Below are 243,793 nucleotides of genomic sequence, written 5' to 3'. Positions count from 1 at the left end.
CTCTCACTTCAGTTGTCCTGTAAGTATAATAACAAGACCTTACAATATGCCAGAGCTTCCCCAGATCTCCAGAGTTTCCTCCCAGCCACCTGTCTGCTGCGATAATTCACTCTCTGCCTCTCACATGATCCGCAGATCTCTCCCTCCCTGCCCTGCACAGACCATGCTATTACACTGCCCCGCCCTCTGCCTGTCTCATTATCCGGCCCCACCCATGCCCCGCCCCTGCTGCTCTTCCTGGTCTCTCTGCTCTGAACTTTCTTGTGCTGTTTCCCTGTCTTGTGTTTGTTATCCGGCTGCCTGGCACGTGTCCTCTGTCCTCCTCCCCTTCTCCTCTCCCCAGCTGCCCCCCTGGTACCTGGCTGCCCCCCTGTGCTCTGACCTCCTGTAACCCCTTCCTGTCCTCTGACCTGAAACAATGTAACAAACTTTCCCCTTCTTACCTGTCTCACCTGTCTCCCCCCCCCCCCCATATTTCTGGCCCCACCCATTTCCCACTCCCACACCTTTCCCATCAGCTCTCCGCTGCTCTGATAACCGTTTAGCTTTCAGTTACATTGGGATTGGCATTTCGCCGCCAGGCTTCACGGTTGGTCTGTGGAGGTCGGGGGTCCCGCAATGGACCTGTGGTGGCTTTTCTGGTGCGCCATGGTCTTCCTCGCCCCGCTCATCCTGATGGAGATAAGCAGCACCTTCAAGTTCCACTTCAAGATTGTCTCCTACTGCATCATGTGCGTCATCCTGTCTGCGGCGGCGGTGCCCGTCTGCCTGCTGAAAAACGGCGGCCGAACGGTGGAAAATATGAAGTAAGGGCGCTTTAAATCAAATATCTTCCATTCCTGTGTCTAGCAGATAAGACAAACCTTTGTTTCTTCATTTTGAATTGGGTTAGGGAGGAGCGGAGCACCTATCATTATTTTGATTTATTTTTTGCTGTCTGTGTTCCTGATGGGGTTTTTCACACTTCCTGTTGCCAGTGAAGAAACAGGAAGTTATCAATAACATTTGCCCATAACATTTGCACTTCCTGTTGCTAGTGACATGACAGGAAATGAGTGACTGTCTATGGTCCTGTTAGAGATTTGCCTCACTATTTGTTGTCTGTCTTTCGCCCAGTTACAGAGATCTGCTTCACTTCCTGTTGCCTGCTTGTGGCCCTGTTACAGATATTTGCCTAACTTCCTGTTGTCTGTCTGTGACCCTGTTACAGAGATCTGCTTCACTTCCTGTTGTCTGTCTGTGACCCTGTTACAGAGATTTGCCTCACTTCCTGTTGTCAGCTTGTGACCCTGTTTACAGAGATTTGCCTCACTTCCTGTTGTCAGCTTGTGACCCTGTTACAGAGATTTGCCTCACTTCCTGTTGTCTGTCTGTGACCCTGTTACAGAGATTTGCCTCACTTCCTGCTGTCTGTCTGTGACCCTGTTACAGAGATCTGCTTCACTTCCCGTTGGCGGATAAAGGAAGTGGGTGAATCTGTCTGTGCCCCTGCTGAAAACAATCTCCTCACTTCCTATAGCTTGTGGCAAGACTGTTGGGAAGGAATCTTTCATGGGTTGCACAGACAGTAATAAACACCACTTTTTAGTAGGGTGGAAATAGAAGTTACAACAGCTATCAAGTTCTTATTACTGTCAAGGTTACTGTTGGAACTGTTGGAAATTGTTTCCTGTTAGCAGTGACAGCACAGAAGTGCGGGCACAACAGGGCCACAGTCAGCAGTAAAATTGCATGGCTCAGACCTTTCAATGCTCTCAGTTCGGAAGTAGCATGTTTTGTCTGGTGTTGTGCGTTTATCAGAACAATGACAGAAATACAGACAGTGGAGTTACAATCCAGCCTTCTTTCTGGGCTCTTATCTGGGAGAATGTCTTGGACTTCCTGCCCAGAAAGGAAGTGTGTAACTCTCTCCTGTAGCCTCATGGACAGCAGCAGATAAGAGTCAGGGGAAGGTGGAACTCCGCATGCCATGTCTTCCGGGACCACCAGACTTCATATTAGAATCATGGGGGGGGTCTCCAAAAGGAAGTGATTGAATCTTTCCTACGACCGGAGCACAGACAGCAGTAAAAACTCAAAACATGTTCTAAGCCAGGATAGGTTTGGTTCTTGATTTGAGGTTCTGAGAGGACCTGTCATTGTGGCTTCTGTCGCAGCCTGGCACATCTCTGGCATTGCCCTCTGCTGGCCTGCCTTGGGAACACTGCACTCCGGGATAACTGATATCACCAGATGGGAGCCTCAGGGGTGGCGGTGACTGCCGTCCTGACAGGTGCCCTTTACTTGGCTGCTTAAAGCCTACCTCCGGCCACTGAAATAGGATGGTGGAGCTTCCATGTGGTTCACACCCAGGAGCCTCTTATTTTATTACAAATATAACAAATAAAATTTCTTATATTTTACAATATGAATTATTAGTAAGTCAGTGTTTGCCTATCGTAAAAAATCTTTCCTGCTGGCTGATGCATTACTGTGGAAGGTTTGTGTGTTCCATAGTGAGCAAAAATAACCGCTAGTCTCCCAGAGTGCTCTGGGGCAAAAGGCTGCATGACCTTCTAGCCTTGGTTATGACATCACTGGGGGGGGGGGGGGGGGCTACATACCAATATACAGCAATGTATAGATACAGGATGTGCGCCAGATGCTGAAACCAGGAATATTACTGTAAAAGTGGGTATCCAGAATAGTGCGTTACATTCTTCTATATTTTGTTGCCGCGCCTCTCCAAATGTTTTCTCTCCTCAGCACTATGCAGGGCAGGGCCCTTGGGCCAGAGGGGCCCCGGGGAGCCCAACCCTCAAACACAGTATTAGCTCTCAATTGGTTCTGTGCTCATAATAATCACTTCTATAGATGCTTTGAATAGTGGTAATCAGTAACAAGCTGCTCCCCATCCCCTTCTTGCACCTCTGACACTGTAGTTGCCATTGGCAGGTTTTGGTGCACCGTATCAGTTGTAATGTACAGAGTGCTTGGGGGCCCCATTGTAAAACTTGCATCGGGGCGCACAGCTCCTTAGTTATGCCACTGGCACTACGATAGCTGTATATGAGCACACCCTTCTGAGACGAAGTGACATCAGGAGACCAGTGTGATGTTATGGCTAGAATTTTTGAGTGCGACAATGAGTATTGGGGGAGAGGAGGAGGAGGAGGGGTGGGGGGGGGGGGAGGGTTGAGCTCCTTATTAGAGTGTATACACACACACGTGCAATTTTGATTGGCCAATCACTACCCAAACATATTTTGAACACCTCCATGTACAGATTTTGAATACTATGAACAGATTTGTGCAGGTAAACTCTCATACTACAGGTGGTGGTAAATTAGGCTAATCATTTTGGACATGTGTGCGCACCCTTAGTTAGGGGGGGTTGGCTGCGGGTAATACAATGTGTACTCTAGCTTTGCGCACAATGTGAGAGTGGTATTATATTTTTTGCACCCTGAGATGGGGTGTGGGAGGGGGGTTATCTGAAAGTAATAAAAGGTGTACTTTAGCTTTGCACACAATGTTAGAGGTGTAATATTTTTTGCGCCTTTGGGGGGTAGGGGAGATGGCTGCGAGGAATAAGTCGTGCTTTGCACACGTCAGATATTTTTTTTTTTTTTTAGTTTGGGGTCTGCAAGTAATAAAAGATGTACTCTCCCTTTGCACACGATGTCAGAGGGGTATTATATTTTGTGCCCATAGTAGGGAAGGGGGGGGGGGAGGGGTTGGCTGCGAGGAATAAAAGGTGCACTTTAGCTCTGCGCACCATGTCAGTGCGGTATTATTTTCTGCACCCTTAGTTGGGGGTGGGGGTTGGCTGAAAGTAATACAAAGTGTAATCTAGCTTTGCGCACAGTGTCAGAATTGTATTATATTTTTTTTCTGTGTGGGAGGGGTGGGTTTTTGCCCCCCTAGTTGGGGGGGGGGGGGAGTGTTGGGGAGGGGTTGGCTGTGAGTAATTAGAGTTGTACTCTAGCTTTGCGCACAGTGTCAGAGTTGTATTACATTTTGCGCACCATGTCAGAGCGGTATTATTTTCTGCACCCTTAGTTGGGGGGGAGGGATTGGCTGACAGTAATACAAGGTGTACTCTAGCTTTGCGCACAGTGTCAGAGTTGTATTATATTTTGCGCAGTGCCCGCGTTGCATTCTGAGTTTCCTCCCGCGTGTCTGGCAGAGGCAGCGCGGCTGTATTTTCCTACACAGAACGTTCCTCTGCAGCGTCTCCAGCATGATTCATAGACTCTCCCTCGCTGGGTTATTTTCCGGTGTTGCTGCAAATCTCGCAGCGGCGTGAGTCAGGCGTCTGGCGCAGAGGACGGGAAACGTGTGAGATGCAGCTGAGGCTGCCGGGTGACTGATGAGGCTGAGCTCCAGGGAGACAGGCGGCGGGCGGCTACAGAGTGCCCGAGCCAGAGTGTGCAATCCAGATCTATCTATCTATCTACAGTGGGTTGCAAAAGTATTCGGCCCCCTTGAGGTTTTCCACATTTTGTCACATTACTGCCACAAACATGAATCAATTTTATTGGAATTCCACGTGAAAGACCAATACAAAGTGGTGTACACGTGAGAAGTGGATCGAAAATCATACATCATTCCAAACATTTTTTTACAAATAAATAACTGCAAAGTGGGGTGTGCGTAATTATTTGGCCCCCTGAGTCAATACTTTGTAGAACCACCTTTTGCTGCAATTACAGCTGCCAGTCTTTTAGGGTATGTCTCTACCAGCTTTGCACATCTAGAGACTGAAATCCTTGCCCATTCTTCTTTGCAAAACAGCTCCAGCTCAGTCAGATTAGATGGACAGCGTTTGTGAACAGCAGTTTTCAGATCTTGCCACAGATTCTAGATTGGATTTAGACTGGGCCATTCTAACACATGTTTTGTCTTAAACCATTCCATTGTTGCCCTGGCTTTATGTTTAGGGTCGTTGTCCTGCTGGAAGGTGAACCTCCGCCCCAGTCTCAAGTCTTTTGCAGTCTCCAAGAGGTTTTCTTCCAAGTTTGCCCTGTATTTGGCTCCATCCATCTTCCCATCAACTCTGACCAGCTTCCCTGTCCCTGCTGAAGAGATGCACCCCCAGAGCATGATGCTGCCACCAGGGCTGTGGAGTCGGTACAAAAATCTTCCGACTCCGACTCCTCAGTTTCTGAAACCACGGCTCCGACTCCGGGTACCCAAAATTTCTCAGACTCCGACTCCTCGACTCCGACTCCTTAGTCTAATACTTAGCAGGGCTATGGATTTCGTACAAAAATCATGCGACTCCGACTCCTGACTCCGACTCCTCAGTTTCTGAAACCACGACTCCGACTCTGGGTGCCCAAAATTGCCCCGACTCCTCGACTCCACAGCCCTGGCTGCCACCACCATATTTGACAGTGGGGATGGTGTGATCAGAGTGATTTGCAGTGTTAGTTTTCTGCCACACATAGCGTTTTGCATTTTGGCCAAAAAGTTCCATTTTGGTCTTATTTGACCAGAGCACCTTCTTCCACATGGTTGCTGTGTCCCCCACATGGCTTGTGGCGAACTGCAAACAGGATTTCTTATGCTTTTCTGTTAACCTCCCTGGCGGTAAGCCCGAACTGAGTTCGGGCTATGCCGCCTGGAGGCACCGCTCAGGCCCCGCTGGGCCGATTTGCATAATTTTTTTTTTGTTACACGCAGCTAGCACTTTGCTAGCTGCGTGTAACCTCCGATCGCCGCCGCTACCCGCCGATCCGCCGCTATACGCGTCGCCGCAGCCGCCCCCCCCCCCCCCAGACCCCGTGCGCTGCCTGGCCAATCAGTGCCAGGCAACGCCGTGGGGTGGATCGGATTCCCCTTTGACGTCATGACGTCGATGACGTCATCCCGCCCCGTCGCCATGGCGACGGGGGAAGCCCTCCAAGAGATCCCGTTCTTTGGGGGGATGCCGCTCAGCAGCGGCTATCATGTAGCGAGACATTGTCTCGCTACATGAAAAATAAAAAAAAAACGTATTTGCTGCCCCCTGGCGGATTTTAATAAACCGCCAGGGAGGTTAACAATGGCTTTCTTCTTGCCACTCTTCCATAAAGGCCAACTTTGTACAGTGCATGACTAATAGTTGTCCTATGGACAGAGTCTCCCACCTGAGCTGTAGATCTCTGCAGCTTGTCCAGAGTCACCATGGGCCTCTTGACTGCATTTCTGATCAGCGCTCTCCTTGTTCGGCCTGTGAGTTTAGGTGGACGGCCTTGTCATGGTAGGTTTACAGTTGTGCCATACTCCTTCCATTTCTGAATGATCGCTTGAACAGTGCTCCGTGGGATGTTCAAGGCTTTGGAAATCTTTTTGTAACCTAAGCCTGACTGCACTCAGATCAAAGGGGGTTGAATAATTACGCACACCCCACTTTGCAGTTATTTATTTGTAAAAAATGTTTGGAATCATGTATGATTGTCGTTCCACTCCTCACCTGTACACCACTTTGTGTTGGTCTTTTGCATGGAATTCCAATAAAATTGATTCATGTTTGTGGCAGTAATGTGACAAAATGTGGAAAACTTCAAGGGGGCCGAATACTTTTGCAAGCCACTGTATCTATCTATTTATCTAGCTATCTATCTAATACCCAAGCAGCTTGGGGTGACCGAAAACGACTAGGAAAAAAAGCCCTATCCCATAGAGCCATATCAATCCCTGCTATGCACTGATGAGGACCAACACTCCGAAACAGGCTGTCTGCATGTGGGGTTAATGTGGCTCTGTAACCTGTATAAGCTATACGCTTGCTACACACCAGCAGTTCTGGATTTGAGCCTGGCTTTAGGGGCATAAAGAGATCATTTGCATATTCAGTAGCTGTGCATTGTGGGAAGCCACAGTTGCTCACTTACCCTTTTTCCGTCCGCTCCACGCCGATTGCCGTGAACGTGGCGGCAGCCCCAGGACCACTCCACGCCGAATGCCGTGACGCACGCACACATACACACGTTATATTTTTTCCCAATTATGATAAAAATGATTGGAAACTCTGAGAAAATTGCTAGGTTACATAGGTAGGTGCCCCACAGCCTCCATCTCCTTTCTGTCCCAGCCGCCCGTCTCATTGGTAACAGCGCCTCCTGTGATGACATGCGGTCACGTCACCACAGGGGGTGCTGTTACCAACGTGACGGATGCTGGGGGACTAAGGAGATACCGCAGGGGATCGGCGGAAGGAAGGTAAGTTGTAACCTACTATGCCCGCTCCCCTGCCGCAGAGGGTTCGGGGCCTTCTTGAGGCGCAGGGCTTGAGGCGATTGCCCCACTTCCCCCCCCCCCCCCCCCCAAGGGCCACCTCTGTATATTGCCACCTTTACCGCAGCGCACCTGGTCAAGGACGTTCGATCAAGATTTTTCAGCATGTACAATCAATGCCTTCGACCGTTCAGAACCCTTCCCACTGAGGAGTGAGCTGACAGACTTTCAGAAGGTGTTTTCACGCCTCCTCCCCTCTGCTGTGTTACAGGAAGTACAGGTGGTGTACCTGGTGGTGTGAGCAGCTGTATATACACACCCTCTATTGCGCCATGTTTCACAATCCTCGCCATGATCTCCTATAACCCGGGCGAGGTTTCCAAACGTATGTTACCTAGAGGCACAGAATTTTTATGAAAGTTTGGCAAAAGTTCAATAGCTTATTACTGTTAAAAAAAAAAAAAAAAAAAAAAAAAAAAACTTTAATTTTTTATTTTTTATTTTTTTTTTCCTCCTAGTACTTTTTAAATTTCAGAGGGCTTCCAGACACCAATTTCTGCTTTTCAAGAATATAATAAAGGATGCATCCGAGCTGCAAAAAAAAAAACAAAAAAAAAAAAACGCAGCCGACATGTCCCTCACCGTAGCTCCGAGGTCCTGAGATCCCCTCCGTTGCAGATGCTGTACCTGCACAGAACGCTCCAAACCACGTGATCGCGAGCGGCGCATGCGCAATAGATGCCAACCTTACATTTGGTGGGACAGTGGCCGGGGGTCTGTTGCGGGTTTGGTCATCGCTATATTGCGTGCCGTTACCACAGCGTACCTGATCAGCTTAAGATTTTCCAGCATACTCAATCAATACATTTCACCGATTTCGGCCTGGAATCGGGTAGCTGATCAGGCGTACTTGTTGCGGCAACGACTTTTCATCCGAATTGACGATCGATTTGATGGTCAATCTGGCCGCTAAATCAGCCTATGCACCTAGAGAGTACACTCCCAGACAGAAAGCAGATCAACCATCTGATTTGGTTATTTTAATCGGAATCTGATGAAAATTGGTGCCGCCAAATGCAAGGCCGACCGACAGTACAATTTTGGACTGAAATTGGTTGCATTAATCTGTCGGACATGCTGTAAGATTTAGGGCCGACTTGCTTGATCAGGTGCATGGCAGTAATGGCGAGTGATATCGCCAGCGATCAGCAAAGCGATAAAGCAGTGTTACCCTGTGATGCGGTTCTCACTGCAGCGTTTAGATTTTAATGAGACTCTAACAAAAAAAGTTTCCCTGGAGGATACTCGCCTCGGCAGGGGGAAGCCTCAGGGTCCCAATGAGGCTCCCCCCTCCCCTGTAGCTGCAGGCAGTCCAGCTCTGGCTCCCCCGAAGCGTCCGGGAATCCTCCCCCGACAAGCCTGATAAGGGCTAATATATTTACCTTCCCTGGCTCCAGCGGGGGCGCTGTTGCGGCTGTCGGCACAGAGAGAGACGGAAATAGCCGGTCTCTGTCGGGTCCGCTCTACTATGCAGATACAGGAGACTTGCGCCTGGGCAGTAGAGCGGCCCGACAGCGATCGGCTATTTCCGCTTATCTCCGAGCGGAGAGCCGATCCTGCGCTGGTGCCGGGAAGGTAAATATTTACATCCCCGCTGTTCGGAGGGGCACAGCGAGACCGCCGTGGGACACAGGAAGCCTTGATAGGATCCGGAGGCTTCCCCCACCCAAGATGAGTACCCCCCCCCCCCCCCCCCCCAAGAGAACTTTTTTTTTTTTTTTTTTACAGGTTTTCTTTAGAGACCCCGTAACAAAAATTGCATCCTGTTTTTTATCATCCTACAAGTTCCAAAAGCTATTCTTATGTGTTCTGGCTCACTGCAGCACGTTCTACTATCACAGTCTCTGTAATAAATCAACTTATCTCTCTCTTGTCAGACTTGTCAGCCTGTGTCTGGAAGGCTGCCAAGTTCTTCAGTGTTGTGGTTCTGTGATGCATCTCCCCCCTCCAGACCCCTCTCTGCACACTGCCTGTGTGTTATCTAGATTAGGGCAGCTTCTCTCTTCTCTCTTATCTTTTACAAGCTGGATAAATCGTCCTCTGAGCTGGCTGGGCTTTCACATACTGAGGATTACAGACAAGGGCAAAGCTGTTTGCAAGAAGAAAAGAGCAGCCTGAAACTTCAGTGCATTAGAGATGCAGGGGGAAAGAAACACACAAATGATCTCTTGAGATTCAAAAGGAAGGGTGTATACAGCCTGCTTGTGTATGGATGTATTTTCTATGTGTGGACATACTGTACATCAACCTACTTCCTGTTTTGGTGGCCATTTTGTTTGTTTATAAACTTTTTAAAACTGTTTTTAACCACTTTGAATGCGTCAGGGAGCGGCAAAATTGTGACAGAGGGTAATAGGAGATGTCCCCTAACGCACTGGTATGTTTACTTTTGTGCGATTTTAACAATACAGATTCTCTTTAAGAAAATCAAACTTGCTGACTGTACCATTTTTACAGCGATACAGTGTAAAAACCCATATCCCTTTAAAAATTACTTTGCTAAATTGCAATCGCTAAGCGCTTAGTGATTGCGAATTTTAGAGTGAACTAGGCCTAACAGACAGCGTTTTTTTTTTTTTTTTTTGCTCGTGTGAGCGCAAGCTCCCGTCTAATCTCTCTCCTTGTGAAATGACGCCATATGGCATCGCTGAGGAACAGCAGAGCCACTCTGCAGTCGCCAATCGGCGTTAGGTGGTCGCAGAGTAGTTAAATTACTGCAGATTTAAAAAAAATAAAATAATAATAATTTGAAACAACCAATCAGAATTAAAATCGCAATCACAACCGCTGGCAAAAAGCATACTTTTTTTAAAATTGCTACCAAAAATCGCCAGAAACCGCTGATGAAATCTCTTACAAAACACAATTCAAAACTCTAGCGATAGCGATTTGCAACTTGTAGTAGTTTCCACTGGAAACTTTCCAGGCCTGAGTCCAACATCAGGAGATGGGGAGGACTATCCACTGTTGGACTAGTTTGCATGCAAATTTCTTTTGCATTGGGCCAATTAGTAAAAAAAATTTCAGTTACATAATGATGATTTATTGTAATAAGTGATGCATGATTGAAAATATCTATTGTTACAAATGGTGCTTCCGATAAAGCAAAGATAATGGTTATAAATTACTTTTAATAAATGATGGACTGCTGCTATTATAATAGGAATTTGTCAGGAAATGACTGAAGGCAGTTTAATCACCCTGTAACGGTGTAAACGTGGCATAAATATCGTTTGATTATTAAAGGCCTCAGTGAGGTGTAAAGAAAGATCTTCTGTATAACATACCACAGGCTTAGAAAACAGCCTCTACAATTTCCCGATGATCACATCAATGCAGGCCTGGGTCATATCAGGATACGATGGTGACTGAGGTTATGTATAAAACACAAACCTATAAAAGTGACCACACACCATACAACTTTGTACACTTTTTCTTTTTTTGTTTTCAATTCAAGAATTATAATCAGTTCTTTCTGACTGATTGTGACATTTGAAAATCTGACCAAATTTTACCCCAATTATGAAAAAAAAGAACTCAGTGATTGAAAACTAGAATAGAATATTGATTGGGTGTACAGTATATATTAAGAAATTGACAATCTACCACACACCATTCAACGTTCATAAAAATTGATGAGAAAAACCCACCACTCCCAGTTGTGATCTAATATAAAATCCAATCGGATTTCTTGTTTGAAAAAAAAAAAAAAAAGCTTTTGATTTTTCGGGAAATCCGATCTGCACCGAATTGCTGTAAAATCGGATCATTTTATTGTAGTGTGTGTGTGTGGCTCCCTTGAAGAGGAACTCCAGTGAAAATAATGTAATCAAAAAAGTGCTTCGTTTTTACAATAATTATGTATAAATGATTTAGTCAGTGTTTGCCTATTGTAAAATCTTTCCTCTCCCTGATTTACATTCTGACATTTATCACATGGTGACATTTTTACTGTTGGCAGGTGATGTAGCTGCTGCATGCTTTTTGGCAGTTGGAAACAGCTCTAAACTGCTATTTCCCACAATGCAGCAAGGTTCACAGACAGGAAACTGCCAGGAGTACCACGGTCCTCACAGTTTCTTGTGGGAGGGGCTTCACCACAATATCAGCCATACAGCGCCCCCTGATGGTCTGTTTGTGAAAAGGAATAGATTTCTCATGGGAAAGGGGGTATCAGCTACTGATTGGGATGAAGTTCAATTCTTGGTCGGAGTTTCGTTCCATGTGCTGCAATGAAATGGAATGAATACAAACTGATCCTATGCAGAGCAATAGGACTACATCAGTTTGTTTAGGATTGGTCTTTTTCAGTCCCATAAGTGCAAAGCCTCTTTGGGTCCCGCAGAACTCTTCTGTATCGGCCGGGCAAAGCACAAATTTCTCAGAATACCTTCAGCCGTCAATTCGAGTCTACCGCTGTTGTCCACTCAGGTCCTCAGCACGCTAGAGACGCCGGTATAGCGATCCCAGGGACCTAGCAGAAGCCTCAGGCTCCCATTGGTTTGCAGTAGACTAATGAAAATCTTCTCTGGTGCTCAAGGAGGGTTCCCATTTGTCTTTTGCAAACCAGTTATAGCCTGGATGGCGCTCTGGAATTGGTTTACCAACGTTTCTAGCATGCTGAGGGCTCACACGGCAGAGGAACTCCGCGCCCGGTACTGAGCAGGTGGCGACACGAGAGCGGCAGGGGAAACTGGATGAAAAACTGATGTCCAATGTAACAAACTGATCTGTTTAAAGCGGGCCCAAACCAAACTTTTTTTTTTAATTCAAAATATTTAGTTGCAGCACTCTGACACATACAAAGATAAATAAACACTCCTTCAAGCCTATGAGCATTTCAGTGCTTGCTTTTCACCCTTCTCTTCTTATAACTAGGGTTATACAGGCGGCAGCCATTACTTCTGAGCTTAGTAGGAGGTTTTAGATCATGGGTGTGTTTGTCATCAGCTACCCTCCCTCACAGGGGCGTGGTCTATGTGAAATCTCACACAAGCTGGGATCACCTCCCCTGTGACATCATCAGTAGCAGCCTGTTTTTTGTTTTTAATCTCCTCCACCAGTCTGCCGGATTCTGTCCCGGCAATATGAAAGGAAGGGAGGGGTTCCTCCAATAAATGTAAAATATTGTATATTTGTCATCATGCAGCTGAAAAAAAAGGCTGCTATTTATTATTATAAGTTAGAAAATAGATTTTATTTCTGAAAACTTGTATTTTTAATTTGGGTCCACTTTAAATGGATAACAAATCAGTTTTTTTTTTAATCTAGTACAGTGTGACTCTAGCCTGAGCCCCGGGACCCACTAGGAATTGCTGCAGATCTTTAAAGGATACCCAAAGCGAAAATACTGTCAACTAATGAAATAAACTATTGTATCTATCTTCCTTCTCCTAAAAATGACTTTTTAAGATACTCCACAGTTTTATTTTATGTGTAAATCTACTTTTTAAGTTTTAACAGTTTTATTGTTTTTGCTCAATGACACATTCATTGAAGTATGCCAGAGCTAAAATCTAAAAGACCCTTTTTATCTCTTTCCTGCTCTCGGAAGCCATTTTCTGCTAGGAAAGTGCTTTATAGTTGGTATTTCTTATCAGTGAGGGTCACACTGTAGTTACTTACTGTCTGAGTCAGGACTGAGTCAGCCACTTGCATACCTTATATTTAACTCTTTCAGGCAGAGAAAGAAAAAAAGGAACACAGCATAGTTATTTGTGTGCTAGGCACAGTACATACCCATGTCTATCTCATCATGTCACATGTCACCTCGGGTATCCTTTAACGTCGCCGCAGCGATTCCTAGGGCGATTGCGCGTGTTTCACCTGTAACTGTAAAGCAATTCCGATCTGTGTGTGTTTGTTTTTTTTTTTTTAAATAAATTGTATTATATTTTTCAGGTGTCCCAATGTCTGGCTTCTGTCTGTAGCCCCACCCCCTAAAGGAAGAAGTCATAGGTGATTCTTCTTGGACCAATCAGAGAAGCGCCTGTGACCTCTTCTGCTAGGGGGCGGGGTCACAGACAGAATCCAGACACCCGGTAAATATAAATAACTTTATTTACATTTACAAAGGCCCCCCCCCCCCCGTTGCTGCAAATTCGCTTTTCAGAGTGATTTTGCAGCGGGTCTATACTAAAAATTGAGGAAAAATGCACTGAAAATGCTGCATGTCTTGCGATTGCCCCTAATCACAATCGCCCTAGTGGGTCCAGCCCCATTTAGATACACTGGCAAAGCATTTTTGGAATCACCGGCGATCTCAAAGCGTTGCCAAAAACTCCCCAGTGGGTCCCAGCCCCAAAGCAGCATCTCCTGCTACGTGCGGGTGATCACGGCAGTCATGGCCTGGATCATATCAGGACACAGCGGTGGGTGCGGAGCATGGACATTGCACATTTCCACGCGGGATCGCATGCAGGCACATATATTTGTTTTTGTAAATAATGCGAACAGGATGGTTTCTCGCATCATAAAACCCAATCTGCTGTTCCTCATCACCGCTTTTATAAATGGCGTCTCGGGGCGTCAGAGGAAATGGTGACTTTTGCGTCAGTTATTACAGAACTCTGGTCTGTCTACAGAGAGGGATGGAAAAGGTCAGATCGCGGTCTGCGTTTCCAGATTTCAGTTCGCTATGCGAGGATCTGAGACGCCGGCCGGGAATTACTTCCTGCGCTGAGGGAACACATTGATCAGATGAAGAGACAACATTAGCAATTTAAATGCAGATCCTTGTTTACCATCGAATAAAACGAGAGCTTTGTCTGGGGAGACGGTGCTGAGCGCTCCGAATATCTGCAGACAGCCCACCGCCAGAAAATGCCTGCATTGTAAGGAAATACGCCATCCAAAACTGGAGGCTGCGTGTGATTGGCTGACAGCAACGTCTACTGCATCTTCCAGCAGCACAGAGTATGTCAGGAGAGGAAGGAGCAGAGTCCTCCAGCAGCACAGAGTATATCAGGAGAGAAGAGTTAGAGGGAGGAGCAGAGCCCTCCAGCAGCACAGAGTATATCAGGAGAGGAGAGTTAGAGGAAGGAGCAGAGTCCTCCAGCAGCACAGAGTATATCAGGAGAGGAGAGTTAGATAGAGGAAGGAGCAGAGTCCTCCAGCAGCACAGAGTATATCAGGAGAGGAGAGTTAGAGGAAGGAGCACCGTCCTCCAGCAGCACAGAGTATATCAGGAGAGGAGAGTTAGAGGAAGGGGCAGAGTCCTCCAGCAGCACAGAGTATATCAGGAGAGGAGGGTAAGAAAGAGGGAGGAGTAGAGTCCCCCAGCAGCACAGAGTATATCAGGAGAGGAGAGGTAGAGGAAGGAGCAGAGTCCTCCAGCAGCACAGAGTATATCAGGAGAGGAGAGTTAGAGGAAGGAGCAAAGTCCTCCAGCAGCACAGAGTATATCAGGAGAGGAGAGTTAGAGGGAGGAGCAAAGTCCTCCAGCAGCACAGAGTATATCAGGAGAATAGAGTTAGATAGAGGAAGGAGCAGAGTCTTCCAGCAGCACAGAGTATATCTGGAGAGGAGAGTTAGAGGAAGGAGCAGAGTCCTCCAGCAGCACAGAGTATATCAGGAGAGGAGAGTTAGAGGAAGGAGCAGAGTCCTCCAGCAGCACAGAGTATATCAGGAGAGGAGAGTTAGAGGAAGGAGCAGAGGCCTCCAGCAGCACAGAGTATATCAGGAGAGGAGAGTTAGATAGAGGAAGGAGCAGAGTCCTCCAGCAGCACAGAGTATATCAGGAGAGTTAGAGGAAAGAGCAGAGTCCACCAGCAGCACAGAGTATATCAGGAGAGTTAGAGGAAAGAGCAGAGTCCACCAGCAGCACAGAGTATATCAGGAGAGGAGAGGAAGGAGCAGAGTCCTCCAGCAGCACAGAGTATATCAGGAGAGTTAGAGGAAAGAGCAGAGTCCTCCAGCAGCACAGAGTATATCAGGAGAGTTAGAGGAAAGAGCAGAGTCCACCAGCAGCACAGAGTATATCAAGAGAGGAGAGGAAGGAGCAGAGTCCTCCAGCAGCACAGAGTATATCAGGAGAAGAGAGGGAGGAGCAGAGTCCTCCAGCAGGATAGTGTATATCAGGAGAGGAGAGTTAGATAGAGGAAGGAGCAGAGTCCTCCAGCAGCACAGAGTATATCAGGAGAGGAGAGTTAGAGGAAGGAGCAGAGTCCTCCAGCAGCACAGAGTATATTTGTTTAGTAGCAGAATCTGGGAATTTCTATCATTTTTCCGGAGTTATTGCAGCATGTATAGCAGTGCAGACACACCTTGCAGTATAAGGAATGTAAACCTTGTGACCCCAATGAAAGAAATGCTGAAAATCTGGCCCTTGTGTCACACTGTTTGCGATTGTTGTGTCTGTCACATTCCTGGCCCGGGATGTCAGTGTGTGACAGTGGTGTCCGTGGTTCAATGCAAGTTAAGCGGTGACAGGAAACCTGAAGATTGGAAGTGCTGTTACAGTATAAGGGTCAGTGCACACCAAAAACCGCTAGTGTAATCACAACGCTCAGCGCTTTTTGAAGTGACTTTTCAGAGCGATTCTAGGCATGTGCCTAGCGATTTTCTGATCATGTCTAGCAATTTATTTATTTATTTATTTTTTATATATATTTTTTTGGAGGGGGGCGTTTTGGTGTAGCGTGTTTTTTTTTTTTTTTTTTTTTTTTTTTTTTTTGTTACAGTAGAGCTGGATCTGGACAGCTTCTGTTACAAAAAACACTTGGAGAATCGCTCTGATCTAGCGTTTTTTCTGAGCAATTTTCCACTTTCCTATACTTAACATTGAGGCTGAATCGCCACAGAAATGCTGCAGGACCGGCGTTTGCGTTTGGGAAAAAATCACATCGCTCTGGTGTGATCCATTCCATTCAAATACAATAGCCAAGCGCTTTTCAGAGCTCTTGCGCTCAGAAGCGCTCTTGGTGTGCACCAGTCCTGAATTCTGAAGTTGCGTCTGTAGTTTGGTTTTCATTTTTCCTTTGTCTGACAGACTTTTTTTCAGTATGGTCTGAGGTAGGTTGTCTGGTAGGAGGAGTCATGAGTGTCATTGTGCAGTAGCCAATCAACAATCTCTGCAATAGCCTTTTCCAGACCTCCAGTGCTACAGGCTACAATCTTCAGGTGGCACTGTCTGTGCCCCGCCCCTTTGTAGTCTGCTCCCTCCTCACCCCCACATGCTTTCAGTTTTAAATCCCTTATTGAGCTAATTTAATATAGGCATTTGAAGAGGACCTGTAGTGAAAATAACATCGTGAAGATAATTGCTTATTTTTTTACAATAGTAATGTATAGATTATTTAGTCAGTGTTTGTCCAATGTAAAATCTTTCCTCTACCTGATTTACATTCTGAAATGTATCAATGGTGGTGAGATCTTTAGTTCTGTCAGGTGATCTGTATGGAATTTCCTCACAAAAATGAATGAGTGTCCTCCCCTGTTTTTCTTATGGCACCACTCTAGGAGGAGCTGTACTGATATAGACGTTCAAACCTCCTACAAAAATGAATTACCAGTACTTCTTCATGTGCATCAAAAAGTTTACCAAATTTTTATTATGTGACAAGTTGCACAATACAATTGAGGCGTCGGTGTGCGTCGGTGGTGGGACCACAGATGACCAACAATGATCGTGGGTCGTCCATTTTTGTAGGCGATCAGGTGGGCGATTTGGACAGACCAATTACGACTTGTGGTCAGTGGTATTAACATCTGAGCACTCACTGTGCTGGTCCATGTTTTTAGCTACTTGATTTTAATGTGTGTTATTGACAGTACTGGTAATTAATTTTTGTAGGAGATCTGTATGGAATGTTCGTTACTGAGAGCTCTATGCACAGAGGGGCGATATTGCTTGCTTAGCAGTTGGAAAAAGCTTTTATTTCCCACAATGCAATGAGGTTCACAGACAGGAAACTGTCAGGATCATGGTCATGACATCACACTATCAGCCATACAGACCCCACTGAAGATCTATTTGAGAAAATATAAAGATTTCTAGTGGGAAAAGGGGGCATCAGCTACTGATACATTACTGAACATTAGGGCCTGGGACCCAAAGGAGATTGTGGATATCACAGCAATTTCTGGGAGCGCAAAGTACAGTGTTTTTCAGGGGGGCTGGGCCGTCTAATACTGTGGGCACATCTGGTTATACTGAGGAGGGGGCTTTCTAATACTGGGGGCACATCTGATTATCTATACTGAGGAGGCTGCCTAATACTGGGGGCACATCTGGTTATCTATACTGAGGGGGCTGCCTAATACTGGGGCACATCTGGTTATCTATACTGAGGGGGCTGCCTAATACTGGGGGCACATCTGGTTATCTATACTGAGGGGGCTGCCTAATACTGGGGGCACATCTGGTTATCTATACTGAGGGGGCTGCCTAATACTGGGGGCACATCTGGTTATACTGAGGAGGCTGCCTAATACTGGGGGCACACCTGGCTATCTATACTGGGGAGGAGGCTGCGTAATACTGGGGGCACATCTGGTTATCTATACTGAGGAGGCTGCCTAATACTAGGGGCACATCTGGTTATCTATACTGAGGGGGCTGCCTAATACTGGGGGCACATCTGGTTATACTGAGGAGGCTGCCTAATACTGGGGGCACACCTGGCTATCTATACTGGGGAGGAGGCTGCGTAATACTGGGGGCACATCTGGTTATCTATACTGAGGAGGCTGCCTAATACTGGGGGCACATCTGGTTATCTATACTGAGGGGGCTGCCTAATACTGGGGGCACATCTGGTTATCTATACTGAGGGGGCTGCCTAATACTGGGGGCACATCTGGTTATCTATACTGAGGGGGCTGCCTAATACTGGGGGCACATCTGGTTATACTGAGGAGGCTGCCTAATACTGGGGGCACACCTGGCTATCTATACTGGGGAGGAGGCTGCGTAATACTGGGGGCACATCTGGTTATCTATACTGAGGAGGCTGCCTAATACTAGGGGCACATCTGGTTATACTGAGAGGAGGCTGCCTAATACTGGGGGCACACCTGGCTATCTATACAGAGGAACTTGCAGGGCCGGCCCGCTCATGAGGCGGGGTGAAACTTTTGCCTCAGGCGGCAAATTTCTAGGGGCGGCATCCGCCCGTCGGAGGGTGCGAGGAGCCGGCCGCCCAGCTGGAGGGGTAGCGGGCAGGACGGGGGTATTGGGCCTAGCGGCGGGGAGGGGGGTCGGACCCCCCCCCTCCCTCGCCTGGGTCCCCCGTCCTCCGCTCCCCTCCAGCCTTAAATCCATCAGAAGCGCAACTCTCGTAAGAGGCAGTGGGCGGGGAAGACTCACCTCTTCCTCGCTCGATCCAGCGTGCGCTCCACTGACGTCACTTCCTGCAACGCCGCCCACTGTATTGTAAATGGACGGCGCTGCAGGAAGGGACGTCAGTGGAGCGCACGCTGGATCGAGCGAGGAAGAGGTGAGTCTTCCCCGCCCACTGCCTCTTACGAGAGTTGCGCTTCTGATGGATTTAAGGCTGGAGGGGAGCAGAGGACGGGGGACCCAGGCGAGGGAGGGGGGGTTCCGACCCCCCCCTCCCCGCCGCTAGGCCCAATACCCCCGCCCTGCCCGCTACCCCTCCAGCTCGGCGGCGGCGGCCCCCCCCCCCTCCCCCACGGGGGGGGGGGGGGGGGGCGGCGGCAGCAATAATTTTTTCAAAATTTGCCTCAGGCGGCAAAAAGTCTAGGGCCGGCCCTGAGAGGAGGCTGCCTTACTGGGGGCACATCTGGCTATCTATACTGGGGAGGAGGCTGCGTAATACTGGGGGGCACATCTGGTTATCTATACTGAGAGGAGGCTGCCTAATACTGGGGGCACATCTAGCTATCTATACTGAGAGGAGGCTGCCTAATACTGGGGGCACATCTGGCTATCTATACTGGGGAGGAGGCTGCCTAATACTGGGGGCACATCTGGCTATCTATACTGGGGAGGAGGCTGCCTAATACTGGGGGCACATCTGGCTATCTATACTGGGGAGGAGGCTGCCTAATACTGGGGGCACATCTGGCTATCTATACTGGGGAGGAGGCTGCCTAATACTGGGGGCACATCTGGCTATCTATACTGGGGAGGAGGCTGCCTAATACTGGGGCACATCTGGCTATCTATACTGGGGAGGAGGCTGCCTAATACTGGGGGCACATCTGGCTATCTATACTGGGGAGGGGGCTGCCTAATACTGGGGGCACACCTGGCTATCTATACTGAGAGGAGGCTGCCTAATACTGGGGGCACACCTGGCTATCTATACTGAGAGGGGGCTGCCTAATACTGGGGGCACATCTGGTTATACTGGGGAGGAGGCTGCCTAATACTGGGGGCACATCTGGTTATCTATACTGAGAGGAGGCTGCCTAATGCTGGGGGCACATCTGGTTATACTGGGGAGGGGGCTGCCTAATACTGGGGGCACATCTGGTTATACTGAGGAGGGGGCTGCCTAATACTGGGGGCACATCTGGTTATCTATACTGAGAGGAGGCTGCCTAATACTGGGGGCACATCTGGTTATACTGGGGAGGGGGCTGCCTAATACTGGGGGCACATCTGGTTATCTATACTGAGGGGGCTGCCTAATACTGGGGGCACATCTGGTTATACTGGGGAGGGGGCTGCCTAATACTGGGGGCACATCTGGTTATCTATACTGAGGGGGCTGCCTAATACTGGGGGCACATCTGGTTATACTGGGGAGGGGGCTGCCTAATACTGGGGGCACATCTGGTTATCTATACTGAGAGGAGGCTGCCTAATACTGGGGGCACATCTGGTTATACTGGGGAGGGGGCTGCCTAATACTGGGGGCACATCTGGTTATCTTTACTGAGAGGAGGCTGCCTAATACTGGGGGCACATCTGGCTATCTATACTGGGGAGGAGGCTGCGTAATACTGGGGGCACACCTGGCTACCTATACTGGGGCGGGGGCTGCCTAATACTGGGGGCACATCTGGCTATCTATACTGGGGAGGAGGCTGCCTAATACTGGGGGCACACCTGGTTATCTATACTGGGGAGGAGGCTGCCTAATACTGGGGGCACACCTGGTTATCTATACTGAGAGGGGGCTGCCTAATACTGGGGGCACATCTGGCTATACTGGGGAGGGGGCTGCCTAATACTGGGGGCACATCTGGCTATCTATACTGGGGATAATGGGCTGCCTAATACTGGGGGCACATCTGGTTATCTATACTGAGGGGGCTGCCTAATACTGGGGGCACATCTGGTTATACTGGGGAGGGGGCTGCCTAATACTGGGGGCACATCTGGTTATCTATACTGAGGGGGCTGCCTAATACTGGGGGCACATCTGGTTATCTATACTGAGAGGAGGCTGCCTAATACTGGGGGCACATCTGGTTATACTGGGGAGGGGGCTGCCTAATACTGGGGGCACATCTGGTTATCTTTACTGAGAGGAGGCTGCCTAATACTGGGGGCACATCTGGTTATCTATACTGAGGAGGCTGCCTAATACTGGGGGCACATCTGGCTATCTATACTGGGGAGGAGGCTGCCTAATACTGGGGGCACACCTGGCTACCTATACTGGGGCGGGGGCTGCCTAATACTGGGGGCACATCTGGCTATCTATACTGGGGAGGAGGCTGCCTAATACTGGGGGCACACCTGGTTATCTATACTGGGGAGGAGGCTGCCTAATACTGGGGGCACACCTGGTTATCTATACTGAGAGGGGGCTGCCTAATACTGGGGGCACATCTGGCTATACTGGGGAGGGGGCTGCCTAATACTGGGGGCACATCTGGCTATCTATACTGGGGATAATGGGCTGCCTAATACTGGGGGCACATCTGGTTATACTGGGGAGGGGGCTGCCTAATACTGGGGGCACACCTGGTTATCTATACTGAGAGGGGGCTGCCTAATACTGGGGGCACATCTGGTTATCTATACTGAGAGGGGGCTGCCTAATACTGGGGGCACATCTGGCTATCTATACTGAGGAGGAGACTGCCTAATACTGGGGGCACATCTGGTTATCTATACTGAGAAGGCTGCCTAATACTGGGGGCACATCTGGCTATCTATACCGGGGAGGAGGCTGCGTAATACTGGGGGCACACCTGGCTATCTATACTGGGGAGGAGGCTGCGTAATACTGGGGGCACATCTGGTTATCTATACTGAGAGGAGGCTGCGTAATACTGGGGGCACATCTGGCTATCTATACTGGGGAGGAGACTGCCTAATACTGGGGGCACATCTGGTTATCTATACGGAGGCTGCCTAATACTGGGGGCACATCTGGTTATCTATACTGAGGAGGCTGCCTAATACTGGGGGCACATCTTGCTATCTATACTGGGGAGGAGGCTGCGTAATACTGGGGGCACACCTGGCTATCTATACTGGGGAGGAGGCTGCGTAATACTGGGGGCACATCTGGTTATCTATACTGAGAGGAGGCTGCCTAATACTGGGGGCACATCTGGTTATCTATACTGAGAGGGGGCTGCCTAATACTGGGGGCACATCTGGTTATCTATACTGAGAGGGGGCTACCTAATACTGGGGGCACACCTGGCTATCTATACTGGGGAGGAGGCTGCCTAATACTGGCGGCACATCTGGTTATACTGAGAGGAGGCTGCCTAATACTGGGGGCACATCTGGCTACCTATACTGGGAGAAGGCTGCCTAATACTGGGGGCACATCTGGCTATCTACAGTGGGACGCAAAAGTTTGGGCAACCTTGTTAATCATGATTTACCTGTATAAATCTTTGGTTGTTATGATAAAAAATATAAGTTAAATACAGTATATCATACAGGAGACACACAGTGATATTTGAGAAGTGAAATGAAGTTTATTAGACTTACAGAAAGTGTGCAATAATTGTTTACACAAAATTAGGCAGGTGCATAAATTTGGGCACCACAAAAAAGAAATGAAATCAATATTTAGTAGATCCTCAATTTGCAGAAATTACAGCCTCTAAACGCTTCCTGTAGGTTCCAATGAGAGTCTGGATTCTGGTTGAAGGTATTTTGGACCATTCCCCTTTACAAAACATCTCTAGTTCATTCAGGTTTGATGGCTTCCGAGCATGGACAGCTCTCTTTAACTCACACCACAGATTTTCAATTATATTCAGGTCTGGGGACTGAGATGGCCATACTAGAACATTGTACTTGTTCCTCTGCATGAATGCCTTAGTGGATTTTGAGCAGTGTTTAGGGTCGTTGTCTTGTTGAAAGATCCAGCCCCGGCGCAGCTTCAGCTTTGTCACTGATTCCTGGACATTGGTCTCCAGAATCTGCTGATACTGAGTGGAATCCATGTGTCCCTCAACTTTGACAAGATTCCCAGTCCCTGCACTGGCCACACAGCCCCCAGCATGATGGAACCACCACCATATTTTACTATAGGTAGCAGGTGTTTTTCATGGAATGCTGTGTTCTTTTTCCTCCAATGCATAACGCCCAATTAACTCAATTTCAGTTTCATCAGTCCACACCACCTTCCAAAATGAAGCTGGTTTATTCAAATGTGCTTTAGCATAACTCAAACGGCTCTGTTTGTGCTGTGAGAGGAGAAAAGGCTTCCTCTGCATCACTCTCGCATACAGCATCTCCTTGTGTAAAGTGCGGCGAGTGGTTGAATGATGCACAGTGACTCCATGTGCAGCAAGATGATGTTGTAGGTCTTTGGTGCTGGTCTGTGGGTTGACTCTGACTGTTCTCACCATTCAACGCTTCTGTTTATCCGAGATTTTTCTTGGTCTGCCACTTCGAGCCTTAACTTGAACTGAGCCTGTGGTCTTCCATTTCCTCAATATGTTCCTAACTGTGGAAACAGACAGCTGAAATCTCTGAGACAGCTTTCCGTATCCTTCCCCTAATGATGGTGAACACTCTTTGTCTTCAGGTCATTTGAGAGTTGTTTTGAGACCCCCATGTTGCTACTCTTCGCAGAAAATTACATGAGGAGGGAAACTTACAATTGACCCCCTTAAATACTCTCATAATTGGATTCACCTGTGTATGTAGGTCAGGAGTCACTGAGCTTACCAAGCCAATTTGAGTTTTAATAATAAGTTGTAAAGGTTTTGGAATCAATAAAATGACAACAGTGCCCAAATTTATACATCTGCCTCATTTTATTTAAACAATTATTGCACACTTTCTGTAAATCCATTACACTTAATTTCACTTCTCAAATATTACTGTGTGTGTCTCCTATATGATTTATTTAACTGACATTTTTTTTATCGTAACAACCAACGATTTATACAGGAAAATCAACGATTAACGAGGTTGCCCAAACTTTTACATCCCACTGTATACTGCGGAGGGTGCTGCCTAATACTGGGGCACATCTGGCTATACTAGGGAGGGGGGTGCCTAATACTGGGGGCACATCTGGCTATCTATACTGGGTATGATGGGCTGCCTAATACTGGGGGTTGCATTTGGCCACCTATACTGGGGGGGGATGGGGGGGGGGTGTAATCTGCTTAATGCTGCAAGCAGATCTGCTACCTATACTTTGTACTGGGGGGCAGGCACAATTTGGGGGGTGAACTCTTTGGAGTCAGGTAAGACACAGGCCTGGTTTGGGGTGCTCCCTGTCCCCACATTATTCTGTGTCCCCCAGCTAATAGGGACAAGGTGGCTGCAGCGTAGATCTCCTTGCAGAGGTGGTAATTCTCGCCCTTTTCTGTAGAGTCGGCCTCAGATAAGACAGGAAATATTAATGATCCTGCGACGCTCTCCAGCCATTTTCTCCAGATAATTCCGAGAGCATTTTATAATTTCTAAAAGGTTCCCATTACCATGCGTTGTGCTGACTTAACAACTCGCCGCGACTCAGCCGCCACTATATCAAATTAATGGGCTCTACAGATTATTCCTCACCGCGTTTTCTCCCGCCGATCCTTCCCCAGCGAGCCAGCGACGTTTTGCCGCATGTTAAAATGGAACGCCCCTCGGTCTGGGATTTGTCTTTGAATATTGGCGCAGCGTTCTCTTTTGTTTTCCGTGGTGGGCGCTGTAGCGTATTCCCGTCACTGACGATTGGTAGATGCTCCAGGGAAAAAGGAATGTATACTTGTAATACTGCTCTTGTAGTAATGTTGTGTCTTCTGCAGCCCCTAAAGAGCTCGGCGCCCTAGGCCACTGCCCTATTTGGCCTTAAAGAGATGCCAGCCCTGTGATGCTGATTTGTATGGCAGACGGTGGAGTTGGCGTCCCTGCTGATTGGCTGATGGTTATTTTATTGTCTTTTCAAAGCTTGAAGCCAGTAATCCTCTCTTCGCTCCTGCAAACACGAAGACTAAGGGCCCATTCACAGTTAAGCGGGAATCGTGCGATTCCGGCTAATCGCAAAACGCTAGTGTTTTTTTTGAAAATGCTAGTGCTATTATAGCCTATGGCGGTGTTTTCACTGCCGGATCGCGGGCGTTTTGTGATTAATAGATTTCAGGCCATTTTGGAGTGATTGCCATTACCATGTATAGAACCGCTAATCACGATCGCTCCAAAAAACGCTAATTTGTCGACTGCTTGCTGCTGCCTGGTAACTGCTTGCTGCTGCCTGGTAACTGCTTGCTGCTGCCTGGTAACTGCTTGCTGCTGCCTAGCAACTGCTTGCTCAGCACACAGTTCAACTGCCCATGGAAATGGGCCCTAACAATGGACAAGGTTATAGTTCTGCTTTTTGTTTTTGCTCTTCCCGTGTTGGTTAAGTGTGTATAAGTGCATTGCAGTCAGATTGTACCATTGTCTGTTATGTTTTCTCATGCGAGACGCAGATCAATCGTTTGTATTTATCCAGAATTGAGGGAAATCAACTGATAGCTTATCGGTTTGTGTACCTTGGAGTCCCGCCGCAATCAGCGCCCTCTGCTTATCAGGGCAACAAGTCACGCACATACACTACGCATTCTTTACATTCTGCTCTGTGGCCTGCGTTGGTGCAGTGCATTCTGGGACTGGTGATGGGGAATGAGAGGCCTGCATCACTGCAATGCATGCTGGGACTAGTGATGGGGAAAGAGTCCTGCATCTCTGCAATGCATGATGGGACTAGTGATGGGGAATGAGAGGCCTGCATCGCTGCAATGCATGCTGGGACTAGTGATGGGGAATGGGAGGCCTGCATCGCTGTAATGCATGCTGGGACTAGTGATGGGGAATGGGAGGCCTGCATCACTGCAATGCATGCTGGGACTAGTGATGGGGAATGGGAGGCCTGCATCACTGCAATGCATGCTGGGACTAGAGATGGGGAATGGGAGGCCTGCATCACTGCAATGCATGCTGGGACTAGTGATGGGGAATGGGAGGCCTGCATCGCTGCAATGCATGTTGGGACTAGTGATGGGGAATGAGAGGCCTGCATCGCTGCAATGCATGCTGGGACTAGTGATGGGGAATGGGAGGCCTGCATCGCTGTAATGCATGCTGGGACTAGTGATGGGGAATGGGAGGCCTGCATCACTGCAATGCATGCTGGGACTAGTGATGGGGAATGGGAGGCCTGCATCACTGCAATGCATGCTGGGACTAGTGATGGGGAATGGGAGGCCTGCATCACTGCAATGCATGCTGGGACTAGTGATGGGGAATGGGAGGCCTGCATCGCTGCAATGCATGTTGGGACTAGTGATGGGGAATGAGAGGCCTGCATCTCTGCAATGCATTCTGGGACTAGTGATGGGGAATGGGAGGCCTGCAACGCTGCAATGCATGCTGGGACTAGTGATGGGGAATGAGAGGCCTGCATCTCTGCAATGCATGCTGGGACTGGTGATGGGGAATGAGAGGCCTGCATCACTGCAATGCATGCTGGGACTAGTGATGGGGAATGAGAGTCCTGCATCTCTGCAATGCATGCTGGGACTAGTGATGGGGAATGAGAGGCCTGCATCACTGCAATGCATGCTGGGACTAGTGATGGGGAATGGGAGGCCTGCATCACTGCAATGCATGCTGGGACTAGTGATGGGGAATGAGAGGCCTGCATCGCTGCAATGCATGCTGGGACTAGTGATGGGGAATGGGAGGCCTGCATCGCTGTAATGCATGCTGGGACTAGTGATGGGGAATGAGAGGCCTGCATCACTGCAATGCATGCTGGGACTAGTGATGGGGAATGGGAGGCCTGCATCGCTGCAATGCATGTTGGGACTAGTGATGGGGAATAAGAGGCCTGCATCTCTGCAATGCATTCTGGGACTAGTGATGGGGAATGGGAGGCCTGCAACGCTGCAATGCATGCTGGGACTAGTGATGGGGAATGAGAGGCCTGCATCTCTGCAATGCATGCTGGGACTAGTGATGGGGAATGGGAGGCCTGCATCGCTGCAATGCATGCTGGGACTAGTGATGGGGAATGAGAGGCCAGCATCGCTGCAATGCATGCTGGGACTAGTGATTGGGAATGAGAGGCCAGCATCGCTGCAATGGATGCTGGGACTAGTGATGGGGAATGAGAGGCCTGCAATGCATGCTGGGACTAGTGATGGGGAATGGGAGGCCAGCATCGCTGCAATGCATGCTGGGACTAGTGATGGGGAATGAGAGGCCTGCATCGCTGCAATGCATGCTGGGACTAGTGGTGGGGAATAGGAGGCCTGCATCGCTGCAATGCATGCTGGGACTAGTGATGGGGAATGGGAGGCCTGCATCGCTGCAATGCATGCTGGGAGTAGTGATGGGGGATGAGGCCTGCATCGCTGCAATGCATGCTGGGAGTAGTGATGGGGAATGGGAGGCCTGCATCACTGCAATGCATGCTGGGACTAGTGATGGGGAATGGGAGGCCAGCATCGCTGCAATGCATGCTGGGACTAGTGATGGGGAATGAGAGGCCTGCATCGCTGCAATGCATGCTGGGACTAGTGATGGGGAATGGGAGGCCTGCATCACTGCAATGCATGCTGGGACTAGTGATGGGGAATGGGAGGCCTGCATCACTGCAATGCATGCTGGGACTAGTGATGGGGAATGGGAGGCCAGCATCGCTGCAATGCATGCTGGGACTAGTGATGGGGAATGGGAGGCCAGCATCGCTGCAATGCATGCTGGGACTAGTGATGGGGAATGAGAGGCCTGCATCACTGCAATGCATGCTGGGACTAGTGATGGGGAATGGGAGGCCTGCATCGCTGCAATGCATGCTGGGACTAGTGATGGGGAATGAGGCTTGCATCGCTGCAATGCATGCTGGGACTAGTGATGGGGAATGAGAGGCCTGCATCACTGCAATGCATGCTGGGACTAGTGATGGGGAATGGGAGGCCAGCATCGCTGCAATGCATGCTGGGACTAGTGATGGGGAATAAGAGGCCTGCATCGCTGCAATGCATGCTGGGACTAGTGATGGGGAATGGGAGGCCTGCATCACTGCAATGCATGCTGGGACTAGTGATGGGGAATGAGAGGCCTGCATCACTGCAATGCATGCTGGGATTAGTGATGGGGAATGAGAGCATAGCTCCCAACTGTCCCTTTCTCGGAGGGACAGTCCCTTTTTGAGAGCCCTGTCCCTCTTTACTCCTCATTTGTTCCTTTTTTCAGGACTTTGTCCCTCTTTCTAGGTAAATATATATATTTCTATACTAAAAATGTGTTTGACTCTAAACTTTATTCCCAACCTTTAAATTGATATATTACTAATTTTAAATTGTTAATATGAAGGAAAATGAACCAGGATAGAAAGGACCAGTGTGGTTTGAATTATAAAACGCATGTTTCTTATGAAATCTTTATGGAATGCGTGACTAGAGGCGTGGTGAGGGCGTGGCCAGGGTTGTGGCAGGGGCGTGGCTTAAGTGTCCCTTTTTTTTCTCATCTCAAAAAGTTGGGAGGTATGTGAGAGGCCTGCATCACTGCAATGCATCCTGGGACTAGTGATGGGGAATGAGGCCTGCTTCGCTGCAATGCATGCTGGGACTAGTGATGGGGAATGGGAGGCCAGCATCGCTGCAATGCATGCTGGGAGTAGTGATGGGGAATGGGAGGCCTGCATCGCAGCAATGCATGCTGGGACTAGTGATGGGGAATGAGAGGCCTGCATCGCTGCAATGCATGCTGGGACTAGTGATGGGGAATGAGGTCTGCATCGCTGCAATGCATGCTGGGACTAGTGATGGGGAATGAGAGGCCTGTATCGCTGCAATGCATGCTGGGACTAGTGATGGGGAATGAGGTCTGCATCGCTGCAATGCATGCTGGGACTAGTAATGGGGAATGAGAGGCCTGCATCGCTGCAATGCATGCTGGGACTAGTGATGGGGAATGAGGCTTGCATCGCTGCAATGCATGCTGGGACTAGTGATGGGAAATGAGGCCAGTCATTCTATCTTGCATGTAAATGGGTAATTTCCATCTAGACCCCCGGGGATGTTGGGTCAATAAATGATTTTAGGGGGGGTCTAGTGATAGGGGGAAAGTGCAGTGAGATTAGTGGTGTAATGGGGGACATACTTGCCATAGTTATAGTGGGGGTCCACTGGGTCCATATTGGGGACATAGCTCTATTTTGGTGGCCTCTTGGGGGCATATAATCAAACTGGAGGTCTATTGTAAAGGCGTGGCCTATACTGGAAACTGGTGGAGGACATAGCTCTATAACGAGTGCGGGAATCTATAGAGGGTACATGGCTAGGCTTTTGGGGGCTAATTGTGGAACATGGCTTTGGCGGGGAGAGATTCTGGGGTACTATTGGAAACACAGTTATACTGGAGGGCTTTAGTGGGGGGCATACTTCTTATTCATGTTAGTTGAAGAATGTTGTACCTAGTGTTTGGGGGCTTGATCTAGTTTATATTGCAGCTGATTATATATTGGCCCCCAATTTGTTGTTGGTTAGGGCTTCATTTTATTTAAAAGTTGTTCTGCAGAGGCATAATATGGCAAGATGTCTGTCTGATCCCACCTGTCTCCACCCCCCCCCCCCCCCATGTTCGATCCCTGGCGGATCCACCTCCCTGTTCGATCCCACCTCTCTCCATCCCCAGGCGGTTCCACCCCACTATTTTTGATCCCACCTGTCTCCACCTTTTGGCAGATCCACCTCCCTATGTCCACCCCCTGGCGGTTCCTCCTCCTCTATATCCGATCCCACCTGTCTCCACCCCCTGGCGTTTCCTCCTCCCCTATATCCGATCCCACCTATGTCCACCCCCTGGCGGCGATTCCTCCCCTATATCCGATTCCCCCCTGTCTCCACCCCCCTGGCAGTTCCTCCTCCCCATATCCGATTTCCCCCTGGCGGTTCCTCCTCCCCTATATCCGATCCCCCTCCACGTCTCCACCCCCTGGCGGTTCCTCCTCCCCTATATCCAATCCCGCCTGTCTCCACCCCCTGGAGGCTTCCTCAAGTGCACCTCCCCTAGCTACCTACCTCACTGCACGTGAGAGGGGGCGGGGAGGTGGATGGGAGGAGTGACAGTGGGAGGTATGGAGAGAGGATACAGCCTATGGGGTGTCCGGTAACTATAAAACAATATGGCTTCCTGAAATAATGTAGAATAGATTCTACTGAATTTTAATTCAGAGGAACTGTAGTGAAAATAACATAATGAAGAAAACTGCATATTTGTATTTTCGATATTTATTTAGTGTTGTAAAATCTTTCCTCACTCTGATTTACTTTCTAAATGTATCAATGGTGGTGAAGTCTTTATTCCTGTCAGGTGATCTCTGCGGAATGTTTGTTTACTAAGAGTTCCGAAGCCAGTACAAAATATACCTAGTCTCCCAGAATGCTTTGGGTGGCGAATTCTGCATATCTAATCAGCCCAGGTTGTGACATCACTGGAAGGGTGGGGCCACATACCAATTTAGATATAGGAAGTGTTTCTTATGCAGAAACCATGAAAATTACCATAAAAGCGGGTATGCTGAATAATTTACTGCTTTATATTATGTCACTACAGGGCCTCTATAAGATAAAATAATGTATATTGTATACTCTGAACTCAATATTTTCTTAACTAAAATTGGGTATAAAATACAGGGAGTGCAGAATTATTAGGCAAGTTGTATTTTTGAGGAATAATTTTATTATTGAACAACCATGTTCTCAATGAACCCAAAAAACTCATCAATATCAAAGCTGAATATTTTTGAAAGTAGTTTTTAGTTTGTTTTTAGTTTTAGCTATTTTAGGGGGATCTGTGTGTGCAGGTGACTATTACTGTGCATAATTATTAGGCAACTTAAAGGGACTCCGAGCAGTGCAGAAACTATGGAAAGATGCATATCATTTTAAAGCTCTCTTTCTCCTCTTTCCAATGATATGTAAACCACCGCCCTACGCCTTTTAGTTTTCACTATTTTCACGATTGAAATTGCCGCGGCCGAAAATAAAGAAAACTAAAAGGCGTAGAGCGGCGATTTAGGTGTCGCCAGAAAGAGGAGAAAGAGAGCTTTAAAATGATATCCATCTTTCCATAGTTACATTGTATTACACAAGGCGACTTTTTCTGCTGAATGGAGCTGCTGACACTGGGGAAAGTGTCGTCCTGTGTAATACAATGTAACTATGGAAAGATGGATATCATTTTAAAGCACTCTTTCTCCTCTTTCTGGCGACACCTAAATCGTCGCTCTACGCCTTTTAGTTTTCTTTATTTTCGCGATTGAAATTGCGACCGCGGCAATTTCAATCGCGAAAATAGTAAAAACTAAAAGGCGTAGGGCGGTGGTTTACATATCATTGGAAAGAGGAGAAAGAGAGCTTTAAAATGATATGCATCTTTCCATAGTTTCTGCACTGCTCGGAGTCCCTTTAACAAAAAACAAATATATACCCATTTCAATTTATTTTTACCAGTGAATCCAATATAACATCTCAACATTCACAAATATACATTTCTGACATTCAAAAACAAAACAAAAACAAATCAGTGACCAATATAGCCACCTTTCTTTGCAAGGACACTCAAAAGCCTGCCATCCATGGATTCTGTCACTGTTTTGATCTGTTCATCATCAACATTGCGTGCAGCAGCAACCTAGCCTCCCAGACACTGTTCAGAGAGGTGTACTGTTTTCCCTCCTTGTAAATCTCACATTTTATGATGGACCACAGGTTCTCAATGGGGTTCAGATCAGGTGAACAAGGAGGCCATGTCATTAGTTTTTCTTCTTTTATACCCTTTCTTGCCAGCTACGCTGTGGAGTACTTGGACGCGTGTGATGGAGCATTGTCCTGCATGAAAATCATGTTTTTCTTGAAGGATGCAGACTTCTTCCTGTACCACTGCTTGAAGAAGGTGTCTTCCAGAAACTGGCAGTAGGACTGGGAGTTGAGCTTGACTCCATCCTCAACCCAAAAAGGCCTCGCAAGCTCATCTTTGATGATACCAGCCCAAACCAGTACTCCACCTCCACCTTGCTGGCGTCTGAGTCGGACTGGAGCTCTCTGCCCTTTACCAATCCAGCCATCTGGCCCATCAAGACTCGCTCTCATTTCATCTTGAGATATTTCTTGGCCCAGTCTTGACATTTCAGCTTACATAGTTACATAGTTACATAGTTACATAGTTTTCCAGGAACGTCCTTGGACAGCACCCCTGAGACCTGTCTCCCGGGTGCTGTCCTTCGGACTACTGGAAAAGACGTTACCGTAAGTAATTAGTGTCTATTTTGGTTGAAAAAAGACATACGTCCATCGAGTTCAACCAGTATAAAGTACAACACCAGCCTGCTCCCTCACATATCCCTGTTGATCCAGAGGAAGGCGAAAAAACCCTTACAAGGCATGGTCCAATTAGCCCCTAAAGGGAAAAATTCCTCCCCGACTCCAGATGGCAATCAGATAAAATCCCTGGATCAACATCATTAGGCATTACCTAGTAATTGTAGCCATGGATGTCTTTCAACGCAAGGAAAGCATCTAAGCCCCCTTTAAATGCAGGTATAGAGTTTGCCATAACGACTTTCTGTGGCAATGCATTCCACATCTTAATCACTCTTACTGTAAAGAACCCTTTCCTAAATAAATGGCTAAAACATTTTTCCTCCATGCGCAGATCATGTCCTCTAGTCCTTTGAGAAGGCCTAGGGACAAAAAGCTCATCCGCCAAGGTATTATATTGCCCTCTGATGTATTTATACATGTTAATTAGATCCCCTCTAAGGCGTCTTTTCTCTAGACTAAATAAACCCAGTTTATCTAACCTTTCTCGATAAGTGAGACCTTCCATCCCACGCATCAATTTTGTTGCTCGTCTCTGCACCTGCTCTAAAACTGCAATATCTTTTTTGTAATGTGGTGCCCAGAACTGAATTCCATATTCCAGATGTGGCCTTACTAGAGAGTTAAACAGGGGCAATATTATGCTAGCATCTCGAGTTTTTATTTCCCTTTTAATGCATCCCAACATTTTGTTAGCTTTAGCTGCAGCTGCTTGGCATTGAGTATGATTATTTAACTTGTTGTCAATGAGTACTCCTAAGTCCTTCTCCAAGTTTGATGTCCCCAACTGTATCCCATTTATTTTGTATGGTGCTAGACCATTAGTACGTCCAAAATGCATGACCTTACATTTGTCAACATTGAATTTCATCTGCCATGTATGTGCCCATATAGCCATCCTATCCAGATCCTGTTGCAATATGACACTATCTTCCTGAGAGTTAATGATTCTGCACAATTTTGTATCATCTGCAAAAATAGCAACATTGCTCACTACTGCATCTACTAGGTCATTAATAAATAAATTGAAGAGCACTGGACCCAGCTTGTGTGTCTTGTTCAGTGGTGGTCGTCTTTCAGCCTTTCTTACCTTGGCCATGTCTCTGAGTATTGAACACCTTGTGCTTTTGGGCACTCCAGTGATGTTGCAGCTCTGAAATATGGCCAAACTGGTGGCAAGTGGCATCTTGGCAGCTGCACGCTTGACTTTTCTCAGTTCATGGGCAGTTATTTTGCGCCTTGGTTTTTCCACACGCTTCTTGCGACCCTGTTGACTATTTTGAGTGAAACGCTTGATTGTTCGATGATCACGCTTCAGAAGCTTTGCAATTTTAAGAGTGCTGCATCCCTTTGCAAGATATCTCACTATTTTTGACTTTTCTGAGCCTGTCAAGTCCTTCTTTTGACCCATTTTTCCAAAGGAAAGGAAGTTGCCTAATAATTATGCACACCTGATATAGGGTGTTGTCATTAGACCACACCCCTTCTCATTACAGAGATGCACATCACCTAATATGCTTAATTGGTAGTAGGCTTTCGAGCCTATACAGCTTGGAGTAAGAAAACATGCATAAAGAGGATGATGTGGTCAAAATACTCATTTGCCTAATAATTCTGCACTCCCTGTATTTGACTTTATAATGTATATATGGTATATTGTCTCCTCCCATTTTCAGTCTGCTAGAATAGAGGCGGAGCTCTGTTCTGTGCTCCACCTCTCCCTATGTGACCATGCTCCTGGCCTCTGCATCAGTGATCTGGGCAGCTGGCATGCGTTTAGTAATGTGGACCGGCGGTTGTGTCGCTGTGTTGTGTTATTACAGCTCCCAGCGATCGGCGTCCAGTGACTATTTACACTAACACCGCACCTATACAATCTATGTAAACCGATCTATAGATACGAGAGCGTCTGTGCGCACAGAGCAGCGTCCCCGCGCACAAATATTTATTCAATGTTCTCTTGCCTCCCGGGAAAGGCCCGTCGCTGAATCATACAGCACATCTATCAATGCTGCACAGGGCACCAGCAATAAATCACATCAGTGTGTTAGGAGGAGGGTGTGCTGAAAGCAGGAAAAATGGGCAAATGTAAAGCTGCCCATAGATCTAGCGATGTATGGGCAGATCGACCAAGAGACAGATCTCTCTGATCAAAGCTGCTCGGCGGCCAAAAATCATCTAAGCCCGGCAACCTGTGTGCTTAAATGCAACTCCATGGGGGGAGGGGGGCCTCTGCCGTGCGCTACCAAGCGTCCAGCCGGTGGAGAGGAGCAGCTGACAGGCGGTGAACTCGCCAACTGCAACTGCTTGTGGAAAAGAGGCCTAAAGCCTGGTACACACTTTCAATTATGATTGGCCAATCACTGACCAATTTTACCACCTCTATGTAGTATGAGGGTTTACCTACAGGATCTGCTCATAGTATTTAAAGTGAACCTCTGGACTAAAAATCTACTCAGCAGAACTGAAAAGGCTTGGTGTTTAACAGTTTCACAGCATCAGAACTTTGTTTTTCTTACCAAAGCATCATTTTTAGCTGCATTTTTATGTAAGCTCCACCCATCAAAGAAAAAAAGCCCGGGCTTTTTTTCCCTGATGCTGTGCAGAGCATGATGGGATTTCCTATGTTGTTATTCACATTGCCTAGCAACTGGGAGAGGTGATCAGCACACAGGACAATTGGAACTGTGTCTCATGCTCCCTGTCACCTCCTTTCAACCAAAAAGATGGCTACCTTCATGAAATTGAACATTTGCCTGTTCTTTTAAAACAGGGTGGGTAAGAGATTATATTACCTATCTATTTTAATTTACATAACTAATGTAACTTAATGACAGTATGTTTGTTTAGGCTGGAGTTCCTCTTTAATATCTGTGGACTCTCACACTACATGGAGATGGTAAAATTGGTCAGCGATTGGCCAATCATAATTTAAAGTGTGTTTCAGGCTGAAGTTACAGAATGTGTTTAATTACATTCATTTCAAACACGCTCGTTTTAGGAATGATCGCCATAAAGGCACACTGCTTGGCAACATCTGTGCAATTTGTTCTGGTATATGGATGGACGGAGGGGGGGGGGGATGAATGGTGGGCGACTAGGAGCCACCAATCAGAAACGTCCATTCGTCTTTCAATGAACTTTCACCTGAGACAATCATGAAGCATTTTTACTGGTGTAGATGGTTAGAGAAGTAAATTGCAAGTGATGGAGTCGTGGTAAGGCGGAGCATGCTGCGTTGCACAGAAGAGCTCACAATCGCATGAACGTTCTGTTGGCCGCCTGCTCCTCCCTCCTGTCTGTGTGAAGACAGCACCAGGCCCGTTTCTAGGGCCGTGCGGCCGCCCTGAGATGGGGGGGTGGGAGGGCACCATGATGGAGGGGGAGTCGCAGCTGTGGGGAGGGCAGCCTGGCTTCTCCCTGGGGCCGTCCTCCGTGCTCCTCCCTCCGCTGCAGAGTGAGCGCAGCAGGAAGCGTTGTATACAGTAACTCGTATAAGTGGCTATGCAGAGGAGGAGACCAGCGGCAAGTGAGCGGCGATTGGAACGCAGGGAGGTGAGTTGCTGTATACAGCTCATCCCTGCGCTCACTCTGCAGCGGAGGGGGGAGCACAGAGGAGGGCAGCCCGACTTCTCCCTGGGGCCGCCCTCCCCGTGGCTGACTCCCCTCTCCATTATGGGGAGGTGGGGGGCATCTATCTATCTATCTATCTATCTATCTATCTATCTAAACTATGTTGCGAGCACCTACCTATCTAACCTGAACTGAGGGCTCCTACCTATCTAACCTATACTGGGGGAACCTACCTATCTAATCTGTACGGGGGCACCTACCTATCTAGCCTATACTGGGGGGGGCACCTACCTAATCTAACCTATACTGGGGGCACTTACCCATCTAACCTATACTAGGGGCACCTACCTATCTAACCTGTGCTGGGGCACCTACCTATCTAACCTATACTGGGGGCACCTACCCATCTAACCTATACTGGGGGCACTTACCCATCTAACCTATACTAGGGGCACCCATCTATCTAACATACATTTCGAGCACCTAGCTGTCTATCCTATACTGGGGGCACCTACCTATCTAACCTGTACTGGGGGCTCCTACCTAGCTAGCCTGTACTGGGGGCTCCTACCTAGCTAGCCTATGCCGGGGGCGCCTACCTAGCTAGTCTATACTGGTGGCAACTATACTGGCTACCTATATTGGAGGCACCTACCTAACTAACCTATACTGGGGGCACCTACCTATCTAACCTATGCTGGAGGCAACTATTCTGGCTACCTATATTAGAGGCAACCACCTAGCTAACCTGTACTGGGGGCACCTACCTATCTAACTATCTATACCTGGCTCCAAGAGGGGGGGGGGGGGAGGGGCGCAATTTTTACACCCTGAGCCCTGGGTGCATTTTAGCCTAGAAACTGCTCTGCGGAGCTCGCTGCGTTGGGCAGAAGAGCTTACAATCATATGAACGTTCTGTTGCCCGCCCGCTCCTCCCTCCAGTCTGTCTGAAAACATGACGTCTTGGTAGGCGGAGCACACTGGGTTGCGAAGAAGAGCTTACAATCGTATGAACGTTCTGTTGGCTCTTGCCTGTTTTTCACGCTCCGCACGCTAAGGAGGTCTCAATGACGAGGACTTTGCTGCACAAACAGCCGCCTCTCCAGGCGCCCCTTCCCCCGCCGCGTACTCAGGCGACTCAATCCACTTTAAAAAACACAACAGAAGTCCTCAGGCGTTTTCCGAAGAAGTAGCTTCGCACTCTGAAATGAGAGATGAAATATTTAATGGTCATTCAGCTCAAGTAATTTGGCAAATCTACTTCTGCCAAGTGTCTGCAAATTTACACAGCGCGAAGGGAATTATTTGGTTGGCAATTAACGTTCCGGACTCTTGCGGCATTTCACAGCCGCTTTCTTCTGAGATCTCGCTGAGGATTCTCAAGAGTCCTTTACTATGTAATACGCACTTAGGAATGAAGGGGGGGGGGGGGGGGGGGCGGGAGGTCGCAGGGGAGGAGACTGACATCTGGTGGTTGCCACCTGAACCTGCAGTATAATTGCCCAGAGACTCTAGATTTAAAGTGTAACTGTCGGGCATAAAATTGAAGATCGTTTCTTCATTTTTATCTGGTAAACAAGTAATAAGGATGCTAACCAGGCAATCCAAGGGTTAAAATCACTATTACTTTACTTGTTGATAAATGATCATTGATCAATGATCATTCCCCAGTTTACCTAACTCTTATTTGGTACACAAAAGGGAAGTTGCAGGGCATGCTGGGTTGTCCTTTTTTTGCTTCTCTAATTCCCATCAGACTTAACTAATGCAGCCTGATTGCCTGAAACCTCTTTCCCTCCTGTTTTCCCCGCCCACACCTCTGTTCTTTTCTGATTAGCCAATATTTCTCATGCTGAGACAATGCACTTTCTATAGTGAAGGGTAGGCTAATCAGGCAGAGCAGAGTAAGGGAGGAAATGACATCAGGATTGGCTTCAAAATAGCCACACTTAAGATGGGAAATGCTAAGAAGGATTTTCTTTTTTTTTTTTTTTTTACTGTAGAAAAATCACTAAAACCAAAATACATCTGTTATGTAAGTAGAGCAAGTATATATATGTGTGTGTGTGTGTGTGTGTGTGTGTGTGTGTGTGTGTGTGTGTGTGTGTGTGTGTGTGTGTGTGTGTGTGTGTGTGTGTGTGTGTGTGTGTGTGTGTGTGTATATATATGTGTATATATATATATATGTGTGTGTGTGTGTGTGTGTGTGTGTGTGTGTGTGTGTGTATATGTATATATGTGTGTATATATGTGTGTATATATATATATATATATATGTATATATGTGTGTATATATATATGTATATATGTGTGTATATATATATGTGTGTGTGTGTGTGTTTTTTCTGAGATAGTATGGATGACAGCTCGGGTGCCCATACATCTAGCGATGTTTGGGCAGATCGACTTATGCCTAGTACACACAATGCAATTTTCCGTCAATCGACAGTCTAATTGATTCCGACAAGTCCGATCTGATTTCTGATTGTTTTTCTGATCGATTGTTCAATCCTTTCTATACAAAAATCGATCATAAAAAGATCAGTTTGGACCTGTCAGAAATAATCGATTCGACTTGTCAACCTGATGGAAATTGCATTGTGTGTACTAGGCATAAAAGACGGATCTCTCTCTGATCAGAGAAAGATCTATTGGCTGTCCATACACCGCAGGCCAAGGAGGATTGTGAGCAGCTGGAGAAGTATCAGGGTCTGACAGAGGACCTAGAGGGGGTGTGGCCGCAGTAGTAGTGGGCGGAGCTCTCGAGGAATGACTGCTGAGCCGGAGGAGGGGCTCCAACACATCCCCCGAAACATCATCAGACATCCATCCAGTAGAGGGCAGTGCTGGGAGCAGCTAATATACTAATATACCCCAAACTGAGGAACATGCATTTACAAATACAGTATGAATTAGTAATCATCACTCACCAACTTCAATTCCAAACATATTAAAGATGGATAGTTTATCCTCCATCTCTTGTTCCTTGTTCATGTTATAACACACACTTAATTTCACCATATACGTGTATTGTTGTGGGATTACCAGTGAGCCAGTTACGGAAACAGGGAGTGCACTTTTTTGGGGGGGATCAAATTCAGACTCTGCGTAGTATATGTGCTGTGGTTGAAAGAAATAAGCATTAGTTTATTGTCGTAATTAATTATTTAGTATTTATATTATTTGTTTTTTTTATAGCGCCGACATCTTCTGCAGCACTTTACAGAGTGCATAGTCATGTCACTGACTGTCCTCAGAGGGGCTCACACTCTAATCCTACCATAGTCATAGCCTAATGTCCTACCATATTATTATGCATTTATATAGCACTGACATCTTCTGCAGCATGTTACAGAGCACATAGTCATGTCACTGACTGTCCTCACAGGAGCTCACAATCTAATCCTACCATAGTCATAGCCTAGTGTCCTACCATATTATTATTAATATGTATTTATATAGCACTGACATCTTCTGCAGCACTGTACAGAGTACATAGTCATGTCACTGACTGTCCTCAGAGGCGCTAACACTGTAATCCTACCATAGTCATAGCCTAATGTCCTACCATATTATTATTATGTATTTATATAGCGCCGACATCTTCTGCAGCACATTACAGAATATATAGTCATGTCACTGACTCTCCTCAGAGGAGCTCACACTCTAATCCTACCATAGTCATAGTCTAATGTCCTACCATATTATTATTATTATTATGTATTTATATAGCACTGACATCTTCGGCAGCACATTACAGAGTACATAGTCATGTCACTGACTGTCCTCACAGGAGCTCACAATCTAATCCTACCATAGTCATAGCCTAATGTCCTACCATATTATTATTATGTATTTATATAGCTCCGACATCTTCTGCAGCAATGTACAGAGTACATAGTCATGTCACTGACTATCCTCAGAAGAGCTCACAATCTAATCCTACCATAGTCATAGTCTAATGTCCTACCATATCATTATTATGTATTTATATAGCACTGACATCTCCTGCAGCACTGTACAGAGTACATAGTCATGTCACTGACTGTCCTCAGAGGGGCTCACAATCTAGTCCCTGCCCTATTCATATGTCTGTGTATGTATCGTAGTCTAGGGCCAATTTAGGGGGAAGCCGCTTAACTTATCTGTATGTTTTTGGGATGTGGGAGGATACCAGAGTACCTGGAGGAAACCCACACAGATACAGGGAGAACATAAAAACTCAGTGCAGATAATGCTCTGGCTGGGATATGAACCGGGGACCGCTAACCCCTACGCCACCGTGCTGCCCATTATTTATTCACTTTATCTTTGTCTTCTTTGTATGGAAACCGTGAATATATCTGTAACTTGTGAAATGGAAGGCCATGTTTTAAAAAAAGAACTACCAGTAAAACGACTGTGTAGCTTTTGATTTTCTGTCGTGTTTTCTCTGCTTCGCCTGTTTAGTGTTCGCTGTTGTTGGCAGAGCGGGTGGTTTATCATTAATCGGCGCTGTGTTGTGTTCACACGGAGTGTTGGGCACATGGCCAAGCACTGGGGGGCATTCAGGTGCCCAGACAGGTTATGCAAGATGTTTTCTGCACATCCGCGCCGAGGGGGTAATCTGGCGGCTGCACAGTGCTCTGGCCGGTCTCTGTGGGGTGCAGGCCGATAACATTTGACATTTTTCTAGCATGATTTATTGGAGTATCTGATTTGAAGCAATGCGCAGCAGTGAGGCTATAGTAATATCTGTTCATGACACCAATCAATCAATAACTTTCTCCCAGCTTTCATTCTGTCTCAGAACTTAACTGTGACTGTACCAGGAAAAAAAGAAAACCTTCCACCTGACTTCCTGATCATGTGATTATGCCTTTATCATGGTCATGTGACCTATACCCAGGTGTGTGGCCTAAGAATTCTAGCCCCAGAGGACCACCAGGGCTTAGTTCTGCTGGGATAGTCCCTAGCTCATGAGTTGGCTACTGGAATGAATCAGTGGGCCACCGAGGCTGAGTCCTGCTGGGATATGTTGTAGCTCCTGGAACAAGTCAAAGGAACACTGAGACTGAGGCCTGCTTGGAGAGTTTCCTGCTCATTGGTCAGCTCCTGGAATGAGTCACAGCGGGCCGCTGAGACTGAGGCCTACTAGGAGACTATCTTTCGGGTTAACTTCTGGAACAAGTCAGTGAGCCATTTAAACTAATCTAATGCTGGGGATACACGGTACGTTTCTGTACTGTGTATCGACCAGCTGATCCGGCCAGCTGATAATATTCAGCTGGTCCGATCATGCTGCTCGACCCGCACCCACTCGACAAGCGGTAATCGATCTGCGGGGACGCGGCTGGGGTCGATCTGGCGGCTAATCGGCCGCCAGATCGACCCGTGTATTCCCGGCATTAGGCTTGTTGGGAAGTCGTCAGCTCATATGTTGGTTATTGGAAGTTCCAGTGGGTCACCATAACTTGCATGAAGAGTCTCTTGCTCCTGGGACAACTCCTAGAACCAATCGCAGTGAGCCCCAAGGCCGATTCCTGCTGGGAGAGTCCCTTGTTCCTGGGTCAGCTCCTAGAATGATTCACAGAGGTCCACCAAGATTGAAGTCAGCTTGGAGAGCCTGTAGGTCCAGAGTCAGCTCCTAGAATGATTCACAGAGGGCCAGCAAGCTTAAAGAGACACTGAAGCGAAAAAAAATTATGATATTATGATTTGTATGTATAGTACAGCTAAGAAATAAAACATTAAGATCAGATACATCAGTGTAATTGTTTCCAGTACAGGAAGAGTTGAGAAACTCCAGTTGTTATCTCTATGCAAACAAGCCATTAATCTCTCCGACTAAGTTAAGGTAGCCATACACTGGTCGATTTGCCATTAGATCGACCAGCTGACAGATCCCTATCTGATCGAATCTGATCAGAGAGGGATCGTATGGCTGCCTTTACTGCAAACAGATTGTGAATCGATTTCAGCCTGAAACCGATCACAATCTGTGGAGCCGCCGCTGCCGCCTGTCCCCCCCCCCCCCCCCCCCCCGCGCATACATTACCTGACGCTGGCTCCCGGGCATCTTCTCCACGCTGCACCTGCTCCATCCCGGCGCTTCCTGTGTCACTCCGTGACCAGGAAGTTCAAATAGAGCGCCCTCTATTTGAACTTCCTGGTCACTGCAGTGACAGGAAGCGCCGGGATGGAGCGGGTGCAGCGCTGAGAAGATGCCCGGGAGCCAGCGTCAGGTAATGTATACCTGATCGGATCGGCCGCCGCTAGCGACGAGCTCCCTACCCGCGGGCGAGCGAGGATAATTTCCCGCACTGCGCGATCGACGGACCGATCCGATTTCGGGAGGAAATCGGATCGGCGGGTGCGTTTAAGCGCGAACGATTGGCAGCAGATTCGATCCCAGGATCGAATCTGCTGTCGAAACGGCCGCGAATAGGGCCAGTGTATGGCCACCTTTAGTCGTGGAGAGGGCTGTTATCTGACTTTTATTATCTCAACTGTAAGTGAACTATTTACTTTTTCTCTGCTAGAGGAGAGTTCATTACTTCACAGACTGCTCTGAAGGAATCATTTTGAATGCTGAGTGTTGTGTAATCTGCACATATTATAGAATGATGCAATGTTAGAAAAAACACTATATACCTGAAAATAAAAGTATGAGAATATTTTCTTTGCTGCTAATCTTCTAGTAATTATTCATAGTACACAACCAATTCACTATATCATATTTTTTTTTTTTCGCTTCAGTGTCTCTTTAAAGAGACTCCGTAACAAAAATTGCATCCTGTTTTTTATCATCCTACAAGTTCCAAAAGCTATTCTAATGTGTTCTGGCTTACTGCAGCACTTTCTACTATCACCATCTCTGTAATAAATCAACTTATCTCTCTCTTGTCAGACTTGTCAGCCTGTGTCTGGAAGGCTGCCAAGTTCTTCAGTGTTGTGGTTCTGTGATGCATCTCCCCCTCCAGGCCCCTCTCTGCACACTGCCTGTGTATTTAGATTAGGGCAGCTTCTCTCTTTTCTCTTATCTTTTACAAGCTGGATAAATCCTCCTCTGAGCTGGCTGGGCTTTCACATACTGAGGAATTACATACAGGCAGAGCTGTCTGCACTCTGCAGGAAGAAACAGCCTGACACTTCAGTGGAAGATAGCTGCAGGGGGAAAGAAACACACAAATGATCTCTTGAGATTCAAAAGGAAGGGTGTATACAGCCTGCTTGTGTATGAATGTATTTTCTATGTGTGGACATACTGTACATCAACCTACTTCCTGTTTTGGTGGCCATTTTGTTTGTTTATAAACAAACTTTTTAAAACTGTTTTTAACCACTTTTAGTGCGACGAGGAGCGGCGAAATTGTGACAGAGGGTAATAGGAGATGTCCCCTAACGCACTAGTATGTTTACTTTTGTGCGATTTTAACAATACAGATTCTCTTTAAGGTCTGCTTGGAGAGTCTCTAATTCCTGCATTAGCTCCTGGAATTTGGGAGACACCCATCTCCTCCTTTGAGGGACGTCTCCAATAACCTGGAAACTGGTTTTGCATCTAGTAGCCCAATTTAAATTTTTGTGAGGCCACCCAAAAGTGAGACAATATCCAAGCTCCTAATTGCTGAAGTGCTACCTGACCAGTGGCCGCTAGCTTTACTTTCGGGGTCTACAGAGCAGGTAGAATCGTCCCCAAGTCCAGAGGCCATTTGTGTACTGGGATTTCCAGAGGCCATTTGTGTACTGGGATCGTCGTGAGTAGAGTCACCTCTGGGAACTGAGGTCTGCCATCCCGGACACTCCAATTACCAACAACAGCAAATAACATTTGTAAAATGCTTTTCTCCCGTAGGACTCATTGGTTGGTGGTACAGAGGTGCTTTTCTCCCGTAGGACTCATTGGTTGGTGGTACAGAGGTGCTTTTCTCCCGTAGGACTCATTGGTTGGTGGTACAGAGGTGCTTTTCTCCCGTAGGACTCATTGGTTGGTGGTACAGAGGTGCTTTTCTCCCGTAGGACTCATTGGTTGGTGGTACAGAGCTGCTTTTCTCCCGTAGGACTCATTGGTTGGTGGTACAGAGGTTGAATACTATAAATCCACAAATGCCAGGCTAAACAGGTGGTTTTTCAGTCTAGATTTGAATAACTCCAGGGATGGGGCTGTCTTTACTGGGTGTGGTAGGGAATTCCAAAGGGTAAGGGCAGCATGACAGAAAGCTCTGGCTCCAGAGGTTTTGAGGTGCACTCTGGGAGTGACCAAGTTTATGGATCCTGCTGATCTGAGGTTGTGAGAGGTGTGGTGCAGCTTCATCAAGACCTTCATGTATTCAGGCGTAAATTGTGCAGGGATTTGAATGTTTACAGTGCAATCTTGAAGATTATTTTCCATTTTCCCAGAGTGAACTGAAGTTTTCTGCTGTTAAAGGTAGAATTGCCATAAGTGGTTTCACAATGGGAGGTTGAAGTTCATGGCGGTGAGACATTTTGCAAGTGGTTGAGTGTTGAAACTGACGGTTGAGGACATTTATGCTGACTGTTCTGCAATAAACCATTTCAGGGATTTCATGTCTGAAAAAATGACTGGTGCCAGTTACTTCCCTCTCATGAGTGCAAGGGTGAGGTCAGGTGCCTCCAGTATTTCCCCAGATGAGTCAAAAATCCATCATTGCTGAGTAATTGGTCAGACAGGGCTCGTTTCCACTAGGGGCGTTTTTGCCCTTTTCTCAAGCGCAGGTTATTTTCCAAATCGCCCTAAAACGCTTGTGCAATGATTCCCTATGAGAGAGTTCACATTTGAGCGGTTTGTTTCCGATCGGCTCAGCAAAGCGCTGCCTGTACCATTTTTGAGGCGATTTTGCCTCAATGGAAGGTATAGAAAAAAACGCTTGCAAAATCGCTTTGTGCAGCGATTGCATGAGCGTTTTTTAAGAATAAATGCATTGTATTTATTTATTTTTTTTCGGGTCAAAAAGCTCACTTCCTGACTTGCGTCAGGGAGTGAATTACAAAACCGCTCTGGAAAATCGTTTTTAAAAAAAAAGGCAGAGCGCAGTGGAGCGCCTTGAGGTTGCTTTTTCATTTTTAAATGGGAATGAGGCCTAACTGTTAGGTCTGAGTTGGCCTAGCCTGGGCCAAAATAAACTACAGAGACTACTATAGTGTGTGAAATGCATTGGAGCCCCAACTCCTGCGATTTCTCCAGCTCCAGCCAATAGTCCTTCTGTTACTTTCCACTATGTGATGGAGATGGTACAAAAATAAATACTTGCCCAAGGAGACGGAGGCCTCTGGATCCTAAAGAGGCTTCCCACGGTATCCTCCTCTGGCCCCCCATCGCCGAGCACAGACCCTCCCAAAGATTACTGATGAGGGCTTGTCAGTAGGAACATTGGGGATGGGCTCCTATTTTAGCACAAGAACGCCCGCGCTACACCTGCATGTGACATGCTGCCCCTACCCTTTGGAACTCCCTACCACACCCAGTAAAGGATAGCCCCATCTCTGGAGTTATTCAAATCCAGACTGAAAAGCCACCTGTTTAGCCTGGCATTGGTCGAATTCTTCCTTTGTACGAAAATTTACCAATCAACCAATTACTGGTCTGAGCCATGCTTATGCGCCTGAGTCCTGCGGGAGAAAAGCGATTTACAAATGTTAGTTGTTGTTGATTTTTTAAATTTTGTTCAGTGTATGGGCACTTCTGTAAGATATCCATTTGTAATATGATTGCTAGCAGGATCTCAGTAATGGATTGGTGCCCCCATGTCTATTTTCTTCACCGCACTAATTTAAAGAGAACCTGTACTGAGTAAAAATATTTAAAATAAACACATGAGGTAACTTCAAATGAACATTACATAGTTACCTTGCCATCAGTTCCTCTCAGAAGCTCACAATTTTTTTCTGACAATAATCCCTTCCAGTTCTGACAATATTTTGTCAGATCTGAAATTTATCAGTTGCTGTTAGCTATAACTGACAGCAACTGATATTTTACTGAGAGTAAACTGATGTACCAGGTAATGTCCATGTTTCCCTATGGCTCAAGTGGGCGATATTACAGTTTAACAGTGTGCTGACCAGAAAGCTGTTATGGGTAATGGGCATTTTCAAAATGGAGGACGGAGAATTCCCTTGATCACAGTGAACAAACAGGACGCGGGACAGGAGAAAGACACTGAGGAGTAGACTACATGGGAGGTAAGTATGACTTGTGTATGTTTATCTTGACTTTTAATTTTCAGTTCAGGTTTTCTTTAACCCTTTGGGGACCAGTTGCCTAACCCCTCAAAGAGAACCTGTACTGAGTAAAAATATTTAAAATAAACACTCGAGGTAACTTCAAATGAACATTGCATAGTTACCTTGTCATCAGTTCCTCTCAGAAGCTCACCATTTTCTTCTGACAATAATCCCTTCCAGTTCTGACAATATTTTGTCAGATCTGAAATATATCAGTTGCTGTCAGTAAAATATCAGTTGCTGTCAGTTATAGCTGAGAGGAAAACTGATGTACCAGGTAATGTCCATGTTTCCCTATGGCTCAAGTGGGCGATGTTAGTTTAACTGTGTGCTGACCAGAAAGCTGTTATGGGGTAATGGCCATTTTCAAAATGGAGGACGGAAAATTCCCTTGATCACAGTGAACAAACAGGACGCGGGACAGGAAAAAGACACTGAGGAGTAGACTACATGGAAGGTAAGTATGACTTCTGTATGCTTATTTTGACTTTTTTAATTTTCAGTTCAGGTTTTCTTTAAGGACCAGGCCATTTTACATGCGGGGGGGGGGGGGGGGACGTTTAGGGGGTCAGGCAGCTGGCTCCCCAGTATATTTAGCTAGGCATGGTGTCCCCAGTGTAGCCAGGTGACCCCCGTATTGCCAGCAGCCTTCACTCACCTCCCAGGCTCCAGTGATGAGAAGCTGTAGCACCCTCCGCTCGGGCCGGCATCCTCGCTCGCACTGCCCTTAAGTTCCAGGTCGCTGCTTGATGACGTCATCAAGCTGGGGCCCAACACTTACGTCAGAGCGAGCAGAGATGCCTGCCAGAGCGGAGGGGAGCGCAGATCGCCGGGAGAATGTCAGAAAGGTGAGTGGATCCTCTTCTTCCCCTCAGACCACTGCTGCCAATAGTGATCACTACCATCCACCGGTAATTGTAGTGATCATGTGATCAGGAGCCAATCGCCATGGCTTCTGATCACTGAGAGGAAATGACATGACCACTTAATCTCCCCTCTCGGGTGCACACAATCTCGTCTGGTGCGGAAAATGGCAGATGGCATAAATCCTACGCTGCATCAGGCTCAGACAGCCACAAGTGCGGCGTTTGATTTGCGCTCATCGGTCTCCGAAAGGTTAATGATCCTCAATATTTCTCCCAAATCTGACTGTCAAGGAAAAGAGGTTAACGCAAATTATAAAAGCGGAGCTGAACTCAGAACTTCCTTTCTGCTCTAAAAGAAAAGCAACAGCATAATAACCTTTAACCACTTAGGTCTATCTGGATGGAAATATCCGTCCAGATAGCCTGCCCTACTGCCGCTGAGCTGGGCGCACTCCCACACGCGCTCCCGCTGCCTTCTACTGCCCTGGAGATCAATGAATGGGAACACAAAATCATTAATCTATGTCTCCCTATGAAAAACCGACGGCTGCTCTAAAAAGCCACGATTTTTCTAAGTTTCACGTCATCCCTTCAGTTCCTGGAAGCGAGAGCTCTGGCTTACAGGATGAAAAAAACCAAAAAGGACTGTGGCCATCTTGTGGCCAAATAGTAAAACATCTACATACACTTTTTTTTAAAAAAATATACACAATCCATTACATTTAAAATTACCTGTTTACCTCCCCACTCCAAAAAACCCAAATAAAATTTTTAATAAAAAAAAATTACAAAAAAAACATAAATAGTTACCTAAGGGTCTGAACTTTTTTAATATGCATGTCAAGAGAGTATATTACTATAATTTTTTAAAACTTTAAAGCGGACCCAAACCAAACTTTTTTTTTTTTAATTCAAAATATTCATATACATTCAAGCCTATGAGCATTTCAGTGCATGCTTTTCACCCCTCTCTTTTCATAACTAGGGTTTTACAGGTGGCAGCCATTAGCAATTCCTCCATTGCCGGACACCCCCTACTCCACCAGTCTGCCGGATTCTGTCCCGGCAATATGAAAGGAAGGGAGGGGTTCCTCCAATAAATGTACAATATTTTATATTTGTCATCATGCAGCTGAAAAAAGGCTGCTATTTATTATTATAAATTAGAAAATAGATTTTATTTCTGAAACCTTGTATTTTTAATTTGGGTCCACTTTAAGCTTGTAAATAGTTATGGAGGCAAATTTAAAAAATGCACCTTTATTTCCAAATAAAATATTGACGCCATACATTGTTATAGGGACATCATTTAAACGGTGTAATAACCGGGACCAATGGGAAAATAAAATGTGGGGTTTAATTATGGTAGCATGTATTATTTTAAAGCTATAATGGCTGAAAACTGAGAAATAATGATTTTTTTTTTCCATTTTTTCTTAATATTCCCGTGAAAATGCATTTAGAAAAAAATAATTCTTAGCAAAATGTACCACCCAAAGAAAGCCTAATTGGTGGTGGAAAAAACAAGATATTGATCAATTAATTGTGATAAGTAGTGATAAAGTTATTGGTGAATGAATGGGAGGTGAAATTTGCTCAGATGCATAAGGTGAAACGACACTGAAGGCTGAAGTGGTTAAAGAAAAACTTTTCATTGTTACAGCTGATACAAAGTCTGCTTCTCTGTGTCTTCTTCCTGCTTTCATGGAAGCAGACAAAGGGATAACATTTAGCTGCTCTGCCAAGGCAGATGAGACTCCTGAGCTAACAAAGCTGAGAGATCAAATTACAGTGGTGATTAGTCACAGATGAGGGGGGGTTAGACAAGCTAAACTTTCTAAATACATACAGGGTGCATTTCTCTGTTTCCTTCTGTCCTGTGCAAGAGTTCAGGTCCACTTTATACAGAAATGTTTTTTTTTTTTTATGAGGTAGAGAACTTGGGTATAATAAAGTCTGGCTGAACCACTGCCTGCAAATGATCATGCCTTTCATGTTACAGCTCGGGAAAAGACCAAACAATGTTTATACGTTCCAACCACAGAACATAATAAGCAACCGATAACAGGCGCTCGGCAGTTTCAAATGACTGACATATTTTACACATTCAAAGCCACGCCAAGCAGGTGCCCTGTAAAAATTTGTTGTAAGCCGTGTGCGTCTCATACACGCCATGTGGTATGTACAGCGTGTGTCTGTTACTTAAACAAACATGGCGATATCGTAAGAACAAATATTGTGTGCATTGCGTTATACCTCCCAACTCTGAGATAAGAAAGAGGAATCTGAGCAAAAGCCAAGCCCTCCCCACATATCTAGCCACGCCCGCTCTACACCTCCAGCCACGCCCGCTCTACACCTCCAGCCACGCCCGCTCTACACCTCCAGCCACGCCTGCTCTACACCTCCAGCCACGCCAGCCACGCCTGCTCTACACCTTCAGCCACGCCTGCTCTACACCTCCAGCCACGCCTGCTCTACACCTCCAGCCACGCCTGCTCTACACCTCCAGCCACGCCCGCTCTACACCTCCAGCCACGCCCGCTCTACACCTCCAGCCACGCCCGCTCTACACCTCCAGCCACGCCCGCTCTACACCTCCAGCCACGCCCGCTCTACACCTCCAGCCACGCCCGCTCTACACCTCCAGCCACGCTCCTCTACACCTCCAGCCACGCTCCCTCTACACCTCCAGCCACGCTCCTCTACACCTCCATCCACGCCCTCTTTACACCTCCAGCCACGCCCTCTCTACACCTCCAGCCACGCCCTCTCTACACCTCCAGCCACGCCCTCTCTACACCTCCAGCCACGCCCTCTCTACACCTCCAGCCATGCTCATCTACACCTCCAGCCACGCCATCTCTACACCTCCAGCCATGCTCATCTACACCTCCAGCCACACCCACTCTACACCTCCAGCCACGCCCTCTCTACACCTTCAGCCACACCCAATCCATATCTCCAGCCAAACCCTCTCTACACCTCCAGCCACGCCATCTCTACACCTCCAGCCATGCTCATCTACACCTCCAGCCACGCCCGCTCTACACCTCCAGCCACGCCCGCTCTACACCTCCAGCCACGCCCGCTCTACACCTCCAGCCACGCCCGCTCTACACCTCCAGCCACGCCCTCTCTACACCTCCAGCCACGCCCTCTCTACACCTCCAGCCATGCTCATCTACACCTCCAGCCACGCCATCTCTACACCTCCAGCCACGCCCGCTCTACACCTTCAGCCACACCCAATCCATATCTCCAGCCAAACCCTCTCTACACCTCCAGCCACGCCATCTCTACACCTCCAGCCACGCCATCTCTACACCTCCAGCCACGCCCACTCTACACCTCCAGCCACGCCCACTCTACACCTCCAGCCACGCCCGCTCTACACCTCCAGCCACGCCCGCTCTACACCTCCAGCCACGCCCGCTCTACACCTCCAGCCACGCCCGCTCTACACCTCCAGCCACGCCCGCTCTACACCTCCAGCCACGCCCGCTCTACACCTCCAGCCACGCCCTCTCTACACCTCCAGCCACGCCCTCTCTACACCTCCAGCCACGCCCTCTCTACACCTCCAGCCACGCCCTCTCTACACCTCCAGCCATGCTCATCTACACCTCCAGCCACGCCATCTCTACACCTCCAGCCATGCTCATCTACACCTCCAGCCACGCCCGCTCTACACCTTCAGCCACACCCAATCCATATCTCCAGCCAAACCCTCTCTACACCTCCAGCCACGCCATCTCTACACCTCCAGCCACGCCCGCTCTACACCTCCAGCCACGCCCGCTCTACACCTCCAGCCACGCCCGCTCTACACCTCCAGCCACGCCCTCTCTACACCTCCAGCCACGCCCTCTCTACACCTCCAGCCATGCTCATCTACACCTCCAGCCACGCCATCTCTACACCTCCAGCCATGCTCATCTACACCTCCAGCCACACCCGCTCTACACCTCCAGCCACGCCCGCTCTACACCTTCAGCCACACCCAATCCATATCTCCAGCCAAACCCTCTCTACACCTCCAGCCACGCCATCTCTACACCTCCAGCCATGCTCATCTACACCTCCAGCCACGCCCGCTCTACACCTCCAGCCACGCCCGCTCTACACCTCCAGCCACGCCCTCTCTACACCTCCAGCCACGCCCTCTCTACACCTCCAGCCATGCTCATCTACACCTCCAGCCACGCCCTCTATACACCTCCAGCCACACTGAGTAGGCAGGAACATCTGCAGTGCTGCCCACAAAGTGTAAATCTTGTTTAGAACAAGGAGGTAAGTAGGCGGGGTGATCTGCTGTGTGTTGGACAAACACCTCCTACTCTTTTGGCAGCAAGGAACTACCGTATATAGCAGCCAGCCTGTCAGGTATTCTAAATATATGAATTTAAAACATGCAATTTAAAAAAAAAAACTGCATGACTTATTGAAAATGACCTGTTGGTTAGAAAATGGGCGGGTTGATCCAGGATTTTCACGGTTACAAAAGGTCCTGTGTAATGATGATTTGTGCTAGATTGATTTCTGTGACCTTTACACTACTTAGACGTGGCCTGTCCCTTATCTGCGACCACACAGGGCGACACTCCTATCTGGCACGCCACGGAGATTGCCTCTCTGGGATTGGGGCTGATGTAATCCGCTGTAAAGTGGATGTTTTTATTGTCGTGCAATCTGCAGACAGACTCGTGGTTTGACATCATCTGATCCAGGCTCCGGATTACTTCCAAGAGATCCCCGCGAATGAGATTAGATTTAAGAACGAGCGGCGATAATCCCAAGATAAAGATGTAACCTGAGGTTACCGTCCTCCGATTCTGTCTGAAACAAACCAGAAAGATAGCGAATTCAGAATACATTTATTGCCACACTCAGGGCACAGATGTCGCTGGGTCTAATGGCGCCCAAAAATGGTATTAATGGTACAATTTTCGTATATTCAATCAGATAATTCAGATCGTATTGTATGAATACAGCGAGGCAGGTGGGTCCAATAGATCCTGAGCAATCGCGGTATCGATTGTTTTCTTAAAGAGGCCCTGTAGTGACATATAGCAGAATTCGGTAAAGAGGCCCTGTAGTGACATATAGCAGAATGCAGTAAAGAGGCCCTGTAGTGACATATAGCAGAATGCAGTAAAGAGGCCCTGTAGTGACATATAGCAGAATGCAGTAAAGAGGCCCTGTAGTGACATATAGCAGAATGCAGTAAAGAGGCCCTGTAGTGACATATAGCAGAATGCAGTAAAGAGGCCCTGTAGTGACATATAGCAGAATGAAGTAAAGAGGCCCTGTAGTGACACATAGCAGAATGCAGTAAAGAGGCCCTGTACTGACATATAGCAGAATGCAGTAAAGAGGTCCTGTAGTGACATATAGCAGAATGCAGTAATTTATTCAAGATAAAATTTTATGGTAATTTTTCTGGTTTCAGCATCCGAAACACACCCCATTTCTATATATTCCTGTATATTGATATCTAGCCCCGCCCTCCTAGTTATACTTAGCCTAGGCTGTTTATTATGGAGAATTATCCACCCTAGAGCATTCTGGGAGACCAAGTATATTTTCTACTGGCTTTAGAATTCTCAGAAACAAAGATTCCACAGAGCTGCACCTGACAGGACTAAAGATGTCCCCATCTGTGATAAATGTCAGAATGTAAGTCAGGGAGAGGAAAGAATCTACAATGGGCAAACACTTAGTAAATAATTAATAAAATTACCTTTTTACAATATTCATTTATACATTATTTTCATTACAGTTCCTCTTGAAGGTATTTGCAACCTTATTATGTCCATCTTGTTGACCATCCCTAAACTTCTTGCTTTTACTGATGGCTAACACGGTACAATACCCTACTGCTATTTAGATCTGTGGCTGGAACTGAGATGAAATCCTACACACATAGGGCTTGATTCACTAAACCGTGATAACTGAAATATCACTCCTTATCAAAGATATCACACCTTATCAAAGTTAATACGCCTTATTAGAGTAGCATAGCGAGTGCTGCAAACTTATGCCTGCTAATTGGCAATGGCACTTGTCCTGCCCTGAGCCCCTGCGGGTTCGTAGCGCTCGCTATGCTACTCTGATAAGGTGTGTTAACTTTGATAAGGTGCCAGCAGGGGGTGTGTCAGACACCAGGGGAGTGAGCAGACATCAGGAGGCGTGGCTGAGGAGAGCAGTGTCTCCTCCCCTGCATGCCCATGTGACGCCAGCAGGGGGTGTGTCAGACACCAGGGGAGTGAGCAGGCATCAGGAGGCATGGCTGAGGAGAGCAGTCACTCCACCCCTGCATGCCCATGTGACCCCAGTAGGGGGTGTGTCAGACATCAGGGGAGTGAGCAGGCCTCAGGAGGCGTGGCTGAGGAGAGCAGTGTCTCCTCTCCTGCATGCCCATGTGACGCCAGCAGGGGGTGTGTCAGATACCAGGGGAGTGAGCAGGCATTAGGAGGCTGCTGAGGAGGAGATGAGGATTTAGCAAGTGGTACACAAGTACTTTCCACGTTATGCTGCTCACACTGCAGTTTATGTTTCATGTGGTGACTCTATTCCTCTTTCCTCTCTTCTGCAGGATAATCAGCGCGTTCACACGGACCATAAAGTATATTTTGGGGATACGCTTTGAAGTGAAGGGGCTGGAGAACCTGAAGGTAGACGGCCCCTGCGTCATCATCTCCAACCACCAGAGCGTCCTGGACATGATGGGTGAGTACAGCCGGAGAAGTATGTGTGTCTCACAGACAGTGCTGGACCATCCGTCGCCAGAAGGGCTCAGTCTGGGGTGACAGGTGCTCTTTAGTAGTCTGGTGTGACAGGTCCTCTTTAGCAGTATGGAGGAACAGGTGCTCTTTAGTAGTCTGGTGTGACAGGTCCTCTTTAGCAGTATGGAGGAACAGGTGCTCTTTAGTAGTCTGGTGTGACGGATCCTCTTTAGTAGTCTGCAGGGGTGCTCCCCTGGGAAAGTTTTCAAACACAGCCTTTGCATATCATTGCGGCTAACACCACCTTGCTTTGCCAGCTGTTTTTATCTCCTACTACACTCATAGCCGGGGAATCCGGCTCGTACGCGCCGAGCGCAGGAAACCGTTTCCACGCCCACCGCAGCGTGTTCCAGATAACCACCGTGGAATCCCGACAGGATCACCATCCAAGACCGGGAGGATATCCGTGCAAGCCAGGTCCCCAGCATAAGAGGGACACAAGTGGGACAGCTGGCAAACCTGTATATAGGTTTCTCCAGCCTCGACAGCCAGGTGAGACTTTCCTATAGGGCCCAGAGCCCTCCCCACTAGTATCACAGGTGAGACCTTTCCTATAGGGCCTAGAGCCCTCACCTACTAGTATCACAGGTGAGACCTTTCCTATAGGGCCCAGAGCCCTCACCTACTAGTATCACAGGTGAGACCTTTCCTATAGGGCCCAGAGCCCTCACCTACTAGTATCACAGGTGAGACCTTTCCTATAGGGCCCAGAGCCCTCACCTACCAGTATCACAGGTGAGACCTTTCCTATAGGGCCCAGAGCCCTCACCTACCAGTATCACAGGTGAGACCTTTCCTATAGGGCCCAGAGCCCTCACCTACCAGTATCACAGGTGAGACCTTTCCTATAGGGCCCAGAGCCCTCACCTACTAGTATCACAGGTGAGACCTTTCCTATAGGGCCCAGAGCCCTCACCTACCAGTATCACAGGTGAGACCTTTCCTATAGGGCCCAGAGCCCTCACCTACTACTATCACAGGTGAGACCTTTCCTATAGGGCCCAGAGCCCTCACCTACCAGTATCACAGGTGAGACCTTTCCTATAGGGCCCAGAGCCCTCAACTACCAGTATCACAGGTGAGACCTTTCCTATAGGGCCTAGAGCCCTCACCTACTAGTATCACAGGTGAGACCTTTCCTATAGGGCCCAGAGCCCTCACCTACCAGTATCAAAGGTGAGCCCTTTCCTATAGGGCCCAGAGCCCTCACCTACTAGTATCACAGGTGAGACCTTTCCTGTAGGGCCCAGAGCCCTCACCTACCAGTATCACAGGTGAGACCTTTCCTATAGGGCCCAGAGCCCTCACCTACCAGTATCACAGGTGAGACCTTTCCTATAGGGCCCAGAGCCCTCACCTACTAGTATCACAGGTGAGACCTTTCCTGTAGGGCCCAGAGCCCTCACCTACCAGTATCACAGGTGAGACCTTTCCTATAGGGCCCAGAGCCCTCACCTACCAGTATCACAGGTGAGACCTTTCCTATAGGGCCCAGAGCCCTCACCTACTAGTATCACAGGTGATCCCTTTCCTATAGGGCCCAGAGCCCTCACCTACCAGTATCACAGGTGAGACCTTTCCTATAGGGCCCAGAGCCCTCACCTACCATTCTCACAGGTGAGACCTTTCCTATAGGGCCCAGAGCCCTCACCTACCAGTATCACAGGTGAGACCTTTCCTATAGGGCCCAGAGCCCTCACCTACCAGTATCACAGGTGAGACCTTTCCTATAGGGCCCAGAGCCCTCACCTACCAGTATCACAGGTGAGACCTTTCCTATAGGGCCCAGAGCCCTCACCTACCAGTATCACAGGTGAGACCTTTCCTATAGGGCCCAGAGCCCTCACCTACCAGTATCACAGGTGAGACCTTTCCTATAGTGCCCAGAGCCCTCACCTACCAGTATCACAGGTGAGACCTTTCCTATAGGGCCCAGAGCCCTTCCCCTGCTAGTATCACAGGTGAGACCTCTCCTATAGGGCCTAGAGCCCTCCCCTACTAGTATCACAGGTGAGACCTCTCCTATAGGGCCTAGAGCCCTCCCCTACTAGTATCACAGGTGAGACCTCTCCTATAGGGCCCAGAGCCCTCGCCTACCAGTATCACAGGTGATACCTTTCCTATAGGGCCCAGAGCCCTCACCTATTAGTATCACAGGTGAGACCTTTCCTATAGGGCCCAGAGCCCTCACCTACTAGTATCACAGGTGAGACCTCTCCTATAGGGCCCAGAGCCCTCACCTACTAGTATCACAGAGTGCACTTTTTCACCTTTCTATCTCCATATCCAGCACTGTACTATACAGTTAGCAGCACTTGCGATACAAGGGAACCCGCAGATCGCTCTCTGATGGTAAACTCTACTACCAGAACCCTCACATCTACTTGTAGGAAATGGGGCATATATCCATTACGCCCGAATCGAAGGCCGAATCTACAGTTTTCCCTGCGAATGAGCGGGGTGGGGGAACGCCACTTATCTACCGAGTGGCTTGCCGTCCAGATCGCACTGCAGAGCAGATGTTGACGGCATCCTGCAGATTTATTTAGCACGCTTAGTGACTCGGGCTGCGCCTACGCGGCAGAGCAGAAGCCGCGGCCGAAGTGGAAACCGGCCCACTCAGATGAGGAGAAACCTGAACATTTATCACTAAGGGCCCGTTTCCACTTGTGCGGTGCGAATTAGTTGCGGAAAACGCGAAAACAAATTGCATGCAAATGCAAATTCGTAAGCGAATTCGCGTAAGTTTTTGTATATGTTAGTAAGCATGCGAATTAACCATGTCAGTGCCTATGTGCTTTTACATTGATTTTATGCAAAAACGTACGCAAATTACGTATTAATTACATTGTATGGGAATCTCTGATGGCTCTGCTGTGCATATTTTTCCTGCACAGAAAAACGCTTTGTTTTCCTGACAAGTGGAGACAGGCTAATTAACTTGTATTGGTTATGCGAATCTGCGTGCAGAAAACGCATGCAGACTCGCTATAGTGGAAACCGGTCCTCACAGATTGGAGGTTGATAAAGGATCAAAAAAGTCCACTTATGTAAACTTTGCTTCCTCTGAAACAATTTCAGGAAAGTTGCATTAAAATCCGACTATCGCAGCAGTCAGCTGACCGGATCTGTACCTCCCTGCTGCCCATGCGGTCGCTCCTGACTCCTCCCTTCCGGGGAATGATGCTGTTCTCTTGTAGGTGCAGACAACACTCAGAGCAGCAGAGTCTCAGCTGGAACAAGCACGCAGCAGCGGAGTCACACCTGGAACGAGCATGCAGCCAGCGGAGTCACGCCTGGAACAAGCATGCAGCCAGCGGAGTCACACCTGGAACGAGCATGCAGCCAGCGGAGTCACGCCTGGAACGAGCATGCAGCCAGCGGAGTCACGCCTGGAACAAGCATGCAGCCAGCGGAGCCACACCTGGAACAAGCATGCAGCCAGCTGAGCCACACCTGGAACAAGCATGCAGCCAGCGGAGTCACACCTGGAACAAGCATACAGCCAGCGGAGTCACACCTGGAACAAGCATGCAGCCAGTGGAGCCACACCTGGAACAAGCATGCAGCCAGCGGAGTCACACCTGGAACAAGCATACAGCCAGCCTAATCACACCTGGAACAAGCATGCAGCCAGCCTACTCACACCTGGAACAAGCATGCAGCCAGCGGAGTCACACCTGGAACAAGCATGCAGCCAGCGGAGTCACACCTGGAACAAGCATGCAGCCAGCGGAGTCACACCTGGAACAAGCATGCAGCCAGCAGAGCCACACCTGGAACAAGCATACAGCCAGCGGAGTCACACCTGGAACAAGCATGCAACCAGCGCAGTCACACCTGGGACAAGCATGCAGCCAGCAGAGTCGCATCTGAAACAAGCATGCAGCCAGCAGAGTCACACCTGGAACAAGCATGCAGCCAGCAGAGTCACACCTGGAACAAGCATGCAGCCAGAGGAGTCACACCTGGAACAAGCATGCAGCCAGCAGAGTCACACCTGGAACAAGCATGCAGCCAGAGGAGTCACACCTGGAACAAGCATGCAGCCAGCGGAGTCACGCCTGGAACAAGCATGCAGCCAGCGGGGTCACGCCTGGAACAAGCATGCAGCCAGCGGGGTCACGCCTGGACCAAGCATGCAGCCAGCGGGGTCACGCCTGGACCAAGCATGCAGCCAGCGGGGTCACGCCTGGACCAAGCATGCAGCCAGCGGGGTCACGCCTGGACCAAGCATGCAGCCAGCGGGGTCACGCCTGGACCAAGCATGCAGCCAGCGGGGTCACGCCTGGACCAAGCATGCAGCCAGCGGGGTCACGCCTGGACCAAGCATGCAGCCAGCGGGGTCACGCCTGGACCAAGCATGCAGCCAGCGGGGTCACGCCTGGACCAAGCATGTAGCCAGCGGGGTCACGCCTGGACCAAGCATGTAGCCAGCGGGGTCACGCCTGGAGCAAGCACGCAGCCAGCGGGGTCACGCCTGGAGCAAGCACGCAGCCAGCGGGGTCACGCCTGGAGCAAGCACGCAGCCAGCGGGGTCACGCCTGGAGCAAGCACGCAGCCAGCGGGGCCACGCCTGGAGCAAGCACGCAGCCAGCGGGGCCACGCCTGGAGCAAGCACGCAGCCAGCGGGGCCACGCCTGGAGCAAGCACGCAGCCAGCGGGGCCACGCCTGGAGCAAGCACGCAGCCAGCGGGGCCACGCCTGGAGCAAGCACGCAGCCAGCGGGGCCACGCCTGGAGCAAGCACGCAGCCAGCGGGGCCACGCCTGGAGCAAGCACGCAGCCAGCGGAGTCACGCCTGGAACAAACATGCAGCCAGTGTTACAGGAGAGGATAGCATGACTCGCTAGAAGGGAGGGGCCAGCAGTGATCAAGTGGGCAATAATCAGACCTCACTGGCTCTTTCTTGGAGCTGCAGTAAAGGCTTACCTCGGTTAAAAAGCTGAAAAAAAGAAGTAATTGTGGAGTACAGAACTCTGGCCTCATATCCTGGGATGCACTTACACTTTATACCGGTCTCTTATTCCCCAATCCAATATCGCCGCTGCTGCAACCATCGCTGCCCTATAACTGATATTTAGCAGATATATTATGGTGTGCGCTGCCTCTGAATATATCTCCCGCCCTCTTATTGGATTACCGCGCTTTGTTCAGCCGGCGCAGGCGGTTAAAATATTAAATGTCCGTCCGATTAAAATGGATGAGCCTCGGGAGTGCGATGCCAGCGTCTCGGCCCGCGCGGGCGGCGAGGAAACTATCGATTTTTTTTTTTCCTGCGGATTCTGAACGGCGGTTTGTTTTTATTAAGAAAACTGGGAGAATTCACCGGCGGGCAGAGTCTAATATCCGGCGATTAAAAAGTCATTTTGTGTTCTTGTGAGGAAGAGAGTTTTTACTTTGTGGCCTGGGGCCGCGAGATGCGGACAGAAAGCGCCGCTGGGGGTAATCAGGATGGCGTGCCGGCAGCAGTGTGAAGCCGAAGATATTTTAATCAGTGTCTGATTATGGAGATAAAGATTTGGACGGAATCTGCGGAGGGGAAACTGATTTAGTTAAAGGGATAATCTGTTTTCAAGACGCACACAGATGATTGCACTCGCCACACGACATGCTGGGAATCTGATGACTGAGTGCTTGCTTGTTTCAGGTGTGACTCTGCTGGTTGCGTGCTTGTTCCAGGTGTGACTCTGCTGGCTGCATGCTTGTTCCAGGTGTGACTCTGCTGGCTGCATGCTTGTCCCAGGTGTGACTCCGCTGGCTGCATGCTTGTCCCAGGTGTGACTCCGCTGGCTGCATGCTTGTCCCAGGTGTGACTCTGCTGGCTGCATGCTTGTCCCAGTTGTGACTCCGCTAGCTGCATGCTTGTTCCAGGTGTGACTCTGCTGGCTGAATGCTTGTCCCAGGTGTGACTCTGCTGGCTGCATGCTTGTCCCAGTTGTGACTCCGCTAGCTGCATGCTTGTTCCAGGTGTGACTCTGCTGGCTGCATGCTTGTTCCAGGTGTGACTCTGCTGGCTGCATGCTTGTTCCAGGTGTGACTCTGCTGGCTGCATGCTTGTTCCAGGTGTGACTCCGCCGGCTGCATGCTTGTTCCAGGTGTGACTCCGCTGGCTGCATGCTTGTTCCAGGTGTGACTCCGCTGGCTGCATGCTTGTTCCAGGTGTGACTCTGCTGGCTGCATGCTTGTTCCAGGTGTGACTCTGCTGGCTGCATGCTTGTTCCAGGTGTGACTCTGCTGGCTGCATGCTTGTTCCAGGTGTGACTCCGCTGGCTGCATGCTTGTTCCAGGTGTGACTCTGCTGGCTGCATGCTTGTTCCAGGTGTGACTCCGCCGGCTGCATGCTTGTTCCAGGTGTGACTCTGCTGGCTGCATGCTTGTTCCAGGCGTGACTCCGCTGGCTGCATGCTTGTTCCAGGTGTGACTCTGCTGGCTGCATGCTTGTCCCAGGTGTGACTCTGCTGGCTGCATGCTTGTCCCAGGTGTGACTCCACTGGCTGCATGCTTGTTCCAGGTGTGATTCTGCTGGCTGCATGCTTGTTCCAGGTGTGACTCCGCCGGCTGCATGCTTGTTCCAGGTGTGACTCCGCTGGCTGCATGCTTGTTCCAGGTGTGACTGCTCTGGCTGCATGCTTGTTCCAGGTGAGACTCCTCTGGCTGTATGCTTGTTCCAGGTGTGACTGCTGGCTGCATGCTTGTTCCAGGTGTGACTCCGCTGGTTGCATGCCTGTTCCAGGTGTGACTCCGCTGGCTGCATGCTTGTTCCAGGTGTGACTGCTCTGGCTGCATGCTTGTTCCAGGTGAGACTCCTCTGGCTGTATGCTTGTTCCAGGTGTGACTGCTGGCTGCATGCCTGTTCCAGGTGTGACTCTGCTGGCTGCATGCTTGTTCCAGGTGGGACTCCAAATCTGAACCCAAAAAGACAACTTTGGAACTGGCATTGCTTTAAAATGGTAATGGTCAGTACCCACCTCGTGATTTTGTCCGCTATTTTTCCATCAGCTCGTGACATGGGTACAGGCGCACGATTAGATGAACAAGGCTTTTCGATGCACACCGATGATGTCACAGTGAATCAGATCTTTAATCCCTGACGAGATCTCCTGCGCAAAGTGCCACGATCGTTTGCACTCATCGGTGCTCATTGTGGTGACGTCACGTGTCAGGCAGGAAGATGGATCCGGGGGAACCTCGTTCATCAGGAGGCGTCGCTGTCGGGTTCCCGATCCATCGCTAGATGAGTATTCCGCTTTATACAAATGGCAGCGCGGTGGCGTAGTGGTTAGCGCTCTTGCCTTGCTGCGCTGGGTCCCCGGTTCAAATCCCAGCCAGGTCACTATCTGCAAGGAGTTTGTATGTTCTCCGTTTCTGCGTGGGTTTCCTCCCAGGCACTCCGGTTTCCTCTCACATCCCCAAAAACATACAGGTAAGGTAACTGGCTTCCCCCTAAATTGGCCCTAGACTACAATATGACTATGGTAGGATTAGATTGTGAACTCCTCGGAGGGACAGTTAGTGACATGGCTATGTACTCTGTACAGCGCTGCGGAAGATGTCGGCGCTATATAAATGCTAAATAATAATGAAATGGGAGCCCTCATAGTCCTTTTACTATTCAAAAAGAGTCTTTGGGCTGTAAAACTGTGTTTTCAGGTTACAGAATATTCGGCCGCAGGGAACGTAGCTCAGCGCTGTAATAAGCTATCATTCCATAATGTCCCCATTAGTGTCCCCACTGCTGTAATGGGGACATTGCTGAAGACTGATTTTATTCTTGGAGAGACACCCCGCCCTCCCCCATTCAGAACTTTATATAACAAACTTTCCCGCTGAACTCTCTGCCCCGCCCGCCTCTATTGTCCCCGCTCGTCTTTTGTGAGAAATTCGCTTCTATTAAAATCCATGCATTTCTTTAAGCCACACTTTTCTTGAGTTTCGCCGTCTCAAAAAGTCGTTCACATCTCCCGTCGCCGATGCCTCTAATTAATCACCCCTCGCCCCGCTCGCAGCTCGACAGCCGCTGGCTTTGTTGTATAGAATTTCTGTCTGTCGAGGTACATTCCTCCCTTAATAAACGGGTCTGCTTCGTTAGATAGCAAATGGATCCGGTGCTTCTCGTTAAACAGGCATTATACAGGCTTAATAACACTACAGCTACACTGTAACCCTTTCACACCTGCAGGAGTACACTGCCGAAATCTCCCTGCAGTAGTTTGTGTCTCCTCCCCTCCCACAATGCAGAGATCTCCCTGCAGGAGTTTGTGTCTCCTCCCCTCCCACAATGGTGAGATCTCCCTGCAGTAGATTGTGTCTCCTCCCCTCCCACAATGGTGAGATCTCCCTGCAGTGGTTTGTGTCTCCTCCCCTCCCACAATAGTGAGATCTCCATGCAGTGGTTTGTGTCTCCTCCCCTCCCACAATGGTGAAATCTCCCTGCAGTAGTTTGGGTCTCTGCCCCTCCCACAATGGTGAGATCTCCCTGCAGTAGTTTGTGTCTTCTCCCCTCTCACAATGTTGAGATTTCCCTGCGGTGGTTTGTGTCTCCTCACCTCCCATTATGGTGAGATCTCCCTGCAGTGGTTTGTGTCTCCTCCCCTCCCACAATGGTGAGATCTCCCTGCAGTAGTTTGGGTCTCTGCCCCTCCCACAATGGTGAGATCTCCCTGCAGTGGTTTGTGTCTCCTCCCCTCCCACAATGGTGAGATCTCCCTGCAGTGGTTTGTGTCTCCTCCCCTCCCACAATGGTGAGATCTCCCTGCAGTAGTTTGTGTCTCCTCCCCTCCCACAATGGTGGGGTCTCCCTGCATTAGATTGTGCCTCCTCCCCTCCCACAATGGTGAGATCTCCCTGCAGTGGTTTATGTCTCCTCCAGTCCCACAATGGTGATATCTCCCTGCAGTAGTGTGTGTCTCCTACCCTCCCACAATAAGATCTCCCTGCAGTAGTTTGTGTCTCCTCCCCTCCCATAATGGTGAGCTCTCCCTGCAGTAGTTTGTGTCTCCTCCCCTCCCACAATGATGAGATCTCACTGCAGTGGTTTGTGTCTCCTCCCCTCCCACAATGGTGAGATCTCCCTGCAGTAGTTTGTGTCTCCTCCCCGCCCACAATGGTGAGATTTCCCTGCAGTGGTTTGTGTCTCCTCACCTCCCACAATGGTGAGATCTCCCTGCAGTAGTTTGTGTCTCCTCCCCTCCCACAATGGTGAGATCTCCCTGCAGGGGTTTGTCTCCTTCCACAATGGTGAGATATCCCTGCAGTAGTTTGTGTCTCCGCCCCTAAAAGTTTTTAAATCTCCCATTTTTCTTTTTGTGCATCAGGTCTGATGGAGATCCTTCCGGATCGCTGTGTGCAGATCGCCAAGAAGGAGCTGATGTACGCCGGCTCTGTGGGGCTCGTTACCTATCTCGGTGGCGTCATCTACATTAACCGGAAGCGCACCAGCGATGCCAAGTCCATCATGGCGGGGGTGGCGCAGGCCATGACCAGTGACAACGTGAGTAGTGACACTCGCGGGCCGCACGCTCCCAGCGGCGGCTCTAATGGTCTCCGCGTCTCTCGGAAATCGCTGAGTCGGCGGCTGTCAGAGGCCGCGGCGCAGCAGAGAGCGCTCCCCGGAGGAATGTGAATTATTACAGTTCTTATTAGAGGGCCGCCAAAAATGACAGCGGGTTTTAATTACGCTCCTAATTCGTGTTATGGGAACACAAATGAATTTAGAAAGCACATTTATTGCCGCAGATTATTTCAAAGGAACGGCCTGCTGTGATTTATACCGATGTCGCCGGTAAGGAAACGTGCAGCGCCGTCTATTCCCAGGATCCGTAAGGTGGAAGTATAGGTCAGGTGTCCTGTGTTCTTATTTATTGGAATATTCCGCACCTCATTACGCCCAACTCAAGCTAAAACTAAACTTTTCTTTTTCATTTTTTTGGGGGGGATGGAGAGAGGGAGTGTTGTACCACAGCAGGCTGCAGAAGATGTCACTGCTATATAAATACATAATATTAATATAGAATAACATCAGACTATGGCTATGGTAGGATTAGAGTATGAGCTCCTCTGAGGACAGTCAGTGACATGACTATGTACTCTGTAATGTGCTGCAGGAGATGTCAGTGCTATATAAATACATAATAATAATATGGTAGGACATTAGACTATGACTATGGTAGGATTAGAGTGTGAGCTCCTCTGGGGACAGTCAGTGACATGACTATGTACTCTGTAATGTACTGCAGGAGATGTCAGTGCTGTATATAAATACATAATAATAATATGGCAGGACATTAGACTATGACTATGGTAGGATTAGATTGTGAGCTCCTCTGAGGACAGTCAGTGACATGACTATGTACTCTGTAATGTGCTGCAGGAGATGTCAGTGCTATATAATACATAATAATAATATGGCAGGACATTAGACTATGACTATGGTAGGATTAGACTGTGAGCTCCTCTGAGGACAGTCAGTGACATGACTATGTACTCTGTAATGTGCTGCAGGAGATGTCAGTGCTATATAAATACATAATAATAATAATATGGTAGGACATTAGACTATGACTATGGTAGGATTAGATTGTGAGCTCCTCTGAGGACAGTCAGTGACATGACTATGTACTCTGTAATGTGCTGCAGAAGATGTCACTGCTATATAAATACATAATAATAATATGATAGGACATTAGACTATGACTATGGTAGGATTAGAGTGTGAGCCCCTCTGAGGACAGTCAGTGACATGACTATGTACTCTGTAATGTGCTGCAGAAGATGTCAGTGCTATATAAATACATAATAATAATAATATGGTAGGACATTAGACTATGACTATGGTAGGATTAGAGTGTGAGCTCCTCTAAAGGACAGTCAGTGACATGACTATGTACTGTGCAATGTGCTGCAGGAGATGTCACTGCTATATAAATACATAATAATAATATGATAGGACATTAGACTATGACTATGGTAGGATTAGAGTGTGAGCTCCTCTGGGGACAGTCAGTGACAGGACTGTACTCTGTAATGTGCTGCAGAAGAGATCAGTGCTATATAAATACATAATAATAATAATATGGAAGGACATTAGACTATGACTATGGTAGGATTAGAGTGTGAGCTCCTCTGAGGGTAGTCAGTGACATGACTATATACTCTGTAAAGTGCTGCAGAAGATGTCAGTGCTATATAAATACATAATAATAATATGATAGGACATTAGACTATGACTATGATAGGATTAGAGTGTGAGCTCCTCTGAGGACAGTCAGTGACATGACTATGTACTCTGTAATGTGCTGCAGAAGAGGTCAGTGCTATATAAATACATAATAGGCATCCGCTACACCATCCAATTCCAAACCTTCCGACAGCTCCTCAGAATCTGATATAATTAGCCCCTGGAAAAAAAAAGTGTAAAGTTTTACTGAAGTTCCAGTTTTAGGAGCAGTGTGCTCATAAATAGTAATATATAACGATGGATAAATAATGAATGGAAGTAAATGATGCTGTGAATTTCCTCTCCAGCCGTCTCGGGATAAATCACACGCCGCCGTTCCCCCTGAAATAATCTGTCACCAGTCGGGGGTCGACAGAAGGGGCACCGCAGATACATTTATTTTTTTTTGCATTATTTTTTGTTATTGTTGCCAATGTTCCTTAGATTCTTTTTTTTTTCTTTCTACAAGACGATGATTATCCTTGTGAGCCACTGCAGTATATTATGCTGTGAATGATACAAATACATATAACCTATAGCAATAGATTGCAGGAGGCTGTAAGGGGGCGTGGACGCACATGGCCTGAGAGCAAACGTTTGTGAAAAGATACAGTGCAGAGGAAACCGGAGATGCCAGAACAAATATCTGGATCAGTTTCCTGCGGGCGGGCAGCTCTTTCCACCGAATCAGGTAGTTTGGATGCTTCAGAAGTCTTGGTACCTCTGTAGTCGGCTCTGTAGTAGCTGCAGTGTGTATGAGGGATTGTAAGGGGGGGAGGGGGGGGGGGGTAATGGTTAGGCATTTTGCATTTCGGGATCAGTTACTGTTAGTTATCATTTGGGGTTGGTTAGGGTTAGGCATCAGTTGGGGGGGGGGCGGATTGGGTTAGGCATTGCTTGCGGAGTGGTTAGGCATCAGTTGGGGTTAATTAGGGTTAGCCGTCGTTTAAGGGGCGGTTAGGGTTAGGCATGGGTTGGGGGGCGGATTGGGTTAGGCATTGCTTGCAGGGCGGTTAGGCATCGGTTAGGAGGCGGTTAGGGTTAGACATCAGATGTGGGGATGGTTAGGGTTAGGCTTCAGTTTGGGGGTTGGTTAGGCATCAGTTGAGGGGCGGATAGGATTAGGCATTGCTTGCGGAGTGGTTAGGCATCGGTTGGGGTTGTCAAAAATCTGAGCGGTTCTTGCCTTTTTCATGATTGCTAACTCAGTAAAGGACCAGCCTTTAAAGCGTTGCTATCATATAAATCCGGCATAGCGGGGTCTGAACCCTCTATAACAGTAATTATAGATTGACGGTATACCTTGAAATGAATCAGAGCACTCAGTATATGATTTTATATAAAAAATGTATTTGCTTATCATACAGCATATATACAAAATATGAACAGTTCCAAGTAGTGTTTCCTTCTAACAGTATTCCATCTCATCAAGGCTTTATAGCCAAGCAATCATCAATCTTCTAAGTACATTCAAAAAGTAATATAACGGTTGTGTTATGTAGAATAGGATCAAAAATAGTCTCATCTGTATCAATAGCTGTGTATCTAGTAGCTGTGTAAAACTTGTAGTTATCTTCTTAAAGAAATAGCATAAAAAATAGCTTCTAAAAAAACTTTTTGCTAACACCTTAACAAAACTTAATGCTGAAAAATTAATAAAGTAAATCACCAGAATATTAAGCTTATTACCCCTTCTCTGTCATCTCTTCAGCATCTAGAACCACTTGTGGGAAGGTAGCTTCTGCCTCGTGTGTCTTCTCAGGAGATTGTTGGGCTTCTGCAAACTATGAGCTTTCAGCTCCTACTTTTATAGGGATAGGAAGCAATATGGCTGCCTAATCTGGACTTTCCCTGAATCCCAGGTTCTGATTGCCTAAAGCTTCCATGCGTCAATGCTTTATCATGTTTGGATACCTAAATCATAATATTGTTTATAAATTCCTTAATTACCTTATCTTGTGGGAATTAATGTCATTTGGAGTGCTTACACATTCTAATCAGGTCATTTCTGATGCAATTGATTAAAAATGGACGTCACCAGCCATCTTGTCTGCTGGCTGCCCCAGACATTGAGACTAAACAATGTCATTCATGACGCATTTCTGATAATATCCCCTTCTGCTAATTAGTTTTTGTAATGTCTGTACTTTCCCAGGTCAGGCTGACAACACTGTACACAGATCTGTAAGAGCCTTCAGCAATTAAGGCTTATTGAAGCATACAGGGCTTCTAATGTACTCATTTAAATATAAGGGCTCGTTTCCACTATAGCGAATCTGCATGCGGGCACCGCATACGGATTCGCATAGGCAATACAAGTGGATGGGATTGTTTCCACTTGTGCGTTGTGCGGATGCGTTTTGGTGTGCGGGGGAAATCTGCAAGGCAGAGCCGTCAGATTTCACGTGCGGCTGGAATGCAGGCGAATCGCCCGCAATGCTTTTAATAGGGAAATTGCATGCGGCTATTTCATGCGGTTTTCCCCGCGATTTCGCTTGCGATTTCGCATGTAATGCTATGACAATTTACACAGGCAGTGACATGGTTAAATTCGCCTGCTTCTTAGCCATGCGAAATTGCATGCGGAATCGCAGGAAAAACAGCATGCGGAAACGCATCCGCATGCGATTTCGTCCGCGGTGGAATCCAAGCGATTCCGCACCGCAACAGTGGAAACGAGCCCTTATTATATAATTCTTCTTCAAACAATTAATCATATAAGAAATAATTACATATTCAATCTTAATAATATAAAATCATGTTCTATATATTTGCCTTTCTTATGAATAAATATAATAATGTCAACCGGCAGAGGTCACTATCTCATCATAAATTACAAGCAGTATTAATTATATAAGACCATGAAACCGCCAGGTGGCATCATTGAATCATCTTTAACTAATTGGGAAAACACCTTCTTTGTTTTATTTTATTCATATTTTGACTTTCTATGTCTGGGAAATTTTTATATTTTCTTGCTGGCCTTGTAACAAGTACATGTTGTCAACAATCTTCTAGCTTACAAGTTAAAATAACCTTATAAAAGTTTCACTCTCTATCACTGGCAGAATCCAGTTTACATGTAATTCAAAGTATTAAATTTATATTATAGGTTTTAACAATAATTATTTATTTCTTTAGAAGGACTGTATTGATTATTAATATTTATATATACATACACATATGACAGCTTTTCCTGCATAAATAAAACCACTAGAATTCTGACAGGATTGGTTAGGGTTAGCCGTCGGTTAGGGGGCGGTTAGGGTTAGGCATCAGTTGGGGGGCAGATTGGGTTAGGCATTGCTTGTGGAGTGGTTAGGCATTAGTTGGGGTTGGTTAGGCATCAGTTGGGGGCGGTTAGGGTTTAGGCATTGGTTGGGGGAATGGTTAGGGTTAGGCATCAGTTGAGGGCGGTTAGATATTGGTTGGGGAATCAGTTACTGTTAGGCATCGGATGAAGGGTGTTTAGGGTTAGGCATCCGTTGGAGGGGGGGGGGCCCGTTTAGGATTAGACATTTTGTGTCGGGGATCAGTTAATGGACTACTGTAGTGAGAAGTATATGGAGGCTGCCGTATTTATTTCCTTTTAATCAATACCAGTTGCCTGGCAGCCGTGCTGCTCTATTTGGCTGCAGTAGTGTCTGAATCACACACCAGTAACAAGCATGCAGCTAATCTTGTCAGATCTGACAATAATGTCAGAAACACCTGAACTGCTGCATGCTTGTTCAGGGTCTATGGCTAAAAGTATTAGATGCTGAAAGTATTAGAGGCAGCGGATCATCAGGGCTGCCGGGTAACTGGTAATGCTTAAAAGGAAATAAATAGGGCAGACTCCATATCCCTCTCGGTACTGTTGTCCTTTAAGGTTAGGGTTCGGTTTGGGGCGGTTAGGGTTAAGCATCGGTTATGTAAGTGGTTAGGCATTTTGCGTTGAGGATTGAGTTGAGGTTAGGCATGGGGTAAAATATTGTTATTTTTTACCGATATTTTACTAGCAGCTTGAAGTAGTGAAATGTTGGTAGTTTTACCAATATTCCGCTAGCATCTTTCTCCAGCACCCAAATTACCGCGGCGCCCTTTTTAAATGTTCTTGTTGCCACGGCTACAGGGAGTGTAATAAGAATTTACAAAATGATCGCTAGGTGCAGGCTTTGTTGAAAAGGTCATTTTAATAATATTATATTAGGTTAGGGTTGCGGCTCGATGACCTGTAATATAGATATTCATTAATAGAGGTGAATTGGCACTTTGCGTTGCGCTGGGGACGGTCTGGCGTGTGTGGTGAATGTCTGACGATTATCATGTCACTGATCTCCTCTCTCTCTTCAGTTGAAGGTGTGGATCTATCCGGAAGGAACGAGGAACAACAGCGGCGATCTGCTCCCCTTTAAGAAAGGCGCGTTCCATCTGGCGCTGCAAGCTCAGGTAATGAAGTCGCGATTCGCGCCGATGGCGGCAGTTTTGTCAATTCCGCGCCTGGTTTTCCGGAATCCTGAGACTCTCCTCTCGGGAACAATTTGCATATTAAAACGCCCGACACAAAGACGCAGATGTTCCATCATCGGCGGTGCACATTCGCCGTCCTGCGGCAGAAAAAAAACAACGAAGCTGCGTTATTGTGAATTACCCGCGTCTGCAGGGGACGAATGTTTAGTTTGCACCGTAGATAATGGAAATTGATTGTGTTCCTTTCTGTAACTCCAGTGGAATTTTCCAGAGGAGATACAGACGTTCACATCGATCTGGGCTTAAGGACCGCATTCTTTTCGCCCCTTAAAGAGGAGCTGTTAGGTATAAGGTCTCAGAGAAAATAAACACATATATCAGTAGCTAAATATAGGCTGTACTTACATTACATATGCATTTCACTGTCCACGTTTGGATTTCACAGAATCTTTATATAGTATTTGCAGAGAATGATGCTCCTGACAGCTCATGGCAGGCTCCATGTTTGTCTGTCTCCTATGAAGCCAAATGTGTCGTCATGTCCTGCCTGCTTCCTGATCACAGAAAAGCTCGTACTGAATAACACTAGTGTGCAGTGAATATTAATGAGCCATGTGGCTAGGAACAATAGTGGACTCCTGTAGTGTACTTTGCCAGGAGATTTATCAGTGCTGTGTGCTGGACTTAGTTACATGCTATTGTTACTTGACCCTGTAACTTCTCATTAGCAGCCGAGGGGAGAGCCCCAGAATGCTTTGCAGTATGGTATGCGGCTTGCGTCTTCTTAAGAGCTTGGGAATAACAGCTTTGCTGATAAGCACACATCAAATGTAAGAGAGATTTTTATCTTCAGTAATGCCTTTTTGGCTTCCTTCTAAACTGTTTAACACAGGAGAATAGAGGTTTAAATTAGCTTTTGTAGCCTGACAGTTACTCTTTAAGGACCAGAGCCTTTTTCTCCATTCAGACCACTGCAGCTTTCACGATTTATTGCTCGGTCATACAACCTACTATCTAAATGAATTTTACCTCCTTTTCTTGTCAATAACGCAGCTTTCTTTTGGTGCTATTTGATTGCTGCTGCGAGTTTTAGTTTTTATATGATTCATCAAAAAAGACATGAATTTTGTCAAAAAATATTTTTTTTTTTTTTTACTTTATGTGCTGACATTTTTCAAATAAAGTAAAATTTTTGTATACATTTTTGTCCAAATTTATTGTGCTACATGTCTTTGATTAAAAAAAACAACATTCAGTGTATATTTATTGGTTTGGGTAAAAGTTATAGCGTTTACAAACTATGGTGCCAAAAAGTGAATTTTCCCAATTTCAAGCATCTCTGACTTTTCTGAGCACCTGTCATGTTTCATGAGGTGCTAAAATTCCAGGATAGTATAAATACCCCCCAAATGCCCCCATTTTGGAAAGAAGATATCCCAAAGTATTCACTGAGAGGCATGGTGAGTTCATAGAAGATTTTATTTTTTGTCACAAGTTAGCGGAAAATGACACTTTGAGACAAAAAAAAAAAAAGTTTCCATTTCTGCTAACTTGTGACAAAAAAAAAAATGAAACCTGCCACGGACTCACCATGCCCCTCTCTGAATACCTTAAAGTGTCTACTTTCCAAAATGGGGTCATTTGTGGGGTGTGTTTACTGTCCTGGCATTTTGGGGGTTGCTAAATTGTAAGCACCCCTGTAAAGCCTAAAGATGCTCATTGGACTTTGGGCCCCTTAGCGCAGTTAGGCTGCAAAAAACTGCCACACCTGTGGTATTGCCGTAATCAGGAGAAGTAGTATAATGTGTTTTGGGGTGTATGTTTACACATACCCATGCTGGGTGGGAGAAATATCTCTGTAAATGACAATGTTTTGATTTTTTTTTTTTTACACACAATTGTCCATTTACAGAGAGATTTCTCCCACCCAGCATGGGTATGTGTAAAAATACTCCCCAAAACACATTATACTACTTCGCCTGAGTACGGCGATACCACGTGTGACACTTTTTTGCAGCCTAGGTGCGCTAAGGGGCCCAACGTCCTATTCACAGGTCATTTTTGAGGCATTTGGTTTCTAGACTACTCCTCACGGTTTAGGGCCCCTAAAATGCCAGGGCAGTATAGGAACCCCACAAGTGACCCCATTTTAGAAAGAAGACACTCCAAGGTATTCTGTTAGGAGTATGGTGAGTTCATAGAAGATTTTATTGTTTGTCACAAGTTAGCGGAAATTGACACAATTGAAAGAAAAATACAATAAAAATCAATTTCCGCTAACTTGTGACAAAAAATGAAATCTTCTATGAACTCATCATACACCTAACAGAATACCTTGGGGTGTCTTTTTTCTAAAATGGGGTCACTTGTGGGGTTACTATACTGCCCTGGCATTTTAGGGGCCCAAAACTGTGAGTAGTCAGGAAACCAAATGTCTCAAAATGACTGTTCAGAGGTATAAGCATCTGCAAATTTTGATGACAGGTGGTCTATGAGGGGGGGAAATTTGTGGAACCGGTCATAAGCAGGGTGGCCTCTTAGATGACAGTTTGTATTGGGCCTGATCTGTTGGATAGGAGTGCTGGGGGGGGGGGGGGGTGACAGGAGGTGATTGATGGGTGTCTCAGGGGGTGGTTAGAGGGGAAAATAGATGCAATCAATGCACTGGGGAGGTGATCAGAAGGGGGTCTGATTGGGATCTGAGGGTTTGGCCGAGTGATCAGGAGCCCACACGGGGCAAATTAGGGCCTGATCTGATGGGTAGGTGTGCTAGGGGGTGACAGGAGGTGATTGATGAGTGTATCAAGGTGTGATTAGAGGGGGGAATAGATTCAAGCAATGCACTGACGAGGTGATCAGGGCTGGGGTCTGAGGGCGTTCTGAGGGTGTGGGCGGGTGATTGGGTGCCCAAGGGGCAGATTAGGGTCTGATCTGATGGGTAGCAGTGACAGGGGGTGATTGATGGGTGATCAGTGGGTGATTAGATGGCAGAACAGATGTAAACAATGCACTTTGGAGGTGATCTGAGCGTTGGTCTGCGGGCGATCTGATGGTGTGGGTGGGTGATCAGAAGAGGCAGGTTAGGTTTTGATATGATGGGAGGCAGTGACAGGTGGTAATTGATGGGTGAATGACGGGTGAATGACAGGTGATTACAGGGGAGAATAGATGTATACAGTACACAGGGGGGGGGGGGGGTCTGAGGTCGTTCTGAGGATGTGAGCAGGTGATTGGGTGCCCTAGGGGCAGATAGGGGTCTGATCTGATGGGTAGCAGTGACAGATGGTGACAGGGGGTGATTGATGGGTGATCAGTGGGTGATTAGATGGCGGAACAGATGTAAACAATGCACTTTGGAGGTGATCTGAGCGTAGGTCTGCGGGCGATCTGATGGTGTGGGAGGGTGATCAGATGGCCGTAAGAGGCAGGTTAGGTTTTGATCTGATGGGAGGCAGTGACAGGTGGTAACGGGGTGATTGACAGGTGATTGATGGGTGATTACAGGGGAGAATAGATGTATACAGTACACGGGGGGGAGGTCTGGAAGGGTCTGAGGTCGTTCTGAGGGTGTGGGCAGGTGATTGGGTGCCCTAGGGGCAGATAGGGGTCTGATCTGATGGGTAGCAGTGACAGGTGGTGACAGGGGGTGATTGATGGGTGATCAGTGGATGATTAGATGGCAGAACAGATGTAAACAATGCACTTTGGAGGTGATCTGAGGGTAGGTCTGCGGGCGATCTGATGGTGTGGGAGGGTGACCAGATGCCCGTAAGAGGCAGGTTAGGGTCTGATCTGATAGGAGGCAGTGACAGGTGGTGACGGGGTGATTGACGGGTGAATGACAGGGGATTACAGGGGAGGATCAATGTATACAGTACACAGGGGGGGTGTGTGTGTCTGTGGAGGATCTGAGAGTGTAGGGAGGTGATCGGGAGCCCCCAGGGGGCAGTTTAGGGACTAGTTAAAAAAAATAGCGCTGACAGATAGTGACAGGGAGTGATTGATGGGTGATTGGGTGCAAACAGAGGTCTGAGGGGTGGGCGGGGGGTGTTCTGAGGGGTGCTGTGGGCGATCAGAGGGAAGAGGGGGAGATCAGTGTGCTTGGGTGCTTACCTGCGTGGCTGCAGCCTGCCCTGATGGTCCCTCGATCACTGGGACCACCAGGGCAGGAGGCAGCCTGTATAATAGCTTTGTATACATTACAAAGCGTATTATACACTTGTATGGCGGCGATCCGGTAGCTAGTAACCCGCCGGCGCTTCCGAATGGCCCGGCGGGTTACTGAGCGAGGGGGCGGAGCCTGTCGCCGGTGGCTGATCGCTTCACGAATGACGCGATCGCCGCATAACCACGCCCGCCGACGACGATGGGCGTATTGCGGTCGTTTGGGCCCAGCCCTTGCTGCCGCCCATCGGCTGTGGGCGGTCAGCAAGTGGTTAAAGTGGGAGCGTGCTAGTGGCTGTGTGTGCTTAAAACAACTTGAAATGAGGCCCTGTTAGAGAAAACCTCCATTATATAGTTTACACATTTTTTTTCCCCACATACAGGCATGTTAACCCCAGTATGTATGCTATAAACTATTGTCTGCCTGTACTGATAGTAAACTAGCTGCAGTGTGTGCTGATCTCTGCTACCTCCAGTATGTACAGTATAAGCTGTTACTCTGTGCCTGTACTGATAGTAAACTAGCTGCAGTGTGTGCTGATCTCTGCTACCTCCAGTATGTACAGTATAAGTTGTTACTCTGTGCCTGTACTGATAGTAACCTAGCTGCAGTGTGTGCTTATCTCTGCTACCTCCAGTATGTACAGTATAAGCTGTTACTCTGTACCTGTACTGATGGTAATCTTGCTGCAGTGTGTGCTGGTCTCTGCTGCCTCCAGTATGTACAGTATAAGCGTTTACTCTGTGCCTGTACTGATAGTAAACTAGCTGCAGTGTGTGCTGATCTCTGCTGCCATCAGTATGTACAGTATAAGCTGTTACTCTGTACCTGTACTGATAGTAAACTAGCTGCAGTGTATGCTGGTCTCTGCTACCTCCAGTATGTACAGTATAAGCGGTTACTCTGTTCCTGTACTGATAGTAAACCAGCTGCAGCGTGTGCTGATCTCTGCTACCTCCAGTACATACAGTATAAGCTGTTACTCTGTGCCTGTACTGATGGTAAATTAGCTGCAGCGTGTGCTGATCTCTGCTGCCTCCAGTATATACAGTATAAGCTGTTACTCTGTGCCTGTACTGATGGTAAATTAGCTGATTTTATGTAAATTGTATGCAGGTTGATATTGAGCCAATCAGATGCACCAATGCAAGCAGCATACAATTTGTGTTATTAACCTGTCATTGACCATCTCCAGGTAAAATAGACTTACAGTAAGTTATAGATTTGCGTATCCTTTGTTTAGTTGGCAGGGTAAGTGGTAGATTGCCCTAAATTAGAATATCACAGGTGTAAAAATCCCTTTAAAATTCCCCAGATGTATAACTTGTCCAAAGAACCCCACCCCTCAGCACGGCGTGCGTTTCGGAACCGCTTTTATCGGATTGGGCGGCAGAGGAGCCGGTCGCTGTGTCCCCATCACTCGTAATTTGACATAAGGACGTGGCATTATCCTTATGATTCCGCAGGGACCCCGTAAGTGAAATGAATGGTTGGCGTTATCGGCGGTCTAACAAATGCGCGCTCTCACTGCTGGGAACGTACGTTAAAACATAGCCGTGCCATCAAGTCTTCTCTGGCGATGACAGGTGCATGCCTCATCCGCGCCGATCGCCACCACGGCGGCGTGTGAAATACCAAACTAAGATTTATCCTCTTCTTCGCCGCCTGACGCCAAGATGGCTTCCTGTGACCGCCGCAGGGCTGGAGGCCGTGTTCTTCAATGTGAGAAAAGCGATCACTGACAGGCTGGTGTCACTGGGGGATGGGGGGGGTGGAATGAAACAACATCTTGTCATCATCTTCCCCCCCCCCCCCCTTTCTTCGAAAGTAGCAAAAGTATCAACTTTCCTGAATTTTGTCTGTGGCCAGCTTTTAACGGGCATGAATACCTAACACTACAATCACCTGTACGATTGATCAATCGGATATCGTTAATGGTGCAAATCGACGACAAATGATCAATCTATCGATCGTTCTGTTGATCTGAATTTTTGATCAATTTTTTTTAGTCTGATTTGAGCTTTCGGTGGGCCTGAACGATTGTATCAGCTGGTCAATTGTTCGGGAAATTGGATCATTAATGGGCACCTTTGCCTAAGTGCAAAATCCTCTTCTAATGGCCATAATTAGCTTCTATAATGACTTCTGGGCATTCTTGAAACCATGGCAACTAAATATGGTTTGGTGTAAATGATGCCGAACTCCCTGTTTCTCATGCAAATACAATACACATTTTGCCAATTAATTGCACTTACTAATGCTACATACACACTTGAAAGATTAATTAAAGACCACAGACCAATTTTAGCCCCTTCCATGTAGTATGAGAGCCATACTCTACACAGTCTATTCTATGGAGCTGCACTCCCCATCAGATAGAAATCTTACCCCCTTCCATGTAGTATGAGAGCCACACCTACACAGTCTATTCTATGGAGCTGCACTCCCCATCAGACAGAAATCTTACCCCCTTCCATGTAGTATGAGAGCCACACCTACACAGTCTATTCTATGGAGCTGCACTCCCATCAGATAGAAATCTTACCCCCTTCCATGTAGTATGAGAGCCACACCTACACAGTCTATTCTATGGAGCTGAACTCCACATCAGACAGAAATCTTACCCCCTTCCATGTAGTATGAGAGCCATACTCTACACAGTCTATTCTATGGAGCTGCACTCCCCATCAGACAGAAATCTTACCACCTTCCATGTAGTATGAGGGCCACACCTACACAGTCTATTCTATGGAGCTGCACTCCCCATCAGACAGAATTCTTACCCCCTTCCATGTAGTATGAGAGCCACACCTACACAGTCTATTCTATGGAGCTGCACTCCCCATCAGACAGAGATCTTACCCCCTCCCATGTAGTATGAGAGCCATACTCTACACAGTCTATTCTATGGAGCTGCACTCCCCATCAGACAGAAATCTTACCCCCTTCCATGTAGTATGAGGGCCACACCTACACAGTCTATTCTATGGAGCTGCACTCCCCATCAGACAGAATTCTTACCCCCTTCCATGTAGTATGAGAGCCACACCTACACAGTCTATCCTATGGAGCTGCACTCCCCATCAGACAGAAATCTTACCCCCTTCCATGTAGTATGAGAGCCATACCTACACAGTCTATTCTATGGAGCTGAACTCCACATCAGAAAAAAAAATCTTTGCAAGATGCTGCACACACAGATGCTGTACAGACACAAAAGATCAGTATCTGCAAAAGATCAGTTCCTGCCAAAGATCCGTTCCTGCAAATTGCATTCATAGTCTGATCTGCAGATCCTCATACACACCTTGTTTAGCTGACATTAATCTGCAGATCAGACAATCATCTGCAGATCTGAAAATCCATCCTGGTGGATCTGATCTGCAGATGAATGTCTGTTAAACAAGGTGTGTATGATGATGTGCAGATCTCATAGACTATGAATGCAATTTGCAGGAACGGATCTTTTGCAGGAACTGATCTTTTGCAGATACTGATCTTTTGTGTCTGTACAGCATCTGTGTGTGCAGAATCTTGCAAAGAGTTCTGTCTGATGGGGAGTTCAGCTCCATAGAATGGCTCTCATACTACATGGAAGGGGGTAAGATTTCTGTCTGATGGGGAGTGCAGCTCCATAGAATAGACTCTGCAGAGTATGGCTCATATACTACATGGAAGGCGGTATAATTTTCAAGTGTGTACACAGCTTTAGTTGGATCAGTCCAGATCTAAAGGTGCATACACACATTAGAAAATTGGTTGAAATGAAAGCTGACCATCGATCGGCGAAGGTTAACTATCTCAAACAGCCGACCTGTATACACATGAACGATTGAAGAAAGAAGGAATTGATAGAGAATGCGCAAGTGACGTCTGAGGTGCAATTAAATTGAATCTAGAGATAAAGCACCCTCATGTATTTTACTATATATATCAGTGGGAACATTAGAGAAAACACCTACCCTGCTCTCTGTTTCATTTTTAAATGTTCAGCCTGCTTGTTACCAGCTCTGATAAAATCCCTGACTGAGCATTCAGTCTGGTTTTGCTATAATGGCTCAGCTATAATGATTCCTGAGCAGAGCCACAAGGGGGCAGGCTTGGGCTTAAAAAGACACCAGAGAAAACAGACTCTGTTATAAAAATTCCTGAGCAAAGCCAGACTGAATGCTCAGTCTGGGATTTTACCAGGGCTGATAAGAAGCAGGCTGAACAATAAATAATGAAACAGTGGGAACATCAGAGAAAACACCTACCCTGCTCTCTGATATATATGGTAAAATACACAAGGGTGCTTCGGCTCTTGCTCACTTTAAAGGGAACCTGAAGTGAGTTAAAATTATGTAAAATAAACACATAACGTAGCTGCAAATGAATATTACATACTAACCTCACTGTCAGTTCCTCTCAGAAGCTCACCATTTTCTTCATACAGTGATCTCTTCCAGTTCTGACAATATATTGTCAGAACTGAAATATACCAGTTGCTGTCAGTTATATATCAGCAGCTGCCAGTTACAAATGAATGTGCAAGGTAATGTCCATGTTTCCCTATGGCTCAAGTGGGCGATATGACAGTTTAAGAGTGTGCTGATCAGGAAGCAGTTGTGGGGTAATGGCCATTTTTACAATGGTGGACGGAAAATTCCATTGATCACAGTGGACAAACAGGACGCAGGAGAGGAGAAAGAGATTGAGGAGTAGTCTACATTGGAGGTGAGTATGACCTGTGTATGGTTATTTTGACTTTTTATTTTCAGTTCAGGTTCTCTTTAAGTTTATCTACAATGCATGCAAGTCATGACTATTTGCATCTCTGACTAAGCAAGAAAAAAACAAAAAAAAGCAAAACTTAGTTGTAATAACTTACTGTATATAACTTAGGAGCTTAGGGCAGACGTTTCAACCACCTTGAGGTGACCACACACAATACAATAAAAATATGTGAGTTTCTGACAGTTCTTTAAATCTGATCGGCTCTACTGAAAATAATTTCCTGTTTACATGGATCGGGAGTGGCTGATTTTTCTTCTCTATTTTTTAAAGAATTGAATGGTGTAGGATAGATTGAAACCCCTTCTCAGGTCTATAATTTGAGAAATTGACAGTCTCTGGTCATTTTTTTTTCATAATTAGGGTAAGATTGAACACAAGTGTGTAACACATCGGTCAGATTTTTTTCCGCGCTCAATCAGAAAATGTATTGTAATTCTTGAATTGATGAGTTAAGAAATATAAAAAAAATATTGTGTGTGTGGGGCTGTCCTTTAGGTGCCCATTTAGCTGTAATTTCCCGAACAATTGACTGATTGTTACAATCGATAAGAAATGATCGTTCAGGCCCACCAACATCGGGTAATTTGATGAGCAATTTGATAGAACTATGTACTAATGTACCTGATCAGGGCAATTGTTTGGGAGATTGTACCGTTAAGGGGAACCTTAAGAGTTCTCTGTTATCCTAAGGTGCCCACTAATGGTACAATCTTGATTGTACAATCTTACCAAATCTATGCAGTAGGAGGGGAAACTGAGCGAATATACTTTGTATGGATACTTTGGGTGCCTCTCATATTACATAGAAGGTGTAAGATTGTACAATTACAGTTGTATCATTAGTGGGGATCTTTAATAACGTTAATCTGACACTTGTTTGTTGACGTGTTTCCTCTCTGTGTTGTCAGGTCCCCATCATCCCCGTAGTTTACTCCTCGTTCACCAGCTTCTATGACCGGAGGAAGAACCTGTTCACTGGTGGTACGTAGGCACCGGCGGCCCCGGACGGCACACACATAAGCCTGTTTGGTGGGGGACATTCTGCGGAGGGGATCTCTGGCTCTTAGGCTTCAAGTTCAACACACACCATACAATCTTGGTTGTACAGATTTACCAAATCTATGTAGTATAAGGGCCAACAGATTGAAAATAACTTGAATGATTGATTGGATAAGCTCTTATACTACATGAAAGTGGTAAGATTGAACAACCAAGATTGTATGGTGTGTGTTGAGCCTTAGGGAGATTATTCCGTTCCTGGGGGATGTGAGACCTCTCTGAGCAGGTGGAGTGTTTCTGTACAAATTATAGACTATCAAATCACAGGCTCTGTGCAATGCTGCCCCCTGCTGGCCACACCTGTGAGAGCTGTGCGTAATGCTGCCCCCTGCTGGTCACACCTGTGAGAGCTGTGTGCAATGCTGCTCCCTGCTGGTCACACATGTGAGAGAAGGCCCACTTACCACTTGGAAGGTGTAAAAGGCTTAAAAAATGCCCTATATTGGGCCTCTTTTCCACGGACTCCCGAGCTGTGTGGTCAGCAAGCAGTTGCCAGGCAGCAGTGAGCAGTTACCAGGCAGCAGCAAGCAGATACCTGGCAGTTGTGAGAGTTGGAGAGGCATTTCACTGCCTATCAACAGTCCGTGGAAAGGAGGCCTTAAAAAGCAATGCTTAAACAGAAGGTATTTGCATCAATTCAGCTGTAAGTGAGCAGCTGGGGTTTCCCATGATGCATCTCTCCGAAATATGCAAATTATCTCTTTATACCCCTGAAAAGCCAGGCTTACATCCAGACCCGCTGGTGTACAGTGAGCCTCTACCTTATACCTTGTACAGAGCTGTGTGCAATGCTGCCACCTGCTGGTCACATATATGATTTGGCCTTTACCACAGAGACCTGATACAAGCTTCCCTTTGCCTGCTAGGGGCAGCTTGTCTAGCGATGAGATGCTTCAGCTTTAATGCTTATTTAAAGGAAAACTGACCTGAGAGGGATATGGAGGCCGACACATGTATTTCCTTTTAAGCAATACATGTTTCCTGGCTGTCCTGATCCTCTGCCTCTAATACTTTTAGCCATAGACCCCGAACATGCATGCAGGCCAGGTGCTCTGACTGAAGTGTGACTGGATGAGCTGCATGCTTGTTTTAGGTGTGTGATTCAGACACTACTGCAGCCAAAGAGATCAGCAGGACTGCCAGGCAACTGGTATTGTTTAACAGGAAATAAATATGGCAGTAGCAGCTATTATATTATTCTGCAGTACTTTACAGTTTACATACAGGATCTTCTAAAACAAATTAGCATATTGTGATAAAGTTCATTATTTTCTGGAATGTACTGATAAACATTAGACTTTCATATATTTTACATTCAAATACACACAACTGAAGTAGTTCAAGCCTTTTATTGTTTTAATATTGATAATTTTGGCATACAGCTCATGAAAACCTAAAATTCCTATCTCAAAAAATTAGCATATTTCATCCGACCAATAAAAGAAAAGTGTTTTTGAAACAAAAAAAGTCGACCTTCAAATAATTATGTTCAGTTATGCACTCAATACTTGGTCGGGAATCGTTTTGCAGAAATGACTGCTTCAGTGCGGTGTGACATGGAGGCAATCAGCCTGTGGCACTGCTCAGGTGTTATGGAGGCCCAGGATGCTTCGATAGCGGCCTTAAGCTCATCCAGAGTGTTGGGTCTTGCGTCTCTCAACTTTCTCTTCACAATATCCCACAGATTCTCTATGGGGTTCAGGTCAGGAGAGTTGGAAGGCCAATTGAGCACAGTAATACCATGGTCAGTAAACCATTTACCAGTGGTTTGGGCACTGTGAGCAGGTGCCAGGTCATGCTGAAAAGTGAAATCTTCATTTCCATAAAGCTTTTCAGCAGATGGAAGCATGAACCCACTTTTAAACCAGAAACAGTGGCAGAGGCGCCTGACCTGGGCTACAGAGAAGCAGCACTGGACGGTTGCTCAGTGGTCCAAAGTACTTTTTTCGGATGAAAGCAACTTTTACATGTCATTCGGAAATCAAGGTGCCAGAGTCTGGAGGAAGACTGGGGAGAGGGAAATGCCAAAATGCCTGAAGTCCAGTGTCAAGTACCCACAGTCAGTGATGGTCTGCGGTGCCATGCCAGCTGCTGGTCTTGGTCCACTGTGTTTTATCAAGGGCAGGGTCAATGCAGCTAGCTATCAGGAGATTTTGGAGCACTTTATGCTTCCATCTGCTGAAAAGCTTTATGGAGATGAAGATTTCATTTTTCAGCACGACCTGGCACCTGCTCACAGTGCCAAACCACTTGTAAATGGTTTACTGACCATGGTATTACTGTGCTCAATTGGCCTGCCAACTCTCCTGACCTGAACCCCATAGTGAATCTGTGGGATATTGTGAAGAGAAAGTTGAGAGACGCAAGACCCAACACTCTGGATGAGCTTAACCTCCCTGTCGGTTAATTTTTTTTGCCAAATTGGCAAAAATCCTTTTTTTTTTATTTATTTTTTTGTGTTTCATGTAAAGCTACCAGAGTGGTAGCTACATGAAACACCACTAGAGGGCGCATGTGTCCCTCTAGTGTGATCGTCGCCGGCATCAATAGCAAACAGGGGAATGCGTATATAACGCGCTCCCCTGTTTGGCTTCTCCTGTCGCCATGGCGACGATCGGAATGACGTCATGGACGTCAGCGTCCTGACGTCAGACACCTCCGATCCAGCCCATAGCGCTGCCCGGAACTCATTGGTCCGGGCAGCGCAGGGCTCTGGCGGGGGGGGGGACCCTCTTGCGCCGTTGCGTACGGGCGATCGCCGCAGAGCGGCTGCGATCAAGCTGTACGCGCGGCTAGCAAAGTGCTAGCTGCGCGTACAGCATTTTGAATGGAGGAAATCGCCCCACCAGGGGCTGAGATATCTTCCTGCGCGGCATAGCCAGAGCTCAGCTCGGGCTTACCGCCAGGAAGGTTAAGGCCGCTATCGAAGCATCCTGGGCCTCCATAACACCTGAGCAGTGCCACAGGCTGATTGCCTCCATGCCACGCCGCATTGAAGCAGTAATTTCTGCAAAAGTATTCCCGACCAAGTATTGAGTGCATAACTGAACATAATTATTTGAAGGTTGACTTTTTTTGTTTTAAAAACACTTTTCTTTTATTGGTCGGATGAAATATGCAAATTTTTTGAGATAGGAAATTTGGGTTTTCATGAACTGTATGCCAAAATCATCAATATTAAAACAATAAAAGGCTTGAACTACTTCAGTTGTGTGTAATGAATCTAAAATATATGAAAGTCTAATGTTTATCAGTACATTACAGAAAATAATGAACTTTATCACAATATGCAAATTTTTTTTGAAGATCCTGTATTCATGTCACTGAGGGGCTCACAATCTAATCCATACCATAGCCATATGTCTGTGTATGTATTGTAGTCTAGGGCCAATTTAGGGGGAAGCCAATTAACTTATCTGTATGTTTTGGGATGTGGGAGAAAACCAGAGTGCCTGGAGGAAACCCACACAGACACGGGAAGAATATACAAACTCTGTGCAGATAGTGTTCTGGCTGGGATTCCAACCGGAGACCCAGCACTGCCAGGAAAGAGCGCTAACCACTACGTCACTGTGTTGTCCTTCAGGTTCTCTTAAAGGGGAACTGAAGTAAGAGGTATACGGAGGCTGACATATTTATTTCCTTTTAATCAATACCAGTTGCCTGGCAGCCTTGCTAGTCTATTTCTCTGCAGTAGTATTTGAATAACACCAGAAACAAGCATGCAGCTAGTCTTGTCAGATCTGACTTTAAAGTCTCAGGGCTCGTTTCCACTATTGCGGTGCAGAATCGCCTGGATTCCACCGCTGTTGAAATTCCATGAATTAGCATGCGGATGCGAATTTTTGCGCGTTTTTTGCCGCGAATTCGCATGCGAATTCGCATAGGTGAGGGTATATGCGAAATTAACCATGTCACTGCCTGTTTGAATTACATTGGTACCTATGCGAATTCGCATGCGAATTCGCATGAAAATTCGCATACCATAGCCGCATGCGAATTTCCTATTAAATACATTAGCGGCGATTCGCATGCATTCCACTCGCAGGCGAATTCGTTGGCTCTTTTGTGCGTTTTTTTACCGCTGAAAAAAACGCACCTCAACAACGCTACAGTGGAAACAGGCCCATCCACTTGCATTACATGTGCGAATCTGCATGCGTTGGACGCATGCAGATTCGCGATAGTGGAAACGAGCCCTCAAACACCTGATCTGCTGCATGCTTGTTCAGGGGCTATGGCTAATAGTATTAGAGGCAGAGGATCAGCAGGGCTGCCGGGCAACTGGTATTGCTTAAAAGGAAATAAACATGGCAGCCTCCATATACCTCTCTCTTCAGTTCCCCTTTAAATGCAAAATGTGTGCACCTGGGAACTGGCTCAGACAGATGCACTCCCTGCCAACTGTGTCTGCCAAGATACAATAGGGGAGAGAGCTCTGCCCCTACCGGAATACAGTGTAAGGGGTATAATGAGATCTGTGTGTCTCTACCAAAATAGAATAGAATCTGAAATCACGTATTTCTTCTGTCTTCCTTCATCGTTTTCAGGCACCATTAAAGTGGAGGTTCTTCCAAAAATCGACATTTCGGAATTGAAGGAAGACGATATCGCTCCGCTGTCGGACAGATGCTTCAGCGAGATGCGTCAGGTTTTTTTCCAGCTCTCTGGCAAGCCCCTCCCTCCAGCCTCGCAGACCGCCCCCAGAAGGTCGAAACCGCACCTGAACTGAGAGTGACAGACCTATAGACAGAGATCGCGGGCGGCCGGAGGAAACACTGGATTTACCGCACACGACTGCCTCCGCGATCCGCTCTCCATGCTGCTTATGGGAATATTTGGAAGAAATGGATTCCGTACGGCACAAACTGACCGCACCTCCCAGGAAGCTGAATTTCCCACGTGGACATCGCCTGATTTCTCGTTCTTCCGGATTTATGTCGTGCCGATTACAAGGGAAGCCTACTTTTCTGTTTGAAAATTGCTACAACTCATTAACAGAACTCTATAATACATTCTGTCATTCAATGCTATTAAAAATGTATTTCTTAGATCGCAGCCAATTTTGAGTTCCGAAGCTGAAATCGCTCTTTTTGCTTTTAATCTGTCCTTTTTCTGTCGAGTACAGACTGCCCAGACATCCCCTTCTCCCTGTGCAAGTAAACCAGCTGCACAAAGCAGGACCCTTGTCGCTCATTTTCCACACTTGGACTAATCCGCTGACCGGCGACAGACATGGCCACGCCCAGGTCACACTCTTGTATTAGGAACCATGTGGAATGACTGGTTTACATGCTAATGCTTGCTGTTGTGGCCCTGCAGGTATAGAGCGGAGATAGTTAATGAGATTCTAATCATTTCTGGCTTGCATGCAAATTTAATATGAATTGGGCCAATCAAAATTTGTCAGAAAGTGCACTGGATTGGCCCAGCTCAAAGTTGAATACAATTTGCATGCAAGTTGTAAATATTAGCATTTCGCTGACTGTCTCTGGTATAAAACTGAATTGAAGCGACAGTCTTTTTTTCCCAGCGATAGTTTTACGGTAAGCCGCCAGTGATAAAGTCAATCCCACTGATAATTGGTTGAAGTTTGGGGATGCCGTCAGCCATTTTTGTATTCGCTATAATCCATTTTTTTGATATAATTATACTACAACTTGTACAGCAGGCTTCTCCTAGAGTTTTGTCATGCCTGGCTGTCCTGCTGATCATCTGCCTCTAATACTTTCAGCCATAACCCCTGAACAAGCATGCAGCAGATCAGGTGACTGATGTCAGACTGGATTAGCTGCATGCTTGTTTCAGGTGCGTGATTCAGACACTACTGCAGCCAAAGAGATCAACAGGGCTGCCAGGCAACTGGTATTGTTTAACGACCTAAAGACCGTGTCACGCCAACAGGCGTCATTGCGGCGGCAGCCGCAGGACCGCTTAATGCCCATTGGCGTCACATCCAGGGGCCGGATTTTGCAGGAGATGGGTGGGCGGGCTGGAGAAAAAAATATAAAGAAAAAGAACACATTTATTTAAAAGATAATAAGATAAATATTTATTTAAAAAAATAAACATTGGGGGAGCAATCAGACCCCACCATCAGAGAGCTCTGTTGGTGGGCAGAAAAGGGGGGGGGGGGGTTGAGTTGTGCGGCCCTGCAACAAGGCCTTAAAGCTGCAGTGGCCTATTTGCAGAAAAATGGTCTGGTCTTTAGGGGGGTTGTAACACCGCGGTCCTCAAGTGGTTAACAGGAAACAAATATGGCAGCAACACCAAACTTCATCCAATTGTTTTGACGTTCCTTGGAACAGAATGAGGCCTGGAAGCCACTACAAGTCGCAAATGTCAATCGCTAGCGGTTTGTAAGTGATTTCATGAGCGTTTCCTGTCAATTTTGGTATTGATTTTACAAAAGTGTAAGCTTCTTGCCAGTGATTGTGATTTGCGATTTCAACTCTGATTAGTCTTTTAAAATTATTATACATTTTTTTTACAGTTTGCATTCGTTTAAACCTGCACACAAATTTCTATGTGTATCCATTCATGAGCGATTTGCCAGCGCTTCAATAGTGGCTAATCGCGATCGCTACTGTGGATTTGGGGACATGATTTGTAGTTACGCTTGTGTCCCTGCAGGGTAAAATCCACTTCCTGTGAGAGCGGTAAAGGTCGTTTGTCCGGCTCCGGGGTCGGCACGCCGCCGGTCACTCTTGCTTGGCGAGTGGTCTGGCAGTAATGGCGATTTAGGGTTCATCTTCGGTTCTATCCGTTCTCTCGTTTTCAGCACTTGACCTGGTCAATTAGATGATAATTATTCTGACTTCTTGCAGATTTAATGCGCATTCTGACCCGTGCCAAAGTCAGCAGGACAAGGAAGGGTGTTGGATGGGCCCCATTTTAATCTGCATAGAGTTTGCATGAAATTTGCATACACATCGGGAGCATGGAAAATGCCGGTTTTGTTTGGCCGGGGGCTGCTTTTGCGCTGTTTCAGCATCTGGAATGTTTAAATCCAGGAAAGATGTGTTTCAATTAGCTTTAATTTGTTTTTAGCTGCCTGTATGCTGTAAGATGAAAATCCCATATTGTGCTTCTTATTAGGCTCCAAGGGTTTTTGTTGTCAAGATGTCCGCACCTTGGTACAGCCCTATGCCAGCGTATGGCAAATTTTGAGTTGATGCAGAGTTATGCAGATTTTGTATGCAAATTTATGGAGTTTACAAACGAACCAATCAAATCCCGCTGAGGTAAATATCGATTGGTTCATTTTCAAGGTGCATAAACGTGCATTTAAAATGTGCATATTCCTGCATCAAAATTATTTGTATCTCATTGACTGTCCCTAATCGCCAGCAATCCTCTCCTGAAATCTGTGCTGTTGAAGTTTCCGTGGGCGGGTCTGAGATATACAGATATTGATGGGCTGTGACGGTAATTATTTCTGAAATTAGTAAATTAAAAGTCATTCAACTGTAATATAGGAAAGGTCCTGACTAGGGATGATTTGTAAGATGCAAATACTTTCTCCTTGCATTCAAATTTTATGTAAATTATGTAGCTTGAACTTGAACCTATCAGAATAACTTCCTGTCACTTTTTATTGGTCCAAGTTCAAGCTACATAACATTTACATGGAATGTAAATGCAAGGAGAGATTATTTGCATTCGTTGATCATCCCCTAGTAATGACAGTTTGTAGGGTAATATTTTATCAAGCAGCACATACACTGGACAATTCTTTGCACTGATTTTTTTTTGGCCATATTTCATTTTTTGGCGTTTGAAAAGTGTAGATATTCTTCTTGTCTGTCCTGATTCAGCCTTCTGGGCATAGACTTGACTTAATTTTTTTCCCCGTGTTTCTTGCGGCATACTGAATCTGTCACACCTTCATTCCAGCTCTGCAGAACATGAGAAATGTGGATGCCCTGGCCTGAAGGTGCCCATGGCATTTAAACAGGGTTGTAAAGTGGAGATTGAGTAGAGGAGTCTGAGTCATTTTTGGGTACCGGGAGTCGGAGGATTTTTGTACCGACTCCACAGCCCAATGTTTTGCTCAGATTTTTATGATCAAATTGTACAGAAAACTGCAGTGTGTGGAGAAAATCCACGTGAAGTGTTTCTATGGTCGTTTGGAATACAGCATTTTTGGATCGTTTCGGATGAAAGTGCCATAATCGACCCATTTATGGGAACAATCGATAATTACCTTCCGATGACTTACGATCCCGCAAATCTGATGAAATTATTGCATCTGAGGAAAATATTGCAACGGTAATCTGCACCTTGAGACTATCGAGCTGCTTCTATAATTAGGTGGGAGGAGTTTACAACTCACAGATGGGTCTTTCAGTTTCGTCACTAATTCTGCACGTTACCGCGATCCCAACCACTGATGCGCTAATCTGACAACACATTGCGTCCGAGTGTGGGTGATATCTAACCCATGTCTAATAGAGAGGATTTAGCACTGCTTCACACTTGGGCCACATACACACATCAGACCGTAGTCTTTTGAAAATGAAAGATCACAGACCAATTTCCCACCCTTCATGTAGTATGAGAGCCATACCTTTACAGTATTTTCTATGGAGCTGAACTCCCCATCAGACAGAAATCTTTGCAAGATGCTGCACACACAGATGCTGTACAGACACAAAAGATCAGTATCTGCAAAAGATCTGTTCCTGCCAAAGATCCGTTCCTGCAAATTGCATTCATAGTCTATGAGATCTGCACATCATCATACACACCTTGTTTAACTGACATTCATCTGCAGATCAGACAATCATCTGCAGATCTGAAAATACATCCTGGTGGATCTGATTGCAGATGAATGTCTGTTAAACAAGGTGTGTATGATGATCTGCAGATATCATAGACTATGAATGCATTTTGCAGGAACGAATCTTTTGCAGGAAGAGATCTTTTGCAGATACTGATCTTTTGAATGTGTACAGCATCTTTGTGTGCAGCATCTTGCAAAGATTTCTGTCTGATGGGGAGTTCAGCTCCATAGAATAGACTGTGTAGGTGTGGCTCTCATACTACATGGAAGGGGGTAAAATTGGTCTGATTTTTCATTTTCAAAAGACTATGGTCTGATGTGTGTATGAGCCTTTGGGTGCTTCGGCTTTGATTCAAGTGATGTCGTTTTTGTTTCCGTTTTGATTGGAAGGTGCAGATATGTAAACTGGGAAAGGCAGACACGTCTTGTTTTCCTGGCGAGTTTGTTTTTTGTAACATTTGATTCTGAACTTCTAAACAAACCAGCAACTGTTTTTTAATTGAAAGAAGAAGTCCAGTGAAAATCATATGTAAAAAAAAAAAAGTTCTTTGTTTTTACTATAATTATGTAGAAATGATTTAGGCCTGGTGCACACCAAAACCCGCTAGCAGATCCGCAGAATGCTAGCAGATTTTGAAACTCTTTTTCTTATTTTTCTGTAGCGGTTTTGGTATAGTACATTTCATATATTGTTACAGAAAAGCTGTTACTGAACAGCTTCTGTAACAAACGCCTGGCAAAACCGCTCTGAACAGGCGTTTTTCAGAGCGGTTTGCGTTTTTCCTATACTTAACATTGAGGCAGAAACGCATCCACAATCCAAAAAATGCCTCACCCCGGGAGTATGCGTTTCTGCAAAACGCCTCCCGCTCTGGTGTGCACCACCCCATTGAGATACATTGACCAAGCGGCTGCAGAAACGCTGAAAAAGCCGCTCGGTGTGCACTAGCCCTTAGTGTTTGCCCATTGTAAAATCTTTCCTCTCCCTGATTTACATGCTGACATTTATCACATGGTGACATTTTTACAGCTGGCAGGTGACGTCACTGGAAGGAGATGCTGCTTGCTTTTTTGGCAGTTGTAAACAGCTGTTATTTCCCACAATGCAATGAGGTTCACACACAGGAAACAGCTAGGACCATGGTCCTCACAGTTTCCTGTGGGAGGGGTCTCACCACAATATCAGCCATACAGAGGCCCCTGATGATCCGTTTGTGAAAAGGAAAATATTTCTCATGTAAAAGGGGGTCTCAGCTACTGATTGGGATGAAGTTCAGTTCTTGGTCACGGTTTCTCTTTAACCTCCTTTTCAACTCTGTTCAAAAGGAAACCCTTTTCTTTCAGTTCAGATTTGCTTTATTTAGCAGTGATATTGGATGTGCAAGGTTTGCTTTCGCCTGCTTATGTCTGCTTCCATGAAAACAGGATGTAGACACGCTGCAGGATTTGTATCAGCTGTAACAAGGAAATGTTTTTCTTTAAGGGTTATCATGCTTTTGCTGATATTTCTGAGAAGTTCTGAGTTCAGGTCCTTTTTAACCTGCTGTGCAGGCAGCCATGGGCCCCAGTGCAAAATTGCCAAAAACAGATCTTTTAGGAGACAGGGTTCATAGATTCTGGGAATAGCTGTTAGTCGTTTAACAAACGGTTATCTGATTGGTTGTTAATTGTTTGCTGTCTGCACCTTACATGTAGCACGTGTTCCAGACTCTAAATTGCCCATATATGGTACAATATTTTCATCAGATGCAATAATTCGATCAGAGTGTAACAATTAAATTGTACAGAAAACCAGGCAGTATTTAGAGAAAATCGACGTGAAACGATTCTATGGTCGTTTGTAATACAGAACTTTTGTTGATGGGAATGTTGCATCTGATGAAAGTACCATAATCGGCCCGGAACAATCGATAATTGCCTTCCGATGACTTACAATCTTGCAGATCTGATGGAACGATTGCATCTGAGGAAAATATCGCAATGTTATTGTGCACCTTTAGCTAAATCTATTCAAATGCTTGACTGATGTTTAGCTCCCCCCCCCCCCAATACTTTAAGCATTCGCACTTTAAGGCTACTTACACACCAGGACGTTGTGTTTAGGGGACGTTATAGGGCACATAACGTGCCCCTAACGCAATGCCTGGTGCTCTCTGGTGTGGACGTCGGAGTGAGCTGCGTTGTGCAGCTCACTCTGGCGTCCGTGATGCAATGATGCGTACTCTTGGACGTATGCGGCATCACGTGGTCCTGCCCGGCCAATCGCCGCACAGAGCGGCCGCTCCAGGAAGTAAACACTGCACATCACACCGTGCAGTGAATATTAATTAGCCATGTGCCCGGCCGCTCTCCACTCCTCCCCAACACTACTGAGCATGTGCACACAATCTAATGCGGCTTAGCCACGCATAACGCCCAGCATGCAGCACTCTCAACGGATGTGCTGCATTACAATGTAACGCAACGTGGGCACTGTGAACAGCCCATTGATTTTTCATTGCTGTGAGTTGGGCTGCGTTACAGGCTGCTCTAGTGTGCACCTGTAACGTCTTACTGTGAAAGCAGCCTAATAGTAAGATCACACCATTTCATGTTGAAATTGCGCTACACGCATGGAAAAAAAATTGCATGTTTAGTAGTGAAATACGCATGTACACGTTATTCAGAAATGCACTGTGGAAAGTGTGTTAGGGCTGGAACCCACAAGATCGTTTTTTTGAGCATTTTGGCTGCACTGCGATACGCTAGCGTTTTGCCAAAACGCTCAGCTGATGTTAATGGATGGGGCAACTTCCACAGGAGCGTTTGCGTTTCCCAGAAACGCAAACGCAGGACCTGCAGCATTTTGGGAGCGTTAGCGCTTCAATGTAAAGTATTGAAACGCTAGCAGAAATGCTCAGCAAAACCTAAACTGAGCGGTTTTGCTAGCGTTTTGCGGTTCAGCACACTGTAACAAAATGAAAAATAATTCACAGGACCAATCAGGATAAAAACGGAAAACGCTACGCACCCGCTGGGCAAAAAAATACAATGTTGCAAAACGCGACCGCAAACGCGCATGAATCCGCTTGCAAACCGCTCAGACAAAACTCTAGTGGTAGCGTTTTGCGTTTGCTGTTTTCAGTGGGTTCCAGGCCTTAAGGTGGCCACACACTTCGATCAATATTTTTTTTTCCTGTCAATTCCAGGCAGATTTGATCACTTAGAAGCTGAATACCACAACAAAGTCCACTGAGAATGGATCGGGGGATGAGCAGCGAGCGATGAAATATGCGGCAGAAAATTGTTCCCCGATCCATCATGCAATCGCATACCGTGGGAACAAACAAAATGCACACATGCAATAATTAACAATCGCTGTAATTCATGCTGGCGTCAATGCCGATTGGATCAACTGTCTGTCCAAAATTTGATCCATTATGATCGTCATTCAAAGCGAACAATTATGGCATGTAATCAGCCATTGTTCACCATTGTTGAATGAACTTTTAATAAACCATTTCACATGATATCGCGCAAAATGGTTATTAGTCAATGATTCGACGTAACAATTTTCTGGTGGCGTGGGCCTTGAACCTGCCTGAGGCCTGGAACCCACTAGGAACCGCCGCAGCGCTGTGTGCAGGGATTGCTAGGGCAATGGTCATTCCCCAGCGCTTAGAAGTGCTGTACAATACTTACCTGGCGTCCTTCCGTCCATAGCCCCGCCCCCTAAAGGAAGTGGTCATATGTACTTCTCTGGGACCAATCAGAGAAGTGCCTGTGACCTCTTCCTTTAGGAGGCGGAGCTATGGCCAGAAAAAGGAAATTAAGACACAGGTGAGTATTTAAAGTTTTATTTTTAAACGTGATCGCTCGTCCCCCCAGAGCGCGGCATAATGCCTTTAATAATGCAAAGTATATAAGCGCTGCATAAACCGCAAACACGCTCAAAATGCTGCATGTCCTGCGATCGTGCTAATGGATTCCCCCTCACTTACTTTCATTGGCAAAGTGTTTTTGGGAATCACTGGCCATAGTCGGCGATCCCAAAATTCTGCGAAAAATGCCCCTGTGGGTTCCAGCCACAATTTTCAACTGAAATTGATTTGATTATCAATCAGGCTAGCAGGTTGGCGGCAACAATATGAGGAATGAATTGGTCAATTGCAGCAGATGAAAGATAGACGACAGCAGGTTGACAGCCCATAACAATGCAGCACTGCAGTTCGATTTTCACGCTGAAATATTATCTCTATGCCTAGTGTGTGTTATAGGATCCAACCCCCTCTGATCAGATTTGATCTGAGAAGGATCAATCTTTTGGCCACTTCTGGTGCTCCTCTACAAGGCCTGGAACCCACTGCAAATCGCTAGCGGTTTTAAAATCACTGCCAGAAAACGCTCATGAAATCGCTTACAAAATGCTTATTAAAAAGTGTGAGCTTTTTGCCAGCGATTGTGTAGCGATTTGCAATTTTAATTCTGATTGGCCTTTTTTTTTTTTTTTTTTACGGTGTGCAGTAATTTTAAAACGCTAGCAAAATCTCTGTGTAGGTTTTGATGAGCGATTACGCCAGCATTTATATACTTGACATTGCAGAACTGCTAACGCAAAACACTAAAAATGCTGCATGTCCTGCATTTGTGATTTTAGTCATCGCAATTTCTCCAGTGGAATTTGGCACATTCATTAACATTAGCTGAACGTTTAGGGAAATCGCTAGCGGTTTGAAAACCTCCCTAAAAGCTCAAAAAAAATATTGCTCTAGTGGGCTCCAGCCCTGAGTGTTGTTTGGTCAACTTTAGCAGAACCTGAACACACCTATACAATCGCATGATCAGTGTGTTCACATCCACCAATGCGACATTGTGTACCAATAGGTGAGCCCCTCCTCCTACAACTGATCTGATTGGCTGGAATACCCCCACACAACCTATCAGCGATCTCTTGCAGCAGACACGATAAATGTGACATTTGATGTCAGTAGTTATGTTTGTATAAAAAATACCAAAGTGCCTTTATTGTTAGACAAGCCAAACAGTTGTCACTGTGCTGATGTGTACTTTATATGAGATGTAAAAATCTAAACAATGGTATAAAATGCTAAAATCCCCATTTGTGTCTCTCGTTACTCAATATCGATCTGCAGACTTTAATCTGTGTCAAATCCAATCTGTCTAATGGTGCCCATACATAGTACAATTTTTTCTTTTTGATAATTTTATTCAGTTAGATCGAAATATAAAAGTTTCCAATATGTCCGATCAGATTTTTATATATAAAAAAAACAAACGGGATAATCGTTCTTTTTTCTTGATCGAAATGTTTTATTTTATTCGATTTAATCATTTTGGTCGAATAAAGGGGAAATTGAATGTTTTTATTGTACCATGTATGGGCACCATAAACTGGCAGCGAGGGCTGGTCAATGAGACGCAAATAATTTTGAGACGATGCAGCATTATGCAAATGTATGCAGCCTGAACATGAACCAATCAAATCCTGCTGAGGTAAAACGCAATCGGTCCATTTTCAAAGTGCGTAAATTGAAATAAATTTTGCATAATCCTGCATCAACTCAATGATTTGCATTGTAATATGTTGGCACTTTATAAATACAATTAATAATAATAATCCCTACTGACAGCAACAGGCTCTAGAAGTGCCCGTTCTCAGCAATGTCACAGCCAAACACACGATTCCTTGTGTCAAAACATTTTATTTTTATTACACAGAATTGAAATAACACCATTTATCAAAAAAATACATGGTAAGATAAGTGTTTGCTTGACAGAAAAAAAAGTGTACCATCCACAAGAATGTGTATAAAACAAAACCTTTAATTCATCCATTACACTGAGCAGCACGATTGGAAGGTTCAGTTATTGCAGTCTGCACATGTGTTGAAGACAACTTTTTACACGTGACTAAAAATGCCCACACATCAGAAGATGTATGGACAGATCAACCAAGAAACAGATCTCTCTCTGATTGAATCTGTTTGGAGAGAGATCTGTCGGCTGCCCATACCCCGCAGGCCGATTCCCAATCAATTTTATGCTGAAATCGATTCAGAATCGGCCTTGTGACGTCGCATCCGCCGCCGTCCTCCCCGATGTAAAATGTGCCCCGTGCAATATACTGTCTGTATCCGCCACTTGCTGCAGCCTCTTCATACACGCCCCACGTAGTTGCCAGCGTATGTGTTGGCGAGTGTGTGATGTCAAACAAGCGCCCACATATACGTCGGCACATGTGTATGAGGACAGAGCGCGCAGCAAGCGGCGGATACCAACAGGTAAAGTATACTGCACACGGCACCGAGGGGGGGGGGGGGACAGCGCCGGGGATTCCATCACATTTGCCGCTTGTCCTGATATTGCACGCAGTTACCCCCACGCACCTGATTGTGCAAGTTGGCCTGACATCTTGCAGCATGTCCAATCAATACATGTTACCAATTTCGACCCAAAACTGGTTGCAGCATCAATCGGGCATAATTTAGCGACACCGATTTCTCATCCCATCTGATAATCTAATCAGATGGTCGATTGGCCGCCAAGTCGCCTGATGTATGACCACCTGAAAGCTTTATATGTACATACAATGAATGTCGCCTGGCAGGGATTGCGATTCGATCCGTTGGGCGACAGTTCGGACAGAGTTTGTGCAGATGTGTCACTAGCATACAGGCTGATGCACTGAAGAAGGTTGGGAAATTTTGTAAATCGATGTCTGTATCTTATGATACTTAAGGTGGCCCCTAACGATCCAATTTCCAGCGAAAAATAGTTTGAGCAATCAGAAATTCTGATCGAAAATGAAGTTCACTACACCATCAACAAACCAATCTTTGCTTCCTATCTAACCAAAATTTTGATTATTTTTTTTTGTTGGTTGTGATTGATAGGAAGCAAAGATTGGTTCGTTGATGGTGTAGTGAACAATGTATTCCAATATTTCACTTCCGATCAGAATTTGAACTCGAACGATTGTTTGCTAGAAATTGGATCGTTAGTTAATGATCCAATTTCTACCAAAAAATCGCTCTAGCGATCAGATAATTCTGATCGAAAGTGAAGTCATTCACTACACCATCAACGAACCAATCTTTGCTTCCTATCAAATCACAACAGACAAGAAAATAAAAATTTTGGTTAGACGAAAATTCAAATGGACGATTGTTTTTATGATAGTTCATACTTGATTGTGCCCAGCAACAGATCATTTACAACCAATCCGAACGATCATAAAAACAATCCAATTGAATTTTCGTCTAACCAAAATTTAGATTTGTTTGTTTGTTGTGATAGTGGAAAATTCAATTGGACGATTGTTCTTATGATCGTTCTTGCTGGGCACGATCAATTATGAACGATCATAAAAACAATCGTCCATTTGAATTTTCATCTAACCAAAATTTTGATTTTCTTGTCGGTTGTGATTGATAGGAAGCAAAGATTTTTTTCGTTGATGGTGTAGTGAATGACTTCACTTTCGATCAGAATTATCTGATCGCTAGAACGATTTTTTGCTAGAAATTGGATCATTAACGATCCAATTTCTAGCGAAAAATCATTCGAGTGATCAGAAATTCTGATCGGAAGTGAAATATTGGAATACACTGTTCACTACACCATCAACGAACCAATCTTTGCTTCCTATCAATCACAACCGACAAGAAAATCCAAATTTTGGTTCAACGAAAATACAATCAGACGACAGGATTAGATTGTGCCCATCAACAGTGATTTTTTACAACCGATCCAATCATAATTATCTGATTGCTCAAACAATTTTTTGCGAGAAATTGGACAGTTTGTGTCCACCTTTAGATGAGGTATAACAGGAGTTCCTCGCTGGACCCGGATCTGTCGCAGAATCCCGGGCATACATCACTGCCGCTGTGTGTGAGTAGCTTTGTGAACTATATACAAGAAGTGTATAAATATGGCTGATTAATCAGCAGCTCTGTACAGATTATTACCACCATCAGCAATGTCCAGCAGCCCAATGCCCCATCCAGACTCAGATGCAACTGTTCTCTCCATTTACATAGCTGTTGAGAGAGATCTGGCTGTGGCCAAATGCTAACCAGTTTTTAATCGATATTATGAGATCTGGTAGCCGGGTGCGTGGCGATTTTACATACGCAGGAACTCTGACTGTATTTATCAAGGTTAGACCCCGATCTCACAAAATAGTTATGCAGAATTGTGATTTCACGTTCCATCACACATATAGGGCTTGATTCACAAAGCGGTGCTAACCTACTTAGCACATCTAAAGTCTTTAGACGTGCTAACCAGGGTGCTAAGTAGGTTAGCACCGGACTTCTCAATCAGATCGCGCACTAACTTTGCGCGCGCAAAGTTTTATGCGTGCTAAGTCCCATAGGCTTTAATGGGCACTTCGCGCGGAGCGCCCTGCGCTCTGTGCAGTACGCGCGTAAAGTTTTATGCGCGTAAAGTTTTATGCGCGAAAAGCTTGTTTAGACGTGCTAAGGGGGTTTTCACAGGCGTGCTAACAGTTAGCACCGCTTTGTGAATCAAGCCCATAATGTATTTCAATGGCCTTGCATTGGATCCATGTTTTTTTGTGTGTTGTCCTATTTTTTAGAAATTGGGCTGCAGTCCTTTTTTTCCAGGTGTCATTCACATTTAATGCAAGCCAATTTAAAGGCAGGAAAATCATTTTGTTTTTACAAAAAAAAAAAGTCACATCTGAAATCCGAATTTGAAGTTAACGAGATACATTGTCATGTAAATCTATGCCATTGCTATGCAGGGATAAATTGTAATCCTCCCCCCAAAAATGGCATAAAAATATGCGCAAAATCGAAGAGGGGGAAAAAAAAAGTCCAAAGAACAAAACCCACAAATGCAATATTGGTCATGAGGAAAAATGTACACACAATTAGTCTGGATAAGCCCGAACCCCGGCCGAAACTTAAGTATTGTAACTGACTTGGTATGTTTGGCTTTTTAAAAAGCAACAAGAGGTAATAACAGGGAAGTTGGCTTGTTAAAAAAAAATAAAAAAATTAAAATTCCCCACAAGATAAGTTGTTTTTGGAGAAAAATATAAAACTTTTTGAAAATAATTAGTGTCCGATCAAGTCCTGTAGAAACGGTCACAGTGTTGTGTGTCTTCAGAGTCCATCATACTTCATTCTTACAGGAACCTGAAAAATAGAATAAAAGGATTTAAAGAGGGACTGTAGTGAAAATGAAATTAATAACATTTCTTATTTTTACAATAGTCATTTATAGATTAGTCAGCGTTTGGCCATTGTAAGATCTTTCCTCTCCCTGATTTACATTCTGAAATTGAACACATGGTGATATCTTTAAAGGGATACTGTAGGGGGGTCAGGGGAAAATGAGTTGAACTTACCCGGGGCTTCTAACGGTCCCCCGCAGACATCCTGTGTTGGCGCAGCCACTCCCCAATGCTCCGGCCCCGCCTCCGGTTCCCTTCTGGAATTTCAGACTTTAAAGTCTGAAAACCACTGCGCCTGCGTTGCCGTGTCCTCGATCCCGCTTATGTCATCAAGAGCGCACAGCGCAGGCCCAGTATGGTCTGTGTCTGCGCAGTACACTCCTGGTGACATCAGCGGGAGTGAGGACATGGCAACGCAGGCGCAGTGGTTTTCTGACTTTAGAGTCAGAAATTCCAGAAGTGAACTGGAGGCGGGGCCGGAGCATCGGTGAGTGGCTGCGCCAACACAGGATGTCTGCGGGGGACCATTAGAAGCCCCAGGTAAGTTCAACTCATTTTCCCCCGACCCACCTACAGTATCCCTTTAAAGAATACCTGAACTGACATGTGACATAAGATAGACATGTGTATGTACAGTGCCTAGCACACAAATAACTAGGCAGTGTTCCTTTTTTTTTCTCTCTCTCTGTCTGAAAGAGTTAAATATCAGGTATGTAAGTGGCTGACTCAGTCCTGACTCAGGAAGTGACTACAGTGTAACCTCACTGATAAGAAATTCCAACTATAAACACTTTCCTAGCAGAAAATGGCTTCTGAGAGCAAGGAAGAGATAAAAAGGGGAATTTCTTATCAGTGAGGGTCACACGGTAGTCACTTCCTGTCTGAGTCAGGACTGAGTCAGCCACTTACATACCTGATCTTTTTCTTTATCTGCCTGAAAGAGTTAAATCACACCGCATAGTTATTTGTGTGCTGGGCACTGTACATGTCGCATGTCACTTCGAGTATGCTTTAAAGGGAACCCGAAGTAAGGGTCAGTGCACACCAAAAAGCGCTTATGTAATTGCAAACGCTCAGCGCTTTTGAAGTGATTTTCCTAGGCATGTGCATAGTGATTTTTGGACCATATTTGTGTAGCTGTTTTTATTTTTTGTTACAGTACAGCTGAAACTGAACAGCTTCTGTAACAAAAACGCTTGGAGAATCGATCTTATCTGGCGCTTTTCAAAGCAATTTTCCACTTTCCTATACTTAACATCGAGGCTGAATCGCCTCAGAAATCAGCAGAATCGCTCTGATGTGCTCCATCCCATTCATATACATTAGCCAAGCACTTTTCAAAGCCCTGGCGTTTTTTTAAAAGTGCTCAGAAGCGCTCTTGGTGTGCACCAGCCTAAGCGGGCGATAGCTGTGATTACAGCGCTGGCGATTTGGGCACAGCCGGCGCCACCATAGACCGTAATAGGAATTACAGCAATAGCCACACACTGAGCAACTTCAGCGCCGTCAGAAGACTGAGCAGAAGTTACATTTAAAATACTGCAATTCAGCCTCCAGCATTGGAAGCCGAATTACATTTTTCCCCACTATCCACATGGACCTGGAGGGGAAATAGTATTTTACCGCGGCTGGGGACTTGTGCAGCAGCAGGATCAGCCATACACCGGCTGTACCCTGCGCCCAAGTCTCCTGGCAGCAAATTCATATGTATGCCTGAGAGGGATAAAGAGGACAACATGTCTGTTTCCTTTTAACTCCTTGCCGACCGCTCCACACCAATTGGCAGGACCGCGGCGGCAGCCCCAGGACCACTCCATGCCGATTGGCGTGAATGGCTGCTGGCGGGGATTGCAGGAAAATGCGCGTGCGCTGAGGCGCGCACATCTCCACATGAATGACGGAGCTCTGAATGTACAATGCCTGGCTATTCTGTTAATCTTCCGCCTCTAAGAGCTATGTTCACAGTGGGTCAGTCTTGTGCTGCGTTGTTAAAGGGAACCAGAGACGAAGCACCCTTGTGTATTTTACCATATATATCAGTAAGATCATTAGAGAAAACGCTTACCCTGCTCTCTGTTTCATCCTCACTGCTAAAAGTGTCTGTTATCAGCTGTGATAAGAATCCCGGACTGAGCATTCAGTCTGGCTTTGCAGGGAATAATTATAGCTGAGTCATTATAGCAGAACCACAAGGGGGCAGGCTTCGGCTTGAAAAGACACCAGAGAAGACAGACTCAGCTATAATCTTTCCGTAGCAAAGCTAGACTGAGCTCAGTCGGGGATTCTTATCAGAGGGGATAACAGTCAGATTAAACAGAGAACAATGAAACAAAGAGCAGATTAGGTGTTTACTGTCATGTTTCCACTGATTTATAAGGTAAAATACAAGAGGGTGCTTCATCTCTGGTTCTCTTTAAAGTCGCATAACACAGGTTACCGTACTGCAATGGTAACCCTATGCGACGTTCAGAGTGCAACGTTAGCGTCGTGTTGTAAATGTTGCGTTTATTGTGATGCACTGTTGCAGTCAGGGAAGCACTTTTCATTGCCTGTATGCTCTACCGTATGTGATAATGCAGCGTCAATGTGTATTGCAATTTTTTTGGTACATTGCAATACAATGTCCTACTGTGAACCTGGCCTAATACCTTTAGCCATAGACCCGGAACAAGCATGCAGCAGATCAGGTGCTCTGACTGAAGTGTGACTGGATCAGCCGCATGCTTGTTTCAGGGTTGTGACTCACTACTGATGCATAAAGCGCAACATGACAGCCAGGCAACTGGTATTGTTTAACAGGAAATACATATGGCAGTCCAGGCCCGGATCTACCTCACAGGAGCCTATTGGCACAGATGTCCTGGAACCCCAGACCCCGCCCTCCATGATCCTACAAGCACCGACAAACTGCACTGCAAGTGTGGTGGCTGTCACTTCTCCCCTTCGTTCCTTGCCTCTCATAGGTAGCCAGAAGTACCCTCAGTTTTAAAGAGAACCAGAGATGAAGCACCCTCTTGTATTTTACCTTATAAATCAGTGGGAACATGACAGTAAACACCTAATCTGCTCTTTGTTTCATTGTTCTCTGTTTAATCTGACTTATCACCTCTGATAAGAATCCCCGACTGAGCACTCAGTCTGGCTTTGCTATGGAATGATTATAGCTGAGTCTGGCTTCTCTGGTGTCTTTTCAAGCCCAAGCCTGCCCCCTTGTGGCTCTGCTATAATGACTCAGCTATAATCATTCCCAGCAAAGCCAGACTGAATGCTCAGTCTGGGATTCTTATCACAGCTGATGACACTTTTAGCAGTGAGGATGAAACAGAGAGCGGGGTGAGGCCCCGTTCAGACTGCAGAACGCAGACCGCAACGCGTATGAACGCACGCCATCCGCGTTCGTATGCGCTGCGTGGCTGATCCCAATACTGAAAAGTGAATGGGACAGCCATGCGTTTTTACAAAAAATGCATGCAGCATGCGTTCCCGGACCGCACAGGTCCAGAACGCATGCAGTGTGAACATCAGACATTGCACTCTATGCAATGTCTGATGTCGTGCGTGTCGGCCACCTGCACGCGTTTCCAAAACGCGGCTGGAACCGCGTGCAGTGTGAACGGGGCCTGAGTGTTTTCTCTAATGTTCCCACTGATATATATGGTAAAATACACAAGGGTGCTTCGTCTCTGGTTCCCTTTAAGTAGCTACAGGTGTCCCTTAGCATTAGGTAGGGAGATGCACCCTCAGTATTAATTATCTAATGGTGCCCCCGATTGAAAGGAATGCAGAAAGCTTGTTGAGTAACCTCTCATTTATACTCATCGGGGCTCTGCATAGGGAAGGAGGAGCTAGGGGAGGGGAGTGAGTGGCCTTTCCATTATCAGGCGCCTGTAGGCACGTCCCTACGGTGCCTTATGGTAAATCCGGCCCTGTGGCAGCCCCTATCACTTCAAGTGTCCTTTAATTGTTTGTGTTTCAAGAGGGTTGGGTGTGGTTGGCAACATTATTGAGGTGTCAATGCCAGGCTAATGTGTGGCTCTCAAACACCGTAGATCGGTGCAGAATTCTGAACGCTGCACTTTTCCAGTGGAGGCGATTATATCACTCTTGGAAGTTTGCCATGTTGCCCTTTAAGAACTCCCATGTGTGTGGGCCGAAGGCCCTCCCACAGACATGCATGCAAAACCCAATCACTCACGCCACAAGCCATGTGCTTTTATGTGAGCTAACGCGGTTTGTACGCATGTATGTGGGAGGGGCTTAGGTAAACGTAAACAGAGTGCTTGGCTGCATCAAAGCAATCCATGTAACAGAAAGCCTTAAAGTAGATGCAGGTTTTTCTTGTGCTCTGTACATCAGGTGACAGTCGGTTCAGGGTAATTGATTCGCGTTTGGCCGCCGATCCCCAGGAGGGCAGAAATGTATTGTAAACAGGATGTTTTCCTGTCATTTATGGTCCCAGCTCAGCGGAGGCCTGTGTTAGGGAATTATTCAATGATTGTCGCCAGTAATGGGCTATCTGAACGCGTCTTCGCGAGTCGCCAGTATGACGGCTGGTTAGCTGCGGCGAGGACTGGACGGGAATCAGAGTTAAGGCCCGGGTTATTGGACGGCGGCCTAACAAGTGCTGATACCTGACCGGTCTGCTAATCCGCCGCGACGGCTCCTCTCGCGTCCTGCCCTCCTAAAATAAGCGCTACAGCACGGCCGGATATGCTGTTTATTGTACTTCATCAGCCCCTAATTACTGCGCAAATGAAATTTCCTGGAACGCACAGGATTGTATTTATTATCTTTCTATAGAAGCGTTTGATTTCAGCGCCTCAGAGGCGGTTCAGTGCCAAAGTCTGACGAGTTAAATGCAGCTAATTATTGGAAACAGAATGGCGCAAAAAGAAAAAAAAATATTAGCACAATAAATAAAAAATGTTTATTATTCAAACGCACTAAAACTTCAAAAATGGGATAATTAATGAGTTTACATTTTTGCGCTGGTTTTCTTATGATTGTAAGCGGTAGGCGGCCTTAGACATTCGCAGAACAGGAAAAAATAACTAGTATCAAGTAAAAAAAACTTTAATTAGAGGGGACATGAACTCAGAGCTGCCTCCCTGCTCTAAAAGATAAGTAACAGCATAATAACCGTTACAGAAAAACATGTCTTTGTTCAGCTGATCAAAATCCTGCAATAAATGCAGTGTGTCTACTTCCTGCTTTTGTGGAAGTAGACATAGGGTTAACATCCTGTGTTTACAAATTAGCTGCTCTGCTAAGGCAAAGTAGATTCCTGAGCTGGTACAGCTAAGAGATCAAATTACACGTGTGATTAGTCACAGATGAGGGAGGAATTAGACAGGCTAAACTCTCTAAATACATACAGGGTGCATTTCTCTGTGAAATTCTTCAAATGATTCCGGCAAGCATGCTGATTTCATGCAAGCTGGATACAGCCTGGAAATGGCCCTAATCGGATGTGCTGATTTTGATTGGCCCTATTCCTAGGCGCATACAATTTGCAGGAAAGCCAGAGTTATTAGCATATCAATGACCATCTCTCAATCCAATTTCAGTTGCCCAATTTTACCACCTCCATGTAAGAGAAAGGCCAACGGATTTTGAATACTATCGTTAAGTACCCACAGGCAGATCACGGCCAGATCGGGAATCTCCACTGATGAACGATCACTCCCCGGATCCATCTGGCGCCGTGTGCAGCATCGGAAATCAATAGTTTACACAATTGTGGCAAAACCATTCAATGAGGATGAAAATGATCCTCTGCTAATTAATCCAACACGGCGGTCGTTCAACAACAAAGATCGCCGCAGGTGGTGTACGTCGTGGAACATCGCTAAAAGGACATCAGAGGTGAAAATAAACTGATGAGAAAAATAACTGTATCTATCCTCCTCCTCCTAAAAATGACTTTTTTAGATATCCCACATTTTTATTTTATATTTAAATCTAGTTTTTAAGTTTTTACTGTTTCATTGTCTCTGCTCAATGACACCTTCATTAAAGTATGCCAGAGCTCAAATCTATGAATTATTGACTCTTTTTATCTCTTTCCTGCTCTCGGAAGCCATTTACTGGCAGTAAAGTGTTTTATGGCTGTAGTTACGTATCAGTGAGGATTATGCTGTAGTCTGACCCGGACAGAAAAGTGACTACAGTGTGACCCTCACTCAGGGCGGGGCCGAGGCATAGGCTGGAGAGGCTCCAGCCTCAGGGCGCAGTGTAGGAGGGGGCGCACAATTCATTCAGCTGTCATTCCTAATTGTGTATGAAGCAGAAAGAAATAAGAAAAGGGGATACATGGCAGTGACTGCAAGCCAGATAACTAGAGATTAAGGTGTTGGGGAGGTTGTGGGCCCTGTGGCTCTCTTAGTCTAATAGCAATTAGTGTGTGACAGCTGGGGTGGGAGGGATGGAGGGGCACACTTTGGTGTCTCAGCCTTGGGTGCTGGAGGACCTTGTCCCGGCTCTGCCCTCACTGATAAGAAATTACAGCTATAAAACACTTTCCTACCAGAAAATGGCTTGTGAGAGCAAGAAAGATAAAAAGAGGAATTTCTTATCAGTGAGGGTCACTCTGTAGCCACTTCCTGTCTGAGTCAGGACTGAGTCAGCCACTTACATACCTGATATTTAACTCTTTCAGGCAGAGAAAGAATAAAAGGAACACAGCCTAGTTATTTGTGTGCTATGCACTGTACATACACATGTCTATGTCATATCACATCACCTCGGTTCTCTTAAGGAATTTTCAGTAAACGGTGTTGTCCGGTATTGTTAGAAAAATTGTTCGTCGCTCAAAATAGTTTGGGAAAATTGCTTAGTGGGTATGGGCCTTATGAACACGGTAAGCTCTCATACTACATGGAAGTGGTACAATTGGCCAATCAAAATTGGATGTGTGTACGCACCCCAAATCAATTTTCAAAGGAAATCTTTTGAGGAAGACTTATCTCCCTTCTCCAGGTGATGTAGAAATGAATGAGACATCTGCTGAAGAAGGGGGATAAGACATTTGCACGACTTTCACAAGGGCGAGTCTGAACGGCCCGGTCACACTCGTCATTGTGAAAAAAAAATCCTGCAAATTTCTGCATTTATCTGCTTTTTCTTTTTATGTATTAGTTTGTGGAGACTTTTACGATTTCTTCATGCGTTTGTATGCAATATTTTGGCTTGATTTTTTTTTTCCATGACTACCAATGAAGGTAATTACACATACAAGGTAAACACATGAAAGCCCATGCAATGAAGTTCAAAAATCGCACACAAATTTTTGTGCAAAATGCAAACGTAAACCTTTTCTGCATTACTATTGACCTGCATCACACTTACAAAAAGCAGACCTGTTGTCTAAATTTAAAAGCAGAAAATTTGCAAATGCCATTCTGCACAAAGTCACAAATGCAATGCCATTAAAATACTTTGTAGTCGTGTCAAACAAGTTTTTTTGCACATCACAGTGCGAGCCTGCCTTAAACGTTAGTGAAATCTTTGCAGTGGGAAATTCTAGTTAAAGGATATCCGAGGTGACATGTAACATGATGAGATAGACATGTATGTACAGTGCCAAGCACACAAATAACTAGGCTGTGCTCCTTTTTTTCTTTCTGTCTGAAAGAGTTAAATATCAGGTATGCAAGTGGCTGACTCAGTCCTGACTCAGACAGGAAGTGACTACAGTGTGACCCTCACTGATAAACTACAGCTATAAAATACTTTCCTACCAGAAAATGGCTTATGAGAGCAAGAAAGATAAAAAGGGGAATTTCTTATCAGTGAGGGTCACTCTGTAGCAACTTCCTGTCTGAGTCAGGACTGAGTCAGCCACTTATATACCTGATATTTAACTCTTTCAGGCAGAGAAAGAAAAAAAGGAACACAGCATAGGTATTTGTGTGCTAGGCACTGTACATACACATGTCTATCTCATGTCACATGTCACCTCGGGTATGCTTTAAGATGTGCTCATGTGACTTAATGCAACCCAGCTGAAAGAGCTAACAGCAGACACTGTAGGTAGCTGGCTGTTTAAAAAGAGCTTAAAGAATACCAGAGCCGAAAAAAACATGGAAACCGCTTGGATGGCCGTGAGCGTACTACGCATGCATATGATGTTGTTGTGACATCATGCGCATGCACAGTGCACTCCCAAACCTGCGCCTGCACTGTCACCCCGACTCCTGCGGTTTAGAAGATCTCGGGGTACTTTGAGGTACGATACGGGCGCAGCGAGGAGATGGGGGAGCGGTAGGTATCGGCACAGGTGACAGAACATGCCTGCTCCCCCCGATTTCCATGTTTTTTTCAGCTCTGGTATCCTTTTAAAGCGGAATATAACCCTGCATTTCAACTTTGCTCTAAAACATTATTTACAGTATATTATATGCAACCAGCATTTTTTTTTATTACTAGACCAGCATTGGAAGGGTTACACAGGGCTTTAAAGTTCCTTTAGATTTCTGCAGAAGCATCAGAAGCTGAAAATAGATACATTTTGTTTACATAAATGTATCTAAGTGTTTTATGTGACTCATCTCTCTGACTGAGAAGGAGCTTGGAGGACTGCCAAAGAGTGTGTAACTGTTTATCAATAGATACATAGAATGTAACAATCTGAACTTCTGCATATCTCTCCACGGAACTTGAAACGTCTGTGTTTAACCCTTCCAATGCTGGTCTAGTAAAAAAAAATGCTGGTTGCATATAATATGCTGTAAATAATATTTTAGAGCAAAGTTGAAATGCAGGGTTATATTCCGCTTTAATCTCATTTGATCCTGATCAGCATTAACCTTTCCTCCGCTCTGCGCACTTTGTGGAGATGACAATAGACAGACTCGCCGTCACCGTTTAGCTCCCGGCGCTCGCAACATGTCACACTTACATGTCTCCAGCCGCTCCTCCAGGAAAGAGATCTGTTCGCTGAGGGAGTCAATCCTGTCCAGCTGCTGGAAGGAGTGTGTCAGGAGGCTGATGGGGGCCTGAGAGTCCTCGGGGGACGAGGTGGATAAACTGTGAAACGGGGCCAAAACCAGCTGAAGCTTCTGCAGAGAGATGAAACATTTTGCACTTAGAAACTGAGCAAAAAATGCCGCTACTGCTGCGCAAACCTCATCCATACAGCTCTTACCGCAAAGAATACAGTGACTGCTGCGTAAATCTCACTCATACATCTATAACACCAAAGAATACAGAGGTTACTGCACAAATCTCACCCATACAGCTCTCGCAGCAAATAATGCAGTGACTGCTGCGCAAATTTCACCCATACAGCTCTTACCACAAAGAATACAGTCACTGCCACGCAAACCTCACTCATACAGCTCTTACTGCAAGTAATACAGTAACTGCTGCGCAAAACTCACCCATACATATATCACTCCAAAGTGACTGCTGCTCAAATCTCACTCATACAGCTCTTACCGCAAAGAATACAGTGACTGCTGCGCAAAACTCACCCATACATATATCACTCCAAAGTGACTGCTGCTCAAATCTTACTCATACAGCTCTTACTGCAAAGAATACACTGACTGTTGAGCAAACCTCACACATACAGCTCTTACCGCAAGGAATACAGCGACTGCTGCTCAAACATCCATCCAGCTCATACCAGATAGGCATTAACTATTGCTGCTCTGGCTATGCACTGACACAAATAAGGATAACCAATAAGTTGCAAATAATTTATCCATGCATTCAGATTTAATGTAAAATGTTATGCATCTTGACCTTCTCAACCTATAAAAATTTCCAACTTGCATTCAAATTTCATGTAAAGTATATGCAAGGAGAAATTATTTGCATCTCAGTGATCATCACTTGTCCCAAATTTACTCTAAAAAAAAAACCCAAATACCAAATCAAAATCCTAGGAATGCAGCTGTAACAAATGTGAGTTCGACATTATAATGTATTTTACGGTTGCAATAATAAAACTGTTTGCAAAGTTCTGGTTGCAAGTAATGGTGGGCAGAAAGGACTCCTAAGCGTAATTATGCATTTGTAATTCATAATTATGCATTGTATACGTAATGTGAAATTTGCAGATTACGCTTCAAAAAATTGCATGTAAACGTAATCGCTAAGTGTAATTACGCATGTTAGCTTAATTTACACGTTATTGTGGATGCGACAGTTTTACGCATGCAAACGGAATTTTTCGCATTTAATATTTAAATTATAGCCGCACATGCGCAGTACACTGGCTAATTGATGTGAACAATTTTACGCATTGAACGCGAATTATGCGAAATTACAGGCATAATTACTATTCACAAACATGCTGTACATAATCGCAATGCATAATTGCAAAAAGTTATGCAGAAGTTTGCACAATCGTAATTGACCCATTATGAGCACTACTAGTTGCAAGCTGTCAGTTCTGGCACTCTCCGGCCTGTTTGCAGCCTGCGGCATCGCGTGCAAGCCCCTCCCAGCAGGTAAGCTGCTCTGTGCGGCAGGCTGTGACTACCGGTTACCTCAATCATGGTTACTACTTTGCTACACAGGTTTTGCAATTTTTCTTCTCTTTAGTTGCTCAGAGTTTTGACGGTTAGAAGACAAGTCGCCGGCCCCTATAGTTGGGGCAGGTTTGTATGCACATCTATGGGGCTCGGAAACCAACCAATCAAAAGTCACAAGCTGCTGCCCTTTGATTGGTCCGATTCCAAGGGGCATAAAAACAGCCAGCAGCTCTGCATTATTCACATGGCATTGAGTGTCCGTACAAATGTGTGGCTTGGAATTGGAACGATGAACGGCTGCATCCGATTGGTCCAATGGCAAGCTGCGCAAATTTGCAAGAAGCTAGCTGGAACTTTCCATCAAGGCAAAATCATTAGCACGTCATCCACCGTCCATCTCACTCATACAAAAAGGAGGACACCAATTGTTCCAGTGTATTAATATTACAACTGTGTCCTGTTAGAGAAAGGGGGGTATATGGCCTAGGCACTATTTCACACAACTGTCGTTCCCAGCATTCTGGAGACTATTATTACATAAATAGAAGTACTGAGCATGTCTTACCTGCTCCAATACCTCAATCTTGTTCCTCAATTCCTGCATTTCTTCCCTGACGGAGTCCGGGACCCCTAAACGTGAGGAGGAGAGGGGGGTCAGCAACAGCCAAACAATGAATAGAAGCAGACCAGTTCTAATGACCCAGCAATAAATATCACACCTGCACATTATTACAGGGATATAAGAGCAGAAATTGTGTTGTTGCGTTTTGTTTTTAGAAGTAATAATAATCAGTCACACATTTTCCAAAGCATAATATTAGTAAACATTCTTTGGAGTAAAAATAAATAAAATAAAGATTGCTTCCTGGTTAATGAAGTACTGATATGTGATAATGCCAACTGATGATTGGTGACTTCATCGAGTGATGCAAAATGATCTACAGCTTTCTTTCTCTGCACACTACAGCCTGCTGCTTCTGCTCACACACAACCCAGAGTTCAAAGTGTGCAAGGGGGAGGAGACTCGTGCAGCCTACCGCTGCAGTGCCCAGACTCCTCCTCCTTTGTGGGTGTGTTTGCTAGACCAGTGACAGGCTGCAGCAAGCTTGACCAAGCAGAGAGATCCGAGCTACAGAAAATATCTCGGCATCCAAGAGGGTCCAAAATCATCACTCAGCAGCACTGTCACAAGACGGCAACACTGGAACCAGGATGGAAGTTTTATTTTTACCATCAGAGGGACAATATCAATTCCTGAGAGCAGGTTGTGTACATTTCATTCTGGCTTACAAGTGAATAAGAGCCAAAATTTAGGATTGACGATAACTACAATTAATAAATATAAATAAGAATATTAAAATTATTTTTTTTTAAAAAAGATTTTTTATAACATCTTTGTAAACCACCAGCAATATTAACAATAAGTCATTTTTATCAAGTAGGGATGCTCTTTAAGATGCTAATTTTTCCAAGTTGATCCAAAATGGACGCAGCTTGCAAATCGACCAATCACACAGCAGTTGCTACATTTGATTGGTCTATTTCCAAGCTGCCCAAGTTTGTATGAACTTTATTACTACCATCTCAGGGATCATCCCTAGTCTCAAGATGAGCCCAGACAGGTCTTTCATCCGTAAAGATTAAACTATTGTTCTTGAAGCTGTAATTCTAATCTGTTCCTTTGGACATCTCCCACCCCAATCAAAAAAATGACAAAGGTTCTTCTGTCCTCCCCTCCTCTAAAGCCCAATCTACACGATACGATTCTTTGTGCGATTCAATTACGATTCTATTTACGATCCGATTAAATCCGACATGTCCGATCTGGATTCTATTCAATTTGATTTGCCATTGCAAAACAATCGAATCCCGATCGGACATGTCGGATTTAATCGGATCGTAAATAGAATCGTAATTGAATCGCACAAAGAATCGTATCGTGTAGATGGGGCTTAAAGGTTTTCTGGATTGTAGTCAGGCAGCCATAGACAGAAACATCACAGCATAAAACAATCAGACGTTTGGTTTGGCAGATCTTGCGGAATATCGACCAACCTGAATCGGCGATTTTGCTGGCAGCGTCGGCAGCTGCGCATTATTACTCACGGTACGAGTTTGATGTGTCACAGCGCGTACCAAAAGTAATAATGGACAGTCACCGACTTCTCGGGTCCCAGGATGGTCGGGTCACATGGTAGCGGGTCTCCAATCACAGCAGCTTGTGGCTGAGAGGTGTGGCCACTCTTGTGGGCCCAGAAAAGGTGGATCCAGGAAATAAAATGTCACGACTATTTCCTTCACCAGAGGGCGCTAGACTGACCTGCTGTATTATTCCCCTCTGGCTGTGGGGGAGGCGGCTGCTGCGTCACGGCCGGCCTTTCCTCTTTGTCACATGACCTCCCATCGCTGTTCAAGCGGAAACCCTCCCGACAGGCGCAGTGGAAGGTCCCCGGGGCGTTCAGACAGTTTTGCGCACAGCGATGTCTCCCCGCAGTGCACTCGTCCACATCTGGAAGAAAAAGATTATTATTAAAGATTTTATTTCCAGCGTTCCTAAAATGGTTTTTCAAAAACGGTTTGTTTTATTGATAGGAACAAATAAAATAGAGCCTGGTACACACATTCAATTTTGATTGGCCAATTTTACCATTCCCATGATTTGGAATACTTGAGCAGATTATGTTGGAAAGCTCTCATACTATAAAAGGTGGTCAAATTGGCCAATCTTTGACTAATCCAAATTGTATGTGTGTTCCAGGCGTAAAGGGAACCTGAAGCTAGAAGCATAAGGAGGCTGCCATATTTATTTCCTTTAAAAAATACCAGTTGCCCGGCAGTCCTGCTGATCTGTTTGGCTGCAGTAGTTTCTGAATAACACCTGAAACAAGCATGCAGCTAATCTTGTCACATTTCAGCCAGAGCACCGGATCTGCTGCATGCTTGTTCAGGGGCTATGGCTAAAAGTATTAGAGGCAGAGGATCAGCAGGGCTGCCAGGCAACTGGTATTGCTTGAAAAGGAAATCAATATGGCAGCCTCCATATACCTCTCACTACAGTTGTCCTTTAAATCCAACAGTACTATCTTAGCTTCCTACGCACGCCTGGTAGAGGCATCAGGGAAGTCAGCATCCAGGCCCCAAACTACTCACCAGGCCCTAGCCAACTGCCCAGGTTGCATTGTGGCTAAACCAGCTATGTCTGCCTATCGTGGAGTTAAAGTGGACCTGAACTCAGAACTCCTCTCTGCTCTAAAAGATATGCAACAGCAGAATAGCCTTTAAACAAAAAACATCTTTGTTACAGCTGATACAAATCCTAAAATCTGCAGTGTTTCTACTTCCTGATTCATGGCAGCAGACATATTGTTTACAGCCTGTGCTTTCAAGTGGCCTTATCTGCCATAGGCAGTCGTGTGACACAGGGGAGAGATCAAATTACAACTAGTGATTAGGCACAGATGAGGGGAAGTTACACAGGCTACACTCTAATACATACAGGGTGCATTTCTGTTCTGTTTTCCTTGTGTCCTGTGCAAGAGTTCAGGTCCACTTTAATAGATCAGTGTTGGCAGCAGCAGAGCGCCCTCTAGTGGATGCACAGCCACATCACATGTCACTGCACCTGTCTGGCAGAGGTTTCCCATCCATCCAGGGGGACATCTGCATTTGTTGTACCCAGCGCAGGTTCCTCCGTGGAGGCAGGGGGATGAGCAGGAGGCTGTAAAGAGAAGGAAATGGGATATAATGGTTATTACAGCACCTGCAGGGGGCGCATTCCTCATCGGCTGACACATGGGGGGGTCATGCTCCCATTCCTCGAGCTGTCATCACTGCCAGCAGGCCAGGAAGAGCGCGGATAAAGCGTGTAATGCGGTGACCGCAGGGAGGATGAGACATGCAGGGGACAAGCGTCTAGGTTTACCTACAGCTGGCGAACCACAGAAACCTGAAACCATTCAACAAGGCTGGCCAGGGGGGCTTAAAGGGGAATTGAAGATAGAAGTATATGGAGGCTGCCATGTTTATTTCCTGTTAAACAATACCAGTTACCTGGCTGTCCTGCTGATCTCTTTGGCTGCAGTAGTGTCTGAAACGCACACATGAAACAAGCATGCAGCTAATCCAGTCACACTTCAGTCAGAGCACCTGATCTGCTGCATGCTTGTTCAGGGGCTGTGACTAAATGTATTATGCTGGGAATACAGGATTTTTCAGCAGATTTACTGTCCGATCGTTTTTCTGAACTATTTCCATTCACTTCTATGAGAAAATCGGTCAGAAAAACGAAACAAATCAGATCGGACCTGTTAGAAATTATCTATCGAGCCATCTGTCTGCCGAAAAAAACCTCATGATGTATTCTCAGCATTAGAGGCAGAGGATCAGCAGGACAGCCAGGCAAACTGCATTGTTTAAAAGGTAATACTGTAAATATGGCAGCCTCAATATCCCTCTCACTTCAGGTGACCTTCAAGAATTACATTTGTATACAATGGAGCTGCAAAATGATACTGTATTTTTTAAAGAAAATCGCAAACGCATACAAAAAAACACAATTTCAAAACCGCAGAAACGCACATGGCAGAAAACTCATGGTCCCTGTCCAGACCAATGATGGTCCGATTTCCGAACTGGACAGAATTCCGCGTTCCAACATGTAAGAATCCAAATTTTACATAAATTGGAATTTCCGAATTCTACGGAAATATGAATTTCTGAATTCTGCAGAATTGTGTTCTGTTATTCTTGTAAATAAAGTTCGTTATATTGATTTCTAAATTCCATGTAATCCACTATATTCTGCGGATGGCCGCTATATTACGCGTAATGCGCAATTCCCAAATGCCAAACGCGGTACACGTCTATATTCTCTGATTGGCTTGAAAATTCCAAGTCTTGCGATTGGCCTAAAAAATTTGGAGCCCTGGTACTCGGAATACCGCTCTCAGAAATGCGCTATTCTGCAGAATTTCAGATTTCCGCACTGCAAATTCCTAATATCGCTTTGGAAACGTGAAAATCAGAAATTCTCCTCACCCCAGTACAGACAGGTGCGCTCCTGGCCTGACGGCGTCTGCTGCTCTAGGAATAGGATTAGCAGGGCTAGGCGGGGGGGTCTGGGGGTCATTTCACGCTGATAATGTGCTGCAGAGGGGAAAAGGGATCTCCATATGATGGGAATCTCGGATTCTGTCTGCACCCCGGGGGAGGGGAGGGGTGGGGGCGGAATTCTCTGTACTACAACCGGCCAGAACATCAAAGCCTCCTGCATCACCAGCCTATAGAGCCCTGTCCATGTGTCTGACCGCTACTGTGTGTGACCAGGAAGGGGGCGGGGGGTTCAGCCTTGTACACACCTTGGATAAATGTTGTTGGAAATGTTTGACAAACAACAGATCTCATCACTTCAAACAACAATAGTTATAAAATTGTAGCTAAACGATGACGATAAGCGACCAATATCGGGTATTCTTCCTGATCCAGATTGCGGATTAACTCGTACAATTCTCACTGATAGACAGGGCCGGTTTAAGCAACAATGGGGCCCTAGGGCAAAATAAACCTGGGGGGCCCCCCCAACATATACCCCGGAACAAAAATCGGCATTAGGGGACCTTTTTTGCAGCTGGTATAGTCAGGGTGTGAAGTTCCAATCGGTCAGAGCTCCACATTCTGGCTATCCCAGCCTGCATGGGGGACAAGGGGTTAAAAAGTTTCAGGAGGGGAATTTTTTTTTTTTAATTCCCACACTCTAAACATAAAAAAAAAAATTGGGAAAATAGGAAAAAATACCAGGGATCTTCATACAGCCATATTGCGGCTGTATAGCGATCCCTGGCCAAAGTGCTGCGGCTGCGTATGGACCCCCTGGAAACCCCGTCAGGAAATTTGTTGCGCTTTCGTTTGATGCATGTAAAATTACACTACCGTTAGGTTTGCTATTAAAAGTTACATTTACCGCATTTAAAACTATACTTTTTTCCTTCTAAACTTTAAAATCGTTTTTTTCAAAAACTATAAGGTCTTTTTGAAAAATTGTTTTTTCCTCTTATTCCTAATGATCTCCTTAACATATCCTGCAAATTTAGGGTTTCTAGCATTTAAGGTGGATTTGCTATTAGCCATTAAAGTCGGCAGGTTTTTAAATGTGTTTTTTTCCCTTTAAAACTTTAAAATCGATTTTCTCAAAAACTATAAGGCCGATTTGAAAAAAAATTTTTTCCTCTTGTAGCCACTGGGGGCCCGTACAAGCTCTGGGGCCCTGGGGCAGCTGCCTCCTTTGCCTTAATGGTAGCACCGGCCCTGCTGATAGAAGCCAATCAAACCCATTGGCAGCTTGTAAATTGACCAGATCCCAGCTTAATGATCCTATTATCCTATAATGATCCTACATTTTCTATTCCAATTGACAACAGAATCGCTTTATATCGATTTTCCCCGAATGCGACATGGCTCTCTGGATCAGAGTTTTATGATTGAATTGTACAAAGATCGCATCTGATGAAAATATTGTATCATTAATGGGCACCTTAAAACTGGATTTATAGGTGACCGATTATTGACGTCAGAGTTTTGGAGGTGAACTGACACGATGTCCGTTTGATTTTCACAGTTCTTCGCTGCATGCAAATTTCATGCAAGCCCAAGTTCTTAGCATGCTACTGACTCCATCAGCTATCAGATCATGGGACCTATCCGCCTCCCCCGGGGTCATGTGACCTATCCCCCGGGTCATGTGACCGATGCCCCTCCCCTCGGGGGTACCTCTGTTGCAGTTTGGCAGGTAGGTGTCTATCCGGTTCCAGCCGGGGCAGCAGGAGTAGAGCGGGACGGGCGCCATTCTTGTCACCTGTCTGTACGCCATCTTGTACGTTGTCCTGATGGGAGAATCAAAACAAAGATTGAGTTCAGGAAAATGTACAGGATTTCATCACAGGACGTTATTAAAGAGGACCTGTGGTGAAAATAACGTACGGAATAAGATTGCTTGTATTTTTACAACATTCACTTATAGATGATTTAGTCAGGGTTTGCCCATTGTAACATCTTTCCTCTCCCCGATTTACATTCTGCCATTAATCACAGGAGGTGACATCTTTAGTCGTGTCAGGTGATCTCTGTGAAATGTTGGTTTCCGAGAATCCAGAAGCCAGTAGAAAATATACCTGGTCTCCCAGAATGCTCTAAGGGGTGAGAATTCTGCATAGCTAAACAGCCTAGGCTGTGACATCACTGAGTGGGCGGGGCAATATACCAATATGTAGACAAAAGAAGGGTTTCTGATCCTGAAACCAGGATATTTAACGTAAAAGAGAGTTCCCTGATTCCTGAATAATTGACTGCATTCTGCTATATGTCACTACAGGGCCTCTTTACTGCATTCTGCTATATGTCACTACAGGGCCTCTTTACTGCATTCTGCTATATGCCACTACAGGGCCTCTTTACTGCATTCTACTATATGTCACTACAGGGCCTCTTTACTGTATTCTACTATATATGTCACTACAGGGCCTCTTTACTGCATTCTGCTATATGTCACTACAGGGCCTCTTTACTGCCCTCTGCCATATGTCACTACAGGGCCTCTTTACTGCATTCTATTATAGGTCACTACAGGGCCTCTTTACTGCATTCTGCTATATGTCACTACAGGGCCTCTTTACTGCATTCTGCTATATGTCACTACAGGGCCTCTTTACTGCATTCTGCTATATGTCACTACAGGGCCTCTTTACTGCATTCTATTATAGGTCACTACAGGGCCTCTTTACTGCATTCTGCTATATGTCACTACAGAGCCTCTTTACTGCATTCTGCTATATGTCACTACAGGGCCTCTTTACTGCATTCTGCTATATGTCACTACAGGACCTCTTTACTGCATTCTATTATAGGTCACTACAGGGCCTCTTTACTGCATTCTGCTATATGTCACTACAGGGCCTCTTTACTGCATTCTGCTATATGTCACTACAGGGCCTCCTTACTGCATTCTGCTATATGTCACTACAGGGCCTCTTTACTGCATTCTATTATAGGTCACTACAGGGCCTCTTTACTGCATTCTGCTATAGGTCACTACAGGGCCTCTTTACTGCATTCTGCTATATGTCACTACAGGGCCTCTTTACTGCATTCTGCTATATGTCACTACAGGACCTCTTTACTGCATTCTATTATAGGTCACTACAGGGCCTCTTTACTGCATTCTGCTATATGTCACTACAGGGCCTCTTTACTGCATTCTGCTATATGTCACTACAGGGCCTCTTTACTGCATTCTGCTATATGTCACTACAGGGCCTCCTTACTGCATTCTGCTATATGTCACTACAGGGCCTCTTTACTGCATTCTGCTATATGTCACTACAGAGCCTCCTTACCGCATTCTGCTATATGTCACTACAGGGCCTCTTTACTGCATTCTGCTATATGTCACTACAGGGCCTCTTTACTGCATTCTGCTATATGTCACTACAGGACTTCTTTACTGCATTCTGCTATATGTCACTACAGGACTTCTTTACTGCATTCTACTATATGTCACTACAGGGCCTCTTTACTGCATTCTACTATATGTCACTACAGGACCTCTTTACTGCATTCTACTATATGTCACTACAGGGCCTCTTTACGGCATTCTGCTATATGTCACTACAGGGCCTCTTTACTGCATTCTGCTATATGTCACTACAGGGCCTCTTTACTGCATTCTGCTACATGTCACTACAGGGCCTCTTTACTGCATTCTGCTATATGTCACTACAGGGCCTCTTTACTGCATTCTGCTATATGTCACTGCAGGGCCTCTTTACGGCATTCTGCTATATGTCACTACAGGGCCTCTTTACTGCATTCTGCTATATGTCACTACAGGGCCTCTTTACGGCATTCTGCTATATGCCACTACAGGACCTCTTTACTGCATTCTGCTATATGTCACTACAGGGCCTCTTTACGGCATTCTGCTATATGCCACTACAGGACCTCTTTACTGCATTCTGCTATATGTCACTACAGGGCATCTTTACTGCATTTTGCTACATGTCACTACAGGACCTCTTTACTGCATTCTGCTATATGTCACTACAGGGCCTCTTTACTGCATCCTGCTATATGTCACTACAGGGCCTCTTTACTGCATTCTGCTATATGTCACTACAGGGCCTCTTTACTGCATTCTGCTATATGTCACTACAGGACCTCTTTACTGCATTCTACTATATGTCACTACAGGGCCTCTTTACTGCATTCTACTATATGTCACTACAGGGCCTCTTTACTGCATTCTGCTATACGTCACTACAGGGCCTCTTTACTGCATCCTGCTATATGTCACTACAGGGCCTCTTTACTGCATTCTACTATATGTCACTACAGGGCCTCTTTACTGCATTCTACTATGTGTCACTACAGGGCCTCTTTACTGCATTCTACTATATGTCACTACAGGGCCTCTTGTCTTTACTGCATTCTACTATATGTCACTACAGGGCCTCTTAACTGCATTCTACTATATGTCACTACAGGGCCTCTTGTCTTTACTGCATTCTACTATATGTCACTACAGGGCCTCTTTACTGCATTCTGCTATATGTCACTACAGGGCCTCTTTACTGCATTCTGCTATATGTCACTACAGGGCCTCTTGTCTTTACTGCATTCTACTATATGTCACTACAGGGCCTCTTTACTGCATTCTACTATATGTCACTACAGGACCTCTTTACTGCATTCTGCTATATGTCACTACAGGGCCTCTTTACTGCATTCTGCTACATGTCACTACAGGGCCTCTTGTCTTTACTGCATTCTGCTATATGTCACTACAGGGCCTCTTGTCTTTACTGCATTCTACTATATGTCACTACAGGGCCTCTTTACTGCATTCTACTATATGTCACTACAGGGCCTCTTGTCTTTACTGCATTCTACTATATGTCACTACAGGGCCTCTTTACTGCATTCTACTATATGTCACTACAGGGCCTCTTGTCTTTACTGCATTCTGCTATATGTCACTACAGGACCTCTTTACTGCATTCTGCTATATGTCACTACAGGGCCTCTTTACTGCATTCTGCTATATGTCACTACAGCGCCTCTTTACTGCATTCTGCTATATGTCACTACAGCGCCTCTTTACTGCATTCTGCTATATGTCACTACAGGGCCTCTTTACTGCATTCTGCTATATGTCACTACAGGGCCTCTTGTCTTTACTGCATTCTGCTATATGTCACTACAGGGCCTCTTTACTGCATTCTGCTAGGTCACTACAGGGCCTCTTTACTGCATTCTGCTACATGTCACTACAGGGCCTCTTTACTGCATTCTCCTATAGGTCACTACAGGGCCTCTTTACTGCATTCTGATATATGTCACTACAGGGCCTCTTTATTGCATTCTGCTATATGTCACTACAGGGCCTCTTTACTGCATTCTGCTATATGTCACTACAGGGCCTCTTCACTGCATTCTGCTATATGTCACTACAGGGCCTCTTTACTGCATCTGCTACATGTCACTACAGGGCCTCTTTAAAGTGTACATTTGTTAGGTGTGCATCTTTCTGCTCTCCGCTTCCCTGGGGTGCAATCAATGGATATAATGTACAGGAAGGTTGATAGTAAATTCTTGGTTAGCATCCCAAAATCACACAAATGTGGAGTTCATAAACCTTCTGTGCGGGAGTGTACTCTATACTCCACTCCCTGAATGGACTGTTGCTTTGATTTCTGGCGTTGGGCTCACTCGAAGCCCACAGGAAGAACCGGGACCCCATACCAGAGCCAAATTATCCACAGGGCATCCTAGGCATGTGCCTGGGGCCTGTAGGGAGACCAGGGGCCTGGTTAACTTTACTCCCCACCAAATCTAACCCCCCAAAAAGGCCAGGTGGCCGTAACATGGGGCCAAAGTCACTATCTTGCCTAGGGCCCCATTTTACCGTAATCCAACTCTGCCCTATACCAAGGCGTGGCTGTGGGAGGGCGTGGCTGCTGGGGGCGTGGCCGGCACCTCCCCTGATGCATCATCTGCTGTAGAGGAAGCCATATACTAACCTGTAGGTGCTGCAGACACGTTGCCCCTCGCACAGGGTCATCAGCGGCTGGTACACAGGCTGGATGAAGGATTGCGCAGCAGACACGACTTCCGTAGGAGACCCCGAGGAGCAGATCCTGCGCCTGAAACACAAGAGAAGGTTTATTAAGGGGGAACTCTACCTGAATGAATCATAAGGACTTACCCTGCGTTACATCAATCACTTTAATTAACCCTTAATAATACTGTTCCCTCTGCTTATAACACTGTATGAACCTCATGCGAGATAGACTTTTTCACACCACCTGTTGTGCTAAGCTGTTACTCTCAGGACTCCTTTTGTGTTTAAAGATAACCACCCTCTGCTTCTGCTGTTATCTTCAGACTCATTCATAAAGATAAACTGGCCGGATACAATTTTTATATTCAAATATATGCAGCTTGGAAATGAACCAATCAAAATGGAGCAGCTGCAGAAAATTAACATAACATTTGCATCATCTCGGATATATTAGCATCTCATTGTGCATCCATAATCAGATACTGCCTGCAGTGAAAGCCGAATGACAAAAAGAGCAGAGGAAGAGCGTCAGGAGAAAGTTCCCCAGAGTCAGGAGAAAGTTCCCCAGCGTCAGGAGTACAATCCCAGTGTCAAGAGAAAGTTTCCCAGAGTTAGGAGAAAGATCCACAATGTCAGGAGAAAGATCGCCAGTGTCAGGAGGAAATTCCTACCTCTGTGAGTTTTCCAGCCTCCCCGTTGGTGCTTTATTGTCCAGTAGAGAAGCTCAGCTCTCTGTAGGCACTTTGGTTATTACTTTGCCTTTGCTGATAAGTCAGACATGTCAGTGACCCTGGCCCTGACGTGCTGTCATGTGATCAGTTTCTGCTTATTGTGCCCCTGAGAGATAGAAGAATCCAGCAGGGGGAGGAGCCTCTGGTAATGGGTGCAGCAGGTGTGCAGAGCTGGGAACTCAGGTGCACAGAGATCTCACCACCAGATCCCCTGAGAGATAGGAGAATCCAGCAGGGGGAGGAGCCTCTGGTAATGGGTGCAGCAGGTGTGCAGTGCTGGGAACTCAGGCGCACAGAGATCTCACCACCAGATCCCCTGAGAGATAGGAGAATCCAGCAGGGGGAGGAGCCTTTGGTAATGGGTGTGGCAGGTGTGCAGAGCTGGGAACTCAGGTGCACAGAGATCTCACCACCAGATCCCCCTGAGAGATAGAGGAATCCAGCAGGGGGAGGAGCCTCTGGTAATGGGAGCAGCAGGTGTGCAGAGCTGGGAACTCAGGTGCACAGAGATCTCACCACCAGATCCCCCTGAGAGATAGAGGAATCCAGCAGGGGGAGGAGCCTCTGGTAATGGGAGCAGCAGGTGTGCAGAGCTGGGAACTCAGGTGCACAGAGATCCCACCACCAGAGCCCCTGAGAGATAGAAGAATCCAGCAGGGGGAGGAGCCTCTGGTAATGGGTGCAGCAGGTGTGCAGAGCTGGGAACTCAGGTGCACAGAGATCTCACCACCAGATCCCCCTGAGAGATAGAGGAATCCAGCAGGGGGAGGAGCCTCTGGTAATGGGAGCAGCAGGTGTGCAGAGCTGGGAACTCAGGTGCACAGAGATCTCACCACCAGATCCCCCTGAGAGATAGAGGAATCCAGCAGGGGGAGGAGCCTCTTGTAATGGGTGCAGCAGGTGTGCAGAGCTGGGAACTCAGGTGCACAGAGATCTCACCACCAGAGCCCCTGAGAGATAGGAGAATCCAGCAGGGGGAGGAGCCTCTGGTAATTGGTGCAACAGGTGGGCAGAGCTGGGAACTCAGGTGCACAGAGATCTCACCACCAGAGTCCCTGAGAGATAGGAGAATCCAGCGGGGGGAGGAGCCTCTGGTAATTGGTGCAACAGGTGGGCAGAGCTGGGAACTCAGGTGCACAGAGATCCCACCACCAGAGCCCCTGAGAGATAGAAGAATCCAGCAGGGGGAGGAGCCTCTGGTAATGGGTGCAGCAGGTGTGCAGAGCTGGGAACTCAGGTGCACAGAGATCTCACCACCAGATCCCCCTGAGAGATAGAGGAATCCAGCAGGGGGAGGAGCCTCTGGTAATGGGAGCAGCAGGTGTGCAGAGCTGGGAACTCAGGTGCACAGAGATCTCACCACCAGATCCCCCTGAGAGATAGAGGAATCCAGCAGGGGGAGGAGCCTCTTGTAATGGGTGCAGCAGGTGTGCAGAGCTGGGAACTCAGGTGCACAGAGATCCCACCACCAGAGCCCCTGAGAGATAGGAGAATCCAGCAGGGGGAGGAGCCTCTGGTAATTGGTGCAACAGGTGGGCAGAGCTGGGAACTCAGGTGCACAGAGATCTCACCACCAGATCCCCTGAGAGATAGGAGAATCCAGCAGGGGGAGGAGCCTCTGGTAATTGGTGCAACAGGTGGGCAGAGCTGGGAACTCAGGTGCACAGAGATCTCACCACCAGATCCCCTGAGAGATAGGAGAATCCAGCAGGGGGAGGGGCCTCTGGTAATTGGTGCAGCAGGTGTGCAGAGCTGGGAACTCAGGAGGTCAGAGATCTCACCACCAGAGCCCCTGAGAGATAGGAGAATCCAGCAGGGGGAGGGGCCTCTGGTAATGGGTGCAGCAGGTGGGCAGAGCTGGGAACTCAGGTGCAGAGAGATCTCACCACCAGAACCCCTGAGAGATAGAGGAATCCAGCAGGGGGAGGAGCCTCTGGTAATGGGTGCAGCAGGTGTGCAGAGGTGGGAACTCAGGTGCACAGAGATCTCACCACCAGATCCCCCTGAGAGATAGGAGCCAGCAGGGGAGGAGCCTCTGGTAATGGGTGCAGCAGGTGTGCAGAGCTGGGAACTCAGGTGCACAGAGATCTCACCACCAGATCCCCCTGAGAGATAGAGGAATCCAGCAGGGGGAGGAGCCTCTGGTAATGGGAGCAGCAGGTGTGCAGAGCTGGGAACTCAGGAGGTCAGAGATCTCACCACCAGAGCCCCTGAGAGATAGGAGAATCCAGCAGGGGGAGGAGCCTCTGGTAATTGGTGCAGCAGGTGTGCAGAGCTGGGAACTCAGGAGGTCAGAGATCTCACCACTGGGTCCCGGAGAAACATACGAACGTGCCGAGCGGTTTAACTCTCCGCCACGCACTGAAGTATTTGGCTTTGGATCTTTAACACACGTTTGTCTCCACGAGAAATCACGTTCTCAGGAAGAACAAATTAATTAGGGGGTGAGCGCGGCGGTCTCCTGTCGGCTAATGATGGCGGCGCAGCGAGACCGCGGCGTTTAATTGTACCTTGAGCCGGAGCATTGTTCTGCCGTTATCTCTAATTGAGGATCACGCCGCATTAGCAGGAGGATAATTGAAACTGGTGGACGGGCTTTCGCTGTGAAAACGCGGCCATATTTTATTCATTTCCTTTAAAGAAGCGAGGAGAGGCGTGAAATCCCCCGGCGGCTGTGTGGACAGAGCCGTAATCAGCTGGCGTTTTACCGAGCGCATGCTGATGTTCCACCGCGCCCAGGGCTGCCCGACCGTGCGTCCGATCTCACCGCCCATCATCCCACTCAGGGCTGGTGCTTCGGAGCACTTTTTAAAACGCTTGCGCTTTGAAAAGCACTTGGCTGATGTATTTGAATGGGATTGATCACATCAGAGCAATGAGCTGTTTTCGCAAACACGGGTCCTGCAGCATTTCTGCTGATTTCTGAGGCGATTCAGCCTCAATGTTAAGTATAGGAAAGTGGAAAATCGCTCTGAAAAGCACCAGATCAGATTTTCCACATTTTTGTTACAGAAGCTGTTCAGTTACAGCTGTACTGTAATAAAATATAAAAACCGCTACTCGAAAACGCTCCAAAAATCGCTAAGCATGATTAGAAAATCGCTCTGCACATGCAGAGAAAAATCACTTCAAAAAGCGATGAGCATTTGCGATTACGCTATCGCTTTTTGGCGTGCACTGGCCCTTACAGGTAAAACTCCAAAAATAAGAATATCGCGCAAAAGTCCATTTATTGCAGTAATTCAACTTAAAAGGTGAAACTAATATATGAAATGGACTCATTGTATGCAAAGCAAGATAGTCCAAGCCTTTGTTATAATGTTGATTATAGCTTACATCTTATGGGAATCCCAAAAATCAGAATCTCAGCCCAAAAGAATATTGTAAAAAATGTTCAATATTCTCGGCTCAAAGCGGCATAGCGTCTAATCAGCTAATTTATCCAAAACACCTGCAAAGGGTTCGCTAGTTCATAGATTAGCTTCACCGTTTAAGCTGAATTACTGAAATAAGGGCCCGTTTCCACTATCGCAAATCTGCATGCGGATTTGCACAGCCAATACAAGTGGATGGGCCTGTTTCCACTTGTCAGTTTTCCTGAGCGTGTTTGTATGCGGGGAAAATCTGCATGGCAGAGCCGTTAGAATTCGCTCCCCGCACACCGCTACGCGAATCACATACAATGTATTTAATAAGGAAATCGCATGTGGTTTTGGCATGCGATTTCGCATACGAAGCAATGTTAATTTACACAGGCAGTGACATGGTTAAAATCGTATACATACTACCCTATGCGAAATCGCTGGAAAAAAACGCATGCAAAATCGCACCCGCATGTGCGATTTCGTCCGCGGTGACTTTCCGACGATTCTGCACCGCACAAGTGGAAACGGGCCCTAAATGGACTTTTGCACGATATTCTCATCTGTATCTCACCTATCTGACTGAAAGCAATAGACTCTCTCTGCCATCTTAATAATACCAACATGCTCATTCTGGGTTCCCTCTTCAGTCCAGAGACTCTTTATCAGCATGTTTTGTTCTTGTTTGTTTTTTTAGCAGAAAGCGATACTTTATATTATAATATTACACTATATTTTGCTACATTTTGCAATCACATGCAAATCCGCAAAATAATGAAAATCTCAGGAACTCTTTTAGCTTCGGAACCCACAGGTGCGGCGTTTCCTATTATGGAAATCACCACGGTTTCCATAATCGTGAAGTACCCACATTTTCAGCGCGATTCCGGGAGCGATTGTGATATTCTGTTCTATTGTCGCCTTGAACACGATAGCTCTGGGGGGGGAATCGCTAAAATGCTGTGGGCAGTATTGCTTGGGAGTTTTTGCCAAAGTCAATTTTGCATTGAAAATGGCATTTTTGATTGAAAAAAAAAAAATTGGGAATACATTGTATTTTCGCAATATAGCGAAAAATGAAAAAAAAAATCTTATTTTTAGCACGAAGAAATCATGCAAAAAAAAAAAAATCAAAAACTTATTACAAAATTATTTTCAATGGTATTTTCACTTGAAAGTCGAATTTGACATTGTTTACGCATAAATGAATGTGAAAATACTACCGGCATTTTCGCTCCTCACCGGCTGTAGGCCCTGCGATTGGGATTTGGAGTTATCACAATTGCTCCTTCGGAATCACCCTGATCGCATTTCATTATCCTAGGCTAGCTCTTTCCTAATCACCGGCGATTTCAAAGCGTGGCAAAAAGCGTTCCTGCGGGTCGCAGCCGCATGATAGTGCGATCCAATCGTGATGCGATTTTGCCTGGTCACAAACATCCTGCATTTTGCATGTTTTTCAGCGTTTTCTCCTTGCGCTCCTAGCATCAAGTGTCGCAGCAAAAATCGAAACTGCATGTAAATGGCCTTGCGATTAGCAGTGTTAAAGGACACCCGAAGCCAAAATAAACTAATGAAATAAACAATTGTATTTATCTTCCTTCTCCTAAAAATGACTTTTTAAGATATTCCACAGTTTGATTTTATTTTTAAATCCACTTTTTAAGTTGTAACTGTTTTATTGTTTTTGCTCACTGACACATTAATTGAAGTATGCCAGAGCTAAAATCTATGAACTATTGACCCTTTTTATCGCTTTCCTGCTCTCAGAAGTCATTTTCTGCTAGGAAAGTGTTTTATAATTGGAATTTCTTATCAGAGAGGGTCACACTGTAGTCACTTCCTGTCTGAGTCAGCCACTTACATACCTGATATTTAACTCTTTCAGACAGAGAAAAATGAAAAGGAACACAGCATAGTTATTTGTGTGCTAGGCACTGTACATACACATGTCTATCTCATGTCACATGTCACTTCGGGTATCCTTTAAGGTGGCCATATATCAGACGATGTACTAGCAGATAACCCAAGAGACAGATCTCTCTCTGATCCATCTGATTGGAGAGAGATCTCTTGCCAGCCCATACACTAGCAGACCGGTTTTGGAGAGATTTCTGCATGTAATCTCTCGGAAATTGGCCTTATCCGCTCTGCCCCTGTGAATGTGCCCCCCCGGCTGTGCATTTAATACCTTACCTGTCCGCTGTCTCCCTCCGTGGCCCCAAGCATCCTCTGCATTGCGGCAGGCTTCCGACAGGAATCACGCATGTGTGTTGTCATACATGCGCCGCATGCGTTACGGAAGCCCAGCGGCACTGCGGACGATGGTTGGCGACCACGGCGGGAGACAGTGGAAAGTATTAAATGCACGGGCGGGGGGCATATTCACATTACAGGAAACATCGCCAGGGGTTTAGTCACGTTTGCTGCTCCTCCCGATATCACACGCCATTACCGTCACACACCTGATCGACCACGTCGGCCTGACATCTTGCAACATGTCCGACTGATGCATTCAGCCTGAAATTGGTCAAATCGTCGATTGGGCATGCTCCTGGCAGCACCGATTTGCATCTGATTCGATAATTATTAAATTGGATGATCGATTGGCCGCCAAGTCAAGTGATGTATGGGCACCTTTAAAGAGTGAAGGGACATACGGGCTTGCACCCCCCTCCTCCCCCTGCACACGCACGTACGCATGCCTCTCTCACCTCCCACCGCCGCCGTGGGCAGCCGCGTCAACACGTGGAAACCTGAACCGTCTGTGTGTATTTTGCACGGAGTGGAATGTAATAAAAAACGTCTCCTGGGCGGCCATGATTCAAAAACAACGGCCAATATTTCCAGCGAGGAGAGGAGGCCTCGGAATGACCCCCAATCGTTACACGAGACGCGGGACGCCTGGCTGACAGCGCAACGTATGGTTCTCCTTAAACATCTGTCCGATCCCCTCCGGATCACATCTCGTTGCCTCAAATACCGCTTTCAAATCCACAGACCCTCTCTTACTTACCCCTATAGAGGGGGGAACTGAATCTCTGTCTCTGGTTATACTATATACATATACACATTGTCAGCAGCAGAGATGAGAATAGCTTTGGCTGACATGCAAATCTTGCAGCTTGGAAATGGCCCAATCAGTGTTGGCAGGGAATAGATTGTGGGAGGAGCTTATGTTTGCTGGCAATGATGCACTATATGACTCCCTGTGTACAGTGGGGGAGGAGCTTATGTTTGCTGGCAATGATGCACTATATGACTCCCTGTGTACAGTGGGGGAGGAGCTTATGTTTGCTGGCAATGATGCACTATATGACTCCCTGTGTACAGTGGGGGAGGAGCTTATGTTTGCTTCCTTATAGGCTGGTAATGATGCGCTATATGACTCCCTGTGTACAGTGGGGGAGGAGCTTATGTTTGCTCCCAGAGGAGGTTTAAAGCGGACCTGAACTCAGAACTTCCTCTTTGCTCTAAAAGATAAGCAACAGCATACTAACCCTTAAAGAAAATAATTTAATTGTCACAGCTGATACAAATCCTGCAATATATCTGCAGTGTGTCTACTTCCTGCTTTCATGCAAGCAGACATAGGGTTAGCATCCTGTGCTTACAAATTAGCTGCTCTGCTGAGGCAGCCAGCTGACATAACAGAGGTCTAATTATACTTGCGCTTAGTCACAGGGAGGGGGGGGGATTGGACCGGCTAATCTCACTGAATACATACAGGGTGTATTTCTTTACGTTTTCCTTCTGTCCTGTGCAAGAGTTCAGTTCCAATCGGGCCCTAGGCAAAGTGTCCTATGACAGTCTTTCTGGTTAGCTGATACAGGAAAAGGTTCAAAGGAGATGACAGCTGAACCCCTTGACACCCACCGGGCCCCAGGCACCTGCCTAGGGAGCCTTGTAGAGGATCCTGTTCTGTATGATGCAGTGTAGGCTGGTAATGATGCACTCTGTCTCTATGGCTCTCTGCATACAGAGTCAGTGGAGGGGAGGTTTGCTCCATTCTATACTACACACCATGCAATTTTTACTTCAGATCCGATTCAAGCGAGTGGTCAGATCGATAATCTGATCTGGCACAATTGGCTACAGAAGAAAGCGAGTGTAAACAGGTTTGCAACTTTTAAAAAAATTCCAATCAGATTTCTGATCATTTTTTTCTGCTTGGATATGGATTGGAAAGGACATACACATGGCACGATAGCCAGTATTTCCAGATGTCCAATCTGCTTCTGATCGAGAAAGAAATAGATTATGAGATTGGGCTTAGTCAAACTATATATATCTTTTCGGCCAATCCCATCTCTCTCAATCACAATCTGATGTGAAATTGCATGGTGTGTGGGCAGCCTTTATAGTTTTGTTGTATGTATGCACCACGTGACTGTCTTAGGTTTAGAGTCCCCGATATGAGCTTTGGGTAACGGCTGTGACCCACAATTACCGGCAAATAGCCACTGCTCCTGGAAATCGCTAAACAAAAACGCAGTAATCCGCACTTTTGGGAATCGCAGTGATTTTTGAAATCGCAAGTTGGTCCCAGGCCTGAAAGCGATTTTGCAGCGATTTTACAACCTGAAACACTAACACAAAAAAAACGCAATCGCTAGAAATAAAATCGCTAAAAAAGTTCAGGAATAGCTTTGGAACAGGCTGCAAAAAACGTTAGAAAAAACGCAGAGCGATTGTGATCTGTAGTGGGTGCCTGGCCTAACCCTGTAACATGTATAACGCTAAGCAAGCTCGCTCTGCATCCAGCTGATAGAGTGTCAGGAACAGGTGCGGTTCATTGAACTGACTGTATTTTGGGACTGTTATGCAATCAGGCCCTGCGTGTGTATGGATGTGAACAATGGGTTAAAGGATAACGAACGCGAGAAAAATAGAGGCTGCCATATTTATTTCCTTTTAAACAATACCAGTTGCCTGGCAGCTCTGCTGGTCTATTTGGCTGCAGCAGTGTCTGAATAACACCAGAAACAAGCATGCAGCTAGTCTCGTCAGATTTGACAAAATGCCAGAAACACCTGATCTGCTGCATGCTTGTTCAGGGGCTATGGCTAAATGTATTAGAGGCAGACGATCAGCAGGACAGCCAGGCAACTGGTATTGCTTAAAATGAAATAAATGTGTCAGCCTTCAAATCCCTCTTGCTTCAGTTACCCTTTAATAAGCTGTGCCTTTTTAGAGAGCCAGTCCCCCTATGGAATGTACACACTCCCCCATTATAGGTCTCTCCTAATGGGATCCCAGCCAAGGACCGGCCATTACCTGTAATGTGGTAGTATGGGGGGTCCCGCCATAACCACAGAAATACTATTCAGATTTATAGCCGCAAACCGCTGTGTCTGCAGCGATAAATTCCAGCGGAGGGGATGAGACCCCCGAGTGACAACAGAAGAGAGGTTTATCCCATCAGCACCAGTCAGGGGGAACAAGCCCCCCCCCCCCCCCCCCCGGGGGCCATTTGTGACCGATCGCACTTCCTGGTAACACAAAACACATGTGGAAGAGTCCATGTTACACGCGCTACAGACGCGGCAATTTCATGCCTATGTCATTTGTGTTTAACAGCCCTAAGGCCTCTTTTCCACGGATTGTTGATAGGCAGTGAAATGCCTCTCAAATGCTCACAACTGCTCACTGCTGCTGCCTGGCAACTGCTCACTGCTGCATAGTAACTTCTTGCTGAGCACACAGCTCAACTGCCTGTGAAAAAGAGGCCTAAGGGCTCTTTTTCCACGGACTGTTGATAGGCAGTGAAATGCCTCTCAAACTCACACAACTGCTTACTGCTGCCTGGCAACTGCTCACTGCTGCCTGGCAACTGCTCACTGCTGCCTGGCAACTGCTCACTGCTTCTTAGTAATTGAGGTGACTAAACCTCATGGATCTGCATAGTAGTGCACGCTGTAGCATCTACTTCCTGTGGGCTAACAGTCCACTTAACGTAATATGCAAAGTATCAGCACTGCACTTCAATACACAATCAGTCTTAGATAGTATAAATGAAAATATATATGGTCTCATTTGTAATTTACAAAGGTATCAAAATCTTTCATGAAATAAAGATTTTGATACCTTTGTAAATTACATGTGAGACCATATACATTTTCATTTATACAACTGCTCAGTGCTGCCTAGCAAACTGCTCACTGCTGCCTAGCAACTGCTCACTGAGCACACAACTCAACAGTCCGTGGAAAAGAGGCTTAAAATATGTAAGGTCGCATTCACAGTGGGACGTTATGGTCGCACGTTATAAAGTCTTATAACGCAGATTACCGCACTGCAATGCTAATCCTATCTGCCGTTCACAGTGTGACGTTAAAAAAATGTTGCGTTGTGGTAACTCACTGCTTGAAGTGCGTTACCTCTTAACGGAGACACGTTGCAACTTTAACGTCGCATTAAACCGCAACGTCCCACTGTGAATGTGACCTACACCTTATTTTAGGCTGTAGATAGCTACAAGAAAATACCCCTTTCTTTAAAAAAAAAAAAAAATACATTACAGGCAGCCTCTTACTTGTCCAATTTGACATTTTTTTAGCCTTGTTCCCATGGAAACACAGAATCCATGCCATTCGTATCGATGGGTAGTTGGCAAGTCGGGGACTACCTGTATCCACTTTTTACCATGTATAACACGACTCAACTTACACACAGGTTCCGTTTCAGCAGAATGTTTGTAAGTAGGCGACTGCCTGTATATAACCTATAGAATTACCAGGCAAGCTGGTTTACAATATATACCGTGATATTGTATAAAAAAAAGCAATGACCATTGCAACTTACATGCAGGTTTCCCATTTGTCAAAACAGTTCAAATAAAAATCAGAGATACCAGGAGAGCGAATGTGCACCTTTCAGAATTTCTCTCTAGTCTTATAGTTGGCTTCCTGGTTTTCCCAGAGCACACGGAAAAGTTTTAGCTTCCCAAGGCGAGGTCTTTTTAGATACAAACACACATCAGATAAACATCGATCAAAACGCACAACCGGCATCAGAAGATCCACAAATGTCAACAATGACCAACAATCGCCTGTCATACATTGAAATACCTTCTTTCATGGCAGGAACAGTCAGAAAAATAATGGATTCTAAACTGTGATACCTTTCAGCATGCTTACATTGACGCACGATTGTTTATTATCGAATAAAGCCTGTTCACACCACCGAAAAACAACGATAGTCCAGCCAACACATCGGGCAGGAGGGATAGTGCCAGACGACGGCTGACATCTGTGGCTTGTGGGCGTCTTTTAACATCACCATCATTTTGATAACAATTGTCAGACGATACTTCATTGATCGTTTTGGACGAGATTTATCTGATGTGCGTATGTAGCTATTGATTTGCTAAAGTGAGTGTTTCATCCTAAGGGCTTGTTTCCACTGTTGCGACGCGATTTCGGCCGCATTCCGACGCTTGTAAAAATGCATGCGGATGCGTTTCCACATGCGTTTTTACCCGCGATTTCGCCTGCGATTTCGCATGGCAGGGTGCCATGCGAAATTAACCATGACACTGCCAGGGCTAAATAAAATTGAAAAAGGTGCGAAATCGCACGCGAAATCGCGGGTAAAAACGCATGTAACAAACGCATGCGTTTTTACTATTAAATACATTAGCGGCGATTCGCACGGATTCCCGACGCAGGCGAAATCGTTGGCTCTTTTGTGCGTTTTTTTCACGCTGAAAAAAACGCACCTCAACAACGCTACAGTGGAAACAGGCCCATCCACTTGTATTACATGTGCGGATCTGCATGCGTTGGACGCATGCAGATTCGCGATAGTGGAAACGAGCCCTCAGCCATGAATCTGCAGCTCTATGCTCTGATCCTGTGATTATAGCAGGCTGATCCTCCCATTTAGCACCACCTGGCAGGAAACTCAATGCAGTAATATGGTGGAAATATTGCTCTTTGAGATGACTAAACAAAAAGCCGGCTGTGTGCTGGTAAATGTCTTCCCCTACTCACATCAACTTTATTTAAACAATTCTGGGAGGTGGAGTGAAAATAATTATGTATTTATCCATCAATGTGACAGACAGATGATCAATGAGATGGAAATCCCTCTGGCTTGCATGCAAATTGTATGCTGCTTGGAAAGGAGTCAAACTTTCAGGAATTGCATTCCACTGCACTGCATTGATTAACCATCTCCCATTAAAAACTCTTCTAAGAAAAATGAACAATTTAGGGATGATTCTGAATTACTCGCAGAAAAGAACTGCTCTTTTTTTTGCCTAAATAAATTGAGTCAGTAGCCACTCCCACAACAGGCGGAGTCAGGCATCGCTCAGCCCAAAGTGGCCAGAATAACGCCAAGGCAGTGGGACGTTGCCATAACAGGAACACAGCGCAATGGAACAAAAAGAGTCAGTGAAGCATACAGTCTATAAAAATGTGCTTCACTGTACCTGTAACGTGCGCAAGCAGTGCATTACCATTTCACAAACTGTTTTACAGCAACGCTATTACTGCACTGTGTACGTCACATAGGCGGTGCATTGCAGTAAGCTACGTTAGAAAGCTCCTGAAAGGCTGTGCGAGGGAGCCCTCAGCAGCCATGCGCTCACAGGGCGATCGCAAAGGTGCTGCCTGCATTTTTGCGAATTCCCCCAGAGCGATTGCATTCATGCCAATTAGGGCAAAAATTGCATTTGCTCTGGAGTCACGGGGGAAAAAAAATCACTTTTCAACAATTTTGAATCAACCAAGGCCCCAGTCACTATCACGGGGGGTGAGATTAGTGCGTTTTTTTTTGTTTTTTTTTCACTTGGTTCAGTGTCACTAAAGCGCCCCTACATCTCCCCTCCCCCATCTAGGCACCTGAACACTTGTGAGACTCAAAGCGCCTACATCTGAGTGCCGATCTGTCAGTCAGATCACAGCCCCGCTCCTGTTATCACCCTCTGACAGCCAGCGACTGATGAACCTCTGATGGTCCCATAAGTGGGGGAACAGATGGATGGTGTGGACAGGAAAGGGGGGGGGGGGGGGGGAGAGATGCTACAGCATTTAACCCCCAGCATGGCTGTTAAAGGGTACTTAAAGTGAGGTCAGAAACCCAGTAGAAAGCGTAAAGCGCTATGGCAACCGCCAGCGATTTGTGATAGAGCTCTGCAAGCAATTTTGGGAGCGATTTCTCTGCTCCTATATAATGCATAAGAATGGAAAGGCTCCCAAAATGCTGCATGTCCTGCGATTGCGATTTGCTTAAAGAAAACCTGAACTGAAAATTAAAAGTCAAAATAAACATACACAAGTCATACTTACCTTCCATGTAGTCTACTCCTCAGTGTTTTTCTCCTGTCCCACATCCTGTTTGTTCACTGTGATCAAGGGAATTTTCCGTCCTCCATTTTGAAAATGGCCATTACCCATAACAGCTTTCTGGTCAGCACACAGTTAAACTGTAACATCGCCCACTTGAGCCATAGGGAAACATGGACATTACCTGGTACATCAGTTTTCCTCTCAGCTATAACTGACAGCAACTGATATTTTACTGACAGCAACTGATATATTTCAGATCTGACAAAATATTGTCAGAACTGGAAGGGATTATTGTCAGAAGAAAATGGTGAGCTTCTGAGAGGAACTGATGGCAAGGTAACTATGCAATGTTCATTTGAAGTTACCATATGTGTTTATTTTTAATATTTTTACTCAGTACAGGTTCTCTTTAATCACAATCGCTCCAGTGGAATTTGTCCCATCCATTTACATTGGCAGAGCGTTTAGGGATATCGTTAGCGATTGAAAGTGCTCCCCAAACGCTAAAAAAAATGCTCTAGTGGGTTCCAGGCCTCAGCAGGATATCATAGCTTCCATTTCTGCCTTTGGTAACTTTATGTTAATTTGTTAATCACTTAGGCCTAGTGCACACCAGAGCGGTTCTGCTGCGGTTTGCGATCTGCTTGTGGGTGCAGATCCGCTAGGGTAATGTATTAAAATGGGCTGGTGCACATCAGAGCGGGAGGCGTTTTGCAGAAACGCATACTCCCGGGCTGCTGTAGATTTTGGATTGCGGATGCGTTTCAGCCTCAATGTTAAGTATAGGAAAAACGCAAACCGCTCTGAAAAACGGCACTTCAGATCGGTTTGCCAGGCGTTTTTTGTTACAGTAGCTGTTCAGTAACAGCTTTACTGTAACAATACATGAAATCTACTACACCAAAACCGCTACACAAAACCGCAAAACGCTAGCTGAAACGCTACATAAAAATAAGAAAAAGCGTTTCAAAATCTGCTAGCATTTTGCGGATCTGCTAGCGGTTTTTGGTGTACACCAGGCCTGAGTGCCTTTTCCACAAGCTGCGTTTTTGCCAAAAAACAAAAAACGCATGCGTTTGCTGATTCTGAAATGCAGCCTGTTTAAAATAAGAATCTTGGGTGGCCTTTTCCACTGCTGCATTCCGATTGTTTTTAAAAACGCAAACGCATGTCTGTGCGATTCTGATGCGTTTTGCGTTTCAATGTAAAGTACAGACTAACCAGCAAGCTCATGGTGAGCCAGAACTCATTGGAGTGTGTAAGGGGCTTCTAAGAACAACAATGGTTAATTTGCAAATTTCAGCAGTGTTGCATTGTGGGAGACATCTCGGAGCTCACTCCAACCTGAATTACTGCAAATACTTTTTGTTTTTAAGAAAGCAAACTTTTATTATCAATGTAAAGTATAGGAACGCATGAAAAACAAATAGAAATGCGTTTTGCGTTTTGTATGGATTTAACCACTAGTATCTATTTTCAAAAATCAAGACAACACTTGCCAATCAGAAAAACTGAAAACGCAAACGCATAAAAAAAACACACAAAAAACGCACATCAAAATTGGGAAAAACGCAAACACAAAATGCATGCCTCCAGGCTGGGCGCACACATAACATAGTGTGAAAGGCTGCTTTTTATGTTAATGTGTGCGTTTTTTTTTTATTGCGTTTTTCGTGCTTGTGCGATTCGCAAATATAAAACGCACATGTGTTTTGTATGCGTTTTTCGTGCATTTCTATATTTCCATTTATGCAAATCACTAGGAAGATAACAGGAATTGGAAATACAGCATACAAATTTTGGGGGAAAAATGCATTGAAAACGCATGAAAAACGCATACCATTGCGCTCCCATTGACTTTCATTATGAAGGCAGCAAAACCTTTGTTTTTAAAAACTGAAATTGTCCTTTAAAGGGAACCAGAGAGGAAGCACCCTCATGTATTTTACCATGTATATCAGTAAGAACATTAGAGAAAACACTTACCATGCTCTCTGTTTCACCCTCACTGCTAAAAGTGTCTGTTAACAGCAGTCACAAGAATCCCAGACTGAGCAATTAAATCTGGCTTTGCTGGGAATGATTATTGCTGAGTCATTATAGCAAAGCCACAAGGGGGCAGGCTTGGGCTTGAAATAACACCACAGAAGACAGACTTAGCTATAATCTTTCTGTAGCAAAGCTAGACGGAGCAGCCTGACTGCTCAGTCGGGGGTTCTTATCAGAGGTGATAACAGTCAGATTACACAGAGAACAATGAAACAAAGGGCAGATTAGGTGTTTACTGTCATGTTCCCACTGATTTATAAGGTAAAATACAAGAGGGTGCTTCATCTCTGGTTCTCAGGTGGTTTTCTAAGGCCTAAATTACTGCTGCTCATGTAAATAAGGTAAGTATGCATTTCTTAAAGGGAACCTTTAAGAGGCATATATGGAGGCTGTCATATTGATTTCCTTTTATACCAGTTGCCTGGCAGCCCTGCTGATCTCTTTGGCTGCAGTAGTGTCTGAATCACACCCCTGAAACAAGCATGCAGCTAATTCAGTCACACTTCAGTCAGAGCCCCTGATCTGCTGCATGCTTGTTCAGGGGCTATGTGTATACTGTACGGAATACTGGCATACGGTGGAGATGATGCTGCCTGTTGGTGGTTTTTCTGCGCGGAGCGACGCCACCGACGCGCCTGGCTCTATTGTGCTGCTGATTAATTAATATATCTATAATCAGATAACAAATCCATTACGACAATCTTTTTAAAACTTGACGTATTCAATTATCTGCTGATATTAAGCTGAGATGTGATAACGGAATACAGAACGCCGTTTACACGCCGTTCGCTGATAATTGGGCTCATTACCACAATTATTGAAACGCTGCAAAAGATCACACATCTCACACAGACATCAGATAAATGTCACCCAATCCAAACTTTCCTAGCAGGACTGGGTGAATCGTCTGTGAATAAAGAAAACATTGCACTTGTAAGAATGGTTCTGCGCCGATGGAATAAGCTGCAGCTAAGTGGCTAAATGTACCCCTCAAATTACTTCAATGCAAAACTATAAAATTATATCCGCAGCACTATTTATAAAAATGTGTATGTATGTATGTATGTATGTATGTATGTATGTATGTATGTATGTATGTATGTATGTATGTATATATATATATATATATATATATATATATATATATATATATATATAATCTCTTTAGGCCTTTAAATACAATAAAGGTAAAGGGAGCCTAAAGTAAGAGGGTTATGGAGGCTGCCATATTTATTTCCTGTTAATCAATGCACATTACCTGGCTGCCCTGCTGATCCTCTGCCACTACTATGTTTAACCACAGCCCCTGAAGAAGCATGCAGCAGATCAGGTGTTTCTGACTGAGGGCTCGTTTCCACTGTAGCGGTGCGGAATCGCCTGGATTCCACCGCAGAAGAAATCGCATGCAGGTGCGTTTTTTTACGCGTTATTTTTCGCATAGGTTAGGCTATGTGCGTTTTTAACCATGTCACTGCCTGTGTTAATTTACATTGGTTCCTATGCGGAATCGCATGCGTAATCGCGTAAAATAACGTGTAAAAAAACGCATGCGATTTCCCTATTAAATACATTAGCGGCGATTCGCATGCATTCCACTAGCAGGCAAATTCGTTGGCTCTTTTGCGCGTTTTTTCACCGCTCATAAAAACGCACCACGCAAACGCTACAGTGGAAGCAGGTCCATTCACTTGCATTACATGTGCGAATCTGCATGCGTTGGACGCATGCAGATTCGCGATAGTGGAAACGAGCCCTGAAGTGTGACTGCAGTAGCTGCATGCTTGTTTCAGGTGTGTGATTCAGACACTACTGCAGCCAAATAGACCAGCAGGACAGCCAGGCAACTGGCATTGTTTAACAGGAAATAAATATGGCAGCTTCCATTGGTCCGTCTGATAGGAGACCCCTATTTTCTTGACTATGACCAGGCACTGGGGATGCCTCTTCTGTAGCGATGAACATGAACGCTCAGCTGACACCGGCATACATGTTTATCTCTCAGTTACCAGTGATTGTATTGCGCTGATCACATCCCTCCACTGAGATGGTCTGGGGTGTTGCAGCACCACCCGGTAGTGGAAAAGGAGTGCTAGAACATTACCCCTCTCCCACCACCGAGTGGCGCTGCACTGCTGACACTATCTTCTGACCTCCGATCACTTGTAAAACCAAAAGTATAGTAAAAAGTTTTACTTTATGTGGCTGCAAAAAGGTTAAAGAATCCAAAACGGATCGATTCCATTAACCTGATGAAACTAGCTTTCTGTAAAATTGTATCACTGGCTACCTTTAGAGGCAGAGGATCAGCAGGACAGCCGGGCAATCTGCATTGTTTAAAATGGGAAATAAATATGGCAGCCCACACCTCTCGCATCAGGTGTGCTTTAAAGGACAAATTAAGTGAGAGGGATATGGAGGCTGCCATATTTATTTCCCCTTTTAAGCAATACCAGTTGCCTGGCTGCCCTGCTGATCCTCTGCCTCTAATACTATTAGCCATAGCCCCTGAACAAGCATGCAGCAGATCAGGTGTTTCAGACTTTAAAGTCAGATCTGACAAGACTAGCTGCATGCTGGTCTCTGGTGTTATTCAGATACTACTGCAGACAAATAGACCAGCAGGGCTGCCAGGCAACTGGTATTGATTAAAAGGAAATAAATATGGCAGCCTCCGTATCCCTCTCCCTTCAGTTCCCCTTTAAGTGATAAGCGGTGTAGCGAGTACAGAGCTGTGCGCACAACTTTCTGGCAATGATTTCAGTCAGACGGCAGCTTTTGTCTTAAAGGAAAGTTTTGATACAAGTCCAAAAAAAGAAGTTTGCCTGAGAGGGAACGTTGCTGGAAGTTTGGGGGAGTTTTGGGGTGTCCTCAGCCAAGCTATAGAGGGTGAGGAATGACGGGGGTCCCCTGCGGACCCTCCAGCAGTCACGCAGAGAGGAGGGGACCCCCATTATCGTTGGAGCTATTTATAGTACAAAGCCATGGCTTACCCCGTGCGATAGAAATACTCCGCGACCGACACCTCCAGGATCGCCGCCATCATCGCCCAGCAGCTGAGCGGCCACATTCTGTCCCCCAGCTGGGAATTCCTGCAGATGAAGGATGGATTCAAGGCTGTCTCCCCTCAGCAGCGGCCGGGGAACTCCTGCAACAAAAGCAAAGCAGACAGGAACTCAGCAAACGTGTAGCATGCAAGATCCCCCGCAGAGGAGACCGCAGGTACAAACACACTGCACCGGGGGGACCACCACGGTCAGTTCTAGACTTTTTTGCTTTAGGTAGCAAAGTATAGTTGGCCACAGTATAGGTCGCTAGGAATAGTTGTGCACAGTACCTATACTGTGGGCAACTATACTTTGTTACCTAAAGCAAAATGTCTAGATATCCAGGTATAGTTGTGCACAGTATAGGTCACTAGGTATAGTTGCCCCCAGTATAGGAAGCCAAGTATAGGTGCCCCCAGTATAGGTAGACAAAGTAATTGCCCACAGTATAGGTAGCCAGGTATAGTTGCCCCCATTATAGGTAGACATAATAATTGCCCACAGTATAGGTAGCCAGGTAAAGTTGCCCCCATTATAGGTAGACATAATAATTGCCCACAGTATAGGTTAGCCAGGTAGGTGCCCCAGTAGGCAGCCAGTATAGTTGCCAACAGTATACATTAGCCAGTTAGGTGCCCATGGTAGGTAGCCTGCCAGCTCAACACAATAACACACTGGCTGCCTGGCTGTGAGTCTGTCAGCTGTCCTCCATTCCTCCTCAACCAGGACAGCAGTGCCGCCACCTCCCTTCTGCTGTGCAAGTCAAATGACACATTGCTGCTCTTTTGCCTCCTCCCCCCTCCTCACATACTGTCAGACTCCTCACACAGCACAACAAGCTGCTTTTCCCCAATGCTGCTCTCCAGCCTCCCCCTCCTCACTCACTGTCAGACTCCTCACACAGCACAACAAGCTGCTTTTCCCCAATGCTGCTCTCCAGCCTCCACCTCCTCACTCACTGTCAGACTCCCCACACAGCACAACAAGCTGCTTTTCCCCAATGCTGCTCTGCTGCCTCCCCCTCCTCACTCACTGTCAGACTCCACACACAGCACAACAAGCTGCTTTTCCCCAATGCTGCTCTCCTGCCTCCCCCTCCTCACTCACTGTCAGACTCCTCACATAGCACAACAAGCTGCTTTTCCCCAATGCTGCTCTGCTGCCTCCCCCTCCTCACATACTGTCAGACTCCTCACACAGCACAACAAGCTGCTTTTCCCCAATGCTGCTCTCCAGCCTCCCCCTCCTCACTCACTGTCAGACTCCTCACACAGCACAACAAGCTGCTTTTCCCCAATGCTGCTCTCCAGCCTCCACCTCCTCACTCACTGTCAGACTCCCCACACAGCACAACAAGCTGCTTTTCCCCAATGCTGCTCTCCTGCCTCCCCCTCCTCACTCACTGTCAGACTCCTCACATAGCACAACAAGCTGCTTTTCCCCAATGCTGCTCTGCTGCCTCCCCCTCCTCACTCACTGTCAGACTCCACACACAGCACAACAAGCTGCTTTTCTCCAATGATGCTCTCCTGCCTCCCTCCTCCTGTCACTGTCAGACTACTCACAGAGCACAACAAGCTGCTTTTCCCCAATGTTGACCTCATTACCTCACTCTCCTCTCACTTCACCTCCTACTCCGACTGCATGCTATAAGTGTAAACGCAGTGCAAACATGCTCCCCCTGTAATCTCTGTGTCTGATGCAAGTGTTTCACCTTGCTTCATGAGAGAACCGACTGAGGACCACACGTCTCAGCACAGCCGCCTCCAGGCAAAGCACAGACTACAAGAACTTATCCCCCGCAAAGGAGACTGCAGGTACAAACACACTGCACAGGGGGGACTACATGTCCCAGCACAGCCGCCTACAGGCAAAGTATCTATCCTCCCTTCAATCTTGTGAATAGATGAAGCATAGACTACTGTCAGTTATGTGGACACGAATAGGCTTGATTGATAAGATACACTTCACTGGGCCAAACGACACAGTTCTGCATCATCCCTGAAGAAGCAGCTTAATGTTTTTAAAGCTAGCAATAAACCAAGTAAAGCTAGTCAATAACCACTCTATCCACCACTACAGTATATCTACGTCCTCTGTGACTTCATCTAAGCCACGAGTCAGTAGATATACGTCTTGTAGCTGAAGCAGTGCTGTGCAGGATTGGGCTGGCTCCTGTGCACATTTCTGGCACTATCTGATGCAGCACTCATTGGTGAACGGGAATATATGTTCCCTGAGCTAATAAGATTGATTTGTACCATTAAAAATACTTTTATTTTTCTCAGTTCATAGTGAAAAATATACACTGTAGCATTATTTCAGAATCAAATATGAAAAAGTCCCAGCATGCCAAGCATATGCTGGAGGACCACAAGACACAGCATGCCAAGCAACTGCTGGAGGACCACAAGACCCAGCGTGCCAAGCAGCTGCTGGAGGACCACAAGACCCAGCATGCCAAGCAGCTGGGGAACGTCACATTACAACATGCCAAGCATTTGGAGGACCACAGGTCCCAGCATGCCCCCTATTCTCTGAAATAGTGCTATAAACTCTCATTCATGTGGATGAGAAACTACAACTCCCAGCAAACCCAGTAAGGTGTAATCTACCACAGAAACCGTCATTATGAAAGGGATGTGCAGCAAATGGGGCAGGCTGGAACTTGTGGTCCTCCAGCAGTAATGCTTGGCATGCTGGAACTTGCGGTCCTCCAGCAGCTGCTTGGCATGCTGGAACTTGTGGTCCTCCAGCAGTAATGCTTGGCATGCTGGGACTTGCGGTCCTCCAGCAGTAATGCTTGGCATGCTGGGACTTGTGGTCCTCCAGCAGTAATACTTGGCATGCTGGGACTTGCGGTCCTCCAGCAGTAATGCTTAGCATGCTGGGACTTGCGGTCCTCCAGCAGTAATGCTTGGCATGCTGGGACTTGCGGTCCTCCAGCAGTAATGCTTGGCATGCTGGGACTTGCGGTCCTCCAGCAGTAATGCTTGGCATGCTGGGACTTGCGGTCCTCCAGCAGTAATGCTTGGCATGCTGGGACTTGCGGTCCTCCAGCAGTAATGCTTGGCATGCTGGGACTTGTGGTCCTCCAGCAGTAATGCTTGGCATGCTGGGGCTTGCGGTCCTCCAGCAGTAATGCTTGGCATGCTGGGACTTGCGGTCCTCCAGCAGTAATGCTTGACATGCTGGGACTTGTGGTCCTCCAGCAGTAATGCTTGGCATGCTGGGACTTGTGGTCCTCCAGCAGTAATGCTTGGCATGCTGGGATTTGCGGTCCTCCTGCAGCTGCTTGGCATGCTGGGACTTGTGGTCCTCAAGCAGTAAGGCTTGGCATGCTGGGACTTGTGGTTCTCCAGCAGTAATGCTTGGCATGCTGGGACTTGCGGTCCTCCAGCAGTAATGCTTGGCATGCTGGGACTTGCGGTCCTCCAGCAGTAATGCTTGGCATGCTGGGACTTGCGGTCCTCCAGCAGTAATGCTTGGCATGCTGGGACTTGTGGTCCTCCAGCAGTAATGCTTGGCATGCTGGGACTTGTGGTCCTCCAGCAGTAATGCTTGGCATGCTGGGACTTGTGGTCCTCCAGCAGTAATGCTTGGCATGCTGGGACTTGTGGTCCTCCAGCAGTAAGGCTTGTTCAGACTCCGCAGGCCTTATTTACAGACAGAATGAATCACCCCTATCTGAACAATTCCCCGCGCAGTAAGTACCGGCAATCATAAAGTAATTAAAGGCAAATTAATTCTTCAGCAATATGAAAAGGGAACAATATTTGCAGCGTTTATCAGAGATAAAATACATTACAGAACAAATTGGAACAATTACTCAGCCATCGGTAATTAGAACGAGACAAGAACATAGCGGCAGGTAATGGCTTACGCTGAGCGGCCAATCAGCAGGCATCTCTCACACTCCACTAAACTGCAGGGAGGGGATTGGCCGCTCTGCATTAATGCAGATGCCAGGCCCCCAGGAACCTCTGGGGTGGAGACAAGGCGACCCCACCCACATTCACTGCATTCTGATTGGCTCTGACTAGTCACCTGCAGTTTCATACCTCAGCTCTTGCCACAAATCCAGTGTCATCTTCCTATACCAGAAGGGATTTGCAAATTGTACTTTTGCGAGCAAGAAGCAGGCCCCACAATGCATCACTTCTCGACAGCTGGCAGAATATGCAAATCATTTTTTACCCCATTTTAAGCCAAGCGAAAGTCTGCAACGGACAAAAGTATTGCAAGGGAGACCTTACCTTCCTAAACCAATGTTTCCTGAAAACAAGGCAACAAAGGAGGCATAGATGACTCCTCCCCCATCCCCTCCTCCCACCTCACATAACAAAAATGGCAGGAGGCAATCATGGGCTATTCTCCTCCTTAGGGCACCAGTTCAGAGATGGAGGATAAAATGGAGCCCTAGGCAAATACCAAAGCTGGGCCCATCCTTGATGGCAATCTGGCTTCTTTCTTGAAAATGGTGAGGGCTTGTATCTCTAGGCCCCTACTCTCTCTCCAGGCCCTAGGCAACTGCCCAAGTTACCTCATGGATGATCTGGCTCTGCCCTGATTGGGGAGGAGCCAGCCACTCAGCCTTCACACAGTAGCTAGCAATGACCAGGGGGGATGGGGGGGGGGGAATGCCCCAGGCAATGGGGTCTGGTGGACCACCAAACGGTGTCGGGAAAGAATGGATCGCTTTACACCAAAGTTTATGATGTCTGTAGTGATCATGATCGTCCCAAGTGTGACTCAGACTCTACTGAAGTTGATGAATCACCATTATAGACCGGGAACCAGCATTTTTTTTTAAATATAAAAGGTAGAAAGCCTGCAGCCTTCTTATCCTTCTGGCTATAGGTCTAAAGGGCACCTTAAGTGAGAGTGATATGTAGGCTGCCATATTTATTTCCTTTAAAACAATGCAGTTTGCCTGGCAGTCCTGCTGATCCTCTGCCTCTAATACATTTAGCCATAGCCCCTGAACAAGCATGCAGCATATCAAGTGCTCTGACTGAAGTGTGACTGGGTTAGCTGCATGCTTGTTTCAAGTGGGTGATTCAGACACTACTGCAGCCAAAGAGATCAGCAGGCCTGCCAGGCAACTGGTATTGTTTAACAGGAAATAAATATGGCAGCTTCCATATCCCTCTCACTTCAGTTGTCCTTTAAAAAGCATTCTATTGACAAGGTGTGAAAATATCATCTAGCAGCAAACTGAGAAGAAAATGTCAGTAGCATGAGGGCCGTCATGGAGTATTGCCAGGCATTGAAATGTAAGAGCATAGCCGAGGTGTGTGTGTGTGTGTGTGTGTGGGGGGGGGGGGGGGGGGGGGGGTTGCTCTGTCTGTAAAGAGGGGAAAAACGAGAATTTCTCTCCGTTGATTGGCAGGCTCACTTTAAATACACTTACGGATCAATGGAGCCAATTAGGCGCCATTAGAAGGCATACTAGCGCGGGTCGGGATAATTGCAACGCGCGTCTTTGAAGCCCGGCCTGTCTGAACTCTGATGTGATCGGTTCAATGTTCTCCTGAAGGCCCGACGCTGTATGAACGAGGCAGATAATCGCACTTGGCGTATAATTACCCACCCAGAGGACGGGGCAGGATGGGGGCGACCCGCGGCCTCTGATGAGGGGATCACTGCTAAATCGTTTCGGAAAAGGTCAGACACCAAACACTGAGGTCAAATCACTTTACATTATAATGTGGTCTCAACAGATCACTCCAGAGTCTGCCTGCTACAGGAAATGACAGCAGGCCTGTCTATACGTCTGCAGGTATTCACTGCAGCCCACCAAAGGGACTTCTAATGCAGGCTGACTTACCAATACCCCTCTGAAGGGTCTATAGCACTGCTCTCCATGTAGCTGGGCTGATATTATTACTATGTATTTATATCGCACTGACATCTTCTGCAGCACATCACAGAGTACATAGTCATGTCACTGACTGTCCTCAGAGGAGCTCACACTCTAATCCTACCATAGTCATAGTCTAATGTCCTACCATATTATTATTATGTATTTATATAGCAGTGACATCTCCTGCAGCACATTACAGAGTACATAGCCATGTCACTGACTGTTCTCAGAGGAGCTCACACTCTAATCCTACCATAGTCATAGTCTAATGTCCTACCATATTATTATTATGTATTTATATAGCACTGACATCTTCTGCAGCACATTACAGAGTACATAGTCATGTCATTGACTGTCCTCAGAGGAGCTCACACTCTAATCCTACCATAGTCATAGTTCTAATGTCCTACCATATTATTATCATGTATTTATATAGCACTGACATCTCCTGCAGCACATTACAGAGTACATAGTCATGTCACTGACTGTCCTCAGAGGAGCTCACAATCTAATCCTACCATAGTCATAGTTCTAATGTCCTACCATATTATTATTATGTATTTATATAGCACTGACATCTTCTGCAGCACTGTACAGAGTACATAGCCATGTCACTGACTGTCCTCAGAGGAACTCACACTCTAATCCTACCATAGTCACAGTCTAATGTCCTACCATATTATTATCATGTATTTATATAGCACTGACATCTCCTGCAGCACATTACAGAGTACATAGTCATGTCACTGACTGTGCTCAGAGGAGCTCACAATCTAATCCCACCATAGTCATAGTGTAATGTCCTACCATATTATTATTATGTATTTATATAGCGCTGGCATCTTCTGCAGTACTTTACAGAGCACATAGTCATGTCACTGACTGTCCTCAGAGGAGCTCACACTCTAATCCCACCATAGTCTAATGTCCTACTATATTATTAGCTATATTAATGCAGAAAGATGGGATGTTCCATTCAGTTCATACTCCAGACAGAATACAGTTTCCATACTTGTGGCGCACTGACTTAAAGAGAACCAGAGATGAAGCAACCTCATGTATTTTACCTTATAAATCAGTGGGAACATGACAGTAAACACCTAATCTGCTCTTTGTTACATTGTTCTCTGTTTAATTTGCCTGTTATCACCTCTAAGATAAGAATCCCGACTAAGCAGTCGGTCTGGCTTTGCTACAGAATAATTATAGCTGAGACTAGTGTTGGGCGAACATCTAGATGTTCGGGTTCGGGCCGAACAGGCCGAACATGTCCGCGATGTTCGGGTGTTCGACCCGAACTCCGAACATAATGGAAGTCAATGGGGACCCGAACTTTTGTGCTTTGTAAAGCCTCCTTACATGCTACATACCCCAAATTTACAGGGTATGTGCACCTTGGGAGTGGGTACAAGAGGAAAAAAAAATTTAGCAAAAAGAGCTTATAGTTTTTGAGAAAATCGATTTTAAAGTTTCAAAGGGAAAACTGTCTTTTAAATGCGGGAAATGTCTGTTTTCTTTGCACAGGTAACATGCTTTTTGTCGGCATGCAGTCATAAATGTAATACATATAAGAGGTTCCAGGAAAAGGGACCGGTAATGCTAACCCAGCAGCAGCACACGTGATGGAACAGGAGGAGGGTGGCGCAGGAGGAGAAGGCCACGCTTTGAGACACAACAACCCAGGCCTTGCATGAGGACAAGAAGCGTGCGGATAGCATGCTTTGTACCACCATGCAGTCATAAATGTAATAAAGATAAGTGGTTCAATAAACAGGGACCACGCGGCAACGCTAACCCAGCAGCAGCACACGTGATGGAACAGGAGGAGGCGCAGGAGGAGAAGGCCATGCTTTGTGAGACACAACAACCCAGGCCTTGCATGAGGACAAAAAGCGTGCGGAGAGCATGCTTTGTACCGCCATGTAGTCATAAATGTAATAAAGATAAGAGGTTCAATAAACAGGGACCACGCGGCAACGCTAACCCAGCAGCAGCAGCAGCAGCAGCACACGTGATGGAACAGGAGGAGGCGCAGGAGGAGAAGGCCACGCTTTGTGAGACACAACAACCCAGGCCTTGCATGAGGACAAAAAGCGTGCGGATAGCATGCTTTGTACCGCCATGTAGTCATAAATGTAATAAAGATAAGAGGTTCCATAAACAGGGACCGGCAACGGTAACCCAGCAGCAGCAGCAGCAGCAGCAGCACACGTGATGGAACAGGAGGAGGCGCAGGAGGAGAAGGCCACGCTTTGTGAGACACAACAACCCAGGCCTTGCATGAGGACAAAAAGCGTGCGGATAGCATGCTTTGTACCGCCATGTAGTCATAAATGTAATAAAGATAAGAGGTTCAATAAACAGGGACCACGCGGCAACGCTAACCCAGCAGCAGCAGCAGCAGCAGCACACGTGATGGAACAGGAGGAGGCGCAGGAGGAGAAGGCCACGCTTTGTGAGACACAACAACCCAGGCCTTGCATGAGGACAAAAAGCGTGCGGATAGCATGCTTTGTACCGCCATGTAGTCATAAATGTAATAAAGATAAGAGGTTCCATAAACAGGGACCACGCGGCAACGGTAACCCAGCAGCAGCAGCAGCAGCAGCAGCACACGTGATGGAACAGGAGGAGGCGCAGGAGGAGAAGGCCACGCTTTGTGAGACACAACAACCCAGGCCTTGCATGAGGACAAAAAGCGTGCGGATATAGCAGCAATGCTTTTTGCCGCCATGCAGTCATAAATGTAATACAGATGAGAGGTTCAATAAACAGGGACCGGAAACGCTAAACCATCCCAGATGTTCATCGGTCATGTTACTTGGTTGGGGTCCAGGAGTGTTGCGTAGTCGTTTCCAATCCAGGATTGATTCATTTTAATTTGAGTCAGACGGTCTGCATTTTCTGTGGAGAGGCGGATACGCCGATCTGTGATGATGCCTCCGGCAGCACTGAAACAGCGTTCCGACATAACGCTGGCTGCCGGGCAAGCCAGCACCTCTATTGCGTACATTGCCAGTTCGTGCCAGGTGTCTAGCTTCATGCCCGGTTTCAGGTCCAGCGGTGCCAGCCACAAATCCGTCTGTTCCTTTATTCCCCTCCAAATTTCCTCCCCTGTGTGCTGCTTATCCCCAAGGCAGATCAGCTTCAGCAACGCTTGCTGACGCATGCCAACAGCTGTGCTGCACTGCTTCCACGATCCTACTGCTGCTGGTGCTGGGTTAGCATTTCCGGATGAGGTACAGCTTTGAGATGCGTTGGAGGAGAAGGAGTCAGAGAGGTAGGTGCTGCTGTTGTTATCCAGCTGTTTGCGGCGTGGGCAACACCCGCGCCGTAGCAGGTGAGGAATCGCTGCCAGGCTCCACAAGGTTCACCCAGTGCGCGGTAAGGGAGATGTATCGACCCTGGCCGAACGCACTCGTCCAGGTGTCAGTGGTGAGGTGAACCTTGCAGGCAACGGCATTCTTCAAGCTTCGGGTTATTTAGCTGACCACGTGCTCATGCAACTCAGGCACTGCAGAGCGCGCAAAGTGGTAGCGGCTGGGAACAACGTAACGTGGGATGGCCACTGACATCATGCCCTTGAAGCTGTTTGTCTCCACCACTCGATATGGCAGCATTTCGCAGGCCAGAAGCTTGGCTATGCTGGCTGGCTGTTACTGCCACGGCCCGGGGGTCATTTGCTGGCAATTTCCTCTTGTGCTCAAACATCTCAGAGACAGACAACTCAACCGTAGCGCTGCACACCGAAGGGCTGTTGGTTGTTGTGTTTGATGAACACTGGGAGACCTCAAGAGCACTAGTCCGGAAAGTGACAGTGTCAGCATCGTCTGATGTTTGTGAATGTTGTGAACCACGCAATGGCTGGGCTACTGCTGCTGCTGAGGCGGGTCTGGTGGTGAGTCTGGTGAACCCAAGGGAGGCAGTGTTGCTGGTGGTACCCTGTCCTGCCGCGTTTGCCCACAGAGTGGGATGTTTGGATAGAATGTGGCGGCTCATGCTGGTGGTGGAGAGGTTGTTAATACTTTTCCCCCTGCTCAGGCGGGTCTTGCACACCTTGCAAATCGCCATGGTAACATCCTCAGTGCAGTCTTCAAAGAAAGCCCAGACTTTAACTGGCTGAGGACTCGGACCTCGTGCGTGATGTGCTGGTGCTGCTTAACCCACTGCTGGACGCTTGAGAGGTCATCCAAGTAATTATCTGGTCCTGTTCTTTTGGATCTGTGAGGGTTGTTGTCCTGGACAACATGGGCAGTATTGAGTGGGTTTTCTTGGGTGCTCCCCTGTGGCCTGTACGTGAACCGTCAGGGGAAACACCTCTTCCCTTGCCCCTCCCTCTTTCACCGGATTTCTTCCTCATTTCACTTATCCTTAAAGTACACGCTGACTGGCAGCAGTACAGTGGCAGTACAGAAATGCTATACAGTGGTGGGTGAGCGGTGTACCACTATTGTCAGCAGTGACACAGAGCACAATGCTATACAGTGGCGGGTGAGCGGTGTACTACTGTTCCCAGCAGACACAGAGTGGAAGTAAACACAATGCTATATAGTGTGGCTGAGCCGTGTACACAGAGTGGCATTAAACACAATGCTATATAGTCTGCTATATAGTCACCCCGAACAGGGTGATGTTCTGCAGAACCCGAACAGTGGCAAACACTGTTCGCCCAACACTACTGGGAGGGAACGCAGATTTTAGTACCTAAACACACGATACAACATGTTTTCCGGGGTCGGACTCTGAGGCACATACAGATGGTCCCGATCATCATCCTCATCATACAACTCTTCTCCTGAGTCTGACCCACCCACCACCTCTGCCACCCCAACATCCCCAGACACAGACCCCTCATCGTCCTCAACATTAACTTGGGATGCTGGCCTGAGCCAGACCTCCTCCTCCACATCAGGCCCCATCATCTCCTCAATGGCAGCCCTCATTAATCGCTCTGGCGACGGACTGATGGACACAACGTTCTCCTCCGGGGAGGGCTGCTGCTGACCACTGGCTGCTGGGGTGGATGTTATAGCTTGCGTGGGGCGTTGGCTGTTGCTGTTGTTGGGAGTGCTGCTCACAGCGGAGGTCTCTGGGGAACTCATGTTGAGCTCATATAGTGGTTGACGGTGAGTGGAGTATTACTGATCCCAGCAATATACACACTGACTGGCAGAGTACGCAATGCTATATAGTGTGGCTGAGCGGTGTACACAGAGTGGCAGTAAACACAATGGTATATAGTCTGGCTGAGCGAGCGGTGTACTACTGTTCCCAGCAGAATCAGAGTGGCAGTAAACAATGGTATATAGTCTGGCTGAGCGGTGTACACAGAGTGTCAGTAAACAATGGTATATAGTCTGGCTGAGCGAGCGGTGTACTACTGTTCCCAGCAGAATCAGAGTGGCAGTAAACAATGGTATATAGTCTGGCTGAGCGGTGTACACAGAGTGTCAGTAAACAATGGTATATAGTCTGGCTGAGCGAGCGGTGTACTACTGTTCCCAGCAGAATCAGAGTGGCAGTAAACAATGGTATATAGTCTGGCTGAGCGGTGTACACAGAGTGTCAGTAAACAATGGTATATAGTCTGGCTGAGCGAGCGGTGTACTACTGTTCCCAGCAGAATCAGAGTGGCAGTAAACAATGGTATATAGTCTGGCTGAGCGGTGTACACAGAGTGTCAGTAAACAATGGTATATAGTCTGGCTGAGCGGTGTACACACAATGCTATATAGTCTGCTATATAGTGTCAGTAAACAATGGTATATAGTCTGGCTGAGCGAGCGGTGTACTACTGTTCCCAGCAGAATCAGAGTGGCAGTAAACAATGGTATATAGTCTGGCTGAGCGGTGTACACAGAGTTTCAGTAAACAATGGTATATAGTCTGGCTGAGCGGTGTACACAGAGTGTCAGTAAACAATGGTATATAGTCTGGCTGAGCGGTGTACACAGAGTGGCAGTAAACACAATGCTATATAGTCTGGCTGAGCGAGCGGTGTACTACTGTTCCCAGCAGAATCAGAGTGGCAGTAAACAATGGTATATAGTCTGGCTGAGCGGTGTACACAGAGTGTCAGTAAACAATGGTATATAGTCTGGCTGAGCGGTGTACACAGAGTGTCAGTAAACAATGGTATATAGTCTGGCTGAGCGGTGTACACAGAGTGGCAGTAAACACAATGCTATATACTCTGGCTGAGCGAGCGGTGTACTACTGTTCCCAGCAGACACAGAACAGTGAACAGAATGCTATATAGTGTGGCTGAGCGAGCGGTGTACCACTATTCCCAGCAGACACAGAACAGTGAACAGAATGCTATATAGTGTGGCTGAGCGGGCGGTGTACCACTATTCCCAGCAGACACAGAACAGTGAACAGAATGCTATATAGTGTGGATGAGCGAGCGGTGTACCACTATTCCCAGCAGACACAGAACAGTAAACAGAATGCTATATAGTGTGGCTGAGCGAGCGGTGTACCACTATTCCCAGCAGACACAGAACAGTGAACAGAATGCTATATAGTGTGGCTGAGCGAGCGGTGTACCACTATTCCCAGCAGACACAGAACAGTGCACAGAATGCTATATAGTGTGGCTGAGCGAGCGGTGTACCACTATTCCCAGCAGACACAGAACAGTAAACAGAATGCTATATAGTGTGGCTGAGCGAGCGGTGTACCACTATTCCCAGCAGACACAGAACAGTAAACAGAATGCTATATAGTGTGGCTGAGCGAGCGGTGTACCACTATTCCAAGCAGACACAGAACAGTGAACAGAATGCTATATAGTGTGGCTGAGCGAGCGGTGTACCACTATTCCCAGCAGACACAGAGTGGCAGTAAACAGAATGCTATATAGTGTGGCTGAGCGAGGTACACAGAGTGGCAGTAAACAGAATGCTATATAGTGTGGCTGAGCAAGCGGTGTACTACTATTCCCAGCAGACACAGAGTGGCAGTAAACAGAATGCTATATAGTGTGGCTGAGCGAGGTACACAGAGTGGCAGTAAACAGAATGCTATATAGTGTGGCTGAGCAAGCGGTGTACTACTGTTCCCAGCAGTGACACAATGACAGGGGGGACCCTGGCTAGCGTGGCTGGAGCGCGAACTACCCTGCCTGCCTACCCAAAGCTAAACCCACAGACAAATGGCGGAGATATGACGTGGTTCGGGTATTTATTTACCCGAACCACGTGACCGTTCGGCCAATCAGAGCGCGTTCGGGTCCGAACCACGTGACCCGTTCGGCCAATCACAGCGCTAGCCGAACGTTCGGGGAACGTTCGGCCATGCGCTCTTAGTTCGGCCATATGGCCGAACGGTTTGGCCGAGCACCGTCAGGTGTTCGGCCGAACTCGAACATCACCCGAACAGGGTGATGTTCTGCAGAACCCGAACAGTGGCGAACACTGTTCGCCCAACACTAGCTGAGACTGTGTTCTTTGCTGTCTTCAAGTCCAAGCCTGCCCCCTGCTGGCTTTGCTCAGGAATCATTATAGCTGAGTCATTATAGCAAAGCCAGAATCAATGCTCAGTCCGGGATTCTTATCTCAGCTAGATAACAGACACTTTTAGCAGTGAGGATGGAACAGAGAGCATGGTAAGTGTTTTCTCTAATGTTCCCACTGATTTCTATGGTAAAATACACAAGGGTGCTTCGTCTCTGGTTCCCTTTAAATTTATGACTTTTTTTTTTTTTTTATAAAATTGGGATCTTACTTGAAACAAATGCTACATTTCAGGATTCTGCCCACACATTTTATCCTTACTGCCAGGAAAGACAGAATTTACTAACATTATTTGTTTCTATTCTTGCATCTCATCCATTTTTAATGATATAAGTGTCATTTTAATTAATAATTAAATGACATTTTCTTACCAATTAAGTTAAGTGGTCAGAGTTCCCTGTAAGTCTTCCTTTATATAAAAAAACCATGAAAAGAAAAAAAAAACACAAAATTGGCAGGAAATTAAGAGTGTAGTTGCAGACAGCGGCCGCTAGATGTCAGACTACATCTCCCACTGCACAGGTAACATTTTACCATTTGAAGCACTAGAGAGGCCTGTCCACAAAGCATAGCACCACTGAGTCCACTGACATCTAAATGGATTAAATTGCCATATTCATATCTTTATTTTTTGCCGGGAACCTGAAATAAGAGACATATAGAGGATGCCATATTTATTTCTTTTTAATCAATACCAGTTGCCTGGCAGCCCTGCTGATCCTCTGCCTCTAATACATTTAGCCATAGCTCTGCCCTGAACAAGCATGCAGAAGATCAGGTGCTCTGACTGAAGTCTGACTGGATTAGCTGTATGTTTGTTTCAGGTGTGTGATTCAGACACTACTGCAGCCAAAGAGATCAGCAGGACTGCCAGGGGAACTGGTATTGTTAAAAAGGAAATAAATATGGCAGCCTTCATATGGTTCTTACCTCTGATCGGACACCTATAGTGACTGGCTATAATGCTGATCCTCTGCCTCTAATGCTTTCAGCCATAGACACTGAACAAGCATGCAGCAGATCAGATGTCTATGACAAATCTGAAAATAAGAGCTGCATGCTTAATTCAGGTATGATTCAGACACTACTGCAGCCAAATAGACCAGCAGGGCAGCCAGGCAACTGGTATTGTTCAACAGGAAATAAATATGGCAGCCTCCATATACCTCTCTCTTCAGGTGTCTTTTAAACAAGGGGTGTAAAGATCTCAGGAACCTTCCTAACTGCCCAGCCCCCGATCCTTGTCAGATTACCGAAATTCCTCCCAGAAACCTCCATTTTATCTGAAAGGCCTAAAAATATCCCCGTTGCCAGATAGAGAACTGGGGTCTGCTTTCCATTAGTGTCATGTGGGATATAGGAAAATCATGCCGCGCAGCTTGCATGCGGTTTACCGGTGGCGTTTGGGGTGTGGGGGAGTTGGGGGCAGAGGGAGTGAAATTTACAGATTTTTTTTTCATTCCATCGGTTTAAAAAATGGACAAGAAAGTCCCCAACTGACAGGAGTGCAATGTGACAACATCGCCAGGCCTCTTCACACAAGCGATAATTGCTGGCTTACAGGCTTGGAACAAAAGCAAGACATGAGCCGCTGCTACACAGAATAACATCTCCCATCTGGGAGGAGAGGGAAATTAGAGTGTAAGCTCCTGTGGTGCAGAGACTGATGGGAATGGATCAGTGATCTCTGTACAGCGCTGTGGTATATGTCAGAGCTATATAAATGTATAATAATAATAGTGTGTGACTGTGGTGAGGACATTAGAGTGTAAGCTCCTCTGGTGCAGAGACTGAGGGGAATGGATCAGTGATCTCTGTACAGCGCTGTGCAATATGTCAGAGCTATATAAATGTATAATAATAGTGTGTGACTGTGGTGAGGACATTAGAGTGTAAGCTCCTGTGGTGCAGAGACTGATGGGAATGGATCAGTGATCTCTGTACAGCACTGTGGAATATGTCAGAGCTATATAAATGTATAATAATAGTGTGTGACTGTGATAAGGACAGAGTGTAAGCTCCTCTGGTGCAGATAATCAGAATTGCCTGTTTTCAGAAGTACACCAGCAATGCATACATTAAAGTAATATGTACTCAATTTAATATTAGCAATTAGCAATTAGCAATTTATTATTAGCATCAGTACAAATGAACAGTTATTGCCCCCCAGGTGCAATCAGGAGACAATGGGCTTGATTCACAAAAGAGTGCTGTTAGCACGACCATTTTCGCACGCAAACGCAAATTTTACCGCGAGAACGATATCGTTTTCGCGCAAAAATTCGCGTTTGCGCACAAAAACGTTATCGTTTAGCGTGAAAAATCGCAATCGTGCGCAATGCGAAAATTCGTGCGAAAACGGCCGTGCTAACAGTTAGCACTCTTTTGTGAATCAAGCCCAATATCTCACTCATGACGTCACACATTACACAGCTGAGACCAGAAGTAATTTATGAACCTGTCACCCCCTAGATAGTCCCTATAAATGTGGTGTTACGTCATAGAAAGTTAATTACAGCAGCACAATAGCAGTCCAAGAAGACATGATGGCAACACAGAAATAAATAATAATCATATAAAATGTAGCTTCCTTTTTGAGTATTAGAACCAGGCCCCCCTCCCTCCCCAGAATATCTGACATGATGCAGCTTCAGGGGGAGACACAGGTAAGGATGACCCTATTTAACCCCCTGACTGCTGGGAATAAACAGCATCGCATGGCTCACGTGCTGACAGCATTTAACCGCATAACTGCCGGCAGCGATTGACGCCTGCCTGCTCCGGACAGAAGTTCTGGGAAGTTTTCTCCCTCCTCCCCCAGCAATGCCATCATGGTGATCCTCGGTACTCACACAGGGGGCAGCAGCAGGGCTCTCCTGGGGAACTCCTGGCACGGATCTCAGGGCTGCTCTATCCATGGATCAGAGACCTGCATTGATCTCTGGTGGGATAGTGACAGGAGGCAGTTCAGGGGGGCTCCCCGCCTCCCCCCACCCTCTCTGCCATTGGACAGGAGTGATGTGACGTCACGGGAGAGGGTCACCTGGACCCCCCTTCCCTGCACTGTGTGTGCAGTCATGACTGGGCACTGGAGAGGAGGGATGCTGAGCTGGGGGGATCTAGGTGGAGAGAGATCCCCATAAATTCTGCAGAGGGATCAGGAGGTGCCCTCTCTGTTCTGGGGTGAGGGGCTGCTCTCAGCAGGGGGTCTCCTTCTCTGGGGGGGCTGCCTCTATCTATGAGGGATGGGGAAAGGAGGGATCAGAGCCCCCCGACTCCAGGCTCCCTCTGATCTCCTCTCCAGGCTGCTGGTGGGACCTGGACAGCTGATGTCTGAAGTTTGATGGAAGTTCTGAAGAAGTTTCTGTCCTCCTCATTCCGGATTCCAGAGATACAACATACAAGCCATGCAAGATGGACTCGGCAACCTGCAGAGCATTGGCAATCCCTCCCAGCAGCAGCTCTGTGCTTTTATATCACAATAATCACGGAGGAGGAATAATGTATGGCTGCAGAACCAGCAGGAGAGGCAGATAAACTGCACAATGTGTGGATGGGCATCGATCTGTCCTATCGATCTGTGAGCAACTCAACTCTGTGCCGACTTCTTCAGAGGTGAGTAATGGAATACTCTGTAGGTTCAGTGTAGTATCTCTGTCAGGAGGGGGAGGGGCAGAGCGATGTTCTGCAGATCTCTAGAGAGGTCAGTGATGGGATAATCTGCAGAATATATACAATATGTATCTGTCAGGAGGGGGAGGGGCAGAGCGATGTTCTGCAGATCTCTAGAGAGGTCAGTGATGGGATAATCTGCAGAATATATACAATATGTATCTGTCAGGAGGGGGAGGGGCAGAGCGATGTTCTGCAGATCTCTAGAGAGGTCAGTGATGGGATAATCTGCAGAATATATATACAATATGTATCTGTCAGGAGGGGGAGGGGCAGAGCGATGTTCTGCAGATCTCTAGAGAGGTCAGTGGTGGGATAATCTGCAGAATATATACAATATGTATCTGTCAGGAGGGGGAGGGGCAGAGCGATGTTCTGCAGATCTCTAGAGAGGTCAGTGATGGGATAATCTGCAGAATATATACAATATGTATCTGTCAGGTGGGGGAGGGGCAGAGCGATGTTCTGCAGATCTCTAGAGAGGCCAGTAATGGGATAATCTGCAGAATATATACAATATGTATCTGTCAGGAGGGGGAGGGGCAGAGCGATGTTCTGCAGATCTCTAGAGAGGCCAGTGATGAGATAATCTGCAGAATATATACAATATGTATCTGTCAGGAGGGGCGGAGCGATGTTCTGCAGATCTCTAGAGAGGCCAGTGATGGGATAATCTGCAGAATATATACAATATGTATCTGTCAGGAGGAGGAGGAGCAGAGCGATGTTCTGCAGATCTCTAGAGAGGTCAGTGATGAGATAATCTGCAGAATATATACAATATGTATCTGTCAGGAGGGGGAGAGCGATGTTCTGCAGATCTCTAGAGGGGTCAGTGATGGGATAATCTGCAGAATATATACAATATGTATCTGTCAGGAGGGGGAGGGGCAGAGCGATGTTCTGCAGATCTCTAGAGAGGCCAGTGATGAGATAATCTGCAGAATATATACAATATGTATCTGTCAGGAGGGGGAGGGGCAGAGCGATGTTCTGCAGATCTCTAGAGAGGCCAGTGATGAGATAATCTGCAGAATATATACAATATGTATCTGTCAGGAGGGGGAGGGGCAGAGCGATGCTCTGCAGATCTCTAGAGAGGTCAGTGATGGGATAATCTGCAGAATATATACAATATGTATCTGTCAGGAGGGGGAGGGGCAGAGCAATGTTCTGCAGATCTCTAGAGAGGCCAGTGATGGGATAATCTGCAGAATATATACAATATGTATCTGTTAGGAGGGGGAGAGGCAGAGCGATGTTCTGCAGATCTCTAGAGAGGTCAGCGATGGGATAATCTGCAGAATATATACAATATGTATCTGTCAGGAGGGGGAGAGCGATGTTCTGCAGATCTCTAGAGAGGTCGGTGATGGGATAATCTGCAGAATATATACAATATGTATCTGTCAGGAGGGGGAGGGGCAGAGCGATGTTCTGCAGATCTCTAGAGAGGTCAGTGATGGGATAATCTGCAGAATATATACAATATGTATCTGTCAGGAGGGGGAGGGGCAGAGCGATGTTCTGCAGATCTCTAGAGAGGTCAGTGATGGGATAATCTGCAGAATATATACAATATGTATCTGTCAGGAGGGGGAGGGGCAGAGCGATGTTCTGCAGATCTCTAGAGAGGTCAGCGATGGGATAATCTGCAGAATATATACAATCTGTATCTGTCAGGAGGGGGGGGGCAGAGCGATGTTCTGCAGATCTCTAGAGAGGAAGTGATGGGATAATCTGCAGAATATATACAATATGTATCTGTCAGGAGGGGGAGGGGGAGAGCGATGTTCTGCAGATCTCTAGAGAGGAAGTGATGGGATAATCTGCAGAATATATACAATATGTATCTGTCAGGAGGGGGAGGGGCAGAGCGATGTTCTGCAGATCTCTAGAGAGGAAGTGATGGGATAATCTGCAGAATATACACAATATGTATCTGTCAGGAGGGGCAGAGCAATGTTCTGCAGACTCTAGAGAGGTCAGTGATGGGATAATCTGCAGAATATATACAATATGTATCTGTCAGGAGGGGGAGGAGCAATGTTCTGCAGATCTCTAGAGAGGTCAGTGATGGGATAATCTGCAGAATATATACAATATGTATCTGTCAGGAGGGGAGAGCAATGTTCTGCAGATCTCTAGAGAGGTCAGTGATGGGATAATCTGCAGAATATATACAATATGTATCTGTCAGGAGGGGGAGGGGCAGAGCGATGTTCTGCAGACTCTAGAGAGGTCAGTGATGGGATAATCTGCAGAATATATACAATATGTATCTGTCAGGAGGGGGAGGGGCAGAGCAATGTTCTGCAGATCTCTAGAGAGGTCAGTGATGGGATAATCTGCAGAATATATACAATATGTATCTGTCAGGAGGGGGAGGGGCAGAGCGATGTTCTGCAGATCTCTAGAGAGGCCATTGATGGGATAATCTGCAGAATATATACAATATGTATCTGTCAGGAGGGGGAGGGGCAGAGCGATGTTCTGCAGATCTCTAGAGAGGCCAGTGATGAGATAATCTGCAGAATATATACAATATGTATCTGTCAGGAGGGGGAGGGGCAGAGCGATGTTCTGCAGATCTCTAGAGAGGTCAGCGATGGGATAATCTGCAGAATATATACAATCTGTATCTGTCAGGAGGGGGAGGGGCAGAGCGATGTTCTGCAGATCTCTAGAGAGGTCAGCGATGGGATAATCTGCAGAATATATACAATCTGTATCTGTCAGGAGGGGGGGGGGGGCAGAGCGATGTTCTGCAGATCTCTAGAGAGGTCAGTGATGGGTTAATCTGCAGAATATATACAATATGTATCTGTCAGGAGGGGGAGGGGCAGAGCGATGTTCTGCAGATCTCTAGAGAGGCCAGTGATGGGTTAATCTGCAGAATATATACAATATGTATATATCAGGAGGGGGAGGGGCAGAGCGATGCTCTGCAGATCTCTAGAGAGGTCAGTGATGGGATAATCTGCAGAATATACACAATATGTATCTGTCAGGAGGGGGAGGGGCAGAGCAATGATCTGCAGATCTCTAGAGAGGTCAGTGATGGGATAATCTGCAGAATATATACAATATGTATCTGTCAGGAGGGGGAGCGGCAGAGCGATGTTCTGCAGATCTCTAGAGAGGTCGGTGATGGGATAATCTGCAGAATATATACAATATGTATCTGTCAGGAGGGGGAGGGGCAGAGCGATGTTCTGCAGATCTCTAGAGAGGTCAGTGATGGGATAATCTGCAGAATATATACAATATGTATCTGTCAGGAGGGGGAGGGGCAGAGCGATGTTCTGCAGATCTCTAGAGAGGTCAGTGATGGGATAATCTGCAGAATATATACAATATGTATCTGTCGGGAGGGGGAGGGGCAGAGCGATGTTCTGCAGATCTCTAGAGAGGTCAGCGATGGGATAATCTGCAGAATATATACAATCTGTATCTGTCAGGAGGGGGGGGGGCAGAGCGATGTTCTGCAGATCTCTAGAGAGGAAGTGATGGGATAATCTGCAGAATATATACAATATGTATCTGTCAGGAGGGGGAGGGGGAGAGCAATGTTCTGCAGATCTCTAGAGAGGTCAGTGATGGGATAATCTGCAGAATATATACAATATGTATCTGTCAGGAGGGGGGAGGGGAAGAGCAATGTTCTGCAGATCTCTAGAGAGGTCAGTGATGGGATAATCTGCAGAATATATACAATATGTATCTGTCAGGAGGGGGAGGGGCAGAGCGATGTTCTGCAGATCTCTAGAGAGGAAGTGATGGGATAATCTGCAGAATATATACAATATGTATCTGTCAGGAGGGGGAGGGGCAGAGCGATGTTCTGCAGATCTCTAGAGAGGAAGTGATGGGATAATCTGCAGAATATACACAATATGTATCTGTCAGGAGGGGCAGAGCGATGTTCTGCAGATCTCTAGAGAGGTCAGTGATGGGATAATCTGCAGAATATATACAATATGTATCTGTCAGGAGGGGAGAGCAATGTTCTGCAGATCTCTAGAGAGGTCAGTGATGGGATAATCTGCAGAATATATACAATATGTATCTGTCAGGAGGGGGAGGGGCAGAGCGATGTTCTGCAGACTCTAGAGAGGTCAGTGATGGGATAATCTGCAGAATATATACAATATGTATCTGTCAGGGGGGGAGGAGCAGAGCGATGTTCTGCAGATCTCTAGAGAGGTCAGTGATGGGATAATCTGCAGAATATATACAATATGTATCTGTCAGGAGGGGGAGGGGCAGAGCAATGTTCTGCAGATCTCTAGAGAGGTCAGTGATGGGATAATCTGCAGAATATATACAATATGTATCTGTCAGGTGGGGGAGGGGCAGAGCAATGTTCTGCAGATCTCTAGAGAGGTCAGTAATGGGATAATCTGCAGAATATATACAATATGTATCTGTCAGGAGGGGGAGGGGCAGAGCGATGTTCTGCAGATCTCTAGAGAGGCCAGTGATGAGATAATCTGCAGAATATATACAATATGTATCTGTCAGGAGGGGGAGGGGCAGAGCGATGTTCTGCAGATCTCTAGAGAGGTCAGCGATGGGATAATCTGCAGAATATATACAATCTGTATCTGTCAGGAGGGGGAGGGGCAGAGCGATGTTCTGCAGATCTCTAGAGAGGTCAGCGATGGGATAATCTGCAGAATATATACAATCTGTATCTGTCAGGAGGGGGGGGGGCAGAGCGATGTTCTGCAGATCTCTAGAGAGGTCAGTGATGGGTTAATCTGCAGAATATATACAATATGTATCTGTCAGGAGGGGGAGGGGCAGAGCGATGTTCTGCAGATCTCTAGAGAGGTCAGTGATGGGATAATCTGCAGAATATATACAATATGTATCTGTCAGGAGGGGGAGGGGGAGAGCGATGTTCTGCAGATCTCTAGAGAGGTCAGTGATGGGATAATCTGCAGAATATATACAATATGTATCTGTCAGGAGGGGGAGGGGCAGAGCAATGTTCTGTAGATCTCTAGAGAGGCCAGTGATGGGATAATCTGCAGAATATATACAATATGTATCTGTCAGGAGGGGGAGGGGCAGAGCGATGCTCTGCAGATCTCTAGAGAGGTCAGTGATGGGATAATCTGCAGAATATATACAATATGTATCTGTCAGGAGGGGGAGGGGCAGAGCAATGTTCTGCAGATCTCTAGAGAGGTCAGTGATGGGATAATCTGCAGAATATATACAATATGTATCTGTCAGGAGGGGGAGGGGCAGAGCGATGTTCTGCAGATCTCTAGAGAGGTCAGTGATGGGATAATCTGCAGAATATATACAATATGTATCTGTCAGGAGGGGGAGGGGCAGAGCGATGTTCTGCAGATCTCTAGAGAGGTCAGTGATGGGATAATCTGCAGAATATATACAATATGTATCTGTCAGGAGGGGGAGGGGCAGAGCGATGTTCTGCAGATCTCTAGAGAGGTCAGTGATGGGATAATCTGCAGAATATATACAATATGTATCTGTCAGGAGGGGGAGGGGCAGAGCAATGTTCTGCAGATCTCTAGAGAGGTCAGTGATGGGATAATCTGCAGAATATATACAATATGTATCTGTCAGGAGGGGGAGGGGCAGAGCGATGTTCTGCAGATCTCTAGAGAGGTCAGTGATGGGATAATCTGCAGAATATATAAAATATGTATCTGTCAGGAGGGGGAGGGGCAGAGCAGTTATATGTAATACAGGTTGCAGTGCAAAGGGGTTCTGCAGCAGCTGAGGCCGGAGTTCCGATTAATAAGCGATCTAGGATTGTACAGCGACTCTCACTACAAAAAGAAGCTTCCGGAACAGGCGATCAGAGTGGTCGCGGCTCATTTCCGTCATGCCCGGGGGACTCTGCGGTTCCCGCTGATCCGTAATTCGTCCACAAGTCAGCTTCATACAGGGGCGTAGCTATAGGGGTTGCAGAGGTAGCGACCGCATCGGGGCCCTTGGGCTAGAGGGGCCCCGAAAGGGCCCTCCCTCATCTACAGTATTAGCTCTCTATTGGTCCTGTGCTCATAATAATCACTTCTATAGATACTTTGAACTGTTTCCCATCCTTTTCTTGCACCTCTGACACTGTAGTTGCCATTGGCAGGGATTGCTATGTATAGAGTGCTTGGGGGTAATCAGTAACAAGCTGCTTCCCATCCCCTTCTTGTACCTCTGACACTGTAGTTGCCATTGGCAGGGATTGCTATGTATAGAGTGCTTGGGGGTAATCAGTAACAAGCTGCTTCCCATCCCCTTCTTGTACCTCTGACACTGTAGTTGCCATTGGCAGGGATTGCTATGTATAGAGTGCTTGGGGGTAATCAGTAACAAACTGTTCCCCATCCCCTTCTTGCACCTCTGACACTGTAGCTGCCATTGGCAGGTTTTGGTGCGCCGTATTAATTGTTACGTATAGAGTGCTTGGGGGGGGCCCATTGTAAAACTTGCATCGGGGCCCACAGCTCCTTAGCTACGCCTTCATATTAACATTGAGATCAAAATCAGATTTATATGAATAATCAGAGTGAACGGGCCACACACTGTATCGCTCAGCGGAGGGATAAAGCGATATACGGATGCCAGCTGTTCCACCCAGAGAGGTGCCAGGAGCAGGGCAGGGCCGGACAGCCGGGGTCGCCCACATCCCAATATAGGGGGCACCCCTACCTGGATACTTCCTATATTTCATATCATGCCCCCTGGTGGGCGGGGACAGACCCAGGAACTATAGTGGGCGGGTCACACAGCTGGAGGGAACCATCATGTCAATAAAGGGGAACCCCACTCAGAGGGGGTAAAAGTACCAGCAAATCACTCAGATTAATTATAATGTATTCTAAAGAACATTGTTTGACATTAGAAATGCCCAAAATGTCCTGCACCCCTTCATACATCGCCACTGCAAGCTCCTCCCTGCCTGACCACTCCCAGTCTATCTGAAACACTCCGCCTTTAGAGTGGACCGCAAGTCCTCTGTCAGCTGAAGCCACGCCCCCTGCTGGCTGATAGACTATCACGGTTGTTACGCCAGGTACACACGATGCAATTTCCTGTCAGATTGACGGTCAAATCAATTATTTCCGATCTGATTACCGATCGTTTTTCTGATCGATTTTGTATAGAAGTGATTGGAAATCTAACATAAAAATGATTGGAAATCAGATGGGACCTGTCCGAAATAATAGAATTGACCGTCAATCTGATGGAAAATTGCATTGTGTGTACCTGACGCTGCTCAATTTTTATGATCGTTTTTCCAATCGATTTCTATACACTTTTATGAGAAAATTGGATAGAAAAACGATCAAAATCAAATCGGACCTGTCGGAAATTATCTATTGAGCCGTCTGTCTAAACAAACCTCATGGTGTATAACCAGCATTATGCTAGCCTAGGAGCACACTATGAGATTTCCTGGCCGATTTACTGTCAGATCGATTATTTGCAACATGTCCGATTTGCTTTCCGATCGATTTCCGCTCACTTCAATAGGAAATCGATCGGAAAATGCTCGGAAATCTTTCGAAAAGAAGATTTTACTTCTCAAAAACACTTTTTGTTTTGCAAAACTTTCATAAGCATAATTCATGTAGAATAACATTCATTTCAATGCAGACATTTAAAATTAAACATTACTGGCGTACATGAAGATCACAGACATGAGATTCTGTACAGTAAAAATAAGGCCCCGTTCACAACTAAAATCGCAAAACGCTTGCGGGAGTGATTTTGCCACGATTAACGCAGAAAAATCACTGGAGACTGTAGCGTTTTCGGGGCGACCGCAATTAGCTGTTCTATACATGCTAATCGCGATCGCTAAAGAATCGACGCCAAAACGCTGCATGTAACACGTTTGCGATTATCGCTAATCGCAAAACGCCCGCAGTTAGAACACTGCCATAGCAAACCATGTGCTAAGCGGCTTGCGGTGAGCGGGAATCGTGCGATTTCCCGGTCAGATGTGAACGAGGCCTAAAGATTATTTTTCTTTATTAATGTTTCAGCAAATAGTGTTTTATCTCCCAGTAACACAGTGAGCCACTAGGAGGCGCAATTACCTGCTGAGCGTAAAGAAACCCTGTCATTAGGGACAGTCAGTGAGATGCCAATAATTCAGAATTCATGGAACGGTTGTATTGTTTGGGACAAAGGATTAGCGTATACTGGATTAGTCTTTTTTTTTTTTTCCAAAGATCGATCTGAATTTTCTGCCACAGCTTATAGTAATTATCAACCTCAAGAAAATCAATTTTCTACATTTTATAGAAAAATATTTTCATCGAAAAAAATGGGAAAGGTTTTGATTGAACTGTGTAACCATTTTAACCCCTTGCATACCAGCAGTCTCTGGCCTCCTTAAAGGGAACCTTAACTGAGAGGGATATGGATGTTTCCTTTTAAACAATACCAGTTGCTTGGCAGTCCTGCTGATCTCTTTGGCTGCAGTAGTGGCTGAATCACACACCTGAAACAGGCATGCAGCTAATCCAGTCTGACTTCAGTCAGAGCACCTGATCTGCTGCATGCTTGTTCAGGGGCTGTGGCTAAAAGCATTAGAGACACAGGATCAGCAGGGGAGACAGGCAAGTGGTATTTTAAAAGGAAAAATCCATATCCTTCTCAGTTTAGGTTCCCTTTAAAGGATACCCGAAGAGACATGTGACATGATGAGATAGACATGTGCATGTACAGTGCCTAGCACACAAATAACTATGCTGTGTTCCTTTTTTTCTTTCTCTGCCTGAAAGAGTTAAATGTCAGGTATGTAAGTGGCCGACTCAGTCCTGACTACAGTGTGACCCTCACTGTTAAGAAATTCCAGCTATAAAACACTTTCCTAGCAGAAAATGGCTTCTGAGAGCTGGAAAGAGTTCATAAATTTTAGCTCTGGCATACTTCAATGAATGTGTCATTGAGCAAAAACAATAACATCGTTAAAACTTAAAAAGTAGATTTAAACATAAAATAAAACTGCGGGATATCTTAAAAAGTCATTTTTAGGAGAAGGACGATAGCTAGGTACAATCGTTTATTTAATTCGTTTATTTTCCCCTCGGGTGTCCTTTAAGGACCAGCAACTGCTGATACCACAAAACGACGGTTACCGACGAATCACCACACGATCCCGACATTCTCCCGTAGCCGCAGGTCCTTCTCTCTGTCATCTATATGATGACAGAGCTCTGTGTACCGGTCAGGAGCTGCTTTTATTGGCTCCTGGCCCCGTGATCAATGTAAGCCAATGAGATTGGCTCCTGACCAGCTCACAGAACTCTGCCGTCATATAGACAGCAGGGCGAGTGAACTGCGGCAGATGCAGAGCGGGAGAACGGCAGTAGCGGCGGGTGCATGCGGCGGGCGAGCTGAAAGCTACGTCCTGTCAGAGCCCCGCAGCCACCTGTAGGAAGTGGATTTCAACTAGGGCAGTCCGGAAGCAGTTAAGTGTGCAAAACAAATACGTAAATAGCGGCACTTTCACACCAAAAACGCTGAAACGTAATGGGTTTGCGTTTTGGGATGTTCACTTTGTTGGTCTCAATTGAAACTCAGGAAAAATGCAGCAGAATTACAAGTGCGCTTTTAGTGCCCTGTAAGAAAATCGGACACGCATTCAGTATGAATACTTTCCCAGGATTGTAACTTTACTGTACTTGCGCACTGGGCCCATTCACTCCGCCTGCGTTCTGTTTCTTTTTTTGAAAAGGTGTGCGATTTTTCAAACGCAAGTACAGTAAAGTTACAATGGGAATTGTGGGAATACATTCATACTGAATAGGTTTTCAATGTTTTAAAAAGGCAATCTTAGTTCTGCTGCATTTTTCCTGCGTTTCGATTGAGGCCAACATAGTGGAAATCGCAAAACGCCAAATGCAAAACGCGTTTACAATTGCACTTTGTGATTTTTGGTATGAAAGAGCCGTAAAATGCTACTTTAATTAACCCTGCATGAACATTTACCGTGAGAGTGAAGTGGACCTGTCTTTATTGGAGGTAATCCATAAGATATAATCCATGTTACATGAAAATTTTAAGTAAATTGTATGCAGTTGTATGGTGTCTGATCTGTACATCTGTGCAGAATGCAAACATTCATGGCTTATGTATGTATTTATAAGAGCGCAGCCATTCCACAGCATTCCCAACAGAAACAGGCAGATAAGAGACTCAACATTTGCGGCCAGTCAATGGATTGTTCCAGGTGTGAAAAGTAGTCAGGCCTGGAACCCACTGGAGCGATTTTTTGAGCGTTTAGGGAGGTTTTCAAACCGCTAGCGATTTCCCTAAGCGCTCAGCTAATGTTAATGGATAGGCCAAATTCCACTGGAGCGATTGCGATTAGCAAAGCGCAGGACATGCAGCATTTTTGAGCGTTTTGCGTTAGCGTTTCTCCAATGGAAAGTATGGCGCTGGCATAATCGCTCATGAATCGCTATGCAGAATGGTTTGCTAGCGTTTTTAAATGACTGTACACTGTAAAAAAAAAAAACTAAAATTAATTAAAAGGACCAATCAGAATTAAAAACGCTAATCGCAAATCGCTACACAATCGCTGGCAAAAAGCTGACACTTTTTACAATCGCTAGCAAAATCGCCAGAAAACTCTCATGAAATCGCTTACAAAATGTAACAGGGGTTCCTGCTCTGTTCTCCTGTAACAAAAGTAGTAACAGGGGTTCCTGCTCTGTACTCCTGCAACAAAAGAAGTAACAGGGGTTCCTGTTCTGTACTCCTGCAACAAAAGAAGTAACAGGGGTTCCTGCTCTGTACTCCTGCAACAAAAGAATAACAGGGGTTCCTGCTCTGTACTCCTGCAACAAAAGAAGTAACAGGGGTTCCTGCTCTGTACTCCTGCAACAAAAGAATAACAGGGGTTCCTGCTCTGTACTCCTGCAACAAGAGGCTTTCTGGGCAGTCTACACTGCCGAGGTGCTGCCATTTTCACGGTTGCAAAGAATAGTGACTGGCACTTTTTTCGAAGGAAATTTTTAACTGGCTGCAGACTGAAACGTTGAGAGGATTTTTAATAACAAAGTCACAATGGCCCAAATGCAATTCACTTCTCTCCTGTGCTTTCTCCTAGGAGATAATTGTGCATCTTCAATTTAAAATAAAAAGTGCTGTCAGTCTTTTTGGACTTTTGGGGTCTTTTGGAAAATAATTAAAACCTAGTGTTAAATGATTTTGATTTAACCCATTAGGGCTTATCCAGATTATGTTAGGGTTTTGTTTGCATTTTGAAACCATGAACAAAAATGTATGGTTGTTAAGATACACATGAATGAGACATGTGACAAGAAGCTGCAGTACCCCCAAGAAGCATTGTGAAAAGGCAGCGTTGGCACAGCTGCAATCCTGGTTACATGGCAAATCGCTCATCAATCGCTACACAGAGTGACTTGTGTGCGATTCTCAATTACTGCAAACTGTAAAGAAATAATTATAATAATTTGAAAGGACCAATCAGAATTAAAACCGCTAATCGCAAATCGCTTTCACAATCGCTGGCAAAAAGCTTACAACGCTTAAAAATCACTACTAAAATCTCTGAAACAGACTCATGAAATTGCTTACAAAACGCTCATTAAAAACGATAGCGATTGCACTAGCGATTTGCGATTTGTAGTGGGTTCCAGGCCTAACTCACACATTATAGACTGTGAACTGCAGTGGAGATTGGACATAGACTATAAGGGCTCGTTTCCACTAGTGCAGTGCGAATCCCTGGGATTCCACCGCTGACGAAATCGCATGCGGATGCGATTCCGCGTGCGTTTTTTGCCGCGAATTCGCATGCGATTTCGCATAGGCAGGGTCTATGCGAATTTAACCATGTCACTGCCTGACTCAATTTGTATTACTTTTCATGCAAAAAACGCACGTGCGTTTTCCCTATTAAATACATGGGCTGCGATTCGCCTGCATTCCTCACGCAGGCGAATTCTGCAGGCCCTACCGTGCAGAAAAATCCTGCACAGAAAAACGCACGAAAACAATGACAAGTGGAAACAGTCCCATCCACTTTCATTGCCTATGCAAATTCGCCCTAGTGGAAACGGGCCCTAATACAAAGCCTGCATGCAGCGAGTTAGAAGAATAACACGATCCGTTACAACGCAGGACTGTGAATAGGCCCATGGACTTGTATAGCCAGGGAGTCCACTTACAAAATTATTTTGCAACACAACTGAGCACTGTGAACAGGGCCTTAAAGGGATACTGTAGGGGGGTCGGGGGAAAATGAGTTGAACTTACCTGGGGCTTCTAATGGTCCCCCGCAGGCATCCTGTGCCCGCGCAGCCACTCACTGATGCTCCGGCCCCGCCTCCGGTTCACTTCTGTAATTTCTGACTTTAAAGTCAGAAAACCCCTGCGCCTGCGTTGCCGTGTCCTCGCTTCCCCTGATGTCACCAGGAGAGTTCTGCGCAGGCACAGACCATACTGGGCTTGTGCTATACACTCCTAGTGACATCAGCGGGAACGAGGACACGGCAACGCAGGCGCAGGGGTTTTCTGACTTTAAAGTCGTAAATTCCAGAAGTGAGCCAGAGGCGGGGCCGGAGCATCGGTGAGTGGCTGCGCGGGCACAGGATGTCTGCGGGGGACCATTACAAGCCACGGGTAAGTTCAACTCATTTTCCCCCGACCCCCCTACAGTATCCCTTTAAAGTTTGTATGCTTAAGTGTACTTAATTTGGATACCAAATAAACAGTTATTCTGTGACAGTACTGATAGCAGAGATCAGCACACACTACAGCTAGTTTACTATCTCCAGTATGTACAGCATAAGCGGTTACTCTGTGCCTGTACTGATGGTAAACTAGCTGCAGTGTGTTCTGATCTCTGCTACCCACAGTGTGTACAGTATAAGCTGTTACTCTGTGCCTGCACTGACAGTAAACTAGCTGCAGTGTGTGCTGATCTCTGCTACCCCCAGTATGTACAGCATAAGCTGTTACTCTGTGCCTGTACTGACAGTAAACTAGCTGCAGTGTGTGCTGATCTCTGCTACATCCAGTATGTACAGTATAAGCTGTTAATCTGTGCCTGTACTGATAGTAAACTAGCTGCAGTGTGTGCTGATCCCTGCTACCTCTAGTATGTACAGTATATGCGGTTACTCTGTACGTGTACTGATAGTAAATTAGCTTCAGTGTGTGCTGATCTCTGCTACCTCCAGTATGTACAGTGCAGTAACAGTACAGTGTACAGTGTGTGTACTGATCTCTGCCAAAAAATGTGCTTATAAAATGTTCCCACTGCCTCTGCACATTAAATCATATATACACCAACATTGTAATACATCAATGTTACAAAATGACTGACAGATTACTAAACTTTTTTTGTAAACTTTTGAGTCTGCAGTGATTACAATTACAGTTCAGATAGACAACAATATAAATCACTCACCTGTTTTTCTATCTTCCCATCGACTTTCCAAGCATCTCGCCAGCTCGATATCTTCTCATGTCACTGTGTGGGAGAAAAAAAAAAACAAAAAAAACACCATGTAAGTGATTTTATTAGCCAAACTTTTGTGGGAGAAAAATATTCCTGTTTTTAATTGTGTATTTTTAGAATTGCTCCGCTACTACGCTGAGCTTTACAGAAGGTCGAAGACATTAATGTGATTTATAGAAAATACCAGTCAACACAGAGGCGCATAAATAATATGAAAATATGGAGGACGTGCGGCTTTTGGCAAGTGTGAAATTTTACCAGCTGAGTTTTCTGGAGATAAAAAGAAGAATTTTGACTACTATGCAGTAAAGAAAAGGAAAAAAAAGATTTTCCTAAAATAGATCAAGTTGTAAATTATTACAAAAAAAATTATTTTACAATTTTAGATAGAGAGTGGTAATTAAAAAATAAAGATAAAGTTTTTCTTTTAAAACTTACAACATCCCTTCAGTTTATGCTGAGGACGCAAAAAATGGTGAATTTGAGATGATTTTTTTTTTTTTTGAAGAGCTCAGAATGACTGCAGTTGTAAGGATTTAAAAGTTGAATTTCTTCCCAAGAATGACTCAGCTCTTCAGCCCATTCCCATGGTCAAGTCTTGGCAGCACCAACGCTTTCATCTGTCCTTGTCTAACTTGCCGATTCGGCCCGTGAGATCGGAGGGAGGGGAATTTTTTTCGAATCTGTCAACACGTTCTGTTACATCTGTTTAGGTACAGCCATTACAAAAAGAACAGGATGTAACCTGAAAAAAAGTGGAGTTCTGTCTACAGCACACGATAAACCTTAATAGCCATTTATCCAAAAACCACAAATGCATTCCATAATTTTTTATTTTTTTTTTACATACCCTTATTTGTGACAACTATTTTTGAAATCAGGGGGATTTTGTTTAGTGCAGAATTTTCCCATCAAAACTTTTCAAGTTTTTTTAGATGGCTGAGGGAGAAGTTGTCGACTCGTGGGAAGAAATAAAAGTTGATCCCTCCCCCTTGTAGAACTTAAAAATGCAAAAACGGAGGAAATAAAAAATAAATTCAATTTTTCTTTTAAACTTACAAAAATCATTTCCATTTATGGCGTGAGTTTTTTTTTTCACTGGAATTCTTTAGGCAGATTTGAGATTTTATGAATTCATCATGGTTGCAGTTGTATTAATCTAAAGATCGATGGTGGTCGTGACAATGGCCTCAGCAGCCACGGTAAGCACTTGGCGGTGCCAAATGTCTCTACTGGCGATGTCTGACTTGCCGATTTGAGGCCCATGAGCTGAAGGGAGGGGATTGCTTTTTAACATCTGTCAACACATTTTGTTACATACGTATAGGTAAATCTCGAGCAATGAGTCCTGACCTACCTATAAAAAAATAAACAAAAAATTCTTCTGTCTACAGAATTCACCAACACATGGTAAACCTTAATACTCATTAATATGCAAACCACAAATGTATTCCACATTTTTAACGTGTCCTAATTAGTGAACCTTGGTTGTTAAGTGTGGCATTTCTCTATCAAAAGTTTACAGGTTTTCATGGCTGGTTCAAGGGGGGTGGGGAGAAAGAAAGTTTTTTGACGTGATGAAATCAGTTTCATTGTTTTTCTCTAAACTTTCAACACACACTTCTCAATATATGGAACCAATTAGGTGGACCCTCTTTCAGAAAAGCCAGCCTAAAACCACATTAGAGGGTTCTGTGGTCCCTTAAGATAGCGTGAGAAAAGTTACAATGAGAATTGTACCGAACAAATAAAAATATAAAAAATGCCAGATTTTCTCATCGTAAAATGCGTAACTTAATAAAAAACTCCACCCTCCTCCCCTATACATTACATTCTCTACATTGGAATGTTTTTTATAAAAAAAACAAAACAATATACCTTGCTGAAAATGAAGTTCCTTTGGCAGTACTATGAAAAGTAGCAGACCATCAAAAAGTTGATTTGTTTAACTCTGCCTACACACAAGAAAAAGGTAGTTTCTGATTGGCCGTTGGCTAACGCAGACCTAATAACTCATGAAAGACTCTACAAAAACAACACTGCAGAATTAAAAGTTGGGGAACACCGGGCATACAAATATCCAAAAACTACACATCTCTAAGGGCTGGTGCACACCAAAACCCGCTAGCAGATCCGCAAAAGGCTAGCAGATTTTTAAACGCTTTTTTTTTATTTTTATGAGGCGTTTTGCGGATTGCTGCTGCGGTTTTCAGTATAGTAGATTTCATATATTGTTACAGTAAAGCTGTTACTGAACAGCTTCTGTAACAAAAACGCCTGCAAAACCGCTCTGATCTGCCGTTTTTCAGAGCGGTTTGCGTTTTTCCTATACTTAACATTGAGGCAGAAACGCATCCGAAATCCAAAAAATGCCTCACCCAGGCATTTTTCGTTTCTGCAAAACGCCTCCCGCTCTGGTGTGCACCACCCCATTGAGATACATTGACCAAGCAGATCCGCAGCCGCAAGCGGATCGGAAAACGCCCAAAAAGCCGCTCGGTGTGCACCAGCCCTAAAAACAGAAAAAAGGGGGGAAAAATCTGCAGTCCTGCTCAAGTGTCCAAAATATTTTACTTGGCAATTCTGATTGTGCGCAATTCAAAAAGAATGCGAAGAAATTTTATCTACCGGGAAATATAATTCTACATAGATTTTCAGTATAGTTCCACTGAGCTGTCTACATTACCATCAGTCGCTCCATACGTGTTGTAGATGTTCAACTACATTGGGTACTGGGTTAGAGATAGAGGTGTGTTGGGTACACACGTTACGTTTTTTCGTGCGATTTTGCGACCAGATCGTTTTTTCGGCACGATTCCACACTCGATTCTGCGCTCAATTTTCTTAACATCATTCGTTTTTCTTATCTTTTTGCCTTCACCGCTATGAGAAATTGAGCGCGGAAACGAGCGGGAGCAATATCGGACGTGACGGATTTTATCAATCGGATCCATCTATCGCATGGAAAATCGTACTGTGTGTATTAGGCATTACACATTTATGGCCTCAATTCACTAAGCAGTTTAGACTAGTCTACAGATGGTTTTTAGTCTACTGATGTCAGTTGCATCAAAGGGGAATTCACTATTACCAAATGTTTAGACCTGTTTTTAGACCTGGTTTAAAACATTTGGTAATTAGGTGGGTGAAGCAGGGGAAATGATCAAAAGATGCAATTCACAAACTGGTAGCTATGACTGGCATCCTTCTCCTCTGATGAGCTCTCCTCTGCATACAATTAAACTCCTGCATAATTCATTCAAAAGATTCCATCCTCACATCTGAAGGTGCATTCACACATCAGACTATAGTCTTTGGAAAATGAAAGATCATAGACCAATCTTACCACCCTTCATGTAGTATGAGAGCCATACTCTACACAGTCTATTCTATGGAGCTGAACTCCCCATCAGAAAAGCTCTTTGCAAGATGCTGCACACACAGATGCTGCACACACTCAAAAGATCTGTAGCTGCAAAATATCTGTTCCTGCCAAAAATCCATTCCTGCAAATTGCAATGATAGTCTATGAGATCTGCAGATCCTCATACACACATGATTTAACTGACATTCATCTGCAGATCAGATCCACCAAGGTGGATTTTCAGATCTGCAGATGATTGTCTGATCTGCAGATGAATGTCAGTTAAATCATGTGTGTATGATGATCTGCAGATCTCATAGACTATGAATGCATTTTGCAGGAACGGATCTTTGGCAGGAACAGATCTTTTGCAGATACTGATCTTTTGTGTCTGTACAGCATCTGTGTGTGCAGCATCTTGCAAAGATTTCTGTCTGATGTGGAGTTCAGCTCCATAGAAAATACTGTGAAGGTATGGCTCTCATACTACATGAAGGGTGGTAAGATTGGTCTGTGATCTTTCATTTTCCAAAGACTATAGTCTGATGTGTGTATGAGCCTTCAAATACCTCCCAGAATTACTTTACCTACAGAAATCAGCTGGTCTAATCTCTGTCAGAAAAAGTGGGCGTGGTTACTGCTTGTTTGCCTTTGTGAGATGTGTAATTACTGAATGTTAGACCAGGTCTAAAAACGGGTCTAAAACATTACACCAAACCATCAGTAGACTAAAAACCATCTGCGCTGCGTAATATGTTAGCGCTTTATAAATACAATAAATAATAATAATAATCTATTAGACTAGTTTAAACTGCTTAGTGAATTGAGGGCTATTGACCGAAATGTAATTATCTTTTTTCTTGTGTTTTCTCCAAGGCGATATTTTCAAAACTTGTCAGTATAATGCCTTTTAAACCTGCAGCGAGCAAGAAAATACTCAAAATAATTTTGATAGTACTTTTTGGTACTTTTTGCAATTGTAAAGTGTTGAAAAGTTATTTTAAAGAGAAGGTTAAAAATTATCTCCTAGAAGAAAAGGTGAATTCCATATCGGCCAATGGGCCATACGCCATTCGTTTTTTCTCCTAAGTTTTCTCCTGACATTTTCACACCTTGTTATAAAATGCTTTTTAAACCACCAGCAACCAAGAAAATACTCAGAATAATTTTGATGGTACTTTTTCGCCAACTGTTGGGTACTTTTGAAATTGTAAAATGCTGAAAAGTTATATTAAAGAGAAGATGAAAATTATCTCCTAGGAGATAACTAAGGAGAAAAAAATGACGGGCCTTTGACCTATATGCAATTCGCTCCCCCAACCCCCCCCCCCCCCCCCCCCCCCCCGGAGGTTTTGCTAAGTGATATTTTCAAACCTTGTCAGTAAAATTTGTTTTAAACAGCAAGCAAGTACTATTTAGTGCTTTTTCAATTGCAAAGTGCTAAAAAGTTTTTCTTAACAGAAGATTAAAACTGTATCTGCTAGGAGTAAACTTAAGAGAAAAAGGGAATTGAATAGGGGTCTTCTCCTTGGAGATACTTTTTCATCTTTTCTTTAAAATAACTCTTCAGTACTTTGCAATTGAAAACATACCAAAAGGCTCTACCACATGGGACCCAAGCACATAGCCAGGGCCGGAGCTACTATAGGAAAAAATGGGCAATTGCCCCAGGGCCCCAGAGCCTGTAGGGGCCCCCAAGGTGTCCCTTCCCATCTTAACTGTTGCTCCCCAGGGACTCTGCAGAGTCTGTTAAGTTGGGAGGTGATTGGGGGAGGGTCAGCAGCCAGCTCAGGGGCCCAGGAGGGAAATTTGGCTGCAACAAAGGGCCTCTAATGACGCTTTTTGGTCGGGGGTGTCTGTTGGGGGGCCCCCAGGCTAATCTTGCCCTAGGGCCCAATTGTTACTTGAACCGGCCCTGCACATAGCAGATCTGTTGGAACTTTATGCCCCTCCACGCACCCTCCGCTCTGCCAACAAGATGAAGCTGATTATTCCCAGGATACACTTAACATTTGGTGCTCGGGCCTTTTCCTACGCAGCCCCTACTCTATGGAACTCACTTCCACAATCAGTACGAGAGGCTCCTTCTCTAGACAGCTTTAAAAAAAGGCTAAAAACTCACCTCTTTTCCCGAGCCTTTGAGACTGCATAACGCAGGGTCACAGTTATTGGAGTCCCCAGGGAGAAAAGCGCTATACAATGATTATTATTATTATTATTTAAAAGAACTATCAAAATCATTTTGAATATTTTCTTAATTGCTGTTGGTTTGAAAGGCATTGTATTGTCAAAGTATGAAAATATCACCCTGGAGAAATCTCAGGAGAAAATGGTAATTGCATATGGGCCAATAACCTAATTGTCATTAATGTTAGCTTTTGGAATGTATATTTTTGTTTTAAGCATTTATGCTGGGAATATTTTTCTCTCTCCTGGTAAACAGAGAGGTACAGACTAACCAGCAAGCTCATAGTGATCCAGAACTCATTGGAGTGTGTAAGGTGCTACAATGGTCCTAAAAGCCCCCTTACTAAGATGTTAAGAAAAACAAGTTTGCTTTCTTAAAACAGAAATAATTTGCGATAATTCAGGTTGGAGTGAGCTTGAGATGTCTCCCAGTGCATTATAAACAGAAAAAGAAAAATTATCTCCTAGGAGCAAACTCAGGAGGAAAAAGGGAATTGCATATGGCCCATTATGTTTACTAGGAGAGGAAAAAATATTCCCAATATAAAGGCTTAAAACAAAAATATACATTCCAAAAGCTAACATTAATGACAATTTATTAGGTTACTGGGCTATTGATTTAAGTCTATTTTGTTCACTAGGGGGAAATATCAGTTTCTTGGATGATAAATAAATAAAATGATGTGTATAGTGACATAATTTACCACTGGCGATGTACCACTTTCTAATGTTTTTGTCATACTCCACAATGAACTTAGAATTGGAAAAACAAAATACTTAGAACTGGTATCTCTTAGGGCCGTATGCAATTGACTTTTTCTCGCTCCTAGGTGACATTTTCACACCTTATCAATAAAATGTCTTTTAAGCCACCAGCAATCAAGAAAATATTCAGAATAATTTTGAAGGGACTTTTTCACCTTCTTTTTTAGTACTTTGTTAATTGCAGAGAGCTGAAAAGTTAATTTAAACAGAAGATGAAAAAAAAAAAAAAAACACCTCCGAGGAGAAAACTTCGGGGAAAATGTGAATTACACATGGGCCAAAAAATGTAAAAAAAAATCTCTGTAAATTAAATATAAGGTGCCCAGCTCTTGGTAGATAACTAATTAAAATCTTAATTTAAAATTGGCCTTCTAGGTGACTAACATGGCTTAAATGTCTTAATAAATAGAACTATTAAAACAATTATAACGGAACTTACGGAAGTAGGAAAAGGCATTCTGGGGATCAGGAATGAATTTGATCGCTAATTTAATGTGGAATGAGGTCAGAAGAGCGGGATATTACCTGCTGGGGGAGACACGGGACTGGTGTCCTCTTGGTGGTAGTTTCCATGATGCTGGGAGGTTGGTGGCCTTGGCTTGCAGAAGCCAAGCTGGTCCTTGCTGTGGTCTCTTCATGGTGCCCCTCTGGAGAAGGTGGTGATCTCCTCCTGCTTCAGCCTGGAACTGCTTTAAATCGTCTGTGGTGTAACTTTAAAGCTCTGAAATGGATGGTTTTATGCAGCTCTTCCTGTATAAATCAGGACTGGGTTGGACAATCCGGGAGAGGATATCCTGTGTGTGTTTGAGGCTGATAAAGTTCTCGGGCAGAACAAACACTTAAGGCTACAAACACGAGAAGCTGATGAGAAGACACTCAGTGCTGGGCTGAAGAGGGGGAAGATCAGTTTCCCTCCACACTACTTCCATGTTTGTCTAAGGCTTGGGATGTCCAGGAGGAGGAAATGGCGGGAAGCAGAGGGAATAGGCCAGACACCGATGGCATGTTTCTTGGTTGGGTTATGTCACTCGCTTTCCTTGAAGAAGAGGAAGTTCCCAAGTATCAGGTTAAGCTTCAGCAGGGCCCGATGTTTATGTATTTCCTGTGGTGGCCATCTAGCCTGCCCAGCAGTGATAGACAAGAAAAAGCTGTGGGCCAAAGCTGTGATATACCAAGTGCCACTTCATCCCCAGGTTTTATGTGCCAAGTATCAAAATATGAAGTGGACCTATATAATGAAGAAAAAACATTTATAAATTCGGTTGCATTTGGGAGAACCACAGTTAAGCCACGTGGTTGCCAGAGAAACATGGGCACATGTGTGACGTCACACATGCAGGAGCGCTACAATAGGGGCTGCAGCCCCTGCCCCCCTGCGGCCCGCTCAGGGCAGTTTTGGGGGGCTGGAGGGGTCGCAGCATGAGGAAAAAGCCACAGCCCCACTCGGCGGGGAGGGGGGACGGTCCCCCCCTCCCTCACCTCTGTGCTCCCCTCCAGCATCAATATTAGTCTCTGTGCAGACGGCGGGCAGATATGTATATGTGCCGATGCCCACCACCTGCACACATGCTAATTGATGCTGGAGGGGAGCGCAGAGGTAGGGCGGGAGGGGGGGGGGGGGACTGTCCCCCCTCCATGCTGATTGTGGCCATGGCTTTCCCCTCCAGCCCCCCAAAATGGCCCTGAGCGGGCCCCGGGGGGGCAGTCAGAATCTCTGCAGGGGGGTCCGGTGGCTCCTAATTACGCCCCTGCACACATGCACCCACTTATATGGCTGGTAACCACACAGGGCGCGTGTATGCAGAGCCTAAAGCCAGCGGCACACACAGACAGGTAAAGTCTGGGCATTGGGGGTACAGCATCGGGCAAGCCAGGCGTCACTAGGCCGATTCCGGATCGATTTCGGCATGAAATTGATCCTTAAATCGGCTTGCTGTGTATGGGCAGCCAACAGATCTATCTCCAATCCGATTCGATCAGAGAGAGATCTGTCTCTTGGTTGATCTGCCCATACATCTGATGTATGGGCACCCTTATGTTTGGCCAATCACTGACCAATGTTACCACCTCCATGTAATGTAAAGCTTTACCTACACAATCTGCTCATAGTATTCAATATCTGTCCGTCCTCATGCTACATGGAGGGGGTAAAATTGGTCAGTGATCGGCCGCCTGATTTGATCATAAGGATTAAATCTGGTAGTTATAAATGGTGACACATGACTGCCTGATTGATTATTTTCTTTAATTTCCGGCTAAAATTGGTTGACGGGATCAGGATCAGGCAAGCTGGGAAATCTCAGCCGCAAGGGTTCGATCAGTTGCAGATTTCCTGACGACTGGCAGACCCCGGCCAGTCTCCCCCTAAGTTTATGTGTACGCTGCGCCCCTTCCCCCCCCCCCCCCCCCCCCGAGCCCGTGGTGAGTGCGTCGAGACTCCTCCCCTCCTCGTGTCGGCGCCTTTCTCCATTGCTACTCACCACGGGCTCAGCGGGGGGTGGCTTGGGGGGGGAGGACCGAGGAGGGGACGACACTTTACATGGGAGACCCGTGCAGCGCTAGGACAATATCCAATAGATTTCTTAGGACTGTTGATGGGCAGTGAAATGCCTCTCAAAGTCTCACAACTGCTCACTGCTGCCTGATAACTGCAGAGATAGGGACTAGATTGTGAGCTCCTTTGAGGGACAGTTAGTGAAAAGACAATATATATACTGTACAGCACTTCGTAAGATGTCGGCGCTATATAAATGCTAAAACAACATGTCACTGACTGTCCTCAGAGGAACTCACTATCTAATCCAGTCATAGTCTAATGTCCTACCATATTTTTATTATGTATTTATATAGCAGTGACATCTTCTGCAGCACATTACAGAGTACATAGTCATGTCACTGACTGTCCTCAGAGGAGCTCACAATCTAATCCTACCATAGTCATAGTCTAATGTCCTACCATATTATTATTATGTATTTATATAGCACTGACAACTTCTGCAGCACTGTACAGAGTACATAGCCATGTCACTGACTGTCCTCAGAGGAGCTCACAATCTAATCCTACCATAGTCATAGTCTAATGTCCTACCATATTATTATTATGTATTTATATAGCACTGACATCATCTGCAGCACATTACAGAGTACATAGTCATGTCACTGACTGTCCTCAGAGGAGCTCACAATCTAATCCTACCATAGTCATAGTGTAATTCCTACCATATTATTATTATTATGTATTTATATAGCACTGACATCTCCTGCAGCACATTACAGAGTACATAGTCATGTCACTGACTGTCCTCAGAGGAGCTCACAATCTAATCCTACCATAGCCATAGTCTAATGTCCTACCATATTATTATTATGTATTTATATAGCACTGACATCATCTGCAGCACATTACAGAGTACATAGTCATGTCACTGACTGTCCTCAGAGGAGCTCACACTCTAATCCTACCATAGTCATAGTGTAATGTCCTACCATATTATTATTATGTATTTATATAGCACTGACATCTCCTGCAGCACATTACAGAGTACATAGTCATGTCACTGACTGTCCTCAGAGGAGCTCACAATCTAATCCTACCATAGTCATAGTGTAATTCCTACCATATTATTATTATTATGTATTTATATAGCACTGACATCTCCTGCAGCACTTTACAGAGTACATAGTCATGTCACTGACTGTCCTCAGAGGAGCTTACAATCTAATCCTACTATAGTGTAATAAATAGCGGAGATGCCGCCGCGTGGGCAAGCGGCATGGTGGCTATCTCCGCGTCCCAGCCAGCGGCTTCTGCCAACATAATGTTGGTTTGCCTGGTCCTTCTAGTGCACACAGAGTGAGAGCTATGCCCGCGCGCGCCAGGCGACAGGACCTTTATGCTAGTAGAAGGAGAGTCAGCTGATCAGACCAATCAGCTGACTCCAGCTATTCTCCGGATTGGCTGAGTGACTGGGGCGGCGCTGTGGAGCGCTTTTGGTATATATAGGACTTGCCTGTCAGTTGCAAGTTGTCTGCTGTTGCAAACATTTACGTGTAAGCGTTCAGACCTGAGTCAGATCCCACAGTGTGTTAGAACCAGCCGGAGCTGGGAATTCACACTGAGTCAGATTCTGTTGAAAGCTTTAAAGTACTATTGCTTGCTACTGTTTATATGTTAGACTAGTTCCCAGGTGTTGAGACCAAGGACCTCACACCTAAGACTAGGAGATTGCTACATCGCTACTGTTTATGCATTAGACTAGTTCCCAGGTGTTGAGACAAAGGACCTCATGCCTAAGACTAGGACTGAGATACGTTACTGTTACCTGTTATGACCTTTGGCTTTCCTGACTACTCTCCTGTCCTCCGATTCGGTACTTCCGCCCATCTGATTATCTGTTGCCAACGTTGCCTGTCCCTGGATACCGAATCAGTCTTCCGCCTCTGTACTTTATCTGTCCGTGTGTTGCCGACCTGGCTTGTCTGACCTTTCTGGCTGTCACCTAGCCCTTGGGTGATCAGCCTTACTGTACATCTGTGACACTTGCTCTTCAGGTGGTTACTAGCTGCAAGATCAGGCCTATGGTCTCCGGCTCCTCTGGAGACCATCTTGCAGCACAGTCAGTGGGTCTCTACCTCTCTAAGGTCCACTGGCTGCAGTACAGTCTGATTCCCTGCCCCTCAGGGAATCCCTAGCTGCAGACCAATTCTCATCGCATTACTCCAGTCAGTGATCCCTGCTCCTCAGGTATCCACTGGCTGCAGTACAGTCTGATTTCCTGCTCCTCAGGAGATCCTCGGCTGCAGGTCTATCTGAATCACTCATTCCATTATACATCATTATCTGGCAGCACAGTCAGTGGGACTCTGCCCCTCAGAGGTCCACTGGCTGCAGTGCAGTCTGATTCCCTGCTCCTCAGGGAATCCTGGGCTGCAGTAGTGTCTGTATCTCCAGCTTCTTGGGAGATAATCTCTCCAATTACTGTTGCACCAAACACTATACCACATTGGGTGTCCTGTGTCTAGCTATACTAGTATTATTGGTGATTCTGCAGATCACCATATAATCAGGTATAGCATCTGTATTATTGGTATTACTGCAGATCACCAATAATCAGAAAAATCTGTGTTGCTGACACCAGTCGTTACACATAGTCATAGTGTAATGTACTACCATATTATTATTATGTATTTACATAGTGCGGGCATGTTCTGTAGCGCTTTGTAGAGTATAGCACCCTTCCCCCTCTTTTCTTTTATACTAGCGAGCTGCTGCTGATGAGGTCACATGACTTGCAGGGGGATCATTAGCTACATCCAGTGACTGGTGGATTGTTGCACCATTTCCCAGAATGCACTGCAGATCGTGGCTGGACGACGTATAAAATGGCCTGATCAGCGGTATCTGTTACCTCTCCTCTGGCGATATTTACATTCTCTTCCATTAGAGCCCATAAACTGCGCTCGGCAATCTCCTGCGGCTTTACGGAGGGATTACATCACGGCGGGGAAATGTTCGCCAGATCCCCGATAGTGGAATCACCCCGTCCATCACTGCCCCCCACTGCAGAGAACAGGGGGGCCCCTTCTCCACGGAGGAGACCACACGGGCGCTCAACCAGCAACCAAAGACTACTCACTTTCAATGGTTTACAGTTTTACTAACTTGTAATATATATATATATATATATATATATATATATATATATACATATATACATACATACATACTGTATACGCACAGGAAAATCGGACGCATATGAGAAGTGGACAAATCGGTCGCCGCCATTGACTCTAATGTTAAATATCGGCTATTGGGCGCAAAACTGGATGAATTGGGCGCCGTTACTGTTTCACGCCTATTATTTATCGTTTTTAGAATACTAAAATAGAAAATATTGTATAATATTTGTTTTCACAATTTTTTACAAAAATTATTGTTTTAACTTTTAAATATTTTGATATTGTACTTTTTTTTTTTTTTTTAGCAATTATACATTCGTTTTTAGAATTATGATTACATTAATTGTCGTTTTGACAAGTAATTAACTTTTTTTTTGTAATCCTTTTTACATTCTTTTTGAGATCTTTAATTTTGGGGGTCTTTTTTTTTTTATATTACAATTATGTTCATTATCGTTTTAACATGTAATTTAACGTTTTAATCATTTTTACATTTTTAATTTCGAGGTCATAGAGTAATGCTACATACTGTACACACTTGAAAGATAAATGAAAGATCACAGACCAGTTTTACCCTCTTCCATGTAGTATGAGAGCCATACTCTACACAGTCTATTCTATGGAGCTGAACTCCCCATCAGACAGAAATCTTACCCCCTTCCATGTAGTATGAGAGCCACACCTACACAGTCTATTCTATGGAGCTGCACTCCCCATCAGACAGAAATCTTACCCCCTTCCATGTAGTATGAGAGCCATACCTACACAGTCTATTCTATGGAGCTGCACTCCCCATCAGACAGAAATCTTACCACCCTCCATGTAGTATGAGAGCCACGCCTACACAGTCTATTCTATGGAGCTGCACTCCCCATCAGACAGAAATCTTACCCCCTTCCATGTAGTATGAGAGCCACACCTACACAGTCTATTCTATGGAGCTGCACTCCCCATCAGACAGAGATCTTACCCCCTTCCATGTAGTATGAGAGCCACACCTACACAGTCTATTCTATGGAGCTGAACTCCCCATCAGATAGAAATCTTACCCCCTTCCATGTAGTATGAGAGCCACACCTACACAGTCTATTCTGTGGAGCTGCACTCCCCATCAGACAGAAATCTTACCCCCTTCCATGTAGTATGAGAGCCACACCTACACAGTCTATTCTATGGAGCTGCACTCCTCATCAGACAGAAATCTTACCCCCTTCCATGTAGTATGAGAGCCACACCTACACAGTCTATTCTATGGAGCTGCACTCCCCATCAGACAGAGATCTTACCCCCTTCCATGTAGTATGAGAGCCACACCTACACAGTCTATTCTATGGAGCTGCACTCCCCATCAGACAGAAATCTTACCCCCTTCCATGTAGTATGAGAGCCACACCTACACAGTCTATTCTATGGAGCTGAACTCCCCATCAGATAGAAATCTTACCCCCTTCCATGTAGTATGAGAGCCACACCTACACAGTCTATTCTATGGAGCTGCACTCCCCATCAGACAGAAATCTTACCCCCTTCCATGTAGTATGAGAGCCATACCTAACACAGTCTATTCTATGGAGCTGCACTCCCCATCAGATAGAAATCTTACCCCCTTCCATGTAGTATGAGAGCCACACCTACACAGTCTATTCTATGGAGCTGCACTCCTCATCAGACAGAAATCTTACCCCCTTCCATGTAGTATGAGAGCCACACCTACACAGTCTATTCTATGGAGCTGCACTCCCCATCAGACAGAGATCTTACCCCCTTCCATGTAGTATGAGAGCCACACCTACACAGTCTATTCTATGGAGCTGCACTCCCCATCAGACAGAAATCTTACCCCCTTCCATGTAGTATGAGAGCCACACCTACACAGTCTATTCTATGGAGCTGCACTCCCCATCAGATAGAAATCTTACCCCCTTCCATGTAGTATGAGAGCCACACCTACACAGTCTATTCTGTGGAGCTGCACTCCCCATCAGACAGAAATCTTACCCCCTTCCATGTAGTATGAGAGCCACACCTACACAGTCTATTCTATGGAGCTGCACTCCCCATCAGATAGAAATCTTACCCCCTTCCATGTAGTATGAGAGCCACACCTACACAGTCTATTCTATGGAGCTGCACTCCCCATCAGACAGAGATCTTACCCCCTTCCATGTAGTATGAGAGCCACACCTACACAGTCTATTCTATGGAGCTGCACTCCCCATCAGATAGAAATCTTACCCCCTTCCATGTAGTATGAGAGCCACACCTACACAGTCTATTCTGTGGAGCTGCACTCCCCATCAGACAGAAATCTTACCCCCTTCCATGTAGTATGAGAGCCATACCTAACACAGTCTATTCTATGGAGCTGCACTCCCCATCAGATAGAAATCTTACCCCCTTCCATGTAGTATGAGAGCCACACCTACACAGTCTATTCTATGGAGCTGCACTCCCCATCAGACAGAGATCTTACCCCCTTCCATGTAGTATGAGAGCCACACCTACACAGTCTATTCTATGGAGCTGCACTCCCCATCAGACAGAAATCTTACCCCCTTCCATGTAGTATGAGAGCCACACCTACACAGTCTATTCTATGGAGCTGAACTCCCCATCAGATAGAAATCTTACCCCCTTCCATGTAGTATGAGAGCCACACCTACACAGTCTATTCTATGGAGCTGCACTCCCCATCAGACAGAAATCTTACCCCCTTCCATGTAGTATGAGAGACAAGCCTACACAGTCTATTCTGTGGAGCTGCACTCCCCATCAGACAGAAATCTTACCCCCTTCCATGTAGTATGAGAGCCATACCTACACAGTCTATTCTATGGAGCTGAACTCCCCATCAGATAGAAATCTTACCCCCTTCCATGTAGTATGAGAGCCACACCTACACAGTCTATTCTATGGAGCTGCACTCCCCATCAGACAGAAATCTTACCCCCTTCCATGTAGTATGAGAGCCATACTCTACACAGTCTATTCTATGGAGCTGAACTCCCCATCAGACAGAAATCTTACCCCCTTCCATGTAGTATGAGAGCCACACCTACACAGTCTCTTCTATGGAGCTGAACTCCCCATCAGGCAGAAATCTTACCCCCTTCCATGCAGTATGAGAGCCACACCTACACAGTCTATTCTATGGAGCTGCACTCCCCATCAGACAGAAATCTTACCTCCTTCCATGTAGTATGAGAGCCATACCTACAGTCTATTCTATGGAGCTGCACTCCCCATCAGACAGAAATCTTACCCCCTCCATGTAGTATGAGAGCCACACCTACACAGTCTATTCTATGGAGCTGCACTCCCCATCAGACAGAAATCTTACCCCCTTCCATGTAGTATGAGAGCCATACCTACAGTCTATTCTATGGAGCTGCACTCCCCATCAGATAGAAATCTTACCCCCTTCCATGTAGTATGAGAGCCACACCTACACAGTCTATTCTATGGAGCTGCACTCCCCATCAGACAGAGATCTTACCCCCTTCCATGTAGTATGAGAGCCACACCTACAGTCTATTCTATGGAGCTGCACTCCCCATCAGACAGAAATCTTACCCCCTTCCATGTAGTATGAGAGCCACACCTACACAGTCTATTCTATGGAGCTGAGCTCCCCATCAGACAGAAATCTTACCCCCTTCCATGTAGTATGAGAGCCATACCTACACAGTCTATCCTATGGAGCTGCACTCCCCATCAGACAGAAATCTTACCCCCTTCCATGTAGTATGAGAGCCACACCTACACAGTCTATTTTATGGAGCTGCACTCCCCATCAGACAGAGATCTTACCCCCTTCCATGTAGTATGAGAGCCACACCTACACAGTCTATTCTATGGAGCTGAACTCCCCATCAGATAGAAATCTTACCCCCTTCCATGTAGTATGAGAGCCACACCTACACAGTCTATTCTATGGAGCTGCACTCCCCATCAGACAGAGATCTTACCCCCTTCCATGTAGTATGAGAGCCACACCTACACAGTCTATTCTATGGAGCTGAACTCCCCATCAGATAGAAATCTTACCCCCTTCCATGTAGTATGAGAGCCACACCTACACAGTCTATTCTATGGAGCTGCACTCCCCATCAGACAGAAATCTTACCCCCTTCCATGTAGTATGAGAGACAAGCCTACACAGTCTATTCTGTGGAGCTGCACTCCCCATCAGACAGAAATCTTACCCCCTTCCATGTAGTATGAGAGCCACACCTACACAGTCTATTCTATGGAGCTGCACTCCCCATCAGATAGAGATCTTACCCCCTTCCATGTAGTATGAGAGCCACACCTACACAGTCTATTCTATGGAGCTGCACTCCCCATCAGATAGAAATCTTACCCCCTTCCATGTAGTATGAGAGCCACACCTACACAGTCTATTCTATGGAGCTGCACTCCCCATCAGACAGAAATCTTACCCCCTTCCATGTAGTATGAGAGCCATACCTACACAGTCTATTCTATGGAGCTGAGCTCCCCATCAGACAGAAATCTTACCCCCTTCCATGTAGTATGAGAGCCACACCTACACAGTCTATTCTATGGAGCTGAACTCCCCATCAGACAGAGATCTTACCCCCTTCCATGTAGTATGAGAGCCATACCTACACAGTCTATTCTATGGAGCTGAACTCCCCATCAGACAGAGATCTTACCCCCTTCCATGTAGTATGAGAGCCACACCTACACAGTCTATTCTATGGAGCTGCACTCCCCATCAGACAGAAATCTTACCCCCTTCCATGTAGTATGAGAGCCACACCTACACAGTCTATTCTATGGAGCTGCACTCCCCACCAGACAGAAATCTTACCCCCTTCCATGTAGTATGAGAGCCACACCTACACAGTCTATTCTATGGAGCTGCACTCCCCATCAGACAGAAATCTTACCCCCTTCCATGTAGTATGAGAGCCATACCTACACAGTCTATTCTATGGAGCTGAACTCCCCATCAGACAGAGATCTTACCCCCTTCCATGTAGTATGAGAGCCATACCTACACAGTCTATTCTATGGAGCTGAACTCCCCATCAGACAGAGATCTTACCCCCTTCCATGTAGTATGAGAGCCACACCTACACAGTCTATTCTATGGAGCTGCACTCCCCATCAGACAGAAATCTTACCCCCTTCCATGTAGTATGAGAGCCACACCTACACAGTCTATTCTATGGAGCTGCACTCCCCACCAGACAGAAATCTTACCCCCTTCCATGTAGTATGAGAGCCACACCTACACAGTCTATTCTATGGAGCTGCACTCCCCATCAGACAGAAATCTTACCGCCTTCCATGTAGTATGAGAGCCACACCTACACAGTCTATTCTATGGAGCTGAACTCCCCATCAGACAGAAATCTTACCCCCTTCCATGTAGTATGAGAGCCACACCTACACAGTCTATTCTATGGAGCTGAACTCCCCATCAGACAGAAATCTTTGCAAGATGCTGCACACACAGATGCTGTACACATTCAAAAGATCTGTTCCTGCAAAAGAACCGTTCCTGCAAATTGCATTCATAGGGCTTGATTCACAAAAGAGTGCTAACTGTTAGCACGGCCGTTTTCGCGCGAATTTTCGCATTGCGCGCGATTGCGAAGTTTCGCAAACCTGAATTTTCGAGCGAAAACTATATCGATTTCACGGGAAAATTCACGTTTGCGCGTGAAAACATTATCGTTTCACGCGAAAATTCACGATCGCGCGCAATGCGAAAATTCGCGCGAAAACGGCCGCGCTAACAGCACTCTTTTGTGAATCAAGCCCTTAGTCTATAATATCTGAAGATCCTCATACACACCTTGCTTAACAGACAATCATCTGCAGATCAGATCCACCAGGATGGATTTTCAGATCTGCAGATGATTGTCAGATATAGGTCTCGATTCATAAAAAGCAGTGCGATAAAAAAATCTTGTCGGGAAAATACCGCACTCGGTATTTTCCCGGTCTGTGTGCTAATTCATAAAGATTTCCCCAGCTGCCCTTGAAGGTCGGTAAATTACCGCAGCCCATTGAGCGGTAGAGTAGAGCAGTGTCCCGATTCCCTCTTTGCCCTGCAGAAATGACTCACACAGACGGCTCTCTCTGGCTCTCTCCACTGATGACTCACACAGACTTCGGCTCCCTGCACTTTGCATTCATCAGAGGTGTCAGTAACTTGTTAACGCCTCACCAGAGATGTCGGTAACTATCCTCAGGCTTACCGCTTGTTGCAGGCTTTATGAATTGACATTTGCTGACAATTTACTGACATGTGTTGGCGGTAACTACAGCCAAGTCGGTAATTTATCTCCCTGGTCAGTAATGTCAGCTTTTCATGCGGTAACAGCCTTTATGAATTGACATTTTGCTAAGTGGTCGGTAAAGTCTGCTGTTTTCAGCATTACGCATGAGGTAATGCTTTATGAATCAAGGCCATTGTGCTCCCGCAGAAGCGGTGTGTACACCATGAAGTGCATTTTCCATTTGTGACGTCTAAATAAAACTGTGAAATTTGAGCAACTGTAAAGGTAAACCAACACCTTTCTTTGTAAAATGCTTTATAATGATTTTAACCTTGGAGGAAGGGGGGGGGGGGGGTAGTATTCCGTCTTTCACCCCTATTGAGGGGTTAGAAATTTTAGCCTTTTTTTGGGGAGGAGAAGTGATCACCAACCTGGTTAAAGTTTAAGTGGAGATGGTATTTTCCCTCAAGTGATTGTATAGGTTGTGAATTTAAAGGAATTCCGAGCACCTCTCATGGGCATGCCTTTAAAGAGACTCCGACCAGTCCTGCAAAGTTCCCTAAAGGGGAACTGAAGTAAGATGTATACGGAGGCTGCCATATTTATTTCCTTTTAATCAATACCAGTTGCCTGGCAGCCCTGCTGGTCTATTTCTCTGCAGTAGTATCTGAAGAACACCAGAAACAAGCATGCAGCTAGTCTTGTCAGATCTGACTTTAAAGTCTGAAACACCTGATCTGCTGCATGCTTGTTCAGGGGCTATGGCTAATAGTATTAGAGGCAGAGGAACAGCAGGGCTGCCAGACAACTGGTATTGAGTAAAAGGAAATAATTATGGCAGCCTCCATATACCTCTCTCTTCAGTTCCCCTTTAAAGATGCATACCTTTCTGTAGCCTGTGCTCTCCTCTTTCATTTGATGCCTGAATCGCCAAATTGTTTTCGGTAAATATCAATTTAAAAATCACGGCTGCCATCTTGGCTATGTTATAACTTCCAGGTCACCCCTGTCGTCTCTGTTAGAGAAGTGCATCACTGAATGAAGCAGGAAGAGGAAGTGACACGCATGGCCATTGCAAGAGGCTCCTGCAGAGGGGTCATAGCTTGACTTTGTTGGACGTCGTCTGGCTTAAAGGCATGCTCATGAGAGGTGCTCGGAGTCCCTTTAAGCAGCCTAAAAATGTGATTTAGTCGGTATGTGTTTTGTATACAATAAAGATAGCCATACATCAGGCAATGATGGGCAGATTCGACCAAGAGACAAATCGCTCTCTGATCCAATCTCATTAGAGAGATCAGCTGCCCATACATTGCAGGCTGATTCCCGACCAATTTCCTGCAGAAATCTCTCAGTAATCTCTGAGCCCACCGCCTCACTGCTGTCCCCTAGTGTATAAATGCGTATGTAATGTGAGCATTTATACATTACCTGTCCTGTGTCGCCGTGCCCATGTCTTCCGAATCCACCACTTTTCCATTAGCCGCTGCTGGCATGACGTGTATGGGGCTATCGGAAGAGGGGCGGAGTCAGACGATGGACAGGCACAGCGACACAGGACAGGTAATGTATAAATACACATATGTACATCTATAAACTGGGCGGACAGCATTTGTCCCTCATCCTGATATCTCTCTACATTACCGCCTTACCCGATCGACCACGACGGCCCAACATCTTGCGGCATTTCCGATCGACATCTTCAGCCTGAAATTGGCCACATGACATCGCCAATCTGACATGCACTTGACGACACCGATTTTCTTCCGAATCGATAATTATCAAATCGAATAGTCGATCAACCGCCAAGTCACCTGATGTATGGCCACCTTTAGTACATTGTGACACTACATTATACTGGGCTTCTGGTGTTCCTCTGTTACCTTCTTATCTGACTGCTTCTTATCTCCTCTTACATTCATTTGAAGGAGATCAAAGACCCGAGTGCAGGGCCGGACTTACCATAAGGTACTATAGGCACATGCCCACAGGCGCCTGATAATAGAAAGGGCGGCTCACTCTAGTCCTCAAGTGCCTTCCTTCCTCCTTCCCTATGCAACTTAATACTAAGGGTACCACTGGCAACCTAATACTAAGGGACACCTGTAGCTACCTATGATGGCCAAGGGAAGTAAGGGAGAAGAGACAGCTGGGACAGCCTGCACATATTTGCGGTGGGGTTCAGCCTTCATGAAGGGCGGAGTCTAGGGTGCCAGGACACAGTGGCAGCGCCAGGGGGGTGCTTTCAGTGCTGAAGCACCCCTAAAATTCTCTAAGCACCCCCAAAGCACCCCCCAGCGTGAACTGACTTTAATAGACGCCATGTCAGTTCACCGCAGCGGCAGAGCAGGGCTACGGTAAAATGGCGTCCGAAGCCCTGTTCTGGAGACTGAGTCTGCAGTGCAGGGCTTCGGGCGCCATTTTCCCGTTGTTAGGCTGAGTGGCTGAGATGGAGAAAGTCCAGAGACCAGTTGACCCTTCCACTAGGGATGAGGTGTTACCCAGATGCGGAATCTAAGTGACCACGGGTCTTCGCCAGTAACGACCCGAGGGGGTCGCCCTGGATTTCGCAGCCTAGTGCCCACCAGGTCGCAAACTGGGATAGCCTCACTAGTGGTTGAGAGAACTGATACCACACTGTGGAGATGATGAGGTAGTCCGGTAAACAGAGTAATCAGGCCGAGGTCGAGGCAGGCAGCAGACAGAGTAATCCGGGGTACAGGCCGAGGTCGAGGCAGGCAGCAGACAGAGTAATCCGGGGTACAGGCCGAGGTCGAGGCAGGCAGCAGACAGAGTAATCCGGGGTACAGGCCGAGGTCGAGGCAGGCAGCAGACAGAGTAATCCGGGGTACAGGCCGAGGTCGAGGCAGGCAGCAGACAGAGTAATCCGGGGTACAGGCCGAGGTCGAGGCAGGCAGCAGACAGAGTAATCCGGGACAAGCAGGGTCAAGCCAAGGGAGTGGAGATCAAGAGGAGTCAAACAAGCCGGGTCGTCAACAGGAAACAGGATCAAGAGCAAGTACTTCCAGAGAAGGCGTTCACACTAGCTGTAAGAACAAACAGCACTGGACGTTGGCTGGGGGAGGTCTTTTATACCCGAAATTGGCGCCAGAATTTCCGCGCCTGCGCATACGCGTTCGGATGCGTCCATTTTGACGCATGCGCGCTCGCGCTCCCATGCGTCATTTCCGGCGCACGCGTGTGACCTTACACGCGGTCTGCATCGCGTCCCGCGCATGCGTGCGCGACACACAACGCAACCGCGCACGACCTCACGCACACCCCCAGCCATAGGCAACAACCCATAGCCGGAAGTGCGCGCGCGTGCGGGTACCGAAGGACACCGGGACAACAGAGCAACGTGAGTATTACATTGCCCCCCCCTTAGAGGCAGTCTCCGAATGCCTACAGGAGACGGTTTTTCAGGATGAGCCTTGTGGAACGCCTTCACTAATCTTGGTGCATTGATGTTACAAGCTGGTTCCCAAGAATTTTCTTCTAGCCCAAAGCCAAGCCATTTAATCAAGTATTGTATAGATCTTCCTTTTTTCCTAGAGTCAAGGATCTTTTCTACCTCAAATTCCTCTCTCCCATCCACAAGGATTGGTTCAGGAAAATTGACACTCCTACCAGGAACAGAATCTGAGACCACCTTCTTGAGGCATGACACATGGAATACTGGATGTACTCGTAACGTATCAGGTAACCAGTGGCGGCTCCAGGAAATTTTTTTAGGGGGTGCTATGCAGGTGCTGGACCAATTTCCGGGGGAGCTGACGAAATGGGTGTGGCCACAACCTGCGGCGCGCGAAGCGCGCCGCGGCGAAAAAATGGGCGTGGTCATGACCGGATGAGGGCGGGGCTAACTGTAATTTAAAGTGAACCCAGGGTGAGAGTGATATGGTGGCTGCCATATTTATTTCCTTTTAAACAATACTAGTTGCCTGGCAGCCCTGCTGATCTATTTGGCTGTAGTAGTGAACTGAATTACACCAGAAACAAGCCATGCAGCTAATCTTGTCAGTTCTGACAATATTGTCAGAAACCCCTGACCTGCTGCATGCTTGTTCAGGGTCTATGGTTGAAAGAATAAGAGGCAGAGGACCAGCACGGCAGCCAGGCAACTGGTATTGCTTAAAGGGAGATAAATATGGCAGCCTCAATATTATTCTCACCTCGGGTTCCCTTTAAAAGTGCAACGCAAAGACAGAGGGCCCAAGTTTTGGTGACCCTTTTCCCAGAAAATTCACATAATTGTGCAGGTTTTCTCAAGAAAATACACGTAATGTGAGCAGATTTTAACAAAAAACACGTCCAATGACCCCAATATGCACAATCGTTATCAGATATGGCCCCAATATGCACAATCGTTATCAGATATGGCCCCAATATGCACAATCGTTATCAGATATGGCCCCAATATGCACAATCGTTATCAGATATAGCCCCAATATGCACAATCGGTAGCAGATATGACCCCAATATGCACAATCGTTAGCAGATATGACCCCAATATGCACAATCGTTATCAGATATGGCCCCAATATGCACAATCGTTATCAGATATGGCCCCAATATGCACAATCGGTAGCAGATATGGTCCCAATATGCACAATCGGTAGCAGATATGGTCCCAATATGCACAATCGGTAGCAGATATGGTCCCAATATGCACAATCGGTGGCAGATATGGTCCCAATATGCACAATCGGTGGCAGATATGGTCCCAATATGCACAATCGGTGGCAGATATGGTCCCAATATGCACAATCGGTGGCAGATATGGTCCCAATATGCACAATCGGTGGCAGATATGGTCCCAATATGCACAATCGGTGGCAGATATGGTCCCAATATGCACAATCGGTGGCAGATATGGTCCCAATATGCACAATCGGTGGCAGATATGGTCCCAATATGCACAATCGGTGGCAGATATGGTCCCAATATGCACAATCGGTGGCAGATATGGTCCCAATATGCACAATCGGTGGCAGATATGGTCCCAATATGCACAATCGGTGGCAGATATGGTCCCAATATGCACAATCGGTAGCAGATATGGCCCCAATATGCACAATCGGTAGCAGATATGACCCCAATATGCACAATCGGTAGCAGATATGACCCCAATATGCACAATCGGTAGCAGATATGACCCCAATATGCACAATCGGTAGCAGATATGACCCCAATATGCACAATCGGTAGCAGATATGACCCCAATATGCACAATCGGTAGCAGATATGACCCCAATATGCACAATCGGTAGCAGATATGACCCCAATATGCACAATCGGTAGCAGATATGACCCCAATATGCACAATCGGTAGCAGAAATGACCCCAATATGCACAATCGGTAGCAGAAATGACCCCAATATGCACAATCGGTAGCAGAAATGACCCCAATATGCACAATCGGTAGCAGAAATGACCCCAACATGCACAATCGGTAGCAGATATCGCCCCAATATGCACAATCCGTAGCAGATATGACCCCAATATGCACAATCCGTAGCAGATATGACCCCAATATGCACAATCCGTGGCAGATATGACCCCAATATGCACAATCCGTGGCAGATATGACCCCAATATGCACAATCCGTGGCAGATATGACCCCAATATGCACAATCCGTGGCAGATATGACCCCAATATGCACAATCCGTAGCAGATATGACCCCAATATGCACAATCCGCATCACCTGAAAAAGAAAAGAAAAACCCATTTACTCACCTACAGCCAGAAGACCTTCTTTCCCGACCTCCCGTCCCGAGTCCCGACCTCATTGTGGCGCGCAGCGCCCGCGCGCCCACGATCCTCTTCCTTCCCGACGTCACGACGAGACTTCCTGCCTGCATGCAGAGAGCAGGGCTACGGGAAAATGGCCGCCCGAAGTCTGCAGAACAGGGCTCCGGGCGGCCATCTTACCGTAGCCCTGCCTGCTGCTCCGTGCTGCCGGTGTGTGAACTGACTTGGCGTCTTTTAGACGCCTGAAGTCAGTTCACTCCAGGGGGTGCTTTGGGGGTGCTTGGACAATTCTAGGGGGTGCTCGAGCACCCCCAAGCACCCCCCTGGCGCCGCCACTGCAGGTAACGAAAGTTTAAATGCCACCTCATTGATCTTCCTCAAGATAGAGAATGGACCGATATACTTAGGACCTAGTTTTCTGGAGGGGCAGCGGAGTTTCAGATTGGTTGTGGATAACCATACTTGGTCCCCAGGCTCCAGTCTTGGACATTCCTTCCTTTTTTTATCGGCAAAGTGTTTAGCCCTTTCCTGCGCCTGTTGAAGGTTCTTCTGAAGTGCTTTAAAGTTTTCAGAGAGCCAAACTATTCTTTCTTGAACCTTAGGTACCGTTGACTCCGTAGTAACTAGAGGAAAAACTGTTGGATGAAAACCAAAATTTGCCAGGAAAGGTGATTGCTTAGTGGCTGAGTGTTGAGCGTTGTTATAGGCAAATTCAGCTAAAGGTAATAGTGAGGACCAATCGTCTTGTGTAGATGAAGTAAAACAGCGAAGGTACTGCTCGAGTGTCTGATTTGTCCTCTCGGTCTGTCCATTTGATTGCGGGTGATAACCAGAAGACATGGAGGACTGGATTCCCAACTGCCTGCATAATTCCTGCCAAAACTTGGAGGTGAACTGTACCCCTCTATCAGACACCACGTCGGAGGGCAGGCCATGTAATCTTACAATCTCTCTGATAAAGACTTCAGCTGTAGTGACTGCGGAAGGAACTTTTTTGAGTGCGATGAAATGAGACATCTTTGTCAGGCGATCCACCACCACAAGGATGACAGTATTGCCAGCAGAAGGGGGTAACTCCACAATAAAGTCCATTGCAATCATCTCCCAGGGACGGTTTGGAATAGGCAATGGAGAAAGTAACCCCCAAGGTTTAGATCGCAGGGCCTTTGATCTAGCACAAGTAGGACATGCAGATACATAGTTAAAGCAATCAGCTTTGATTTCTGGCCACCAAAAGCTCCTCCGCAGCATTTCCAGAGTTTTAGCGCACCCAAAGTGTCCGGCCAGCTTGTGATCATGGAACATTTGTAAAACTTCCAGTCTCAGATCTTGTGGGACGAAAATCCTGTCTTCATGCACAAATATTCCTTCTTGATAGTGACACTCTTGAGTCTGATCAGATTGGAGAGAACTTGAAGCCTGTTTGATCCGGGAAAGGAGGTCTGACTGGATAAGCAAGAAATTCTTATGTGCCAGGATAGTATTGGGAATTGGCACTGTTTCTTCTTCAAAGAACATGCGAGATAAGGCGTCGGCCTTGCTATTCTTAGAACCAGGGCGATAAGTAATATGGAACTCGAACCGGGAGAAGAACAGTGCCCACCGGGCTTGTCGAGGGCGGAGTCTCTTGGCAGTACGTAGGTATTCTAAGTTTTTATGATCTGTGTAGACCAAGATCGGATGCAAGGCTCCTTCCAGAAGATACCTCCACTCTTCCAGGGCCAGCTTAATTGCTAGAAGTTCTTTGTCCCCTATATCATAATTCTTCTCAGCTGGACTTAACTTCCTGGAAAAGAACGCAATCGGGTGAAGCAAGGCTTTGGGGCCAAACCGCTGAGAAAGTACTGCTCCAGCAGCGGTTTCAGACGCGTCCACTTCTAGGATATAGGGTTGGGTATGATCGGCATGTTTCAAGACAGGAGCGGAGATAAAGAGTCTCTTGAGTCTTTCAAAAGCAATTTGAGCTTCCTGTGTCCAGGAAAAGGTACAATGAGCTTTAGTTAGCCGGGTGATGGGTCCCACAATGGCAGAGAAGTTCTTGATGAATCTGCGATAAAAATTAGCGAATCCGATGAATCGCTGAACCCCTTTCTTATCTGAGGGGGCTGGCCATTCCAAGATGGCAGACACTTTCTGAGGATCCATAGAGACTCCTTCCGAAGAGATGAAGAGACCTAGAAATTGAATATTTGCCTTTTCAAACTCACATTTCTCAGCTTTGGCAAAGAGTCCATGCACCCGTAGTCTGTTGAGGACCTTTCGGACATGCTTCCTATGTTCTTCAAGACAGGAGGAGAAGATCAAGATGTCGTCCAAGTACACAATCATGAAAGAATCAATGAAATCTCTGAAAATGTCGTTGACCAGATGTTGAAAGGTGGCAGGGGCATTGCACAGCCCAAATGGCATGACGGTATATTCAAAATGGCCGAATCTGGAGCGAAAGGCCGTCTTCCATTCATCTCCCTCCCGTATTCTTACTAAATTATAGGCACCACGGAGATCCAGTTTAGTAAACACCTTGGCTGAACGGAACTGTTGGAACAGATCAGGGATAAGCGGCAGAGGATAACGGTTCTTGATTGTGATTTTATTAAGGTCTCTATAATCTATGCAGGGACGGAGAGATCCATCCTTTTTCTCCACAAAGAAGATGCCTGCGCCTGCGGGAGAAGTTGACGGACGGATAAAGCCCTTCTGTAGATTATCGTTGATATAGTTCTTGAGTACCTCAGTTTCAGGATCAGACAAAGGGTAGATACGACCAAATGGAATCTCAGCTCCAGGAAGAAGTTCAATAGGGCAATCATAGATGCGGTGTGGCGGAAGCGAGTCTGCCGCCTTTTCATCAAACACATCCAGGAAGTCTAGATATACAGTAGGAATCAGGTCTTTTTTGATGTGTTTAAGGGATAAGAGATGACCAATGTTAGGTAGACAGAAGCGTTGACAGTATTTGGAGGTAAACTGCACCACACCTGAAGTCCAGTCTATCTCGGGGTTGTGAGCCCGCAACCAGGGTATGCCAAGGATGATGGGGAATAATGGAGATGGAAGTAAATCAAAGGTCAAGTACTCTTGATGTTCGGAAGAAGTTGAGATCAGCAGAGGTAAGGTTTCTTGTGTGATAGGTCCGGAGCAGATGGAGGACCCGTCAGCAAGTTGTATAGGAAGGGCCTGACTCTTGTTCCGGATGGGGAGATTAAGTAGGTGGGCTAACTCAGAGTCAATAAAGCAAGAACAGGCCCCGGAGTCCAGGATGGCTTTAATTCTTGTCACTCCTCTTGGGCCCTGTAAAGATAAAAACAAGGGGACATGAGAGGAAATCCCAACGGCTTTCTTAGAGAAGGATCTAGTAGATTCAGATTCCTTACTTGATGGCCTCACCGGGCAGGCGTTGAGGAAGTGACCTGAAGCTCCACAATATAAGCACAGATTGGAGATACGGCGGCGCTGCCGTTCTTCAGATGACAGTGAAGGTCTGGCTAACCCGATTTGCATCGGCTCTGGTTCCTCAGGATCTGGGGACTCAGAGGACACATTATGAGTTGGAGGGAGAGACGGTACGCCAGAGGATGTACCCCAGGAAGGACGGACGATTCCCATCTTCTCTTGTCGTCTTTCTCTGAAACGTCTGTCAATGGGTATGACCAGTTTAATTAAGTCTTTAAGCGTAACCGGCATTCCTACTCGAGCCACTTCGTCCTTCAATTGACTACTGAGTCCTAGTCTGAATTGACTTTTAAGAGCAGCGTCATCCCACTGCGTATCCCCACACCATCGCCGAAAGTCAGTGACGTATTCTTCCACCGGCCTTCTACCTTGCTGAAGAGCGCGCAAGGCAGCCTCAGCAGATTCTGCCCGACCAGGGTCGTCATACAATTCGGCCAAAGCCGTAAAGAAACTGGTAACAGTGTTAACGGCAGGATCCTGATTTTCCCGTAACTGCAAGGCCCAGGCCAGAGGTTCCCCCTGGAGCAGGGATATGATGGTGCCAACCTTAATCGTCTCAGAAGAATAGGTGCGGGGTTGAAGAGAGAAAAAGAGGAGGCAGGCACCTTTAAACACTCTAAATTGTTGGCGGTCTCCTGAGAATCTTGCTGGCAAAGGGATCTTAGGTTCCCGTTCCGGAACAGGCAGGGTTACAACCGGTGCAGGTGCAGGAGTTGCGGCTAAGTCCCTCACCTGGGTCTGGAGCTGAAAACAGTCCTGCTGAATCCCTTGAACTGAAATGCTTAGTTCAGCAATTTGCCGACAGAGTTGGTCCATCGTGGAGTCATCTCCAGTGGTATTCATTGTTTAGGCTGTTTGTATCTGTTAGGCTGAGTGGCTGAGATGGAGAAAGTCCAGAGACCAGTTGACCCTTCCACTAGGGATGAGGTGTTACCCAGATGCGGAATCTAAGTGACCACGGGTCTTCGCCAGTAACGACCCGAGGGGGTCGCCCTGGATTTCGCAGCCTAGTGCCCACCAGGTCGCAAACTGGGATAGCCTCACTAGTGGTTGAGAGAACTGATACCACACTGTGGAGATGATGAGGTAGTCCGGTAAACAGAGTAATCAGGCCGAGGTCGAGGCAGGCAGCAGACAGAGTAATCCGGGGTACAGGCCGAGGTCGAGGCAGGCAGCAGACAGAGTAATCCGGGGTACAGGCCGAGGTCGAGGCAGGCAGCAGACAGAGTAATCCGGGGTACAGGCCGAGGTCGAGGCAGGCAGCAGACAGAGTAATCCGGGGTACAGGCCGAGGTCGAGGCAGGCAGCAGACAGAGTAATCCGGGGTACAGGCCGAGGTCGAGGCAGGCAGCAGACAGAGTAATCCGGGACAAGCAGGGTCAAGCCAAGGGAGTGGAGATCAAGAGGAGTCAAACAAGCCGGGTCGTCAACAGGAAACAGGATCAAGAGCAAGTACTTCCAGAGAAGGCGTTCACACTAGCTGTAAGAACAAACAGCACTGGACGTTGGCTGGGGGAGGTCTTTTATACCCGAAATTGGCGCCAGAATTTCCGCGCCTGCGCATACGCGTTCGGATGCGTCCATTTTGACGCATGCGCGCTCGCGCTCCCATGCGTCATTTCCGGCGCACGCGTGTGACCTTACACGCGGTCTGCATCGCGTCCCGCGCATGCGTGCGCGACACACAACGCAACCGCGCACGACCTCACGCACACCCCCAGCCATAGGCAACAACCCATAGCCGGAAGTGCGCGCGCGTGCGGGTACCGAAGGACACCGGGACAACAGAGCAACGTGAGTATTACACCCGTAGCCCTGCTCTCAGCGCGGGAGTTTCAGTTGCTGACTGCAGAGGATCGTGGGAGCTGCGTGCCGGACGGAGGCCGGGACAGGAGCTCTACTTCAGGTGATTAAATGTTTTTTTTTTATTTATATTAGCAGCCAGGTGTATCGTGTATTCATGTATGGTCTGGCCAGGTCTGCTACATGATTGGAGTGTTTTCTGGCCAGGTCTGCCACATGATTGCATGTATTTTCTGGTCAAATCTGCTACATGATTGCATGTATTTTCTGGTCAAATCTGCTACATGATTGCATGTATTTTCTGGTCAAATCTACTACATAATTGCATGCATTTTCTGGTCAAAACTGCTACATGATTGCATGCATTTTCAGGGCAAATCTGTCGACATGATTGCATGTATTTTCTGGGCAAATCTGCCACATGATTCCACGTATTTTCTGGTCAAATCTGCTACATGATTGCTTGTATTTTCTGGGCAAATCTGCCGACATGATTGCACGTATTTTCTAATCAAATCTGCTGACATTATTGAACATACTTTCTGGTCAAATCTGTCAAATGATTGCACGTATTTTCTGAGCAAATCTGCTCACATTACGTGTATTTTCTTGAGAAAATCTGCACAATTGTGTGAATTTTCTGGGGAAAGGGTCACCAAAATTTGGGCCCACTGTCTTTTCGTTGCACTTTTAAAGGGAACCTGAGGTGAGAATAATATTGAGGCTGCCATATTTCTCTCCTTTTAAGCAATACCAGTTGCCTGGCTGCCGTGCTGGTCCTCTGCCTCTAATTCTTTCAACCCTAGACCTGCCTGAACAAGCATGCAGCAGGTCAGGGGTTTCTGACAATATTGTCAGAACTGACAAGATTAGCTGCATGCTTGTTTCTGGTGTAATTCAGTTCACTACTGCAGCCAAATAGATCAGCAGGGCTGCCAGGTAACAAGTATTGTTTATTTGTTCACTTTAAATTAGTTAGCTCCACCCTCATCCGTCATGCCCACGCCCTATTTTGCCTATAGCCACACCCATTTTTGCCGCAATGCGTGAAGCGCGCCGCAGGTCATCAGCCACCCTGAAAATTGGTCAAGCACCTGCATAGCACTGCCCCCCCCAAAAAATCCTGGAGCCTCCACTGCCAGGACATCTGTGCCTATAGGCTCCTGTGATGTAAATCCGGGCCTGCATGCATGGAGGGCGGAGTCTAGGGTGCCAGGACATCTGTGCCTATAGGCTCCTGTGACGTGAATCCGGCCCTGCCCGGGTGTTTTGCTCACTTACCTGACACTGGTTGCTCTAACAACTCACACTTGTGAGTACCTTTTTTGAACCTATCTATACATAGCTGCTGCAGTGAATTCCACTATACAAGGCTTCTGTGGTCTCTGTATTTCCCTGGAAGGGCCTTCGGGCGACTCCAGACACCTCCCTATCCAACATTTCACTTCAGGGAAATCATTTATTCCTTAAAACTCCTCCAGGAAAATTGAGTTCCACCCGGCCTCTATCTTGTGTTCACTGCTTGTAAATGATCTAAGAGATCTCCATATGGAAGGGGGGCTGCACCCCAGATGTTCCGTCCGTCTTCTCTGATAGGGCCTAGCTGCGACAGGAGAGGATTGTAGCATACAGGTTGTCACGCGGGACAGTAATCTGCTGTCTTGGTTGACAGCGGCGGACGGGGCGGCAGCAGCAGGGGGTTGGGCTCAGCCTATTGGGAGGGAATTGATAACTTGCAGGAGAGGCTCATGCTAAGAAGGTACATTCTGGCCAGAGATCAGATGAGTAAGAAGTCTTTCGCAGCACTGGAGAAGCAGCGTGAGTGAACGTCGCAGGAGACTGCCTGCTGCGGGGAAAGCCGCGGAAGCCTGACGTTAGCTTAAAGGGGGACTCTGCTGGAAGGGACCATTCAAAAAGAACCGCACACCTATATGTAGTGGATGCTGTCAAGGCACAAGGCAGACAAACATGTAAAACAGAAAAAATACAATATTGTCCACATACATTGTACATAGATTGTACTAGGAACATAATCTAAGTGTTGTAATAACCAGGATGAATAAGCAAATAATATTTGTGGGTTTGACTTACAGTTGGCACCAGGGCCAGGCCGAGGCATAGGCTGGAGAGGCTCCAGCCTCAGGGCGCAGTGTAGGAGGGGGCGCACAATTCATTCAGCTGTCATTCCTAATTGTGTTTGAAGCAGAAAGAAATAAGAAAAGGGGATACATAGCAGTGACTGCAAGCTAGATAACTAGATATTAAGGTGTTGGGGAGGTTGTGGGCCCTGTGGCCCTCTTAGTGTAATAGCAATCAGTGTGTGACGGCTGGGGTGGGAGGGATGAAGGGAGGGGCCTCTTAGTCTAATAGCAATCAGTGTATGATGGCTGGGGTGGGAGGGATGGGGAGGGGCCTCTTAGTGTAATAGCAATCAGTGTGTGATGGCTGGGGTGGGAGGGATGGAGGGGCCTCTTAGTGTAATAGCAATCAGTGTGTGACGGCTGGGGTGGGAGGGATGGGGAGGGGCCTCTTAGTGTAATAGCAATCAGTGTGTGACGGCTGGGGTGGGAGGGATGGGGAGGGGCCTCTTAGTGTAATAGCAATCAGTGTGTGACGGCTGGGGTGGGAGGGATGGAGGGGCGCACTTTGGTGTCTCAGCCTTGGGTGCTGGAGGACCTTGTCCCAGCTCTGGTTGGCACTGTTCATTGTAAAGCTATAATGGATGTAAATGAAGAAATCGTGTTTTTTTTCCTCCTTTTTTTCCCTTTTACTTTAAAATGCATAGAAAGTAAGGTAATTGCTAAATAAAAATATCACCCACTAAAAGCCTAATTTGTCCTTAAAGGACCTCCGTCTCGAAAATCTTAAAAATTGAAAATATATGTAAACTTATACAACTAAGAAGTACATTTCTTCCAGAGTAAAATGAGCCATAAAGTACTTTTCTCCTAATTTGCTGTCACTTACAGTTAGTAGTAGAATTCTGACAGAACTGAGAGGATTTGGACTAGCCCATCACCTCATGGGGGGGGGGGGGGTCACAGGGATTTCTTTATTTTCAAAATGTACTTAGTGAATGACAGTTGCTCCGTCCAACTGCCAAAAAAAAGTGTACGGTGAGCAGCGAGGCTGGTCAGCATCATTGTATAAATCTTTTTCAGTGAGTGTCTTTATAAAGAATAAAGGCCATGCTGAGAATCCCCTATGGAGAGATGGACTAGTCCAAAACCTGTCTGTAATGTCAGATTTCTACTACTTACTGTAAGTGACAGCAACATAGGAGAGAAGTAATTTATGGCTCATTTTACTCTGGAAGAAACATACTTCTTATTTGTATGTGTTTTTTTTTTTTTTTAAGAGGAACTGTCACAAAAATCTTAAAATTTAAAACACAATATACAGATAATTTAGGTGTGTTAAGTAGTAATAAAGTTATTGGTGAATCAATGGGAGCATTGCCGATATGTGAAAATTGCTTTGGGGCTGAAGTTGCTCCTGTAATGTGATTGGAACGCCCATCAACTTTGGCACGGCCATAATGCCAATACAACTGGCATAGATCCAAGGTGCATACAATTTCCATTAAACGTGCATACAAATTACAATATATCTCATAGGGTTTTAAAGTTCTAGATAGCTGTCTTGTAGGAACACTGTGGAATGGCACACATAAAAAAATATATTAGCAGTTAAATTAGGCTCGTCTTCCACTGCAAATGTCCTGCAATGCGATTTTAATTTTCCTATCTACTCCGGACAGTTTTTGGCGCACTCCTTCAGTTTGACGCTGCGATTGCATTTTTCCAACAATTCTTTAGACAAAACATGCATCACACCTCGCACAATAAAAAACAGACCTGCTACATTTAAAATGCAGAAAAATCGCAAAATGCAAGTCGCATACAAAACGCAAAATACATTAAATGCGCTTGGATCGCCATTTAGGAAAAGCACAATTTGGACAAGAATTCTAATAACACAGAGAAGGGACAGAAGCCAAATATAGTGTAGTATGTACTGGTAGTAGAAATGAAGTATGATAGAGTAATAAGCTATACTCACAAAGCAGGGTTACCTCCAAGGCAACCACTGTATAGGCAGGTGGGGAGATTAGACCTGACTCCACTCAGGATTAAGAAGTCGCTCTCCATAGATGAGGAAAAGGGGGTAACGCCCCTCCACCAGGGGTGGACTTGATATAGTGTAGTGTGGAGACAGAGGCGCCAAAAGGATAAAAGTATCTAAAAAGTTTAAAACATGCCAAAGTGTTTGTCAAATACAACAAGTTTATTTACATACTCCAAGGAACATTGCAACGCGTTTCGCAGGTTTGATCCCGCTTCATCAGGCAATAGCATATGTGGTCAGTAGAAGAGCCAGGCACTACTGTCAAGAATTGTAATAAGTGTGATCCCTGCCTAAAGAACCGTACACACTGGAAGATGGATCGGGGAACCCTCAGCGACGCAACTCGACGAGCGAGCATTACCTGATCCAGCTTCCTATCTGCGGAAACAGGCGACGGCACACGACTGGCGCAAACAATCGTGGCACTTTGCACAGGAACGGTCGGGGATTTTAAAGATCCGATTAGTGTTGGGCGAACAGTGTTCGCCACTGTTCGGGTTCTGCAGAACATCACCCTGTTCGGGTGATGTTCGAGTTCGGCCGAACACCTGACGGTGCTCGGCCAAACCGTTCGGCCATATGGCCGAACTAAGAGCGCATGGCCGAACGTTCCCCGAACGTTCGGCTAGCGCTGTGATTGGCCGAACGGGTCACGTGGTTCGGACCCGAACGCGCTCTGATTGGCCGAACGGTCACGTGGTTCGGGTAAATAAATACCCGAACCACGTCATATCTCCGCCATTTGTCTGTGGGTTTAGCTTTGGGTAGGCAGGCAGGGTAGTTCGCGCTCCAGCCACGCTAGCCAGGGTCCCCCCTGTCATTGTGTCACTGCTGGGAACAGTAGTACACCGCTTGCTCAGCCACACTATATAGCATTCTGTTTACTGCCACTCTGTGTACCTCGCTCAGCCACACTATATAGCATTCTGTTTACTGCCACTCTGTGTCTGCTGGGAATAGTAGTACACCGCTTGCTCAGCCACACTATATAGCATTCTGTTTACTGCCACTCTGTGTACCTCGCTCAGCCACACTATATAGCATTCTGTTTACTGCCACTCTGTGTCTGCTGGGAATAGTGGTACACCGCTCGCTCAGCCACACTATATAGCATTCTGTTCACTGTTCTGTGTCTGCTTGGAATAGTGGTACACCGCTCGCTCAGCCACACTATATAGCATTCTGTTTACTGTTCTGTGTCTGCTGGGAATAGTGGTACACCGCTCGCTCAGCCACACTATATAGCATTCTGTTTACTGTTCTGTGTCTGCTGGGAATAGTGGTACACCGCTCGCTCAGCCACACTATATAGCATTCTGTGCACTGTTCTGTGTCTGCTGGGAATAGTGGTACACCGCTCGCTCAGCCACACTATATAGCATTCTGTTCACTGTTCTGTGTCTGCTGGGAATAGTGGTACACCGCTCGCTCAGCCACACTATATAGCATTCTGTTTACTGTTCTGTGTCTGCTGGGAATAGTGGTACACCGCTCGCTCATCCACACTATATAGCATTCTGTTCACTGTTCTGTGTCTGCTGGGAATAGTGGTACACCGCCCGCTCAGCCACACTATATAGCATTCTGTTCACTGTTCTGTGTCTGCTGGGAATAGTGGTACACCGCTCGCTCAGCCACACTATATAGCATTCTGTTCACTGTTCTGTGTCTGCTGGGAACAGTAGTACACCGCTCGCTCAGCCAGAGTATATAGCATTGTGTTTACTGCCACTCTGTGTACACCGCTCAGCCAGACTATATACCATTGTTTACTGACACTCTGTGTACACCGCTCAGCCAGACTATATACCATTGTTTACTGACACTCTGTGTACACCGCTCAGCCAGACTATATACCATTGTTTACTGCCACTCTGATTCTGCTGGGAACAGTAGTACACCGCTCGCTCAGCCAGACTATATAGCATTGTGTTTACTGCCACTCTGTGTACACCGCTCAGCCAGACTATATACCATTGTTTACTGACACTCTGTGTACACCGCTCAGCCAGACTATATACCATTGTTTACTGAAACTCTGTGTACACCGCTCAGCCAGACTATATACCATTGTTTACTGCCACTCTGATTCTGCTGGGAACAGTAGTACACCGCTCGCTCAGCCAGACTATATACCATTGTTTACTGACACTATATAGCAGACTATATAGCATTGTGTGTACACCGCTCAGCCAGACTATATACCATTGTTTACTGACACTCTGTGTACACCGCTCAGCCAGACTATATACCATTGTTTACTGCCACTCTGATTCTGCTGGGAACAGTAGTACACCGCTCGCTCAGCCAGACTATATACCATTGTTTACTGACACTCTGTGTACACCGCTCAGCCAGACTATATACCATTGTTTACTGCCACTCTGATTCTGCTGGGAACAGTAGTACACCGCTCGCTCAGCCAGACTATATACCATTGTTTACTGACACTATATAGCAGACTATATAGCATTGTGTGTACACCGCTCAGCCAGACTATATACCATTGTTTACTGACACTCTGTGTACACCGCTCAGCCAGACTATATACCATTGTTTACTGCCACTCTGATTCTGCTGGGAACAGTAGTACACCGCTCGCTCAGCCAGACTATATACCATTGTTTACTGACACTCTGTGTACACCGCTCAGCCAGACTATATACCATTGTTTACTGCCACTCTGATTCTGCTGGGAACAGTAGTACACCGCTCGCTCAGCCAGACTATATAGCATTGTGTTTACTGCCACTCTGTGTACACCGCTCAGCCACACTATATAGCATTGCGTACTCTGCCAGTCAGTGTGTATATTGCTGGGATCAGTAATACTCCACTCACCGTCAACCACTATATGAGCTCAACATGAGTTCCCCAGAGACCTCCGCTGTGAGCAGCACTCCCAACAACAGCAACAGCCAACGCCCCACGCAAGCTATAACATCCACCCCAGCAGCCAGTGGTCAGCAGCAGCCCTCCCCGGAGGAGAACGTTGTGTCCATCAGTCCGTCGCCAGAGCGATTAATGAGGGCTGCCATTGAGGAGATGATGGGGCCTGATGTGGAGGAGGAGGTCTGGCTCAGGCCAGCATCCCAAGTTAATGTTGAGGACGATGAGGGGTCTGTGTCTGGGGATGTTGGGGTGGCAGAGGTGGTGGGTGGGTCAGACTCAGGAGAAGAGTTGTATGATGAGGATGATGATCGGGACCATCTGTATGTGCCTCAGAGTCCGACCCCGGAAAACATGTTGTATCGTGTGTTTAGGTACTAAAATCTGCGTTCCCTCCCAGTAGTGTTGGGCGAACAGTGTTTGCCACTGTTCGGGTTCTGCAGAACATCACCCTGTTCGGGGTGACTATATAGCAGACTATATAGCATTGTGTTTAATGCCACTCTGTGTACACGGCTCAGCCACACTATATAGCATTGTGTTTACTTCCACTCTGTGTCTGCTGGGAACAGTAGTACACCGCTCACCCGCCACTGTATAGCATTGTGCTCTGTGTCACTGCTGACAATAGTGGTACACCGCTCACCCACCACTGTATAGCATTTCTGTACTGCCACTGTACTGCTGCCAGTCAGCGTGTACTTTAAGGATAAGTGAAATGAGGAAGAAATCCGGTGAAAGAGGGAGGGGCAAGGGAAGAGGTGTTTCCCCTGACGGTTCACGTACAGGCCACAGGGGAGCACCCAAGAAAACCCACTCAATACTGCCCATGTTGTCCAGGACAACAACCCTCACAGATCCAAAAGAACAGGACCAGATAATTACTTGGATGACCTCTCAAGCGTCCAGCAGTGGGTTAAGCAGCACCAGCACATCACGCACGAGGTCCGAGTCCTCAGCCAGTTAAAGTCTGGGCTTTCTTTGAAGACTGCACTGAGGATGTTACCATGGCGATTTGCAAGGTGTGCAAGACCCGCCTGAGCAGGGGGAAAAGTATTAACAACCTCTCCACCACCAGCATGAGCCGCCACATTCTATCCAAACATCCCACTCTGTGGGCAAACGCGGCAGGACAGGGTACCACCAGCAACACTGCCTCCCTTGGGTTCACCAGACTCACCACCAGACCCGCCTCAGCAGCAGCAGTAGCCCAGCCATTGCGTGGTTCACAACATTCACAAACATCAGACGATGCTGACACTGTCACTTTCCGGACTAGTGCTCTTGAGGTCTCCCAGTGTTCATCAAACACAACAACCAACAGCCCTTCGGTGTGCAGCGCTACGGTTGAGTTGTCTGTCTCTGAGATGTTTGAGCACAAGAGGAAATTGCCAGCAAATGACCCCCGGGCCGTGGCAGTAACAGCCAGCCAGCATAGCCAAGCTTCTGGCCTGCGAAATGCTGCCATATCGAGTGGTGGAGACAAACAGCTTCAAGGGCATGATGTCAGTGGCCATCCCACGTTACGTTGTTCCCAGCCGCTACCACTTTGCGCGCTCTGCAGTGCCTGAGTTGCATGAGCACGTGGTCAGCTAAATAACCCGAAGCTTGAAGAATGCCGTTGCCTGCAAGGTTCACCTCACCACTGACACCTGGACGAGTGCGTTCGGCCAGGGTCGATACATCTCCCTTACCGCGCACTGGGTGAACCTTGTGGAGCCTGGCAGCGATTCCTCACCTGCTACGGCGCGGGTGTTGCCCACGCCGCAAACAGCTGGATAACAACAGCAGCACCTACCTCTCTGACTCCTTCTCCTCCAACGCATCTCAAAGCTGTACCTCATCCGGAAATGCTAACCCAGCACCAGCAGCAGTAGGATCGTGGAAGCAGTGCAGCACAGCTGTTGGCATGCGTCAGCAAGCGTTGCTGAAGCTGATCTGCCTTGGGGATAAGCAGCACACAGGGGAGGAAATTTGGAGGGGAATAAAGGAACAGACGGATTTGTGGCTGGCACCGCTGGACCTGAAACCGGGCATGAAGCTAGACACCTGGCACGAACTGGCAATGTACGCAATAGAGGTGCTGGCTTGCCCGGCAGCCAGCGTTATGTCGGAACGCTGTTTCAGTGCTGCCGGAGGCATCATCACAGATCGGCGTATCCGCCTCTCCACAGAAAATGCAGACCGTCTGACTCAAATTAAAATGAATCAATCCTGGATTGGAAACGACTACGCAACACTCCTGGACCCCAACCAAGTAACATGACCGATGAACATCTGGGATGGTTTAGCGTTTCCGGCCCCTGTTTATTGAACCTCTCATCTGTATTACATTTATGACTGCATGGCGGCAAAAAGCATTGCTGCTATATCCGCACGCTTTTTGTCCTCATGCAAGGCCTGGGTTGTTGTGTCTCACAAAGCGTGGCCTTCTCCTCCTGCGCCTCCTCCTGTTCCATCACGTGTGCTGCTGCTGCTGCTGCTGCTGCTGCTGCTGGGTTACCGTTGCCGGTCCCTGTTTATGGAACCTCTTATCTTTATTACATTTATGACTACATGGCGGTACAAAGCATGCTATCCGCACGCTTTTTGTCCTCATGCAAGGCCTGGGTTGTTGTGTCTCACAAAGCGTGGCCTTCTCCTCCTGCGCCTCCTCCTGTTCCATCACGTGTGCTGCTGCTGCTGCTGCTGCTGCTGGGTTACCGTTGCCGGTCCCTGTTTATGGAACCTCTTATCTTTATTACATTTATGACTACATGGCGGTACAAAGCATGCTATCCGCACGCTTTTTGTCCTCATGCAAGGCCTGGGTTGTTGTGTCTCACAAAGCGTGGCCTTCTCCTCCTGCGCCTCCTCCTGTTCCATCACGTGTGCTGCTGCTGCTGCTGCTGCTGGGTTAGCGTTGCCGCGTGGTCCCTGTTTATTGAACCTCTTATCTTTATTACATTTATGACTACATGGCGGTACAAAGCATGCTATCCGCACGCTTTTTGTCCTCATGCAAGGCCTGGGTTGTTGTGTCTCACAAAGCGTGGCCTTCTCCTCCTGCGCCTCCTCCTGTTCCATCACGTGTGCTGCTGCTGGGTTAGCGTTGCCGCGTGGTCCCTGTTTATTGAACCACTTATCTTTATTACATTTATGACTGCATGGTGGTACAAAGCATGCTATCCGCACGCTTCTTGTCCTCATGCAAGGCCTGGGTTGTTGTGTCTCAAAGCGTGGCCTTCTCCTCCTGCGCCACCCTCCTCCTGTTCCATCACGTGTGCTGCTGCTGGGTTAGCATTACCGGTCCCTTTTCCTGGAACCTCTTATATGTATTACATTTATGACTGCATGCCGACAAAAAGCATGTTACCTGTGCAAAGAAAACAGACATTTCCCGCATTTAAAAGACAGTTTTCCCTTTGAAACTTTAAAATCGATTTTCTCAAAAACTATAAGCTCTTTTTGCTAAATTTTTTTTTCCTCTTGTACCCACTCCCAAGGTGCACATACCCTGTAAATTTGGGGTATGTAGCATGTAAGGAGGCTTTACAAACCACAAAAGTTCGGGTCCCCATTGACTTCCATTATGTTCGGAGTTCGGGTCGAACACCCGAACATCGCGGCCATGTTCGGCCTGTTCGGCCCGAACCCGAACATCTAGATGTTCGCCCAACACTAGATCCGATCAGCCATGATGGTCGCAATCTGCGTGCGTCGCAAAATATTGATCGCTTAATTGTGCACACATAGTATCTGGAAATAAAGTTTATTTGGATAAGGCGGATGGTTTACTGTCAGATTCAAGTCACTTTGATACCCGGCAAAGATCTAGTGACCCCACTGGAAAATGATCAATAAATGCCAAATTGATTTTGAACTTCGCTATCAGGTGTAGCAGTAAATTTTTGGGGATAGAATGCTGTGTAGCTTTATAGTGCAGTGATCGGAACCAGGGCCGGATTTCTGGCAAGGCCACATAGGCCATGGCCTAGGGCACCAGAAGTTTAGGGGCGGCTCAGTGAGGGGCAGGAAAGCTATTCTATGCAGTCATCCCTATCTACAAGAACAGCTTTAACCTTTGAACTCTCTGTCCTGTACTTGTGTCGTCCCTGCAAGACCTGTAAGCTCTGTCCTGCAGGTACACATCAGCCTAACTCACATGGTGGTACAATGGGTCCATCATTAATGAGATGGCAAGCATAACATAACATCTAATCTTTACACGTATTACTAAAATAGCTATTTTTTGTGACACCAATGATGGAAAGTAAGGCGAATTCTCATTAGGGCACACAGAGATAACAACCATACAGATGGTATACTTGGCCTTGGGCGGTAAAAAGTACAAATCCGGCCTTGATCGGAACGACACCGTCCGGCAGAGACCACCACGGATCGCTCATTTCTGAGAGCGTCGCTGCAGAAATCTGACTGACAGGAAGTGATGTCAGGTGTTACAGCGAATGACACCAGCAGAGACCGCCGCGGGCCGCCCACTTCTCAGAGCGTCGCTGCAGAAATCTGACTGACAGGAAGTGATGTCAGGTGTTACATTGAGTGACAGCGGCAGAGACCGCCGCGGACCGCCCACTTCTCAGAGCATCTCTGCAGAAATCTAACTAACAGGAAGTGATGTCAGGTGTTACAGCCATTCCAACTGACCAGCCGGTTTACGATTGGCGAATAATTAATATCTGTCAACCAATGTATGAGTAATTTCACTACTATGAAAAAAAGTCTCAATTTGAGAATTGCAATCAATTGATTGTAACATTTGAAAAATCTGACCAATGTATCACACACTTGTGTTCAATTCCGAATGAAAAAAAAAAAAATCTGAAAAGAATTGCATTGGTGGGCATCAAGAAACTGACAATCTACCCAATACCATTCAATTTTTTTATATATATATAAAAAATTGATCAGAAAAAAATCCACCATTCCCAATTGTCTTTTATTGAAATAACAAAAAACAAAACATTGTATCGTGTTTGGCCACTTACTTGTACAAGAGCTTGCAATCAAATGGTTTCATTTTTGCAGAAACAAAAAAGTCTAGCTAAAAAATAATGTAAAAAAAAAAAAATGACAGACATGAGAAGGAAACTGTGAAGTTTCCCCATGGGGTCACACACGATACAATCTTGTTTGTTCAAGCTTACCATTACCATTTCCATGTAGTACGAGAGCTTGCCAAAACGGTCATACCCCATTTGTACAATCAAAACTGTATAGTGTATTGCCACCCTAAAGGTGCTCATACACAGTACAATAAAAACATTCTCCCGTTTAATCGATCAAAACGATCGAATCAAATAAAAGTTTAAAAGAATCTTTTTTTGTCAATCGAGAAAAACTAATTGATTATCCTGTTTTTTCAATAAAAATCCGATCGGACATGTTGGAAAAAATCTTTATATTCAATCTAATGGAATAATCGATCAAAATTATCTAATCAAAAAAAAAAATGCAAAAATTGTACCATGTATGGGCCCCATTAGAGTGATATTCCACTCATGTTTATAGCCCAGGCTATTATTAATTTATATAGCGCTGACATCTTCTGCAGCGCTGTATAGAGTTTATGGTCTTGTCACTAACCGTCCCTCAGAGGGGCTCACAATCTAATCCCTGCCATAGTCCTATGCCTATGTATGTATCATGTAGTGGATGTATCATACATAATCTAGGGCCAATTTAGGGGGAAGCCAATTAACTTATCTGTATGTTTTTGGGTTGTAGGAGGAAACCAGAGTGCCCGGAGGAAACCCACACAGACACGGGGAGAATATACAAACTGGCTGGGATTTGAACCGGGGACCCAGCGCTAAAAGGCGAGAGTGCTAACCACTACGCCAACGTGCTGCCTAGCCTATGTAAATGGCCGATTCGGTCGTCTTCGTAGGTTCGATGTTGGATTTTTCTGCTTTGTCATTTTCAGAAACCTCTTCCATGAAACTCTTGCTGATCTCGCTCCCCGGAGACCCCAGCTTCGCTGCAGACGAGAGGCCTGGAAGAGTCCGGAGTGGCCGCTGTTTTGGTCGCTGCTGCCAAGTGTTAAACAGTTTACATTCCTCCCAAATAAGATTCTGAAGAGTCCAATTATTTCTGCCCGCCGGTCCCAAAACCAACAATGGCCATATGATTGGGAGAGGTCTCCGCCGCGGCCCGACACTGCTGCCTTGCCAGAAAATGATTAATATACCCTCTATTCTCTCCATTTATATTTCCCTAAAATGCCAGCCGCCCTGGCTTTCTGCTATTAAATGAAAATAAACTAATAACATTAACAATTGTAGCTATCCTCCTCCTAAAAATGACTTAAGATATTCCACAGTTTTATTTTATATTTAAATCTACTTTTTAAGTTTTTACTGTTTTATTGTTTTTGCTCAATGACACATTCATTGACGTATGCCAGAGCTAAAATCTATGAACTATTGGCCCTTTTTCTCATTTTCCTGCTCTCAGAAGCCATTTTCTGCTAGAAAATACGTTTTGTTGTAATTTCTTATCGATGAGGGTTACACTGTAGCCTGACCCAGTCCTGACAGGAACTGCCACTTACATACCTGAGGTTTAACTCTTTCAAGCAGAGAAAGAAAAAAAAAGGAACACAGCATAGTGATTAGCTTATTTGTGTGCTAGGCACTGTGTATACGCGTCTATCTCATGTCACATGTCACCTTGGGTATCCTTTAAAGAGACACTCCGGGGAGATTGAAAACACACTTAGGGCCGCTACAGATTGCTCAGCGTTTTGTAAACCAATTTCAGCATCGATTCCTGTCGGTTTTTGTAGAGATCTTAGTGCTAGCGATTGCAAAAGTGATTGCGATTACCGATTTGTAGTTTTGAAGTTCTGCAAGGGATTCTGGGTAAGCTGGTGCCTGGTTTTTGGGTAGTACAAGAGCTTTAAAATCCCTATGTAGCGGCTGAAAAGCAATGTTGCAGCGATCGTACACTTTAATATTGAATTGCAATCACTAGAAAAATGGCCGAATCGCTCCCGGTGGGCTCACCTCCATCCACTGTCATTGGCATAACGATTTTTGGAAGCGCCGGTAATTGTCAGCAATCCCAAAGCTCTGCTGAAAGCGCTCTATTGCGTCCGAGGCCTAAAGGGCTGGCAAAAACGCAAATCGGTAAGTACTTTTTGTAGTAATTTTAGCAGTGTTTTCGTGATTTTAAAGCATTTTTGAATTTAATGCTAGCAATTTGCTATATTTTTTTTTTTGTTTCTTTGTTTTGTTTTGTAAAATAGCTGCAAAGTTCCTTTGTACATCGATTTGTACACAGTTTTTTTTAGCGATCCTATACTTTGTATTGAAGCGCAATCGCTCAGAAATGCTGAACGACCCACAATTATGATTCAGGGAAGTCACAATCGCCAATTGCCTTTTATTGGCCCAGCATTTTTGGAGTCACCAACATTTCCAAGGTGTGGCTGTAACACCTCCTTTGTGTCGCAGCCCCAAGGCAGGGATCATGCTTATTGCAATCGCACACATTTTACCGCAGAGCCAAATATGCATGCAAATCCGTACATAATGCATGCAAGTCTATGGTACGCGCACAAATCGCATGGCTGTGTGATCCACAATGCAAATTTATGTGCATATTATACAATCGCACAGGAAATCTTTCTGTATACAAATTGCAATACATTCACATACAATGCTGTCCTATGGGAAATCGCAGTCGCATGCAATTTGCATACTTTTAGCAATTAAAAAGAAAAGGAGAAGAAAGCCTCTGGATCTTATAGAGGATTCCCCTGTTGGCCTCCAGGGTCCTCACACCTAAAACAAGCATGCAGCCATGGCTGGATTTGTGCCAGGCCCATAAAGGCCATGGCCTAGGGCACCAGGAAGCAAAGAGCGGGCCGTGGACTGGGACAGTAAGGCAGTTAAACTGCCAAATACATTAACCACAGCAGTCACAATCCCGGTCTGCTGCCTTGCTAGCACACGGAGACTAGAGAAGCAGCACCCCTTGCTGCAGGGTCCCTAGAATCTGGAACCAGCAGGAAGGTGGGGTGGGGGGGAGGAATCTTGCTGCAGGGCCCCCAGGATCTGGAACAAGCAGGCAGGTGGAGGGGTCTTGCTGCAGGGCCCCCAGGATCTGGAACAAGCAGGCAGGTGGAGGGGTCTTGCTGCAGGCCCCCCAGGATCTGGAACAAGCAGGAATGTGGGGGGAGGAGTCTTGCTGCAGGGCCCCCAGGATCTGGAACAAGCAGGAATGTGGGGGGAGGAGTCTTGCTGCAGGGCCCCCAGGATCTGGAATAAGCAGGCAGGTGTGTGTGGAGGGGTCTTGCTGCAGGGTCCCCAGGATCTGGAACAAGCAGGAATGTGGGGGGAGGAGTCTTGCTGCAGGGCCCCCAGGATCATCTGGAACAAGCAGGCAGGTGGTGGTGGGGATTCTGGCTGCACACTTGAAGTTTGCAGTGTAAACACGTCAGGTCAGACATCGGTCAGATCGCGGCAGGACGGGGAATGCTGATAAAGCGGTTATGTTACATACAGGCCGGGCTACATGTGTGTTTAATATACAGCACTGATTACACGAGAAATAAGCGGCATTCAGGGAATCGGACCATCAACACATTGTAGTTTCCCCAATTGACCCGAAATGACAGAATGTTACCGTATACTGCTTATTACCAGAACCGCACAGGGCTGCTACAGGGGAAAGCAGTGTGAGGGGGGATGCAGCCCGGCCGCCACTGCTATACTGCATAACCTCTTCCTTTCCTGGTGGCTGCATGCTTGTTCCAGGTGTGACTCTGCTGGCTGCATGCTTGTTCCAGGGGTGACTCTGCTGGCTGCATGCTTGTTCCAGGGGTGACTCTGCTGGCTGCATGCTTGTTCCAGGTGTGACTCGGCTGGCTGCATGCTTGTTCCAGGTGTGACTCTGCTGGCTGCATGCTTGTTCCAGGTGTGACTCCGCTGGCTGCATGCTTGTTCCAGATGCGACTCCGCCGGCTGCATGCTTGTTCCAGGCGCGACTCCTCCGGCTGCATGCTTGTTCCAGGCGTGACTCTGCCGGCTGCATGCTTGTTCCAGGTGTGACTCTGCTGCCTGCATGCTTGTTCCAGTCATGACTCCGCTGGCTGCATGCTTGTTCCAGGTGTGACTCCGCTGGCTGCATGCTTGTTCCAGGTGTGACTCTGCTGGCTGCATGCTTGTTCCAGGGGTGACTCTGCTGGCTGCATGCTTGTTCCAGGGGTGACTCTGCTGGCTGCATGCTTGTTCCAGGTGTGACTCGGCTGGCTGCATGCTTGTTCCAGGTGTGACTCCGCTGGCTGCATGCTTGTTCCAGATGCGACTCCGCCGGCTGCATGCTTGTTCCAGGCGCGACTCCTCCGGCTGCATGCTTGTTCCAGGCGTGACTCTGCCGGCTGCATGCTTGTTCCAGGTGTGACTCTGCTGCCTGCATGCTTGTTCCAGTCATGACTCCGCTGGCTGCATGCTTGTTCCAGGTGTGACTACGCCGCCTGCATGCTTGTTGCAGGTGTGACTCTGCTGCCTGCATGCTTGTTCCAGTCGTGACTCCGCCAGCTGCATGCTTGTTCCAGTCGTGACTCCGCCGGCTGCATGCTTGTTCCAGTCGTGACTTCCCCGGCTGCATGCTTGTTCCAGGCGTGACTCCGCCGGCTGCATGCTTGTTCCAGGCGTGACTCCGCTGGCTGCATGCTTGTTCCAGGTGTGACTCCGCCGGCTGCATGCTTGTTCCAGTCGTGACTCTGCTGGCTGCATGCTTGTTCCAGTCGTGACTCTGCTGCCTGCATGCTTGTTCCAGTCGTGACTCCGTCGGCTGCATGCTTGTTCCAGTCGTGACTCCGCCGGCTTGTTCCAGGTGTGACTGCTGGCTGCATGCTTGTTCCAGGTGTGCCTCCGTTGGCTGCATGCTTGTTCCAGGTGTGACTCCGCTGGCTGCATGCTTTTTCCAGGTGTGACTGCTGGCTGCATGCTTGTTCCAGGTGTGACTGCTGGCTGCATGCTTGTTCCAGGTGTGCCTCCGCTGGCTGCATGCTTGTTCCAGGTGTGACTCTGCTGGCTGCATGCTTGTTCCAGGTGTGACTGCTGGCTGCATGCTTGTTCCAGGTGTGCCTCCGTTGGCTGCATGCTTGTTCCAGGTGTGACTCCGCTGGCTGCATGCTTTTTCCAGGTGTGACTGCTGGCTGCATGCTTGTTCCAGGTGTGACTGCTGGCTGCATGCTTGTTCCAGGTGTGACTCCGCTGGCTGCATGCTTTTTCCAGGTGTGACTGCTGGCTGCATGCTTGTTCCAGGTGTGACTGCTGGCTGCATGCTTGTTCCAGGTGTGGCTCCGCTGGCTGCATGCTTTTTCCAGGTGTGTCTCCGTTGGCTGCATGCTTGTTCCAGGTGTGACTGCTGGCTGCATGCTTGTTCCAGGTGTGGCTCCGCTGGCTGCATGCTTGTTCAATGGGTGACTTTGCAAAGGGAAGACTCATTGGCACTGCAGAGGTAACATATATGACTATGAGCAAATTTTTAATCCAAAAAAGTTGCTATGAACAAGTTAGGTCATTTGATTTTTGCATAAAATATCAAGTGTAATGCGTGTGTAATCATTATTATGTAATTGTATAGCACGGAGCTCACAATCTAATCCTACCATAGTCATAGTGTTATGTCCTCCCATATTATTATTATTATGTATTTATATAGCACTGACATCTTCTGCAGCGCTTTACAGAGTACATAGTCATGTCACTGACTGTTTTCAAAGGAGCTCACAGTCTAATCCTATCATAGTCATAGTCTAATGTCCTATATTATTATTATGTATTTATATAGCACTGACATCTTCTGCAGCACATTACAGAGTACATAGTCCTGTCACTGACTGTCCTCAGAGGAGCTCACACTCTAATTCCTGCCATAGTCATAGTCTTATGTCCCTAACATAGTGTTAGGCTTTGTTGGAGGAAATCGAATCTGCCGGGACCTGAACTGTGAAACAATCTATAGGTAATGTATAGACGCGCTACAGATGAGGTATTGGCAATGTCAGCAGTGTGAATTAATAGAAGTATGTTGCATTACGGATCGCAGTCTCTTTATAAGTTACTTTAAGCTCACTTGGCTATAAGCGCGCTGCCACTTTAAGGAGCCTGACGGCTGCACACACAAGTGCCAAATCTCTTTCCTTTTCTATACATTAAGCACATTCCTATCAGCTTGTTAGTTCCGCTCGGATCAGCGTCCTGTTCTCGACCTGACTGCGATTTCCCCCTTACTAAGCGTTTTACAGGGGGGCCGCGCTGCCCGACGCGGGGGTAACAGGACTGCCGCAAAGTCATTGTATAACTAAATCCCAGCATTAACCGCACAGGAATCTGCGGAATGCCAACCAATCAGAGGTGGATTTAATTAGCTGTGCAGTGATGTGTGTGGCCGGCCCCTGGGGGGGGGGGCTGGGTCCGGGGAAGGGGGGGGTGTGCGGGCCCTGGGAGGGGCATTTGGGGTTTGTTGGAGACCGGACAAATTCTGGACAACAGGTTGGATATGACACATCAGCAGTACAGACAGACCGGGTCATGCTAAGGGCGCCCCATACATAAGTCCATTTTGGGCATCGATATCCGGCCTATTCAATCATAATAGCCACCCGGTCGATTGTCTCAATCGATTTTGGTCTAAAAGATTGATGGAGCAGGTGGGAAAATTTTAGTGGCAAGGGATCAATCGGGTTTGCGGCAGGAATGGTGTATGAATTCCTGACGACGGACCGCCCCCTGCGCCGTGCTTCCCCCTGAAATGTATGTGTGTCCCCAAACACCCTTTACCCCAGGCCCGTGGTGAGTGCTGCAAGCTGCATGCCCATCTGTGAGGCTGGGAGCACACTTGTCAGTGCGTGAAGTGTTGCGTTTTCTGTCATGTGCGTTTTAAGTGCTTTTTTTTTTGCATGCGTTTTAATTGCATCTGTGATTTGCATATACAAAATGCGTATGCGTTTGATATGCTTTTTTTTCATGCGTTTTATGCAAAACACTAGGAAGTCAACAGGACGTGAAAATACACCATAATTTTTTTTTTTCAAATACGCATATAAAACGCATGCACAACGCACTAAAAACGCAATACCTCTGCATCACCATTGACTTTCATTGTGTGTTTTTGAAAACCATGCAACAAAACCAGCGTATTTAAAAAATGCACATTACAAAACGCATACATATGCGATTTTTATTCGCCCGATTGACTAACATATACGCATAAACGCTGCGTTTTACGCAACGCTAGCGTTTCTGCCTAGTGTGTTCGCTGCCTCACACTGGGGGGAATCCCGGCCCCCTTAAGTGTGTGTGCCCCTGTCACCTATATCTCAATGGTATGATGTCTGGCTTTGAATTGCTGCCGCAAGCACCTGTACATTGTTACATCAGCACATGTAGACATCACCACTACATACGCCAGTGTCACATGGTACAGAGGCTTGCGGTGACAATTCAAAAAAGATGTCCGGTACCGGAGGAAGCCGGCAGTCATTCCATCGTGGCAGGTGAACGCGGGGGGGGGGGGGGGGGGGGGGGATATGGGAGGGGGGGGCAGGCGGGTATCTTGCCCCAGGCGCAGTTTGTTGAATTCTTAAAAAGGTGGCAAAATTTGTATGGGGAGTGGCAGTTTGGGCGCCAACACCTGACCTTGCCCCAGGTGCAACTTGGTCTAGATCCGTTGGGGGGAGGCGGTGGGTGCATCAGGTAGCGGTGCCAAGATGGTTTCCTAGATTTCATGCTCAAATCTATTGGAAATCGTTGTGCAGTGTGTGGGCAGGCAATAGATGCCTTCGTGATCAGATCTAATTAGGATCTATCTGATGGTTGCTCTGCTGGTGACAGACTGACAGGTGTATGGCAAGGGCCGGTTCTCCCATGAAGCAAGGTGAAACATTGGCATCAGGCGCAGAGATTACAGGGGCAGCATGTTTGTATGGTGTTTACAGTAGCAGCATGCAGTCAGAGTGGGAGGAGAAGTGAGAGGAGAGCGAGGGGATGGGGTCATCATTGGGGAAAAGTGGCTTGTTGTGCTGTGCGAGGAGTCTGCCAGTGAGTGAGGAGAGAGGAGGCAGGAGAGCAGCATTGGGGAAAAGCAGCTTGTTGTGCTGTGTGAGGAGTCTGACAGTGAGTGAGGAAGGAGGAGGCAGGAGAGCAGCATTGGGGAAAAGTAGCTTGTGCTGTGTGAGGAGTCTGACAGTAAGTGAGGAGGGGGGAGGCAGGTAAGTATCATTAGGGAAAAGCAGCTTGTTGTGCTGTGTGAGGAGTCTGCCAGTGAGTGAGGAGGGGGGAGGCAGGAGAGCATCATTGGGGAAAAGCAGCTTGTTGTGCTGTGTGAGGAGTCTGGCAGTGAGTGATGAGGGGGAGGCAGGAGATCAGCATTGGGGAAAAGCAGCTTGTTGTGCTGTGTGAGGAGTCTGACAGTGAGTGAGGAGGGGGGGGGGGCAGGAGAGCATCATTGGGGGAAAGCAGCTTGTTGTGCTGTGTGAGGAGTGTGACAGTGAGTGAGGAGGGGGAAGGCAGGAGAGCAGCATTTGGGAAAAGCAGCTTGTTGTGCTGTGTGAGGAGTCTGACAGTGAGTGAGGAGGGGGGGGGGCAGGAGAGCATCATTGGGGGAAAGCAGCTTGTTGTGCTGTGTGAGGAGTGTGACAGTGAGTGAGGAGGGGGAAGGCAGGAGAGCAGCATTTGGGAAAAGCAGCTTGTTGTGCTGTGTGAGGAGTCTGACAGTGAGTGAGGAGGGGGAGGCAGGAGAGCAGCATTAGGGAAAAGCAGCTTGTTGTGCTGTGTGAGGAGTCTGACAGTGAGTGAGGAGGGGGGGGGGGCAGGAGAGCATCATTGGGGAAAAGCAGCTTGTTGTGCTGTGTGAGGAGTCTGACAGTGAGTGAGGAGGGGGAGGCAGGAGAGCAGCATTAGGGAAAAGCAGCTTGTTGTGCTGTGTGAAGGGTCTGACAGTGAGTGAGGAGGGGGGAGGCAGGAAAGCAGCATTAGGGAAAAGCAGCTTGTTGTGCTGTGTGAGGAGTCTGACAGTGAGTGAGGAGGGGGGGGGGGGGGCAGGAGAGCATCATTGGGGAAAAGCAGCTTGTTGTGCTGTGTGAGGAGTCGGACACTGAGTGAGGAGGGGGGAGGCAGGAGAGCAGCAGTGTATCATGTGGCTTGCACAGCAGAAGGGAGGAGGTGGCACTGCTGTCCTGACTGAGGAGGAATGGAGTGGCTGAGGGTGAATAGTTTGTTTGTCACAGACTCACAGCCAGTCGGTGTGCTATTGTGTTGAGCTGCAGCATGTCATGTGAGAACATTAAATAAAGCAGAGTAAATTGTTGGGTGCTGTGCGATCATTCCAAATCAGGGGATTCCAAATCGGGGGTGGGGGATCCTCACAAGTTTGCCTCAGGCAGCAATAAGTCTAGGACCCACCCCTGTGTATTGCACCTTTTACATTTTAGGCAGCCTGTAATTGGGCCAATAAAGATTAGTTAGCATTAGTATTTCATTGATTATTTACAGTCAGCAGCTGAACCTTTACAGGCCTCTGGGAGTATCCCTGTGCTGCAGAAGAGCTCTGAAGGGGCAGGACTCAGTTCAACATGGCCACTTGCATGGTGTATACGCAACATTTAAAGGAGTGGCCATCTCCACACGATTTTTATATATTTTCTGTCCGGTCGGCTCTCGTTCTGTTTTCGAGTGAAGGAATATATTTCTGCAGTGCAGCAAGGCAGACGGGAGGCTAATATGAGGATCCAGAATCGTCTGCACAGTGACCAGCAGGGCGGCGCCACATTCAAAGGCGACAGTAAAGATCGACTCCGCCTGAAACAAGAGAAATGGATGAGAGGGGAGAAACATGAGAACATGGAAGCAAGGTCATTGCATAGAAAGACCACGTGGGACCTGTCCAAATATCAATATTGTTATTATAGTCAGCATTATTATCAGTATTATTATTATTCATTGTGATACACCAACATTTCCACAGTGCTTAAAGAGACACTGAAGCGAAAAAAAATATATGATATAATGAATTGGTTGTGTACTATGAATAATTACTAGAAGATTAGCAGCAAAGAAAATATTCTCATATTTTTATTTTCAGGTATATAGTGTGTTTTCTAACATTGCATCATTCTATAATATGTGCAGATTACACAACACTCAGCATTCAAAATGATTCTTTCAGAGCAGTCTGTGAACTAATGACTCCTCCTCTGGCAGAGAACAAGTAAATTGTTCACTAACAGTTGAGATAATAAAAGTCAGATAACAGCCTTCTTCACGACTTTGAAAGTCATAGAGATTAATGGCTTGTTTGCATAGAGAACAACTGGAGTTTCTTAACTCTTCCTGTACTGGAAACAATTAGACTGATGCATCTGATCTTAATGTTTTATTTCTTAGCTGTGCTACACATACAAATCATAATATCATCATTTTTTTTCGCTTCAGTGTCTCTTTAACCACTTCACATTCCTGGATTTTTACCCCTTCAGCCCAGTGAGGTTTGTGGCCTCCCTCGCCAATATCGCCATTCCCTAGATATCCTCGCCGGTAATCCAGCCAGTCACTCTTCTGTAAAAGCGTGGCCTGGCCGCCGGCGCACCCCTCGTTGCGCTCCTGTGCCTGGGACCGTTCTGCACCTGCGCAGAAACCCATGACTAATGGCGACTGAACGGATTACCAGTGAGGATATCTAGTGAACGGAGCGGCCAGGGAGAAGACAGCAAGGGAAGCAATGGGCCTGGAGGAAGCCTGCGCTATGGCGCATAGCTTGCGGACAGGGGCGTAACAATAGACCCTGTAAGGGATGTAGCCGCATGAGGGCCCAGAAGCCACAGGGGGCCCCGTCCTGAAAGACTGACAACTAAGGGCAAAAAGAGAAAAAAACGATCTGCTCTCTGCACAGTTGTTCTAATGACTGCCTCTGCTCACCCTCTGATAAGGAATCATACAAAGATTTGCAGACAAAGATTTGTAGACAGTCCCAATTCAGTGCACAACAGGGTCTTGTGTACAGCCCTGTTCTACCCCCAGCCTCTTTGGATCCATCTGAAAATGGCGCCTGTAAATAATGGCGCACAGTGTTGCCGCTTATCTGTTTGTCGCTTATCGCTATTTAACGTTAAAGCCTTATTATTTAGCTGTTTATTTTATTGAAAATTAGCATTAAGACACAGAACCCTCTCTGTACCTATCCCTAACCCCTAGACACCCCCCCCCCCGGTTGCCTAACCCTAACCACTTCCCTGGTTGTGCCTAACCCTAAGAACCCCCTGGTGGTGCCTAACCACCCCCCTGGTGGTGCCGAACCCTAACCACCCCCCTGGTGGTGCCTAACCCTAACCACCCCCCTTGTGCTGCCTAACCCTAACCACCCCCCTGGTGGTGCCTAACCCTAACCGCCCCCCTGGTGGTGCCTAACCCTTACCGCCCCCCTGGTGGTGCCTAACCCTAACCACCCCCCCGGTGGTGCCTAACCCTAACCACCCCCCCGGTGGTGCCTAACCCTAACCACCCCCCTGGTGGTGCCTAACCCTAACCACCCCCCTGGTGGTGCCTAACCCTAACCACCCCCCTGGTGGTGCCTAACCCTAACCACCCCCCTGGTGGTGCCTAACCCTAACCACCCCCCTGGTGGTGCCTAACCCTAACCACCCCCCTTGTGCTGCCTAACCCTAACCATTTCCCTGGTTGTGCTTAACCCTAAGACCCCTCTGGTGGTGCCTAACCACCCCCCTGGTGGTGCCTAACCCTAAACACCCCCCCCCCCCGTGGTGCCTAACCCTAAGACCCCCCCCTGGTGGTGCCTAACCACCCCCCTGGTGGTGCCTAACCCTAACCACTTCCCTGGTGGTGCCCAACCCTAACCACCCCCCTGGTGGTGCCTAACCCTAAGCATCATCCTGAAGGTGCCTAACCCTAAGACCTCCCTGGTGGTGCCTAACCCTAACCACCCCCCTGGTGGTGCCTAACCCTAAGACCTCCCTGGGGGTGCCTAACCCTAAGACCTCCCTGGTGGTGCCTAACCCTAAGACCTCCCTGGTGGTGCCTAACCCTAAGACCTCCCTGGTGGTGCCTAACCCTAAGACCTCCCTGGTGGTGCCTAACCCTAAGACCTCCCTGGTGGTGCCTAACCTTGACAGTGTTACATTAAATCCATTCACTGTTTTGCAGTTAAATAACGTCTGCAGCACTTTGGCTTATGTAGGGCGCTGTTGATAAATAAGGTTACTGTGCTCAATAATGTCTGCTGCTTGGCATATGAACGGCACTGTTGATAAATGACGTTAGTGTGCGTTTTTCTTCTTTTTTTCCCTGTGCGCCATTATTATGCAGTACTAACGATAAATAGCAATAAGCGTATCTTTTTAATGCGGCACGATTTTTATGCATAGGCGCTGTGCGCCATTATTCACTGATCCGGCCTCTTTACCCCTCCACAAGTGCTGTTTCTTGTAGTGATGCTTGAGGAGTCTGGGCACGGAGAGAAAAAGTTTTCTGTTCTCTGCACAATTGTTCTAATGACTGAATCTGCTCAGCCACTGATAACAAATCATACAAAGTTTTGTAAACAAAGGGGGAGAGAAGTGGCAGGAGGAAGCCCCATCCAAAGTTTTACAGGGGGGCCCAGTGATTTCAAGTGACACCCCTGCTTGCGGACCCCAGTGCTGTACAGATGCATTGGTAGGCAACAGCATGGCGATTCATCTACATGGCGATGGGGCCCCAAACTATCTTTATACTTGGGGGGGGGGGGGCGAGGCAGGCCGGAGATATGTGAATGCAGCGCTGTAAGGCGAGGATGGTGACGACTAATTAAGCGTTGTGAAAAAGGGTGAAACTCATCTATAGAAATGTGAACAGACGGCGATAAGACTCCACACAATGTGCTGATCTCCGTGACACGTCTGCGTAGAAAGCTTGAATAGAGTCTCAGACTATGGATTCTCTGTAAAACCGCCACAATGGCGAGCGCAGCACGGAGCGCGGCCGCTAATAACAACTCGCCATTCTCCTGCCTTATCTCCGCCGCTCTGCTGACCGGGCCGCGGCCGCCTCAATAGATTCGATGGAAATTTCTGTCGTTTTCCATTGCGTCGCCTTTGATCTGACAGAATCCGGTGAGGAGGTTACGGCAGCTCACGCCTGCTCTTTCTCCAGATCATTACAGCGCTTTGTAACACAGGAAACACGGCTGCTAATTTACTGACAACACTTCAAAGAGGACCTGTAGTGAAAATAATGCAGTTACATGTTTTTTTTTTTACAATATTAATTTATAAATGGTTTGGCTATTGAAAAATCCTCTTTACTGCATTCTACTCTATGTCACTTCAGGGCCTCTTTACTGCATTCCGTTATAGGTCACTACAGGGCCTCTTTACTGCATTCCGTTATAGGTCACTACAGGGCCTCTTTACTGCATTCCGTTATAGGTCACTACAGGGCCTCTTTACTGCATTCTGCTATATGTCACTACAGGGCCTCTTTACTGCATTCTGCTATATGTCACTAAAGTGCCTCTTTACTGCATTCTGCTATATGTCACTACAGGGCCTCTTTACTGCATTCTGCTATATGTCACTACAGGGCCTCTTTACTGCATTCTGCTATATGTCACTACAGGGCCTCTTTACTGCATTCTGCTAGATGTCACTACAGGGTCTCTTTACTGCATTCTGCTATATGTCACTACAGGGCCTCTTTACTGCATTCTCCTATATGTCACTACAGGGCTTCTTTACTGCATTCTGCTATATGTCACTACAGGGCCTCTTTACTGCATTCTGCTATATGTCACTACAGGGCCTCTTTACTGCATTCTGCTATATGTCACTCCAGGGCCTCATTACTGCATTCTGCTATATGTCACTACAGGGCCTCTTTACTGCATTCTGCTATATGTCACTACAGGGCCTCTTTACTGCATTCTGCTATATGTCACTACAGGGCCTCTTTACTGCATTCTGCTATATGTCACTACAGGGCCTCTTTACTGCATTCTGCTATATGCCACTACAGGGCCTCTTTACTGCATTCTGCTATATGTCACTACAATGCCTCTTTACTGCATTCTGCTATATGTCACTACAGGGCCTCTTTGCTGCATTCTGCTATATGTCACGTCACTACAGGACCTCTTTACTGCATTCTGCTATATGTCACTACAGCGCCTCTTTACTGCATTCTGCTATATGTCACTACAGGGCCTCTATACTGCATTCTGCTATATGTCACTCCAGGGCCTCATTACTGCATTCTGCTATATGTCACTACAGGGCCTCTTTACTGCATTCTCCTATATGTCACTACAGGGCCTCTTTACTGCATTCTACTATATGTCACTCCAGGGCCTCATTACTGCATTCTGCTATATGTCACTACAGGGCCTCTTTACTGCATTCAGCTATATGTCACTACAGCGCCTCTTTACTGCATTCTACTATATGTCACTACAGGGCCTCTTTACTGCATTCTACTATATGTCACTACAGGGCCTCTTTACTGCATTCTGCTATATGTCACTACAGGACCTCTTTACTGCATTCTGCTATATGTCACTACAGGACCTCTTTACTGCATTCTGCTATATGTCATTACAGGGCCTCTTTACTGCATTCTGCTATATGTCACTACAGGACCTCTTTACTGCATTCTGCTATATGTCATTACAGGGCCTCTTTATTGCATTCCGCTATATGTCACTACAGGGCCTCTTTACTGCATTCTGCTATATGTCACTACAGGACCTCTTTACTGCATTCTACTATATGTCACTACAGGGCCTCTTTACTGCATTCTCCTATATGTCACTACAGGGCCTCTTTTCTGCATTCTGCTATATGTCACTACAGCACCTCTTTACTGCATTCTACTATATGTCACTACAGGGCCTCTTTACTGCATTCTCCTATATGTCACTACAGGGCCTCTTTACTTCATTCTGCTATATGTCACTACAGGGCCTCTTTACTTCATTCTGCTATATGTCACTACAGGGCCTCTTTACTTCATTCTGCTATATGTCACTACAGGGCCTCATTACTGCATTCTGCTATATGTCACTACAGCGCCTCTTTACTGCATTCTACTATATGTCACTACAGGACCTCTTTACTGCATTCTGCTATATGTCATTACAGGGCCTCTTTATTGCATTCCGCTATATGTCACTACAGGGCCTCTTTACTGCATTCTGCTATATGTCACTACAGGACCTCTTTACTGCATTCTACTATATGTCACTACAGGGCCTCTTTACTGCATTCTCCTATATGTCACTACAGGGCCTCTTTACTTCATTCTGCTATATGTCACTACAGGGCCTCTTTACTTCATTCTGCTATATGTCACTACAGGACCTCTTTACTGCATTCTGCTATATGTCACTACAGGACCTCTTTACTGCATTCTGCTATATGTCATTACAGGGCCTCTTTACTGCATTCTGCTATATGTCACTACAGGACCTCTTTACTGCATTCTGCTATATGTCATTACAGGGCCTCTTTATTGCATTCCGCTATATGTCACTACAGGGCCTCTTTACTGCATTCTGCTATATGTCACTACAGGACCTCTTTACTGCATTCTACTATATGTCACTACAGGGCCTCTTTACTGCATTCTCCTATATGTCACTACAGGGCCTCTTTTCTGCATTCTGCTATATGTCACTACAGCACCTCTTTACTGCATTCTACTATATGTCACTACAGGGCCTCTTTACTGCATTCTCCTATATGTCACTACAGGGCCTCTTTACTTCATTCTGCTATATGTCACTACAGGGCCTCTTTACTTCATTCTGCTATATGTCACTACAGGGCCTCTTTACTTCATTCTGCTATATGCCACTACAGGGCCTCATTACTGCATTCTGCTATATGTCACTACAGCGCCTCTTTACTGCATTCTACTATATGTCACTACAGGGCCTCTTTACTGCATTCTACTACCGGTATATGTCACTACAGGGCCTCTTTACTGCATTCTGCTATATGTCACTACAGGACCTCTTTACTGCATTCTACTATATGTCACTACAGGGCCTCTTTACTGCATTCTCCTATATGTCACTACAGGGCCTCTTTTCTGCATTCTGCTATATGTCACTACAGCACCTCTTTACTGCATTCTATTATATGTCACTACAGGGCCTCTTTACTGCATTCTGCTACATGTCACTACAGCCAGGGCCTCTTTACTGCATCGTACTATATGTCACTACAGGGCCTCTTTAGGCATACCGGGTCAGACTATAGCATAATTATCAGTGATAAGTAATTACAGCCATAAAACACTTTCTTGTCAGTAAATGGATTCTGAGAGCAGGAAAGAGATAAAAAGGGTCAATAATTCATAGATTTGAGCTCTGGCGTACTTCAGTAAAGGGGTCATTGCGCAGAGACAATGAAACAGTAAAAACTTAAAAACTAGATATAAATATAAAATAAAATTGTGGGATATCTAAGCAAAAAGTAATTTTTATGAGAAGGAGGACAGATACAATTGTTTTTCTCATCACTTTATTCTCACTTCGGATGTCCTTTAATAAAAGCACAAGTATGCACAGAGGGGCGCAGGGCTTGGCGAGCAGTGAAAAGTACTTATGCGGCACAGAATCATCAGAGGGGCCGTTATCCAGCAGGTAACACGATTGCATGAGCGATCTGCTGGGTTTATGGCGCAATTGCAATTTTTGATAGAATCAAAAAGAAAACTCGCTTGGAAAACAGATTTTGTGAATTGCAGAGAAGATCGCATTGCGGTGGAATTGTTATTTTTCTGCGCTCTGGAGCACAAATGCATCAAAAATTGTGCAGGCCGGCTATTCAGGATACAACAAATTTCGCACCAGTGGAAAAACACCGCGATTTACAGGTTATGCATTCGGCAAAACGTCAGCGATCCGACATTCAGATAAAATCATGCCAAGTGGAATAGGGCCCTCCCCAGCAGCGCACACACCGGCCACGCCGCAGCCACAGATTGCGGGGAGTCGAGGGCTGTCACTTCTGTGGCCCCACTGACAGCAGATCCCACAGAACGTTTATCAGACGAGCAGAAAGCATCCGTCAGCACACGCTACACGCTAACATGGGTTGTATGTTCACTGCTTCCTTCTACCGCTGCCTGTTACCCGGCCTCTGACTGGTGACAATCTGTGCTGAGTGACAACACCCCATCGTCCCCAAAGGTCAGAGGTTCCAAGCTCAGGGCTAGACCAGAGAGATGTCTATGCAAGAGGACCTGTCCTGTGTATATGGGCATAGACATGTGCTAAAGCATCAGTTATTATTCAGAGGCAAATCATTACTTGCATTAGAAGAGTGGGATTGCATATTAATAATAGAATAACCAACATACAAGACAAGAGAAGTCATACTGTGCAGCCTCCATACATACAGAATAAGAGCAGATACTGAGAATTACACCCGGCATACAGGACAAGAGAAGCCATACTGTGCAGCCTCCATACATACAGAATAAGAGCAGATACTGAGAATTACACCCGGCATACAGGACATGAGGAGTCATACTGTGCAGCCTCCATACATACAGAATAAGAGCAGATACTGAGAATTACACCCGGCATACAGGACAAGAGAAGTTGTACTGTGCAGCCTCCATACATACAGAATAAGAGCAGATACTGAGAATTACACCCGGCATACAGGACAAGAGAAGTTATACTGTGCAGCCTCCATACATACAGAATAAGAGCAGATACTGAGAATTACACCCAGCATACAGCACAAGAGAAGTCATACTGTGCAGCCTCGACATACAGAATAAGAGTAGATACTGAGAATTACACCCGGCATACAGGACAAGAGAAGTTATACTGTGCAGCCTCCATACATACAGAATAAGAGCAGATACTGAGAATTACACCCGGCATACAGGACAAGAGAAGTCATACTGTGCAGCCTCCATACATACAGAATAAGAGCAGATACTGAGAATTACACCCGGCATACAGGACAAGAGTAGTCATACTGTGCAGCCTCCATACATACAGAATAAGAGCAGATACTGAGAATTACACCCGGCATACAGGACAAGAGAAGTCATACTGTGCAGCCTCCATACATACAGAATAATAGCAGATACTGAGAATTACACCCGGCATACAGGACAAGAGAAGTCATACTGGGCAGCCTCCATACATACAGAATAAGAGCAGATACTGAGAATTACACCTGGCATGTAGGACAAGAGAAGTCATACTGTGCAGCCGCCATACAGAATAAGAGCAGATACTGAGAGCCACACCCGGCATACAGGACAAGAGAAGTTATACTGTGCAGCCTCCATACATACAAAATAAGAGCAGATACTGAGAATTACACCTGGCATGTAGGACAAGAGAAGTCATACTGTGCAGCCGCCATACAGAATAAGAGCAGATACTGAGAGCCACACCCGGCATACAGGACAAGAGAAGTTATACTGTGCAGCCTCCATGCATACAGAATAACAGCAAATACTGAGAATTACACCCGGCATACAGGACAAGAGAAGTCATACTGTGCAGCCTCCATACATACAGAATAAGAGAAGATACTGAGAATTACACCCGGCATACAGGACAAGAGAAGTTATACTGTGCAGCCTCCATACATACAGAATAAGAGCAGATACTGAGAATTACACCCGGCATACAGGACCAGAGAAGTCATGCTGTGCAGCCGCCATACAGAATAAGAGCAGATACTGAGAGCCACACCCGGCATACAGGACAAGAGAAGTCATACTGTGCAGCCTCCATACATACAGAATAAGAGCAGATACTGAGAATTACACCCGGCATACAGGACAAGAGAAGCCATACTGTGCAGCCTCCATACATACAGAATAAGAGCAGATGCTGAGAATTACACCCGGCATACAGGACAAGAGAAGTCATACTGTGCAGCCTCCCATACATACAGAATAAGAGGAGATACTGAGAATTACACCCGGCATACATGACAAGAGAAGCCATACTGTGCAGCCTCCATACATACAGCATAAGAGCAGATACTGAAAATTACACCCTGCATACAGGACAAGAGAAGTCATACTGTGCAGCCTCCCATACATACAGAATAAGAGGAGATACTGAGAATTACACCCGGCATACAGGATAAGAGAAGTCATACTGTGTAGCCCCCATACATACAGAATAAGAGCAGATACTGAGAATTACACCCGGCATACAGGACAAGAGAAATCATACTGTGCAGCCTCCATACATACAGAATAAGAGCAGATACTGAGAATTACACCCGGCATACAGGACAAGAGAAGTCATACTGTGCAGCCTCCATACATACAGAATAAGAGCAGATACTGGGAATTACACCTGGAATACAGGACAAGAGAAGTCATACTGTGCAGCCCCCAGACATACAGAATAAGAGCAGATACTGAGAATTACACCCAGCATACAAGACAAGAGAAGTCATACTGTGCAGCCTCCATACATACAGAATAAGGGCAGATACTGAGAATTACACCCGGCATACAGCACAAGAGAAGTCATACTGTGCAGCCTCCATACATACAGAATAAGAGCAGGTACTGAGAATTACACCCAGCATACAGGACAAGAGAGGTCATACTGTGCAGCCTCCATACATACAGAATAAGAGCAGATACTGAGAATTACACCGGGCATACATGACAAGAGAAGTCATACTGTGCAGCCTCCATACATACAGAATAAGGGCAGATACTGAGAATTACACCCAGCATACAGGACAAGAGAAGTCATACTGTGCAGCCTCCATACATACAGAATAAGAGGAGATACTGAGAGTACACCCAGCATACAGGACAAGAGAAGCCATACTGTGCAGCCTCCATACATACAGAATAAGAGCAGATACTGAGAATTACACCCGACATACAGGACAAGAGAAGTCATACTGTGCAGCCTCCATACATACAGAATAAGAGCAGATACTGAGAATTACACCCAGCATACAGGACAAGAGAAGCCATACTGTGCAGCCTCCATACATACAGAATAAGAGCAGTTGCTGCAAATTACTCCCAGTTTATAAACGGGGGGGGGGCGGCGGCGGGGGAGGATGGAATACTGTAATTTGGATGAGTAAACACAGTATATAGTTCTCTGGATCTGCTGTATGTCATTGTACATGTCTTTGTATGTTATGCTATATATTTCTGGCTGAGGATGATTATCTGTTGTCTATAATGTGACTCTATGGGTCCATTCACACTGGGGCGATCAGTAACCGTTTACCGCTAATCGCTGAATTGCCAGCAATCGCAAAAGCACTAGTGTAATGTCAAGTATATGGCAGTGATCTCACTGCCGCGATTGCCGGCAATACGCATTAATCACATACGCGGAGCAAGTATCTTTTTTTTTTTTATTTTTGAGCGATCGCAATGCACAAAAAGCACTCAAAAATCGTGAAAATGTACAACAAAAAATATGGGTTTGCGGCAAAAAATCCCTGTCGCAAAAACTGCTAGTGCTAATCCCTAGCATTTTGCGATCCCCAGTGTGAGTGGGCCCTAAGCCCCAGAAACCTTTTTGGTTGCGGTCAGACTCATTGCAGAAAGGCCAATCCACGATTTTGGGAATCGACCTTCGCAATCCACCATGGGCCACATTGTGTTTTCTACAGCTCAGGAAAAGGAAACGCAGCAAAGGAATCTTTTTTTTTTTTTGCTGAACAAGAGGCCAAAAATAGTCTCTGGCCTCCACTAAAGTCCCCGCGCCGTCCCCTGATAAACCCGCACTGTGCCAATCCACCGTTCCCCTTCCTAAATGCTTGTTGGGCTTTGAGGGGCCGCCGCGGTCCCCTTCCCTATGAGGAGATGGGGGTCTGCTGCCTCTTGCTAAAGGAATAAGGCGGCAAACATGACCGAATCCCTCGCTGGAATCAGGTTCACATGAGCCATAAATCTGGCCTTCCTCCTGGACAGGAAACAGGAAGTGAGTGCGCAGCACAGATTTCTGCCTTTGCTTTATAGAACAATGCAAACCGCTTTCTGGCAGGAAACGGACCTGCGTCAAGAGGAAATTCACATTTTTGGAAGGGATGAGAGAATGACCTTTAGGTCTAAAATTCCTTTAAGGCCTAATGGAGGAGGGGGGGGGGGGGGAGGCATGGAGGAGGGAGGGGGAGGCATGGAGGGGGGTGGGGGGCTTTGAAAGCAGCTTTGGAGGGAGCAGAGGGGAGTCTCGTGGCAGGAGAGGTGACAGGAGCCCCGAGGGGGGACATTGTATGGTCTATACGTGAGATTAGCGCTGGTCAAGCGTCCCGGATCAGCCATGTGGTGATTGGGACGTCGTCACATCACTCGGTGATCAGGTCATGTCAGATTTCAAAGGCAAAAGGAATAATTACCAAATGAGAAGAAGCTTACTAGAAAATGAGAACACAGGGCCGGTTCTAGACTTTGTGCAGCCTGAGGCCAACTTGTGAGGATGCGCCCCCTCCATTTGGATGATCACACAGCACCCGACAATTTGCACTGCGCGGTATAACTGCGGTGAGTCCTCCAAAAACACCCTCAGTATAGGTAGGTGCCCCCAGTATAGGTTATCCAGGTACAGTTGTCCCCAGTATAGGTTAGCCAGGTACAGTTGTCCCCAGTATAGGTTAGTCAGGTACAGTTGTCCCCAGTATAGGTTAGCCAGGTACAGTTGTCCCCAGTATAGGTTAGTCAGGTACAGTTGTCCCCAGTATAGGTTAGCCAGGTACAGTTGTCCCCAGTATAGATTAGCCAGGTACAGTTGTCCCCAGTATAGGTTAGCCAGGTACAGTTGTCCCCAGTATAGGTTAGCTAGGTACAGTTGCCCCCAGTATAGGTTAGCCAGGTACAGTTGCCCCCAGTATAGGTTAGCGAGGTACAGTTGTCCCCAGTATAGGTTAGCCAGGTACAGTTGTCCCCAGTATAGGTTAGCCAGGTACAGTTGTCCCCAGTATAGGTTAGTCAGGTACAGTTGCCCCCAGTATAGGTTAGCCAGGTACAGTTGTCCCCAGTATAGGCTACCCAGGTACAGTTGCCCCCAGTATAGGTTAGCCAGGTACAGTTGCCCCCAGTATAAGTTAGCCAGGTACAGTTGTCCCCAGTATAGGCTACCCAGGTACAGTTGCCCCCAGTATAGGTTATCCAGGTACAGTTGTCCCCAGTATAGGTTATCCAGGTACAGTTGTCCCCAGTATAGGTTAGCCAGGTACAGTTGTCCCCAGTATAGGTTAGCCAGGTACAGTTGTCCCCAGTATAGGTTAGCCAGGTACAGTTGTCCCCAGTATAGGTTAGTCAGGTACCGTTGTCCCCAGTATAGGTTATCCAGGTACAGTTGTCCCCAGTATAGGTTAGCCAGGTACAGTTGTCCCCAGTATAGGTTAGCCAGGTACAGTTGTCCCCAGTATAGGTTAGCCAGGTACAGTTGTCCCCAGTATAGGTTAGCCAGGTACAGTTGTCCCCAGTATAGGCTACCCAGGTACAGTTGCCCCCAGTATAGGTTAGCCAGGTACAGTTGCCCCCAGTATAGGTTAGCCAGGTACAGTTGTCCCCAGTATAGGCTACCCAGGTACAGTTGCCCCCAGTATAGGCTACCCAGGTACAGTTGCCCCCAGTATAGGTTAGTCAGGTACAGTTGTCCCCAGTATAGGTTAGCCAGGTACAGTTGTCCCCAGTATAGGTTAGTCAGGTACAGTTGCCCCCAGTATAGGTTAGCCAGGTACAGTTGTCCCCAGTATAGGCTACCCAGGTACAGTTGCCCCCAGTATAGGTTAGCCAGGTACAGTTGCCCCCAGTATAGGTTAGCCAGGTACAGTTGTCCCCAGTATAGGCTACCCAGGTACAGTTGCCCCCAGTATAGGCTACCCAGGTACAGTTGCCCCCAGTATAGGCTACCCAGGTACAGTTGCCCCCAGTATAGGTTATCCAGGTACAGTTGTCCCCAGTATAGGTTAGCCAGGTACAGTTGTCCCCAGTATAGGTTAGCCAGGTACAGTTGTCCCCAGTATAGGTTAGTCAGGTACAGTTGTCCCCAGTATAGGTTAGCCAGGTACAGTTGTCCCCAGTATAGGTTAGCCAGGTACAGTTGTCCCCAGTATAGGTTAGCCAGGTACAGTTGCCCCCAGTATAGGTTTGCCAGGTACAGTTGCCCCTAGTAAAGGTTAGCCAGGTACAGTTGCCCCCAGTATAGGTTATCCAGGTACAGTTGTCCCCAGTATAGGTTAGCCAGGTACAGTTGTCCCCAGTATAGGTTAGTCAGGTACAGCTGTCCCCAGTATAGGTTAGCCAGGTACAGTTGTCCCCAGTATAGGTTAGCCAGGTACAGTTGCCCCCAGTATAGGTTGGGCAGGTACAGTTGCCCCCAGTATAGGTTAGCCAGGTACAGTTGCCCCCAGTATAGGTTATCCAGGTACAGTTGTCCCCAGTATAGGTTAGCCAGGTACAGTTGTCCCCAGTATAGGTTAGCCAGGTACAGTTGTCCCCAGTATAGGTTAGCCAAGTACAGTTGCCCCCAGTATAGGTTAGCCAGGTACAGTTGTCCCCAGTATAGGTTATCCAGGTACAGTTGTCCCCAGTATAGGTTAGCCAGGTACAGTTGCCCCCAGTATAGGTTAGCCAGGTACAGTTGCCCCCAGTATAGGTTAGCCAGGTATAGGTGCCTCCAGTATTGGTAGCCATGTACAGTTGCCCCCAGTACTGGTTAGCCAGGTACAGTTGCCCCAGTAAAGGTTGGCCAGGTACAGTTGCCCCAGTAAAGGTTGGCCAGGTACAGTTGCCCCAGTAAAGGTTGGCCAGGTACAGTTGCCCCAGTATAGGTTAGCCAGGTACATTTGCCCCAGTATAGGTTGGCCAGGTATAGGTGCCTCCAGTATTGGTAGCCATGTACAGTTGCCCCCAGTACACGTTAGCCAGATACAGTTGCCCCCAGTATAGGTTAGCTAGGTACAGTTGCCCCCAGTATAGGTTAGCCAGGTACAGTTGCCCCCCTGTATAGTTTAGCCAGGTACAGTTGTCCCCAGAATAGGTTAGCCAGGTACATTTGCCCCAGTATAGGTTGGCCAGGTACAGTTGTCCCCAGTATAGGTTAGCCAGGTACAGTTGCCCCCAGTATAGGTTAGCCAGGGGCAGTTTTCCCCAGTATAGATTAGCCAGGTACAGTTGCCCCCAGTATAGGTTAGCCAGGGGCAGTTGTCCCCAGTATAGATTAGCCAGGTACATTTGCCCCCAGTATAGGTTGGCCAGGTACAGTTGTCCCCAGTATAGGTTGGCCAGGTACAGTTGCCCTCAGTATAGGTTAGCCAGGTACAGTTGCTCCCAGTATAGGTTGGTTATGTACAGTTGTCCCCAGTATAGATTAGCCAGGTAAGTTGCCCCCAGTATAGGTTAGCCAGGTACAGTTGCCCCGAGTATAGATTAGCCAGGTACAGTTGCCCCCAGTATAGGTTAGCCAGGGGCAGTGGTCCCCAGTATAGATTAGCCAGGTACATTTGCCCCCAGTATAGGTTGGCCAGGTACAGTTGTCCCCAGTATAGGTTGGCCAGGTACAGTTGCCCCCAGTCTAGGTTGGCCAGGTGCAGTTGCCCCCAGTCTAGGTTGGCCAGGTGCAGTTGCCCCCAGTCTAGGTTATCCAGGTGCAGTTGCCCCAGTATAGGCCAGCCAGGTACAGTTGCCCCCAGTATAGGTTGGCCAGGCACTCTCTCCACTTCCCGTTTCTGCCTGGTGCTGCGTGCTGGTCCCAGACTTTTGCCGCCTGAGGAAGTTGCCTCACTTGGCATCATGGGTGGACCGGCCTGAATGAACAGTGCAAACAGTTCTAAAAGGCATTCATGTAAGTGTGCCCATTAAAGGTATTCTTTGAATTTTTTCAAACGTCCAGCTTTTTTTGAGTGACAAGTGATTGATTCTACAAACTTGCGACGTTGGTACATGCGCATGATTACGTGAGAGACTTAAGGTGGCCACACACAATACAATAAAATGATCTAATTTTACGGCAATTCGATCAATATGATCGGATCTCTAATCAAAAGCTTTTTTTTTTTTTTTTCTTTTGCCCGAAAAATCGACAGATTTCCCTTTTTTTTTTTTTTGATCCAGAATGCTGGAAATGTTTCTTCAATTTTACTATAGATTGTATGGTGTGTGTTAGATTGTCAATTTATTAATATACACACCCTAGCAATTTTCTCAGAGTTTCCAATCATTTTTATCATGATTGGGGAAAACACAGGTGTGTGGTACATTGGTCATATTTTTGAAATGTTACAATCAGTCAGAAAAATTGATAGCAATTTTTTGAACAGATATTTAAAGAAAATTGTATGATGTGTGGTCACCTGTAGCGACAAGCGGTGATCACTGTCACGGTGGATCGGATCTTTAAGATCCCTGAACTCTTGTTTGCGCCCGTCGCGTATATCCGCCGCCAGGAAGAAGGATTGGGGATAGCTGGTCGTCGTGCGACGTCTGTGGGATACATCTATCCGGATCGTGAGGTGTTCAGCTCCACGGTACAATATTTTCCTCAGATGCGATCATCGATCAGATTTTTACAATTGAATTGTATAGAAAACCAGGCAGTATGTGGAGAAAAGCGACCTAAAAAGCTCTGCAGGACTCTGCCGGTGAGATCTCTGCTCCTCTGAGCTCCCAGCTCTGCAGGACTCTGCTGGTGAGATCTCTGCTCCTCTGAGCTCCCAGCTCTGCAGCACTCGGCCGGTGAGATCTCTGCTCCTCTAAGCTCCCAGCTCTGCAGGACTCTGCTGGTGAGATCTCTGCTCCTCTAAGCTCCCAGCTCTGCAGGACTCTGCTGGTGAGATCTCTGCTCTTCTGAGCTCCCAGCTCTGCAGGACTCAGCCGGTGAGATCTCTGCTCTTCTGAGCTCCCAGCTCTGCAGGACTCTGCTGGTGAGATCTCTGCTCTTCTGAGCTCCCAGCTCTGCAGGTCTCTGCCGGTGAGATCTCTGCTCTTCTGAGCTCCCAGCTCTGCAGCACTCGGCCGGTGAGATCTGAGCTCCCAGCTCTGTAGGACTCTGCTGGTGAGATCTCTGCTCTTCTGAACTCCCATCTCTGCTGTACTCTGCTGGTGAGATCTCTGCTCTTCTGAGCTCCCAGCTCTGCAGCACTCGGCCGGTGAGATCTGAGCTCCCAGCTCTGTAGGACTCTGCTGGTGAGATCTTCTGCTCTTCTGAGCTCCCATCTCTGCTGTACTCTGCTGGTGAGATCTCTGCTCTTCTGAGCTCCCAGCTCTGCAGCACTCGGCCGGTGAGATCCGTGCTCCTCTGAGCTCCCAGCTCTGTAGGACTCTGCCGGTGAGATCTCTGCTCTTCTGAGCTCCCATCTCTGCTGTACTCTGCCAGTGAGATCTCTGCTCTTCTGAGCTTCCATCTGTGCTGTACTCTGCTGGTGAGATCTCTGCTCTTCTGAGCTCCCAGCTCTGCAGTAGAGATGTCGCGAACCTCCGATTTTCGGCTCGCGAACCCTGTTCGCGAACCTCCGCGAAAGGTTCGGTTCGCGAAAAAGTTCGCGAACCGCAATAGACTTCAATGGGGAGGCGAACTTTGAAAAAATGGAAAAAATTCTAACGCCTAGAAAAATGATAGAAAACATGTTTCAAAGGCTCTAATACCTGGAGGCAGACATGATTGAGTGAAATACACATCAAATGTCCCAGGCTAACATCTAGGTTTCACACAGACCCCTATTTTAGGGCTCCCTCCTCCCTTCTATCTATTCCCTCCTACCGGAGGGAGGAGGGTCTCATCTGCCAGAGAATTATATTATTTCAAAAGCCAGTTTACATACCATAGCTGAGAATTGAACCCAGGTCTCACTGTGTGGTGGGCAAGTACCTTAACCGCTGTACCACAACAGTACTAACTGAAGCTGGCCTAGCATTTCCCATTTATGCTCAATCCAACAGAAAAATTAGACAAGATAGCAGCGTTAGGAAGACTTGCCTAAGGTCTCCTACTGAATAGGTGCTGGCTTACTGAACAGACAGAGACGAGATTTGAACTCTGGTCTCCTGTGTCAGAGGCAGAGCCCTTAACCATGACACCACCCAGCCACTGCTTACAGATATGTAGCCAGACATGGCCTTGTATTTTGTGTTCAACAGTTGTCCAAAGAGAACCCCAGATAGCCAGGTAGATTAATCTCTCTCTCTCTCTCTCTCTCTCTCTCTAGTAGGGATGGTCACCGCTTTCCGCGGAATTGTATTTTTGAGCAAAAATGGATTGAGCATAAATGGTACATGCTAGGCTGGCTTCAGCATGTAGTGTTGGTGAGAGAGAGACAGAGAGAGAGAGAGAGAGAGAGAGAGAGAGAGAGAGGAATCTACCTGGCTATCTGGGGTTCTCAGTCAGGACTAAGTCAGCCACTTACATACCTGATGTTTAACGCTTTCAGGCAGAGAAAGAAAAAAAGGAACACAGCATAGTTATTGGTGTGCTAGGCACTATACATACCCATGTCTATCTCATCAGGTCACATCGGGTATCCTTTAAGGAAGGGCAGGGGCGTCTGTGTCATTAGGCAACTATAAATTTTTGCCTATAGCGCTGTGGGAGGAAGTGGGCGCTCTCTCGCCGCTGTGTGCATGTGTTTTTTTTTTTTTTTTTGCTTTCAGGTCGGCGCCGGCTGTGACAGGAAGGCAGCTCAGCCTGTGCCCGGCGCCGCCTACTGGCCTGCCCCCTTCCTCTCCTCCTTTCAGAGCGAGCAGCACGCACATTATTTTATATGTGCGGTGCCGCCGCCTACTGGTCCGCCCCCTCCCTCTCTGTGCAGAGCAAGCGGCCGCCGCACGCTAGTTTTACACGTCGGCGCCGCCCCTAACTCCGCCCCCCGCCTGTCACACGCATGAAGGCTTGAAGGCACCGTGTGACCAGTGCTACCACCGGCTGGCAGCTGGCTACAGTACTGTGCAGTGCGCACAAACAAATCTGCAGAGGCGACAGAGACGACATCTCACAGTGAGTGCCCTCTGCTGCTTTTGATAATTTTTTTATATGCCCCCCTGGCTGGCCCTGATTCCCCAACCCCCCCCCCCCCCCCCCGCCCGCCCATATCACTTGGCAAGCAGTAGCTGGGATGGATATTAAATAATATATATATATATATAGGCATATACGATTCTTTCCTGATGAACGCTGGCCAGTGCCACATACGATTCTTTCCTGGGGAATGCTGGCCACATAAGATTATTTCCTGGTGAACGCTGGCCACATACGATTATTTCCTGGTGAACGCTGGCCACATACGATTCTTTCCTGGTGAACGCTGGCCACATTACGATCATTTCTTGGTGAACGCTGGCCACATACGATTATTTCCTGGTGAATGCTGGCCACAAACGATTATTTCCTGGTGAACGCTGGCCACATTACGATTATTTCCTGGTGAACGCTGGCCACATACGATTATTTCCTGCTGAACGCTGGCCACATACGATTATTTCCTTGTGAACGCTAGCCACATTATGATTATTTCTTGGTGAACGCTGGCCACATTACGATTATTTTCTGGTGAACGCTGGCCACAAACTATTATTTCCTGGGGAACGCTGGCCACATACGATTATTTCCTGGTGAACGCTGGCCACATACGATTATTTCCTGGTGAACGCTGGCCACATTACGATTATTTCCTGGTGAACGCTGGCCACATTACGATTTCCTGGTGAACGCTGGCCACATTACGATTATTTTCTGGTGAACGCTGGCCACGTTACGATTATTTCCTGGTGAATGCTGGCCACATTACGATTATTTCCTGGTGAACGCTGGCCACATTACGATTATTTCCTGGTGAACGCTGGCCACATTACGATTTCCTGGTGAACGCTGGCCACATTACGATTTCCTGGTGAACGCTGGCCACATTATGATTATTTCTTGGTGAACGCTGGCCACATTACGATTATTTTCTGGTGAACGCTGGCCACATACGATTATTTCCTGGGTAACGCTGGCCACATATGATTATTTCCTGGTGAAGGCTGGCCACATACGATTATTTCCTGGTGAACGCTGGCCACATTACGATTATTTCCTGGTGAACGCTGGCCACGTTATGATTTCCTGGTGAACGCTGGCCAGATTACGATTATTTCCTGGTGAATGCTGGCCACATTACGATTACTTCCTGGTGAACACTGGCCACATTACGATTATTTTCTGGTGAACGCTGCCCACATTACGATTATTTCCTGGTGAATGCTGGCCACATTACGATTATTTCCTGGTGAATTATTGCTGCGTTATGGTTATTTTCTGGTGAAAGATTGGCGCATTATGATTATTTTAAGTGAATCATTGGCGCATTACTTTTACCTTATGGTGAAACATTGCTGCGCTACGATTAGTTTCATCAGGGGGCGGGGGGGGGGGGGGCGCCACAGGTTTTCTCGCCTGGAGTGACAAAATGGCTAGAGACGCCCCTGAGGAAGGGTACACACCATGCAATCTTCACTTCAGATCCAACTTCCGATTGAGTAAATGATTGGATCTAAATAAACAGCCTACTAGCCTCCAGCGACCAATCCCAGATTAAAATCGATCTCTTTCTCAAGCGGCAGCAGATCAGACATCCTGGAAATTAACTGCAAACTCGGCCCTCCAGCTGTTACGGAACTACAAGTCCCACAATGCATTTGCCTTTATGAATCATGACTGGTTGTCAGACTCCTGCAATGCATTGTGGGACTTGTAGTTCCTTAACAGCTGGAGGGCCAAGTTTGCAGATCACATTCGATTTATTTTTTAACAAAATATCCAGTTGGAAAAATTAACCAAAATCTGACTGGAATTTGAAAAAAAAAATTGCATACATGTATAGGCTAGATTTCTTCTATATCAGATCGATGTCAGATCTGACTATCGATCTGATCATTCACTCGAATCATTTCTGAAGTGAAAATTGTATGGTGTGTATGAGACTTTACCCTGACAAAGATCTGATACCAGCGGATAAAAACAACAACAAAATAGTTTCCAGAGAGCCCCGCTCACCCCCCTCCAACTAACGATTGGCAGACCAGTCCATTGGCTTGTGTATGTGGGAATCACAGATCTCGATTGATCCTCAGAACGGATGCCGCTGTGACTTGCGTAGTTGTGTGACTCCAGAACGGAAACGCCGGATGAGATTCTAAAAGTTGCATGCAAATTTCATGCGAATTGTATGCACCTTTGAATTGAGCCAATCAAATTCACTCCCTGCTGATTCTTATCGGCCCTCTCCCAAGCTGCATATATAGTTATCACAGAATGATTATTGTCACCTCCCAATGTAGGAAATATCGCCGGCGTTTACCTCTCTCCGCACAAATGTGACGCATTATCCCTTCATGGTGTCGGGAGTAATCTCCTCAGGGGGCGGAGAAAGAACATTTCAGACTCGTGGAAAGATTTCGGCTGATTATTGACCAGCATAGCGATCCGCAGGGGTCACACAGGGGTCACGGGATCTGAATTATTCATGAGATCTACAATCAGGACTTAATATTTCACCAGGGCTGAGTGAGCGTAAAGCCCCGAACTCCGGCCAAAAGGCTACAGATTACCTTATACAAGGTGCGTAGGAGGCCAACACACAGGCATGCAGCAGATCCGATACTCTGACTCAGCTGAGGTTTTACTGGGATTAGCCATATGCTTGTTCCAGGGTTTTGACTCAGACACTAGGTATGCCAGAAGATCAGCAGGTCAGCCAGGCAACTGGCATTGTTTACAAGGAAATAAATATGGCAGCCTCCATATCACTCTCACCTCGGGTTCACTTTAAAACAAGGTGTGTATTAGATTGCCAGATATTTCTTAACTCCTGAAAAAGAAGTAAGTAAATACACTAATGAAAGCATTTCTCTGGCGTTTTACATGAGCTGATCGTTTGCATGTGTACAGCATTATTAGAGCGATCGGTCTTCAAACCTTCATGACAAACCTTGCAAAGACTTTTATCTCACGTGTGTATCCAGCTTTAGGTGCAACAGCTGCTGCAGATGGTGCATTTCACAAGCTGAATACATTTGCCTATGTGAGTGCCCTTTAGACAGTGGACAGGCACTTGAGGCAATCACTAATGATCATGTCAGGCGATGAAAGTGGCGTTAGCGCTATGTAGCCATCAGGGCCGGATTTGTACTTTTTACCACCCAAGGCCCACTATCACGACAGCCTCCGGACTGACAGCATCCTAAACTCAAACACCCCCACCCACAACATGACAGGGATCAGATTGTAAGCTCCTCTGAGAATAGTTAGTGACATTAGTGACATGATGGCATGGATTACATTATAAACTCCTCTGAGGACAGCTAGTGACATGATGGCAGGGATTACATTATAAACTCAGAGGACAATTAGTGACATGATGGCAGGGATTACATTATAAACTCCTCTGAGGACAGGTAGTGACATGATGGCAGGGATTAGATTGTAAACTCCTATGAGGACAGTTAGTGACATGATGGCAGGGATTAGATTGTAGGCTTCTCTGAGGACAGTTAGTGACATGATGGCAAGGATTAGATTGTAAGCTCCTCTGAGAATAGTTAGTGACATTAGTGACATGATGGCATGGATTACATTATAAACTCAGAGGACAATTAGTGACATGATGGCAGGGATTACATTATAAACTCCTCTGAGGACAGCTAGTGACATGATGGCAGGGATTACATTATAAACTCAGAGGACAATTAGTGACATGATGGCAGGGATTACATTATAAACTCCTCTGAGGACAGGTAGTGACATGATGGCAGGGATTAGATTGTAAACTCCTCTGAGGACAGTTAGTGACATGATGGCAGGGATTAGATTGTAGGCTTCTCTGAGGACAGTTAGTGACATGATGGCAGGGATTAGATTGTAAGCTTCTCCGAGGACAGCTAGTGACATGATGGCAGGGATTACATTATAAACTCCTCTGAGGACAGTTAGTGACATGATAGGGATTAGATTGTAAACTCCTTGGCAAGCGGCAGATTTGGTGAGTGACAGGCAGCTCAAAGATCACTGTAAGTGCCCATTCCCTGCCCTTTATCCCCCCCGAGTGCCAGATCTGGTTGTTTGTAACTGCCCACAGCCCGGCCCTTACTTTCCATGTGCCCTAGGCCATCACCTATTAGGCCTTCCCTGGAATCCGGCCATGGTAAGCATCCTATACAATAAAACCTAACTGTCCCTGCGTCCTCATCTTTCCCTGTCTGTCAGTCCAGATTTTTGTACTGCACATGTGCAGAAAGCCGTTGGGACAGGAGGTGAGGCCAGGGAGCAGGGTGGCCGTGTGTGCGCACGCGGTAGGCGGTTGGGCATGCGTGCGCACTGACTGGCGGCGGTGGCGCGGTAAAACCACTACCTAGAGCCCGTTTTTTAAACAAGCTTAGGTAGACTAGTTCAGTAAATAAAATGCAAGGTTTCTGCTGGCAAGCTTTGGCAATCAGACGCAGGCCCCTGTGGTTACGATGGGGTTAAAAATGTAAAAAAAAAAAAAAAATTGAAAAAAATAAAAAATAAAAAAGGAGTCTCTAAGAACGGTTTCTATGTAAATCTGGCTATCTGTGTCCTCCGCAGAGGTCCGGGCCTCGTGGGTCCCGCGGATATCCCAGTTCACGGCCGAGCGACGCTCCGAACTTCCTCCTCCTGACCGAGCGCCCGAAATTCCTGTTTATCCGTAGAATAAAGATAACGAGAAGAGGAGAGGAGTCAGCAGAATCAGAGGCACGACAGACACACTCTGTACACTGGGCAGGTCTCTAGCAGCGAGATCCGTGTCATTCCAATCGCCAAATCACCGCAATCTGAATCTCCGCTCAGAAACTGGGAGTTCTGTCCAGTCATTAATGGGTTCATATTTAAAGGACACCTGAAGTGAGGGGGTATATGGAAGCTGATATGTTGATTTCCTTTTAAACAATGCACATTCCCTGGCTGTCCTGCTGATCCTCTGCCTCTAATACATTTAGCCACAGCCCCTGAACAAGCATGCAGCAGATCGGGTACTCTGACTGACGTGTGACTGGATTAGCTACATGCTTGCTTCAGGTGTGTGATTCAGACACTACTGCAGCCACAGAGATCAGCAGGACTGCCAGGCAACTGGTATTGTGTAACAGGTAATAAATATGGCCGTCTCCATATCCCTCCATTGTCTTAAATGTGGGCAATATATTATTAATGGTTCTCCTAAGTCAGTAGAGAGGGTAAAAAGAAAATACTCCCGATACCGATTTGCATGCAAAATTGTATGCAGCTGAGAATTGGGCCGATAAAAATGCACTTCTTGCCGATTTGGATCAGCCCTGTTTCAAGCTGCATACAATTTGCATGCAATTATTGGGTCATTGACCCTCTGTATAGATCTGTATAGCAATCAGTTTCTTGTTTCTGTCTGCCAGGCCTGGTTCCTTCCTTCTAGGAATCACTGCAGTTCTTTAAAATCGCCGCAGTGCTGTGTGTTGTGATTCCTAGGGCGATTGCGTTCGCGATTCCCGGCTACCGTTTAGAGATTCGAAAAAAAAATTCCAATAAACTTATTATACTTACCAGGTGTCCGTAGCCCCGCCCCCTAAAGAAAAAGGTCTTAGGAGTTTCTCTATGACCAATCAGAAAAGCGCCTGTGACCTTTTTTGCTAGGGGGGGGAGGGGTGGAGTTGCGGACAGAAAAACTGATGTCAGGACGCCCAGTAACTATAAATATCTTTCTTTAAATTTTCAATCACTCGTCCCCCAAATCACTGAAAACAATTGCTTTTCAAACCGATTTTGCAGCACTGCTACACACAGCACTTTGCACTCAAAATGCTGCATGTTCTGCAATTACCCCTAATTGCAATCGCACTAGTGGGTTTTCCGCCCACCACTCACTTTCATTGGCAAAGTGTTTTGGGGAATCGCCGGTAGTTGTCGGCAATCCAAAAACACTGTAAAAAAAAAAAACTCCCTAGTGGGTCCCAGCGCTAAGGGCTCATTCACACTAAAGGCGCTTTGTGATTTTTTTAAGCGCAGGCGATTTTCAAAATCACCCTGAAAGCGCTTGTGCAATGATTCCCAATGAGAGAGGTCACATCTGAGCGGTTCATTTCCGGTCAGCTCAGAGAAACGCCGCATTGGCCTTTTTTGAGGCGATTCCGCCTCAATAAAAGGCATAGAAAAAACGCAAAACACTCACAAAATCACTTTGTGGAGCGAGTGCGTTCTCATTTTTAAGAATAAATACATTGTATTTATTCTTATCCGGGTGAAAGCGTCAGGGAGTGAATAAAAAAAAAAAAGCGCTTAGAAAAACGCTTTTCACAAAAACGAAACACCCACCCAAATGTCGGTAATCGAAAAAAAACCGTAAAAAATGCCCTACGCGAACGCTAACGAAAGCGGAACGCAGTGTGAACAGAGCCTAAGTGCTCAGACACACTATAAACGGTTTTCTGAGCGCTTTTTGACCATCAGAGCTTTCTGATAGCTTTTTAAAAAAGCTCACATTGATTTGCATTAAAATCGCAGTGAAATCGCGCGATTTTACCATGACCGTGATTTTCATCTAAGTTAATGGGAGTGTTTTTTTAAAAAGCTCTGCTGGCCAAAAAGCGTTCAGAAAAACGCTTATAGTGTGTCTGAGCCCTAAAGCTGCGTACACATGTGAGATAAAAGTCTTTGGAAAATGAAAGATCAAAGATAAAGATCAAAGGCCAAACAGCAGATAATCTTTGTAATGGCCCATACTCACGGGCTGCAATTGTCGCCGGTGAGTATGCGGTGTTGCACGGGCGCGCACCCCGAACTGTCGCTCGTCGCTAATGTCGCCAGGCGATTGAACCGCTCAAT

General features: G+C 46.5%; 2 protein-coding genes and 1 long non-coding RNA gene across 3 annotated transcripts; 1 reads left to right on the top strand and 2 right to left on the bottom strand.

Moving 5' to 3' along the window:
- The first annotated feature begins 245 nt into the window (after positions 1-245).
- AGPAT2 (1-acylglycerol-3-phosphate O-acyltransferase 2) lies at positions 246-84,151 on the top strand. Its single transcript, XM_068249942.1, has 6 exons — positions 246-806; positions 53,230-53,363; positions 62,736-62,911; positions 68,972-69,067; positions 78,938-79,010; positions 83,639-84,151. The coding sequence occupies exons 1-6, from the start codon at positions 619-621 to the stop codon at positions 83,818-83,820; spliced, it is 849 nt and encodes a 282-aa protein (XP_068106043.1). The 5' UTR covers positions 246-618; the 3' UTR covers positions 83,821-84,151.
- A 9,404-nt stretch (positions 84,152-93,555) lies between these two features.
- On the bottom strand, positions 93,556-137,147 carry EGFL7 (EGF like domain multiple 7). Its single transcript, XM_068248021.1, has 8 exons — positions 137,098-137,147; positions 118,629-118,751; positions 114,325-114,437; positions 111,182-111,277; positions 109,880-110,068; positions 108,125-108,189; positions 105,978-106,137; positions 93,556-97,040 (listed from the first exon to the last, which is right to left on the bottom strand). The coding sequence occupies exons 1-8, from the start codon at positions 137,145-137,147 to the stop codon at positions 97,018-97,020; spliced, it is 819 nt and encodes a 272-aa protein (XP_068104122.1). The 3' UTR covers positions 93,556-97,017.
- Positions 137,148-137,216: 69 nt separating this feature from the next.
- Positions 137,217-174,809, bottom strand: LOC137527973 (uncharacterized). The gene is made up of 3 exons (XR_011023248.1): positions 174,531-174,809; positions 167,639-167,701; positions 137,217-137,252 (listed from the first exon to the last, which is right to left on the bottom strand). It is a non-coding gene; the product is annotated as an uncharacterized lncRNA (long non-coding RNA).
- Between the last annotated feature and the right edge of the window lie 68,984 nt (positions 174,810-243,793).

Source organism: Hyperolius riggenbachi, chromosome 8, assembly GCF_040937935.1.
Source record: "Hyperolius riggenbachi isolate aHypRig1 chromosome 8, aHypRig1.pri, whole genome shotgun sequence".
In the NCBI taxonomy this organism is placed as follows: Eukaryota; Metazoa; Chordata; class Amphibia; order Anura; family Hyperoliidae; genus Hyperolius; species Hyperolius riggenbachi.
Note: the sequence above shows the minus strand (reverse complement) of the source record. Positions and strands in the feature narration are given on the sequence as shown.

Coding starts and splice junctions, on each gene's coding strand:
- AGPAT2 (XM_068249942.1), top strand. CDS start 619: ATGGACCTGTGGTGGCTTTTCTGGTGCGCCATGGTCTTCCTCGCCCCG. Junction 53,364..62,735: donor GAGCGTCCTGGACATGATGG/GTGAGTACAGCC, acceptor TTTGTGCATCAG/GTCTGATGGAGATCCTTCCG. Junction 69,068..78,937: donor ATCTGGCGCTGCAAGCTCAG/GTAATGAAGTCG, acceptor CTGTGTTGTCAG/GTCCCCATCATCCCCGTAGT.
- EGFL7 (XM_068248021.1), bottom strand. CDS start 137,147: ATGGCGGCGATCCTGGAGGTGTCGGTCGCGGAGTATTTCTATCGCACG. Junction 111,278..114,324: donor CCTGCCAAACTGCAACAGAG/GTACCCCCGAGG, acceptor TTCTCTTTACAG/CCTCCTGCTCATCCCCCTGC. Junction 97,041..105,977: donor GGAGGAGCGGCTGGAGACAT/GTAAGTGTGACA, acceptor TCTATTTTTCAG/GTTCCTGTAAGAATGAAGTA.